Source organism: Bactrocera neohumeralis, chromosome 4 (genome assembly GCF_024586455.1).
Source record: "Bactrocera neohumeralis isolate Rockhampton chromosome 4, APGP_CSIRO_Bneo_wtdbg2-racon-allhic-juicebox.fasta_v2, whole genome shotgun sequence".
NCBI classification, from domain to species: domain Eukaryota; kingdom Metazoa; phylum Arthropoda; class Insecta; order Diptera; family Tephritidae; genus Bactrocera; species Bactrocera neohumeralis.
This window is the reverse complement of record NC_065921.1, coordinates 13,186,693-13,475,050: the sequence shown is the minus strand read 5'-3', so window position 1 is coordinate 13,475,050 and position 288,358 is coordinate 13,186,693. Positions and strand designations below refer to the sequence as shown.

At 35.0% G+C, this 288,358-nt stretch overlaps 9 protein-coding genes across 13 annotated transcripts; 2 read left to right on the top strand and 7 right to left on the bottom strand.

The window, feature by feature from the left end:
• The first annotated feature begins 65,521 nt into the window (after positions 1 to 65,521).
• On the top strand, positions 65,522 to 222,505 carry LOC126756340 (kazrin). The gene is given in 17 exon segments (XM_050469322.1): positions 65,522 to 66,362; positions 98,281 to 98,385; positions 150,650 to 151,128; positions 154,626 to 155,313; positions 174,723 to 175,535; positions 175,538 to 175,627; positions 175,692 to 175,752; positions 175,813 to 176,000; positions 176,103 to 176,597; positions 176,834 to 176,995; positions 177,125 to 177,269; positions 190,311 to 190,422; positions 199,380 to 199,403; positions 201,849 to 202,081; positions 202,129 to 202,740; positions 221,840 to 222,115; positions 222,175 to 222,505. Coding segments are annotated over 13 exon segments (3,495 nt in total). The 5' UTR covers positions 65,522 to 66,362; positions 98,281 to 98,385; positions 150,650 to 151,014; the 3' UTR covers positions 202,499 to 202,740; positions 221,840 to 222,115; positions 222,175 to 222,505.
• LOC126756334 (regucalcin-like) lies at positions 107,740 to 110,607 on the bottom strand. 2 transcript variants are annotated; one of them, XM_050469316.1, is made up of 4 exons: positions 110,504 to 110,607; positions 108,331 to 108,913; positions 108,136 to 108,256; positions 107,740 to 108,043 (listed from the first exon to the last, which is right to left on the bottom strand). In XM_050469316.1, the coding sequence occupies exons 2-4, from the start codon at positions 108,911 to 108,913 to the stop codon at positions 107,851 to 107,853; spliced, it is 897 nt and encodes a 298-aa protein (XP_050325273.1). In that variant the 5' UTR covers positions 110,504 to 110,607; the 3' UTR covers positions 107,740 to 107,850. The 2 variants fall into 2 exon arrangements, with proteins under 2 accessions (XP_050325273.1, XP_050325272.1); XM_050469315.1 differs by lacking the exon at positions 110,504 to 110,607 and adding an exon at positions 110,332 to 110,445.
• Positions 115,239 to 117,110, bottom strand: LOC126756337 (regucalcin-like). Its single transcript, XM_050469320.1, has 4 exons — positions 117,056 to 117,110; positions 116,106 to 116,688; positions 115,909 to 116,029; positions 115,239 to 115,585 (listed from the first exon to the last, which is right to left on the bottom strand). Exons 2-4 carry the CDS (start codon positions 116,686 to 116,688, stop codon positions 115,393 to 115,395), a joined length of 897 nt encoding a protein of 298 aa, XP_050325277.1. The 5' UTR covers positions 117,056 to 117,110; the 3' UTR covers positions 115,239 to 115,392.
• On the bottom strand, positions 125,556 to 127,461 carry LOC126756335 (regucalcin-like). The gene is made up of 4 exons (XM_050469317.1): positions 127,358 to 127,461; positions 126,375 to 126,957; positions 126,166 to 126,286; positions 125,556 to 125,843 (listed from the first exon to the last, which is right to left on the bottom strand). Exons 2-4 carry the CDS (start codon positions 126,955 to 126,957, stop codon positions 125,651 to 125,653), a joined length of 897 nt encoding a protein of 298 aa, XP_050325274.1. The 5' UTR covers positions 127,358 to 127,461; the 3' UTR covers positions 125,556 to 125,650.
• Positions 128,744 to 130,636, top strand: LOC126756336 (regucalcin-like). 2 transcript variants are annotated; one of them, XM_050469318.1, is made up of 4 exons: positions 128,744 to 128,845; positions 129,245 to 129,827; positions 129,916 to 130,036; positions 130,349 to 130,636. In XM_050469318.1, exons 2-4 carry the CDS (start codon positions 129,245 to 129,247, stop codon positions 130,539 to 130,541), a joined length of 897 nt encoding a protein of 298 aa, XP_050325275.1. In that variant the 5' UTR covers positions 128,744 to 128,845; the 3' UTR covers positions 130,542 to 130,636. The 2 variants fall into 2 exon arrangements, with proteins under 2 accessions (XP_050325275.1, XP_050325276.1); XM_050469319.1 differs by lacking the exon at positions 128,744 to 128,845 and adding an exon at positions 128,923 to 128,946.
• On the bottom strand, positions 216,159 to 217,877 carry LOC126756338 (uncharacterized). The gene has a single exon (XM_050469321.1). The coding sequence runs from the start codon at positions 216,658 to 216,660 to the stop codon at positions 216,496 to 216,498; it is 165 nt and encodes a 54-aa protein (XP_050325278.1). The 5' UTR covers positions 216,661 to 217,877; the 3' UTR covers positions 216,159 to 216,495.
• LOC126756333 (uncharacterized protein C16C10.8) lies at positions 218,088 to 219,429 on the bottom strand. Its single transcript, XM_050469313.1, has one exon. The coding sequence runs from the start codon at positions 219,314 to 219,316 to the stop codon at positions 218,180 to 218,182; it is 1,137 nt and encodes a 378-aa protein (XP_050325270.1). The 5' UTR covers positions 219,317 to 219,429; the 3' UTR covers positions 218,088 to 218,179.
• LOC126756332 (probable hydroxyacid-oxoacid transhydrogenase, mitochondrial) lies at positions 219,822 to 221,678 on the bottom strand. Its single transcript, XM_050469312.1, has 5 exons — positions 221,517 to 221,678; positions 221,364 to 221,457; positions 220,938 to 221,312; positions 220,742 to 220,883; positions 219,822 to 220,675 (listed from the first exon to the last, which is right to left on the bottom strand). The coding sequence occupies exons 1-5, from the start codon at positions 221,564 to 221,566 to the stop codon at positions 219,933 to 219,935; spliced, it is 1,404 nt and encodes a 467-aa protein (XP_050325269.1). The 5' UTR covers positions 221,567 to 221,678; the 3' UTR covers positions 219,822 to 219,932.
• A 2,430-nt stretch (positions 222,506 to 224,935) lies between the features above and the next one.
• Positions 224,936 to 275,731, bottom strand: LOC126756331 (uncharacterized). Of its 3 annotated transcripts, none has more exons than XM_050469311.1 (7): positions 275,633 to 275,731; positions 275,197 to 275,279; positions 229,562 to 229,987; positions 229,188 to 229,446; positions 228,568 to 229,122; positions 226,807 to 228,496; positions 224,936 to 226,716 (listed from the first exon to the last, which is right to left on the bottom strand). In XM_050469311.1, exons 3-7 carry the CDS (start codon positions 229,975 to 229,977, stop codon positions 226,391 to 226,393), a joined length of 3,246 nt encoding a protein of 1,081 aa, XP_050325268.1. In that variant the 5' UTR covers positions 229,978 to 229,987; positions 275,197 to 275,279; positions 275,633 to 275,731; the 3' UTR covers positions 224,936 to 226,390. The 3 variants fall into 3 exon arrangements, with proteins under 3 accessions (XP_050325268.1, XP_050325267.1, XP_050325266.1); XM_050469310.1 differs by having other exon boundaries at positions 275,197 to 275,313; positions 275,601 to 275,723; XM_050469309.1 differs by having other exon boundaries at positions 275,601 to 275,723.
• Positions 275,732 to 288,358: the final 12,627 nt, after the last annotated feature.

Here is a 288,358-nt window from a genome sequence, read left to right as displayed (position 1 = left end):
TTCAGTAAATTTTCGTAACATAAATTATTTGAAATTCGAACCATCACAATGTTATGTGTCTGACTGTTTTTGTAGTCTTGAGCGAATTACGACGGTAAGGTTTAGAGAAACCAACATTTTAGTGTAATTTTTGATATATAGTAAGTTATATTAATATTCTAACCAAACATTAAATATTTTCAAACAAAAAGAAAAGGTGAAACTTTACATATGAAACCCCTTTAATATATATTTACTTCTCTAAATATAAATCACTTTGTGAGTGAACAGAACAAAGCGCTAGAGTATTATACTCTCTCATTCGCTCTTCTATATACATTTAAGAGAGTGGCATTGGTGAGAGAATGAACTAAATTGGAAGTAGAGGTTTAGAGCTCAACTAAATGTTGGATAATGAACTCATTTGGCAAAAACTGGAGCAAATTTCTAGGCCTGGTAAGACTACAGGTTTTGAAACGTTCAATATATAATTGTCATTGAATTAAAGTTAGGTAGTATAATGATCCAATCAGCTCTCTGGTCGCTTTGATATTGAATATTACCCATGCTTTGCATCATTAAGTTCATCACTTCTTTTTCTGACGGTCTTAAATCTTCCTCGAGGGTAGAGATTGTGATACTTGCCATACCCATAATTTGTTTTTCCATACGATAAGTTGTTTACTATCTGTGAAATTTCGACGGTTTGATTGGAGCTATGGAGATTCTGTAGAACTTAAGCAAAATTGGTCTATCCTGTTCCTGCAAGAATAGTCGGTAGCTTGGATATATAAAGTTTTAGGGGAAATTGCGCTTCGTTTGATAAATAAATATATACATAAATGTATCTAAAGCAACAAAACCGAGATGGTTTTATTTACTAGAAGATACAAGATCCTGGCAACATCACTGGGAGACATCCGTCGGCAACTAGCAGATGCAGTGAAATATTTAGAGCTCATCCTGGTTAGGAAGCTTTCATTTAAAGAGAATATCGAAGAGAGAGAAAACAAGTAAGGAAGGGCTAAGTTCGGGTGTCACCGAACATTTTATACTCTCGCATGGTAAGTGATAATCGAGATTTCATTATCCGTCATTTACATATTTTTCAAATACCGTATTTGTGTAAAGTTTTATTCCGCTATCATCATTGGTTCCTAATGTTTATACTCGTATTATACAAAGAAGGCATCAGATGGAATTCAAAATAGCTTTATATTGGAAAAAGGCGTGGTTGTGAACCGATTTCAGCCATATTTCGTACATGTCATCAGGGTGTTAAGAAAACATTATATACCGAATTTCATTGAAATCGGTCTAGTAGCTCCTGAGATATGCTTCTTGGTCCATAAGTGGGCGGCGCCACGCCCATTTTCAATTTTTAAAAAAAGCCTGGGGGCAGCTTCCTTCTGCCACTTCTTCTGTAAAATTTAGTGTTTCTGACGTTTTTTGTTAGTCGGTTAACGCACTTTTAGTGATTTTGAACATAACCTTTGTATGGGAGGTGGGCGTGGTTATTATCCGATTTCTTCCATTTTTGAACTGTATATGGAAATACCTGAAGAAAACGACTCTGTAGAGTTTGGTTGACATAGCTATAATAGTTTCCGAGATATGTTCAAAAAACTTAGTAGGGGCGGGGCCACGCCCACTTTTCCAAAAATTACTTCCAAATATGTCCCTCCCTAATGCGATCCTTTGTGCCAAATTTCACTTTAATATCTTTATTTATGGCTTAGTTATGACACTTTATAGGTTTTCGGTTTCCGCCATTTTGTGGGCGTGGCAGTTGGCCGATTTTGCCCATCTTCGAACTTAACCTTCTTATGGAGCCAAGGAATACGTGTACCAAGTTTCATCATGATATCTCAATTTTTACTCAAGTTACAGCTTGCACGGACGGACGGACGGACAGACGGACGGACAGACAGACATCCGGATTTCGACTCTACTCGTCGCCCTGATCACTTTGGTATATATAACCCTATATCTGACTCTTTTAGTTTTAGGACTTACAAACAACCGTTATGTGAACAAAACTATAATACTCTCGTTAGCAACATTGTTGCGAGAGTATAAAAAGGCATCGATTGCCTTGTACTACTGTAGAGGAGCCTTTGGCAAAAGGTGGGGTCTCTCACCGAAAGTGGTTCTCTGGCTTTACGACACCATAGGCAAGCCAATTATGTTCTATAGAGTCTTTATGTGGTGGAGGGCTCTAGAAAAGACCAAACTCACAAAGAAATAGTCCAATAGGCGGTGCTCATCAGCCTGTCTGGTGCATTAAGGTCCATTCCAACCATGGCACTTAACGCCATGCTGCACATATTGCTAGTGGACCGAAAAGTGTATGATTGCGAGAAAGACTATCAGACTCATAGAGTCTGGGTACCTTAAATTATACGGGTCTGAACACTTGGAAATCCTTACTCACTTTGACTTCAAACTGAATCACTTGGATCATGGACTCGCCAAACCGAACTCTGGCGGCTCCTTCTCTATTCATATACCGACGAGGGAGTTGTGGGTAGAAAGAAGCAGTTGGAGAAGAGGGGCAGTGAACTTCTTCACGGATGGGTCCAAACTTGGGAGAAGGTTGGCGAAGTTGTCCACTGTCTGGTGCTCTCTATCAACTCCAGTTTCAGACTTCCTGACTATTACATTGTCTTCCAGACAGAGGTTGTAGCCATTAAGGTAGCAGTAAATTTATTGCTACGGAGTGCAGCTTCCTTCAGAGAAGTGACCATCGACTATTATAGCAGAGGTCAAGACTTAAGTAACTGTGAGCGCATACCTTCAGACATCCCAAGGATAGGTCAAAGCTTGCGGGAAGATTGGTAAGAGGGTCTACTAACAGGAGCTCTCTATCAACTCTAGTTTCAGACTTCCTGACTATTGCAGTGTCTTTCAGGCTGCGCTTGCAGCCATTATGGTAGCAGTACATTTACTATTATAGCAGAGGTCAAGACTTAAGTAATTGGGAGCGCATACCTTCAGACATCCCACGGAATGGAAATTAAACGTCTATGCAAAGCAGACAGTTTTCAGCTAGAGCTCCTACAAGCATTGAAAGGTGGGCCCTGCTGGGAACGCATTCCTGTCTAGATTTCTCACAATTTTTTCTGAGCCAGTAGGACCTTGTAGTGAACCACAAGAAGCCAGGAGCTCCTAACCGTTCCCATTCCGCAGTTATTGAGACTGAAGTACTGGTCATAGAAAGCTCAACAGTCTTACAGCTTCCTGCAATATAGCCTTGGTTAGACACCCAAATGGAATTTTTTAGATTCTCCTCGTTTGAATAATATGTCATCTGAATGATTAAATTACGAAAGGGTGTTAATTCTACCTTACTTCTAGCTTGCCAACCAAGCCAAGAAACATTATATCCAATCTTCTGAACTAAATAATAGCTGCCGGAATAAAGCTCCAAATTAATCATACAAAATTGTGGCTTTCTTTGATATTTAATTAAATTAGCTTTCTAAAAGAATGATGGCGGGTAATTTTCAATTGTCAGCGTTCATATGATTTTTCTGCTGACTTGTAACTGCTATTATATAATTTGTGAATGCGCATTGTGTGTTGCGTAGGTGTAAGACACCGTCATCCTTGTGCCATATCCTTTTCAGCGTTTTAATAAATTAACGTTGTCATAACGTGTATGCGGCAAGTGAAAGCGGTGGCACACATTGCTAACCCGCAAATAAAGAAAAACAAAACGGAATGTCTTCATTAATAACACATTTTCGCACGCATTCATTTCAATTAAGCGAAATGCGTAGGGCCAATTCCGGAAAGTGTGCCGCAATAAATATACCAAAAAAAATGCAAAGCTGTAGGCATAAAGTCAAAGGATATGTGGGCCAAAAGGCAGCGTAACTTAAGCGCTTGCCAGCGGATATGTTTACAAGTACACACACACATAGAAAACTTACGCAGAAGCCAACGATCCCAAAGGTCACTGCTATAAAACTGGCCCACATCACTGCCACATACAAAACGGCGTACATACATTTAGTCGGAAAAAGTCGGCGTGTAAGCTTCGCCGGTTTAGCTGAAAGCTAAATGGCAGCGGGCAGTTTGTGTTTGGCGGAGCTGCCGTACCTGTCGCCGCGGACAAAAGCCACACGCGCTGAATGTGTTACGTTGCGGCCGACAACGGTATATGCCATTGGGGAGCCTAAAAGTCGGCAACCAAAAATAGTAAAGCTAGCAACTTTTAGCATTGTTGTTGTTGTTACCTGGCGTCATTACCGCCCACATAGTGTGTAGTGCTTTACGCTGCATACACTATTGTGTTATTGTTGTTGTTGTTGGCATTGTGTTTGATCCAAAATAGCAGCAGGTTGCGGGTGTAAGCCGCGCAAAGTCAAAATGGATGTTGTAAGCGGTTTTGTTACATTCGGAAAAACTGTGTTTGGTTTGGGTTTTTGTTTTTTCTTGTTGTTTTTGTTTTGGCACTGCTTTTGTTGTGCTTTCTATTTGCTTTGCTGCCAGTTTTGTACAATTGCTGTTTGTTGTTGCCTGTGTGTATTAACGCTTATGATCTGGCTTTGCTGTTGTGTTGCTATTGTTGTTGTAGCGCTTTCGCAAATTAATGGCATACACATGTGACTTTTGTATGCGCACACAGCATACAATTGCACACACTTTCACACTCACACTCACGCACACATATACATACATACACGTATATTATATGAACTCCCGTATCCCCTGCTTCTGTATGCGTGTATTAATTCACACGCATGTAATGTTACATAATACAGCACGCAGAGAGCAAGCATACATTTGTCTATGGTGAAAAAAACTGAAAGTGTTTAAGTTGTAGAAAAACTGTTAGTCTGGCGGGGTAAAGGCGTCGGCAGCTTACACAAAGCCAGCAAAGTGGTAGGCGGCTATGAATGAATGAATGGCAAGCGTTGTAGAGGAAATGCGAATAATGGAATCAAAATGAAAAATGTAAACATTTTACCATTTCGCTTTGACTTTTAATGAGTGCGCAGCTTTTAAGCTTACGCTTATGCGCCTAAATTTATGCTCTTCTATATGATGTTATATGCAGGCAATGGGTTTGAGAGCTGCTCTAACTGAACGCTGTGTGCATACCTGCATACACATATGTGTAGACTTGTATGCATTTGTGGGGCATTCCTTAGAAAGTGGTTGTCTGAAAAAATATTGGGTTTCAGATAAATAGTTATCGCAATTGATTGTGTTGACATCGAATGTATATTATTCTTATATTTCTTTAGGAGCTACAAATGAACGAAATTAAATTTACTGGACAATCAGAATTTTGGCGTTTTTATTTTAATTTTTTTGAAAACCATATATAAGACTCCATTAAAATATTCCATGATTTTAAATCGCATGGCAACCTCAGACTGTGAAATAATGGAAATAATACTTTCGTTATAATAATAATATAACAATAATATACTAATCATAATCAAGAAATCAGCGTCATTGATTTAGTTGCAAAATTCTGAATATACAGAAATTTGTTAAAGGTGGCAACACTGATTTTCAAATCTTTCAGTTTGAATTCTAAATGTTATTGCAGAGTTTAAAGTTTTATTTTAAGCTATAATATTAATTTCTGGACAATTGGCAACTCTTTGGAAATATATTTTTGAATTCAGAAATATAAATTGAAATTGAATAAATTTTGTTTATTTTATTTTTAAATGTATTTTTTATTTTTTTAAACAATTTTGAATTTACGAACAGGTGGTAACTACTTGGAATAGTTTCAAAAAAAAAATTAAGAAATTTAAAAAATTTTAAGAAATTTTTTTTGTGTAAATATAAGAAAGTCTTGTAATAATTATTTCAAGATAGTTGGCAACTCTTTGAAAATCTATTTTTGAATTCAGAGATATAAGTTGAAATTGAATAATTTATTTTAGATTATTATTTAATATATTTTTTATTTTTTTTTAACAATTTTGAACATACGGACAGGTTAGTTTAAAAAAAAAAATTAACGAATTTTTTTTATGTAAATATATCTACCATTATCTCTTTTTTAATTTTTTGCATATATAACTATTTTGCTCATATTTTTGAAAATGTCTTTCAAAACAATTAAAGTGAATTTTTCCATCAATAATTTTTGCGAAGGAAAGAATTTACTTATACCACTTGAAACAAAAATGCAAAGAATATTTAAAAAAAAAGTTGAGCTCGAGAAGAAGAAGACTTTTGACTAAAATTTTGAAACTCGATGGGTTGCCGGATTGTTTGAATAAAATAAATAGATGGTAAGCTGATATACTTCGGGTTTAGAGAACAAAAACAAATTTTAATCATCGAAAATCGCTTAGAGGTTTTTCCAAATATTCTCAATTAAGATCTATACACTTTCGGATGCGTTTGAACTAAATGACGATGCACTTTGCCACTTTCATTGATAGTCTTCAAAACATGCGCTCTAAATGCATCAACCGCCCCTCCAAAAGTGGAAAAACGTTGACATCTTGGTTTAATTTTTTACAAAACGGGAATAAAAAGAAGTCATTCGTGCCAATGGTATACGGAGGATGACTTATCAAATCGAGGTTTTGAGTGCTCAAAAATGTTGTTGTTTCCGTCTATGTGTAAGGTCTCGTATTTTTGCGCTCCGTTTTCGGCCGTTTATTTTCCTGATTCCCTGAAACACAACTGGTAAACAAATGATTATATACCGCTCGGAATTCAGTGTTCTGCGTTGTTGCAGTGATGTGGTTTCGACTTGTTCAGCTTTTCCAAAAAAACAGGCAATCATTTGTTTGGAGGACCTTGGTGCGCGAACAGCTTTTCTTGGATTCGGCTCATCTTCAAACACTCAACCAGTTAACTGCTGTTTACTTTACTGCTTATACGTGTAAATCCACGTTTCATTATCTCTCTTGATTTTATAGATGGGTTCCAAAGCACCGCTATCATATTTTTTTTAACATAACCAATCGACACGAGGATCGATTGATAAATTGTGTGAGTTTCAAAGAGAAACAAGTTTTGCTTCAATGAAATGTTCATGCAATGTCGAATTCAATCTCACGAGAGGTCACATGGTGATCTGGTGCACAGCTTCCATAGTTTTCGGAACAACAACTGATTTTGGACGACCTTCCCGAATTCGTCTTAGAGTGATCTAGTGTAAACAAATTCCGATATACAAGTATGAAAGGTAAAGTCCGTAACCCATTACTCTAATACTTGCTATTCGAAGGAGTTTATATATTGAAAAAAACCTTAACTTCGGTTACAGCACTAATACCCCTTCACAAAAACAAAATATTTCTTAAAAACCTTGATTCCGTTTAGTTTGTACGACAGCTGTATGTTACTGTGATCCGAGCTGAACAATTTGTTCGGTTAAGCAATGTCATAACTCTTCAAATAAAAAAGTGAGCAGGTTTTTGGGTAGAAGATGAGTTGCATACAATTTCAGATCGATATCTCAAACACTAAGGGACTAGTTTGCGTACATACAGACGTACACTATATAACCTAATATCGTAAACAAATACGAAATAGGTGTAATAAATAATTGGATTCCTCGGAAAAAGCTATCATTAAGAAAACTGGATGACTTAGAAATTTTTTGGTGGTATTTTGAAGATTGGACGGTTAGAGAACACTGAAAACTATGTATGTTAAATCTTAAAAAAGATATTAAAACAAGTAAGGAAGGGCTAAGTTCGGTTGTCACCGAACATTTTATACTCTCGCATGATAAAGTGATAATAATTTACATATATTTTTATTTTGCTGTAAAATTAATTAGATTAGATCAATTTGTGTACTTTGAGTATTGAATTGTATTTTCATTTCCTAATGTATATATTATACAGAGAAGGCATCAGATGGAATTCAAAATAGCGTTATATTGGAAGAAGGCGTGGTTGTAAACCGATTTCACCCATATTTCGTACATGTCATCAGGGTGTTAAGAAAATATTATATACCGAATTTCATTGAAATCGGTATAGTAGTTCCTGAGATATGGTTTTTGGTCCATAAGTTGGCGAGGCCACGCCCATTTTCAATTTTTAAAAAAAGCCTGGGTGCAGCTTCCTTCTGCAATTTCTTCCGTAAAATTTAGTGTTTCTGACGTTTTTGTTAGTCGGTTAACGCACTTTTAGTGATTTTCAACATAACCTTTGTATGGGAGGTGGGCGTGGTTATTATCCGATTTCATCCATTTTTGAACTGTATATGGAAATGCCTGAAGGAAATGACTCCGTAGAGTTTGGTTGACATAGGTATAGTAGTTTCCGAGATATGTACAAAACACTTAGTAGGGGGCGGGGCCACGCCCACTTTTCCAAAAAAATTGCGTCCAAATATGCCCTTCCCTAATGCGATCCTTTGTGTCAAATTTCACTTTAATATATTTATTTATGGCTTAGTTATGACACTTTATAGGTTTTCGGTTTCCGCCATTTTGTGGGCGTGGCAGAGGGCCGATTTTGCCCATCTTCGAACTTAACTTTCTTATGGAGCCAAGAAATACGTGTACCAAGTTTCATCATGATATCTCAATTTTTACTCAAATTACAGCTTGCACGGACGGACGGACGACGGACAGACGGACGGACGGACAGACGGACAGACAGACATCCGGATTTCAACTCTACTCGTCACCCTGACCACTTTGGTATACATAACCCTATATCTGACTCTTTTAGTTTTAGGACTTACAAACAACCGTTATGTGAACAAAACTATAATACTCTCGTTAGCAACTTTGTTGCGAGAGTATAAAAATAGCTTTTAACTTTTTTTATGTGTTCTAAGAAACACTCTCTGAGGACCATTTTTCAATTAACCACACCTTCCGTCGTTTTTTGGCCGCCACATTTCAGCAGCGCACTCAAACTTACCACACGCATATGGTAAACATACTAAAATATTAACCACACATAAGTTTAATTGAAATGTCCCAGCGCCTGTGTCTATGCAAAACTACAACATTAAACATGCACAAAGGATAATCATAATTTGACGACTGGGAATCAAAGGTGCGCACACCAGCACACATACGCATACACATGCGTATGGAGGCGGTGCACAAAGTGGTTGCATGTGGGCAAGCAGCGACCCACATATGAATTTGAGTAGAAGCCGAATGGATGGAAATGTAAAATAGATATGCTGCTAGGCGCGCTGGCGGTTATAGTGGCGGTGGTGGAGGCGATGGTGGTGTCTTTTATAATGCCACAACAATAATCCATATGAATGAGGGGGCGCCGTGGGGACAAGGACAGATTACCCAACGGCTATGAAAGCCTATTGAAATAGGGGAAATGGAAATGTGTAAAAGGATGCCTACAATGGCCGCACACTCGATTTTGTCACGCATGATGGAGTAGAGGGATTAGCCTTAAAAGGCGTGTTGGTTGGGCGGTTTGCTGCTTTTTCTTTTGCCCGCCATTAGTTTATGGGCATAGGCGTGTAGGCGTAGGTTGGCGTAAAATTGCATATACACGCATGTGTCTATACATGTGTGAATATGTATGCGTGCATATATGTATGTATGTGTAGGCATTTCGCATGCTCACGGCCAACGCATGAATTTTAATGAATTTTATAGCAGTTCATCAGGCGCGCTGGCACGTACACACGCACGAGGCGTATAATACTGTATGCATATATGTATGTATGTGTTTGTGGGTAGGGACTTGCCTGCGGGCTATACAAGGTGCACAGAATGAAGCTTACTTACTTATATAACACAAAAATATATGTGTAAATGACTGCTTATATACATACATACATATTTATATCTGTTTACTCACACTTGTATCGATAGCTGCATGGCATACATACAAATATTCAGGCAACATACTGTTAGTTTCGTAACGGTATATCTATTTATCTTCTATATCACTACTTACTTACAAAAAGTTTCATTTATTTGCGCTGCGTTCATCCTTAATATTCTGTGTTTTTGTGTTTGTATATATTACACGTGTATATGTAAGTATGTGTGTATACCCTAGCGTGAGTCTGGTTAGCGGTCGTCCCCCTTCTATGCCTCGTACAATGGTTTTTAATTCACTTTCCATTTTAGATTTTACGCATTTGTAGTTTTTTTGTTGGTGTTGCTGTTGTTGTAGTTTCTATAGGTTTTGTAATTTCAGAAATAAATTAACGTGGGACTCGCTAGAGGCTTGTGCGCCTATGTGGTCCTATAAGTTTCACATGTGAGCTCAATTATAAATGTGCAATGCATGACTGCCCACATATACTTATGCAAGAAGCTATGTGTGTGTGTGTGCGTGTAAGCAGGTTTTAAATGAAGAGTTCACACTTTGGGAATTTGGCAAAAGTTATTGCAAAGTGCCACATACTCTGGCAAATAAACACATATAGTATAGACTATTACTTTATGGTAGTTGTGTGGGTGTTTTTATGGAAGCATATTGATTATTGGCTATGTGGCTTTAGACCTGGAAAATTTACTATCGACCAGATTTTCACCATGTGCCAAATTTTGAAAAAGATCCGTGAAAGAAGAATCGACATATTCTACCTCTTCATAGATTTTAAAGACGCCTTCGACAGCAAAAAAAAAGGAACTGCCTTTAAACCGCTGTGCCTGAAATTGGTAACCTCGTAAAGCTAATACTAGCGTCGAGCAATACCAAGAGCTACGTTAGAATCGGGAAGGACGTCACCGAGCCATGCGTTACCAAGCGAGGTTTCAAGGAAACTCGTGGGCCTTACGAATGTTGAGAGAAAGGTTTTATGGAAGATTTGTGGTCCTTCGCACATTGGCAACGACAAATACTACAGTCGATGCTGCGAGATATACTCCGACATTGACATATTTTGTAGTTCAGCGCATCCAGAGACAGCGGCTGCGCTGGCAAAGTCATGCTGTCCAGATGGAAGATAATACCACAGCTTTGAAGGTTTTCGATACGATACCTGCCGATGGAAGCAGAGGAAGAGGAAGACCTCCAATCCGTTGAAGAATTGGCGCTATTGGCTGTTGTTAACTTGGCTATAAATGCTTAAGCGGTGTCCTCGCCACTAAAGAAGAAGAAGATATTGATTACTGAGCTTAATAAAATTTAAAGCTCTGATGTGGATATTTATCTTCTATTTTCGGTACTCAAAAGTCGAATTTCTCGTATACTGTACCAATAATGAACAGCGTCAATCAAAGACGAAAACAATGGTAAAAATAAAGTTAAGGATCTCGAGAGTTTGTCTGTTATGTCAGAGAGTCACCGCCAACTCTAGAACTCAGTGTCAAGTTTACACTTTTCCTGTATGTTCGATCGAGTGTATTCCCTATTTGCGCATGGCACGTTGATTTTTAGTCGATAAATCGAGTTTAACTATCGAACAGCTGATTTTTTCCCATGTGAAAATATACTTGAGGATGTACCAAGTAAAGCCAAGACGTTCTCTGGAAATATGTTTGGCATTCTTAGTTTAGCTGTTGTTATATGTAAGAACATTCGCAAGATGTTTCAGCCTTTGGTTGAGTTAGGTTATGTAAACATGTTGATACTAGGTTAGAAATATTCCAATTGGGCAGCTTTAGTCGCATTTCTTTTCTGAAGTTGAGAGCTTTTAGGTATATATTAAAAGGACCGTGGGATATTGGCTAAATACCTTAATCCAGCCACAAATTTTCTGAGTTGGATTATATAACTTCCAGCCAACCCGCTTTGTTCGTAGAAGGTTTGAGAACTGTGATGTTTGTATTTTAGTTTGGCGATAGGAGGACCGAGGGGGAGAAATTATTAGATCCTCGACAGTCTGCACTCCTTCACTCCGCACACAACCGCGATTGTTATAAAAGTACAGATCCAAAACAAGATTGTCAATTCGATAGCCGGCAGCACTTGATATAAAGATAAAGAGACGTTGTTGGCAATTTATAGGGCAATAAATTAATCATTAACTACGTGGCTTCAACATGGTCGCCTGGATGAATCCATCTCAGAAGAATATACCGACCAAATTCCATCAGTTACTGAACTGTGAATGGCGTACTTGGAGTGGAAACACAATTTATGGCAGAAGAAGAACTCGAGTTGTCGCGTGAAACCTGACTGACCCTTGCGCAACTTCGTTCTGGGTCAAGTAGCAGGTTGTTCTCCTATTTATCTAGATAAGACGCCGACATACAAAGCCGATATCTTGCATACAATTTGTTCCGCGTGACAGTAATCATCTCCTTGTATGCTCGATGAAATCAACTCACTTAACTCCTTTCATCTCAGAATCGTTGAAACAGCTCACATACAGAGCCAACCGCTAAGTGATTTTGATGACAATTAACTAATTTTTTCCCCAAAACAGGGTTACAACAACAACAAGAGAAATTGTCTAAGTGTTTCCATCTTATTTTTCTCCATGCAACTGTGACAAGTTGTAATCTTCAAACTTTTTAGCTTCGCTGCCTGAATGCCAATTGGACAACGTTCAGAAAAACCCCTAGAACTGTGGCGAATCTTGCTAAGTGCAAGTAATATAAGCTCATGCGTTCCACTCTGGGCCAGAAGATTGACTACTGACCACGACTTGCAAAGCTCCTGCAAGACCGATAGATCCATTGCCTGTATGCAAGCTTATCAGCTTTACGGTCCCCAACGATTCCGTTATGACCAGGTACCCAGACAAATCTAATATGGTAGTAACTTGATGTTATTGCTAATGAGATGATCCTGTGTAGCTTGACTAATATTGAATGTTTCAACTTTGGTCTTTCGATAGCCTTAAGACGTGGGGATAGCTATTTTCGCTTTCGATAATCGGAATCCGGTAAAATTTTTAATCTCACCTCTTCGGTGCCTAAGACAAAGGAAGATTGAAGATCCTTACAACGAGCGAAGATGAATTGCTCAGACCAGATGGATCTTTTCTCTCGGTTCAGATCAGTCTTTGGCTAATCAGATTTTAACGAGTTAACGTAAAGTTATGGCGTAGTATCAAACGGATCTCCGACTCGTTCCCGGTCTTATGATTTTGGAATGAGAATGCCATGATCAACTTTACATTATGTACGATACCGATATGACTAAGATCCCATAAAAGCGTCATCTTAAGTTAGAATTAATAATGAGGCTAGTCTTTTACTAGTCTTAAGCGAAAGTAAGCTCAATATCAGTTTTGCTAGCATATAAATGGAGTGACTGCACTCAAAAGCAATAGATCTACTACTATCTGGATAACAGCTACCTATTCTAGAAAGACACTGTAGTTTTCTGGAAACCTGGCACTGGAATTGATAAAGAGCTCTCGCAAAAGATTCGCATTAAGCTTCGCAGCATCCTTGGAAATACTCACTGTGTCTCGCCTTCTGTGTTCACTTCCATATATGTATATAGTATACTTTCCTTAACGTTACAACTTGTTTGAAATCATTTACAAACACCCATATTTCCGTTACATTAACCAAATTTGTAAAACTTGCAACACTGTTGTCGCGACGCACTTCACTCTTGATAGTAATCTAGCATAATTGCTTTAATCATCACTCAGTGTACTAAATACGACGAGTAGTGGAACTCTGCTGACATGCAATGACAGTGGCAAGCGCCGTGGCAAAAACCAACTGCTCAAAGGAGCAAAGGAGCCAACCAGAAATTTGGCCCTCCTTTGAGCCATAAAGTACGGCAAATATGCAAAATAGTTTGATATCTCCACATATGCTGCGTCTAAAAATCAAATTAAGACTTTGCCATCATTTCAGCAAACACACACACATATCGTCATGTGTGTAGTCTGTTTGTGTGCGGTGTTAGCGCGATGTTCGTAGTAATGAAATCAGTGAGTACTGCAACATAGTTGGTTGGTAGTTGGTGACAAAGGCAACGATGAGTTTTCAAAGGATTTGCAAAGAATTTGGCACAGCAATGCGGTATGGAACTCTAGTCGCGCGCACGCATCAAGTCACTACCACACATGCGGCTATCAGTGCCCCTAAATGTATGCTGCAAGTGCATTTGCGTGCGCCGCGTTGCGTGGGCGGTGGCAGTATGTGGTGTAGACTGATGATAGGGACTCGCATGTGGCTTGTCATCGGTGAATGCTTTGTTAATGTGTAGATACGGTGGTGTACATTAAAATGGGTTAATATTTGTTTTATAAATATTTAATATTTATTTTCTAATAATTTCTAGTCAAAATTGGGCATATTGGCGACTGTTGAATTTGTTTTTATAAAAATAATGAAGTTTACCTAAAAGTTGTGGTGAAATATTATTTTCCCTGAACATTATTTAGTTTTCTTTATCGGTGTTTATTCGACATCCGATATCGATATATTATAATAAGTTTTTATTATAATATTTGTATTTGGAAGGTAAAATTAAATGAACACAGAAAATATTCAATATATCCACTGAAAAAACGTTTTCAATAACTGCACATATACATATGCCCACCGCTGTTTCTGGCATACTGTTAGTGTGTTTCCGATTTGTGGTTGCTTGTTAGCAGTTTTGCCGGCTATGTCATCATTATCCTGCGCATTCGTCGCTGGTTTTGCAGATTTCATATTTCACATACACCAAGAGCATTTGGTGAGCTGATGACGGGACCGTACGCGTGCTGCTTACCAAATGCTGCTGTCAACCTAAATACATACAGACACATATATGTATATATGAGTAGACATATGTATGTATATTACTTGTAATGTTTTTGTGTGTTTGTATGTGCGGCGCCGTTGTTAGCACACTTTGTAAGCGATAGCCGTCATTCCACATAAACACACATTTACACATATACACACAGACACCCGCCAACTGGTATGCATTTGTGCAGCGTCTAGCATACTTTTACTAGTTGCTTGAATGGTTGGCAAAAACAAATTGAGTGAGTGCACTTTCTGTGGCATTTTTGGAGCTTACGAGTTGATGGCATACATCGGATATATTCTCAGCTGTTTACATAACATAACAGAATGCAGCAACATGCACACATACACAGTTCGAAGTAGGTATCGTTGCTTCCGCTGCTTGCTTGTTTGCTTGTTTGTTCGGCTGTGCGCTTGTTGATTGTTGATTTAAGCTATCAACTGTATGGGCGTTGTCATAGTAAACTGTTTTTGTGCCCGCAGCTTTCCATTTTCCCAGCTTTTTCGCCATTTCGCCTTCAATTTCATTTTTTGGCGAAAATCTTCGATTCCTTTTATTATTCTGCGCATTTAGCGCAAACGATAAATGTTTTTGTTGTTTTTATTGCATTTTATTCGCACATTCGATTCGCCAAAGTGCAGAAAATTGTCTGTTCAGTGATGTCAACTTCAGCCATATATTACACTGGTTGGCTGTCAAGCGCCGCTCTAATTTTGGGCGTTCTCTTTACGAGTTATGCGCCACAGAAGAATTGCTCCAATTTTCCTCTTGATTGGCGGCGCGCACAAAAACTTTTGCTAGCATCGCATAATAAATAAAAAATATATATATTTAATGCATGTGTGTGTGTGCGTTTATGTGTCGAATGCATTGAAGTGACATCGGATTTATCCATTTCGTGCACAATTTTAATATGTGTGTCTGGAAACTTTTCAAATGTGGGGTGGTCAAAAATTGGTCACATTCAAGTAATATTGGCACTTAAATTTCACAGGAAAGGAGGCTCCAACTAAAAGAAAACGACACGATAACTTTTTATACTTGATACACAGCCCAAAGGCTTGTTGGCATTATCAAGGTATAAAGAAGTAAGGCATGCGCTTTTTGGATGAGGAAATCTCTTCAAAACTTCTCAAAGACAGAGACCTCAGCTGCTCGTAACGGTAATACCATTTAGTTGTCACCGTTCTTGCCATAGTCGCTATCGAGAAATACTTGAAGAGCTTTTAAACTCAATCTGAAAGCTTAATTCTCTCTTTTTAGTTCAGTTTAGGCAGCTAATGCGTGTGCCTTCTGCATAGACTTTATAGCCATTAATTTACGATTTCTTTAATTAGGTTCTAAACAACCATTTATTATTCTTCCATAGAGATTACTATCAGTCACCTTTAAACAATAGTTAGGAAATGTGTTTCACAAGTTCAATAAAGTCGTTTGTTAATCTCGACAAGGCAAAGATTTACAATAGACCGAGTCTGAAGTCCCAGAAAATGGTAAAAAATGGAATGGATTCTCGACTTTCTGAAGCTATAAAAAATATAGAAAGGGTTTAAAGGGTGCTGCAAAAATGGAATTCTTTATTCCTGTGAAAGTACATTCGATTCCTTATGTATGGAACTCGATTTATTTTGCATGGCAGACGCTGAACCTAATTTTCGACGGGTTTCAAGCATAAATCGGGCGATACTGTTGCAATTTCTCGATCGATATTCGTATGAAGTTGATCAAACGTCGCTGGCTTGTGGGCATAGACCATAGACTTGACGTAGCCCCAAAGGTAGTCTAATGACGTCAAATCGCACGACCGAGGCGGCCAATTGACTGGGCCATTTCGTGAGATAACACATTCACCAAACTTGGTTTTCAATAAATCGATTGAGACATTCGCTGTGTGGCTTGTGGCGCCGTCGTGTTGGGACCACATATTTTCCTAGTCCATATCATCCAATTCGGCTCAAAAATATTGGGTTATCATTGAGCGGTAGCAATTCCCATTAACAGTAAGGTGCCGGTCTTGATCATCATAGAAAAAGTATGACTCAATGGCGCCTCTGGCCTATAAAACGCACCAAACAATAATTTTTTCGGGTTGCAATGGTAACTCAAGGAGTACGTGGGGATTGCTGCCTGACCAATAACGCATTATTGACGAAGCCATTCAGTCAGAAATGAGCCTCATTGCTGAAGATGATTTTTCGATAAAAATCCGGATCATTTTCAAGTTGTTGCTCAGCCCAATTCACTAACATACAACAATTCTGGCTGTCGAGCGAGCTTGCGTCAATTTGATCTTGGAAGGATGTAGGCCAAGATATTTTCGCAAAATTCGCCACAACGACGTCACATAACCAACGCTTGAGAACGATGTGAGAGACTTAATTGGGTCTTACTCAATTAATATTATTGCTAATGTGGTAGGTTTTCCATAAATTTAACAAATTTTTCACTGAAACGTCACAACCCAATAGGAGTTATTAGTTTGTGAGACTATTTTTTACGACTTTCATTATGATCAAATTAAATGCCTATGATTCGCTGATACCGTATATAATGATTTGTCTACTTCTATAAAGATTGATTCTTGATTGACAGACCAACGAAAGATGGACGGACCGAAAGACTGCCGGTCACTCTTAATTCAACTCGTTTTGTAATGCTAATAATTTATATATCTATATTAGAGCAGGTCGATTTTTTTCTATAAAATAGGTAAAATGTTCCAGGGAAAATTCTGAAAAACTTTTGCCAAGAGACTATGGACTAAAAACCGGTTTTAAGACAGCGATTTTTAATCCGAAGTTGATATAGTAGTCCGTTCGGATCTTCGTTTGTTTACATTTTATGAGATCAAATACGCTTTTGTTTGCATTTAGCCAAGTTCACAATCTTTTTACGTTTAGCCAAGTCCATGACCTTTGTTTACATTTGGGGCCATTGACCCTATTTCCTACATTTTGAGGGGTCAATAATGTCTTTGTCTATATTTTATGAAGTCATTGACCTTTTTGTATGGAATGTTTAGGGTAGTTAGCAATATTAAGATTTTTTTAATACTACGAATGCATGTTTAACATTGTGTGTATCTGTGAATATCATATTCCTCTTCACATGATCGACTTTGATTTAACTTTGGAAAATTCAGATCTCAGACTCATCGTTTATTATTAAAATTCAAATATTGTGAATCTAATCTGATCCTCGACTAGTTTTAAAAAGTCTCCCTTGTCTCTCATAAAAATATATCTTTCGAAGTGGCTAAATTGCCAGGTGGTGATCTTTTGACCTCCTCTTACACATATGCTCGCAAATAAAGCCCCCATTATGCGTTCACAGCGCCAAGGGAATGGAAATATTCTGCTTCAATTGACCGCATTTGTTCCACTGAGCCATGCCTTTCGAGCAAAACGTATTGAGCCAACTGAAATTCTGTGAGCCGCTATGGCATTGCCATCCATTTGTGTTATCTGTCTGTCGTACGTTTGTCTTTCCATCGCAGTGCAGTGCGTGCAGCAGGCACATTCCCATAGTCTGGATATTTAGTTTTACAGCTTTTGAGTAGAAAATCCGTTTGCATTGGTTGTAATTTCGCTTGAAAGGGGAAAATAGTTGCTGTAGAAGTTGCATTGCCAAAGTACTAACTACTACTGCGAGTACTTTATTTATTCTTTGGCACCAACTACGTACTACTGCGAAGCCTTTAACTCACACACTCACACTTTAGAACAGCAAGGACATTTGATGCCACTTTAATGCCGTCACCTAACAACCTTATGTACTTATGTGTGTGTGTATGCATGTGTGTTTATATTTGCAGGTCTACAAAGCTCTCAAAGGCGGACCTGGTTTACTTACCGCTATTACATTATGTTTGCTTACACCGTACTTTCTCGCTAACTTATTTTACTTGGTCGCTTTGGCAGCGATTACTTAGAAAGCGACTTCTCATATGAACATATGGCTATGTTTGTGTGTAACCGTGTGTGTGCTGGGACTTCATTTCATTTGTCCGAACAACGTCAGTTCCCTGGTGTAACTGTGTTTTCCACACTTGCCTACTACTTCGGCTGACATTTGCGGGTGTGAAAAAGAAAATCGAAAACTGGCCTACTTTAAACGGAACTCATAAATGTATGTGTGTTCACATATACACACATATGTCGCAGTACTCTCTCAGAACTCATTTGGCCTACAGGAATGTTTTGAGTTTGTCCGTACACATTGGTGACCTAAAAGTCGCTTTGGAGGCTTCAACACTCGGTGAAAGCGTAAAATCTGCTTAGAAAAAGTCACATTTCTTGCACTATTTGCAATCGCAATTCATCTTGGATATACGTACATACGTATAAGCGTATGTGTGGGGCTCTCAGCAAATGTAAGTGTCAGGAAAATGCTTTAAAGCCGTCAACGTCGTGAGCCGAGAAGCTTGACTGATATTGTACAAGTATGAAGTTTTTGCTCCGTCAACGAGATCGTTTTGTGTTTCTAATTTAGGTCGCAGTGAAGTGGAAATTCTTAAAGCGTGAAAGTAAAACTGTTCCTTCCTTTGTTTTTACTGTGTAAGGTCATAAATGCCTTAAAGTAGTTATTATCACACTTTCTTTTGACATTCTTCAACTGGTGTCTAGAGTGGGGTTTCGCCCTTTGCCAATTCCAGCATAAGAGCTAGTCTGCTTCAATGTAATTCAATGGATGGCTTTAGTAATCTGTATTTCGTATTATAAACGCGATCGGATAACTCTATATGGCACTAGAAAGATAAGATTCCGTACTAAAAACATTTCTCAGATAGTTTTCCCTTTGCTTAACTCAGTATTGTTTAAGTTCGTATCAAAGATGCTGTCCAATAGCAAAGAGAAAATGCGGCAAATAAACGATTTGAACGATAGGCTGATGAATAGGCGGATGAGTGCTTACATTTTATGAGGTCAAATACGATTTTGTTTACATTTTGCCAAGTACACTACCTTTGATTACATTTAGCAGAGTCCACAACCTTTGTTTACATTTGGGTTCATTGACCCTATTGTTTACATTTTAAGGGATCAATGCCTCCTTTGTTTACATTTTATGGGGTCAAAGACCATTTTTTTTGCATTTTATGGGTTCAATGACCTTTTGTTTACAATTTGTGGCGTGAGGACTCTTTTGTTTACATTAAGCTAAGTTCAAAACCTTTATTTATGGATGGGGTGGTCGACCCTTTTCTTTACAAATAGAAAGAAATTAGATTTCCTTAAACTTGTCTTCATGCTATTATATCCGAGAACAGTGTTTGACACGCAGGTCATCCGATATTAGATGCTTCCTCGGTATTTAATTTAGCATTTATTGATCTTTTGACGAATCAGAAATTTAGTATGCTACAAACTAGAACTGAGTCTTTATATTGTAATTATTTAAAATCTCTCATACAACAATATATTGCCATATTCGAAAATTGTAAAATTCGTTTTTAATTTTGGAAAGCTTTCCACATGCGAGCATTTATCTCTGTTAATGACAATTACATCGAAAAGTTCCAAGAAACAGTGCCTGAAGGTCATCGTGGTGTCATAAAAGTGGACAGAGGATCTCAGTCCTTCTAAGAATCGATTCAACACATTTTGGTTAATGTTTTGAGTAAGAAGCGTGTTAATGCTAGTCTCGTGCAGCCGCAAAACCAACATTGTATTGCGGTCGTAAAAGGGATGGTTCACAAATAAGTTGAGGAACATATTTTCATCAAAAGCAACATTACTGGTGACGAGAGATGGTTGTATGAATTTGAAACTATCCAACAATCTGGGAATGATTATCCAAAAATCAGCCAAATATAAAAACCCAAAACTCGGTGAAAACACTGAGGCTTCGAACAATGTATGTAGGCTAGGTTAGATTAGTCTGGTAGGCTCGTGAGCCACGTATGGACTAGTTTTGAGTTTTGGACCTTATCGATGGTAGATGGGGTGGCATTAGTTTGTTCATAAGAAGTAGTGATAATTCAAGATGCCAGTATTTGACGCGTATTTCCATAGGTTTTGCTTGACTTGTCTATCGACATCTCTTCTAAGGCTTAATCGCGTGAGAGTTACATATATATATATGTATGTAAGATTATATCACGCGTTGAGCTTATTTTGAAGCCCATAATAAAGATTGGTATTAAAATACGTGAAAATGCAGTTTTTTCACAGTCCGGGTCATTATTGATCAGATGTAATATGAGAAGGGATAGTGATGTGTTGATGAACAGTTGTCATTTGGCCTTAATTTATATGAATATATTAAAGATATGTGAATAGTTTTATACAATATTTTTATTCTGTTCACGGCTAAGTTTAATCTTCAATTGTTTCCTTGCTTCTTGATTCAATATGTTCTTAGCTTAATAGAAGTCCTCAGCAACATTGTTCGCATAACATTTACCAGTTTACTGCAGTTACTCTAGTCTTGCCTGCGCTATCATCAACTTGGCATTTTATGCGATAGTAAGGAAGGAAATGATGCACCAGTGCATGCGGCGAGAATGTCATCTCGGGCAGAAATGGATAATGGGTGGTACAAAACTAGTTTTCTAATAATAAATTTTAGTGTGTCCTAGAAGCGTCAACAATTTATAGAAAAAGGTTGTTACTGGGTCACCTTCTCTTTACTCTTTAAGAATATGCAGAACTCATATATTTCAAAAGTAATTTTTAATTTTTTGGGTTTTCTGGAACATTTTAAAATTATTTCCAATTCAATCAGGTCTGCGAGATGTGACCTTAAAGCTGTAGGACAAGCATTTTTTTGAAGCCTTTTGTTTCACCGGACTATATAAAATGTAATTTCACTTTATTGCAATGCCAATTCGTGTGAATTTTTTACACAGAGCTGTGTAGAGAAAGCTACAGAGATCTTTTTTGTGGATTTCATTTGTTATAAATATTTTAAGTGAGATAAATAATAAAAACATCAAAATTATATATAAATAATTTGTATGATAAGGAGCATAACATCACACATCCATCTCCACGACGACCTTATTGTCCACTTTTTTTTATAAATCTCAATAAATAATAATTTATTTTGTATATACACATCAATACGCCTATATGTAGGCAACATATACTTATTTTAATGAAGTGTCCGAAACTGTTGCCTACATTTAGGGTGACTTTCACGCAGTAATAACAAATATGGAGCTAAAAAAGTGGTGAGAATATATGAGTATTAATAATAAAATTAAATATATTTATATACCACCCTGTATACACCTACAGTCGCAAATATATGCCTTCCAAGTCTACTCCCACTCTCACATGCATTAGTGTAAATATACTTAACTGATGCATTTTGCGGTAAACATACTCATTTAAGCATGCAGACAAATAAGGTGGACTCATAGTAAACACGCACATACACACACATACACACGCACATGCACAATTAGTGTAAACACTTGTATGCATTTACCGTTGAGCGAGGGCTTGTGTTTGCTTTAAGGCGAATGCTGTGTTGCATACCGTAAGGCGCTTCAATAAGATTGTCCTCATGGCTGGCATACAAAGAAAATGCGAGCGCATAATTTAGTTGCGCACACATTCGATGCATTTGTGTGCACACCTTTGTGTGCGAAATAGTTGCAGCTCGCTTCCAGGCGGCTGTCATAAGCTTGCTGTATCGAACAGCGTTCTATCCTCAGCAGTTTCCACATTGTTTTTGCTTCGTCGACATTTATTAGTATGAGTGTGTGTGTCTGTGCTACTATATATGTATGTGTCAAGAAATATATTTGTACATGTGTGTATGTATATGAATATACATACACATATGTATGGGTGTTAGTTGTTGCTTTGTCTAGTTATAAAAATTTGCTATTTTCCACATGCCATTTGCAGTGGCAGCGTTGCCAACAATACGCACACCTTGCCGACAGCAATAACGGCAATTGTTGTTCTTGCATTTGCAAACAACAGCCATAGACAATGTCGGCCATTGCCAGCGTCGCCGTAAAACAAATTCAAATGGCAAGAAAGACAGCTGACAGCTTGTGGCTGCGTTGATTCTCACCTCAGGCACTCGCACAGACAGTTAGTTAGACAGACAACAACAACAACAATAGGTGCAACAATGCTACTATGCATAACTGCAATCATGCAGCTGCACGCTGCGATACAAAACAGCAACAATAACAAATCAAAGCAACTAACTGGCAAATACAGATCATCAAGCAGAAATGAAATGTGGGCAACCGCCTGTGCTCCTTCGTTCACCTTCGCAAATGCCGGCAAAATGTGTCCGTTATCGCAGGCTTCGCCCACACATTCGCCACCTGAGCAATGTGGTTGTTGTTTGTTTGCTTAAAAGTGCGATTTTGTTGTTGTCTCTCTTGAAATTGCTTTTATGTTGTTTCTAGTTTCGTTGTGTTGCAGTGAGTGCTTTACAGCGACCTGCTTCGCTTTACTTAGAAATGTATAACGAGCCGCGGTCCCAATTTTATGTTAGACAGCTTTAGAAGAGTGATAGGATGCAATAAAAATTTATTGAAAATTAGTTTATCTTAAGTGCTTAGCAGTTTTGCTACACGATAATCATCGGAAATCCAATTTTTCATTGTTTTAGGAAAGAAAAGTTCTCGATAGTCTTTCGACCTTCCCAAGGTAGATTTGAAGAGAGAATGTAATTGTAAAAGTCTTCACAACATTTGAATAAATTATGTGCTGGGTCACCTCCACACCTTATTCTCCCTGATATCCGTATTAAGTTACTTGCCGGTGAGTCAGTTTCCCGAAAATACCATAGCCCGAAAAAAGCTATTTTCTTTCCTCAAAAACAGATAATGAAAAAGTCTGGATTTTTCGAGGAAACCTTCATTGACAAGTGATTTTAGGTATAAGTCCCCATGATATACATAAGTGTACTTTGCCGAATAAATTCGATTTACATTTGTATACCATATATGTACATAAATTGGACCCTTTGAACGAGAATCGCGTGAAATAAATATCTTGCGGGAAGTCAAGATCAAGTCAGCAATTGAAGTTTTCCAGAAAATCGCATTATAAAAATGCAATCATCTCGATACTTCTATTTAACTATCCCGCTTTCGCTAGACTGGTTTGGCTCCTTCACTTACATACATCAGGAAACTAGCTGCAATTGAAATCAACCACCTTTGTAGATTTCTAAAGAGCTTGACAGCTTTACCGATATTTCAGATTTTAATCCACACATATAGAGTAGTCAAATGGGAGCTGTTTATCGAGTTTCAAACATAATACCTACCTTAAGCTTACCTGAACTTTGTTGCGACCAGAAATTTGTCGGAAGATGTGAGTATGGATTATGTTCGACGGGGTTTTTGTATGGCTATACTTGCTAAGAACCACGAAAGTGTTCAATGAAGCGCGTCCATCAGTATGAGTGGCGCACCAATGTCCATATCAACAATAACACTTAATAGTTTTTGCCTGCTGGGAGTTTGTCTGGGCAACTATAGGTACCTCATCTCAAGATCGGCCCAAAATAAATCCAAGGCCCCGAGGTTACGGATTCCCGAATTCGGAGCGGTTATAACTGGAAAAATTTCTATTAGTTTCAGGGTTAAAAATCTTACTGGATGCCAGATGCAGAGGTTGCTTGCAGGAAGACAAAATAAAAATATTTCAATACTTTCTTCTTGATTGCCTCGCATTGCGAGATCATGGTAAAAATAACCTTACACACTTAGTTGAGCTAGCGGAAATAGACAGATTTGCAATGCATACATGGCGCTTTACCGACACTTTAAAACTAGTTCAGAAGTTCCTTTTTCGGATTCAAACTGGACTGATCTGGCTACGATCCTCCCATGCGATCAGCCATTCAATCCTTGAATTTGCAAATTTGGATAACCGTTCAGAGAAGATTTAAATACAATTGGAAGATTGTTTGCAATCTGAAAATTTTCGAAGATCCGAATAAGTTTGGTGATTCTGTAATGATGTTTCTTACCTTTGGTTATCACAGCGTAGCAAAGTGCTTAATAATTTACCTTCACAACCTCAGACTCAGACTTATGTTATTGTTGTTGTAGCGACAGAAAATATTCCTGAAATAATTTGCAGGAACACCGGTGGGTTGACAGTTCTTAGCCGAATAAAAATCCGAGTCCATTCCGGTTACCTAGACACGACTGTCGCGGAAATGACGAGAACTATGCTGCAGTGGTTTTTTATAGCGTACGATCTTTTGCAAAAACTCGAATAAATGTTAGGAGATGATAATTTTTCGGATCAACTAAAAGAAGGTGGCAGCATCAAGATCTATTTCACCAGGTTAATCCAATTCTGGTTGATTCCTTTTATTTTGAATAACATTCCAAGTTGCTAAGGTACTGAGAGTACCTTCCTTGACTATAATCCTGAGAGCATTACACCTCGTCTCCTTCTTCCATACACACAAATGTCCCAAATGTATTTGTATGTAAGCACAGGACAATTTGATTTCGCTATTCGCCCTTCCGGCCCTCCATAACTCCAATAAGCACAAACCACAAGCGGCGACGGGCGCTGAGCAAAGACAATTGCAGTTGCATTGTAAGCGGAAGTAGCTCAAGACCAGGATACACAAAGCGCTTTAGGGACCACAATGCAATTTGCGCAACAATGACAATAAAAACAACAAAATATGGTCGCATGAGTATATACGTGTATGTATATATGTATATGCAAAGTTAATCTGTTATTTATGAATTCATACACAAAAGTAATGCAATCCATAAGCACACAAAGCACATTCCTTGCGTGTGTGTATGTGTGTGAGTAAGCGCATACATACATTTGTATGAGTTTGCAAGAAAGTCAACTTTATTTCAGTTTATTTTATAATTTTTATTTCTCATAATAATGCTGGTATTTTAATATGACACATTTCTTAGATTCCTGTCGTTTGCCAGTGTTGCTCAGAAAATGCAGGTATTCATAGCTTATGTTACGTTAAATTTTGTTATGTCATGCTTGTTTTGTTTTGAGAATAAAAATCCGTAGTCTGTCCAATGCAGCAATGACCTAAAGCCAAAAGTTTGTGAGAGGAGCGCTCAAGCGATGTTTGTTTAGGTAAACAAATATTTTCTTACAGAAAAAATGTTCTATGCATGTATATGTATGTCACTTGCCAGGTATGGATATACCAAGAATATGAGAGAATATTCTATGAAATCAAGTCTGTTGCATTTCATAATGTATTTTTTATATTTAAGTAAGGCTTTAGAGAATTTTCATAAAGGGTATGTAATAAAAAAGCTATGAAAACTCCATACATCCTTAATTGAAAAGCTGAATATCTCGAGAAGTATTAATGATAGCGATTTTGACCTCGAACCTTTTTTGTAGCAAATAGAATTACCTACAAGTTTGTAATGAACATTTCTTCTGTAGCTCTTGTCATTTACGAGATATATGCAAAGAAATGCGAATTTCATGGAAAAATCAGGTTTAGAGCCCCGTACTACCTCGCCGGTGTGAGTTACGACTTTGTTGCACTGGTCACTTTTGTAGAGTGAACAATTCTCAGAAATATGCGTCTGAAGTCAAAATGATGCCATAAAATACCTCTGATCTGTAGGAATTTAAAGGTAAAACAGCCCGATTGTAGTGTATTTTCTATGGAAAATTTTTAAATGCCTTGGTCTTTCTTAATGTTAATATTAAGGGCAAAAATTTTCAGGGAATTTTTTTTAGGGTATTTTCAAGGAAATTTCGTGACGGGATTGAAAAAAATTAATAGTTCAAAAAAAAACACCCTAATATACATATATCTAACTACGAACATTTATACAACTGAAAGTATGGATCAATTAAAAGTCTTAAGAGAAATATAAAAAGCATTTTATTTGTTTTAAAAGTTACTGGTTATTTCTAATAACTTTCAGCAGACTTCCTATGAATCTTCCAATTTGGTGCCGAAACCGTCTAAGCTAAATTGCCAGGATTCATACAGCGCGCCAGTCTTTTGTCTATGAACTCGAAACGTCAAGTAAAGCTATACTCTTTTAAACTTGATCCCTCCATCGTAGAGGAGTCTCTTCTTTTCCTACCCTTGCTCAGACCTTTTTAAATAGTCTTTTAATATCAAAATTCTCAGTTTTGTTGGTTGAGAAAAGACCATACACATATCAGATGGAGTTTAAAGTAAAGAATTTTAAAGATTTTATATGGGAAGTAGGTGTGGCTTGTATCTTAATATGCGATTCAGTTATGTCGCTTTATATGTGGCCGTGGCAATACTCACCCCTCTTAGGTGCTAAAAAACCCCAGTACGAAGTTTTGTCAAGATATATTAATATATACTCAACGGACAGACAGACTTATGGACAGACAGACGGGCGGACGAACATGTGGGCAGACATGCACTCACTCAGAATTAGGTGAACAAAACTAGTATACTTCGTAGCAAAATCCTGCAAGAGTGTAAAAATGAATTCTTTTCAAAATTATGTAGCTGTTAGTCAAGGAAAGAGCATGAAAGTGTTCTCTGTCTCCATGAGACCATTTCATGGAATTTATTGTATGGAGGATGGCGCTGAAGAGGAGTTACTGGTAGGGAGCAGCTGTAAGATTTTTATGGAAGGATCAAAGTTTGCGGCGAAGGTTGGTGGATCAGAATATTGTTGAGAACTACCTATCAATTCTATGTGCAGGCTTCACGATTCTCGCGGCATCTTTTAAACAAACCAACTATTGTGCGGCCCTTTTCTGAGTGTTAACCATCACCTTTGTTACTTGGGCGACGATACTAGCCTTAAGTTCGCATTGCACGTTCGAGATTAGTGAAGGGATATCACGACTTCTTATCTCTGGTATCGAGCTTCCTCACGATAAGACTGGTTCGCGTGTTTGAATATAGCGGAATTGCAAGAAACTTCAAAGCCGGTGAGCTTGCTAGGTCCGGTACTTCTGTCTCACTAATTGCAGAACGGGAACACATTGATGTTCGACTGACTTCTTTCGGTTCCCTACTGGATTCTTGGGCCTTAGAAGAGCTCGGCAAGCGCTTGCCAAACACTAGCATTTCGGGTATATCGTAAGAGGTCCAGTGATCACATCATATATAGGAGCTCAAGACTCTGCCTGAAGACATTCCGGATAGATAGTAGAAATAAAATATCTAATCAGATTTTTGATATGTTCAAGGTGCCTTGTCGCGACTTAATATCCAAATATAGGATTTTTGATCTGAGGTCAAGAATGTTTATACTTAGCAATCTAAGTGAAGTTTCGCCATCTTTAGGGATCAGCCACCTAACCCTGTCAAATCTGAATGTTGATCTTGAATAGGGTTGCCAACATTAAAGGAATTACCGGAAAGTAAAATACATAGATAGTGAGGGAAAGTGAAATCTAATATCTATTTCAGTCCTTTTTGTATTTGTTTTCCAAAAAATTCTCGTCAACAAATGTAACGATTTTTATTTTGTAGTAATAATATGATTCTGAAAAGGACTATTTAATTCCTGAGCCGTTCAAATAGGGACAATAAATAAATATACACATAAATACATGACCACAAAGTCATACCTGAGCTACAAAGCGATGATCCTTAAAAATAATTTAGATTAATAAATGACCCAATTTAACTCAACTCAAAACAGTTTGCCGACGCCCACAGAGAATCGCAAAAAAAAAACGATGATTTCTATTCCTTTATTGCAGTTTTGATGTTGTAGTTGCCCATTTGTTGTTCTTACGGACATCACGCGCATTCAGCTGTGTGGTTGTGTGCATACTGACTCGCCCTCTTCGCTTACAAACTGAAATGAAGCTACAAATTGCTACTTATGTACCGTTACATAACCAGCAAAACAAATGAATGTTATAAATACTCGTTACGTTTTACGTTGTACAGTTATGTAACGGAACAACATTTACGACTCATCCCCACACACATACATATACATATATAGATGCTCATACACATTAAATATTTATATGTATATATTTTATTTTAATTAACAGAAAAGAAGGGAACGGTACGTAAAATATGAATGTAAAAAATGCTAAAAGCTAATGCCGAAAACAATTACATTTTCATATTGAATCGAGGGTACGTGAACATTTAATTGAAATAGAAAAAAAAACCCACTCACACTGACTCCCTACAAAAATTGAAATGAAAAATTTTAATTATCAACCAAAAGCAAATAATATTTGTTGTAGGGACCGAACACGTCGAAAAGATAGATAAAAATTACTTAGCACGTTTACGCGCACGAAATTTAATAGCCCAGACACCCCAAAAACCACCAAATGCATTTGCTGTAATTACCAAAGAACTTGGGAGAGAGCAGTGCCCCAAACAAATAGCGGTGTCCGAACAAATGTGGGAGAAATATAACGGTGAAGTGAAAAGGATAAACAGCTACAGACTACGTACAAACAAGAAAATTTGCTCCAAACAGGTGTTAAATATAACAATTTGGACCATTGTAACATGAGCTAACCCGCCAGTCAATTTAAGTGGTGGGAGGCTGTCAAGACCACTTCCACTTTTGACTTGTAACTCTAACAGCTACATATGGAAACAAGGGGAAAACCTTATTAAGAAAATAAAATATATATGGAACTTTCATATTACATACTATAGGTCCGTTCTATAAATTTCCGCTTATGGGGTTACATGGATTTTCTCGGATAAAAAACAGACTTTTTCAACATTTTTTTTCTTATATAAAAAATTAGATATTTTATTAGAATTTTTTATTGTTAAAAACACACACTATTAACAAAGAAATGCTGAAATTTTTGGAAAAAAATATTTTTACTCGACCATAGGGACGCCATTTCCGTTGACCCCTCGGAAAAAATATGCACCTACGTTGGCAGGATAACTCCTTACAGTATCACCTAAAGTGAAAAAGTACGTGTTTTAGTTAAAACCTTAACTTAGAACTTGGACGAAGGAAAAAAATTGAAAATTGAATTTTTGGCAGACATTTTTACAAAAATATGAAAATTTCAAAAAAATTTCACGGATTTTTTTTTCAAATATTTGTAATCGAAAAAAATCCTGGGTGCAAGTCTGTAATAATTGTATCTCAAAAACCTGTGTAAAACTTCAATAAAAATTTCACGGATTTTTTTTTCAAATATTTGTAATCGAAAAAAAACCCTGGGTGCAAGTCTTTAAGAATTGTATCTCAAAAACCTGTGTAAAATTTCATGAAGATTGGTTGAGTAACTCTCGAGAAATCTTACCAACCGACGGGATCGACTTGAAAATTTAGGAAAATATTCTAGAGGTGTGAATAAAAAAATCTAGTTTTTGAAAGCATGTAAGCTTTGAAACTTTTCGGATGGTCTGTTTCTATAGTTTACATATTCAACAGTTTGTAAAATAATGGAATTGTAGAGAAAAGTTAGGCAGATAATTTTCAGTTTCTTGCATGAAGCAATGGAATTCCTCTACTTCTGATTCGACTTATCTTTTGCCTATCATTACTAGCATTCCATGAAAAAGATTCATGGCTCAGCTATCGCAATTAGCTCCAAAAGCTGTTTTTTATTTTACTCTTTGTTTCTCCTTTTCTGTAGCAAAGGGTCTCACATCTTATACGACTGAAGTGATGCACAGGACTTTTCGTTGTTTTGTTTGAGTTAATCTCTTGCTTGTATGACCACCGATGGCGGTTCCAAGTGACGGAGTTGCTATCTATCGCATCATAAGAAAAGCGCGCCGTACACAACCGCCTTTCCGCCTTGTGGTGACATTCTTAAGAAGATTTTGGAAATATCTGCGTTCTGCTATTGATATTTTTCTCGGAACTTTTTTATCAGCTCTTGGATCTCACGTAATATTTCGCGACAAACCTGCAATCTGTTTAGGACATAGTGATATGCCTGGTAACAGAGCAGGCGCCAACATACAATTAGATTCAGAAGAAGTTGGAATTTGTATGCCCTGGCTATGGACATATTAGAGGGATTTTTGGATGAATATATTTGTATTTCTTATTGATTGTCGATTTATATGATTGTTATAGATTTAGGATTAGATCTCTTGGACCTTGTCATAATGTTCATTTGAAGATGTTTTGTTCTAATTTACATTCGAAATGCTTTTGGATTTAAAAAAAATATATATTTTATCTACTTTTAGGAGCATTTTGCCAATTTTATTCAGGACACACTCCTTAAAAAAAGTTGATCTATTTTTGGGGGATTTCATCCAAGACACACTCCTAAAAACGAAGTTATCAGGAATATGCTGTTAAATGACACTTATTTTGCCGATTTGTTTCAAAATGTTGTTAAAGGTGTAAAAAGTACCTTGATTGAAGTATTTATTTAATTTTATTTTATTTATTTAAATCAATCAAGGCATTTATCTTACTTTTTTGGGTAGTATGGTTTCATATTTCATTTATTTATTAAGTTAAAAACGAAAAAATATATTTTTTTGAATTAGTTTTTCTTTTAAAAGTATTTGAAGATTTGTCGAAGATTTCAGATTTAATATTTTTATTTTTGAATTTTGGGGTCTCCCAAACTGAGGTATTCATTTGATCAGACACAAACCCGGTCTCGTTGCGAGTACTTAAAACCGACTGTCATGCGGAAAACTGATTAATTCGAATGTGTTGAAACGTTACTGTTTACAGACTAGTTCAAGTTCTACACTTAAACTATGCTTTGCAACAACAAAAAGACTACCACACATTGTATGTGGTATCACAGCAGAAAAAAATGAAAAATCGCTAACTGTTTGTGGATGTGGCGCTTTGCAAGCAAATGTTATAGTAAAACATACATCCTTATATATGTATTTTTACCGACGCTGTTAGCATGCGTGAAAGTAGCTACGGACTAACTGAAAAACTTGCTAGCATTTGTATTCATTAATTTTAAGCCGAGGCGGAGCAGCAAGCAACGGCTTTGCTGGTGTTGCTTGTTGCACGTTGCAACAACAAAACAAAATCATAAAAAACAGCAATAAAAAGTAGATTTTAAGAGTAAGCAAGCGAGCAAATGTGTTTGTATAGTAAGTAAATGTGCCGAAGGTTGCCCAGCCACTGACCGTTACAATGTTGGCCACTGTATAGCCGTATCAGCGTAAGATTTCACGAATGTGAGCTACGCAGGATCAAGCAAACAAACGTAGCGTTATGTACATGCATTCACATGTGTGGGTGTGTGTTTGTGTGCCCCCCAGGATAAGTACATATAGTATACAAGTAGTCCCTTCAATGCCACCTCACATGCTGACCGATGCTAATGTTGTGGTGTAAACTTATTATCTGCTTCGTTGCTACACAAACACGTTCGCATTTCGTGACTTAAAGCAATAAAATCTTATTAGCGGCGCGAATGCCACTCTGCCAGCTATAGTGGCAGCCGCAACAACGGCAGTCAGTTAGCAGCTGCTTCTAAGCGTCAGGGCAAAGTTTCCGCATTCATTGTTATACAAAATTATATGGCTGGCAAATGTTAAAGGGCTGTAATTTCAAATAAAAATGCAATAAAAGCAGTCAAATACGCAAAGTTAGGCGCCGAACGAAATTAAAAAAATTAAAGTACTACTTAGCGTGCACTATTATGCGCTTTAATACGAATGTAATGCTAAAGATAGATTAAAATTTGCGATAAAAGGTGGTGCTTTTAAAAGTATAGAACATTTATTTGCAATGAAGTATAGAAAACAAGAAAAAAGTCTTCACAGGTGCATTATCTGTAGCAACAACATATACTATATTTATAATTAATTCTGAAAACGTAATCGACCAACTATTTACATCCAATGTTTTGATAGTGTTTTGGAGCCATGTTGTTTGACATAATAAACCTTCAAATCAATTTAAGGTTACATCGGTCTTTAGTGGAAACGGTTAGTTTGCACTGGGAAATAATCTACGCCAAAGTTCGTGATGATATTTCATCAAATACAAATGCGCTCCATACAAGGATTGGATTTCGATCGATCAGTTTGTATGACAGCTATATGGTACTCGTATAGTGATCCCATCTGAACAATTTCTTCGCATATAGCACCGCTGTTTTGGAGGCTTTGCATAGAAAACTTGATTTGGTTCGAACAGGCGATCCGATATCGGTGATTCCTGCAATTATGCAGGTTCTTGATGCGAAAAAGACATACGCAAAATTGCAGTTCGATATCTCAAACACTGAGAAACTAGTTCACGTATAAACAGACAAACAGATGGATACATCTCTACTTGGTGAGTGTTCAAGGCATAAAAGTAATATAATATTTATGAAATACCATATATGTGATGAGTTGGAATATTCTGTGTATAATGAAGCCTAAAGGTCCTTATCAGCAATGTTGGCTTTCTGAATACCACAACTTTGCTTTTTGCTAACGGGTATATATCCGATAAGCCAGAAAATTATACTTTGTCGTGTAGGCTAATTGTTATTTCCAAAAAGGTTCTAAAGAAAAGTTGGATCTGTAGTTGAGCTATTTATTAATAACGAAAAGGCAGTATATAAGATTAGAAAGAATTTTCAGAAGCTTTCCAAATTCGATTTTAACTATTTTCGAATGTACTAAAGGCCAAATAATTTTTTGTATCCTTTTTTTAACTTTATTAACAATGTTTTAGCGAATTTATGTGACTTTTTCGGGATATAAACAGACTTTCTGTCCGTATGTAACCTCCAGGCTCGCTGAGATTCCTGGTGGTCGAACTTACATAGAAGTTTTACCCGCAACGCTCGATTGAATTCGGATTGAAGACACATCTGCTGAAACTACTTTGAGGATGTCATAGCTTTTATGGAACCTTATGTGGACTGGCGTCGTGCCATATGTATCTAAAAAGTATGCATCACTTCGATAATTTAATTTGAAAACAAAATGGCTCGTCGTTTCAACTAAGTTATTGTTAAAGGTTGAAGTCCCGACTAAAAGTCGCAATGTTAAAATCTGCAAATTGTTTTGTAAATCAGTAATGATCTCGGTTAATTTCATTTCACACTTTTTTATAGCGATTGTACCATTTATTCGTACAATCGTATATGAATCGAACATAGGAGATATTACCGTAGCGCTCCAGCTCTTCTAATATAAAGACTGCACATTTTCATCGGTTGAAATGAGCTTTTCGATGTATTTGTACAGGTGGAAGGGGTCATGTGTAAAAGTTAATAGTGAGGAAAGGCAGTGGTCAGAAACTATTCTTCTCATATAGTTCAAGCAGCTCACGACTTCTGGTCTGAGACCAAGTATTCTATACTTTGAATAATGAACATACTTTTAAAGCCGATCTAAAGTGGGATGGCGAATCATCCCTCTCCAGAGATGTACGTTGGGTTTGGAACCCGCCACGTAAAAAAACGTCCGCAATTAAAAGGAAATAATAGTCTCGGATGAGAGATTCTTTGACATTAAGGATTACGATTTAAGGGCATGCAGCTCGAATGTCCGGTCCCTTAATTGGAAAGGTGCCATTGCCCAGCTGGTTGATGTGCCCGTAAGAGTAAAGGCTGGTAGTGGTTACCCTCCAAGAAGTACGATGAACTAAGTAGGTCCTTGTAGAATTTACTACAGTGCCCATATAAAGGAGCGCAAATTCGTTGTGGGATTCGTGGTGGAAGAGAGACTCCCTTGCCGAGTGCTGGTATTCACCCCGGTGGATGAAGGTTTAGCCACAATTCGCATCAAAGCGAAGTTTTGCAACATATCGCTGATTTACGTCCATGCCTTGAGAGAAGAAAAAGACCTTGTGACTAAAGATGTCTTCTATGAATGCTTGGAGCGCGCCTATGAGAGCTGCCCCCGTCACGATGTTAAAATCGTGGGCTAAAAAAGGTATCTTTGGCACAAAAATCGTGGGCCAAAAAAGGTATCTTTTAAATGGTGAAATATGTACCCTCAAATGGGTTGAAGCTGATCGACTTCGCCAGGGCCCGAAATTTGGTAAGCTGTAGTCCAAGATTCCAGCATATCAAAATTCATCAAGCTACCAGGCTGTCTCCGGATTGAAAAACCACCAACCAGTTCGATCATGTTTCCCCCACTACCGGTTAAAGGAAAATAATACATTTTCATAAATTTCAGCGTTTAAGAAAATTAATCGAACTCATAGTCGGATGTCAGTATTGCTAGACGCATATACCTTAGAGAATTGATGAGGCTTTTTGGTTTACACAACTAATAAGCACTATGTTTATTGTAGTTTTTGTAACAGCATGAATATTATTTTGTGCAGAAACTTTCACACTGCCTTTGCCATGTTAAATTCTTAACTGCGTTGTTTCTGTTAAAGAGAAGTAGAAAGCTTGTAAAATATGTTTAACTTAATAATGTCCAGTCGATGCTGCTGCAGACCTTCCACTTGGATTCCTACCGTCAAGCTGTGGATTTTAATTAATTTCAAGTCACTCATATAATCCAAATACCCGCTGACACTGACTGCTGAAATGATACATATATCTTTAAAGCTTCCGCCTGCAAAGCACTAAACCAAAGAAAGTACATAAAATAAATAAATTAAAGGTTTGTAAGTCGCTGGTGCCAGCGCTAAATTGCTGTTGCTGGAAAAGGGTCGAAGTTTTCGGCTAATGGAAAACTCGTAAAATGGTTATTAATAAAAATAAACAAAAACACACATACAAATTACATAACAGCGCCATGAGCTATTGGAAGGACAACATAAAATTGCCGTTCAATCACAATTTGTTATTGCAACTCCGCATAAAAATACATAAATAAACATTAAATCGCTTTTGTGGGTGTATGTGTATTTGCTTATACAAACAGACAATATTATATGAGGGTGCTCGCTCGTTAAGTTGCTATAAGCTGCGGAAAGTTTCTTAGCGTTTATAGAGTTATTTGCGTAAACGGTTACTGCCAGTGGGGTTAGTTGATAAAGCGAGGGTCAGCATAAGAGGCAGAAGAAGTAGAAAAATATGAGCAAAAACTTTGACTATGAAAATTAATGATATTTTTATGCGAGTTGCCAGCATTTATATGTATGTATGTGATTCCGAACCGCCAATATTATCGACAAAAATATATCTGTGCCTTTAACGTACTCGCTGCTCAGCAATCGTTTAGATTTGCTGATAACAAACAGCTGCTATTTGTTTCATAATTATTTAGTCTTCTATATCCTGCCTCCGCTTATCAGTATGGATTTCATTCTACTTTAATTTTTGTTATTATTTCAGCCTTTATTTTGTGTTTTTGCCGCAAATTGCCCATTAAGCCGTGATGGCTTTTCATGGCAACTTATTCAACCATCTAGATAATACGCGTTGGGTTTGAAGCGTTGACAGCTTTTGCGCTTTATCGCTTTCGGCTCTAACCGATTTGCTACAATTTCGTGGAAATATGCAAATTTTTTTCCTCTTCCATTGCCAACAAACACTGGCGCTGCGTAACTTTTAAAGCGCTGCCAAACGTACGAACGCCATTAAAATGGAAATTAATTTTGGCGCTGCGGCAAAATGCACCCGAAATTCACTTAGCGTAAAGCAATCCGCAAGTTTTGAGCATTCGTGTTGGAATTTTGTAAATATTTACCAATTTAATCGGCCATCCACCGATACCCTCAACAATTACAAGTATATCGAAGTGCCGCGGCTACTTGAAGCGAGTGCGCGCCGCTCGCTTAACCGTCGAAGGCATTTGTTGGCATTGTTGTTGTGGCCATAAAAAACTTTGCAAATAAATATTTCTTCAAACTGTTTCAAATAATGCTGAAAGTTTCGTTTCGACGGCGACATTTACGAAGTGAAAGTGGCGAAAAGTGCGTTGAAAACGCCAGTTAAATGAAATATATATACATACATACTTATATATTTAAGCATGCGTGGTATTTTTTTGGTTTTTTTTGAAGATTTATTTCGTTATACTCCAAATTTGATTTATACAGTATGAAGGCCATAAAAAAATTTAAGTAGCTGTGCTCGCACATAAATTTTGCTAAGCACTTCAAGCATATTTTATGATTTATGCACATAACGGATATGGGTTGAACATATGTATGTAAGTGTAACTGAAGTAATTTCAATGTGCGTGCTTCGGCGAAGTGCTGATAATTTTCATTTGTAAAGGCGAGAATAACGATTTCATCAATATTTTAAGTTGTGACGCCTCATTTTGAACGTGTGTGTAATCACATTAAATTTAAGTTTTATGATAGCTAAATATTTTGACATATTTTTATTAATTTAAATTTTAATTTGTATACAATTACCGTCTACGGGGAAACAGAAGGGTGCCTCAACGTGGTATCAAACGGTGCAAGTAGAAAACGTCTTAGACGTCAACCCAAGTAAAACCGAAGTGATTTTAATTACTATGAGGTATAAGAACCCATGCGTGCCTCTCCCTTTTTCGGAGCCTCACATTTTAAATCTTGTAATGGCGTAAAATACCTTAGGCTTATCCTTGAAAGAATGCATTTTCGGAGGCTAAATACAGAGAAGGGAAAAAAGGTGTCATCGATTTCCTCATATTGCTGCATAAAATCTATGGGGAAAAGGTGGGGAGTATGAGTCTCACAGAAGGTAGTGTTTTGGCTATTCAAAACTGCAGTCAAGACAATTATTTTCCATCTTGTATTCGAAAGTGGTGAAGGGCGCTCGAAAGGCTATACTTGCTAAGAAGCTTGAACGAGTTCAAAGAGCTGTTCTCATCAATATATCCACCGCACTGCAACAATAGCACTTAATGCCATTTTACATATAGCACCCCAACCATAAACATTACGGACAGAGCTACTGACTAGGCTTAGGGAAGCTTGTTGTATGAAAACAATTCCACGTTCATTTAGCTGCTTTGCTGAAAAATTGGATCACTGCGCTGCAGAGGCTACTCGTGGCGGTTTTTTCTCTGATAACTTACTAACGCGATATATGAGGATAGTGAGGATTCGAGAAGAGAAGTGGGGCAGTGAGCTTTTTCAAGATTTTTTCGAAGCAAGGAGAGGGAATGTTGAAGGAGAAGTTTTCTGTGCGAAACTTTATCTTTGCCAAATTGAGTTTGAATCCGGAGGACCCTGACTAAACTGACATTAACCATCTCGACAAATTAATGGTAGGCTCAAAGCGTTTTGACGATTTGTAAGTGCTTTATGATTTATTCTATAGTAATTTTAGGTGCTACAGCGCGCCGGCGTTCTTTGCTGTCCATGCGAGATCGCTGCTAAGGTCGACATATTAGCCTTACCTAATTTAATCTAAATATCATTATAGTTTCTCTCTTTAACCAATGTCAGGCCATTTCAAGTTTATTTTTAGAAGGATCTTACTTTCTTTTTTAAAATATAAATATTCATCTTCTCAATTTTCATACCCTGAACTGTGTATTTTAATCTTGTCAAGAAGTTTGGTTATAGCCAGACGAAACACTGTAAACCCTCTAAATAATCAGGGAACGAACTTCGTCTGTCTGTCTGTATATTCTCGAACCCTCAGTAGAGATAGCTGAAAATATTTGGCATTCATTCAGTGGGAGAAAAGGTTAGTTTATTCAGTAGACCGATTATGTTGATCATATGTGGAGTATCCCTTATCTGGGGTCGATAATTGTGCAACACTTTCTAAGTGACTGCTCGCTCGGCTTGGATCCTGCCACTTTAATTTCTAGTACAAAAATAAACTTAGTTAACACTAGATAGATGCAATAATATATCAATGGAATTGTTTTTTACTCCGAAGTTTAGTGCTATTGAGAAAACTGTTTTTCTAGTTTTGAATCCCTCAATAGTTCATTTGCCATTGTTTGCTTTCACCATTTAAAATGTAATTTTCCCATCCGGCTTCGCACAAAGAGCTTTTATTACCACTACAAACTAGCAGTTTCAAGTTACATAGATAAACCTTGAACTTGTTTGAAAAAAAAGTAACTCCACCTAACCGCATCGTAAAGCGCCCAACTCAAATGTCAACAACCTTAAGCCTTTTAAGTGTCATTTTGCCACAACTTTTGTATGACTTAACACATGAAGAAAAAAGTAATTTTCAAAACCACAAACTAGGGCTTAGCAACTTTTTACAACTGTGCACGAGTAATGCTTATTATTACTGCATATATAGTATATGTGGGTTTATATGGATAAAGGGGGTTTCAAGTGGTATGTGTGGTATTTTAACGAAAAATTTTTTTACGTGTCAAAGAACTCGCTTGTTCCCATTATGGAAGTGGTTCTCGAATTCTTTAATGATGCCCGAAATGCGGGAATCTAATCTCTAATTAAGCTGATAGCTTAAACTGGTTGTCAGAGGTTTGTGGAAAAGGATCCAACGAAGCAAATTTTGGAGGAGTGACTCAATTTGCTGAGGTATTACTGAAGAGCTGAAGGCAATATTAGGACCGATATTCTACTCAAACTTCAACTTATTTCTTTATATTTATAAAGAGATTTAATGAAGTCGACCACTTTTTGCTATTTTTCCGCCAGAGACATTATTCCATCAGTGTAAAACTTTTCTGGTTTCTCGGTGAAAAACTGCGACGAGTAATTTTCACAGGCTTCTCTTGAATGCAATTTTACTCCATTAAAGGAGTTCTGCATTGGTAGTCCGATGGTGCAAGATCAGGGCTATATGGTGGATGCATCAAAACTTCCCAGCCAAGCTCTCCCAGTTTTTTTCCGAGTCATCAAAGATGTGTATGGTCTAGCGTTGTCCTGATGGAAGACGATCTGTTGAACAGTTCTGGCCTTTTTTTCGATTGCTTGCTTCAAGCTCATCAGTTGTTGACAGTAAAATGTAGAATCAATCGTTCGAACAGGCTGGAGAATCTCAAAGTAGTTGACTCCCTTCCAATTCCACCAAACACTCAGCATAACCTTTTGAGGCATCAACCTGGCTTTGCGACCATTTGTTGAGCTTCACCACGCTTGGACCATGATCTTTTCCGCACAGTTTTGTTATATTTGATCCGCTTTTCGTCTCCTGTTACCATTCGCTTTAGAAAGGGTTCGATTTCATTTAGTTCCAGCAAAGAAACGCGGCTGTTAATGCCATCCATTAAATTTTTCACAGATAATTCGTGTGGTACCCTAACATCGAGCTTCTGGTTGTTGCCAGCCTTTTTTAAATGGTTCAAAACCGTTTCATGATGAGTGTTAAGTTTTTTGGTGATGTCATGACGGCTTATGTGACGGTCCTAGTCAATCTTTTACCATAATTTCATCGACTTTTTCAACGAAAGGTCGACCAGAGCGAAGTGCATCTTTCACATAGACATTTCCAGAACAGAGGCGAGCGAACCATTGTTGTGCTACACGAACTGATACAATATCGCCTCCGTAAACTTCACAAATTTGATTGACAAAATACGAAAAGACTTTTTCGACTAACCAATATATTGGTTATATCTGACAGCGGTAGCAGAAAATTTTATGCTACATATATACAATATGATTTGGTGAATTGTAGGCAATAAAAAGCTCAATTTCGATTGTTTTGATGATACGTTGTTTTGCATTTTAGGTGACCAAATGTGGTTAGTGGTTAAAAAATAGAAGTTTCTAACAAAAAACTAACTTTGTCTGCTACCACATCGAACTTATTGTGTGACCCTTTATATTCTGTGTATTTATGATTGAAGTCTAACCACAAATAGTTAATGTTAAGTATTTGTATATTGAAAATCCATAGAAACTGTTATGGGTTGTTATGTCACAGTCGACTAGGTGTTTGCCATCATTCACACGTACCTATTATGTAGGTGCTAGCCAGTAGGCGGTAATCGGTGCACAAAGCGTATTAGAAAGACACACATTCAGTTGACTTCAAAAAGATAGCTGAAAAGTTCTATTTTGTTTGCTCAACTGAACCCAAACAACACAAACAGCAACTAACAACAATACAAATTCGATGAGTCGGCATTTTGAAATTCTATGGCTGCCAACGACAACAATAACACAATGAATTCATCTAAAGTAACACAACACAAAAGCAGTGGGGATGAGTTGCAAAAGCCAAAGAAAATTTGTGAAAAGAACTCTAGGTTTCCATTTTGCCTTAGTTTTGGCGATAAACGCAAATTGATAAGCAGTTTTCTTTCCGACATGCGTCAGCAACGCAGCGTGTATGGCTCCTGTGCTCTTGTTGTTGTGTTATGGGTGAGTTAGTGTTAGTGTAAGTCGCTCACTGAAGCACAACTATTCCCTAAAGGCACTGACTTGTGGTGTTAACAAATGGAATAGCTAACAAAAGTTTTGCCGCAAAACAACAACTACGACAACACCTTCAGATTAAAAAAGGAATACTAGTTGAATAATACTTGTATAGCAGCAGAGTGTGCATTTGTTGTGTACTTCACACATTTGTTCTTGTATTTGTGTTGCTTATGTGCTGTTTTTTTGATAATGTTGTGGTCGTAAGTTGACACTTCTCTGCTGCAACCAATATTGATGTAGTCGAATGAGGTAAACTGTCGAGTTGATGTTGATTAAACGGTAGTTGTTTGAGCTGAGTAGAAGGAAATTTAAGAAACAATAGGCTGTTTAGGTAATACTTTTTTATTAAAATAATTGTAAAAATGTTCTTATTAATCTTTTCTTTGAATAAATTGTTACTAGATCATTGGCGATTTTTGAAACTAAAAAGTCATCCCACACCCATTGGAAAAGGCATGTAGGGCTGAGAAAATTTACCATAGTAATGTACATTTCTCTCAAACTATCAGAAACTAAATATTTCAGCGAACAAAACCCCACAAAATGAGAAAAACGAATATATTTCAGGTTAGAATTTTAGATAGAAAATTATTCATATTAAGGTCAAAAAAGGTGAAAAAATAGGTGGGAGTGTTTTAAATTAAAAAAATTCAGTTTTTTTTGGACATAAAAAGTAAGTTTTCTTAAAATTTCTTTAAAAACATTTTAGATTAAAGTAAAAAATAAAAACTTGGTTATTTGACGCTTTCATATAAATTTTGAGATTATGTGGAATAGTTGTAAATAGAAAACTTCTACATTTTTTTATTACCTACAGGCCACATATAGACCAGTTTTGGTCATTTGCGACACCAAATGGAGTTACCTCCAAACTAAGTCAAACATGCCCCTAAAGTGTCATTTCAATCTACAAACTTGAATTTCGTACATTTTTTGACGCTCGATAAGATTATAAAAGAATTTTTCAATCGAAAAGATATTAATTGTTAGAAAGTTAGGCGTTGTTGTAGTAAAATGGGAAAAAGGTGAACAGGCTCTTGACATGATTTTTAGTCCTCTTGCCAGTACAGTATGTTTGAGAGTTTTTAAATTCTTATTTATGATTTCCGTTGATTTTTCGAACAAACGCGAATTTCTGCAATTTTTAGATCGCATCAGATTAACTTAAAAACTTGCAAAAGCGATCCAGAAGCTGTTAAAGGCCGCCGCTAATCGCTAATCGCTCATGGCGAATCTAATTATTTGAAATTGATCCACATGATGGCCATTGTTCTATTTATGCGCCTAATTGTTAAAACTGTAAATATGTGTGTTGCTTTTTTCGATGTAAGTACAGGTTTTGGTTCAAACACATAACAAACTTGCTTATTAAGCTGTTGTTAATAATAATTTTAGCCTTTTCAAAACATATTTATAAATACATATTTATTTGTTGTCCCAGATTAAACTCTCTTATAACGAAAACTATAAATAAAATCAATCACAACACTTGTTGTGCTGCGCTAAAATAAAATTCGTAACGTAAAGCAGCAAGGGAAAGATATATTGATTATATTGTGGTTGCATGTAGCTCTGTATGTACTATTTTCGCTACCGCTACCATGCGGTGCGCCGTGTGGTATACGTAATCTACAACTTTGCATGAAGTAAACGACCTTTTCAGCGGCGATATATTTTGCCCTGCTGTGATGTGCTGACAAACACCCTTACTCACTCATACACGCACACATGTTAATAATAATAAGTGTGTCTGCCCGGACAGAAAGCCCAGCTATTGTAGTTTTTATCTTTTATTGTTACTTTGCCTGCTGCCGCTCATTTATACGATGGCTTTGTGGTTGCGGCTAATGCCCTTTGGCGCTATTCAACTAATAGAAAATCAGTTTTGATTTCTGCCTACTTTGACGTCCTTTGACACATCCGCTCATTCGTTGGTAGTTGAGTTGAGTTGAGTTGGCGACAAAGGCCACTCGTCAGTTGTGTTGATTAAAAGGCATTGATAAAGTTGTAGCACACATTTAGGCGTGTGCTTGTCGTTAGTAAAATGTTTATGTGCAACACATACATAAACGATGAGAGCGTAGGAGTTTGTCACTTGTGTTGAGGGCATGAGCTGGCGCCTATTTCTTAGCAGCAACTGTTTACTTGCAATTTAGTTGCTGGTTTTTCCCATTGCTTTATTTGGAGTTAAACTTTTCCTTTTTATTGTAGCTTTTGGTCTTTACAGTTTGGTTTAGTAATTTAAGTGTATTTTTTCTTTTTTTCGGTTTCTTTTTATGATCTACTTTGGCGCGTTTATCTTGAAGGCTTAGTTCGTACATATGTATATACTTTTTATTTATTTTTTTTAGTTTGACTTTTGCTGTCGTTCGGGATCTCTTTGTCTTCCGTTGCTGACTTGATGAGTGAGCCGACATTTATTTGACACTTCTGAATGTCCTGAATGTCACATGTGTGGCATTAGTGACTAAGCTGACTGGTCGTTTAAGTTGATGTGTCTAAGTGTATTGGCGGTGACGTCTCTTAAGATGCTATCATCAGCGCCGTGTGTAGGTTGTGCAGGAAATGTGTTTTCTCATTCGAATTGAAATGTGTTGGTGTTGTTGTTTTATGTTACTTTTCCACATTGGATTTGGTATAATTCCACTGATGGCTAATTTTGTGTAATTTTCACAGCTGGTTGATTTTTGGTGCATTGTGTCGTGGGCAGGTGCGCGTGCGTATGCGTAATTTTTCTTTGAGGCATTGTAATTTATTGTTACACATATTACACTGTACGAAATTTTGCTTGTGGAATGTGGTGGGATCATAGTGAAAAATATAAAAAATTATATTTTCTGATTTAACATATTTTTCAACATTAGATTTAATTGGTGTGTTATATGCACCTATCTTTTGAGTTTAATTGCAAAAAATTTAAAACTTTTCATGCAGATAATAATAAGCTAACAATTACCTTAGATTGACCTTGATGTTATAAACTCAACTTCGAATATTGGTTTGAAACGTTTAAAATCTCGACTGAAGAGTGAAGCACAGTATTTAGTGTGAAAATTATGCAGGTGAAGCTAAGCCAATAAATGGAGCCATAGTTTTTAATAATATTGTTAATCGAGTTTTATCGATATTTTTCGTTCTTGATTGATTATCGATAATTTTCGATTAAACTTGAATTTTTTTAATTCCATTTTGAAATTTTAAAATAAGTAAACTTTCAATGACGAATTTTATCGATGTTGTAAGTTCATAATTAATTGACGATATTGAGTTCGATCAAGATTTGGATTTTCAAAAAATTTCGTTAAGCCAATAAATGGAATTAATAATGCTCTTAAGACTGAATTTCACTATCGATAATTTTTGTTAAATAAATTAATCGATATTTATATTTCTTATTTATTTATCGATAATTTTCGATTAAATTTCATTAAACCAAAAAATGGAATTAATGAAACTGTTAATACTGAATTTCGTTATCGATAATTTTATAGAAGGAAATGTATCGATATTTTCGTTCTTAATTAATTATCGATGCTTACAGATACTGAGTATTAGTTTTGAAACTTTTTTTAGTTTTCATTTATCTTTGATAAGTAATTTCTGATTTGAATTGGAAGTCATATATCGTATCGATTAAATTTAAACCAGAGTTGCATTGAATAAAAAATATTATCTAAGCTGTGTTGCCATTACTTATAAAATATTACACAATTGTTGTAGCTAAAAATAAATTTACAATATGTTTCGATAAATACTACGATGTTTCCATAGTTTTCGATAATTTTTTCACGATATTTTTCGACTTTCGTATTTAAGTTATTTGCATCAAAGTTAGGTTTATCGATAAAATATCTAACAGAAAAAAATGTATTATTGAATTTTTCTCCCCATTAACGATAATTTTGTTTATTGTTTGCTAATAATATGGTCGATATACATATATATAGCCTTAGCTTTAATAGCTAAAATTAAATTCTCGATCTATGTATATCGATATGTTTCGGTATATACTTTTTCGATATTTTCTGTAAATTTGTTTAGTTTTTGATTAGTTTATTTTACGGTATTTTTCCGACTTTTACATTGAAGTTATTTTCATCAAAGTCAGATTTATTGATAAAATATCTAACGGTGAAAAAGATACTATTGAATTGTTCTACCATTACCGATAATTTTAGTAAACATTTACTTGTTTATGATGTTTGATAATAATAAATTATTGTTTATTGATAATATAGTCAATACTATACATACTAAAATGCGTTAGTTTTAGTAGCTAAAATATATTTCCGATCTATGTATATCGATATATTTCAATAAATGCTTTTTCGCAGGTAGGTTTCCGCGGTATTTTTTTTGGGTTTCGATTATTTTTAACGGTATTTTTAGATTTTAGCATTTAAGTTACTTTCATCAAAGTTAGATTAATCGATAAAATATCTAACGGAAAAAAATCATTATTGAATTATTCTTCCATTCCGAACGTAGTCGATATATAGTAAGCCTTAGTAATAGATAAAATAAATTTACGATATATGTTTATCGATATATTTCGATAAATACTTTTTCGATATTTATGGCAAATTTTTTTAGTTTTCGATTACTTTCTTAACGCATTTTTTCGACTTTTGCATTTAAGCTATTTGCAACAAAGTGAAATTTATCGATAAAATATCTAAAGTTAAAATTTTTAAGTAATTTAATTTGTTCTGAAATAAAAATTTCTAAAATTTATTAAATGTGGAAACTTATATATCGGATTTCAAAACAAAAAATTGGGAAAAATTGAGGCATTTATCCATAAATGTTAAATATTATTATTATGAACTTTCAGCAGAACACAACTCTTTTAGGAGTAGTCGTTAAAGCAGCGTTTTAACACAAAACTGAATTTATAATCCTCTTAATACTAAATATAAAATACTACATCATATTTTCTTCCATTTAAAATACTAAAATAACCTTTACAAACGCCTGAGTAGAATAAATTTATATATGCAAATTTAATATCTGCACATAAGTAATATGCGTATGCAAATATCGTCAGCTTTACGGAAGGTATTAATTTGCCTAATCCTTATCTATCAATACTAAATATCCTCTAACAAGCACTTCCCCGGTCTCCTATTAGAAATGTAGGACACCACTTATTTACAATGAAATTTATGTAAATACACTTTCTGTTCGACAAATGCATTACGCAAGTAATTTCAATTACGAATTCTAGGCGCTTAGCACACTTTCGAAATTTGATTGTCATGTCAGCTACTAATTTCATAATTAACCCACAGCTAACACTGCTTTGTCTTTGCAGGCTTTCAGCACACATCATGGTAGATAAGGTAGAGGTTATGAAATATAATCAAATATTCCTATATACACTCATTAGCCTGAGAGCATGTACGTATTAGTACTTGTAATTTGAATTCGAATACACGCACACACATGCATATGCACAAATAACTTTCATTCCGCTACATAAAATCCAATATTGTTCTATCATTTGTCAAATCATTCGAGTGTTTGCTTCTTGACTGTTGCACAGCGCTCACTGACTCGTTCGCTTTGCCTCTCTTTCGCCTTTTTTCACTGTCTTGCACACTTGTTACTTCGGAGCATATGTCTTTGTGGTTAAATGTAAATTGATGGAGACATGTAATTGCCAATAACGGTATATAATTGTATGCTGCCTGCCGGCATTGTATTCATACCCACCCTAATGTCAATTAATTGATCTAATCAAATTGCACATATGTGAGGAAAGTGTAAGGCAACAATGACAGCAGTATATGTCTTTCCTATATTTATAACTGTACAAATACACTCAGCAGCAGTTTTAGGTAATTGCCAAATGGACGGAAAATCCTAAATTAACTTATAAATTCGGTTTTGCCAACTGCTGGTAGTGAAGCGATTTTATCTCAGTTGACGTGTGCTGTGAATTTGTTTGTGTTTTTGTACTTACATACATGTTTTTATGTAGTGCAGCCTAAATTTGTTCATCTGCTTCGGTAAGTAATTGAAACTTTTGGGGCAAGAGTAGATTTATTGCATAATAAGCAAGTGTTATTCTTCATTGAGCAACTGTTTGGATAAAAAATAAATATAAAGGTTAAACAAAACATAAAATAGATTTGAGTTAAAATAGAAATCAAAGTAAACAAATGAATGAAATTAAATAAAAGAAGGGGAAATCATAAATTTTTATAAAAATTCGCACAAAGGCCTTGGAATATGACGCTTCGGAGAGAGTAGAGAGATTATTAAAGTAGAAATCTAGACTGAGAAGAGTGCATTAAGTGCATTGTGGCGAAGTGTTTTGACGCGCTGAAGAGAATGATCACAATCAAGTTTTTATATTGAAAACTTTTTTATTTGGCGAGATATAAATACGAAATTTGGCACAGTTTATAATACAAAATAATGATATAATTTCCCAGAAAATTGTTCAAATAGTAGAACTATAGCATATAGCTGCCATATAAACTGACCGAACTGACCAAAATCAAGTTCTTGTATGGGAAACTTTTTTATTTGCCGAGATATCTATATGAAATTTGACACAAATTATTATCCAAAACAATGCTATAATGTCTGAGCAAATTGTGCAAATCGTAGCACTATAACATATAGCTGCCATACGAACAAAATGATCGAAATCAAGTTTTTGTATAGAAAATGTTCATATTTATATTTAAAAAATATTTTAGTTAAAATTGTTGTGGTTGAATTGGCTTTAAATTAAATTTCGTGTGCATTATAATTCAGTTTAACATAAATATGAAATAAAAATTGCTAACTTGCCAATTAATTATCTCTAATTAAGGTAAATAAGCAGACTAATTGTAAATTAGAACGCTAATAAATGATATAAAAATTGACTATCGCATTTGCTATCGTGAAGAGCAGCAGTTTTGTCGTATAAACACATATACAAAAAAAAAAAATAAGATAGAAGTACTCAAACTCACATTTCTCTGCTCCCACAGTTGTTTTGTCTCTAATTCACTTGGGTATAAATAGAGATATTTTTTTATCAATCACGCTTGCGGAAATATAAATATGAAACGGACGGAGCACTTATGCTACAATTTATGTAAAAATTTATAATTAGTAATGCATACAGCATATTGGAGATAAGTAGATATAAATTTTTTGCATTTTTTCTAAAGCAATGCCACTGTACAAATGTTACGTATACGACATGTCGCACCGAGTGCATCAACACTGCGCGATAACTAAAACGTAAGAAGTTGTTTTAAAGTTATTTAAATAAATTTTTATTAACTTTAATTTATTGAATTGTAACCACAAAGTATTTAAGATAACTATAATCCAAAATCAAGAATCTTAAATTTCAACTTCATCTATTCATCTATAGTTGAGTACTCTTCTTAGTGCCTTTGGAGATTGCGTATATAGCTCAAAAAAATACGTTTAAAATATAAATTTTTTTCTTCAAACATTTTCCTGTGTGCTTGTAAAATATGTCTGTATAAATATAAAATAAAATGATTCAAGCACTTTTTTTTGAATTAGCAAAATCAATCTTTTTTGAGGTTCTCAAATTGGGTGTGTCCTTTAGATAAATAGAAAGTAATTTAGGTTTTGCACTGCAACCTATGGTTTATTGAACCCTCTCCTATATCATATGGTCACAAAGTACCCTGAATAATTCCAGGACCTTGCTGTGTGAGGTTTCCCTTAATACTAGTCTCAGCGTTGAGAAAAAGTTAATTTTAACAGCAGGTATAAATATTTTATTGTTAAACTTCTATTCTAATCAATACCATAACGTTAACCCGAACCGAAAGTTAGCTCAAACCTTCCGCTTAATCTTAACTCCAAATATCTTAACTGTAATGGTAACCGTTAGCTTAATATAAAGACTAACGTAAATCTTAAACTTAACTTTGAAATGCTTTAAAATGAACTTCCATATTATTTTTATTCATAATCCTAACAGAAACTTTAGAATTTATTATATGACCTCAGCACAAATTGCTAAAATAAGCTTAATACTAATATTTCCAATACAGTACCATTGGCCTTAACCATATTAATATCTTAGATCTTAACTTTAGCATATTACGTAACCTTAATATCTAATTTTGCTCTAAACTTAACCATAATTAATATCTTGAAGATCTGTTATGGATATATAAGCTATAAGATTTCCATTACTCAAACACTTATAGGTAGGTTAGATAAGGTTAACCAGGTTCTTTGCGATACCAGATGGAGTTCAGTTACCAGGTCCATGAAGAGTAGATATCCTCTAGGATGCATGCCTACGTCCTTAAGTTTATCATCCCGTTGGGACAGCAGATGCTTATAGCGCAGTCTTGCCGATGCGCCAAAAGTTCACAAGCGGTGCTCCATTGTTTCCCTGGTGCCTTGCTTTAGACATTTCCTGCAGTCTTCTCGATCTGTCAGCCACATTTTGCAGGCGTGTATTGCTTCTTAGAGTGACCAGTTAGTATTCCGATATTGTTCCCACAGTCTCTTCTATTGAGTGCCAATAGCAATTGTGTGTACTTCCGTTCTACTGTTTTGCACATGACTTTTGCAGTTTTGAACCCAGATAGCTCGTTCCAACGGGTTTTGATTTTTCTTACCGTGCTTCTGTCCAGATCGCCGTATAGACATTGCTTGTGTTTCCCAATGTTCATCACGTTTTCGGGTGTTAGTCGTTGGTAATCCCGTCCACTATTTCATTGTGCTCGACGCTTTTGTGGCCTGGCACCCAGTAGAAATTAAGTTTCTTACTTCTGGCAACCCTTTCCACTGCTATCCTGCTTCCCAAGATACTTTTGGCCGACTTACAGCCTTGATTGCTGCTTGGCTGTCTACATAGATGTTAACTCTGGAATTGCCTGCAGTTGTATTGGAGGCTAGCTCGTCCGCTTTCGCAATAGCAAAGACCTCAGCTTGAAATATACTGCAGTGGTCCGGCAACTTAAAAGGTTGCCTTATGCCTAACTCTGGACAGTATATTCCCGCACCAACTCCATCGTCCATTTTCGAGCCATCCGTATAGATGTTTAGAGTGTTGCGCGTAGCCAACATACCTTTGCGCCAGGCATCTTTTCCTATGTTTAGTTTTAACCTTCTTTCCCAGTTGAAAAGTGGGTTTTTGTAGTAGGTGTTTGTCCAATCCTCATTACCGCCGATCTTGCTACGCATTTTTCAGCGAAGAAGTCTATAGGTGCCAGTTTTAGTACCACGTCAGTTTTAGTACCAGGTCAAAATCGGCCGTTGGAGTTGTTATGTTATGCACAGCGCAGCGAGCATCTGAACGCTTTCCATTGGTTTCCGGTTTATGGATTTCAGTACATCTGTCCACCAGACTACTGCAGCGCAGAGCAGAACTGGTCTTACAATAGCACCAGTACATGAGAGAAGGAGAAAGCCCCCAGGCTGTGCCGAGCATCTGTGTACACGCATATAAAGCATAAGAATAGGCATTTCTTACTCTTTCTTCCCCGTTGTGTTTCCACCGCAGTTTGCTGTCCAACACTACCCCAAGGTACTTAGTGCGGTTCTTGAGATAGTGTTGTGTCCTATTTATCGAAGGGAACTTTCATAGAGGAAACTTATAAGAATTCAATTATTTTCATTTCAACCTACATAAACATAACATCAGTTAGCACTAAACTTAAAACTTAAAATGGACAAACGGCAGCACCATTATGTCAAAAAATGTTATTAAATTTAACTTATTGAAAGAAAATGAAAAACCGAAACTTAACAGAACTCAAGCAAAAACCCAAATGTTTGTGCTATCCGCAGCTTTTGACTCCACCACACTCCGCTGGCCACGCCACTTCACTGCAATTCACTTCACTTCACATCGGCATCGACATCGCTGTCAGTGTGCTGTCAGTTTGTCAGCATCCGTTTCCGCTCAGTCGAGTCATGTATGCGATTCAATTTGGACTTTTTGTCTTCACGCCTCCCCCGCCAGCAGCAATTGTGCTCGCATGAAGTTGTGTTTTTGTTTTTTTTTTTATTTTTGGTTGTGCTTCTTCTTCTTGTAAAGCGTGCCAACATAACGCATTGCAGCACAAAAGCAACAACTATGCCATTGTTTGACCCATCACATGTACAATTGTATGTAAATATGTTGAAATATATCAGTGAAAAATAAAATCCGTTATAAATCGAATGGCAGGCAATGAAGAGCACAACAATGCGTATTGAGTAAGTAGTGCAGAAATATTGACTGTGTTTTTCGGCTAAAAGTATTGAAAAGTGCTGCACAAATTGAAAATAAATAAATGAATAACATCAAATGTCAGTTGTATTTAGAAGTTGTTCAAACTTGTTTAGTATTATAGCTTACCGGATTATATAGTATATTTTAAAAATGCAAGTAATATTCCGGCATTTAGACAGCTTTTTGCACATAAACCAATAATTTATTTAAATTTTCACTGCCAATTTCAATTTTCATTTTCTTTTTGTACACGAAACATGCTTAACACGCTGTGGGCTACCGCCAGTTTTCAGCAGAATATCCTTTTGTTTTATGGTTCGCTTGTTTGCCTTTATTTTTCGTATCTCACTTTGGCTGATTTTAATTTCTTTGTTGTCTTTGTTTGGCTAACAAAAGGCTTGTTTTCTTATTACAATATCTTTCAAAGAAGAAACAGCAATTCTTTGCTTGTCAATTTGTCGACACACAGTGTCGTTGGTGGAAAGGGTTAACAGTTATTTGATAGAATGCGAAAGAAGGAAACGTTGGGGTTAGCAAAAATTATGAATATATAAATTATATTTATGGAAAATTTTTGAGATGGAGGTCCAATTTTTTTCTCTCCCGAAGAAGTTGGTCATTTGGCGGAACCGTTGATCTCGAACCACTCTGGGATATAGAATATCCACAGAAGCCGACAGATCAAAACCAACATTTTGTATGGAAAATTTTTTTTATTTGGAAAGCGTATTTTAGCTTCGGCTCAACCGTGTTATAGGATAAGTTTCTTAGAAACTCCCATGAAAATCCCGTTTACTAGGGAAAAAAATACTAAAGTCTACTATGCTTAATATTTTAAATTGTTATTCATTTCGACATTCTCTAATTTTTTAAAGAACAAACACAGAAACTTTAAATTTAATAGGAAATGTTTATTATCATTCGAAAGCAAAACATCTACATTCTTCTAGGAGCTTCTACGCAACCATAATATTTGATAATAATACCCATATTCAGTACCCTAAAAAACTAAACTGAACTCAGGATGGTTGATGATTGTCTATCTTACCCTCCCGTATATCACATATGGTCACAAAGGTCCAGCAAACTGCTTCTAAAAATTGCGGGGCAATCCAAAATCAGGTGTTCTGGAGTTTCCAGTTCCATGTCGCAGAATCGCAGTCCCTTGCATAGAGCGCGACAAGGAGGCGGAATTTGTCTCGGAGGAGGTTGATCATTACCGTAAGCCTTACAAGGTTGTATCCTCCCAGAAGTAGCTTTGCATGGAGTATTCCTGCTGCCTGCTGCCAATACCGTTCTCTCCTCACTCTATCCTCCGTGCGGAGCAGAGCTGGCTGCATGCTGAACGCTGTCGCAGAGCGGGCTAGTTCGTGGGCCAACTCATTGCCGGCTACCCCTTTATGCCCCAGCACCCAGATTAGGTGTACCCGGTTGCACACTGATAGACGGTTCGGTCGTTTTTAGTAAAGGAGTCTATAGCCTTCACTAAAAACGATTTAACTTCTTACACTGAAATCGCCTTTAATGCTGGTTGACTATCGCTAAATATAACAATACGCTGGTTGCGATAATTGCGGTGGAGATGGATGTCCGCACACTGACTTATAGCAAAGACTTTTGCTTGAAAGATGCTCGGAAAACAATAGTTTCATATCCGTTCCCGCAATGCCTGCTCCAATGTCGGTTGAATTTGAGCCGTCAGTGTACCACTGGATAGTGCTGCCTCTCAGTAGTATATCGAGCTTGGAATCGTTCCATTCCGCCCTGCTGCCGAGAGTAACTCTGAACTTCTTTGTAAAGTTAAACCTCTTCATTATGCCGTCCCTGGAAAGAAATGCCAGTCGTGTGTCTTTCCTATTGGATGAGGCGACATTATATTCCCTTTGCGGTCATTAGCAGTATGGTATATTTCGCTATCTGTTTGATCACTTGATGCCGCGGTGTGAGCTTTAGCATCACTTCAAGAGCTGCGGTTGGGCAAGTGCGTATCGCCCCTGAAGTACAGACACATACGAGCCTTTGCAGTATCAATAGTTGAAGACATACCGAAGACTGTGTTGCCTTGGATGTCCAAGCAACCGCTCCATATATGACAATTGGCCTAACGATCACGAGATCTTATGATACATGGTTTGTGGCCCCAAGATCTACCTGGCTAGGCATCTCCATATCATGAGTGTGTTGGATATCTATTTATCAATCCACTGATTATGTGACTCTTTCTCAATATGTGTAGGTCTCAGGTTCTGCTTGAGCGAGGTAAAGTCTCAAAAGTCTTGAACTCCAGGAAAGATCTTCAAACTTGTACGACATTGTCTTTGTCGACTAACAGTAGATAACATAAAATCTTCGTTAAGTAATCGACATAAAGTGCATTAAATGGTCGCCTTAGCACTAAAATCCTCAGTGGAAGCAAGTGTAACTTCTGCTTTACGCTTTCAAAGTATGGAAGCACAACTTACGTCTAATATTATTGCCGCCTTGGCACTCTGAATACTGCCTAAACTTTAATAACAAACGCGGTTGCCCCCAAAATTTTTCAACTGAGATTTCTTATTTTTCTCCACTTTGACTTAGTATGTAGCACACTTCTGCGGTGCATTTTGTGAACTCTTGAAACACCCGGATTTTTTTCTTATTTCCAATTCAAAGGCAATAATTCTAATATTTTACATTTGCAGCAATGCCACTGGCACGAAAGCGTAACCGTCGGGCCACCGCAAATGCTACACAAGTGCAATATTGTGAATTGCCTTTTGCAATTTCAATCTTGCCGCCGTGATAATATTGCAAAGCAAGCTGTAGCGAGACAACAAGCGACGCGCTCAATGCGTTTCACTTCCGTTGTGAAATTTTCAACTTTTCTCAGTTCCGTTAGCGAGTGCAAATAGCGGGGAGTAGCCGGCTGGCAGTAGAAGTATGACAGAAAAAAGAGGTGAGCAGCTGTGAAACTTCGTCGGCTGACAGTATACATATGTTTCACTCATACATACATATACTCGTATATATATTTTATAGTAAGTATACTCTGTTGCCTGTCTATGGCAGCCAAGTCGTTGCTGAGTCTCCCCGGCCTTTTGTTGTCTGTCCGCATGTCTTTTCTCATATAAAGAAGTGATTGTCTGTTGTATTTTAAAGCACTTGGCGTTGCCATTGCCATTTGAAAGTGTAAGTTAGTGTATGTGTGGCGCTATTGTTGCCACCGTTTCGCAAGCTGCAATAACAAAATCGACACAACATGCGTTAGCAGGTGCAACACCAGTAGTTGTATGTGGCAACATGTTTTACTATTATTGCGACCGCTCAAACTAGTATTCAATGTTCACGCAGTTTTGTTGCTTTTCTTCTTTTATTACTTGGGTGGAGTATAAGTCAAATAGAAAGTTGGTTGTAAAGTGTTGAGATTCCTTTACTAGTTCATTAAGGAACTAGTCACAAATGTACTAAGCTTAGTGCAGAATAATTAAATTACATCTTTAGTAAATACTGTTTACAGAGAAACCCGTTTCTTTGACGATCGTGGATGTATCGTGTTTCTTAGAACGAGTTCGCTAACGAACTAATCAAATTCTGCATGATAAACTCCTCCTTGCTTGACTTGAGTTATCCATGAACTGTTCCTGATTACCAAAAAATGTTAAAAGCTCCGTATGAAAGCTCATGCGGCTAAGTATTAGTTAAGTGTGCTTTGCGAAAAGCTTTTTGTAATGAAATTGACAACATTTTTTTGGTAAACTCTGTGTTTGTACGTAGAGTTTATCATTAAACAACAAAGTTGTCGTTAAAATCGAGTTTACAGCGCAAAATGAGCAGGTGTAGAGAAGTATTAATGTAAACTCGAGTTTACGGATAAATGAGTTTAGCAAGAGAACATATATAAATTATCTTTACGATAAGCTGAGTCGATTTCTTCTTCTTAATTGACGTTATTGCCGAGTTTAAAACAGTTCGCCAGTCGTTCTTTCGCTGCTTGGCACCAATCCACCAGGTCGATCCAACTGAGTGGATGTCCTCCTGTTCCTTGCCTTTCCCGGTGGGTATTGCGTCGAATACTTTCAGATCTGGAGTGTGTTTTCATCCATTCGCAAGACATGACCTAGTTAGAGTAACCGCTGTCTCCTAATTCGTTGAACTATGTCAATGTCGTCGTATATCCCATACAGCTCATCGTTCAATCGAATGCGATATTCACCGTGTCCAATCCACAAAGAACCATAAGTCTTCCGCAGAACCTTTCTTTCGAAAACTCGTAACGTCGACGCTTCAGATGTTGTCATCGTCCATGGCTCTGCACCATATTTCAGGAGGGGATGATGAGACGAGAGAGGTCTTTACAAGAGTTATTCTGCCTTGAATTTCGGGGCTGTCGTGGTTGTTGGTGCTAATGCTGGTTACAAAACAGACTAAACTATTTACGACTTCGTAGTTATGATTGGCAACAGTGACGTGAGAGCCTTGTCGCGAGTGCGACGAATGTTTGTTTGATCACAGGAAATATTTCGTTTTTATCCATTTAATGAAAGCAGAACTAACGGCGAGAAAGCAGAAGAAGTCGCACGAAAGGGAGTGGTCTTGTCCGAAATCTCGATTGGTATAGTGCGTCTCGGAGAGGTCTTTCCCGATCCTGACGGAGCTTTTGGGATTGCTCAACGTCAGTTTACACAGCCGTATTAGTTTTGCGGGAATACCAATTCAGACATATTGACCGAAAAGCAGCTCCTTTTCGTGCCGTCAAAAGCAGCTTTGAAATCGACGAAGAGGTGTTGTGTGTCGATTCTTTTTTTACAGGTCTTTTCCAAGATTTGGAGCGTGGTATCTGATCAGTTCTTGGTTTTCCAGGATTTTTCCATTTGTTGTTCTTCAGACGGGTAATTGCTATTCAAACTTCTTCATGGTCGGACAATGGAACGCCTGCTCCATAGTCGTCGATTGGGGCATCGGGTTCGTTAGTTCCTGGTGTTATGCTTTCACTGCCATTCAGCAAGCTGGAGAAGTGTTCCTTTCATAATTTTAGTATGTTCTGAGCATCAGTCAATAGATCACCTCTGGGGGTTCTACAAGAGCATGCTCCGGTCCTGAAACCTTCTGTTAGCTGCTGCATCTTTTCGTAGAACTTTCGAGCATCACCCCTGCCGACTAGCTTGTCAAGCTCTTCGTACTAAGGCATTTACGACGACATTGTTGATAGAATATATTGACTAATGGAAATTATATCACAACAACTAGTCTGTAACTAGTCCAAAACTACTTCACACATATCACTAAATGCGATGTATACATAACATACATACATTTAAGAATATAATGCAGTGCTTAAAGCTCAGTGTGTGAATACAACTGCACCAGGAATTCAAACAATACTAACAACAACCAACACAATAATCACAATAGTTATTGCTTAGTTTTAGTGCAGCAAAACATAAGGACTTTTGTAGTAAAGTTTTCACACAGCACGCCTTCACTCCATACCGCGCCCTTCCACACCGCTTCGTATTAAAAACAAAAACGAAAATTATCTGTTAACGCAGTTGCTCCACTTGCACCATTGTTCTGCTCGTTTAACTAATACCACAGCACAAATATTACAACCACTACAACAAATCGCTCTCTTTGGGCGTGCAGTGAACATATCGATTTGCCTTTTTGACTTGCAACAACCATTAAAATTTGCAAAGCACTTTTCATTAGCACGTGCAAATGGTGCTCAGCTTCAATGATTAGCTCTGGGCTTGCGTATATATGTAGATTTGTATGGGTGCACATAAGTGCAACTTTGTATTTACTGGTTTGATTGTAGTAGTTCAAACATATTTAAAAGTTTTAAGGCAAATCCCGTTATTCGAGTGTGGAAAACAATGTTGCCGATTGCCGATATAGAATACAAATGAGCAAGTTTCCCAATTGGGACCTTGGTTTGGTTTCTTCAAACGCTAAAATTAAAAAAAAAAAGAAAAAACTTAAATTCTTTTGCTACGAATCTTCTATATCATTAACAAAAAAATAAGCTTTCGGATTCGTTCAACAAAAAGAAAAGCTTTCTATATATGGATGGAATTTGAATCGATCAGTTTGTATGACAGTTATAAGTGGTTCAATATCGGCGGTTTCGACAAACCACATTTGCATTGCTTCAGCGTGGCGTTCCAGTTTTTTCATTGACCTGGTCCAGGTCCCTCTGTTTACTGCGTAGCAAAATTGCTGTTTGCTTCACTCTCCAGCATTCAACATACAAAGAATGTGTGTTCAGCGTCATCTTCTTTCGCGTCGTTGTATAGACACGGCTCTTCAACTTTTTCCATTCTGTGGAGGTACTTTTTGAAGTACCCGTGACCGGATAACAGAATTGTGTAAAAGTCGACTTCTCCTTATTTATGGCTTTTCCTTAATAGTGTGGCAGAAGGTCGCATCTGCCCAGATCTCAGCTCAATATAATAGGACACTGATTATTATCGATATCAAGAGCATGCTCTTTCCTTCGCTTGGACCCCCTATCTTGATCGTTACTCTGCTAAGTTGGGCGGTGTTGGCTGAATTCTGAGGCCCGTCTTCCGCCTAGGTAGTATACTTCTTTTTGTGTCCTAAGAATATACGTAGTTGTTTGCATACTTATTTTGAGGGGTATGTACATATTTGTTCGCCGTAGTACCTCTTTTCTTCCGTAGTGAGCTGGAGGTTGTGTGAGTCGAGTCATGATTGCGTTCGTATCATGACCTGATTAAATTTTCTTCGCGTTTCTTCTGTGTCTCGTGCGTTAATTACTGCTACAATGTCGTTCGCGTAGCCAATTAAGTACGATTTGGCTGCGTCGTAGCTGTTGTTCTACAAGTCTGTGCCTAGAATGGATCATTGTGCTGCTCCTGACGTGACCGCTATCTGCCGTGATCCCTTTCTAGTTTAGTACAGCGGTTTTCTGTTACTAAGTTAGTTCCGGATCACAACCCTAAGGCAGTCGTGGATTTTAAAGCTATTTTCAAGAGCGTCGATCATATCCACCCGTATAGCGCTGTTGAAGGCGTTTCGGACATCTAAAGTCGCCAACAACACAATTATTTTGAAGTTATGGCATCTACGGTGTGCGACTTCTACACTTTCAATAACGCATTTTATAGCTCCTAGAGTTGAGCTGCCGGGCATAAAGCCGTGTTGTTTAGGAAAGGGCCCTCCAGTTTCATTAATAACGTTGTTTGGGTAGCCTTTCAGAGCTTTTTGACTGTGTCAAGCAAGCATAGTGGACATTATGCTGATGACAAGTTGGGTTCTCCTTTTTCCTTACTGATTAGCACCAGCCGTTGCTTTTTCCCGGATTCAGGGAATATTCCGGCTTCGAGTGAACATACCGCATATTTATAACCATGTAATTTTCGTTCCAAATATCGTCTGGGCCCATAAATAACCCACGACAAATGTGTCTGTGCCGCAAAAGTCAAACCAATTTTAAATCGGGTTAATGATTACTTGCACCGGCAGCACGCTGATTTGTTGTGTTAGTGCACACAAAACATGACTGCTGAATTGTGTCGCAAATTTCAAGCACCAAAAAATTTGCTTTATTACAAAAATGGACTAAGTATAGTTAAGCCATTACATATTTTTATACATTCCTGTATGAATTGCTTTTCTTATCTCATAAGTTAGCAAACAAGATTATGAACTTTAATTAATTTTCATCAATATAAAAATAAAATAACAGTATATGTTCATAAAACAATATTAGCAGAGCAAAAATTGCTGCATTAACTTAGGACATTTTTGATTTTATCGCCGAAACTTGAACATTTGAAATTCAACAAAAATAAAATGAGCATGAAAATCGGCTTTTCAATGAAAGTAACAACGAAACGCGTGTGGGTGTATGGGCATAAGTAATTGCCTCATGTAAGTGTGTATGTGTGCAATCATAAAAGTGCCTATTAGTGGCTGCCAGTTATTTGATTGTGCTTGTCTACATCTATTCATTTAAATAATTTTCTTTATTGCGAAATAACCGGGAAAGGCTTTGAGAAATTTTCAAATATACATACATATATGTATATTTAACTTGATGATTTGCATTGAAACTAAGTAAGTGACACACTTTGTAAATATAATTTGTACTTTCTCCTTCTGTGGTGATTACTCGGAGAGTTATGTATGGACTTCTAATACTTCTTGCTGTCAAAAATTTAGGAAATATTTCTCATAGAGAGAGTTAGCAGAGGACTAGGATGGTATCACTGAATTCTTTTTTCTTGGCGAGAATGTTAAATATGACATTTTTTTGAGTAACTATAGTACAAAAAGGTATTCAAATTATATACGAAAATTATAGATTATTCTTAGTGATGAATAAACAAGAAACTCGGGAAGCAATCTTTGAGAAACTAACATTTTTTTTATGATAAGCAATCGAAGTTGGTAAAATAATGCATAAAATGACATGAAGAATATGTTTCGGTCTTTGTAAACTGAAGTGATCATATTAAGTTTAATAAGAATGCACATTAGATGGTAAATCTGGCTTAATACTAACAATTGTATATTATAAATTTAATATTTGATTGAATTTAATATTTGATGGTCTCAATGAACCACTTTGCTTTAGGAGTGAATTTAACAAAAATCCATTAAATGAAACTGACAATTTTATTTTATGGCAGATTATTCCAACTATATATTTCACTCCAATATAAAATCGAAAATTACACCTACATTATTACATGTAGGCATTATAATTTATATTTTACAAGAAACGATTTATAAAGGAGCAGCTGCTCACATTGAAAACAAAATGATAGCCATCGCTTTCTTAAGGACGCACTTAAATGTAAATTTTGTCATGCAATGACTTAACACCCAAATGCTTCACACATTGCGGAAAGTCGTTTAACATACATTCATATGTACATATGTTTGTATATATGAAATGACACATAAACTTTTAGCATCATAATATTTTGCAGCTCATATTCTGCATTGATTTGAAATGTCATGCAACAACACGATGGAATTTCAATAATTCAGGGCATTGATGAAGTTAAAAGGACTACACACATATAAATATATTAATACATACTCATTTAGAGATTTCAAATAAATATTATTTATCTATTTCGCCAGAAAATACGGTTTATAAATAATTTATCAAAGTTTATTTTGGGCTCGGAAATAAAATGTTCATAAATGTTTTTGAATGAAAAGAAATTCACTGATCATTTGTTGTTGGATATATGTATATATACTATAGAATTTAATTTTCGGCAAAAAGGTATATATGTTGTCATAATAATTTCAATATTTCATGTGAAAATTGCGCCATGGCCCAATTATATACTACATCGATGTGTTAAGTTTCTGGGTGTCCCTTCAAACTTCATACTACATTTAGGCTTATTACAGACATACATATGTACGTCTTCATGTTTTGTAACAAATAAAAAGTTTTACTATTCTAAAAAACCTGTTGACAGTTGTTGAATTTTATTAGAAACTTTATCATTGCAAAGATATGCGCGGCAGACTGACATGATTTGCCGAGAACACTCGAAAGAATTTGAATTCATGATAAATCGACTAGAAGCCACATACTCAATCCAGTCGCTTAACAACTGCCGCCTAATATATAAAAGCAGATAGAACTAAGAAAGTTGTATCCATTCTATTGGAAATAGACCTGCGTTTTTTGTATATTTTTAAGTAGGGGGATTGAGGCTGCCTCTTCGCTGACAGCATGTCTCAGTGGACTGACACATGAGTGCCGTTAAATCTCCACCGATTGTAGTTTTCAGTTTTACCCTAGCGCTTAAGAAACGAGGGCAATAAAAGATCACATGTTCAGAGCCTTCAAGGCACTCTGAACACGTCGGACTGGTGCTGGAATCTGTACAGGTAGCTTCTAAAGCACCCATGTTCATTTAGAAGTTGGGTTAGGTGGAAATTCAGGTACGCATGTCTTCTGCCGATCCCCGAATGGATGCCCGATATCAGTCTGTGGGTCGACCGTTCTTTGAGTGAGGTTTGCCACCGCTGCTGCCATATTGTTAAGCTTTTGACTCTCTCTCTTCTCTTTTGGTTCTTATAGACGGCTCGGATAGCTTGTATAATGGGCATCATACTAGCTATTACTTCAGCAGCGTCACCTGATATTGTTCGGAAATCACTGATAATTCTTAGTGCTGGCACAGCTAGTGCTAATTGAGCCCGAAATACCCACCTTAGTGTCGACAGCCTGTGCACTGAGCTTATTTGTCTGGCATATGCTTTAATGCCTACCGCTTGGATTCATATTGCGGCCGTCTTTGCGTAGCCTTTATTTGCCATCATTTTGATAAGGCGTTTAGGATTTTATTCGCTTTACCTGCAGAGTATTCTAGGTGATCCTTAAATTTGAATCTTGATTCTATAATTACTTCCAGATACTTTAGTTGTGAATGTGAATGAATCTTACACTCTCCTATGGTGAGAGATATACTTTCCTCCACTTGTCTAGTGCTTATAAGTAAGCATTCTGTCTTTTGGTCAGCCAGTTATAAACTCATTGAGGGGGCATTTGCTCCTGCGAACAGGTATAGAAGTATTTATGTTAGTTTTATGCTCCTTGTGGCTGACGTCTTTGGTACCGATGATTTTTTCCAAGCCCTTAGGAGCAACTAATTTTATAAGCAAAATCTCTGAACAACTTGCAAAGTATCCAGTATAATAAAGGTGGGAAGAGTGAACACAGCTTGCTAATATAGTCTATAGTTAGACAAAAAGATCGTGCATTCATAAAATAATGGTCTAAATAAGAAGGTGAGCCTTCCCAAAGCAATTGGAAATTTTGTTTTAAAAAAAGTTACCTTAAGGCTAATAAAACTCAATGGCCCATTATAAACTGCGCAGATTCGACTTGGGCTGACATACTTACGCTGGTTAGTTCAATGTTCAGTTTAAACACGCCAGCCTCCAGGGATGCTATTTTGAACTCTCTGTGACTAGTTTATGTTGCGAAACTCTCATGTATGTTCCAGGCACACACTATGTGTTCTTGGACTACTTTACAAAAATATTTAATCTTAGACTTAACGTCTAGAAGCTGTCTGCTGCTGTTCAACTATTAACTTTAATTATTAATAACAATGTGTAATCCAGCCTTAATTAAATGCGATGTTGGCTTTGATCTTCTCTGAAAATATTTTCTATCAAGGGCAATATATAAAATGTATGCATATCTCAGTTTTGGTCTTTGGTTTAGGAATAATATACATTTACATATATAATATATATATATATATGCTATATAGCAATGCAATAAATCTATTTATAAGATATTATATGGAACATTCTTGAATAATATGATTTTCTTTTTCTCTTTACAGCATTAGCTTGAGCTAAATCAAGATAGTAAGGTAGGAAAGAAATAAGAAATATTTTTATGAAAATTTATACCGGCTTGATTATAATATAACTAACGATTTGTTTTGACTTTCGATATAATAACATAATAGAGATATAAACTATGTTTTTATTCTTTTAAGTTGGATCCAACTGAACACAGTGTGCTAAATTTTACTAAAATCGGTTCAGTAGCTTAAGGCTTCATCACGAACAAAGCGTGGCATGTATTTTCTATGTACATATAGAAGATGTGCATGTGACTAAATTAATATTTTTGCTCGCAAAATCAGACACGTTCAAGTTAATAAATGACCAACTGACATTTCACTAAGCGAGTTCCCTACTTTTTTTTAACCATTCTGAAATCAAAAACAAAAAAAAAAACAACCAAAACCAAAGTACTCACACATGTAAAAAAGCATTAGCCTTTGATTAAATTAAGTAGCGTAAAAAATGACAAATTCAAGCACGAGTTAGCTTACGCCAACAAGCCGCAGGCAATGTACCAGTATAAGCGACCTCGCGAATGGGAGAACGCGCAAAAACGCGAGCAAGGTTGACAAGTTTGAAAAAGGGCTAAACGTGCCTGCAGCCAAACGTACGCTGTGTGGGTGAAATTGGAGAAGAGTACAGCGTGGCGGCGGTATGAGCTTGGGGTGTTGCCGCTGGGTATGAGGAAACAAGTGGGTGTTGGAGTCTGCCTGTTGGTAGGATATAGTAAACAAGTTGGCTGGAATGAAATTGTATAAAAAGTAAACAAATGCAGAAAGTTTTGACATTTCTATCATAAACGAGAGAGAGAGAGAGAGAAAGATATTGAAATGCGCATGAGCATGGCTGAACGCAAAGCAAAATAGAGCGAATGAGAGAAGTGAATGTAAATCACTTCTTTTTTATTAATTTGCGAGTGTATTTTCTCTCAACTGTGCTTTGTTTCCTTTTTGTTGAGCGTACGAGCTACAGGTGTACATAAATAAATATTGCATGGTTGGCAAATTAATGGTGACTGCTGGTGGTGAAGCGCACGTCAAAAAGGAAAGAAACAGAAGGAAGGTAAAAGAGCGGAGCTATCACTTACGGAATATATGAAAGATGTAGATTGAGTGAGAAATTTCTATTACGTTAAGTGGTGAGATGTGGATTTGTGTTTAAAGATATCTTATTCTCTCTCATGAGAGCGAGTTTCATGCCGTTTTCTTGGTACGTTTTGAGATTATAAGAGTGTTAATTGTTTTTTAAGGAGGACCATCTACTTATGAGTATTATATTGTATTTTAATTTGATTTTAGAAGGCTTCAGATAATAATTCTAACTGAAATTTGCGGGTAGTTAGAGTACAATTTTATAAAAAATACATAAATATTTGACTACAGTTCAATGTAGTCAAAGAACATACTCTGAAATTCTGCGGTTAAGGGCTCACGTACTATATGTAAAAATTATATAGAAAATTTAGTATCTTTTACAATTCTAAAGCTTTATTCCTGAACTCCCATCGAAGCGATTTACTGAAATATTTATTAAAACAAATATTTCAGTACTGAATTTTTATCAGATATTAATATGTATTTTCATATTTGACAACCTTCTTGAATCAAACCATTGGAACCTTTTTTATGGTACAACATTTTTTGAGTGTAATATATCCCAATATTAAGAGTACGCACACACATTGCGGCGAAAGTAGTTGAACTGAGAGAGTCTAAGAGAGTCTATTGTAAAATCTATGAATTGATTCTTATACATACATACATGAGCAGTTATTATCAGTTCCAGGCTAAAATTATCGCTCCGAGCCGCAAAGTGATTATATGACGGATTTGTCTCAAATTTCATGTGCGGAATCGCTGGCAATGTTGAAAAAGGCTTACGGTGATTCATTTTTTTCAAAATCTCAAGCCTACTAGTGGAGATCTTTGAAAACATGCCTCGTTCTGGACGTCCTTCGACCTCTTCAGCTGATGAAAAAAAGTGAAGGATATGGTGCTTGAAAGTCGTCAAGCAAGTGTTAGAGAGAAAGCAGGAGACATCTCTCGCAAGAACGTTCGAATGATTTTGGTGGATATTTTGGATATGAAACGCGTTCTTGCTCGACTCGTCCCGATAAAGCTAAATTTTTTTTCAAAAAGAGTACCGTTAACAGGTCTCTTTGGATATGTTTGAACGTGCGAATTCCGATAACAGATTTTTTGATAGCATTATAGCTGCCGAAGAGACATGGAAATATAAGTTTCGCAAGTCAATAATTATCGGAACCCGAAACCAAAGAACCGTGCCAAAGTTGGAAAAATTATGCTTTTTTCGATGATCGTGGATTGATGCATGATGAATTTGTTCCGGAGGAAAAGACGGTCAATAAGGAGTTATATTTGGCCGTATTAAGGCGTTTGCATGAGAACAACTCGAAAATGGTCGGAATGGTGGAAGAACAATTCATAGATTTTGCAGGATGATAATGCACCATCGCTTCGAGAGACGATTGTGACAGAATTTAAAGTCAAAAGCGCAATGGTTACCATCGATCAACCGCCGTGTTCACCAGATTTGGCTCCGTGTGATCTTTTCTTGTTCCCCAAACTGAAATTGCCACACCGTGGAAGCCATTTTCAGTCGATCGAAGAGGTAAAACAAAATTCGCTAAAGAAGCTGAAGACCATCGCAAAAAGTGCTTATGAAAAGTGCTTCGAGGGCTGGAAAAACGTTTGGCAACTGGTGGGGTTTATTTTAAAGGCAACAAAATTAATATTGATGAATAATCAATATTTTATCTATAATTTCTGGGACAAGAATAATTAACTCTAAGCATGACTTAAAACATGTTTTTTAATTATTTAATAACTTTTTTATAAAAAATGCATCTAATTTAAAATAAAATTTTTGTTTTTGAAAAATGTTTCAAAACACGCTTCCATTTTATGCAATTTTTCCATGAATCGTATAATCCACCCTTTGCTTACCAACCACCCTCTTTATAACCACCACACCTGCTATTGTTTTCTTGGCAATTTACGCTCCCAATGTCATTCACTCTCTCTCTCTGTCTCACTGTTACTCTCCACATACTGTGTATGCTTTCAGTGCTTCGAAACCTAGCTTAATGTCTCAGCTTCTCTCTCTTTCTCTGTCGGCTTCTCTCTCTCTCTATTTTGATGACGTCAAAGTTTCGTTTTATGCACGACATCTTCGTTATTTTCGTCGCCTCGCACTTCATACAAAAGCTTAAATGCCAAGGACTCTGTTTGCTATTAGACGAAATTATCCTTAGTGCTTCGCCGGATATTCACAAAGAGAGTCGCTTGAGCCGGAATATATTGCGCGTACTTTAGCATATAAATATACATATATATATTGATAGATATATGTATAGGTAACAATAAACAAACGAACAGATATTTGTGCATTATTTTTTCGAAGCAAAATTATTTACAACTGTCGACAATGTAAACAACTACGAAATATTTTGCTTGGTGTTTAGTGAAAAGTGCTGTGTTTAGGAAAAACGAAATTAATATGAAGTGAATAGTGGAAAGAAAGAGTTTTAGAAACTTCGAAGAAATATAAATTAGTAAGAAGAGTGAAAAAAATTATTTTGCGATTTTTGAAAATTTTCTGCATTTGTGAGACCTTGATGCGTCACTGCTATTTTAGAGCTTCTCTATGAGATGAAATGTGTTTTCTCGGACATTAAACGGTAGTCGTAACTGTTGATTCTGGAAATTATGCTTTCAAGGCAAACTTAAACCGTTAGCTCGGTTGCGGGTGTGAGTTCTGTTATTTTCATTTTAGTATTTTTTTTCTGTTTAATGTGACTTCCAAATTCATATAAAGCCAAAGTGTGCTGAATGCTATAAAAACAAACGAAATAAAGCAAAATTCAGTGAAATCAAAACCAATATTAATTTGATCAGCCTGCATGTGACTGTGTGTGTGAAGCGTTAGAAAAGCGGGCGCACGCAAAGAGCGCCAGGCATTCGCCCACTCAATGCAAAAATCTACAAAACTCAAAGCAGGAAATAAAAGCGTGTGCAAATAAACAGCACAGCGATCCACCAAGGACTGCTATGCGGGGTGGTGTTATACGGTGCGAGTGTGCGGTGCACAGCGACGCCACCGAAAGAATGTAAGCAAATCAAATAATCGTGACTGCGTTCACGGTCGCTGCTATTTGTGTTTAGACGTACATTTGTGTATAAACATATATTTGTATATGTAGCGTTGTGTATTTACATGTATATGTGTGTGCATACGTATTTATATACTTCTATGTATGTGTATATTTTCTAAGTATGTATTTCTTTATACACGTTCTGCTGTTTATTTCGTATTTCATTCACGTTTTTTCACAATTGGTGTGTGCTCCATATCTAATAGCGTTGCTGTGTGCGCCGTAAAGCATGCTACGCCACGCTCTACTAAGCAACCACGCGCCGTATTTACCTACAAATATTTGTTCTTTCTACTCAATCGCTCAGCGCATGAAATTTATGCAATTTCTTCGTATTATTTATATTGTCTATGCCACAGCTTCGCCTGCGTCGTGCGCTGGAGTGGCTCCGTAGTCACTTGACACTTTAAGGCAACGGATTACTGATTGGAATTTCCATTTTTCACATTCGCCGTTCGCTCATTCATCGCTTTTTCGCCTGCCATTGCTATGCAGCTTGTGTTGTTGTGCGTAGAAATTACGCATTTTGCAGCACTCTTCAGTTCTTACCTCGATTTGTGTGTGTGTATGTATGTATGTGTATCTCTGTTTTTTATTGGTTCTCATTTGGGGCTTTTATTAGTCTTACTGGAATGTTAATGTGGTCTTTGGTCAGTGGATTTCTGCTTACTGCCAACTGCGGCTGCTGCGTTTGCCATTTGCCATTTAATTAAGGCGAAATTTTGCATTTTATTGGCGTAAGGGTCATTTGGCATGGGTGTAGATTTTTAATTCAAAGGTTTAATTTCTCGATTTTATGCAATCAGTTTTAATTTAAAGCTAAAATAGGTGTTACGCGGGGTGTCTTGAGTTGTGAATGAGATATCTTTAATTTCCATTTATATTTTTGCCAAAAGTATGCTTCTTCAAAAGTTATAGTTATGTATTGAATAGACCAAGTGAATAGGAAATATAGTGATGGAGTCCGATAAGTGATGGAGTTGATTACAACGAGGTCTACTTTTATTAAGAAAGCAAAATATTTAGTTCTATGACAAATGGATGACAGCGTTTTAATGGGTAAAAAATTAGTACTAGCTCTCTTGGGGTCAGTGAGTTTGATTTGAGGCATTCTTAGGTTCACGGAGTATAAAATGCACTTGATAGTATATCCTAAAACCTTCAGAAAAATATGCTTTCGACAGTAATAAGTTTGTATGATACTGAAGACAGATTTAGATCGTAATTGCTCTTAAAAAATATGATCTTTGAAAAAGGCGGTCTCATCGTGTTTTCCTTTCGTTGAGTTTCATTTTCAGCTTCGACTGAATTTGGAGACGATATATCTCTCGCTATATAAATTCGATATTATTTCTTCTTACTTTGTTCGGATTTACTCCAACGTGAGCAGATAGGCAGTTTCAGGTCTTAAAGACTCGGAAGGAGTCAAACGATTTAAAAGCGGCAGTCCAATAATAAAAAAATATATATATAATCAGTCCACATATCCCGAAAACGTTTGTCAGTTTAAGCCAACCAGTCAGATGTTCTTGCTGTTGTTGTTGCAACAGATATCATTCTTTAAGCAATTTCGAGGAATTGTGCCGACGGTTCTCAGCTGGATAAAAATTCAGGTCCGTTCCGGTTACTTAGACAGTCGTGGGAGCGGCTTGTTGGCTTGGAGTAGAATTTTATTGTGTTCAATTCCAAATAATGCCAATACAAAGAGCAGACTACGGGCTATCCTTGAACCTTATATGGACTAGGATCTGCACTAATGTCATGTGTCATAACATAAGGCTCCCTATTATTGGTATATGGTTCTGCATTATTAGAAATTATCAATAAATATTGGGTAGTCAAAAAAATTTTTTCGTAGTTCTAATCAAACTTCAGCTTATTTTTTTATGTTTATAATGAACTTTACTTAACCAAATATATACCATTGTGCCATTTTTTTGCTGGAGACATTATTCCATTAATTTAAAACTGGTTTCTCGGCGAAAGACTGCGACATGTAATTTTCACAGGCTTCTCTTGAAGCCAACTTTACTTCATTAAGGAAGTTTTGCATTGACCGAAACAAATGGTCGCCCGATGGTGAAGGGTCAGGGCTACATGGTGGATGCATCAAAACTTCCCAGCCAAACTCTCCCAGTTTTTGTCGAGTCATCAAAAATGTGTGCGGTCTAGCGTTGTCCTGATGGAAGACGAAGCCCCTTCCATTTGATTAATTCAGGTCGTTTTTTTCGATTGCTTCCTTCAATATCATCAGTTGTTGACACTTAAAAGTAGAATCAAGGATGATTCCTTTCCAATCCAACCTAACACTCAGCATAACCTTTCGAGGCGTCAGTCCTGCCTTTGCGACTATTTGTTGAGCTTTACCACGCTTAGACCATGATATTTTTCGCACATTATTGTCGTATTTGATCCACTTTTCCTCTCCTGTTACTATTCGCGTCAGAAATAGTTTAATTTTATTTCGTTTCAGCAACGAATCGCAGATGTTAATTCGGTCCATTAAACTTTTCAAAAACAATTCATGTGGTACCCAGACAACCAGCTTTTTTTGTAGCAAGCATTTTTTAAATGGTTTAAAATTTATGCGTGGATTAAGTTCCTTCGCGATGTCATGGCTGCTTATGTGTCGGTCCTGGTCAATCTTTTCCATAATTTCATCGAGTTTTTCATGACAGCGCGACCAAAGCGAGGTGCATCTTTCACATCAAAATTTCCAGAAGGGAAGCGAGCGAGCCATTGTTGTGCTACACGAACTGGTACAGCACCGTCTCCGTAAACTTCACAAATTTCATTGGTGGCTTGCGTGGCATTCTTTCCTTTTTTATACACTTCCAACACTACATGGTATGACACAATGTGAGTGATAGCACTGGAGTTATACGACTGCAGCGACATCTACTGACAAAATACGAAATTACTTTTTCGTCTACCCATTGTAAGTACCGGATTACTCCGAAATATAAGCAATGAAGTGCTGCCTGCAGAATTAATAATTTGTCTTAATTAAGACAGCCAAACACGGGCTCAATCTCATTTCAAAACCATTATCCAAAAACTAGTTTACTTCATTGAAAAATATAATTGTCGAAATAAAATTTACCGCGCAAAATTAATTTTAAATTTTTTCTCTAAAGCATGTGCTCAATTGACAGCAAATAAAAGTGTAAAAGTTGGCTTATTTTCACTTCAATTGAAAAAGAAATTTTAATTTTCAACTCAAAGTGCTAAATTATAAAAGCATATATACATATATATAATATATGTATATATATATATATACTCAACTTTTTCTCACACTACCCGAAACTAACAGTCAGTCGGCGCATCGTCTCTATCAACTTAATTGTCATTTGAATCGTCACTCATGCTGTCAGTTTGACAAACTCTCTTTCACAAACCAAACGATCAACTGGCAATATTTGAATATTTCTGCTGCCTGCCAGCTGTCATCAGCGTCATCGCTGCCAGCCAACATAACTGCATTTTAATTACTTACTATGAAATTTCACATTAAATGCAGACACTCGGCGCCATCGGCAATCACAATTCCATCATCATCTGCAACAGTTTACCGCGCTCGCCTGTGGTTTGTGTAAATGCGCCTTTGGCGGCAATAAAATGCAGAAGTTCATTCATTTTTTCCCATTTCTTGTTAGCTTGCGCTCCTCTTTTCTCTCTGTTGACTGGTTTGACTTTCATATTTTTATTGCGCCAAATTATGAACAAATTGAAATATCATTAGTCTAATTAGTTTGCATGCTTCGGTGGCAGAAAAGAAACCATGTTTTCCTTTTTTGTAGTAATTAATTCGTATGATATTAATGTAATCGATAAATGAATGGGAAGGTGAGAAGAAAAGTGTGGATTTGTTTACTTTTATTTGCCAAAGCGTAATAGGCACAAACAATAGACGATTTCATTATTATGGCTGTGCTAGGTGTGTGTCTCTGCTAAATTTGTACATTGCCTACATTTAGGCTGATTTGTTAAATTTAGCAAGTGCGCAATAAAACGTTTTAATGTAAGATGACAAATTTAACTAAACCGTACAATATTAATCTAAAGTTGTTTAATACTGCCATTTTTGTGATAATATTACTTAATATCAAAGCAATATTTTAATCACTTAAGAGAAAACATGATATCGTCTAAAAGCCGATAGCTCAATTCCGCCAACACGCAAGGAAAAATAAACTTCCAGCTTTCAAGCCGTAAAACAAAAGGGTCAGCGCAGCCACAAGCGCATGCCGAAGTATCGTTCGAGTGAAATTAAAACCACAAAAACAATTTCAGAAAACTTTCTCGCACAACAAAGTCAAAGTTAAGCGCAACCGAACTTTATAGCACCAATTTGCGCTTTCGAAATAATTGGAAAATAGTTTTTCGCGAGTTGTGTGAAATTCGACACTTGCCTACATTTAGGCGCCAAAGGCATAAGCAAAATGCTTTACTGTTTTGATGTGCATATCAAAAGCAATATTATAAGAGGCTTGACCCAAATAAAATAGAAGAAAAGTACAGATAGACTGAAAACTATGAAAATTACGAAACATTTGAAACGGTCTTGCTTTTGAAATGAACATACAATCGATGTTTCAAATAAGTTGCTGTTAGTTCGGTGCTGCTTCAAATTTAATTTATTCTTTTTTCACACAACTTTTCATAAAATTTAATAATTATATTTTATTAAAAAACGCAGTTTAGTATTTAACGATTTGTAGGCTTTCTATAGGACTATAAACGCAACTATCGGTCGAGAGTTTCATTTCGATGTCCCGCAAGTGGCACATACGCTATAAAACTTTTAATTGATGAACTTCATCAGGAGCACAGGTTAGTTCAGAGAGGACATTGTAGAGCGTGGGTTTCGGTGGTTTCAGAGTGGGCTTTCTAAAGGCCTAAACCCAAGGCCTACCCATCTTTCTATCTACGTTGTGCAAACATAGATTGCTTTCGCATGAAAAGTAGATTTGCTAGCGCTCAGATTCGTCAAAGGAGGTCGGTGTCTACAAGTATGAGGGAGAGATACTTCCAGTTCGGTTTTATGAAAATAATGGCAATGATTTTCAAGTACAGGATGAGATGACAAAACTTAATATAGGCTAACAGAAGTGCAATAGATAAAACTGACATTTGAAGTATATATGGTCACCTAAAATGCAAAAAGCGTAACATCACTTTTCATAAGTTTATGGACGAAGGAAAAACGACATAATAGAAACCACTCATATTGAAACAAAATTTGAGTTTTGGTTATAAAATAGTTATATATTGGTTATATCTGACAGTGCAAGCTGAAAATTCTATGCTACATTCTTGTATGTAATATGATGTACTTAATCGTAAACTCAATTGCAATTTTTTTGATGATACCTGTTTTGAATTTTAGGTGACGAAATGTAAGTTTAAGTTTTATTTTCTTATTTAGAGGTCTCCTTAAGAGCACTTTGCGTCAGATGTTGTCAACACATATTCCGATAATATTTAGAGATGGGGCATGTATATACTTATTGCAGAATATTGTCTATTTTCCAATTAAAACCTTAAGGTTACGCGCTTATCGTGTTAAGAATATACTATTCTGACTACAGACTGGACGTCTAGTTTCGTTTTTATAGCTCAAAAGCTATAACTCCAGTTCGTTAGAGAAACGATGTTAAACCTGGCATGCGGAAAGATTTGTGTAGATGGAGAGCCTTAATATACATCAAGCCATATATTTGTAGTTAGACTTAACCTTCAAATAACACGTAGGCATATTCCATAGCGTTTGGACGAATTTTGTTCTTATTTATAACACTTTGAATAATTGAGCATCACCACTTTGTTAATAAATGAATTGAATAATTATAGTTTAGTAATAGTTAGTGTTAATGAAATATCCCTTTTTTAGGCAGAAAATTTCTGATGATCTTAATGTGATTTTCTAATTTAATGTAATTTCTGATGTGCTTAATCCAATTTTCCCTACACTTGGATGACCTTTAGTGCCTTCAGCGAATTTTAGTTCTTTCGATTTCGGATCATATCTGCAGCGAACAATCGCTATATTGTTGGGCAGCGTCGACGTTATAAAAGGTGCATTACAAAGTAAGCAGGACTTAAAAAAAAACATAAAAAATGTTTTTTTCGGCAAAACCAATTTATTTTATTCAAAATAGTATCTTTCTGCTGCAATACAGCTTTTTGCACGGTCCAAAAGCATGTCGAACCATTATGGCCGCCAGTATGCCGGTGCAAGTCTTTTGAATGGCTTCTACGTCTGCATAACGTTTTCCTTTCATGGGCAAATACATTATTCCGAAAAGGAAGAACTCGCACGGTGCCATATCAGGTGAATACGAGGAGTGGTTAATGGTTAGTTTCGATGGAATTTCCGGTGATCACGGATTTTGATTGGCCTACATCTTGATCGTCGTTTATGTCCCCACGATCACTTTAAAAACGTTGAAACCACTCGTGCACTCTGCTACGGGATAGGCGATCATCGCCATAAACTTGTTTCATCAATTGAAACGTTTCGGTAAAAGTTTTACCAAATTTTAAAACAAAATCTAATGTTGAATCTTTGTTCGAAGCACATTTTCGCACCGATAACACAAACATACTGACACTTGAAATGCAATAACTTCACTTCCAATCAATGAAATGTCACAAAATTCTCACAGGGCAACCAATTAAGAGGGCAGATTCTAACGCACCATTCGATATATAGATGGCGCCACAAGGGGGCACTAGATTCAAAAATTCCTGTTTTCTTTGGAACGCTCCTTGTATTCTTAAACTCATCTCTCGTCACCAGTAATGATGCTTTTGATGAATTTATTGTCAAGTATCTGTTTTACCATGTCGGTTTTGAAAAATACTCAGATATTTTCTACGAATCTAGCGTTGACATGCATCATAACCAAAACTTTAACCGAAATGTGTTCATTTGTTCCATAATAGATGCCGAGATACTCTGCTTTTCTTTAGTGCCCACACGTCGATTTCAAGCACTGTTTTTTTAGTTTGTTTGATGTTATCGTCAATAACAGAGGTGTTTGAACACCTCGCATGAGGCAAGCTTTCGCTAACTTCATGAACTTCACTGAATACATGTCTCACATTGGAAGCACCAAATTTCAAGAAAACTCGTTGCTAATTTTTTTCCTTAAAAAATTTTCAAACTTTTGTATAAGCAAAAAGTCGCCGAATAGAAAATAATTGAAATGTGAAGATCAAATATCACAGAAACATTAGAAAAATTGTATCAGTCTATGAAAATTGTACCATTTGGTTTGACGGCGCAACGGACTGTTTTGTCCGAGTCATATTTGATCACATGGTATATTTGGGCATGAGTTAGCAATGATTTTATTCGGCAATCTTTATAAGATTAACACTAGCAATAGCGACCATACGATACCATTATGGAAAAGTTTGGGCGAGGAGATCGTGAAAATTTAAAGAAGAAGAAAATGATGCTTTGTTAAGACAATTCTGCAGCGTGTCACAGCTGAATCAATTAAAATGTTGACAGATATTGGGTACTATTGCCACATAAGTCAGTAATGCGAGTACTGGAGCTTTAAATTATGGGAATCGACCGAAAATATTAATTACGTTGAAATTATATTGCGTCATCTCCAAAACAACTGACCTAACTGTTTTAATTATCTTGCTTAAACTCCAAATCACACTGTCAAATCGGTGATCCTCAAAGTGTCTGTTTCTATGGTATGTAATTTCTCTTATTAGGCAACTTTGAACATACTTTTGCTTCTAAAAAATCGTCTCTCTCTCCTCACAGCCTTCTGGATACCCACAATTTGCACTTCCACCGCGCACACGTGTTCGCCGCCCACCTGGTGTCTGACATTTTCGTAATGAAAATGTTTTTCCAATTTTCATTTAGTGCACGACATCTTATTAAAATTTCACTATTACATAAAACACAAACGAAGCAACAACCAACAGTCGAAGAAAACAGTAGAATGCGAAATAAGTTGAGAAAGGCAAACTTAACAGGGAAAAAACAAAAACAAAAAAAGGTGAGATGAAACGTGCAAACCCAGTTGTGATTAACACTTCTATATGGAGGCAAAGGACTCACTGCCGAGAAATGAATATAATTGTGTGTCATTCAAGCGCTTACAGACAACCAAAAACAACAACAACATGCATGTTAAAGAAAAAATTATATTAAAACAAAAGTAAAAGTAAATGAGAAATATTGCGCACGTCGCCATAATGCAATAACCTCATAAATAACAGCGAAGTTGTCGTGCACGCACGCATACACGCATTTGTGAATTTATAATGAAATGAAAACACACATTAAAGCGTGCACACACGCACACAGACGCACAGACGCACCATGCAAACATGCAAGCATTCGCACACCTTTACGACTCTTCACACATATTTAAATATTTATTACGCGCCACACACACATGCACAGCGTACGCGTGTTAAGCGCCAGCAGTGCGTATACGTAACCTGCATAATATACTGCTATCTGCGAGCATGCTTGCAACATGCGCTGAAATTATGGCCTACTTTGAATACTCGTCGCGCACACTTTTCTTGCTTTATGGCCAAGCCACATGCTGCATATGATTTCTTTTTAGCGCTTGTTGTTGTTGTTGTTGTGCTTATTGCTGTCATTGCCTTTTGTTTTTACTAAATTCCTTTATTTTCGCCTCTTTACGCGACATTTTGGTGGCAATTTTTTTTTACGATATATTTCGCTATGCTAACAGCGGAAAGCCAAACACAAATAGGGTAGCAAAGCAAATACAACAATAACGAGAACCGGAATGAACGCGCATAAAAGTGAAATGCAACAAAATGTTGACTACATTAAAAATTCACAAAACGTCACAGACCGTTGCGTCGACATTCGGGCGCATAAATATTGATACATTTAAATAATAGGGTGGGTCTTAAGTAATTTTTAGTGCGAATTAAGGTACTTTTTTGTTAAATCATTGCGTTTGCAAAGAGCTTGTAATGTTTTTTTTTTATTATATATGAAATAAAAAATATTTTTTTTTCGAAAAACTTTTAAAATTAATATTCTAATATTGAAATATTAATGCTTATTTTCGAATTTAAGTAAAAAGCCAACATTTCCATTTTTTTAGTAAGTCGTATTATAATAATTTGAAAATAAGTTTTGTTTGCTGAAATAATATCAGCTAAAGTTAAAGTAATTTTTTTTTAGCAATTTCTCAATATTTTCTATTTTGTAAGTTATAAAATTTGTGTATTTTTTTGTGATCATAAAAAGAAACAGCAACATTATGAAGATTTCTTGGTTTTATATACAACATGTTTGTATATTAGGGTGCCGTTTTTGCCTAAGTTCATAATTTTTTGCAAACGCCCTCTGAAGGGAATATCCAAAGCAAACAAATTTGTTATTTTCAATTTAAATCGCGCCTAAACCTTCTCAATTTTTCTATATAGCTTACATAGGATTATTTGATATTTTGAAATAACTTTTTATGGCCAAAGCAAATAAGTGGACGACTTAAAAAAGTGATATTCAACTCGGCAAAAAAAGTTTTAATAAATTTTTCAATAAAAACTATCATTTAAAAGTTATAACCAGTTAAAATTACACATTAAATGTATTCATATAGTACAACATGTCGTATGAGCAACATAGAGCATACATATACATATGTATAAAAATATGTATACATGTATGTATAAATTACTTGTGTGAATGCTCAATACATTTGATATCAAACTTTTAGAGCGTATAACTCTTAAAGGAATGTTTTTATGGAAAATAAATAAGAATCTTTATGTAGAAGAGAAAATTTTGTACTAGAATATCATTTCAACGTTTTTGACATGTTTAATGCCATATGTCATAAAATTTCCGGTAAAATACATCGGAAAAGAAACAAAATTCTGGCAAAGCCTCATTGCGTTAGATACTTGTTTTTAGGACAAAAATTTAAACTCAGTTGGTGTTTTTAATAACGTAATTAACTTGGGCAATAAAGGACACCCTAATGTATGTATATTTAATTATAGAAAATTTTGCTTTAATTTAAGCTGACCATGTTTTTGCTTCATTCACAATTTTTGGCTATTTTAAGCATTCCACATCGGCGTTTGTTTGGCATTCCGCATCGCATGTTTTCACGCATATTCCCTGGAGATATGGCTGCCGATTAGCATGCGATGTGACACTTTTTTATTGGCTTGGGAGCAATTGAAATGTCATATGCGATAACGTAGGTCACTTACAAAAAAAAAATAAAATCATTGCAAAAGTAATTTGGACACATTTTTGGGGCATAATATTTTATTAAATAACTAGGCATTTAAAATTCTCGACTTAAAAATTTATTACGACAAAACCGGACACAAAATTTTACAATTTATGTACAACTTTTCATACCTTTGGGAAATTTTTTATTTAAATTTTAAAGGTTTTATTATTTGCATTATATTTTATAGCATTACTTTAACTTAAGCTTGCATTTAATAGCATTAAACTTCTAAATAAACTGCTTTTTCTACTGCGTAAGCCTGTGTATTAGTGTGAGTACTTATGCATTGACCGATATTCATGCTAGCAACATCATTTATACTCGTTACGGCAAGTTAAGCGCGCACCGCAAGCCAAAAAGCCGAATAAAAAGTCGACTTACATTGCTTTTTTGACACATTACTACCACAAACGAACATACAAATACACATATAAGTTGGCAAAATTATTGCACGGAACGAAATAAATCTTCTACGCGCACGCACACAAGCAACGTAAACATAAGCGATGGGAAGTAACAAGGCGTTGCTTATGCACAGGCTAGCGCTAGAAAAATATAAATGAATAAGTGTATATAAAAATTCGTACATATACATATACATATATTATAAAAATTATATAAAAGTGCCATTGCGTTTACGCTCGAAAAAAATAGAGAAGTCAACAAAGTGCCCTAAAAGTCATTGGCCCCGCAAATAAAGCTAAACATGTATGCATTTGCCTATAAAAATGAAAATAAAAATAAAATTTTAGCATAAATATGTGCAGAGATTGCCTATAAAGCTGCACTTGCCAACTCGCAAATGCTCGCATAAAAACTCCAAATGAAAGTGCGACTTGCTTCGCTGAAATCTTCTTATAATGCCTAAAATATATATTTATATGCAAATGTAAATGTGCCTGCATGGGTGCGTGTGTGTGCCAGCACTCATATTTCACATTACAAATATGAAGTCGTATATTTTTTCCCCTCATGCACTTCGTACTTAGAGCTGCTTCTCTTCTGCGCGTTCGCGTTCGCATTCAAAAATTCATTGCAAGCTGCTCAGCGGGGCGTATACGCAATAATAATTGTAATAATGATAATAAAAGTCACACACACACACACATGCATATATATATATATGAGAGTGTGTGTGTATGTGTTTTGTTGTTGCTGGTTTTGAATGAAAATATTTGCTGCACGCACTCACACTTGCACAACACAGAGGTTAAGCTCTGTGTGTGTGATATTTGGAGAGGTAGTTGGGGGACTTCGTGTGCACAAAGGTTGAGGGGTGGATTTATGAGTTGCCAACGCTGGTTGTGTACGTAGATTTCTTTTTGCTTTTTCTTTTCTTTTTGTGTACTTGTCACACTGAAGTTGTATCTATGCAGCTACAGCGCTCAAAGTACGATTTTGAGTGTGTGTGTGTGTGCTTGTGTTTCCTTGTTGCGGTTTCGGTATGCATTCACCGCCGATGTTGTTGACAGTTTGTAGTGCTCTTGACTTGCAATAAAAATACTTTACTGTTAATTTTATCGTTGTACATATGTAAGTTGCGGAATTAGGTTATACAAGTACCTCAATGCTTCCATTCATGTAAGTGTGTGTGAAAGAACTCCTTAAGATATGTTCAACACCATTACTTATTTGTACAACTAATATAACACATGCAAATTTTCGCTCACACACACACATGTGCATGCGCTTATTTAGGTGTATTCATTGCTCTGTGCAGCTTTGCTTACACTTGCCAAGTTATTAGTCGAGTGAAGTGGTGAAATGAGTACAGAAGTTAAGTAGTAAAGTTTGTTTGACATGTGAGAAGTATGCAGCACTTTAGAAAAGCTGAGAAGTTTTTCCTTTCAAACTACGCGAGCATATTTATGTAGGCGAAACAAAAGGCTATATTTATCACACTTCAATATTTGTAATACTTTCCATTTATACATTTCTCTTTGTATGTCATGCGGTCTGTCTCAAGAGCTCAATGCAGCGTCTGTAAGTTAGCTAATTAGTATGATTTTATAAAACACCTAGAATGTAATAGAAGTTTACTTTTAGAACTTTTGCTTTTATTTTTGTTTATAAAGTCATTTAATTAACTATCTTTTCTAGCAAATTAATTATTTTCCTAATTTAATATATAATAGTATAACAAAATTATCGAAAACTAAAAAAAAATCGGAGAATATCGAAAAATTGTTTATCGAAAATTATCGATACTATTCGAAAATATTTGTTTTGACTAGAACAATTCTCATTTAGTAAATTATAGTATAATATAACAAAATAATCAAAAACTAAAAACAATTAACGCGGAATATCGAACAATTATTTATCGAAACTTATCGATATAATTCGAACTGACTGTTTTTGGCTAGAATAATTCTTAATTAGTACATTATAGTATAGTATAACAAAATAATCGAAAACTAAAAAGAAAATCGGAGAATATCGAAAAATTATCGATATTATTCGAAAATATTTGTTTTTGACTAGAATAGTTATCATTTAGTAAATTATAGTATAATATAACAAAATAATCAAAAACTAAAAACAATTAACGCGGAATATCGAACAATTATTTATCGATATAATTCGAACTGACTGTTTTTGGCTAGAATAATTCTTATTTAGTACATTATAGTATAATATAACAAAATAATCGAAAACTAAAAAGTAAATCGGAGAATATCGAAAAATTATTTATCGAAAATTATCGATATTATTCGAAAATATTTATTTTTGACTGGCATAGTTATCGTTTAGGAAATTATAGTATAATATAACAAAATAATCAAAAACTAGAACCAATCGAAACTTATCGATATAATTCGAACTGACTGTTTTTGGCTGGAATAATTCTTATTTAATACATTATAGTATAGTATAACAAAATAATCGAAAACTAAAAAAGTCGGAAAATATCGAAAAACTATTCATCGAAAATTATCAATATAGTTCGAATAATCTTGTTTTGGCTATTTTTTTTTAATCAAACATGATAAAAAGTTTTTTTTTATTAAGTTTTATCGGCAATGGCAGCATACTTTTAATATTTACCTTTTACGCAATGCAACTGTGGTTATTGTTTCATCGATACAACATATCTTTTCTAATTTTAACCACAACTCATTTTTCAAAATGAGCGAAAACTAAAAATAACAAAAATTTAAATTTTTTCAAAAAACCTTTAATAAGCTCAATATCGAAAATGATCGATAAATCGCTAAGAACTAAAATTGTGATCGAAAATTAACGCTAAGAATTAACAACATTATTGCATTACTTTTATGTAATTTCCGCACTAAAATTAGTATACATGTATCGAAAATTATCGATAAGTAATCAAGAACTAAAAGTATAGATTCGTCACCGAAAATTATCGATAACTAAGCTAAGAATTAACAATATTATTGCATTAGATTTTTGTAATTTGCGAACTAGAAATAGTATTTTAACTTTATATTCGACTCAAGACTAGTGAAGAGATGTCTAAACTCCTTATCTCTAGCATCAAGCTATTTTATGATTAGACTTGTTAGGCTGCCTGGGCACACAGGTATTTCGGGAAACTATAAGTCTGATAAACTTACCAGGACAAGTACTTTAGTCTCAATAAGTGAGAATGCGTAGGAGCTGCGTTGCATTGGAGCTTCCGACCAGAACAGCAATCGTTGGCCAACTATCAGCAGCTGTGTAGTCGCAAGGTCCTGCTTTCCCAGGTTTAATTGGAACAAGTCTAGCGTGCTCTTCGCTCCCAGCAGGATTCAGTTTCAATGATTGCAAGAGTTCTAACTGAACACTTTACGATCGCGATTCATGCCGTAAGATTGCACATCTGGAAGAAGATGAGATAGAATCATCAGAACACTCGAATGTCCCGCATTTGTTAGATGAAGGCAATAACTCGTCGCATCTTATATATAATATTTAGACATCCTGGGGAAATTATGCAAATAGAAATTAAACCACATTAGCAGATTTTTGATTATTTAGGGCGCTTTGCCAATAGCTAATATCGAAGCACAGAAATTTTTTTTGTCTGGATATTTATAGGACTGAATATTATAGTCTAACTTGACTTAACACTTTTCCAAGTTTCTAGACGTTTCTAAGCTTTATAAGTATAAAAAATTGGACTAATGATAGCCAGAACTCTTTTACTATTACCAGATCTTCAACTAGTTTTCAAATATAATTGTTGGTTTATTATGGGTCTGTTGTAGTGGAATATTAATGCCGTAATTTTCAGAGATGGATTGATTTTGTTATGATTCAGCAGCGACTTGTAGATGGAAATATAGTCCATGAGGTTTCTTGCTTTAACCATTTCTCCATTGATGTTCTGTTTGAGCCAGGCTTTGTTGAGGTGATTCCAAACGGTTTTCTATGCCATGTTCGAAATCGAAATTTTTAAAAACTGAGTGATATCTCATCCTCTAATGTGTTGAATGGGATTGTTCGCATAGACTTTACCCTATACATATCCCTACAGGAAAAAGTCTGACTGGAGGTCACGAGCATCAATTTCAGGCATCAAATAGTCGGTTATCATGACATTATTTTTGAAGAAATATGGTCCGATGTTTCCACTGCACCACAAACCACAGCAAACCATTCCTTTTTCTGAATGAAATGGCAGCTCTTGTATCTCTTCAGGTTGGTATTCGTCCCAAATGTGGCAGTTTGGTTTGTTAACATACCCATTAAGCAAGAAATAGGCCTCTTCATTGAACAAAATTTGGCTTGAAAATGTCGGATCTTCTTGGAACTTTTCAAGAGCCCATAGAGCGATGACGCTTGGGAAGGTCGAGCAGTCGAGAGTCGATGCAACTGCCGGTCAAAATCAAGGCAAAGTTCTTTTATACACTTTTATGCTATAAGAAATGGATAAATTATGATATAAGAAATGGAGCTATGAGGATATTATAGCGTCGCTACAGGCGAAATTAAAGTTTTTTGTTTCTATTAAAATCTTAAATGTGGCTGAAAATGTTCGGTAAACCAAGAGCAAATAACATTAAAAAAACAAACGCATTCAAAATCCTTTATTAAAATACTGTGCAGTAGTTATCACAAAGGCGCCACCATTAAAGAAATCGTCCATAATACATACACAGCGGAAGAATAAGCTTAATGAAATTAGGTTAATAGTGATTTTGTGTGCACTTACTGTTGACCCACTTCGATCGCTGAAATCTCTATTTCCTTTTCGACGTCTTTCCTTACATTTTGTGCACATAGTTGTTTTCACTTTTGTGCAACATTTTACTGCATCCTTTATACCAACGAACATTTCTACACTTGCCCCCAAGAGCCATTGCGCGCTACAAAATGCGAAGATATACAATATATACATACTTGTAAGTGCATAGAGATTCAGATGTTCTTTCGTTTTTTGCGAACTGAAAATATGTTATTGGCGCAATGCTCTTACCACCAGCAACGGCGCTACGTTGTATCTGCAGCAACCATGTCCTTTGTTGCTGCCACAACAGAGCGTCCGCACATTGCCTGCGCTGCGTTGCGTCATATTTCACCGATCAACATGAATTTTTAATACTCAAAACAAAGCGCTTAGAAAATGTGAAAATGTTCGCTCCTCACGAATCGTGAGCAATGAGGCGCGCAGCATGGCCGCTTCGAGCAATCGCGTAGCTAGGTAACCACGCACACCCACCATCCGCAACAGCGCTGAGTGTTGAGCGCGGCATCAACCGCTGTTGTTGCTACTTTCGTTGTTGTTGTTGGCGTGTCGCTGGCAAGTGCAGCAATTTTATTCAATTTAGACAATTCATTGTTTCACCTCCTTTTGTGTTGTTGTTGTTGTTGCAACTAAAAAATTCAATTGCGAATTGCTTGCGGCTAACGCGCTTACTAATGTTTGCGAAAATCGAAAAACAAAAACGTTGGAGAAAGAACAAAAAAGCAGAAGTAACAACAAAAGCTTCGGTGGCAGCGCAACATTTATTAGTTTAATAGCATTTCCACCGATTTGGCTGCAAGTGGCAAGCGGCGGCGAATAGGTGAAACGAAATTTCTGCGCCAAAGTTAAGCAAATGAATAAATGAAGCGTTTTTAATGGAACTTTTCAGCAGATAGCGCATAGCTTAACGCGGCAGCCGTTGCCAGCAGCACGTGCTAAGTTGCAGCACCGCTGCCATTTTCAGCAATCAGCACACGAAAATCTGCAAAATCTGATAAAAATAAATGAGTCAAGTTAAATTGGCAGGGCAAAGCTGCGGCGCTCGCTCCTGCTGCTGTCCTCCCTCTTGTTTCGCTCTTGCTGTTACTGACATTCAATGAAATGCATTGGTGGCGAGAGCGTGTGAACGTAACGGTTATATTTGTGTTTAGTTGGCAAAATGGTAATTATACTCGAATACGAAATGCATGTGTACCGTTGCGCGCACATACATACTGTACATACTACATGTGTGTGGGTGAAATGGTCGAAATTGCTGAGATTGGCTATTGAAGTGTTGTCAGTAATGATCATTAGGCACTTAATGACCCAAAGGCATATAGAGGCCATTATCGAAAGAAAACAGCTTTCGAGTTAAGTTGATAAGTTGAAAATGACATTGCTTAAGCGAACTTTTTCATATGTACATATGTTCACACACACTAAGGTTTCGGAGATAATAAAGCTGTAAAGCATTTGATTAAGAATTGGAATACGAGATACGCTTAAGTAGACGTTGAAGATAATTTGAATAATAAGATCAAAGGGAAATTGGAAGTTGTGGTTGATGGTAAGGATAATATAAAGGTTGAGGTTAGGTTTAAAGTTAAGTTTAAGGTTAAAGTTAAGGCTAATATTAATGTCAAATTTAATGGTTAGGTTACCGTTGAGGTTACGATTACTGTCGAGGTTATGGTTAATATTAAAAATAAGGTTAAGGTAAAAGTTGAGGTTAAGGTTAAGAATATGATTCAAGTTATGGTTACGCTCAAGGTTAAGTTTAAGGTTAAGGCTAAGTTTAAGATTAAGGTTAAGAATTGGTATACGAGATACGCTTAAGTAGGTGGCGAAGATAGTTTAAGAATAACGTCAAAGGGAAATAGGAAGTTAGGGTTGAAATTAAGGGTAATGTTAAGGTTAGGGTTAAGGTTAAGGTTAAGGGTAAGGAAAATATTAAGGTTTAGGTTAAAGTTTAAGGTTAAGGCTAAGGTTAGGGTTAAAGTTAAGGTTAAGGTTAAGACTAAGGTTAGGGTTAAAGTTAAGTTTAAGGTTAAGGTTAAGGTTAAGGTTAAGGTTAAGAATAAGGTTAAGGTTAAGATTTAGGTTTAGGTTAAGATTAAGGTTAAGTTCAATGTTATGGTTGATGTTAGTGTTAAGGTTAAGGTTAAGGTTAAGGTTAAGGTTAAGGTTAAGGTTAAGGTTAAGGTTAAGGTTAAGGTTAAGGTTAAGGTTAAGGTTAAGGTTAAGGTTAAGGTTAAGGTTAAGGTTAAGGTTAAGGTTAAGGTTAAGGTTAAGGTTAAGGTTAAGGTTAAGGTTAAGGTTAAGGTTAAGGTTAAGGTTAAGGTTAAGGTTAAGGTTAAGGTTAAGGTTAAAGTTACGGTGTACTGTGAAAGTTGAAGAGTACTAAGATTTTTTTCAGATGACGTTCGTTAAATGCAGAAGTAATCTAGAATGTCACTTCATAATTATATATGTTTGCATAACGTGTAACTTTTATTGCTTCATTCTTATTAAGACTGTGAATGGATATTTTGAGGAAGCGAAAAAATTCGGCTAAGTCTTGAAAAGTAGTTTTGCTCTTAAACTTAAAACCTTACTTAGCACTTCGTAAACTTAACATCTTTCTTCACTTATTTCTCTTTGTGGCATTATTTACTTACAACTACTGGGGAAAATGTTTGCTTTGATTCAGTATCTCTGAAACTTTAATTTTTAGTTTTCTATTTATTTATTTCTTCTCTATTTTGTACTGAATTTGTTGATCTGTGTTTAACTAACGGCACGTGCGTGCTTTTACCAGCATTAAAGAGGATCATTGAATATACGCACGTACGCACTTGCGCAACCTCCACCACCGCAATCACCACCTCCCAAACCAGTAAACATACACGTAAAATGCCAACAAATACATACAAAGAGAAACAGGGCACTTATGCAGGATTGCACTTAAAAGCGCATAAAACGTACAAAGACGATTTCAGAATGCACGCGAATGTATTTTCATATGCATGTATCGATGTGCGTTTGTACAGATATGTATATGTTTCCTCTAGCCATATGCTTCAATATTCATGTATACATACATATGTGAGATTAGTTTAGTAAGAGTGACAATGTACAGATTTGCTGAGTTTTGTAGATTTTATTGGCTAAAAAGCAAAGTGGTCTGCTTTGGCGCGGTATTGGTACAGGTGACGAATATTCATTTATGTGTGTCTCTTTGAAAAAAATTACAATTTGACATATGTATATCAATAATCCATCAACTCCTTTAAAAATACTATACATTGACGTTATTTGATCGGGTTAAAATTCCACTTCTTTCAAATGCGAGAGATTTGATTTTATGTTTGTATTTTTTGTTTGTTTTGAAATTACCAAAAATCACCTGTTTTAGGTCTTTATGAACTTTCTGGTAAAAAAGTTAAAGATTCATCAGTTTCAACTCTATTTACAAATATTAAAAAAAAAACAAAAAGTCTATAGTTTTGAGTTAAACTTTCGGGTGGAGATGCCACCTGTTTCAAAGTTTTATCTGACTAAAATTGTTAAGCAATTATAAATATTGATGTTAAAAATGAATTTAAGGTTAAGAGGCCTAAGGCTTGAAATATTTTGGCGAGGTGTTGCCACCTATTTACATTTTCTTGTTTAATTAAATGGAAACTGTACAATATGCATATAAAACTAAAAAGGTTTAAGAAGTCTCATAGCTGAAAATGTTTTGAAGGGGTGTTGCCAACCGTTTGCACTTCTCAAAATTTTTTAATTTAATTTTTTTTTAATTTAATAAAATAATATTTACTAACATGTAAGTTAAGCGGATTCATCACATTTTATTAATATATATAGATAATTTAGAACTAATACAGTTATTTTCTCAATAGTAACTTAAACATTTTTCAACAAGCCGTTTATATAGTTTGAAAAAATTTTTGGTAATATGTTTATTCTCGCAACCAGATAGGTAGTCGATATTTTGCCATTCAAAATCAGTTTCACGAATGATTTTAGGAAAGAACTCTTATGTTAAGGGGTTACATGGGTTTACTAGTTTTAAAAAATCGTTTTTTTATTGTTTTATTAAATAAAATACCTCTAGAATATTGTCCTTAATTTTCAGGTTGAACTCAGTAATCGTTTTGGAGATACAGCCTTGAGAACTTGTGCTCTCGAGGCTAGCTGGGCTAAGTGCGCGTGTTTAAACGCGTTTTTCTCGAAACTGTGTTTTTGAAGTCGGTTGGAAAGATTTTTCGAGAACTCCTCAACCGATCTTCACGAAAATTTGCACAGGTCTTTGAGATACAATTCTTAAACACTTGGATGAAGGATTTTTTTTTGATTATAGCAATTTAAAAAAAAAATGTTGCGAAATTTTCACTGAAATTTTAATTTTCTTGTAAAAAGGTCTGCCAAAAATCCAATTTTTTGGTTTTTTTCGTGTAAGCTCTAAATTAAGGTTTTATCTTGCCGAGGGTTTACCGGAAATGGTGTCGCAATTTGTTTTCAAAAGTTTTAGAATTTCTTTGTTAATAGTGTATGTTTGTACCAATAAAAAAACTTAATAAAAAATTTAATTATTTATATTAAAAAAAGTTTTACCCGAAGAAACCCAGGTAACCCCTTAATTGTAACGGGAAGGTCCTCCGCTTCACATTTTTAATTTTTTTGCTTATCATCAGCTAGAAAAATTCATAAGTCGCTTTCAACTGCTTAAAAAAATATCTCGTTGCATAGATTGTGTACAAAATTTAATGCTCTAAACAACCCTCTTGCAATTTTTCGTAAACCTGACGGTTTATAAGATATCAAAGGTTGCATTTTGAATATTTTACATTTTTATTATTTTTTAATTTAATTTGAATTTTATAACTCTGTACAAAGAATCATTTGAAATAGCAAAACTCACAGTTTCGTAGAAAATTCACTGCGAATAAATCATAATTTTTTTTTACCCACCCTAATGTATATATGGGCCTGCGTGGGTGTGCGCGATCTAGTAAAGTATACATATCTACACTCACATCATTATACATATCTGCATTTGTAGTGCGCATTGCGTTACGTGAAAGTTCCGCAAACGAGCTTGTCCCACATGTGAAATTGCATGACAGCCAGCTGATAAAGTTGGAAAAAAGCGAGTAGTAAATAAAAAATTGACAGCTGTCAGCGTTTGGGGAATGTTGCGCACAGCGTTGTCGCAATAAGGACGGCGGCGCGCATGTTTACAGCGCTTATATACATACATATATATTTGGTATGTAAATTTACCCATATACATAATACAACATACAAATCGAATGTGCAGTGATGTGACAGGAAATGGAATGTTTCCTCGTGGAAGGCAAAACTTGAAAGGGTAAGATTAACATGGCTGAGATATACAGACGCCTACGCTTTACGTGTACTTACATATACTCTACCTACATATCGCCATAAGTTTGTGTGCCACATTTTGTACATTACATACATATGTGCCAGTAGAGATTTATGTGTTTGACAGTCGCGTCGTATATTTCCATATTCAACAAATTGTGCAACAAAGTTATACACCGCTCGCCCCACAAACTACACACATATTACTTGCGCTCGCTATATGCACCTGCTACGCTGCTTGCACTGCACTCCTCCCCGAAATACATTGCTGCTTCCTGTTTTAATACCCTACGGCCCGCGCTGCCGTGCTCAACCAGCAGTTCGGCGCTTTCTTTGCAAAGTTCGCTGCAAACGCTGTCGGCGTCGTCAATTTTACTATGCTTGCTTCAGAGCTGTCGTTGATGTTCCGTTTTGTTTCTAGTTTTTGCCGAAAAGTCTTTGCAAATTTCCATGCAAATACATAAGTAATGAATATTCCTTACGATACGCCTTACTACCTTTACAGTTATATATACATATACATATATATATGTTATCGGTGCGTGTAGTCCAAGTTGCGCAAGAGTTTGTCATCGACGGATAAACTTTCAATATTATTCTATTTTTGCAAGTGCAAGAAGCTAATTTTATGAAAATGCTCAAAACTTTCGCTTATAATGGAGTTTAGAAGTGATAAAATTTCTGATTTGTCACACAGAAAGTTCTATGCAAATATACCTACATATAGTTAATTTAATAACATTTTTAGATAAACATAATATTTTGTTGAACTTTATAGATCATAAGTTTAGTAAGAAAGTGACAGTATTTTTAGGTTTTACAGAATTCATTTTGAGGCACATACTCGCACATGAGATTACATTAGTATAAACTTGTATTACAGCTGTGAGTTTTTGATATTGAAGAGAAAAAAATAAGTGATGTTAGGTCTTGAATTTATATAATATCTACATTAAAGGCACCTTATGACTATGACGTAATAATATCTGTGCAAAATGTAAAATTCTGAGAAACTCTGAGGTTAGGAGCTTTGATTAAATAATTTAAATAATGAAAATTTCTTTACATAGTATTCAAGTAATTTAAAGAGAAGGCAAACCACATAACCACAAGCACAAACACTATCAGTGGAACCATCGTGCTCCCTATGTAAACACAAGATGTCGCTTTATGTCTAATATTACTAAAAACTCTGTAATTCGAATTATTATTCTTACATTAAATTGGATATTATATTTTATTTTATCTATTATAACTGATCCGATTTAGGTCAAATACAAAATCACAAAACAAGTGGTTCGATGCGATTGTAGATAAAATCGTTAAAAATTCATTTAATTTTGTTCCACACCGATTGATTTTGTCAATGCCGCCAAATAGAACTCCTTAAAAATTCAATAGCCGCCAGAATATCGAAAAAAACAATACACCTTATGCTAACGATTTTGGTTTCGGTTCCCTCCATTCCGATGATTGTTGACTTGTTTGCATATTAAACTTATAAACGAATGTTTCATTGGCAGTTAGAATGCTCTGCATGAATAAGGAATCGAAATTCGCACGTTCAAGCATGGCCTGTACGGAAGAACTTGAAAACAATTCAGTTTTATTGGGATCGACTGAAATATACGATAAAATTCACTCGCGAGCGAGCTCTCTTGCCATATTTAACACTTGGACGATTTTCAAAAAATTTAATATTTCCATCAGTTGAGCAGGTCGAAGGTCGTCCAGAACGAGGCATGCGATGGTCGCCGTCTTTGAATCGTTAAAAATTCATTAATTGTTGTTCCACACCGACGGATGTTCTCTCACAAACGCCTCAATGCCGCCAAATAGAACTCCTTATTGACCGTCTGCCCTTCCGGAATAAATTCATGATACACCAACCCTAGAATATCGAAAAAAATATTTGGCACAGTAATTAAGAACAGTTCTACTAACTTAGAAAAATATATTGTTTTGAAATATCATATACCCGAGTAATTTTATTACAACTTCCCTGTGCTTTCTTGTCACAATGTATTCCAAGAATTGTTGCTATTGTTCTATAACTTGTTGCTCTTTTCATTATACCTCTCTCCCAACCCTCGTCCCAATTGGGGAAATAATGAGACAGTCGATTTTAACAATCTTCTTTTGAGCAGAATATTACATGCATAAGAACCTCCCAATTAAGCTCATGTAGCTTCTGGTGCTCCACTATCGATGTGTGTGTCCTGGCGTTGAACTGTTCGAATCCAGTTCCTATTCTATTAGTTAAAGCTGACCGCTACTGACCGATTACTGCTTTCAGACGATCTGATTATTAACATTCCTGACAATACTGACTTGGCTATTTTTTGGCCTGGGAATTCGGTTCATGGTGGAGCTTCTTTTTGTAATCAGTAATTTTTAGCTCACATTCGAACTCGACGATTTTCATTACTTTATCGACGTTTTCGATATACTATATTTCCGCTTTTCCTTAGCGTTGCGGACCAGAACACAAAATCGATAATCCAAAATTTCACTTGATTTGCTGTTATAAAATCAGGACCATAAGCACGCTGGGCTTGAGTTCTTGCCTTTATCGAAGAAAAACTGCAAAATATGATGTGTGTTCTCTTTGCTGGTCTCCATCTTTGAATATACTGTGTCAAGCAAATAACTAAGAGAATCTGAAAAGTTTTTTTTTTATTTTCTAACTCCATCGATAACTACCCATAACCCGAAGGCACTCAAATAACACTAGATACAGAATACTAAAGGCATCTATTTGACACATAATGGATTATTTATGCCTTCTTATTTTTACTCCTATCTTAGCTTGCAAGTGAACTAGAATAGTTTCCGAAAAACTACGGAATGAAATAGATGTCAGAATTGCTTCGACTTAACATTGCCTACTTTTCGACGCTCGCTTCAGAAATATTTTTTAATTTTAGATCTTGTTTGTTCTTCTAATGTAAAACTTGATAACTTGATATATATATGTATATAAGTATATATATGCTTAAAGTAATATATTTCTTGCAGTTACTTAAACAAACCTCTCTTATTCTCCCTCCCACTCTAGCCTCTGTTCGTCTGTGCATAAATGAATAGTGGCAAATGCAATTTCGAAAACAAACAATCGCACTTCATTCACCGCATAATTGTAAGTGGTGACAGGCTCCACCGCCAAAATTGATGCAACGGTTTATTTGTACACATATATTTGCAGTCATAGATATATAGTATATGTAACTGCATACATATTTATTTGTCTGTTGGCAAGTGCATTGATATGTAAGCGTGTTCGTTGTATTAGCATTGCCTTAATTTGTATTGCGGTCAAATGTTATCAACAAATCCCACTTTTCACACCAACAATTCCACGTGAGTGTATGTGTGTGTGTGTGTGACGGCAGAACAATCAGATTTAGTTTGTGCCCGCAGCTCACGTCGCGCAGCGCATTGATTATTCTGCTTTGCATGCCGAAATCACAGGCTTAGCAGCAAATTATACATTGCCGAAAGGTGGCAACGCGTGATGGTGCAATTCCCACGTCGTTGTATTAGTTAGTTGCTGTATAAATGGATTTGCTCCTCTATTTTTACATCTATTTTTTGCTGCCGTTTCGGCGTATGTATGTATTGTCACATATTTAGCGCGCTGCTTTAATGTGTAAATCTAATTGTATGGTTAGCTTAATTTGTTTTTAATGGCAATGTAATTTTTTGTTAATTAAAATTCTATCTAAATGCGATGGTGTTTGACAAGGAAACAAGTGTTCAGCGTTTCTGGCTTTAACTGTTGATAACTGCGTAGAAGTAAACCGAAATAATTCGTAGTAATGATCACTTATGGGATATTTTTATGATCTCAAAAAGAAGCGACATGCGCTTCTAAGCTTGTTTTCAGGAATTTTTATAAAATATGTTTACTCTTTTGACTTTTTACTAACGGATGACAAAAATTCTCAACAAAATATAAGGCTTACGGTTGCTTTGCTCGAATCATTGCTATAAATTAAAGTTTCTATATGTTGGGCTAAGTCAAAGCGCTGATCTTTATATACACTTAAGCCTTGATAGTCCTCCGGTGAAAAGTAAATGGAAAGAGAAGTTGAAAAATGGTTCTATGATTACTTATAAAATATAACACTGTTATAATTCACTCATAAAATACTTGTTTGAAAAAGTGTGGAAGTAACTACAAAGTGGTGCTGTCATTGCAGTCTTATGTTCAATAATTCCGACGTAGGCTTTCAAGCTCTTCCCAAATGGAAATAAAGATAAAACAAGAAAAAACGTTAACTTCGGCTATGTGGAAGCTTTAATACTCATAAATCTTCTGCAGAACCTTTCTCTCGAAAACTCGCAACGTCAACTCATCAGATGTTGTCATCGTCCAAGCCTCTGCACCATATAGCAGGACGGGAATTATGAGTGACTTATAGAGTTTGGTTTTGTTCGTCGAGAGTGGACTTTACTTCTCAATTGCCTACTCAGTCCGAAGTAGCACTTGTTGGCAAGATTTATTCTGCGTTGGATTTTGAAGCTGGCGTTGTTGTTGGTGTTAATGCTGGTTCAAAGATAGGCGAAATTATCTACGACTTCGAAGTTACGATTGTCAACAGTGGCGTGGGAGCCAAGTCGCGACTGTTTGTTTCATGACAAACTTCTTCTTCAAACCGTTTTTTTCTTGTTCACAGCCAGACCCATTTGCTTCGCTTTCTTAACCACTCTGGAGAAAGCAGAACAAACGGCGCGGTTGTTGAAGAAATCTCTATTTAGCTTTGCAACGTCTGTCTGAAACCTCGTTTGTTATCGAACGGCTCGGAGATGTCTTTTCCGGTCCTGACAGAGCTTTTGGTATTGTTTAACGTCAGTTTACACAGCCGTATAAGTTTCGCGGGGATACCAAGTTCTGACAAAGCAGCATTGAGGAATTCCTTTTCGTGCTGTCGAAGGCGGCTTTAAAATCGACGGAGAGCTGGTGTGTGTCGATCTTCCTTTAACGGGTCTTTTCCAAGATTTGATGCATGGTGAATATCTGGTCAGTTGTTGATTTTCCAGGTCTAAAGCAAGCAGTTTATTAACGGTTTAAGAAATTTATATGCGATGTTGAGGAGGCTTGTCGCATGTAGTTGGCGCATATTGTGGGGTCTCCCGGCCATATTCTGCAAAGAAGCTGAAGCTATTCTCCTTATCAGTTTTTCTCCGCTGTGTTGTTCTTCAGCCATGAATTGCTATTCGAACTTTTTCTTGGTCGTGCAATGGAACATCTGGTCCATCGTCATCGATTCGGAATAGGGTTAACCATCTCCTGGTGTTATGCTTTCATTGCCATTCAGCAGACTGGAGAAGAGTGCCTTCCACAGTTTCAGTATGCTCTGTCCATCAAGCACTAGATAACCTTTGTTGGTTCTACAAGAGTATGTTTCACGCATTTCGGCCTCATTCTTTTTGTGTCTGCAAATATGTCTCGCTTCTCTCTTCAACTCTCGGTATCTGTTCCATTCCGTACGTGTTGTAGTGGATTGCAACGTTGCGGAGTAGGCAGTCTGTTTTCTCTCCACTGCGACACGGCACACCTCATCGTACCAGCTGTTCTTTTGCATTGTCCGAAAGCCAATGGTTTCGTCCGTAAGGAGATAGACATGGCGTTTCACAGTTCCCTTATATCGAGAGAGAGCAGGAATGCAAGTCCAGAAGAAAATCGCTCGGCTGTCCATTGTGATTGCAGCTTCTTGATCTTCAGCCTTTCTTGTGTTTGTTGACTTGCGTTTGTTGCTGCACAGAGGCGGGTGCGAATCTTGGCTGCAACAAGATAGTGGTCCGAGTCGATGTTAGGACCTCGGAGCGCACGCACATCCAAAACACTGGAGACGTGTCTTCCGTCTATCATAACATGATCGATCTGGTTGGTGACTTTTCGATCTGGAGACAGCCAGCTAGCTTGGTGAATTTTCCTATGCTGGAATCTAGTACTACAGATAACCATATTTCGGGCCCCGGCGAAGTCGATCAGCTTCAACCCATTTACGGATATTTCATCGTGGAGGTTGAATTTACCTACACGATTTTTACATCGTGGCGGGGACAGCTCTAAAGGTTCGCTTCAAGCACTTATAGAATACATCTTTGGTCACATCGTTCTTCTCCTCCGTCGGGACGTGGGCGGAAATCACCGACATGTTAAAGAACTTTGCTTTGATGCGGATTGTGGCCAGACGTTCATCCACCGGGGTGAATGGCAGGACTGGTAGTGTCTCTCCGACCACACATCCCACACCGAAATTGCGCTCCTTTATATGGCCACAAGGAGGTCTCTTGTCCAAGGATGATTTGATCTTATATACTTTTCCTTAACATAATTTTATAAAGCTTGAATATTTTTTTGTTTGTTATTTTGTTTGTTATTGTTTTGTATTATTTGTGAATAAACTGATCTAATCTACATATTTAATTTCTGGCTTAAAATTGTTTCAAAAATCAACCGCTACAGATTTCAAAGTCGCCAAACATTTATCAATGTGCAGCCAGCTATTGCCACCAACCAAGAGAGGTTTCGCAACTGTGACAGTTTATTAGCTGCTCTTCTCAGCAGCTACAAAAGTATTTACGCACAGTCAATACTCGTGTGCAGCAGCAGCATTGTGTAATCGCTGCTTGGGGCATGATAATAAAGTGCAAACTCAACAAACTTACAGCCAGCGCTCCCTGCGGGGTGGCCGCAGAGTCAGGGGGTCACACACATTGCTGGCATGCCAATGTTTTGCTTGCACTTGACCACATCGAATGTGACAGTCGGTTGAAGTGCCACAATCGGGTCATTATTCAAATAAATCCCTGCAACAGCAGCGGTGGCATTCATTTATTACGCTATCGCGTGCACACAAACAGATATAAACACAAATACAAAGATAAATACAAATATTTACATGCACACACACACACACCCAAAGGCACGTGATATACGAACTTCAATTTATTTTGCGTTGCACATTTTAAATTGGCACACCGAAATTTCGTAACATGCCAAACACCAATAAATTTGCAAGCCATCGTTGTTGTTATTGTTTTTGTTATTGAAACTGTGTGTGTGCCGCACACGCGCATTCGAGCTTGTTCGCTTTGTTTTTTGGGGGTTTAATTTTTGAATTTAATATATGTATGTTGTTGGTGTTTTTATTTGATTTCGGTACGCAAAATCGCATTACCCGAAATTAATTGCTTCATTTGGTGCCATTTTCGGGCAAATATTTTATCGCATTTTAATGTGCGTAGCAGGCGTCGCTGTCGCCGCTGCCATCGCTGCCACCGTTGCCGTCTCACTGCAATGCCATTTTAATTAAATATTCTCTGTGAAAATAATGCTCATTGCGTCAATTTAATAGTCGTTGGACAATTAGTCAGGCATTGAAATTATTTATTGCAATTTTCAAATGTATGAAGGAAATTCAGATTCGCACTATTATTATTGTTTTTCTTTTTTGTGCAAGGGAATCGCATTACCAAAATGATTAACAATCGGTGGTGCGTGAGTTTAATTAAAAAATAATAATAATTGCGCATATGAATATGAGTACGAAATGCATTTAATTAATTACAGAATTTATCACCGAATTCAAAATGGAAGTTCTGTACAGGGGCCAATAGGTCACCTGCGCTTTGTAAAAGCAGCTTGTGCATTTCCATTTTTAAGGCCCAGATATTGAAAGAGTTAGTAGAGTAAATCAAGGAGCAGCTATGAATTCCTTTACCTTAAAAGAAGAGAGAATAATTAAGGGTAATATGGGCTTCCTCGGGTGAAAATCAGCCTTTTTTCAACAATTTTTTCTCACATAAAAAATGAAATATTTTACAAGAATTTTTTTATTGTTAAAAACATACACTATTAACTAAGAAATTGTGAAATTTTTGGAAAAATGTATTTTAAACTCGACCATTGCGACGCCATTTCCGGTGACACTTAGGAAAAACGCCCGCGTTGGCAGGACAACTGCTTACCGGATCATCTAAAGTGAAAAAATACGTGTTTTAGTTAAAACCTTAACTTAGAACTTGGCTGAAGGCAAAAAAAAACTAAATACTGGATTTTTGGCAAACACTTTTACAATAGAAATGTAAATTTCACGACATTTTGCATCAGATAGTTGTTATCAAAAAAAAATTCTTCATTCAAGTCTTTAAGGATTGTAGCTTAGGGACTTGTCTAAATTGCATGATGATAGGTTGAGTAGTTCTCGAGAAATCTTGCCAACCGATTTTAAAAACACAGTTTCGAGAAAAACGCGTTTAAAAACAGCGCACTTAGCCTAGTTAGCCACGAGCGCACAAGTTCTCAAGGCTGTATCTCCGAAACAATTACTCGGCTTAACTTGAAAATTTAGGACAATATTTAAGAGGTATTGTAGAATTTAATAAGATAATAAAAAATGTATTTTTTTCATACCCGTAAGACAGGTAACGCCTTCTGCAAGTTGTTTAACCCTGCTAGAAAATGGCAACTTTGTAAAAGGACCCGACATTTCTCTCTCGATGTTTCCAGATAAAAGGAAGAATTTAAGAATAATATTTTTGATATTGCTAATAAAATTATTTTTGTTTTCTGATCAAAATTGACCCGGACTGACAAAAAGAAAAGTAATTCATTTCCAAATATTTTAATACAAATTTTTAATAACTGACCAATACGAACAAACGCTTCATTTAGCTAGTTATAAACATTGCCTGGTAAAGCCTTTAGTGCTTTCAGTCAATTGTGTTTTTTTCGATTCCGGCTGATTTTTGAGGCGTCATTCGCGAATGTTGGATAGTTTCGACGTTATAATCATAATCATACATCTTGTCACCAATGATGACGCGCTTGATGACTGTAGCCTCAGCTACGTTGTAGAACACCTCCTCGCAAACCTCTTCTTGAAGTCGTTTTTGCAAAAGGTTCAAGTCTTTTGGCTTCATACCCAAAACATTAACCCAAAACATTAACCAAAATATGTTGTGTTGGTCGGTCGAGCGATCCATAAGAGCTGTTGAGATCCTCTGCTATCTGTTTGATGAATATGACGATTTTCAATTACTACTTCTTTAACTCTTTCGATGTTATCGTCACTAACTGAGTTGGCTGGACGACTCGCTTGAGGCTGGTTTTCGATGAGTTCACGACCTTCATTGAATACATTGTACTACATATGTAAGTAATTTTGCTCGTGATAAAGTATTATTCTTTCAATAATTCCGTTGCCAAGATTCGAATAGAAGTACAAAGTTTCACGAAAACATGTTATTACATTTTTTTCAATGAAATAATTGCCAGACAGTCCTTTCGCGTTGCAAATAAACTGCATACTGTATAATTAACATATAGAGATCGAACTTAGCACGAAGATAGAAAAGGGCTCTGGATAAAAGTTTTTATTGATTCAGTTGAGTTCGACTCAACTTTCATCTGTTGGCATAGTCCCCTCCATCGACTAGATTAATCTAGATTCCTTACTATACAGAGCGAGTTCTGTGCTAATTGTACTGTCAAGAAATCACTGCTAGTTGTGCTAAGAATCTTAATGTACTCCGATAAATGAATCTATAATGACTAAACCTAATCGAAAATGCTAATGATATTTATAATAGGTCTTTCGAAATTATATCATCCGTTGCTGCACGGCCAAGTTTGAACACAGATTTCAAAAATTTAAAACTGCAATTCAAGTATTTGTTGGAGCTTATTTTTACTTATAAAAGTTCAGTTATAAAATTCCATGCTAGAGATTCTCTGCACTATATGTTATACTAAAAGGTAATGTCTTTCGATGTCCTCTACCTTTTTAAATGAAAAACACAAAAACTTCAAATTAAATGACAAATTTTTATTATCATTCAAAAGAACATTCTTCGACATTTAGTTTTTGCAGATTATCTCTTTCAAATGTTTACCGCGGCTACGTGTCAGGTGGTCCATCCATTGAGTTCAATTTTCGTTGACTTGTTCGATCATTTCGACTGGTAACTGGCGAATAACACGTGTAAAAAATGTCGAAAAAAGTCTATTGAAGAAAGTAACTCTATTTGGATCACACGTTATATGTACCATACACTTGATCATTTTTTTCTACAAAAACCCATGAGAGAGAGCACATTGTTAAGTGCCGCCTCTATAATTTGAATCCCAAAATTAACAACATTTAATCAAGCCTCTCTGTTAATATTCACCTTAAATACTACAGTGATCAAATTGAAAGGTGAATTTTGTTCATTTCATCTCCTTCAAAGTAATCCCCTCACGCTGCAATACATTTATGCCAACGAATTTTCCAGTCATCATAGCACTTGGAAAAATCTTCTGTCGTGATGGCCATCAGAGCCTTCTTCGATTCAGCTGTTATACCCTCAATTGAGTCAAAACGGAGTGGTCATGTGAATTTGCTCAATAGCCAGAAGTTACACGAAGGTAAATCTGGCGAATGCGGTAGTTGCGGCACGATATTAGTTGAAGATGTGGCGAAATGATCACGAATAACCAATGCAGTATGAGATTATCGCACTTCTTTGTTCAATAAATTCAGACATAGAAAAAAAGAAGAATTCACTTTTAGAGCCTCACAAAACGACGGGTATCACAAATACTAATAAATATTTTGACGTGAAATTAACCATAAGTGTCGCTAACAGTACTACGAACTTACTGAAAAAATTACTGATTTGAAAAACACACGATGTATAAATTAAAAATTCACTTTTCAATTTGATCACAGTAGTATGTCAAATCCTATACGAACAGCTAATAAATATCAATGAGCGCATGTCAGTCTCAATTTTTTAATCAATATTTTTTTCTTTTATTTTTTACCATTAAAAACTATTTTACCATTAAAATCTTGATTTCTGAATCACAGGTTTTGTTTTTGAAAGAAATCAATCGAATCTACATTCGCGGACTCAAGGCAACATTTACCTAACTCATTCTGTTACATTTATTTTCATAGCAAGATTGTATTTTTAATTATATATTTATGAATGAGTAATGTAGTTAATTTATTTTTATTACTAATTAATACTTTCTTCATAATCTTTTCAGGTAAGGGCTTGTTAAAAAGGAAAGCAGAACAATCGACTATCAAATATCTGGATTTTGAAATATTACCACGGAAAGCCTTGATATATTAAGGTTATACCTATGTAGGTATGTAAAGTCTATAAAATTGCGAAAGTTTTAAAAGTATTGCTTTATAAACCATCAACCGTTTAACAACTTGTCAAAAGTCCATATAACTAAAGTAATATATAATTTGGTGATAGCTTACTTATATACACATACATATATATATATATGACAATCACAAAATTCAAAAAATAGTTATTTTAAAAAGTTAAATGCGTCGAAAAAAGCTTTCATCATTCTTGGAAATAAATTATAGTTGACGACTGACAGATGATAGTTGAGTGATGATAAGTGACAACTCATAGATGACAGTCAAGTGATGATATGTGACAACTACAAGATCACAGCTGAGCGATAATAGTTGACAACTGGCAGATGACAGCTAATCGATTATAGCTGACAACTGACAGATGACAGCTGGTCGATTATAGTTGACAACTGACAGATGACAGCTGGCACTATTTGTGGAAAAATATTAAAATGAATAAAAAAAGTCACCACCATCAATAATGGTCATAATGAGTAGATGACAACTGACAGTTGAGTTAAGAAAGAAATACAATTTTGTATAAAAATCGTGATTATAGTATGTAATATATGAAATTTTTTTGAAATTTCATACCTTTACTGATTTAAGAAAACCTCAACACTTTTCTTTCCTGTTATACAGAAAGAATGGAATTAGTAAAGAAATAAGCAATCGCAATCAAAATGCCAAGTGCCGGCAATAATCAATCGAACCACTCATTCTGCGTGTGCGTAAGTAAGTTTAAAGGATTATGCAGATGGGTCAAAAGGTAGCAGATAAAAACTACTAAAGTACGAACAATATTGGCGTACGAATTGAACGAGTTTTAAAAAATAGCATTCTCGTGCGCACTCTAAATACACACACATATATATGCGTGTGTGCTTAAACTATTTTTACTTCACTTTTTTTTGTAAGTGTGCATACACGCTTGATGTATTTAAAATTCACAATTTCATGGCTTTTTTCATATTTACCATTCTTGACGGCATGCCGACGCGCAGCTGCCTTGAGTGCCATAAAAACGCGCACACACGTAAAACACACACACATACGTTAGCATAGCGCGCATGCCAACACTTGCAATGGCATATTCCTCTTCCTGTTTTTGTGCTTTCTTTAAATTTTCCCCATCACTTCCGCTTTAAGCGCTGCAACAACGCTCGCCATTGAGCGGCGCACCTGTCGACCATTTGAACGCTCAACCACACCATACTGACCGACCAACAGGCTGTGGCATAATCCTGCCTTTGGAAATTATGCAAGACGTAGAAGACGAAGAAACAGCAGAAGAAGTACCAACAATGAGCGGTGGAGTTGCATGCACAATTTTTCTTGTGCAAATCCTGATTTTTTAATACACTTTTGGTGGCCTTTTGGGGTATTAATACCAGTTGCAGCATAGCTTCGGACGCAGTTTTTACACCGCCCTTCTCTTTTGGCTTTACCCTTTCGACTTATCCGCCTCAGCAGTCAGTGCTCACACTCATGCGCACACAGTATTGCTGTTGTCCAGCAAAGCGGATAAGCAGGTGAATAGGCAGAAAGCTGGCCGATTTTGGTGTAAAGTCAAGCTCCATAGGCGAGTACTTACGTATTTTCATACAAGGTGGTTGAAATATTGATTTCCGCTTGGTTTAATAATATATGTATACTATGAACAGGGTGTAATAAGTTTGAAACGAAGTTTATGCGACTCAAGAAGATGCATTGAAGATCTTATGGAGTATATATGTATGTATGTACATATGACGAGCTGAGTCGATTTAGCATTGTCCGTCTGTCTGTACGAACGCGTACCTCAGATTTAAGATATCGATATGCTGTTTGGCACAAGCTTTTTCTGATTTTTTTTTGTCAGGACCTCCGATGTTGGAACACTATATCATTTAGGTTAGATTAGGTTAAATGGCTCATCCAGAGATTGTACTTGAATTGCTAAATATAGTCCTTTGTGAAGCCGTAGAAAAGTAGATCTCATGTGCTCGATCTTACAAGTTAACTACCGTACAAACTGATCGGCGAAAATCTAGTCCTTTTATAGACAACTTATTCTTTGACAAACTATCTTCACAGTGTTTTGCATAGAATATTGTTCAAGTCAAATCTATAGTCCTCGTATATGTTGCTAAATATAGCTGCCATACACGCTGACAGGTCAAAATCAAAACAAGAATCTTGTCTACCCTTTTATAGTATAGGGTAGGGTACTATAGCATCAGTGCAGACCTCATGGCAGTGTTTTCCGTTAAAGTCCGCTAAGAATATAAATAACGTTTGTCTTATTTTTGTATTTAATTAATTGTGATGACATTTCGAGAGCCAGCTCAGTATAAACATTTTCTCAGAACATTTACTCGCTGTAGGTGTGCGTCTGAGCTAAGTCGTGTTTCGAATCTACGATCCACTGAGTTATAGGTAACCACTAAACCAACATATAATTTAACTTTAGCACCAACGCTCAATGCAACGATAAACCAAAAGGCTTAAGGGAAATTTTATAACCTAATCGCAGTAAAAATCAAAATTCATTAGAACCACCCATTACAGAAAACCATTTGCCCACCATGCAGGAAGTATAAACCTTGTTTTGTGGCTTTGAATGGGCATAATGTTGGCTTTAGTGATTATAGTATTGCGTCTTTGTGGAAATGTTAGTACGATTACAAAGCATAGTCGATTCTTGCGCTTGCTGCTGTTGCTGCACATACACACATACATGTATTTATTGTTGTTTGCTTGCGTTCATTTTCATTTTCATTTTTACTACACCCATTTCTCGTAGTAATTTTTATAGCCGTGGAGAGTGCAGGCCATTCCGGCCATTGCATTGCTTTGGTCGCACTTAAGGCTTCAGCTGCAGCTGAGTGCTCCCATAAAGCTACCAACAACTTTCACCGTTGCTTCCTGCAACATAGTACCCTGCTTTGGCCATTATATTGCACCGCTCCACCTTTCCCGCCCCCAAAATGCCTGTCTGCATAAGGCTTGGATTTGTTGGCCGTTTGTTTGGCGTTGCAGCCTTGTTTGATAATTTGTTTATACAAAATTTTCTTTCAAGTTGCTTTGTGTGAAATTTTCATCGCAATGGTTAGTGGAAGATATGAGATTTTACCATTTTTTTACCGCACACATTTTAACAAAGTTAATATGGCTATGAATTTGTATTCGCATGACCCTTTAAAATTCGCCTTCCTTGTTGTTGTATTCTGAAAGCAAGTTCGTGATGGTGTTAAATATAAGTTTTTTGTGTGGTGGCAAGGTGAAGGGAATTGTGAAAAATATGGACTGTGGGCTGTTGGCGCTGCCAGGTGATTTGCATACAAAGATTAAAGTTCATTTTTCAGATTTCCAATCTTGTTTGTCCAAAATTTGTTGCGGATTAATTTTATAAGCTTACCATAAGTTATGGCATGTTGCATTGGTGTATCCAGTGTTAAAGTTATAATTTAAGCAAAAGCTATGCTAGGGACAAGGAGCTTTCAAGCTCAAAGCGCGCTTTTAAAACATTAAGGGTTTTCACAAGTCTCATAAAGTTATAAGTTATAACGATTCGAAAACATAGCATTGAGAATTGTAATTGTGTAAACTTATTTTTGTATATAATCCAACAACAATTTTTTTTAACAAGTGTAAAAATTTATAATTTTACGATTTTACGATGCTTTACGACGGGTTGTGAGTACCCCAATTGTACTTGAAAAATGAAATGTCTTCGTACTTTTAAAATCTTATTATTGATTTGTGATATGAGTTGTTGTGTTGTTATATTAATATTGTTAATATAAACAAAAATTAATTCTTTTCTATCACTAAGTTAGGTTAAGTCAGATGACAAATCCCTCAGGATGGCGGGGGATCACACTTAGACTTCAATGCATAGTCATTTGTGAAGGTAGATAAAAACTCATTTAGTTGGTTTTTCTCTTTCGTCCTTTATTTTTATTTCCGCTACTTCATCTCACTTTTCGATTGTCTAAAAGTAGAAATCCCAAATGTTTTGTCAGTAACCTGGCAAAGGCAATACGTATGAGAAGGTGGAATCGATGGCATGTGCTTAAACGTAAACGGTTATCTCATCGACTTTTCTCTCTTCTTCGCTGCATGGAACTTAACACTTTCCCCCAAAAAGTCCACAGCGACCATATTCACAAGCTGGACAAAGGAGTGCAGGCTTGACTTTAATATTGTAGTCGATGACGTTAAGATTCCGACTGTCAACAACCCTAAGATTTTAGGTGTGACTTTCGACAGCCTGTGCTCCTTCACTTCTCACACGACTGCAATTATAGTAAAGCCGCAACAAAACCCTTAAGTCATTAGCCGGAAACACATGGCGAAAAGACAAAGAAAGCTTGGCAACATACAAAACAATTGGCCGGTCAGTCCTTAAGTACGACCAATATGGTCACTTGGATGAAGTGAAAGCTGCAAACATATCAGAACACTGCACTCGTAATGAACATAATGAACTCCTCTCCAAGCAGTGTCTGCTGGGTCCCCACATTACACAAGTCACCTCTAGCATGCGCTGCATTCTCCTTTTGGTTCGACCCGTCGAAACAGCTCGTTTTCTGGGCCTGCTGTTGTATGAAGTCGATGTCAACTTATCTAAGCCTTACCATCCTAACCGTGATTAGGTACCCGATTCAACAGCAACAGAAGGTAGTGTTGCGATAATTCTATCTCACCTTTTTTCGAACAGTTTGGATCCGGTAAAATATCAATCTTACCACATGAATCCTGAACCAACAGTTCCCAGTTAGAACTCCTACAATCATTGAAAGGTGAGCTTTACTGAGGGTGAAGAGTTTGCTACGATTTACCCTGGTTCAGAGAGACCTTGCAATTGCCCAGTATCTAGTAGTTGACTAAAGATCGAATTGTCTGAGGCCCAATCATCCAGCAGAGGATCGCAAGAAGTCAACGGAGCTCCTACCGGCTCCCATTCTGCAAAAAATTAGTAGTCTAGACATCCTTTCACTATTCATGAGTGTCTGTATGGGCCTCAAGGCTAATATCGACTACTCTACTATCACAGTAGATAGTCCACACTCTAAAGGAGGTTGCGCTCCGGTTTAGTAAATCTACTGCTAGTTTTATTGCAGCCACTTTCGCTTGGAAGACGCAGCAGTAGTCAAAAAGCCTTAAACTCGAGATGATGGATAGTTCCTGACAGTGTATGCCCCTACCAACCCTCCCCACAGGCTTTTATTCATCCGTAAATATGTTCAGCGCCGCTCTCTTCCAGTGAGTTCCGCCCTCAAATATCAGCTTATGATCTTGGTATTCCAAGTATTTTGAAATGAAATCTCAGTAATTTAGGTTCACAGCTTTCTTGGTCTGCTAAAAAAAAAGACTTCGGAAAACTGGCGATTAAAACTGAATTTTCAACACATGTGTTTCTTTCTTCAATGCTTTGTTAATTTTACAAGACTATTGGGTGAACTTAGCCAACTACTGAATATTTCATTTGGGAAATCCGAAGCTTCAGACCAATAACTTTCTTTCATTAACTGATTCTTTAAAATTTATTTCTGTGATTATTAGCATTTTTGAAAGCTCGCCGAGTTTATGGCTCTTGTGAAATTCAAATATCAATTTCAACTAGTTGGAGATGTGAACATAATGACTTTAAAAACACAGCTTTTCGGACAGATGCTAATTGACGGCCCAGTGCACTCTAGCCTACATGACTTGACTATCAATGAAGACATACAATAAATTTTCCGCCTTCAATTGCCCGAAAGCAATTTATTAACTAATAAAATATTCACAAACTCCGCTCTTGGTTATATAAACTCAACACAGCACCAGTATTCTATACCGTAATAACTCACTTGACCCAAGCGTACGCCTGTAATTGTATATTTTGAACTTCTACTAATAGCTTCGGCATAGCAAATTAGCACTTGAACATTTATTTCACCATTTATTTCACTACCCAATAAAGGATATAACTAAAGCAGTTGGTAATTGCCTACAAGCCTTCACTTTTGACCTGACAACCGAAAATACTCTGAGTGCTACTATTGTCACGTTCGCGCCTTTATCGATATTCGGTTAATTAAAAGTTTGACTTAATGCTGCAAATTCAAAGACACGATTGGCAGCAAAGCAAAAGTTTAAAGTGCTCGCGACTGAAGTGCAGAGCTTCGAGGAAGCGGCAGGAACGTCTCCAGAAAGAAGCGGAAAAATACGCCGCGCGTCTGTGAGAAGACAGAAGGAAATGAAAATATATTGAATGTTAAAACTTTTGTGTATACGAAAATGCCGTTACATTAACCGTTTTTGCTGCGCGCAGGCTCTCAGCTTAGCGCACAAGTTTAAAACACAAGTGCCCCTTTCATATTTTCGTTGAGGAATTCACTTGTCGCACCATTAAAAATGTAACAACCCAACATTAAGTCCCATTTAATGAGCGTATCTGTTCGATGGGTCGAAAGCGCGCGGCTGGCATACCAAAGTATTGAGCGATTTACCTAGAAACGTGCCTTTAGCATTGGTGCCACATAAATATGGACAAGTGTGTATGTAATTGGGAATTCGTTTTGAGTTGGCCACTGAGAGAGGTGAATGAATGGCATAGCAAATTTGCAATACACACACGCACATAAATACCGTAGACATAAAGTAAAATCGTGGTAACAGGGGCACCTGAGTGAAGGTAATAAGGTAGTTACGAGGCAATTCAGTGCGGAAGTCTGGTATTTATGCAAAAGCTCTGTGAGTGAGTGGATGAGTGCAATTTATTTATTTTCATTTCAATATCGATTCGTTAAGTGGAAGAGAAAAGTTATGTAAATTGTGAATTCAACGACTAATTAGAGTATTCTGCGTGCAAGGGCGTGTTATAACAATTTTTCCCTACAATTGAACCATGAGCTTGCAAACAATGTGGTTGAAATGAAGGAGAAGTGTTTGAAAGCAATTGCAACCATAGCAGACAATACAATTTTTACTATTACGAAAATGCGTAGAGGTCTATTGATTACTTAGAAAGCTCTCTGGTATACATTAACGCTAATAATTAATAACTCAGCAATGATTGCAACGTATTCAATACACTTTTTTATACTCTGGTAAGATTTGGGCAAATAATATAAAAGCTTTGTTCGACTAAAACTTATCGAGATAGGTTTATTGTTGTTTATTATTTCATCACACTTGACTTCACTGTTTAACATCAGAGAGTTAGCAGAGGACCTCAATACATATCTCTAATAGATCGACTACATACGTGTTGGTTTGTCAGTGCTGGACTCATACCAAAAGACGATATTGGGTAGAGGTAGTAAAAGAGCTTGAAAACGTTTGGTCCTCACATTCACCACTACTGATAATGAGAGGCATTATGGAAATGGCATCGCAACTATCCAACAATCCAGGGAACGGCGCTTCCAAAATGAGACAAAATTGAAAAAAAAACAATATGCGCTGAAGACACTCAAGGCTATCCGAGGCAAAATGAGTCATTTTGAAAGGGATAATAAAGAATTGTATGAAAGTGTCGTCAGTTGGAGCCATGGTTGATCAGATACTATATATAAATGATTAGGATGACGAGACATGTCGAATTCCCCCAAAATGCTGCTAAGCGAAGGGCTATAACTATGTATACGTTCTAAATTAAGATGCAGACTTGTAATTTCGTACAGGGTATAGAAGTATATAAATATAAAAGTACAAATATCACAAACAATTAGAGATATATCAACTCAAGGAGCTAAGAACAAGCTTTTACATTTCCTCCTTATATTAGGGAAAAAATATAATTAGATGATAACCACGCCCACAAGGAGACGGTTACGTTGAAAACTTTTTAACGAGACTACTCATTAACTAAATATTTTCTCAGGAACTCAGTTTATCAGTAGGACAATAGGCGTAGCGGTGTCTAACCATAGTTCAGGAGGGATTGTAAAATTTGGATTTGGTTGAAATTATTTCGACGCCTTCTTCCCATATACCATATTTTTAATTTCCATATGACTCTTTCACTTTTTTCCTCTTTATTGACGTAGACACCGCTTATGCGGTTATGGCCGAGTTTACAACAGCGCGCCAGTCCTTCTTCCTTTTTGCCATTTGGCGCCAATTTTAAATTCCAAGTGTAGCCAGGTGCTTCTCTCGCTGGTCTTTCGAAACGAATGGAAGTCTTCATCTTCTTCTATTTCCCCCGGCGGGCAGGATGACAGGAGATATTTCGTCTTGTCTTAGTTCATAAGCAGATCTATACGCTTTGTTTCCTTTTCCATTCTGGAGAAAGCAAAACTAACGGCGCGGTTGAGGCCAATGATGAATATTGATCGGCGTACGCCGGCAGCTGTACACTCTTATAGAAGATTGTACCTGCTCTATTCAGCTATGCAGCTCGAATTATTTTCTCCAGGAGTAGATTGAAGAAGTCACATGATATTGAGTCCCCTTGTCTGAAACCTCGTTTTGTATTGAACAGCTCGGAAGGTCCTTCAGTTCAGTTTACATAGCCGTATTAGTTTTGAGGTGATACCAAATTCAGACATAGCGGCATAAAGGCATCTTATTTTCGTGCTTTCAAAAGCAACTCGGAAACGAGGGAGTGTGTCGGACCTCTTTTCACGGATCTTTACCAATATTTGGCGCTTGGTGAAAATTTGGTCGATTTAAGATTTCCCAGGTCTAAGGCCATACTGACAAGATCCAATCAGTTTGTTGACGGTGGGCTTCAGCTTTTCACGCAGTAAGCTGGATAGAACCTTATGTGCGATGTTGAGGAGATTATGCGCAGATTGTGGGATCTCCATTTTTGTGGATTGTACAAAGTACACTTAAATTCCAAATGTCCGGCATGCTTTTGTCCAACCATATTCTACAACGAAGCTGATGCAAGCTCTTTATCAGTTCTTCGCCGCCGTATTTAAATAGTCCATTCTTAAGACGGATAATCACTTTACAGTATATAAATTAAGCAGAATTGGAGTTACCAGAATAAGACTTTTAGGGTAGTCGAAATTAGACCACAACTTTTCATGTTCCTTGTTTGCTTTTTAATTTAATTCCTTAGTTAGTGATGGAAACATATTTCCTTGAAACTGTTTTTGGTAAAGGACTAAGACCAAAATAATATTCCGGGAAGACCATGGTTAAAACTTGGTTTGACGCAAACATTATTTTACAGTTATATGAATTTCAAAATAACCAAACTTAAACGTTAACATAATATGTCGTTTGCTTCACTCCAAAAAACAATAGTAAGAACGTTTCTAGAAGTATGTGTAAAGCACACTAAGTGCTTGCAGCTCATATGAAATCATATGAACTGACCACCTCAAAAGCCAATTGTTATTATATATTTTCCGCTAGCATTACTTCTTTCATTAATTATTTGTTTATTTATTTCGTATCAAACTTAATCAAAAATATAACAAAAACTTTTCCGGCGAGATAACAAATAGCGCGTGTGATTATCGCGGCTCTTACAATTGTACTTTTGTCATCGGCAAACCTTTCACGCCCAAACCGGTCACCTTGTAGGTGTTACCAGCTGGTGGTGGCTGATCATTCAGTTTGGAGGTCGTTACATACAAGATATCCAAATTTGGGCCACCAAAAGCAACCGAAGTGATTTGTTTGCAGGGCATTTTGATTTCCAATAAAACCTCGCCGGTGCTGTTAGTGATTTCAAAAATATTTGTTGTGATCATTTTTATATTAATGTATAGAGTTGTTAAACAAGCAAATACACGTTGGTAAACACTCACCTTGGTTTCACCTTAAACACCGTGGCACCGGTGAAAGTACAAACATAAATATTGCCATCACTATCAATTGTCATGCCATCGGGGAAATACGTACCGGGTGTAAAGATAACTTTTGGGTTACCTATTGTTGCATGAAACAAACATTTGAAATAAAGGACGGGCGGCTATAAAAAAAGCTAAGAACCTGGCACTTACTTGCCACGCCAGTGTCCAAATTATAATCGTACGCCTTGACATTATAGTCCAGTGAATCGATAAAGTAGAATTTCTTCGCCTTCTCGTCCCATGTCAAACCATTCGAGATGCCAACATCAGACTTGATTAACGCTGCGGGCTTACCTTTCTCGAAGCTATACAATTCACCCTCACGTTTCGAAAACATATCCTTTGGATCATTGTACATGGTACCAGCCACAAGACGACCACGTGGATCGGCTTTACCATCATTTAAACGATTCAAAGCCAAATCTGGTTGCACTTCGCGTACAACACGCACAACCTTGGCTTTTGGTGATACACCATCCCAAGCGACGACAACTACACGACGACCCGCGCCTACTACGAATTTGCCGCTCTCACCTTCAACCGGTACAATGAAAGAGGCATATTGTTCACCCTCTAGCACGGCACTGTAGGTTTTGTTCTCTTTGTAGTCATAACGTAGTAATCTGCCAACATCAATGTCGACAAAGTAAAGACTTTGTGTTTCAACATCCCAGTGAGGACCTTCACCAATCAAGGTGCCTGCGTTGGGGAGTGCTTCGATTTTATAAGACATCTAAAAGTATGTAATTTAGTTCAAATTATTTAGAAATTGATTATCGGTTTCTTTCATGAATTTTTTCTTTTTGGTCTTAGCATATGTATATATCATCAACTAAAATGCAACACAACGTATCAACAAAATTTCGAAATTGAGTTTTTTATACGATTTCTTACGATTCACCGCATCATATTACATATACGTATGTAGCATAAAATTTTCAGCTGCCGCTATATGATATAACCACTTTATAACCAATTTATAACCATTTTATAACCATTTGTAACCATTATATAACCATGTTGTAACCATTAATTAACCATTATATAACCAAAACTCAATTTTTTCAATATGAGTGGTTACTATTATACCGTTTTTTTCGCCTGCCAACTTACGAAAAGTGACATTAAGTTATTTTGCATTTTAAGTGTTTAGAATGATTTCTGTCAAACTAACTGCCAAAACACTACTTGAAAAAACTCTTGAAAATACACTATGGGCTAACTTGTGTGCAGAAAAAATTACTGTCTGGCGTAAATTATATGAATCGTGTACGTGTTCTGTTCGAAATGAATAGCCGGCTACTGCCAATAGGTTAAAAAATATTTATAGTTATTTGAATCGAAATAAAAATAAATATTTATATATTCGAGTCTAAAAATTTTTTAATATATTTTTTTATTGTTTTGAAAACATGCCTTATAGGTCAAGTTAGTGTTATTATATACAAATTTACAGTGACAAGCTTAACTAAAGCTATCAGAGCAGGTGTTAAGACAGCTTCATAATAATCTAACTACCTTATCACATCTTCAATAGTACACTCAAAACAATCCATAATTACGAAACCTTATCTTTTAGAAATTAAAAAAAAGTAATTTCTTTAAGGACACTGAAGGTCATAACGGACAAACATCACTTTGATCTCTCGTCAATTTCACCAAATTGTCAACAGCTGTCATTAAACATTGTAATTAATGACTAGTTTGGCTAGACACTTATCTTCAAGTGGTTTTTCCTCATATAAAGTATTAAAAACGCCTATCAATGTTATAATCGTACTAGCGTTATCTCCCACCATATGCTAAAATATGCGAAATTTTAAAGACCCCCATGGTTTATCAAAGACCAATAAGTTTGTGTTACTACTAACGCATACTTCATCATATTCAACAAAAGACCTCTATTCGGCTGCATGACTTGAACATTTTCAAGTTCACTTTGCGTGGTGAGATAAGTTTTAGTATGGCTATCCGGCTGATAAAAATGCTTGAAGTGCACTAAAGCGAAGCACTGCACGGTATCAATAAAAAAGCACTCATATTTATTATACTAAATACTGCTGCACGTAATAAACTTTTTCCAAAACGTTGCAATAAAATCGAGAAAATTTAAAAATGCTAATTTCTATTAACAATAACAACAATTATTACAATTTTCATTGCTTTTTAAGCAGCTGTTTTGCGAAAGCGCTCGAAACACTTTTAATTTACAAACACAATTTCGTTTCAAATCTCAGTAACCACTATTTGTAATTGCAAATTGTAGGCACTATATATTATAAGTTGATTTAGAATCGATTTTGTTCGTTTAACACGTTCGTACCTTGCTTGTGGGAAAATATTTGCAACAACAGACGATTCACTTGCGACTGAACTGCACTGAAATGAATTTCTATATTTATAGTCAAGTGAGCAGCACAGTGGCTCTTAAGTACACTACGATAGGTTCTAGCCATTTATTAGAGATAACAGAAGTGCAAGCAAACTTATATTAGAAAAAAACAAATTGTTTTGGGGACTAATTAGTATTTTAATGAATTCATTTATTCTTATCGAAATTGTCCAAAAGGGGTTTACAACTTATTGCTATAATATTCATTAATATAATTAAACTGCCAATAGTATAGTAGTAGAGATAATAATATTGTCTCGGATCCACATTACAAATGAAATTGTAGATGAAATATCATAACAATTTCCATAATGTAAGCAAAGAATTCTATACACTAACTGTCACTTACACACTCTGAAATATTTAGTGGTTAACATAAAAAAACGTTTTAGTTTAGAGATGTACATATGTATTGCAGTAAAGTCTCATAATAAAAATAAAATGTGATTACACTCCTTTTATTTTTGGTGCCATATATAAAAAGAACCGTTGTAAATAAAATATGTTCACAAAAAAAGAATATCAATGTAAATAATAACTCAATTATTTTTTAATTGTAAGCAACGCCACTTTTATTCTTTTATTATATTTTAAACGCTTCTATATCATATATAACGGGGGATCCAAGTAGAGGTACTTTTTCCAATAGCCCTTTTTTGACAGATAACGCATGAGTCGTGTTAGTTATCTTTGTTCAGTATTGTTTGGCATTCCATAATGGAAAGACTTACGCCTTAACAATATTTACAAATCGTTCAACTTAAGTACGAAAATTCACGTTCTGTCACTTAGCTTTTGGTCAACATAATTGGCCTACTGAGCGTATTATTCGTAACACCATCAATCATCTTGAGACCTAGCATTCATTATTAGATAATATTCAATTTGGTCTACTCAATTCAGTAGTAGTAGTAGTCCAGCACACAGTGAAGAAAATATAGTAGCCGCAGCTGAGAGTGTGCACGAAGATCGTGGAGAGTCGATTCGGTGCCGTTCGCAGCAACTCGGCGTATTTTACGTCGAGATCTTAAACTGAAAGCTTACAAAATACTGCTTGTGCATGAACTCAAGCCGCTCGATGTTCCCAACTGACATCACTTCGGTCTATTGACTCCTGAGAAGATCTAAGAAGATCCGACGTTTTCGAGCCAAATTTTGTTCAGCGATGAGGCCCATTTCTGGTTCAATGGGTTGTAAACAAGCAAAATTGCCACATTTGGGACGAAGAGCAACCTGAAGAGATTCAGGAGCTGTCATTTCATTCAGAAAAAATAACGGTTTTCTGTTGTTTGTGGTCCGGTGGAATTATCGATCCAAATTTTTTTAAAATCATGCCGGTGAGAAGGTTGCTGTCAATGACCACCATTATCGCGCCATGATAACCGACTATTTGATGTCTGAAATTGAAGCTGATGATGACATTGGTTTCAACAAAACTCCGCCACTTCCCACACATCGATGGAATGATTGAGAGAACTTCGGTTAGCAGAATATTTCACGTTTTGGCTCAGCCGATTGACCGTCGAGATCTGTCTTGGAGCAAAACATTTCGCGTGTCATTTGCCAATTAAGAAGAGCAAAGAGAGAGCGTTTTAAATTCTAAATAAGTTTAAAATTTTATAAACTCCAACTTTTTTGTTAAAATTTTTGTGGAACCATCAATGACCATTTAAAGATTACTGAGGGCCATAAGAAGAAAGTATGGTGGATGCATGGCACCGCCCAAGTTAAGGTAAAATCACATATCTCAGAATCTGCATGACCGATTTCACTCAAATTTGGTACATAATATTAATCTAAAATTTTTAGTTCACAGTGCGAAAATACTTTCTAATAATGTCTTTAAATTATGCCACCTCACGACTAAAAATTTCCCAAATCCAACCAGCCATCCTTGTATATTGTAATAATCAAACTAATTATTAAATACTGCTTGATTATTCTAGTTTAATTTATAATATAAATCATCGCTCTTCAAAACAAATAACATGTGTTGTACTACGCCACCTGTTGAGTATGAACAGCTTACTCTCTGTTCTCTCTCTTAATATCGATAACCTATACAAATATCATTCGTAATAATTATTAGTATTATGTATATTATATACTATACTATATATCCGAGTACGTTGCTTGCTTTCCATTATCTATACAATTAAAAACTTGTTAAGTATCGGAGGCAACTATTTCGCTTTATGAAACTAAAACAGATCAGCTGACAAACTCTGTTAGCGAATTATTTTGTTTTTGAAGCGCTATTTAAATAGCAATAAACCGGAACCTCTCTATTACGATGAGATAATAGCAAACCTTTGCTACTGGCATACAGAACTTAGTAGCTCTCCAACACTCTCTGTCAACTTTTTATTAGTTCGCTCAGCAATATTATATTTTATTAAATTATTGTTCGCAAATCATATATGTACTAGGATATTCGTTTTTTTGGAATTATTACCGCCCAGATACACAACAGCACATACATATATGTAAGCATTTCAATTTATATTATATTTCTGTTGAGACATATCTACATACATATGTTTGTATATATTATATACCGATTACGTTGTGTACTCGGCTTTATCGCAATAACAAATTCAATTTGATTGTTCTTCACTAGAGCAAAGTACTATAAATGCAATTGATAAAGCGATAATGTGGGTGGTGCACATCATACAATACTCAATAAACTTTTTAAATTATAGAATAGAAGAGGCGAATGGAAAAGTATATTTATTTTCAAATATTCGCGCAGATAAGTTTGAAGTGTTGATAAGGCGACAAATACCTGAAACTTGGAGACAACTTGAGGTCAACAATTTCATAAAATATCGGTTCAATTCTATCTGCTTTAATCTCCTCTAGTTGACTTTTGCTAAAAACGAGATTTCTTAACAGAACAAGTTTTATCGCAAAGTGATTATCCGAAATCATCAAATTGCAAGAAATGGTGAAATAATAAATAAACTGAAGTTTCAATATTTCCAATTTAATTTCAGAGATATCCCGATCAATAAATTTGACTTTTCAATATACCCATATGATTATTATACCACTCTTTTCACAAAGGCCACTTAAATGACAAACCTTGATAAATTCATAGAATTTGTTATCGGTGTGGGCATCATTATTATACCTTTCACGAAACTGATGCAACATTTTCGGAGCAAATTAAGAAGCTTTCGGTGTGAAGTTAAATAAAGCACAACAAAACAAATATTTAATAGTGGAAGTTCAATTTATTCCTATATAAAAAAATGTAAAACGTTCTGTATAATAATAAAACTTTTGGTAACGAAAATAATATAGGGAAAAAGTTATGAAAAAGCTTATCGGAAGCTCTGAGTTATTAAAAGCCCTCGTTGACAGAAAATAGTCTCCACAGATTAAAGCAAAACTGATATACACTAATTAATTTGTTTTTAAATGGTTTATCGCTATTTTCAAATACGTTTTTGAAAGCTTTCCCTACCAAATTTTTCACAATGTTGCACGTTCTTATTACTGATTGTAAGATTTTACTAAAAAAATTCTCTATTGTTTAGCTTAATATTTTCTCTGCAGTCAAAGTCCCAAAAGGCTTTTCGAAGGCTCTCCCTAGTACTTTGTTCAACCTTTACATTTTTATAAGCTTTGCTGACGTAGCGTTATGTCTAACCTATATGTTAGTTATAGGCGTTTACTAATAGGTTTTATCTTATATACTTGTCTTCTTAATCTAAATGGACCTCTCAATTTCCGAGTACATTTATATTGATAATCTGTGAATCAATGAAGTGAGACAATGAATGAAAAATTGTTTCATCTGTTCAGTGCGAAGTTAAATGGACGGTCAACCAAATGGACTCCAACCAATGAATCGATTACACAACTTGGACAGAAAAATCATCATAAACTATTTTTAGAAGGAAAAAATCTCAGATAGTCCATCCAATCGATCGGCCCAAAACGAGAAATTATCTGCACCCCAAAGTGTTCTCTCAATAAATCCATTGATTGACGTGATGTGTGGGAAGTGATGAATGTTGCCGAGATCCCCAACTTCAATTTCAGGTATCAAAATTTCTGAATGAAATGGCAGCTCTTGATTCTCTTCAGGTTGCTCTTCGTCCCAAATGCGGCAATTTTACTTACTTTTATACCCGTTGAGCTAGAAATGAGCCTAATCGGTGAACAAAATTTGGCTCGAAACGTCGGATCTTCTTCAATATTTCAAGAACCAATAGAGCGAAATGATGTCACTTGGGAAGTTCGAGCGGCTTTAGTTCTTGCACATGCTGTATTGTGAAGGCTTTCAATTTAAGATATCGACGTAAAATGCCCCTTCCATACATAAGTCCGAGTTGCACGTGGTCTAACCGGTCGAATATTATCCAGTGATGAATGCTGGGTCTCAAGATGAGTGATAATGTTGCGAGTAGTAAGCTCAGTAGGCCAATTCTGTTGATCATAAGATGGCGAAGTGGGCGAAAACACATTCTTTACAGAACTTGAATTTTTGTAATAGAGTTGAACGATTTGTATGTGTTGTTCAGACGTAGGCTATCCATGATGAAATAGCAAACAATACTAAACTAAAATGACATGACAGTTTGACACGACTCACGTGTGTTCTGTTAAAAAAAGGCTATTGATGAAATTTGATCACCCGGCAAATTATAGACAGTTTTACTTTAAAGTTCTTTATTTTAGGTATCTACTCCAATTAGGACTGTTTGAAAGTGACGAAATTAATGTACATGAATCAACAAATATTTTTCTCATAAAACGAAAATTCCCGTTACATTTTGTACACATCTCGCACATCATCATTTTGTGCCTTAAATTGTTACTTTCCTCATTGGTAATCCTTTAGCACCCAAACCAGTAACCTTAAATGTAAATCCAGCTGGAGCAGGTTGATCGACATACTCCGCGGTAGTTACATATAAAATATCCAAATCTGGTCCACCAAAAGCCACAGAAGTTATCTGCTTGGTGGGCAATTTAATTGCCAGCAAAATTTCTTGAGTGCTGATGTGCATTAGAATAAATAGAAAGATAAAAAATAAAACGGTAAAGATATTAGAAAATAATAAGAAAGTAATGTAAAATACGAGACTCATAAAAATCTTAACAGCAATACCCAGATAGCTTGAGATATATAAACTCTTATATCATGACAGACCTATGCACAAATCCGAAATAAGTGACTAAAACATCGAAGAAAGTAAAAGATATTGAGTTAAAAATTTTAAGAAAGCATCTGGTTGCTACAAACTTTCAGATCATTTGAAGTACTCATTATTGCTTTGGTCTACCCTATCTTTATGAGTCTCTTAGCATATTTCACTAACCTGGGATTAACTTTATAGACCGTATGACCGTTAAACGTGGCAATATAAATATTTCCCTCCGTATCAATAGTCATGCCATCGGGCATATGTTCGGCATGCTTGAAGACTACTTTAGGGTTACCTAAAGTAGAAAGTATAAAAATAAAATTAAATAAATAATAGTATGAAATTCATAACTTTAAATAATGCTAACTCACTGATCGCGCCCATATCCAAATCATAATCATACTCGGTAACTTCGTAGTCATTTGAGTCGATATAATAGAATTTGTTAGTTTTCTCGTTCCATGTCAAGCCGTTTGAAATAGTTACTCCAGACCTTAAAACTGCCATTGGCTGCCCCTTTTCAAGTCGATACAATTCACCAAATGGTTTCTTCACATTATTTTCAAGATACATGCTACCAACTAAGAGGCGACCACGTGGATCGGCTTTACCATCGTTAAAACGATGCTTACACACTTCGTCGCCTTGTTGCAGAGTATAAGCAACACGTTCCACCTTCGCAATAGGTGCCACACCATCCCAAGCCACGATAACCACACGACATCCACAACCTACAGCAAATTTGCCAATCTCGCCTTCGACTGGTATAACGAAGGAAGTGTGTTCCTCATTCTCTACCTTAGCACCGTAGGTTTTATTCTCTTTGTAATCATAACGTAGCAATTTGCCACCTGCAATATCGACAAAGTAAAGACTTTGTGTTTCAATATCCCAATGGGGTCCTTCACCGAGATATGCATAAGAGTCACGTAGTTGTTCCACTTTGTAAGACATCTAATTAAGAAAAGCAGGAAATTAAATATTGACCGATTCCGATATTTATTATTATTTATTTTTATTATTTATTTTTGTTTTAGCATAAAGCAGAGTCAGAGTCCCTATACCATATAACTGTCGTACAACTGATCAAAGTCTTGTGAGGAATACTTTGTATTTGTGAAGGGCTTCGGTGCAACCAAAGTTAACGTTTATTGTTGTGTTTGCCTTTTTATGGGATGACAATGTCACCTTTGTCAAACATTTTTTGGCAATCAACATTCATTTATATAATATAATTTGGTAGTACTTGAAACCGTTTTTACTAATCGCCTTCCACAATCTAATGTACCTCAATATTTTATTAGATTTCGCTTTCACTTACCTTATCAATATTATTTTATAGGCTACAAATAAACCACTTAATTGCCGGAAAGTATTGAAGCAACTGATCCAGGTTGAATTAGTTTTGTGTATTTATAGGCAGCTAAGAGAATTTTAGTTCCGTACAATCGGTTTAACAGACTTAATAGTTTCCACTAACATACGGTTCTGCAGAATTCTTATCAAAATGTTTTCGGTCTATTGATTAAATGTTTTTAATTAAGATATTACGATTCTTATCCTAAACATTAAACATTAAGGGGTTTGGCGGGTTTCAGAGGTTCAAAAAAAGTATATTCTTACGATTTTTTTTTAAATGTTACAATTATATATTTTATTTATATTATATGACATATTAAAGATACACATTTAAATAATATTTTCTGAAATTTTTATAAAAAAAAATGTTGAAAATTCAGCCATTGGGACCTCATCTCCCTGGGCGCCTCAAAAAAAACAAACTGTTGTCGCCGTGGACAGCATAACTCATCATTGCTTAATATAAAATCAAAAAACCCAAATTTATTTCCTTAGTACATGTATAAATCTCGTGTTTGAACAAAGGAAAAAAAATTATTTTGAACTTTTTAACGAAATTTAAACAAAAAATCTAATTTTTCGATCAAGTTTTCGCACCTTGTTTGCACGAAAAAATTAGTTGTAATGTAAAAAACACAAATTCCTTCGTTCAATTAGTAGATAATGTTATTTAAAAGATGTTTGCAAAATTCGAACTAAAAGGATCCATAACTTTTCGAGAAATTGTGCCCACCGACTTCAAAAACACAGTTTCGAGAAAAACGTGTTTAAAGACAGCGCACTTAGCCCAGCTAGCCTCGAGCGCACAAGTTCTCAAGGCTGTATCTCCGAAACTATTACTCGGATCAACTTGAAAGTTTAGGACAATATTCTAGAGGTGTTGCGGAATTTAATAAGACAAACAAAAAAAACGATTATTTGAAATTTTCAAACCACCTGACCTCTGAACAGAACATATTAAATATTGTAGTGATTTTCGATTTCTGTTCTGATTTTTTGCCTAATAAAATTTATAATGAAACCATTGAGACTTGCCTTTAAACATTTTGCAAAACAATATTAGGACATTTGCTATGAGCCAATCCATGGAGATTGGCGAAACGAACAAACAACTTAGATGAGTCAGATATAATGAAATAGAGATAGTTCGAGCATTAATTTTGAAATATGTTTTCATATTTTTATTAAATTGTATATTTTGCTAATTCATAATCTTTTTGAAAGAAAAAAAACTATTCTAAATATCTTTGCATTATTATGTAAATACCATAGACTAAAAGTCAATGAATTTAGAAACTAATGTTGAGATTATAAGGAGCAGTTTTCTTAGCCGACTCTTATCACAACTTAAATCGCTCTTATTTTAAGCATCTTTCTATTTGAGTCACAGAAAAACAAGAAAAAACGTTAACTTCGGCTGCACCGAAGCTAATATACCCTTCACAGGTGCATTTCTCTTAGTAACTATGTGTTCAGTTTACACGGTCAAATTTCGAAAAGATACCAAGTCAAATGCGAAATTAGTTGTAATATAAAAAACACAAATTCGGTCGTTCAATTAGTAGATAATGTTATTTAAAAGATGTTTGCAAGATTCGAACTAAAAGGATCCATAACTTTTCGAGAAATCGTGTCCACCGAGCCCTTGATTCCTATCATTCGGTTTGTATGGCAGCTGTATGCTATAGTAAGTCGATCTGAAAAATTTCTTCCGATGTTACATTATTTCTATGAGCAATAACTCATACGGAATTTCGTGAAGATATATCCTCAAATGAGGAAGTTTCCCATACAAGTCCTTGATTCCGATCATTCAATTTGTATGGCAGCGATATGCTATAGTAAGCCGATCTGAACAATTTCTTCGGAGATTACATTGTTGCCTTAGAAAATAATCTATACCAAATTTCGTGATATATCTTGTAAAATTCAAAAGTTTTCTATACAAGAACTTTTTTCCGAAAGTTTTCGATACAAGAACTTGATTCCGATCGTTCAGTTTGTATGACAGCTATATGTTATAGTGGCCCGATATAGACAGTTCCGACAAATGAACAGCTTCTTGAAGAGAAAATGACGTTTGCAAAATTTCAAGACGATATCCTAAAAACTGAGGCACTCGACATACTTATCATTTATGTAGTATATGATACACTTTATAGGGTCCCGACGCTTCCTTCTGGGTATTACAAACTTCGTGACAAACTTAATATACCCTGTTCAGGGTATAAAAATAAACGAGTTCGTTGTTTGAATCAGATTATATGTGAGCAGGTATGTAAATTGATAATTATTCAGCTGAACAGTGTGATAAGCATTCTTAGTGACTCTTGCTAAAACTTAAATCGTTTTTAAGCATCGTTTTCTCTTCTATTCGATTCTCTGAGAAAAACTAATGAGTGACTTCTTTGAATGAATGAGATTCGGAAATTTCCACAAAATTCACTTAAATAGCAAAAATTGCCATATTCTATAAATCTCTTATCGGTGCGAATATCATTATCAAAAATTCCAATATTCTATTGCCTAATTTTCGGAGCAAATTAAGGGGGTTTCTGTGTAAAGTTAAATTAAATAAATCAAAGTTAAATAAATAAAATGGTCTATTGATTGAAGTTTTACATATCTATGTATTCATTAAGTTAATGTGATTTAAACAGTGCAATGTTTATTTCTTAAAATATTAAAATTTGACGAAAAAAGTATTATTATTAATAAGGTTTATATATATATATGTATATGTATGTATATATACATATATAGTCATAATACCGAAAAGCGAATTTTCTAGAATTTTTTCTGAAATTTAAACAGTATTTTAAAACTTAGTATTAGTAAAAACATTTATTTGGAAAAGAACTACAGCTGTTCTCTGAGAGCTCCTAACAAACCCGACGTTTTATTTCTAAACTGGATCCTCTGAAACTAAAATACCAACTACATTTCGTTAAAGAAATGTTAAATCTAGTAAAGCAAAAGGAAGAAATAAGCAAAATAAAATTATTTTTCAAAATGACGGTTTCTCAACAAAGAAAAAAAACGATTTTTGACCAAAATTTCGGCCTGAAACTGCTTATACAATAAAAGTGTCTATCGGCGGAAAAAAATCTTCGTTTAATTACTAAAAAATATATTTATGAAGCTCGTGTTAAATTTTAAGACTAAACGGTTTAGTCGTTTTCGAAGTAATGTTGGTCACCGACTTTGAAAACTGCATTTTGAAAAAAACGCGTTTAAAGTTTGGCCTTGTACTTCCAAGCACTTTGAAACGCTTTTTAAATTTTGTGTGTAACTTCGAAAATATACACCGGAACGATATGAAATTTTCTGTCTGTATTCTTAAATATATGTACAAGTACATTAAAAAATAAAATAAAAACGGTTCCTTAAGAACCTGCTTAACGGAACTTCTGTGTTACTTAAAGCTCTTTTAGAATAAAAAAAATGGAAAAACAACTATTTAGGGTGCTCTAAGTAATTTCGGACTATAAACGAACACGCTCAACCGCTTTTACACGATATGGACATGGAGAGCAATTCTCAATTATTTAGTGTAATAGTATTTCTAAAATCAAAACTCCAGAAAATATTTCGATTGTTAATCGAAGACAAAGAACTGTCCAAACAATGCCTTAACTCGCATTTTTATACAGTTATATTATTTAATATATATTTGTATCGTGGCAGGGTGTAACTCCTACTTCATTATTTATTTGTCACTAAAGCTGATACTTTTTGTACTATTACGGTTTAATTATATTATCCTTTTCAATAAATAATAATAATAATACTTCATTAACTTGTCAGTTAATTGTTTTGATATTTTTGACAAAAAAGAATTCAAAACAGAAAGGTTGTTCACTGGAAACGATTTGTAAATATTATCCAAAGCTTGGAACAAAAGAGCCTTTGATCGTGGGTCGAAATTCATTATTAAGTAAGTAATTGACTACCTGTTCCTAAAGCCTGTAGTTTGAAGATCGAACAATTGAAACGAGTTACAGCAACAACAATTGTTGTTCTCAGCTACCTGAACTACACGTGATGAAGTGATGCAAGGGTATAAAAGCCGAGGACCTTTGCATACCATTTTCATACTCGCACAATCTTCTAGCGTGTTAACAGCTCCCAAATTCAAATACTGAAAATGTCAGGAAATATTCATGACTTCATAGCTAGCCCCGAATTAAAACGTAGCAACGAGTTCGAAGCTAATTTAAATGACCACAAAAGGCAATGCATAGAAGCGTCAATTCCACAAAATCCGGAAAACGATTTGCAAGCAATTGCAATAGAAGAAGAGGCGCCCAGAGCAACAACAGCCGCTGAAAGCTTGGTTATACTCGGACCTAGTGGCACTACTGTGAAAAAGAATGATTTTGAAAAGATGCAATGGTTCTCTACTGCACTTGCCACACGCAATCTATTGACTTTGTTATTCGACGAACAGACTTTGGCCACCCACACCATCAGCAGGCTATCGCACACATTCCAATACCAGGATCGTGTGATGAAACCAACATTGGATTTTGAGAAAGTGTCCGATACCATTTATTGTATTCAACGAAGGTTTGGTTGTTCGGAAATGGAGGTTCGCTTGCTGATCATAATGACATGCTCCAACATGGCTAGAACGTTGCAAGGCAGAAGAGTTTAAATTGCGGGGAAATGTTAGGCGTTTAATTTGCATATGTACGTGTGGTATTTAATGGAATAAAATTGAAATGTTATAAATATTTAGGGTTTTTATTTTCATATTGAAGTTTTTAGACATCAGATATTAAAGTTAATAATTTAAAAACAAACAAAATATTGAATCTGAAAAGTTCGAGACTTTTCTTTCGGAAGGGTTTTTTCTATACTTAAAAGCTACCTGCTTATACATTTCGTATAATTTCAGCGACAAGAGATCATTTTACAAAATAAGTTTTCAAAATAAAAAAACAAACAGACCAAGGGTAGTTCTATGTCATTGGAAATCTCCTTTGAATTTTATTTAATTGACGCATTTACTTATTTTTATTATTATTTTTTTTTTTGATAGTTCCTATAATTTTTTAAGACAGTATTTTTGAAGTTTTTAATTTGCAAAATTTTTCACAACTTTTGTTGAAATTATGCGGTTTTTAGGTTGGTTAGGATCTCTTTTGAAATACTTCATATTAGTATTTTATACAAATGTTTAAATACTCGTAAATAATACGAGTATTTAGTAATGGACTGTAGAACATATGAATATGGGTTTAACCTGCAGATTTACTAGATTTTAATTTCCGTCCGCGATAAAATGCAATTCCATTATGTCATGTAACAATTACATTATTTCTAATATGCTTCTAGTATTTTTCAAATCAAACTATTTAACTAATTCTCCTAAAATATTTACCTACCAGCACGCGCTCCAATTATTTTTAAAGAAAACGTCAAACTTAATTTAAATAAGTTAAAACCATCTTTTAATTACGGTCCAGATATTACTTATACCCTCATGCTTTCTGAAAAGTAGTGCCAAATACATCTTCTTGCTTTTGACAAGGGTTTTTAATTTTTCCCTTTGGGAGGTAAACGTTGGTCTTAAGAATTCAGAGATCCGTATGTTACTAAAACACTTTACAACTTTGGTAACGCCTACATTGGAATATGGCTCTGTTGTATGGAACTCAAGTCACCAAATTCATTCTGACAAGATAGAGTTCGCACAAAAAAAGGTTTAACTTTTCTCCTTAGGGCATTTTCGATGGAATTTTAGGTTAAGTCTTCCTTCATACACTAGTCGTTTAAAACTTATAAATCTACCTACTTTTACGAGTCGCCGAGAACTGCTTGGTGTTATATTCTTAGTACAAATCCTGAATGGAACAGGTAGCAGTTTTTTCACCTGTCTGAAGTTAAATTTAATATCCCGGTTCGCTCTTCGAGGCAGTTTAGACCCTTCTTCTTCTTCTTAATTGGCGTAGACACCGCTTACGCGATTATAGCCGAGTTAACAACAGCGCGCCAGTCGTTTCTCCTTTTCGCTACGTGGTGCCAATTGGATATTCCAAGCGTAGCCAGGTCCTTCTCCACTTGGTCCTTCCAACGGAGTGGAGGTCTTCCTCTTCCTCTGCTTCCCCCGGCGGGTACAGCGTCGAATACTTTCAGAGCTGGAGTGTTTTCGTCCATTCGGACAACATGACCTAGCCAGCGTAGCCGCTGTCTTTTAATTCGCTGAACTATGTCAATGTCGTCGTATATCTCGTACAGCTCATCGTTCCATCGAATGCGATATTCGCCGTGGCCAACGCGCAAAGGACCATAAATCTTTCGCAGAACTTTTCTCTCGAAAACTCGCAACGTCGACTCATCAGTTGTTGACAACGTCCAAGCCTCTGCACCATATAGCAGGACGGGAATTATGAGCGACTTATAGAGTTTGGCTTTTGTTCGTCGAGAGAGGACTTTACTTTTCAATTGCCTACTCAGTCCGAAGTAGCACCTGTTGGCAAGAGTTATCCTGCGTTGGATTTCTAGGCTGACATTGTTGGTGGTGTTTACGCTGGTTCCAAGATAGACGAAATTATCTACGACTTCAAAGTTATGACTGTCAACAGTGACGTGAGAGCCAAGTCGCGAGTGCGACGACTGTTTGTTTGATGACAGGAGATATTTCGTCTTGCCCTCGTTCACTGCCAAACCCATTTTCTGTGCTTCCTTGTCCAGCCTGGAGAAAGCAGAACTAACGGCGCGCGTGTTGAGGCCGATGATATCAATATCGTCGGCATACGCCAGCAGCTGTACACTCTTATAGAAGATGGTACCTTCTCTGTTTAGTTCTGCAGCTCGTACTATTTTCTCCAGAAGCAGGTTGAAGAAGTCGCACGATAGGGAGTCGCCTTGTCTGAAACCTCGTTTGGTATCGAACGGCTCGGAGAGGTCCTTCCCGATCCTGACGGAGCTTTTGGTGTTGCTCAACGTCAGTTTACACAGCCGTATTAGTTTTGCGGGGATACCAAATTCAGACATCGCGGCATAAAGGCAGTTCCTTTTCATGCTGTCGAAAGCAGCTTTGAAATCGACGAAGAGGTGGTGTGTCGATTCTCCTTTCACGGGTCTTTTCCAAGATTTGGCGCATGGTGAATATCTGGTCGGTTGTTGATTTTCCAGGTCTGAAGCCACACTGATAAGGTCCAATCAGTTTGTTGACGGTGGGCTTTAATCTTTCACACAATACGCTCGATAGAACCTTATATGCGATGTTGAGGAGGCTAATCCCACGGTAGTTGGCGCAGATTGTGGGGTCTCCTTTTTTATGGATTGGGCATAGCACACTTAAATTCCAATCGTTGGACATGCTTTCGTCCGACCATATTTTACAAAGAAGCTGATGCATGCTCCTTATCAGTTCTTCGCCGCCGTGTTTGAATAGCTCGGCCGGCAATCCGTCGGCCCCTGCCGCTTTGTTGTTCTTCAGGCGGGCAATTGCTATTCGAACTTCTTCATGGTCGGGTAATGGTACGTCTGCTCCATCGTCATCGATTGGGGAATCGGGTTCTCCTTCTCCTGGTGTTATGCGTTCACTGCCATCCGTTTAGACCCTTACTGTTGGTAAATCATATGTCACGACTTTAATTCTCATTCCTGTACAACATATTACTTTCTCCCAATAAATAAAATCGTAACAATGGTTGATAGTGTCGTTAAATCTCGATGCTTAAAAACTCTCCTGACTTTCATGACTAGGCCGCATCGTGTCTCGGAGGAGGAAGGAAATCGTTGGATTATAATAATAAAAAAAATATATAATAATAAAAAATTGTCAACCTATCAAGGCAAGATACTTTCAAGTTCTTCAGATAGCTTACTCGGAATACTATACATTTTTTTTAAAGACATACAGCACTTCAAGAGATATTCTTTCGTAAAAAACAAATTCTTCGAAACAGCTCCATCGTTTTTGATCAAATTTGTTGTATATATCGGATAAGTCTAAGAATCGGCCAACATCTATATTTCATATCCTTAAATAGTAAGGTTGGTAACAAAAAAAAACCAAACAAATTTTATTTTTTTTTTTTTGGGAAAATCATTTCTTTATTATTCGGCATACATATATGTGCATTACACATTATACATTTAATCGCATTTTTTTATATTATTCTGTTCAGTCCACAGATCCACAAGAAGGCAATCGGATGTAATAACTGTAGCATAATTTTAATTTTAACTCTTCATTCCCCTTTTAATTATATTTACATCCCCACAGACTTAGGTATAGTGTTAGCTATTTTAATAAATAATACGCAAAAAAATATTTACTAAAAATGACGTATAAGGAAATAACATGTTTGGCGAGATAGCTAATTTATACGCGTATTATAAATTATTTCTCAATTATAAATAATTTCACAAATTACTATAAAGTAATTTATCGCAAATTATATTATATAATTAATAATATAATATATAATAATAATATTATATAATTATTAGAAAAGTATATTTATTTTGCTTCTTTATTTATTTCTTGCGACAAATATTATTGATTTGGTATCATTCTCCCATATATTGAATTTGTGTTTTAGACTCTCACTTTCCTCATTGGTAATCCTTTAGCACCCAAACCAGTAACTTTAAATGTGAAACCAGCTGGAGCAGGTTCATCGTTATACGACGAGCTAGTTACATATAAAATATCCAAATCTGGTCCACCAAAAGCCACAGAAGTTATCTGCTTGGTGGGCAATTTAATTGCCAGCAAAATTTCTTGAGTGCTGATGTGCGTTAGAATAAATAGAAAGATAAAAAATAAAACGGTAAAGATATTAGTGAAAATAATAAGATAGTAATGTAAAATACGAGACGCATAAAGATCTTAACAGCAATACCCAGATAGCTTGAGATGTATAAATTACTATGACAAACCTATGCACAAATCCGAAAAAAGTGACTAAAATATCAAAAAAAGTAGAAGATATTGAGTTAAAAATTAAAAAAAAGTTTGTGGTTGCTACAAACTTTCAGATCATTTGAAGTACTCATTATTGCTTTGGGCTCCCCTGTCTTTATGAGTCCCTTAGCTTATTTCAGACTAACCTGGGATTAACTTTATAGACCGTATGACCTGTAAACGTGGCAACATAAATATTTCCCTCCGTATCAATAGTCATGCCATCGGGCAGATGTTCGGCGTGCTTGAAGACTACTTTAGGGTTACCTACAGCAAAAAATAATACAAATAAAAAAATAGAGGAGTAAATACGAGCATTAAGTATATAGTATAACGTTAAAGAATGCTAACTCACTGATCGCGCCCGTTTCCAAATCATAATCATATTCGGTAACTTCACAATCTTTTGAGTCGATATAATAGAATTTGTTAGTTTTCTCGTTCCATGCCAACCCGTTAGAAAGAGTTACTCCCTTCCTTATAACTGCCATTGGCTGCCCCTTTTCAAATCTATATAATTCAGCAAGTGGATTAGACTCTGTAAATTCACCGTAGATGGTACCAGTAAAGAGGCGACCACGTAAATCGGCCTTGCCGTCATTAAACTTATGTTTACAAACTTCGTCGCCTTGTTGCAGTGTATAGGCAGTACGTTCAACTTTTGCAATTGGCGCCACACCATCCCAAGCTACGATAGCCACACGACTTCCACAACCTACAGCAAATTTGCCAACCTCGCCTTCGACTGGTATAATGAAGGAAGTTTGTTTCTCGTTCTCTACCGTAGCTCTGTAGGTTTTATCCTCTTTATAATCATAGCGTAGCAATGTAGATTTGGGAATATCGACAAAGTAGAGGTTTTGTGTTTCAGCATCCCAGTGGGGTCCTTCGCCGAGAAATGCATAAGAGTCGGTTACTTGTTCCACTCTATAAGACATCTAATTAGAAATAATATAAACATTAATATTGTGAGATTAAAATATTCATAATATTTATAATTAAGGCATTCTCTATTTAAAAAAAAGATCTTGTTAAATAAAGTACAAGATAGTATGTATATTTCGCTTTAAACCGGTATAACCGTTTGTGTTTCGCACTTTATTTGCTTATCTCTTATGTTATACCAATTGTCTTGGCCACTCTCCACAATTTATCTGTATTTCAATACAAAAGGCACAATCTCAGTTTCTTATTAATTTGTTTGTTCTTTTTCTACTCAAAAATAAGAAACAGTCACCCTTTTTATAATTTTTTGGCAATTAACATTGTCTATGCTTGTACTCAAAAGCGTTTTTACTAAAATTCAGCAATACTTCATCAGACTTCGCTTTCATTTACCTTATCAATATTATTTTTATAGCCTACAAACGAAGCACTTGTTTGTTGAAAAGAATTAAAGCAACTGATCGAAATTGTGTTTGTTATGTACTATATATTTATAAGCCGCTAAGAGTCTTTTAGTTTCCTATACTCGATTTGATAGACCTTATTGTTCTCACGTACAAAACTCTCATTACTGCAGAATTCTCATTTGAATGTTTTGAATATATGGAATATATATATATACAACGGTGCTTGTTTTATTGTTTGTCAGATAATAAAATTCACTTTTAGTTAGGCCTCTTATATTAGCGAAACCATCGAAAAAGCAAGTCATGCGAATTAGAATGTCATAATGATAGTTCGATAAGATAGTCGACGTAGAGAGAGTTCGATAATTTATTTGTAAATATCCATAGTCTAATGAAACTTAAATCGATCTCATTATATGAATTGTTCTCTCTTTCTCATTGACTCTCTGAGAAAAATTATTGGGAAAACCTTTTGATATCTGAATGATAATATTAATTTATTAAAAAATTTGATTGAATGATTGTACGAACTGCGTTAGACATTTACCGACTGTTTTCCATATTTTACAATTTCTGGCCACCTTGGTTCGAAAATCAGTAAATAATTTGATGAGAGAACATTTTAAGAGGTTCTCTGAAGATATAATTTATCTATGCTTTGTTTTTATATAAGTATCTGTTTGATAGAGAAATTATTACCATTAATTGTGTAATTATGTTTACCTTTAGTTTGGTGCTTTCCAAAGTAAACAGGACTTAAAAGAAACAGAACAAATGGTTTTTTCGGCAAAATCAATTAATTTTATTCAAAAATAGTCTAAAACACTCGTTCGACATGCTTTTGAACCGTGCAAAAAGCTGTATTCTTCTGCTTCAATACATCTAGTCGGTAAATGTTTAACGCGGTTCATACAATCATAAAACTTAGCGACACCCAAAAATAGTAAATTTTTTAATAAATTAATATTATCATTCAGATATCAAAAGGTTTTCCCAATAATTATTCTCAGAGAGTCAATGAGAAAGAGAGAACGATTCATATAGTGAGATCGATTTAAGCTTCATTAGACTATGGAAATTTACAAATAAATTATCGAACTCTCTCTACGTCGACTATCTTATCGAACTATCATTATGACATTCTAATTCGCATGACTTGCTTTTTCGATGGTTTCGCTAATATAAGAGGCCTAACTAAAAGTGAATTTTATTATCTGACAAACAATAAAACAAGCACCGTTGTATATATATTCCATATATTCAAAACATTCAAATGAGAATTCTGCAGTAATGAGAGTTTTGTATGTATGTACGTGAGAACAATAAGGTCTATCAAATCGAGTATAGGAAACTAAAAGACTCTTAGCGGCTTATAAATATATAGTACATAATAAACACAATTTCGATCAGTTGCTTTAATTCTTTTCAACAAACAAGTGCTTCGTTTGTAGGCTATAAAAATAATATTGACAAGGTAAATGAAAGCGAAATCTGATGAAATATTGCTGAATTTTAGTAAAAACGGTTTTAAGTACAAGCAAAGACAATGTTAATTGCCAAAAAAATTATAAAAAGGTGACTGTTTCTTATTTTTGAGTAGAAAAAGAACAAACAAATTAATAAGAAACTGAAATTGTGCCTTTTGTATTGAAATACAGATAAATTGTGGAGAGTGGCCAAGACAATTGGTATAACATAAGAGATAAGCAAATAAAGTGCGAAACACAAACGGTTATACCGGTTTAAAGCGAAATATACATACTATCTTGTACTTTATTTAACAAGATCTTTTTTTAAATAGGGAATGCCTTAATTATAAATATTATGAGTATTTTAATCTCACAATATTAATGTTTATATTATTTCTAATTAGATGTCTTATAGAGTGGAACAAGTAACCGACTCTTATGCATTTCTCGGCGAAGGACCCCACTGGGATGCTGAAACACAAAACCTCTACTTTGTCGATATTCCCAAATCTACATTGCTACGCTATGATTATAAAGAGGATAAAACCTACAGAGCTACGGTAGAGAACGAGAAACAAACTTCCTTCATTATACCAGTCGAAGGCGAGGTTGGCAAATTTGCTGTAGGTTGTGGAAGTCGTGTGGCTATCGTAGCTTGGGATGGTGTGGCGCCAATTGCAAAAGTTGAACGTACTGCCTATACACTGCAACAAGGCGACGAAGTTTGTAAACATATGTTTAATGACGGCAAGGCCGATTTACGTGGTCGCCTCTTTACTGGTACCATCTACGGTGAAGTTGCAGAGTTTAATCCACTTGCTGAATTATATAGATTTGAAAAGGGGCAGCCAATGGCAGTTATAAGGAAGGGAGTAACTCTTTCTAACGGGTTGGCATGGAACGAGAAAACTAACAAATTCTATTATATCGACTCAAAAGATTGTGAAGTTACCGAATATGATTATGATTTGGAAACGGGCGCGATCAGTGAGTTAGCATTCTTTAACGTTATACTATATACTTAGTGCTCGTATTTACTCCTCTATTTTTTTATTCCTATTATTTTTTGCTGTAGGTAACCCTAAAGTAGTCTTCAAGCACGCCGAACATCTGATCGATGGCATGACTATTGATACGGAGGGAAATATTTATGTTGCCACGTTTACAGGTCATACGGTCTATAAAGTTAATCCCAGGTTAGTCTGAAATAAGCTAAGGGACTCATAAAGACAGGGGAGCCCAAAGCAATAATGAGTACTTCAAATGATCTGAAAGTTTGTAGCGACCACAAACTTTTTTTTAATTTTTTTTCTACTTTCTTTGATATTTTAATCACTTTTTTCTGATTTGTGCATAGGTTTGTCATAGTAGTTTATACATCTCAAACTATTGGAGTATTGCTGTTAAGATCTTTATGCGTCTCGTATTTTACATTACTTTCTTATTATTCTCACTAATATCTTTACCGTTTTATTTTTTATCTTTCTATTTATTCTAACGCACATAAGCACTCAAGAAATTTTGCTGGCAATTAAATTGCCCACCAAGCAGATAACTTCTGTGGCTTTCGGTGGACCAGATTTGGATATTTTATATGTAACTAGCTCGTCGTATAACGATGAACCTGCTCCAGCTGGTTTCACATTTAAAGTTACTGGTTTGGGTGCTAAAGGATTACCAATGAGGAAAGTGAGAGTCTAAAACACAAATTCAATATATGGGAGAATGATACCAAATCAATAATATTTGTCGCAAGAAATAAATAAAGAAGCAAAATAAATATACTTTTCTAATAATTATAAAATATTATTATTATATATTATATTATTGAATATATAATATAATTTGCGATAAATTACTTTTTAGTAATTTGTGAAATTATTTATAATTGAGAAATAATTTTATAATACGCGTATAAATTAGCTATCCCGCCAAACATGTTATTTCCTTATACATACGTTATTTTTAGTAAATATTTTTTTGCGTATTATTTATTAAAATAGCTAACACTATACCTAAGTCTGTGGGGATGTAAATCTATATATTATTCTAAGACAGGGCGCTTATTTCCAGAGACCTACAAAACGTACAGAGACAAATAATACATCAAATTAAAGTGTGCGATCTGAAACTTTGCACAAATTTTACAGATTTTAAATTCATTGAACCACTTTTGATATATTTGCGTTTAAAGTTCTTCAATTTTTACATTAAGCTAATATAAGCAGCGCTTCTACAGAAAAGAGCATAAATGCAAGAGAATGAATAATTAAAAATGTTTCTGTCATTTGCTTTCGTTACACACATACCCACATACGCGAAGGCGCAAGTGCGAAATCTAACAACAACAATGTTGTCTGCTCGGTAGCAAAATGACAATAAGCATAGATAACTTGATACGAGACTCTTTGGTTCGAGAGAGAGCTGTCAAAACTCGCATTTTTTATAACATTTGCCAATGATGCCACTGCTGAAAAATATTAACTTGGGTATTTAATAAATTATACAAAACACTAAATTAAACACTTTGAAAATGCATACATACATATATATGTAAATGCTAAAATGCAAAATCATTAATTAAATTACATAAACATTTATTTTGCCAAAATATGTTCGCACAGTTTCATTTCACACTAATTTCGTCAAGTAATTATAGCGCTGCTTTTCTGACATCCCGCCTTTTTCACTAACTGCTGGTTGACGGCACCCTGATTGTGTTTTGTTGCCAGCTCAGAAAACAGATCAGCTGCAAGCGAGAGAGCAAGAAAAGAGATTCTAATCAAGTTATCTATGACAATAAGAGAATGACGAATATTACAAATTACAAATGTTTGCTTTGGCATGTGCACTGGTACATACATACATATGCATGCGCTAAGGCGCTATCTACGATTTGACATGCGCTCTCTTCTATGTTGCACGAATATGTATGTACGAGCTAAGGAACACTGCGCTTTGACATGCGCACTCGACTTTGTTTTATATTCACACATACATACTTACAAACATATGTATGTATATACATAAGTATGTATGGGCGAAGACGCAAGTGCAAAATCTAACAGAAATATTGTTGTCGGCGTTATTTTGATTTGAAGTGTTATTGCGTTAGGTAAGCTTTGAGTCAATTCAGTTTTCTTCCAAAAGTCAAGGCGGCTATTACCAGCGAATACATACATACATACTACATCGAATTTCAGTTCAGATTCAGATTAATTATTAAAAATAAAATGCCAAACCAAAGGCGAATTAGACGAAAAGGAGTTTAACAGGCCGAAGAGAAGAGGTGAATGTTATAGATAAAAAGGAATTTTTAATTGTTAATGTATGTATGTATGTATATGAATTGACCTGTTTTATTAGAGCCGTAGTCATGCAGGATCTATGGCAAGTTATTTCAAAGCTGCCCTAAACTCCGTAGTTCTTCCGGAGTATAGTTCGCTTGGGGGTTTGACTAATATATGTTTACACTGTAAAGCAAAACATTTCGGAAGTGAAAAGGTACCTGTACTTTTCATTGTTTTATATTCGTAATATATGTATGTACATACTTATTGTCTTAATATTTGGTTGAAATTGTTACTAGGTAAGAAATGGCTTTACGACATGTTGTCATGGCGGAAAAGTTAAACTTCAAGAATTACGTGTACCTGAGTTTTTGAAAGCTGTGTTAGAAAATGACTTGAGCTCTTGGCGGGGACACTATTTGGAGAATATTCGGCAGCTAAATAGTTCGTTTGCTTTTGCATCATTCGAAGCGAAAATTGCGGAGCCTACAGGGCGCGGACCATATTGCTTCCGAATACATGGATCAATATATCATAGGGTAGGTCCATTGCATGCAGATCATCCTTCAGAATCCTCCTACGCCCAACTGTTTATTCTTGACACACATAATTCAAACTGCGATAGGTATTTGCTGAGAGAAATCCACGAAATGCTTTCATGCTTTCAAATATTAACCCCTTGGCAAATGAGTATAAGCATATGGCGCAGGTTGAACGCGAAGAGGAACAGAGGGCCAGAGAAGAAAATCGCAATGCTCGCCGAATTGGCATGCTATTTTTGCTTAGATCGATTATAATGTGATATTCACCAAAATGAAATACCTTTTGGTGGAAAGGTTATTTTATTAGGTGGTGATTTCAGGCAAGTTATTCCTGTGGTGCCCAATAGCTCACGCGCCGCTATAGTTGGTAATTGTTTGAAACGGTGCTCACTTTGGAAATTTGAAGCTATATCCTTCTGCTTCAATACAGCTTTTTGCACGGTTCAAAAGCATGTCGAAGGAGTGTTTTAGTTCGTTGGCCGGTATGGCCGCCAGTATGCTGGTGCAAACCTTTTGAATGGCCTCTACGTCTGCATAACGCTTTCTTTGTACGAGCAAATGAGTTTTTCCGAAAAGGAAAAAATCGCACGGTGCCATATCAGGTGAATGCGGGGAGTGGTTAATGGTTAAAATGTGATTTTGACCTTTTTAATGATGTCCTTCGAATGTTGGATTCTGAGCAATTTTTGGTCGTCAGTCAATTTTTGCGGAACAAACCGTGCACACACCTTTCGTCAGCCCAAATGTTCGGTCGAAATGCGATAAATCGATGTTTTGGAGATGTTCAATTCTATTTTCATGAATTTCAATGAAGATTTCGGTTGATTTTAAATGAATTCACGCACAGTTTTGATGGAATTTCCGGTGATCAGGGATTTTGATTGGCCCACATGTTGTTCGTCATTTAGATATGTCCTCATGACCACTTTGAAAACGTTGAAACCACTCGTGCACTCTGCTACGGGATAGGCGATCATCGCCATAAACTTGTTTCATCAATTGAAACGTTTCGGTAAAAGTTTTACCAATTTTAAAAACAAAATTTAATGTTGGCTCTTTGTTCGAAGTTCATTTTCGCACCGATAACACAAACATACTGAACTGAAAACGCAATAACTTCACTTCTAATCAATGCAGTGTCATGCAATTCTCACTGGACAATAGATAAAGAAAGCAGATTCTAACGCACCAGTCGGCATATAGATGGCGCCACCAGGGGGCGCTAGATTCCTGTTTACTTTGGTACGCACCTTGTACTTTAAGAAAAAATAGTAATACTTTGTTCATAATTTTCAAACTCTTAATTTATTCTTAAAAATCTATGTCTTCCCATCACAATAATCCCCCTTGGCCCCAAACACACATGTACCGACGTTGTTTCTAATCCTCGAAGCAGTCGTTAAAGTCGATTTCCGATAGCCTTCAATGTACGTAGCGATTCACGTTTAATGTCTTCAATTGATTGCCTGAAGCGGTTTTTTGAGTGTGTTGAATATTCAGAAGTCACACGGAGCTAAATCATTTGAATACGGTGCTTGCGGCACGATATTAATTGAAAATTTGTCGAAAAACTCACGAAGAATCAATGCAGTATGTGACGGTGCATTATCGCGGTCCAAAAACCAAGAGTCGATGGCTCATAATTCCGGTTCTTGGTAAGAATAGCTTTGCGCAAACAACGCATAAAAGTCAAATAGTATTCCTCGTTGACAGTTTGGCCAGTCGGATGGAGTCCGAAGTGCACCATACCTCGATAATCGAAGAAAACGGTAACTTTGATCTTTGATTTGCTTTGCCTTCATCTCACTTTTGTGTTAGTGATTTTGGAACCAATCGTGCTTTCACTTTTCTTAGGCCAAAATGATAATTAAAATGGTTTTTACTGATCCTTCCGATATACCAACGATGCCAGTAAGATCTCTGATTGTTAATCGCCAACTCTCAAGCACCAATTTCTTTATTTTGTTAACGTGTTGATCATCAGTTGATGCTGATGACCGTTCCAGACGTGGTTTGTCCCCACCATGCTGAACTTTTCAGCAGGAGAAATTTTATTTCGCACTCAAAATTAATGGAACTTCTTTGTTGAATAATTTCACTCATCATAAAAATCACCGAATGCACTTTATGTACTTCAGAAAGACAAATGTGTGCTAAACATTAATTATTATTTTGATGTGACATTTGGTACAGATGTCACTGACAATCATATAAACCTAGAAAAGAAATATTTCGGCAATTGGGTTTTTTGCACGAAATTTAAACTAAAAAGTTTTACTGTTTCTTGCCCACAGATAAGTTTGCCACCAGATTTGTCATAATCAGAAGGAAATTACTCTATAAAATGGATGTTTATTTGATCATCGAAGAGTGAATGACAAGTTGAGTCGATTTTATCATGTACGTTTATCATTCTGTCTATTCCTCAGCTGGTCTGTGTATACCCGAGCTAGTCTTTCGGTTTATAACCTTCGCGGAAATTGTTGAGATCACTATAGCATATAGCTGCTATACAAATTAACCGATCAAAATCAAAGCAATCCAAACAAACTGCGGAATGAAATGGAAACACTTGTTTTAGTTGGCAGAAAAAATACGAATAATTAGTCATGTATACTATAATGCATTCGAAAACATCTTAGTCATCCTTACGCTATATCAATTACATGGTAATTAGTCCACAATATTCCGGTAACTAGAGCTGTATAACCATATATACAGAGATAACATACTATATACAAATTAGTTATTCATTACTTTACAACTAGTACCAACCAAAACTAGTCTGGCGATTGCTTTTTTCACATCATCAACTAAAAGTTTCACATGTTGATACAACAAGTCAGTCTCTTACACGTCGCTCTGAAGCGTTGTTCATCTCTGTCCCGTCGCTGTGACAAATTTTGTGAAAATATCTTGGCCTACTTCCTTACAAGACCAAATTGACGCAAGAACTGAAGCCGCTTCATCATCTGTATCGTCGTACAAGTATATTCGTGAATTGAGCTTAGCAAAAACTTAAAAATAATCCCGATTTTCATCGAAAAATCATATTCAGCGATGAGGCTCAATTCTGGCTGGCTGGCTTCGTCAATAAGCAAAATACATGTGCGTTATTGGCCAGGCAGCAATCTACATGTACTCCATAAGTCACCATTGCATCCCGAAAAAATTACAGTTTGGTGCGTTTTAATGGCCAGCGGCGTCATTGGGCCCCACTTCTTCCGTGATTATCAAGACCGGCACGCTACTGTTAATGGGAATCACTACCGCTCAATGATAACGGAATTTTCTTGGACCGAATTGAGTGATCAGGACTTGGACAATATGTGGTTCCAACAGGCGCCACAAGCTACACAGCGAATGTCACAATCGATTTATTGAAACCCAAGTTTGGTGAACGTGTTATATGACGAAATGGCGTGCGATTTGACGCCGTTAGGCTATTTCCTATTGGGCGTGGTCAAGTCTATGGTCTACGCCAACAAGCCAGCGACGATTGATGAACTTCGTACGAATATCGAATGTGAAATTGCAGCAGTATCGGCCGATTTATGCTTGGAAACCGTCGAAAATTGGGTTCAGCGTCTGGACTTCTTAAAGCGTGCCCGTGGTGGCTATTCAAAAGAAATCGAGTTGCATACATAATAACATCGAATGCACTTTCAGAGGAATAAAGCAATGAAATTCTTGCCAAACCGTTTTTGTTTTATTTAAAAATTTTATTTTTGTATTTGTCAATTGCCAGATTATGGTCAGGAATATAACAGTTACATAATAGTTAAGAACTTATGCTTTATTGCCTACTTCAATTTATACCCTCAGGAACGATTTTGAGTTTTTCAGCGTATTTTATAAAAATATAGTACATGTGCAGCAACTTGCATGACTATAAAAATTGCTTTGAAACGCACACTATTCTTATTGACCACCCTAATGCAAATCCACTTACTGCCAAACAAACGACTGTACTTGTGCGTTTGTACAAACTGCATAACTTATGTGTGATTAGTACTGCATATCTCAATATTCTATTGTGATTAAGTATTTACGATTGCCAGCGATAGCTTCACCTGTGGTTTTGCCTGTCAAGCTGCGGTCATGCGAATGACCATGAGAGAAAATTTATACCGATAATAGCTGAGAATGCTTGAGGTTTGCTTGTTAGCTTTTCAGTGAAAGCACAGTGAGTTTGTGTGTCTTTGTATGTGTGTGCAGGATTATTCTGAACTGAGTGCATTTAATTTATGGCTTGCGTTTTGTGTCTATTCTGCTAATTTCTTGTTAAATTTGTTTAAACGCACAGAAGTTGTGGTAAGTACAATTTTGCTCTGAGGTAATTAAGTCATTAAACAGAGATAGAAAGAGCGAAATGAAAAGATATAGAAGGAAATATAAATTTCAGAAGAGAAATTCTATGTTGGCCTTAGCCAAAAATCTGTAGTGTGGGCTCTTTGTATTTGCTTGTATTTGCTTGGAAAAGTTGCTTGTCTAAGATATTTTCATAATTGAATTTGTTATGCAAATGATAGTATCTGCACACAACAGCTTAAGTGATTTACTATATTCTACATCAAGTTAACTTAACAGTGCTGACAGCAGAGGGAGATGTGTTAGATCTTAATATTTGAAAATAGAATTAAACACTGATACAAGCATAATTCTCTAAATAATATACATACATACAATTATCACATAAGTAAACCACTGCGATAATAGTTAACAAAATATTAATTTATTTAAAAACTTTGAGTGCTAGAGGGGAAGAGAGAACAATTTTCAAAGCACCTGTGGAAATTGTAGAAAGAAGCAGTTACACTATCAGAGTTATAAAGTCCTTGTACTCGTATTTGGTAATAGTAAACAGAGTTTACAAATCTTATAAAAAGTGCTACATTAATTTCTAGCTAATAATATGGCATTCTTTTAATGTTCTTTTAATGCCCTATATATGAAAAAAAAATAATTATAAATTTTATAAATAAATGATCAACATGATGAGCTGAGATGATTTAGTCATGTCCACCTGTCTTTATACACGAATTATCCATCTCTTTATACTCGAATTAGTCCGTCAGTTTGTAAGTTATCAATCTAGAAATTTGCACAAGTCTTTTAATTCTACATGAAGCTGCTTTTTTGGCAGAACAGCCGATATCCGGCAACTACAGCACATATGTACATATCTGCCTGAAAGCTGAGCGATTACAATTAAGTCCTTATTTGGAACACTTTTTTTATTTGGCACAGATAATAATTCAAAGCAAAGCTCCAAACATATCTTTTTGATCGGACCACCTGCCTGAGCCCCTAAATTGTGGGATTTTGTGTTCAATACTACTATGGGCAATAAATAGTAAGACTTTTTAATCAAATTTCTGTTGCGGAAACGTTCATAATGTTGGAAAAAGCGTTCAAAGACAAAATTATTCAAAGGGGATCGAGACGACGAACCACGTTCAAGACGGTCATCAACATCAACTGATGATCAGCATGTGAATAAAATAAAGGCATCGGTGCTAGAAAATCGCTTTTAACAGTCAGGGATCTTATTGGTATCGTTGGAATATTGTTAGGACTAGTCAAAACCATTTTGAAAGATCATTTGGACTTAAAAAAAGTGAAAGCACGATTGATACCAAAATCACTAAATTTTTTTGAAAACCAACGTTGCGTTAACATCTGTGAAACAATGCTTTCCGACTGCCAGGATGTCATGAAACGTATTATTACTGGCGATGAGTCTTGGATCTATGCTTACGACCCGGAAATTGACGATCAATCGGTCGAATATCGTGGCAAATGTGAACCGAAGCAGAAAAACCACGTCAAAGCAGATCAAAAATCAAGGTTAAGTTGACAGTTTTCTTCGATTATCGAGGTGTGGTGCACTCTGAATTCCTTCCGACCCTCCAAACTGTCAACAGGGCATACGATTTGAGTATTTGTACGTACAGTTCTTGGCTTTTTCACACGATAATGCATAGTTGGTTACTGCATGGATTCTTCATTAGTTTTTCGCCAAACTTTCAACCAATATCGTTCCACAACCACCATATTGGTTAGCTTTAACTCCGTGTGACTTCTGGTTATTCAGAAGACTCAAACGACCGCTCCGGAGAAACGGTTTTGGTCCATTAAAGACATTAAACGCGAATAGCTACGTACATTGAAGTCTATTCCGGAAATTGTCTTTTAAAACTGTTTCGAGGATTGGAAAAAACGTTAGCACAAGAGTAATGAGGAGAAGGAGGATTACTTTAAGGTGAACGACATTGATTTTGAGGACTAAGTTAATAATTTTAAACTTGTGAACAAAGACTTACTATTTTTGCTCGTAGTACTATATGCATATGTTATGGTAGTCATTAGATGTAGACTCTATTGTCAAATTTTATACAAACACTTAGGTTCATATTACTTATAAAAGCAATACAAATGAAGCCAACACATTGACCATTTCAGTAATTTTTTAACCGTCTTATTTACTATAAATAAATTTGATAAAATTCTATAACTCTGAAGAGAACACCCTATAAGGAAAGCTTCAATATATAGACAGTATGTGATTTGTAAATCTATATCTCTACATGCGAGTTCAAGCACATACTATATACCATATATGTATAAAGTATACGTCTGCACGAAGAAACTATTCAATTTAAAATTTACATTCGAGCAAAAGATCAACTTTTCTTCGCCTACGAGTACAATCGCTTCAAGTGCTGTGCTCTAAAGGCAGCATATGTAAATGGATAGGAAAATTTGCATGTGAAAAGGGCTACGTTGGTCGCATGCTGTGCGCACTTGAGAGCGAGAGCATGTCCTTCTGACAGGAATTTATAAATACAGTTATATAGTTTACAATGTAAGTACACATACAAATATATTTACAAGATGTATTTGTGCCCACTACTGTTTACATACATGTACGTTTACTTATTTACTTGTATTCGCATACATACATACATTTATATGTGGAAGTGACTGAAATTGTAAGAGGGCAAAAGGGGCATGTGTGACGTATATCTGTGCATATATTCAAAAAAAATGCTGAAAATGCGTTGAAAATTCATAGACAAGTGCTTTCTAATGTCCTTCTGCTTGCATAAACATCTGTCAATCTGAAAACGTCCAGTAGCGTGTACATGCAAAAAATAGACAGAAAACTTAATCACGACTTGCTACAGCAAAAAGTGTGCTAAGGGGTAAATCAGTAAAGGCTTTTAGTTAAAGAGTAGTTAGGATGTGTATATTTGTTTGTGTGTGAAAAGGCAGCGCTAAAAAGTTGTACTATATATTATTTTTTCATATTTTAGAGTTTAGAAAGGAGCTATTTCTTACACAATTTCTACTCTGAAATTTTTCTTCTGAGTGTTTCACACTTCACGGCAAATCTAATAGACTCTGTTGAGGATAATAACTAGATATCTGAAGAGTGTATTTTTCAGAAATTGAAGATGTCTTCCCAATATTCTTATTCTTCCAAATTTCAATTAGACGCGGACAATTATTTGGTAAGGTTGATATTAAGGTAATTTGTTTTCAAAATAGTTATTATATTTAAGATTTTTTGTCAAGAATTCCATTCCTCTTCTTCTCTAATACCGTAGATACCGCTTACGCGCTTATATCCCTGTTTACAACAGCGCGCCAGTCGTTTATCCTTTTCGCTGTTTGGCGCCAATTGGATATTCCAAGCGAAGCCAGGTGCTTCTTCACTTGGTCCTTCCAACGGAGTGGAGGTCTTCCGCTTCCCCTGCTTTATGTTTCTCACGTTCAATGTTTACATGCATTCGGACGCCTTGATCTAGCCAGCGTAGTCGCTGTCTCTTAATTCGCTGCTCTGTGTATATGGTCATATATCACGTACAGCTCATCGTTCCATCGACTGCGGTATTCGCCTTTGCCAACGAGCAAAGGACTATAAGTCTTTCGCAAACCTTTCTCTCGAAAACTCGTAACGTCGACTCATCAGATGTTATCATCTTCTCTGCACCATATAGCTGGTTTTGAATAATGAGTGACTTGTGAAGTTTGGTCTTTGTTACTGAGGAGAGGACTTTATTTCTCAACTGCATACACAGTCCGAAGTGGCAACTGTTGGCAAAAGCTGTTCTACGTTGGATTTTGGAGTTGACGTTATTGTTGGTATTAATACTGGTTCCATGATAGACGAAATTGTCTGCGACTCCGAAGTTATGACATTTAGCAGTGACGTGGGAACCAAGACGACTATTTATTTGTCCCCGTTCACAGCCAGACCCATACGCTTCGTTTCCTTATCAAGTCTGGAGAAAGCGGAACAACCAGCTTGGCAGCGGCACCTTCCCAATTAAGGGAACGAACATTTCATCTGCATGCTCTTAAATCGTTATCATTAACACGTTTGCAGTGGTCGCCATCCAAAGGGTGTCTCTGTGTGCTGTTTTTTACGTGGCGGGTCCCAAGCCCCGCGAACAACCCTGGGGGGGACTATTTGGCTTATCGCTATGACTCACCTTCAAACGGATGTTTTTTTGACTACCCAGAGAATACTTGGTCTAAGACTGAAAGTCCATCCTCTATTTCCCATTCCAGGACAACTAAATATTTGCATATATCTATATTTATATATATTTCGAAAAAAACAACTCATATCTTTCCTGCTGACTATTTATCTAAGAGTGCGTAGAATGTATGTATGAGTATTTTACATGTATCCCAATACATATACACACACATATACTTGTATATGTTTCAGTACATTTGTGTGAAACTTTGCCTGTGAGCAGTTAAGCGCTTGAGGTTCTTATGTCAAATTTATGCGTTTGACCTAAATTTCGCCTCAAAACTGAGTTGTATGCCCCAAAACAAACGACCACGACTATAACTGAATTATAACGTATGTATGCATGTGTGTGCGTGTATGTGACGATCAAGTTGTATTGAAGCACCCAGTGTTGACCATTATTTTGAATTATTTCAAACCGGACAGTTTGGTCCTGCCACAGTATCACTTAAGTGGAAGTTCTGAGTCGCAATGTTTGGTAGAATTGATTGGCTCACAAAATTATTGCCGGTTATGCGAGGCAAGGCTTCGGCAATAATATTTATACGCAGATATAAGCAATATCTCTGCACATCTACACTCGCACATTTATACTCACATTCACCTATACAAAATGGGATATATTCATGAGTGTGGTTTTGTGCTGATGTATACGGTATCGCTTCCAACTTATTATATGAATGTTGCATATTGAGTATCAATAAATGTTAATTTAATAGTGACTTCATGCCATGCATAGCAAGCCAAATCAATTCTGCAATTTCGTATTTGCGCCCTTATAGGTACATGTATTCTCTCACTTACCGTTATGTGCTTGGTGCGTATTTATTTGTATTGCTTTGCACGGTAGTGTGGTTAGCATACATACATATGTATGTCCAGGTCGGTTAGTTTATTAGGTTGCTATACTGATAATCCAGTTAAATTAATTTGAAATACGAACACGGATAGTTTGTGTGTGAGCTTTGCTTAATGTAGTTAACCCTAATATATGGTATGTTGTTGCGTATGTTAAAGTAACCCGAGTTTTGAAAAATTTATACACGCACTTAATTGAGTTTTCGTGTACATAATGCTGTATGAATTTAAGGCCTGCTAATGAAGTAAGGACGTAAAATAGTTGAAAGGGCTAAATCTAAGCTGAAAAACAGTTTATATACAAATAGTTAAAATATTGTTTCTGTTGCAGATAATGTAGGTGGATAAAATTATTTTAAAATATGCAAAAAATAATAATAATATTAGTCTCAATAGCTGTATTCGATGCGCTAAGCGGAAGAGAGTAACGGATCGAACAAACTATACCAGCTGCGCAAAGTGAGTTCTATCACATTAATAAGGTACTCATTTGCTTTCTTGTATCGAATTCAACTTGTTACTTTGCTTTGGTTTTTTTGACACAAAGCCTTCAGAGACGGTCGAGAGATCGTTGAAGACACGCCTCGTTCTCGGACGATATTCGAACTCTTCTACTGATGGAAATAGTAAAAAAGTGACGTGTATAGTGCCTGAAAATTGTCAGCCAAATGTTAGAGAGATCTTGGTGAATATTTTGAGTATGAAACACGTGCTTATGAAAAATGTTTCTAAGGCTGGAAAATCGTTGGCACAAGTATATTACATATAGTGGGGATTACTTTGAAATGAAAAAAAAAAAATAAACATTGATGAATAATTAAATATTTTGCGTTTCATTTACAATTTCCGGGTATTTTTTGTGACAATGTATAATGGGCCTATAACTATATACGTGTATTTTTTGTTACAAAATTTGAACATTTATTTATAAAAGACATGCACAGTGGTCAGGGAAGCAAATAATGCACTAAAAAATTTAATTAACATTTTATTCACATTTTTTTCATCCAAAATTGTTTATTTAAAAAATTGCAATTGTGCCAGGAGTAGTTTTCAAAGTATTGCCCGTGTGATGCTATTAAATTTTCCTTTTTTTTACAAGTTTGATTGCATGACAAAGGAACTACGTCGGCTTGACTGCCAATAATGATTCCACCTTACCGTAATGAACACGTATTGAATATTCCAGTGAGCGCGCACTGCGTCGACTGGAACAAGTAGTAGCAAGTTGTAGTTACAAGAGGCTTGGTGTAGGCTATAAGGAGGATAAGGCAAAACTTTCCAGACTCTGTTTTTCAAATATTTTTTAACAGGTTCTCAACATGAGGCCGATATGAAAAACTATTGCCTCTTGTTCAGTCACATGTTATGGGAGTTTTTCGGAAATCACTCACTTCAACTTGAAAAGTTGTTTAATTATTTTACCCGTTTCCAGAAGCTCTATTATAAGATATCCTTCGAATCCAGCAAATACAAATACAAAGTTCGTTTGGCTGGTTGCTAGGTTTTACGTATGGTTTTTTGTCTCTTACTAGGTTGTAACCTCCCAGTAGTAACTTGGCGTGACGCCTTCCTGTTGCCTGCTGCCAGTGCCGTTCTCTCCCCACTCTCTTCTCCAGCCAAAGCAACTCCTTCATAGTGGGAGGCTTAAGCTGAGATCGCTTGACTATTGCAGAATATGGCGATACGCTCGCTGCGATTATTGCGATGGTGATTGATTTCTGTGCACTGACATATAGCAAAATATTCTGCATGAAAGATGCTCGGAAAACATCCTATTGGTATGGATAGTTTGGTATGTGGTCCCGCAATGCCTGCTCCAATGCCTTCTAGTATTTCCGAGCCGTCAGTGTACCACTGGATAGTGCTGTCCCTCAGTTGTAGGTCGATCGTGGAATCACTCCACTCCGCCTTACTACCGAGAGTAACTCTCTTGGAAGAAGGACCAGTTTTAACTATCTTATTCCATCTATTAAGCTCTAAGGAATTAGTATTTCAATTTGTTTAAAAATATATTTGTTATCCTCGAGCATTTTAGGAGGAATTCCATATGAAAACGTGCAGCGCAGTAGAGTTCGCGGAACGCCCGTGTTTCTTATGAATAAATTTAATGTTGTTGTAATATGAAATACTTAGAAAATATGCGCTGCTTGCTCGAATCTTATTGTTTAATAATGGTGTGTCTGCGCTTCCTTTGTCGCTTGCGAATGTTTGATGTTTTACAAATGCCTTATTAAGGGGCATTAAATTTGGATATACAAATTACGTTCCAAAGTAAACAGGACTTTGAAAAAAAAACAGAACAAATGGTTTTTTCGGCAAAATCAATTTATTTTATTCAAAATAGTCTGCTTCTGCTTCTATACAGCTTATTGCGCGGTCCAAAAGCATGTCGAACGAGTGTTTTAGCTCGTTGGCCGGTATGGCCGCCATGGCCGCCAGTAGGCGTCAGTCAATTTGTTCGGCCAAAATGCGATAAATCGATGTTTTGGAGATGTTCACCTCCATTCTCATGAATTTCACTGATGATTTCGGTTGATTTTTGATGAATTCACGCACAGTTTCGATGGAATTTCCGGTGATTACGGATTTTGATTGGCCCACATGTTGTTCGTCATTTATATCCTCATAACCACTTTGAAAGCGTTGAAACCACTCGTACACTCTGCAACGGGATAGGCAATCATCGCCATAAACTTGTTTCATCAATTTAAACATTTCGGGAAAAGTTTTACCAATTTTAAAACAAAATTGAATGTTGGCTCTTTGATCAAGCTCATTTTCGCACCGATAACACAAACATACTGACACTTAAAGTGCAATAACCTCACTTCCAATCAATGAAATGTCATGAAATTCACACTGAATTCAAAAAGTCCTGTTTACTTTGGAACGCACCTTGTAAGTTAAAGCATGGCAGATTATTTACAATTGAAAACCCATATTTACAATTTTGTTAATTATTAGTTCATATGCTTAAATCAGGAAGCCAAGGGAGCTGAGTATGCTATTATTAAATATAAGTTGAGTGTACCTGTACCTCTAGTTAGTACAAAGCTGAAAAATAATTTCTTCTTTTAGCTTTAGGATATGATGCTCCTGCATAACTGAGTACATATTTAAAATTTTTCTTGTATGATGTTATTGCCAGATTCGAATCTTCCCAAAGCTGTTCAAATGTTTAAAAGTTTCAAATGTGATACTTTCTGTTAAATACTTGAAATACCACAGCAGCATTTAATTTATGTTATAACGATAATGAAGCAGTTGTCTCAAAGTAAAAAGTATTTAATGGAAATAAATTCTCTAAATACTTTTGCACTCTTCACCATTTTTTTGATATTCACAAATTATTATTAAATCGCATTGAAGCGTCATCAATTACAATTTAATGCAATGGAGATGATAAAGGTATTGACAAGCATTGTCGTCACTTCAACGTGACAATTGCAGACATTAAATATTAGAGAATGTTGGGCATATGTAATTAAAAGTTAGTGTACTAGAGATGTGTTGGTGTGAGTGCATATAACCTAAGTGCTTTAATACCTATATGTAACGGGTGATCAAAGTAGAGGTACTTTTTTAAATAGCCGTTTTTTGACAATTAACATTCCTTAAATTATTCAATAAATTTAACATAAAAGTTGTCCGTTTGAGTTTCTCAAAAATACCGTACTATCCATTCGCCATAGTTTGTCTTGCTGTTGTCATTGAAAAATATAAAATATACACTTTTAATAGACAAGTGAATTTCTTCAATGACCCAGTTACTGCTCCTCATCCGTATTATCCTTCTGTACTCAACGTAACTAAAAATTATACAATATTATTTTTTTTTTTGCTGAAACCACCTTAAAAAATGCCGACCGTAGTAGTCAGTGCAAGTTTTCGCTCCCTAACCGAGAGTGAAATTTGAGTAGCCTGTAGCTCAACATTTCATAAAGTTGCTCAACTAATTAGTGGAAACCCGGCACTGTTTCACCCCTCGCGCCACATTTTGCATAATCCAATTTGAGTTGTAGCGAATTGTAGCAATTTTTTGCTTACTTAATTTCACCCTACTCAATCTATTTACTACTATTTCTCAATATCAGCCAGTATTGTTTTTGCACTACGCAACCTACGCTTGCCTCGATGGCGCTGCTTTCAAATTGACTCACCTTCCAAAAGTTGATGAACTTTTTGCCCTGGCATGTCGGTTGCAGCATATTGCTTGTTACCGTAACTAAAAAGCGCTGCAAAATTTCATTTTGTTTTTAAATTTTTTTTGCTCAAAAATGAAAACTTTTTCACCTTTTTCAGTTCTCAAATCCACCATGCTTGGCAGTATATTGGATCTCTCTTTATTTGTATATATATTTTTTCGTGCTCCTGGTCGCTTCCGATTTACAGGCAATTTGAAATTTATTTGGGCTATTGGGTACCAATGTGCACACGCTAATAAATATTACGCCTTTTACACATACATATGCGCCTATTTAGTGTGCATTTCCATAGGCGAGCGCTCAAATGCAATAACGAAGCGGAAAAAGGGCGTTCTGTTTATGAACATGCCAGATCATACTCGTATATATGTGCACTTGTATATATCTATGATATATGCCGTAAATATGCTTTGCAGTTATTCGTGTGTGTATTTGACCGCTTTTGGTTGAGCTGCCAGGACTCTACGCATGAGTGCCATTTCACTTAGCAAAATACATTTGTATGCAGCTGTTTTGAGTATTGGAGCAACGTTTGTAGCCCAGCTTTATACTGAACTATATATAAATACAATTTTTATTTCCCTGTCTGTGTGTTATACATGCTTATTCTCAATTCTTGCGCCTCTTTATCCCTTTTGCAAATAACTTCACAATTGCCATGTTTCTAAAATATGCACTTTACTTCGAATGCGGGCTCAAACTGACCAATTTTCTTATTATATATGTACTTATGTACATACTTGACCTATATAAGGAGGGTAGATAATACTTTAAAGTGCCTGATCAGAAAAAATGTTGAAAAAACGAAGAATTCAGTAAAGAAAAATTCGTGCTATTTGAGCTTATTTCAAAAGAACAATTGAATATTTCAGTCTGAATTTATTCAAATATTTCACAATCTGACTTATATGTACTAAACTTATTGGCTTTATTGAGCATAAAGAAAGAAACAACGAATTCACATGATTGTACCAACAGCTCAGATTTAAGGAAAAATGTTCACTTAGTTCTTTAATACCACTCACAGTTTTACCGATGTCTACTGTATAAAGTTGTCCAACGAAAGGATAACCAAATATAGTGTTTATGTGGACGAAAGCTTATATGGACGAAATTTTTTTGATTTGAAAGAGCAATATAAATAAATTGTTAAAATTCAAGTTAGTGTCCTGTGGGATATAAAAGTGGTTAAGTTGAATAGTTTGTGAGATATGCTATTTTGTCTAAAAGTTGACGGCTTTCAGTTTGTCTTTTCAACCCTTAATTGATCAAATCTGCGCCGACTGTTTTAGCTCGTTTGGATAAGAAGTCGTATTATAAGAATCAAATACTTATGCTTTCCTATATTAGAACTATTTTTATATCCTGGACAGAGTAATAGATGACGATGGAGCAGACGTCCCAAAAAGGGAGACCCCACAATCTGCGCCAACTACCGTGGGATAAGCCTCCTCAACATCGCTTAGAAGGTTCTATCAAGCGTACTGTGTGAAAGACTAAAGCCCAACGTCAACAAAGTGATTGGACCTTCCTTATCAGCGTGGCATTTGGCCTGGAAAATCTACAGCTGACCAGATATTCACCTTGCGTCAAATATTGGAAATGAACCGTGAAAAGATAATCGGCACTTACCACCTTTTCGTCGATTTCAAACACGAAAAGAAACTGCCTTTTTACCGCTAAGGAAGAGGTTTCAGACAATGCGACTCCCTATCGTTCGACTTCTTCAATCTACTGCTGGAGAAAATAATTTGAGCCGCAGAACTTATTGGAGAAAGTACAATCTTTTATAAAAGCGTAAAACTTCTTACGTATGCCGATGATATTGATATCAATGGCCCCAACACCCGCGCCGTTAGTTTTTCTTTCGCCAGTCTCGATAAGGAAGCAAAGCAAATTGGTCTTGCAGTTAACGAGAGCAAGACGAAATATCTGTTGTCATCAAACAAACAGTCGTCGCGCTCGGGAGTTGGCTCTCACGTCACTGTTGATAGTCATAACCTTGAAGTCGTAGATAATTTCGTCTATCTTGGAACCAGCATCAACACCAACAATAACATCAGCCTCGAAATCCAACGCAGGATATCTCTTCCCAGCAGGTGCTACTTCGGACTTAGTAGGCAATTTAGAAGTAAAGTCCTCTCTTGACGAACATAAACAAAACTCTATAAGTCACTCATTATTCACGTCCTGCTAAGTATATGGTGTAGAGGCATGGACGATGACAACATCTGATGAGTGACGTTACGAGTTTTCGGGAGAAAGCTTCTGCGAAAGATTTATGGTCCTTTGCGCGTTGGCCACGACGAATATCGCATTCAATGGAACGATGAGCTGTATGAGATATATATAAGACGACATTGACATAGTTTTGCAAATTAAGAGACAGCGGCTGCGCTGGCTAGGACGTGAAGGCTGGCTAGGTAAAAAAGAGAAATGATTGGCGCGTTGTTGTTAACTCAGGTATAACGGCGGTGTCTACGGCAGTAAAGAAGAATAACAGAGTATATTAAATTTTCCACTATAAAGTAAATACATATATGTATAGATGGCCAGGAAAGCCAAGAAGCTGATCATTTCTTACCATAAAAGCTTGGAATCAAGGTTTTCATTTGACGAGATATCTTTATCGAGATTATCTATCGAGAAATTAGGCGTGAAATAAGGGCTGAGGCGATGTAATCTTGGAAGAAAATGTTCACATTGAACTCTTATAGCATATAACTGCCATACAATTTTGTTATTGACGAGATATCTTCACCTAAACAATTATTTCAATCAACGAACTGCTATTATGTTATATCAACCCTCCACTTGAAGCAGAAGCACCATCTTAGCAGTGTTGATATAAATTGCTTAGGCGCTTTTTGAAGGAAAAAATTTCTATTCATACAATTTATTGAGTGTACACAAACTATGCGGCTTTCTTCATGGTGCATTTGCCCTTGAATGTAGGTCGTGGTTGAAATGTAAACACTTATTTTGACATAATTTTTTATACGCTTAAATTTTCATATATTAACCCTCACTTCTAATACATCGAGTACTCCATATTAGGGCTTGAATTGTAACAAATGTTTGTAAGTTAAACAAGTTCAACGATAAGACATATTATGCCTCTTTGTTGAAATTTATTCGTTGTTTCTGGCATTTTCGTTATATAGCCCCAGAGTATTCCATGGTTTTACTTTTGTGCGTGTGTGTTTGAAATGTGATTAAAATACAATTGATTATTAACGTTTTTTGGCAAACCTATTCCTTAGAATACGACTAAAAGATCCTTTGAAATATTTACTTTACTTTCAAATTATTTTCGATCACTGCAACGGCAATTTCGTTAAGGGAGTATTCTGGTCTGGAAGCATGAATTTCTGGTAATTTTTAAAGTGTCGTAAAAAACATGCAATTAATATTTTTACTATCCATATTTTTATTAGTTATTTGTTAATTTTACTATAGAAGAGTACAGAAAAAAATTAAAAACTAAAAAAAGTAAAAAATTTCAAAAATTATGAGCTGACGAAGTGGGGGTCTCTAAAAATTTCACTTGACCATACCCATGATTTCAACCCTCCTAGTTATCTGAAACCAAAGAAAAAAGATTATTAATATAGAATAATGTCGCAATGGCCGGAACTACGGAAAAGTGGGAAACAATTTTTTTCACAAAAAGGCGACTGCCTGAAAAAAAAGTTTTTTTTGGATCACTTTTTCTGACTATTTCGAATTTTATAAAAATAACAAAAAAAAAATTTGGGGATGGGGCTAGTTCCAACCATAGACAAGCCTATAAAGAAGACTTTATAAAAATTTCATGTAAATCGGTCCAGTAGAACCTCAGAAATCGTGGGTATCGTTCCGAAAAAGTCAGTTTTGAGAAAAACGCTTTTAAAGTTTCGCGTAAAGTCTTTTGTTCGATTAGTTCCGATCGAACCAGTTTGGATGCCGGGTCAGAAAAATGCCTATATCTCCCAAAATAATTTTAATTTTGAAAACTCCTGAATAGTTAAACTTTGAAAATATAAAAAAAATCGATTTTTTTAAATTTCTAGACCAGAATATCCCCTTAACAGGAGTCTTTAATGTGTGTGTTAATAAAGGTAAGATCCTTGCTTCATATCCTCTTCAGTCTTCTTTATTTGAAAGCTCATCAGATAATTGGGCTTTCTGATACATATATTTAAATATTTTATCAATATAACTGCACTTGCCATTCAAAATATGTTATAAAGAAAGCAATAAAATAATGTTTTAATTTTAACTTAAAAGCAGTAGAAAACTTATCAAATGATTATTTCATAACTTTAAACTCAAACGCTTATAAAAGATTTAAATTACATATTTTCATTTCTTTTTGCAGATGTTGCAGCATTAAACAAGCAAAGAAACTAGCAAAAACAAAATACACGCCAAACAATTATTTCGAGTTCAACTCACAACTTTTAAAACATGCAAAAATGCTAAGAGCATAAAATCACTTAAATGTGGGCAAATTGAAATTATTTGCATTATTCAAATTCCAAAACTATTATTTGATAATATACGCAAAAAAAAAAAAAATTAAAGTCCATAGAAAAAGTAATAACACGCAAAAAAAGCAAAAACCGAAAAGAAACCAAAGACAGCAAGCAAGACATAATTTACTGTCCACTCAAACCACTTCTGTCCCATTATCCACCATTACGAACAGTGTGACCAAAACAACACTAATACTCATTGAATATTATGCAAATAAACGGCACTTCTTCTGGTCCCACAATGGCTGCGTCTGAGCCACCAGAACCACCGCCGCGCAATCCGGATCGCATTAACGCTTCGCTACACAAACTGAGCGAATCTGTAAGTACATATACATATATTCATATGTATGTATGCATTTTCTCAAACCCACCTCCCTAGCAAAGCAAAAACTAAAAAGTTGAAATCAGAAAATATACAAAAAAAATTGTTTAATGAAAGCACGAAAGTTAACTAGAAGAAAATACAAAACTTTCTCTTTACATTCACTATTCTCGGTATTTTATATCTATGTACTTATATGCATGTGTGTTAGTGTGCACTTTTTCATAATATTCCTATAAAGCCCAAACAATGAAATAATAAGAAATGCGAGCATAGTAAACAATCATAATTTTTTTGCATGCCTTCTCCTATTCTACATCCTCTCTACACCACCTGCCTAGCATTCTTTTCTACACCTTTTCCGTCGTAGCATATACATACATACACATATCACACGCGTTTGCGTTTTTTGCTGTGTTGCTTCACCTACAAAATATTTTCTTGCCTTCTCACCTGTAGCTTGCTGGCTGCGTATGTATTGTGGGTGTGTATGTGTGTGGGTGTGTGTATGGGATTTCTTTGTACTCGCTCGCTCAACCGTCCATATGCTTTTATACTCTCCAATTTCTAATAACTTTAACTTGAATGCTCTTCGTTATTTCCACACAAACACGGCACATACATAGACACATCCACACATATGTATGTACATATCCATATATACATTTTTATTAAATTTTTTCTCAAGTAAATTGCTGAAATAGTTCTCTACTGCTATCAACCTGCATGTACCGTTGGAAATGTTAGCACAAAGCATTCAGCATCTGGCAGACTTTTGTGAGAGTTATCTATATTGCAGTTTATTTCTTTATTATGCTTTAATTTCACTATCAATATTTATGTATGTTATAATATGGGGATGTATATATGGGGAAATATATTCGCAATTTCGCTTATCTTTGCTCATGTTGCATTTTGATCTTCGTCGCCAACGTCTTTGGGTCTCATATTGTGTAGTCATATGAGACATTATGTGATGTGGATTTTGTATAAGACTTTCTTATGTACCTTGAGATCATATTAACATAAAATATTATCATCATAGTGAAAAGCTTTTACCAAGTTTCAGATTCGTTTGCAAAATCCGGGCCATTTGTGAACCTTTACCTTCAAGGAAAAACTAAAACATGCGGCCGTCAAGGAAGTACATATTTAAACACATAATAGTTTTCTTTTCTAAAACAAAATATTTTTATAAAATGCATACTCGGCCTTTGCCAAACGTATGAGTTTACTTGAGTTTACACTGAAGGCCAGTATATGTCCGCAGATATACCGAATTTCGTATGTCCCCAATAAACAAATATTTCCCATTTAATAGAACTAGTTGCTTGTTGAATGTAGACAAATATATTATATTTTCATTTCAAATACTCGAATACTCTCAGTGCTGGAGTGTTTTCATCCATTCGGACCTAGCCAGCGAACCGCTATCTCTTAGGTCGCTGTACTATGTTAATGTCTCGTACAGCTCATCGTTACATCGATTGCGGTATGCGCCGTTGCTAATGCGCAAAGGCGTCGATTGTGGGCTCCCCTCTTTGTGAATTGGGCAGAGCACTCTTGAATTCCAATCAAGTTGATAAATTTAAATTTTACTTATCAGTTCTTTGCTCCCGTATTTGAATAATTGCCATTCGAACTTCGTTATGGGCGGGCAATAAAACGTCAGCTTTTTCGTCATCGATTAGGCAATAAGGTTCACTATCTGCTGGTGTTATGCTTTCACTGCCATTCAGCAGGCTGTAGAAGCGTTCCTTCCATAATTTCAGTACGCTCTGGGCATCAGTCACTAGATCAATTTTTTCAATATATTTGTCTAGAATAAATTGAATAGCGCGATTGCCAAGCATTGAAGGCGTCACGGAACGCATTCTCCGGAATAGCCTTGAGAGCCGAGATGCATGCTGCTTGGATCCCTTTTGTCGTCTCAAAATGCCTGAATGAAGATTGCCTCTTTGTCTCGGGATCATAAGTTATTCAAAAATTGAGGGTTATTTTCACACATTTTCAAATTTTCTTGGCACACTTCCACTCGCCGCAATTTCTGGTCATCAGTAAGCACTTTTGGGACCATCTTCGGGCACACCTTGCGCATGTTCAAGTGCTCCGTTACAATGTCATAAACCACAGATTTTGTTAAATTTAATGCATACTTAGTCGACGGTCCGAGTTAAAAACTTTGCGCACAAGCGTCAAATTGGCGGTGTTTGTCAAAGACGCAGGTTTCCCGGCACGGTCTTCATCAGCGACCTCTTCCTGGCCCTCCAAAAATTCCTGGTGCCACCGAAACACACCACTTCTTGCTAAAGCAACATCTGGGTAAGCCTGCTTGATCATATCAAACGTCTCTGTCGCAGATTTAACGAGTTTCACACAGAATTTAATCGCGTACCTCTGCTCTAACGAACGCTGCATTTTCGGCTTGCACCACTCACAGAAATACGACGCGCGAAAATGTTTGTCCTGACTCTCCAGGTGCTCGGAGATAACTGACCAGCCGCTCATTCGTTAGCTAGGAACGCTCTCTACCGAAACCAGTCGGTTCGTTCACGCTCCGAAATTCAGTCGCGGCGGAAGAAAATCAGTCCTATTACTTTCCGGACAAACCCAGTATAAGCTGGATGGAAAGAGTTCAATTGTTGATGGTATTGGTTCTAGTTAAGAGTTTTGGAGCAGTTCACAGTAAATGAATCCCTTCCACTGTCACCAAACACATACCAAAATTTTTTTGACCGTTAATCCTAGCATGGCAATCGATTCCGCCAGCTCATTGCGTTTCTGGCAAGACTATTTTGAGTTGACGTTGTCGTAAGTGATCCACTTTTCAACGCCAGTAATCATCCGCTTCGGTAAGGTATCTATTATGTTGCAATTCATCTACCGTTTGCAGTTGGAAATTCTGTCTTTGAACCTATGTGGCATCCATACATCGAGCCTTATATATCGGTACCAAATGGTTTTTCTGCAATGCTTAACTCCTGAATGCTCGAGATATATCTAGGACAGAATCGACGAAATGAAAATTTCGATAAAAAATATAGGCTGTTACAGTATAAGAACCTCAACATTATTCATATTTTCGCCTCCTGTCTTGCATTTTCGTCTTTATTAAAGACTACTTGTGTCTATATATGATGCGTGATTTAACAGTTCTCAATGAAGTACGTAATCAAATAACTAACCGAGATGCTTTTTTAGTGTGATGATCATATCTTTCTTATGTCATATAGCCTATTCCGATAACCCATGTATTGGAAAAATATTGGATTTCTTTTTACTTTACTGAATATGTCAGTCGATTGTCAAGGCAAGCAGAAAACTTAACTTTTGCTCGGTCATCTAATGAAAATATAATAATTCTACATTACAAACCACTTTTGTTGCACGTTTTCCACCAAATTTCTGATTACTCTAAAAATTTCTGCTAGAAACCTATATACCTATATACTAAATACCAGTATACTTATCACAACTTATCTGCTTACTTACAGAAAAATATCAAATCTCTCGACTCGAGCATAGCAACGATCAACGAAAAAACGATTAACAATAATAAACCGTTAAAACCGATCTTGTCTTTGGATCACGGCAACAGTGCTGTTGGTAACACCACAAGTTTTAGCAACAACGCGGCCACTGCAACACCAGCCTCGAATAGCAAAGGTGCAATAGCAGCAAGCGCTACAACAGCAATTACAACTACGAATATATCTTCCACGGCCAATTTATCAAGCGGCAGCACCACGTTACAGTCAACTACACCAGCAGCGCCACTCGTGTATACTAAACGCGCTGCAACAGCGGCGGCAGCGGCTACACCAGCAACAACTGCCACCACAACAACGGTTGTAGATATCACATCGGGTGTAAACACCGGTGACAGCGTCTCGCCGCTCAGTTCGAATGGCAGTAGCAGCAATCAAACGCTCATCTCACCAATGACGATCGATAATCAGCAGCATCGCCTAAGTTTTCCCAATAAAAACGAGGTGCATGCAGCACTTATGGCACAACAACAGCAACAACATTTGAATGGCACCAATGCAACAGCAGCGCTACTCAATGGTGGCGTTGCCGGCACAGCGGGCAGTAATGCATTGAACGCCAACAATGCGAATGCGAATTTAGCGGCGACGTCTGTGGGGGCGGCGAATCATTCGAGCGCAATAAATAGCACAGGTGAGCGAAAAAAAATAAATACAAATTGATCTACAAAATGCTTGAGGATTACAAAAGTTGATGGTTGAATATTTATTTTAATGGTTGAAATAAAATTCTTAATATTCAATTAAAATGGTTATAGCATTTGAGTTGCGCCCAAATGTAGGCAATAATAAATTTCAAAATATCAATATTTTACTGTCGCAGCCTCAGTTGCACTTTTTTGAAATTCTCGCTCATGCTATAAATATGATAAATAATAGCCCGATCTTTATTTTCAAAGATCCTCATTTATCCGCACATAATATCTTCAAAGGCTCAAAGCCCACAGTTTACTTAGTTTGTCAGGAACCGTGAACCTAATAGTCCGAAAACTTGTATAAGTGTTTATGGGGTTAAAATGAAAACTTAATTTTTTCTGTGTGACAAAAAATTAAATAATAGAAACATAACGAATATGGAGGCCTAAAATAGGCAATGATGAATACATTAATATTAAAAGAAAAAAAATCTTGGAAGAATTTCGACTTCAACTGAATTCAACATTTAAGAAGAAAAAAACTTTCATTTGGTTCCCTTTCAGAAAAAAAGCTGTCGGAAATAATCCCCACCAGATGTAATACATTTATGCCAACGATTTTTTCAGTCCTCGAAACACTTTTCATAACCACTTTTGTGGATGGAATTTAGCTCCGTCAGCGAATTTTGTTTTATCTCTTCGATCGATTGAAAACAGGTTCCACGGAGGAGAAATTTCAGTTTGGGGAAAAAGAAAAAATTACACAAAGCCAAATCTGATGAGTACGGTGGTTGATCGTTGGTATTCAGTTTTTTTTTTTGGTTTCGGCTAATTTTCTTTCCTTGTTTTCATGCCAAACTCATAAATCCATGTCTTATCGGCAGTTATAATGCTCTACATGAATGTGGATTCGGAATTCGCATGATTAAGCATATCCAAAGAGCACTGTTTATGGTAGGTACTCTTTTTGAAAAAAAAAAAAAAAAAATAGCTCCATCGGAACGAGTCGAGTAAGAACGCGCTTCAGACCCAAAATATCCACCAAAATCATTCGAATAAACTCGCGAGAGATGTCGGGCTCACTTTCCATCTCTTTAACACTTCCCTGACGATTTTGGATTACCATATTTATTGTTTCAAGTTACAAATCTTAAAACCTCTCCAAGTGTTAAGTTTCGTAGAATTTTGCTCAAATATTTTATTTATATTCTTTTATGATAACATATTTTAAATTGCTAAAAAGTATTTAAATACTGATACTATATCAAAGATTTCAATACCTTGTTTAGATTTTCAATTTCTGACTTTTCAAAAATTTTCCATGAATTTAAAATTTTTTTCCATACCGTTACCTTTTTTAACGAGAGTAGTGGCAATATGCAATATTTCAGCATTGACAACACAAATGATTTATAAATTAAATTTATTCTAATTGCTGCTGTCACAATTTGAACTTTCCACAATTTGTGGCTAATGACAGTGTTTTAATTAGTTTTCATTTATTTATGATATTTGTGTCATTGAATATCTGCAAAAAAATGCAAATATGACTTGTGTGTGTTATTAGTGCAAAAATGGCAAAACTATCATAAAAGTGTTGAAATGTGTAGACTTTTTGATTTAAGTGAAAAGTTGAAAATGCATTTGGAAAATGGAAATTGTTTTCAAGTTAATTCGGAAAAGGTGTTAAATTTCCAAGTATTATGCTTGCAAGAGCAAGTTACGTGAAACAAAGTTTGCCAGTATATATGTTAAATATATATATATAAATAGTATATATATAGTATATATATGTACATATGTATATATGTAAATATATATTTGCGCCTACACGTGGCTATTATTCAGTAGTCGCAGTCAATACATACATATTCGTCTGCTTCAGCCGACATTCCTTGCGTGTGTAAAGGCATATTGCTTTGCCACATTATTAATGTCACTCATACGTCCCGGTGGTCACATTTAAAATGCTCATCTTACAACCGTATGAACGAATATATGCTATGACCATAAAAATACAGACAAGTTATTATTTTTGAGGCAATTCTTTGTCAACTCACACACACGCGCATCAATATACACACAAGTTTCAACATAAATTTTCATTTTGTGCCATATTAGTATTTAGCATCCACATACTTTGCTCACGTTTAACACATATTTATTTGTGGTTGTTGTTGTTTTTTCCTTTTTGTGGCAGCAATTTGTTAAGATATGTGACCTATGCGTTTAAATAGGTTTGTTTGAGTTTATAACGCTATGAACTTTTGAGGGTTTTTGCCAATATTTCAACTTTATGTGTTTTTGGCCGGCGGATTACTCACCCTCACCTAACACCTTGTTTATTTATTTATGTAGAGCTATTATATTCAATTTTGTATTTGGAAGTAATATGTGTCATGTAACTATAAATTTAGCTGTTGATTGTATGGTTTTGTAAACTAACGCCATAAGAGCAGTGACAGTTTGTGAATATGGTTGGGAAAATTATACGTAACACCAACTTGTGCTTAGAGTTTTAAAGTTAGAATGTGTTGAGGTAATGAAAAGCTAATATGAACGCAATTTCATCTAAATATTTAAGATGAAAGTATACAACTTCCTAGAAATTATGAACTTAAATTTTCTTACGAAAAATTTACGAACATATTTTGTTGAGAAAGTAAGATCTCAAGATTTTGTGAAGGACGCTTTTTTAAACATATGTATGCCAGTAATAAGTATAACACTTATTATTTGATTTTCAGTTGTTCGAAAAAGTTCCAACCGAGAGCTCCAATTTCGACCACTATTTGTAGCAATCTAGGCCGTCGATTATTCTCTTCCAAGCAGTCAATCATATCGAGCTCATCTGCGTAGACAAGCGATTCTACATCTCTCTCGAAAATCTCCTCTCAAAAAATATCCAGCCATTTTAAATCGCACGTTTTGTTTGCCACGCCACAGTTCCATGAAGCGAGGTATTGCGCTGACCAAAAGTTATCGAAGAAATTCATTGTTTTGTTGACTGTACGAGTATGACACGCAGCGCAGTCTTATTGTAACGTCGTCCACATCAACATCCTCCCATTCGGGCTTGAAAAAGACATTAATCATGTCTATATCGTGTTCTTCATTCAATATTATGGTCGATTTCATTTAAAAAAATATGGATCAATGATTCCCTCTGTCCATAGAGCACACAAAATAAAAAGCGAGCTTCATCACTAAACAAAATTTTTTTGTGAAAATCGCGATCGGTTACTGAACGTGCGACTCGCTGTTCATTATGAAATTACCGACTAAGTTGAACATAAATCTTAGTTGCTTAGACAAGATTGAAACTCAACTTCATTCCCAAGTTTTAAGACTGAATTACATCTCAACGGAAGATAGATCAAATCCAAGCTCGTCCATTAAATTGCCCTTATTTTTGCCCAAAATTGTGTCATGTTTAATCTATCAAAATAAATATTGGTAGATCCTTGTATGGAAAACTATAACACAACATGCAGAAAAAAATTCACAGTTTTCGGATAATTTTTCTCTAAGTAATCGCTATACGAGTAACCTAAGCGTTGTCTACACCAACAAAAAAGAAGGACCAGTTTGAGCATAAAAATTTGTGTTAGAATGCCGCTGTTATGTTTTCACTCCAATTCAAGTTGCTGGCTGGAAAAGTGTTCCTACCATAATTTTAGTGTGCTCTGGGCATTAGTCACTGGATCACCTCTGGAGGTTCTAAAAGAGTATTAGTCCCACAGTTCTCTTATACCGAGTTGATAGCAGGAGTGGAAGTCGAGTAGAAATCGTTCGGCTTTATGTGGGAACTGTAGTAAATGTCCCAAGGACCTACTCGTCTCAGTCCTTGTCTCGTCCATCGCATTTCTTGGACGACGGTGATATCAGCCTTTACTCTAACGAGGACATCAACCATCTGGGCAGCGGCAAAAGGTGGGTCTCTCATCCGAGTTTGTTTTGTTCTTTTCATTGGGGGTATTTTTTACTTGGCGTGTTTCACCTTCTCACTATAGCTCGCTTTTAGACGGACCCAGATAATACTTGGTCAAAGATCGGAAGTCGTCAGCTGTTTGAGACATATGTAAAATAATCGTTTCTGGCCACTCCCAAGTGAATGTCGATCAGAGAACTTTCCTCCTGCACATGGCTCCATCCTCCTCAAACTTCCTTTTATTTTCCCACACTCTATATACTATATATGCAAAAATATTCTCGAAATTTCTTCGTAAGTAAACCAAGATTAAAAGAATGTCTAAAGAAAATAAAGTTTATTAAATTTCATATATTTAAATAACGTGTGTAAACTGATAGCTCGTTTGTAGCCTGAACGTCAAATAACTTTATGCAATTAACCAAAAATGGCAGACATAAAACCCACACATAGTCAAACACTGAAGAGTACATTTGGGTACAAATATACATATATATATATGTATGTGTAGAAGGACATGTGTGTGTAGCTGCAAAATAAGTTCGTACATACTTTAGTTTTACAAAATCATCGAAGTATGGAATTTCATATTCTCCATTTCCGCAGCAAGGATTGTGAAACATGAGCATATGTATCGCAAGGATTATCACAACGAAATGCAAGCGTCCTTAGGAATGTACGACGTTGCTTGTGTACAATATAGGGATGTAGTGAACGCCGAGGTTATGGAAAATAACAGCAAAATCTACTCAAAGTCCAAGCAGAGAGAGTCTTATGTTTGGCAGCGGAAATAGTCTGAAATGGAAATGTAAATCGGTAATAACGAGGATAATCATTTTTCTGAATGCTGTAAATGGGCGATGTGTTGGTTGCCACCCCTCGCTCCTGCCTGCACTGTAATACAAGAACAGTGATTTCTTCGCAAGAAGACCCAAGGTTGCCTGGGATGCGCATCCATAACTGCATACTCCAAGCGCTGTCAGCCAATTCGGTGGCTTATAATCCCATGCGCCGCACGCCAACAAACAGCCCGCTGTGTGTATGAGACGATAAATGCAAATCACTGCTTGGCCATTTGACTTACAGACGTCTGTCTGCTGTGTTTTGGACACATCGAATGATTTTGTGGTTGCTCTCTACTTATGGGTTGCACAGAGACTGCTACTCTTTCGCTGCAAAAGCAAGTCGTTCGTATTTCGACAACCGTCAGATGCCCTAGGTCTGCACTTCAGTATGCAATATATGTACACGAAGCATGCGTTGAGGCACTTCGCGCCCCACTAATGCACTCTTTTTTGGTAGCCACTGTGCTTTGGTTGTCAGCATAGACAGAAGTCGTTCGCTGCTAAGCATTGTGGTAAGCTGCTATCAGTGGCGGTCCATACGGACTTCAAACATGCCATTTTGATGCTAGTGCTGATGATTCTCCTACATACAATGATGCAAAGGCTTGTTGCCTGCATGGATTTTTAATTTGCATATGTTTGTTAGTCGATGTGTTGGTGTTAATTTTGATAACTACCCGTAGGAAAGTTTATTGCATTTTCTATCTAGAGTTTGTTAATTCAGGTACTGTATCATTATTGGATAAATATAGGGTAGTCGAAAAAGTCTTTTTGTATTTCTATTCAAAAACTTATTTTTTTTATATTTATAACGAACTTTAATCAGCCAAATATGTCCCATTTTGGTCGACCACTTTTTGCTATTTTCCCGCTAGAGACTTTATTCCATCAGTGTAAAACTTTTCTGGTTTCTCGGCGAAAAACTACGACTAGTAATTTTCACAGGCTTCTCTTGAAGCCAACTTTACCCCATTAAGGGAGCTCTGCATTGACCGAAACAAATAGTAGTCCGATGGTGCAAGGTCAAGGCTATATGTTGGATACATCAAAACTTCCCAGCCAAGCTCATCCAGTTTTTGCCGAGTCATCAAAGATGTATGTGGTCTAGCGTTGTCTTGATGAAAGACGAAGCCTTTTATGCAGATCAGTTCTGACTGCTTTTTTCGATTGCTTGCTTCAATCTTATCAGTTTTTGACAGTAAAATGTAGAATCAATCAGTTCATAGTGAATGATTTCTTTCCAATCCCAACAAACACTCAGCATAACCTTTCGAGGCGTCAATCCTGGCTTTTCGACCATTTGTTGAGCTTTACCAGGCATGGGCCATAATATCTTTCACATATTATTGTCATATTTGATCCACTTTTCGTCTCCTGTTACCATTCGCTTCAGAAATGGTTTGATTTCATTTCGTTTCAGCAAAGAATCGCAGATGTTAATTCGGTCATTAAATTTTTCACAGACACTTCATGTGGTACCCAAACATGGAGCTTCTTTTTGTTGCCAGCCTTTTTTAAAAGGTTCAAACCCCGTTTGATGATGAATGTTTAACTCTTTAGCAATGTCACGGTTGCTTACGTGACGGTCCTGGTCAATCTTTTCCATAATTTCATCGACTTTTTCAACGATAGTTCGATCAGAGATGGAAGCGAGCGAACCATTGTTGTGCTACACCAACTGATGCAGAACGGCTCCGTCAACTTTATAAATTTCATTGCTGGCTTGCTTGGCATTGCAATTTTAAGAGTCGGTTTGATATTCAATAGTGTTGTTATTTGTCTGTAGCCCTTAAGAAAGAGACCAAAAAAGTTCGAAACTCAAGTGACAGTAATTTTTTTCTATTCCAAATTTCAAAAAGAATAAAAAAGATCTAAACCTTAGGCGACAGCAATATTTTTTTGACTCTGTTGACTTTGAAGTCCAGGCTTATCAAAAAGTTCAAAAGGAATAATATTTCCATAAAATGATCAAACAGAAGTCATATTTTTGTCAACATACATCAAAGTTTATCGTATAACTTCTGCTGCATTAGCTCAACTCATGGTGAAAGAAAAAAAATAGCAAAAAATAAAATAATTTTTTTTTCAAATCCTATAGTTAGGTTTTTCAAAATAGCACAAACTAATTGGTACTATCCATAAAGGGACGGGGAATATAGGATCTCCATTTCCTCAAAAATCAGCCTCTGTTGCTGAGTCAGTATTCCTTTTAGATTATTTTGGTAATAAAACACACATTTGCTGCGACATCAGATTTTATTTATTAACCTAACTAATGATATGTGTTACACTTCTTCTATTGTTTTTAGCAACCAATGCCATTATTATTATTTTTTGACATTTAGCGACCTAAGTAAAGATTTTTGTTAACTGCTTTACTGATTTTCCTAAAATTCCTTTCAACCCGGTTATCAGCAGTATTGAAACAGGTCAATTTACTGTAGGATATATAGTACATATATTTCAAAAAGAGCCCACATGTATGCATGACCTTTTGTGTGCCCACCATTACCGTAATAACAGTGGCCTTACACGGAAAGTAAAGCCTGCCCCATTATGTCGAATGTCCTGCGAATTCAGCTTGCAGACGTATGTGTGTCGGTCTGGCTATGTTGGCTAGCAAAGGCCAACCACTTTCCAATATGGCATTGTTGTTAGCTGATACCCGCACTTTACTTGGCTAAATGAGTGTTTGCCTGTGAGTATGCACATAAATGCATTTTTCGGCCGACACTGAGCGGCTTTGTGTCTTGCACATCAACGCATGCGATAAGACCGGCCAACTCACTATGTATGCAGAGAGCTCAGCGCGCACTCAAGCCTTTGCCAAGCTATTAAATTGGACAGTGCAAGCTGCCTGCAAAGACACACACATGCACTCAAAGCTGCTTGCATTTGAAAATATGCAGGAAATATTTGTTCCCCACAGCCTTACTTCATTCATTTGCCGCTTCAAGTTGTAACCTGCATGGTGTGGTAACGCCTCTACGTCCTGTTTAGACTCATGTCCCCGCTTCCAGTAGAAAATTCAATTTCCAGAAACCCGTACTCCAGCAGCTTTCTTGAGCTGCGTGTTGAGTTGTTGCAAGCCTGCTTTGCTTTTTGCCTGTATTTTCTCTGTATATGTGTGTACGTATGATGCAAATATGTATGGTGGTGCCCTGATTGCTTTGTGGAGGAATTTCTGATAACCCTCAATTGTAACATTGACAACAAGCAGCAATCTGTGTGTTTGCACTCCGTTGGCAACAGTTTTTCCTTACTTTCCTTTTGCTGCTGTTGTTTCTTCTCCGTTTTTTTTGGAAATGTGAATTTTTAATTAAACGATTTTATTGCCTGCTATTCATTGAAGTGTGCCTAAGTAACAACAACACAATTTGTTTATGGCGTGATTTGCATGAGAGAAGCTGAGATTTCTTTACACATTCCGAGCCACTTCTGTTCGAAGCATGGTTTTGCCAAAGACACTTCAGATGCTCGCATTTATTTCAATTTTCCGTATACACGCACACGTACACATACATATGTATGTATGTATATTAGTAGATGCGTAGCTGTTCTGCTAATTGTCATTGTGGCGAAAGCGTGTGAGTATGAGGTAAGCTATTTAGTTGAAAATATAGACATTGCTTTGTTCCCTGGGTATTTTTTGAAGATTGTTTGTCTAGTTTTGGTTTCATTTTGTGCCTTTCAGTTTTGCGTTTTGCTTTTTGTTTGCATTGCTCTTCAAAAAATGTTAAGCAGAGCAGATTGAATTAAATATATTGTGTTTGGTGGAAGCAAAAAGAGCAACCAAAGGGTTTTCTATTTCTTCTTATTTATAGACAAAGTCTGTCGAAAAAGAAACAGAACTTTTTAAATATAACTGTTTCTGGTGGCGCCACCTATTGGTGGGTATATGAAATAAAAAGTTTGATCTCTTGTTGACATTTCGTAAAAGTTTTAAGACAATTGGATAACTACAATCAACATCGATTGTGACAATCGATCAAAAAGTGACCGCAGCTTTTGGTCATCGGTCGTAAAATGCAAAGAGCAAATATTAAATTTTGTTTTAAACTTGGGAAAACGTTTACTGAAACATTTCAAATGATGAAAAAAGTGTATGGTGATCAGTGCCTATCCCGTAGTAATGTGCATGAGTGGTTTAAGCGATTCCAAGAAGGTCGTGAGGACCGAAGCCATCACCGAAAAAAAGTCGTCTTCAGAAGTCAAAAATAAAGACAATGCTAATTTGTTTTAACGATTTCGAGGGTATTGTACACCGAGAGTTCGTCCCACCTGGCCAAACGATTAATGCTGTGTTTTACCCTGGTGTTATGAAGCGTCTTTTGTCACGCATTCATCGCGCTCGACCACAATACCGTGAGGCAGGGTTCTGACGCCTGTTGCACGATAATGCGTCGTGTCATCGGTCGACGCTTGTCACTGATTTTTTGACAAAAAACTACATATTAACCATTAATCACTCACCTTACTCACCTGATCTGGCACCCTGTGATTTTACCTATTTGGAAAACTTCATTTGCCCATGAAAGGACACTGGTTTCAGGACATTTCAGCTATCCAAAAGACCACGACAGATATTCTCAAGAGCATTCCGAAAAATGACCTTAAAAACTCAGTTATCCCAATGAAAATAGGAGAGCGTATTTTATTCGTAACAGTGTATCTTTGTGTCAAAAATAGATAAATTTGAGCGAAAGTTGGGCCTAGCCCCTATATATAACTAATATCAGGATGTTCGAACATCCGGCTGACTTTACTCTATATGAATGGTTTTACACCTTAAAATATTGCCCTGGCTTTGATTCTTGAAAGTTGCAAGAGTATAAAATGTTCGGTTGCAGCCGAATTTAGCCTTCCTTATTTGTTACTAAGTACCACTGTTCTATTTATCGTTACATATGATATTTGTATAACTTTAAAGGCTAAGTAAAGCTGCTATAATATTTAATTAAATATGTAGTTGTTTTGAATTAATTTCTCTTAAATAACATTGCAGTATTTTATTAAAAAATAATATAATACTTTCTCCTTACTTTCCTTCTACTACAAAAACCAGTAAAACTACAACTTTAATCAATAGCTTGAACAAAATATTGGTACAACGTGTCGTATGAGCAACAGCAAGTTATTATAGCGACTTTACGATTTGCTTTACTACTTTCAATTTACTATAAGCCAGTAAGCATATATTCGATATTGTACTAAAGTAGAAATTTCTATTAATTTCGTAATTCTATGCCGCCTTTTGATGCATCTATTGTGTGAATTTCATGTCATACTCACGATAAAATCGCATTTTAACTGTAAAACTGTTGGCACTGCACAGGCCACACACACATGCTCAATGTGTAAGTGCGTAAGCATTTTCCAACTAAAAATATTTTCTTTTATACTTTACGCTTAGTTTTAACAACCGCATTGTATGCGGCACGCATAATGGCGCACGTGGCGTATAAGCAACCACATTCTCAAGGAAATATCTTTTTATGCCTTTAAATCTACTTTCAACACATAAATTTCGATATATGTGTGTAAATAATTTATTTTTCTTAGTAGAGCAGCACAAATTGTGCAAATATTACTTTTATCATTCACCGTTATGCATTAAATTGAATAATTTGTGGCTTATAATCATCATAATGAATTTTTCTTGGTACTCAAAGCGAAGGCGCTGAATTGTTTATGGTCCATCATGCGCTGATATTGGTTTTCCTTTGGATGCACAAAGAAATTTCATTTCAATTGAGACTTTAATAACTTTTGACTTTTACATTTGCAATCATGACTCGTGAATTAACCGCAACGCAATTTATTTGCCGGAGAAGAAAAAATGATGTTACATAAAAAAATATATATCTTATTTAATAACTCAGCCATATTTATTGTGCGTATAAGTTGATATCATATATATTTTTTAATTGCATAAATATGACTTCATATGAGAGAGTGTTTAAGTGTGCTTCGCCTTATTTATGATTCGTGAGCATTTGGGTATAAATATAAATATATTTAAGCGCTCAATTTTTATTGATTTCGTTCGTTTGTATGGCATTTAAATTGGAATTGCAGTCATGCATGTGTGTAAGTGTGTGCAGTGGAGGGGAATATTGTGAAAACTTTATTATCAAAGAACCAGGTTTTTATTTCATTCTAAATTTAACTCAACTCAAATGCGAGTGCATAAAATTGTATGATTTTATTCTTATATTACATTCTCTTTATGAATTCATTACAGTTTACGCTGTAAAAATATATTACGGTTTTTGCTAGTTTTTAGTTTTGCTGCAGTGTGTAAAAATTTAATGGTGGTATTCTAACTGCTGTTATATAATTTGAAGAATTTATTTCATAATTTAATTCAGCTTCATTTTGAATTGTTGATATTGATTATTTTTTCTGGAAAACAAATTTTCTAAATAAAATGTGGGTTCAGTTGAAACTTTCAGAATTCTTACGGTTTTATACACTAGAAATGCAAAACTGCTAATTAGAAATTTTTCTTCAAAATTAAAAAAAAAAAAAATTTATTTCAACATTTTTTAATTTTTTTTAAATTTTTTTATAAACTGATTTAAATTTTTAGAAAAGTCTCTCATTTGAAATTATAGAAATAATTCGCCTCGACTGGAATAAATAAATATGTCTGATAGATGGCGCTGGGTGTGAAACATATGTATCTAAAATTTAGTACATAATGGTATGGGTTTAGTTCATACGGTTTAGTATTATTTATTGTATAATTATTGCTTACTTTTTCTGAAGGTCAAATTTTCTATATACAATTCGGGACTATAAATGCAAACTTTTAGAATTCTGGTGATTTTATACACTATAAATGCAAAACTGCCAATGATATTTTTTTTCAAAATTTTTTTTCAAAATTTTTTTTTTAATTTTTTTTATATCTCAATTCAATTTTTAGCTTTCGTTTGAAATTATAAAAATAATTCGACACGCTTGGAATAAATAAGCTCGATAGATGGCGCTGGGTGCGAAATATATCTCAAATTTACTTCACCACACTATGCCATTATGTATTAGTACTATTTATTGTATAACAATTAATCGACTAATAGACTAAGAAACCAATCTCCGATTTCAATAAATGTTATATGAGAATCTCTATAACACTAGATGCAAAATATTCAGTTCAAAGCCTGCTGTAAAAAAAATTTTATTATTACTTTTTACAAAAGTTTAGTTTTGTAAGATACGTAGGTTGCCGTTTATATTTCTTGATCTGGCAAACCCAGAGTTTCAATCTGGCAATTCATAACTTATTCCTGAATTTTGAATGTTATAAATACTCAGAACGTTTTAACATACGAGCGCTATTCATGTTGTTAACAGTAACTTAAAATATTCAGCTCGCCCAAAAATTGCGAACATTGCAATGCCATTATCTCTTACAATTGTCGACTTGGACTAACTTAGGAGCACTTTTTTGATGCACTATCAATAAATTTATTCAATTTTTGGCGATGGTATGGTGAATCAAATCGAAGTAGTTGATCACTCTAAGACGGATTTTGCCCGAAAATATGAATTTAAGTGTAGAGCTGTTTAGCTAAAGAGAGCGAAATATCGACTATATCAGTGTTTATGTATGTATGGAATCCAATTGAAGTAGGTTGTACAAAATCGCATGTTGATCCAAAAGCTAGCGCTGCTGTGACCAATATTTGACATTCTTGAGATTGAGATAACTTTAGGGAATAGTGGGACCAGTACATATTCAATATTGTAAGAACATTTGACCGTAAAAAAATTTGTTCACGTTGGTCTAACCCAATTTGTTCATCGCTTAAAGAAAAGCTCATATCGTCTAAAGAAATGTTAAAAAAAAACTACGACAGCGGTGCTTCGAAACATGGCTATGAGATCGTGTGAGGTGTTGAATCGCGGATTTTCGCGTATGAGTTTGGGAGTAAACTGCAGTCGGCAGTAAGTGTACTTTCAGATGAGCCGAATCGAACAAAAGTTTTATGAGCGCCAAGCACTTCCAAGCAGCATTGATTGATTTTTTTTTTTAAACTGGACATCTCGCAACCACACCATTAGAGCAACGCAGATCCATAAATCCTATCCTTCACACGGCTGAAGACGGATTACTCTTCACCACGATAATGCGAGCTCTCACACACATCGACTGAAACAATTGGCTTTTGAGCATTTAAAACATCGATTTTATATGTTGTCCACCCCATAGTCCTGACCTGGTACTAAATGACTTCCTTTTAATTCCATGTGTAAAAAGTAAACTAAGAGGTAAATGTATTTCAGCATTTGAAGAGGCTAGGCGGTTGATGTGTTCAGTTAACATGTTTTGAAAACATCTCAATGAGAGTGACAAAAATGAGTAGTTCTTGATGGAGAATAGTTTGGAAAAGCGATAAAGCGATTTTCGAAGATTACTTTTTCTTGGTTCCCGTTGGAGATGGTCAAAGGTTGCCGCTAAAAGTTCAAAATTAAAATTTTTCAAAACGGGGGCCACAATTTTGGTTTACACATTTTATTCCAGAAATGTATGCTATAGTAAAGGATGATCCATTTCAAGGTTCCTTAATTTTTTTAGTAAAGAAAACTCGATTTTGATCTTGTCATTGTATCTTAGCTTTCAATGTAAACCAGATTCTTATATCATATCTCTAATCGTTTCAGTGCAAAATTGGGAAAATCTTTAGATTTCTATAGACATTATTAATGACTTTTTAAAGTTTTTCTTTCTTAAAATTAAAATTTTTTTTTAGAACAGATTTAAACAATATTTTTTTAATGCATTTGTATTGTATATACTAGTTTTAATATTTATACATTATCATATATCGCTGTACAAACGCCCCATTAAAATAGTTTTTTGAATTGTACTGAATTAAACAAATACAACAGTTATTTGTAATTGTAATAAATACTAGTTTTAATTATTAAGTCAAATAGATAATTTTATATGTCACCAAAGTGATCAGGGCGACGAGTAGAGTCGAAATCCGGATGTCTGTCTGTCCGTCCGTCTGTCCGTCCGTCTGTCCGTCCGTCCATAAGAAGGTAAGATGGGCAAAATCGGCCTACTGCCACGCCCACAAAATGGCGGAAACCGAAAACCTATAAAGTGTCATAACTAAGCCATAAATAAAGATATTAAAGTGAAATTTGGCACAAAGGATCGCATTAGGGAGGGACATATTTGGAAGTAATTTTTTTGGAAAAGTGGGCGTGGCCCCGCCCCCTACTAAGTTTTTTGTATATATCTCGGAAACTACTTTAGCTATGTCCACCAAACTCTATAGAGTCGTTTTGGAAGAAATCGGATAATAACCACGCCCACCTCCCATACAAAGGTTATGTTTGCGTTAACCGACTAACAAAAAACGTCAGAAACACTAAATTTTACGGAAGAAGTGGCAGAAGGAAGCTGCCCCCAGGCTTTTTTTAAAAATTGAAAATGGGCGTGGCGCTCTCAGGAGCTACTAGACCGATTTCAATGAAATTCGGTATATAATGTTTTCTTAACACCCTGATGACATGTACGAAATATGGCTGAAATCGGTTCACAACCATTTTCCAATATAAAGCTATTTTGAGCCCTTATTATTAAACATTAAGAACTGGACCAAAATGCATGTATTTAAATGACGGATTTTCGATTATCATTAAAAATACACACCCGAACTTAGCAGTTTATCTTTAAATTTCTATAGCTCAGAGGCATTTTATAGCACCGCTTTGTCTTTAGACACATATTCCTCAAAATTGAACACTCTATAAAAATGCCCATTGCGACAAAGTCGAAACTCATTTCGGCGAGGTAGTACGGGGCTCTACAAGTTTGTCATGTACATTTCTTCTGTAGCTCTTGTCATTTACGAGATATTGGTTGTCAAAAAAGTCTTGCGGTATTTTCGCTAGTTGGCGCTGAAAGCGCGTAGTTCTAGTTTTATTCGTCGCATCGGGTCATGCTATACCTTTTTGGAAAGCTCATTTCACGCGCTAACACGTGTTTGATTGATTATCGTTTCTTTTAAGTCGTACGTGAGTTATAGCGTCGCAAACATGGAGCAAAATAAAGAGAAAATACAGCATATTTTACAGTACTACTTCGATAAAGGCAAAAATGCATCTCAAGCCGCCAATAAAATTTGTGCAGTTTATGGACCCGATACAGTTTCCATTTCCACCGCACAACGATGGTTTCAACGTTTTCGTTCTGGTGTAGAGGTGGTCGAAGATGCGCCACGCTCCGGAAGGAAAATTGCGATAAAATCGCTGAATTGGTCGAAAGAGACCGGCAGTAGCAGCCGTAGCATCGGTCAAGAGCTGGGCATGAGTCATCAAAAATTCATTTCAATTTCAATAATCATAATAATATTCAATAATTTCAAAAATTCAATAAAAATACCGCAAGACTTTTTTGACAACCCATTATATCCAAAAAAAAATGCGGATTTCGTCGAAAAATCAGGTTTAGGGCCCCGTACTACCTCGTCGGTGTGAGTTTCGACTTTGTCGCAATGGGCACTTTTGTAGAGTGTTCAATTCTGAGAAATATGTGTCTAAAGTCAAAGCGATACCATAAAATGCCTCTGAGCTAAAGATATTTAAAGCTAAAAAATCTCGATTGTCGTGTATTTTCAATGGAAAATTTTTACATGCCATGGTTCAGTCCTTAATGTTAATATTGAGGGCTCAAATTTTCAGGGAATTTTTTTAGGGTATTTCCAAGGAAATTTCATGATGGGACTGAAAAAAATTAATAGTTCAAAAAAAACACCCTAGTATACATACATATATGTATAATAAAGTCAAATGACAATTTTATTGATTACACATTGATGAATAAATTCATTAAATTGTTTACATGCGAAAACATCAATCAAAACTCAATACTCATGTACAAACAACAATAAAATATGATATCATATTTGCATTACGTGAGCAAATTGAAAATTGCATAATTCAAATGATTTATTATAGTTATTATCGCCATCAATCCTACAGATTACTCATTATATTTAAACTAGAATATAAAAAAAAACAACAAAAATATTATAATATCAAACGATAATTTTGCCAGCATTATTATCACTGAAAATCATGCAACCTGAGGCTTGAAAAGAGCAAACACCGAAACAATGCGGCGACCTTTGTAGATGAAAAAAAACGAAGTTTATTTGTCAAGAAAAAAATGCATATAAAAAAAGACAAATAAATGAAAGCAAATAAAATATGCAATATTTGACTTGTTCACCAAAGCAAACATCAAACACTGACATTTGTAAGCCGCCTTTCGCGTTTTGTTAGCTTTGCTCCATTGCCACTCGCCAAAAAATGCGCTAAAACGAAAATTAAAATGAACGGCGCTCAGCGCTATTCACTTTTTTCTCTGATAGTAAGCAAGAAACTGCTTTAAAGGTATATATTTATCACCGACACTTTTTCGAAATTTCAACAATATGAATCAATGGTTGATTGAAGTGAAAATTCAGTCTGCGCGGAAAATTCGAAAAACAAAAGAAAAAAAAAATAAATAAAACGTCGATAAAAATAATTTGCATATTGCGTTGTCTACTCAGTTGCTAAATTATTGTCAATATCTTCAAGTTTGGTCACTATGACGACAGCGTGGACTCGCACAGACGACGCACTGGAAGTCAACCGATTAGTGAGGTTATAGGGTACCAATTCCATTACAGCCATTAATATGCACATACAACAATGACAGCCACAACAAGTAATCACCAGCTCTGATTTGAGTAGGTAGCAAAGCAGCAATAACAACTACAAAAGTCAATTGCTTCAATAGTTGCGGTGATAATCGCACTGACAAGTAAAAGTTCAGTTCAGTGATTCATGCAGGTGAGCGGATTGCAGAATTAATTCAGAAAGCTGCAGCGTAAACTTTCACTCAAGGCTAAGCTGCTTCGAACACATATATATAGATGTACATGCATACAGACACGTAAATATATACATACAGCCAATCATTCATTTATAACCACAATTTGCATTTAAACAGAATTTGATAGCGCTCTGTTAAAGGAGTCACTAATGCAAGTTACGTATATAAAGAGGCATCCATATATCTTTGTCAGAAACCACTTCATAAAAGAGCTTAACTCGAGAACCAAAAATTGCTAAAATATTTTATCGATGTTCAAAAAACAATCAACGAACCAACCCATTTTTGACCCACAGATATACCACTATTAGGAAAGAATTATCGCTGAATTTCAATTATCTACAATACGCAATTTACCCACACATTCGGTGCCTAGAGGCTTGAGCAGTTTTTTTCAAATCAACCAATTTTAAGTCATAAGGCGGTATTGGGCGCAAGAAAACATCAAGCTTGATTGTAGCAATGTAATATTTACAGACGAGTCAACTTATGCATTGTGCAACTCCTTGAGGTGAGTTTGGTTCAAAATGTACTTGTTTATGGAAGCTTGTCTGTTCATGGATTTGGAGTTTCAAGATGTTTCATGGGATATCTGATCGCCGTTAGAACGGTAAAATTGTATAAAAAGGACTCATCGAAGTAAGCTTAAATGGTTTATGGATAATATAAACACGATTGTATATTTTAAGAAAACAATGATTCGAAAAATAGGAGTTGGTTCTTTACTCAATGGCAAAAAGCATTAAGCGTAGCTCAGGAAATCATCGATAATTTACCGCATTCGTGTCCTCCATCCATCTCTGTTAATGACGATATTTTGAAAAAGTTGAAGTCATACAGTCGTTTACCACAATGATAGGAGACGATCTCAACATCTCTTATGGATCTACCCAACACTTTTTAGTTAACGTTTTGGGTATGAAGCGTGAAAATTCTAGACTTTTACCAAAATGACTGAATTTCTTGCAAAATCGATGGTCGATAGATATCGCAATAGAGGTCCTTGAAAATATAGTTGAGAACCCTACATTCATCAAATGCATCATAATTGATGTTTATGAATATGTATGTACATTAAAAATGTCCAACAATCTACCGAATGAGACTTCCAAAAAGAGCCGAAAACAAAAAAACCTAAAATTCGCTGATAACACTGAAAGCCATCACAACCGAAACTAATAACAAGTGTATGGAAAAGAGGATTAGGGAGTTACATGTGTTCCCTGGGGCCAAAAACCGCCTTTTTGAACAATTTGTTCTCATATAAAAAATTAAATATTTAATTAGAATTCTTTATTACAAATATATAATATTAAAAAAGTAATTCTGAAATTTTTGGAAAGAAATATTTTAAACTCGAACATTACGACGCAATTTCCGGTGAAAAGAATATGCGTTTTAGTTAAAATCTTAACTTAAATCTTGGTAGAATGAAAAAAACTGAAATTTGGTTTTTCGCAGACATTTATACCAAAAAGTTATAATTTCAATGAAAATTTAGCGACATTTTTTTTCAAATAGCTGTGATCAACAAAAAATCCTTTGTTCAAGTCTTTAGGAATTACATATTAAAGACCTGTTAAAAATTTCAAGAAGATCGGTTGTGTAGTTCCCGAAAAATCTTACCAATCGACTTCTAAAAGACAGTTTCGAGAAAAACTCGTTAAGAAATTTTAGTGACAATAAAAGTGGGACACAAGTTATCAAGGCTGTATCTCCAAAACTATTACCAGGATCAACTTGAAAATTTATCAAAATACTTTAGGCGTGTTGTAAAATTTAAAAAGACATTAAAAAATTCGAATGATTTGTAATGAAATAAGTAAGAAATATATTTGCCAGTCCGGGTCAAATTTGATAATTAAATTTAGAGTAAGTAATAATGTTCTTCATCAGCTTCAAGTCTATTGCTACTTAATTTAGAATACAAATATTAGCTCACCAGTTCATTAATAATATATTATTCATATACTAGGATGTACGTATGTATATGCAAATTCAAGTTTGAATATATTTGAATACCTACAACTAATGCAACCTCATTACTGTTTCACTTAAATCCACTTAGTCTCATTATGCACGCCTTCAGTTACATTGTAAAATAGCAACTCTATTCAATTTAGATATTTGTTTACAAATCATTCATTCCTGGAACATTGTTCCACGCGTTTGCTCTTTGTCGCTGTTGTTCGCTTAATTAGCAGCGTATTTCGAATTAATGCAATTGTTTTAGCACTGTGTTGCGCTAATTTTGTTGATCTTTGCTTTCCCACCACTCAAACAGCTGCTTTCTCGTTTAATATACAGTGCTTTCACTAATTCGTCGCTACCATGGTAATTTCATAGATTTGCTGTTAAGCTGTTTGTCTACTTTGACAACAAAATAATTAAATTTCAATTGCTATAATTAACATAATTATGAGTGATTTGAGGCGCTGAGGGTACAAAGGAATGGCTTCGTGGACAGTGCAAAGGTTCAGAACAATAACTACAATAAGCTAGATCATCAAAAACACTATGCGAAACAAGTTTTACAATACCAATAAAGCTCAGCAAGAGAATACTAACTTATTAACACAATACTAAGTCTCTATAGCTTCTATATATTATCAAATCCAAAACGGAAAAACATAGTTTTCAGGGTGCTTCATTAATAATTCACTAAGTGATAAGATTAAATTTTTCGTAAATAAATTTATGACACAGTTTTCATTATTTACCTTCCAGATTCACCCACAAAACTGCGCGAGGAAAACGAACGACTTAGCGCGGAAATACACCGCCTCCGTAAACTATTGGAAAACTCACCAGAGGGCGCTGTTGGCGGTGTCGACCTTTCTGACTCCAATAGCTGTGGCGATGCACATTCAACCGATGGCAGCGGTAGCATGCCACAACAACGCGTCGATCGGTTGGAAGCCGAGCTACGTTCGGCAAAAAGCCAAATAATGACATTACGCATCGAACGTAAAAAATTACGCGCCGACAAAAGTGAACTGCTCGCGCAAGTGAAGCAACTCTGCGCCTCGCTGCAAGACAAGGAACAGGAACTGCGTGATTTTATACGTAATTTTCAAGATCGTGTGCGCGAGACTGAAACGAACAATGCAAAACTGACCGGTGATCGCGAGCGCGAACGTTGGCAATTGCTGAAACAGGCGCGCGATGAGGCCGAACGTTCGTTGGCGTTGGCGCAGCAATTGAATGCACGAGACCTACAGCTGCAACGTTTGCAAGATCAACTACAAGAGGCGCGACGCCAACTAACCGGTTGTTTGTCCGATCAGGAGAGTTTATTGTCGTTCGCGCCATTAACACCGCCATCGGCCGCTTCCGCTATGATCAACCAAATGAACGCAACAGCAACAGCGAACAGTGCAATGCGTAACGACGACAGTGGGCGTGGAAATTCGAATTCACTGTCAGCGTTTAGCAGCAGCTTGAGTGGAGGTTCTGGCGCTACGGCGGGGGATCGTAATTCTTGCTCGAATGACTCGGGTTTAAGAAACAGCAGTGATCGCGAAAGCACTGGTGGCGATTTAAATTTAGTGATGGTACTTGTGAGAATGGCCCATGTATAACAGTGGATCCGGATAGCATTTCACTGGTCTCTAGCCAAAATATGTATCAATGTAAGTGAGAAGGTGTGCGATAACTGTTTAGCGTTCTACTGCATTGTTAATATTTGCATTACAGATGGCACACCTAAGGAACGTAGTCCAACTTTGTCACCACTGAACTCTGCCGCTTACTCGAGGTACAGTTTCCTTACTAATATCTTTCAAAGTTAATGGAATTTTGCTTCTTTTACCAACAGATCTGTAGAGCAACTCGGCTCGCCCGTGGAGTCGGATGGTCCGGGCGCAGTTGCGCGTAAATTCACACCAAAAACCGGCACACTAAGTGCACGCAATGGACGCGGCGGTACTTGGGGTAGCATTTCTCGTGTATTTGCACGCTCTCGTAATAAAAATAAAGCTCTCTCAGCAGATGGCACTGTCGAATGTAAGTCGTAAAGTCATTGAATTCATACTTTCAAATCAACTAACCCACTAACCGATGCGCATATCTATTCTTTGTCTATTTTAGTAACTCCCTATCTTTCAGACGCCGACTACTCATGGAGTCCACTCTCCGAAGAGGGTTATGCTGAGAAATTGCGTCTTCTGCGTGACGCCGCACAACTGCCAATGGAGCGATGGCGCGCATCACAAGTGCTCGCCTGGCTGGAGGTAGCGCTCGGCATGCCGCAATATAGCACGCGTTGTGCGGAGAATGTGAAAAGTGGCAAGGTGTTGCTTGAATTGAACGATGGTGAATTGGAAGCCGGTTTAGGCTTGGTACATCCCATGCATCGTAAAAAGCTACGTTTGGCAATTGAAGAACAACGTCGACCAGAATTGGTACGCTATCCAATGATTACACAGCTGGGACACACTTGGGTGGCTTCCGAATGGCTGCCGGACATCGGTTTACCACAATATGCCGATTCGTTTTTGCATTCGCTGGTTGATGCGCGCATGCTGGACACACTCTCGAAGAAGGAATTGGAGAAGTTTTTGGGTGTGACGCGGAAATTTCATCAAGCGAGTATTGTGCATGGTGAGTCAAGTAGTATGTAAAGTTTTGGATAGGTTGAGGTTATATAAACGTTAGATTCTACGGAAAATATAAATGTAATAGTATTTTAGTGATAGTTTTTATGTAGCAGCAATAGGAATTAATATTCGTATAGTTTTAATTTTCGCACAAAGTTAATAAAAGCTTATTAGGAATTAATTATAAAAAATTATTTAACTTTCATATTTTCCATAAACTTTGCTTTCTTTATGTTTCAGGCATACACGTGCTTCGCATTGTGAAATATGATCGCCAAACACTGGCCATGCGTCGTGTACAATCGGAAAATGTGGACACCGATCCAATTGTGTGGACCAATCAGCGTTTCATACGCTGGGCGAGATCAATTGATTTGGGCGAATATGCTGAGAATTTAAAAGGTAATGTATGAGAGCATACTTATATATTATAAATAGTGAATTTCTGGGTTATACTACTATCATTTAACTACCAGATTCTTAAAAAAAATTTTAAATTTTTAAAAATAAATTTACTTTTCTCAACCACAGACAGCGGCGTACATGGCGGTCTTGTCGTATTGGAACCTTCATTTTCCGGTGACACCATGGCCACAGCACTGGGTATACCACCCTCTAAGAATATCATAAGACGTCATCTCACAACGGAATTCGATGCGCTCATATTGCCCGCAAGGTAAGGCAAATTTATTTCGCATAATTATTCATATCATCTATCGTTGCTACTATCATTATCACCAAAATTTACTCGTATCTCTGTGTGTATGTAGCGTAAGTGTGTAAAGAATTCCTTTTATATTACATAAATGTGTTTGTTATCACTAGTATGTAAACATGCTAGAAAGAAAATTGTTTTAATTTTTCAAATGTTCATAGAAACAATGCCTGCGTTTAAGTTGTAAATTGTCTTTTGCGTACTTTTTCTGTTGTTATTGATTGTAGGTGGAATCTGTGTTTTTAGTTTTTTTCGTTCCATGATTTTTATTTAATTTTTAAGTATATAAGAAATTACATTTGAATTAATTTTTATTGTTATTATTTATTTTTAATTTTGAAAAATATTTTTGTTTACTTTTTTTGTGTTAGTTCACTTTCACGCACATAGACCCACCAATAGTTTGAAGAAAATAATTCCATCATTATTTCAAAGAAAATATCATGTATAATCACAAGATGTCTTTCACCGTACCTTAGCGCTCAAATCCCATTATTGCTCGCTTTAAACGCTTGTTAGACTGTAACTTTATTATTTTTATATCAAAATTATATTTAAAATGTACGTATACATACATATATATTTATTTGTATTTATATTTTGTTTTTTTTTATTAAAACTTAAAATTTATTTTGGGTTTATTTTTATTTAGAAAATATCATTGATTTCATTATTATTTTATATTAATAATATTAATATTAATTAATTAATTTTTTATTAATTTTTGTTATTTTATTTATATTTGTTGTTTGATTTTATTTTTCTGCGCCTGTTTTATTATAATTATATAGGATGAATATATATTTTTTTTAATAATTATAAATTTTTAAGTAATTATTTACACAAATACAAATTGGCCATAGAAAACGGATATCTGTCAGTAGCGCTTTCTTTATTTAGCAACTATATACTTGTAGGTATGTAATCGTTAAAGTGCTTATCATGCTGCCAATTTCATATAACTCATCATGCATACACGCACACATACACATAAAAGAGATATAAGCGCCGCAAGTATAAATTTATTAAATAAGTAAAATTAATTTAATTTAATTTTTGTTTTTTTAATTAAAATATTGACCTGGAAAATATCAAAAACAATTTATTGCACAAAATGTTTTATTACATTTTTAATTTTTAAGGAAACATTCTATTTTTACTTTTTTAATTAAAATTTGAAAGACTTTTTTTTGTTAAAAAATAAATAAATTAATAATTCAACAGTTCGTTACTTTCAAAAAAGTTCAAAGGGTTTAAATTTGTTTCTTTGTAATAATTACTTTCATTAAAAAAATTGATTAAATAAAATAAAAAATTACGTTTTTTACAATTATTTTATTTTACTTTTTAAGTTCGACAAGAAATTTTTTTTTGTAAAATTTTTCTTTCCAGAAAACAATCTCTTGGATTTGTTCTTTAAATTTTGCTGATCGGAAAATTATTTCAAAAATCATTTTTCATACATTTTTTTTCTAATTTTGGCCCGAAAACATCTCAAAAATTTTGTATTGCACAAAATCATTTTGGTTTACATTAACAAAATTTTATTTCATATATTTGTTTGCTTAAAATTTGAACCAAAGAAATAATTCAAGAATTCGTTTCTTTCAAAAAAATGGATTCTTTCTTCAAATTTGAGAGACAAATTTTGAGAGGGAATCTCAAAAATAGTTTTCTTGGAAGCTATATTACTTTACGTTTAATTATAGACAGAAAATTTTTTTGAATTTATTCTTTCCGAAAACTGTTTTTTGAACTTTTTCTTTACTTCGAAAACATGTCGAACATTTTTTATTACAGAAAAAATGTTTTCTTACATTTTTTATTTTAAACTAAACTTTTTCTTTATTTTCTTAATTTTGAACAAACGTTTTTTCTAATGGTTTTTACTCTTTTGTTTAAAATTTGAGCGAAAAAAACAATTCAACAATTGGTTCATTCAAAAAAATGTGTTTCTTTTTTAAATTTAACAAAACATTTTCTTCCAATAAACCAAAATTTGTTTTTTTTTAATTAAATACTTTACTTTTTAATTTTGAAAGATTTTTTTTTGTTTGAAAATAACATTTTTTTGGACTTTTTTCTTTAAATTCTCCTCTACAGGAAATTATTTTAAAAATAATTTATCGAAATAATTTTTTTATTATAATTTTGACTGAAAACATTTAAAAATAAAAAATAAAAAAAAAATCTAAAAAATCTATTTTCAAAATATTTGTTTTTAAGTTTTGACCCTACAACATCTCAAGAATTTTCTAAAAATTATAAAAAAAAAATAAAGAATTATTGGTATTTTTTAATTAAAATGACAGTCTTCAAAAGCCATAAACATTTTTTTCTTAAAATTTTTTCAATAAACCGCCGCTTGGCGCTGCTTTGAACGTTGTAAAAAATTTACTTCACAAACAATTAAAAAAAAAAAACAAATTTCAGTCATCCAACCGACAACACTGCCGCTCTTTATTCCATTTCATTTCACTTGCTTTCGCATAAATTCATTCATATCCCTTCACCACTGCCAAGCATCTGTTGCTAACTGTGTATGCCAGTTCCGTTCGCTTTTCAGTTGCTGCATTCGTATTCGCATTCGCATTCGCATTGAAAATCATTTGCATAATTTCCATTACTCATCATTACTCTCTCACCTCATTAACGTCATCATGTCCCACTGCATTCGATAGAACTTCATTAGCAAATTTCTTTTTCTGAAAAAAAAAAAAAAAAAAAATCGAAAAACAAAACATAAATGTGTTCTCTTTGTATGCATTTACATATGTACTAAGTATGTACTAAGCTGCTGCTAATTACTTGTTCCATTTGTACTGCTCGTAGTTCATTATTATCTTCATGTGTTTGTGAAATCAGAATGATCATACATATTATTTGTAATAGAGAATTCACTTAGATGAAAAGAAAAAAAAGCGAAAAATATTTAAATAAAAAAGCAAGAAAACCAAAACCTAACTAACCATCAACGTTTTCGTCGTTTCTTCCATTTTTCCCTCGTTTATGATGTGCTCTACTCACAAACATGCATACCTCAACCACAACAACAAACTTCATTCACAAAAAAAAAAAATTAAAAAAAATATATTAAAAAATAAAAAAAAAATATATTGAAATATTTAAAAAACAAAAACTTACAAAATTCAAAAAAATATTTAAACAAATTCTCAAATAAAAAATAATTCCGCAGATATCTTGTTTATTGTCAAATGGAAGAATTTCAAATGGATAGCACACGGCAATTAATTTTAAATCAAAAACAACTGGGCAGATAAACTGTTGTTAAGTTAATGAATTCTTTGCTTTAAGTACCACATAAAGTCATTCTCGATGTTTGTTCTGACGTCAACATTTTAATGACCGCCAAATATTTGCGTACATATGTTTATGTGTATGTGTGTGTTTGGATAATTTTATATGAAATTTAGATCAATTTGTGTAGCGGACGTTGAACGATACAATAATTAATGTGTAATTTATGAGTAAATATGATATGAATAACGGTCTGGAATTTGGATATCCAGTGTATGTAAATGAAGAAAAATATGTAAATGTTGAGCTATGAACTCATATACCTTATGTATATGTGAATAAATTAGAAGCATATAACGTTGTGTAGAAGTTAGTGGTGAAAATAAATAGCGAAGTTGGTGACACTGTTGTTCGTAAATGGGCAAAGAAAGTATTGCTAGATTTATCAAACTTATTTTTGATAATTTATCCCACTTTCAGAAATGGTGAATCGAATGAGCACTTGTTTAAATAAATACAGACAAAGAGTAGGTGACCAAAAATTAAAATAGAAATCGAGTGATACTTACGGTACCCCCTTTCTTTACTAGCTTCGTCTGATACTCAGAGTAAAGGCCTCAGTATACAATTATCCTTTGTTATTAATGAATATAAATATTATATTTTTTTCTTGTAATTTTCACTACTCTCCTTAAAGAGCGCTGCTAATAGCTACAAAAAATGAAACTATGCGCAACACCAACGATAGCACTTAATGCCATTCCTCATATAGTACCTGTGGACGGAAAATATATGAATTAATAGACTCCTGACACATTAATAGTCCCAGAGAGGGAAATTCCGAAATCTTCTCTCATCACGAAGCCAACTCTTAGCGTCATCTTCTAGACGCACATATCTCCAAAGGATATATGTGGGTGAGTCGGAGTTACTGGAAAACTCCTGATGGATCGAAGTTCAAAGAGTAGGTTATTGAGAGAGGGAGAGAAAGACTTCGGGAGCTCTCGATCAACTCTTCCTTTTTCAGACGGGCAGACCACTATAGTGTGTTTCAAGCAGAAGTGGCAGCCATCAAGCAGTAGCAGATATACTATACTTCTCCCAAGTTGCAGCTGATCTGTTATTCAGGGCCTGAGCTCGCTGACAGTAAGCTGAACTTTAGTCAATTACATCAAGTTACTTCCATATTAAATTTGTTTGGTGCCTGGTCACAACGGAATCGTCGAAATCTATAATTTCGATGAGATCGCAAGAAAACGCAGCCTTAATCAAAACCTTTCAGGATGAGAACGGTGGGGTGATCGTACGCTTGGGCGTAAGATCTATGGGCTTCGCGCTGGCTCAGTAATCGTTGGTCTGCAATCAGCACTTGTGACTTTATGAAAGATTTCTGGCCCAAAGTGAAACGTAAAAGGTCCATGGAACAAATAGCTTTTATCAAGGTTCAATTGGTCGCAATAATAGCTGCCATAATTGGACACTAAACCATTGGCACTAACGCCTTCAAGCTAAATATTTTACATTATGCAACTTTTCAAAGTTGAAGGGAGGAAGATGAGGTAGAAATATATAGTTTCTCCTTCACTGTCAAGCTTTCGCCAAACTAAGCATCTTGCTTGTCATACTTTCTACGAACCCGGAAAATTAGTTGGAGTAGATATGTATTAACCGTCTAAATAAAGTTGTTTCTAACTTTGGGCGCTTTGTAGATATGCGATGGTCATTTTGATCCGTACTGAGGAATTCTGGGCATCACAACGGACTATTTCTCGCTATCCAAACGAGATTATTCGTGGCCTTCCAAAAAATCAGTCTATATACCTAACCTAAACTAACTTACACCAAATTTAGCGATATCTCTTTTGAGTTTTTTTTACAAATTTTTGGAAAGTAATAGGACTGAGTTGATTTAAAAAAATTTATTCAACCAATTCTGTAAAAATTTTCAAAATGAGCTCCTTTTGCGTCGAAGCAGCTCTGCCAGCGCGATTTCCAAGCATTGAAGGCGTCACGGAAGGCATTCTCTGTCGTCTCAAAATGCTTGCCTCGTTCGAGGGGCGTCACATTTGGGCTGTAGGACGGCTGCAGAAGCGTTGGGCCTTGGTTAGACCTTCATTAGGAAGCTATTCACAAGAAAGGCGGTGTGCGCTATGCCATTGTCGTGGTGCAACTTCCAATCGGCTGCGATGTCTTGTCGGACCCGAGTAAACATTTATTCTTTGAACTTCAACGCAACAGTGTTACAACCAACTACGAATTTTCACATTCAATAAGGAATAGAAATGCAGTGTGATGAAAGTTTAAAACAAATAAAACATTTAGTATATTTTAATTAAATATTTAAAAAACTAGCAAAAGCCAACAATGCGCTAGTATAGAACAAATGTATTTATTAAGTAATTCATAAGTGAAACGTGTGAGGAAATGGTATGGACTAAATACCATATTAATGTAGCTTGTTGATGAAAGTGAATAACTCAGCAGTGTATACATACATAATTATTGCACAAAGACTCTCCATGCTAAATTTTTTCTACTGAACGTGTTTAATTAACATTATTTAATTTTTAAGCTAGATATTATTCAAAAAAAATAAACATTTTTGGTGTTGCATTTTAAATAAAAAAAAATGTATAGGTATATATAGACTCATATATTACTGATAATAATATTTTAATTTATTTATTAGGGTGGATAAGAAAAAGAAATATTTTTTTTGCTGGGTGCTCAGAAATATTGGTTGATAGACAACTCTAAAAAGGCTTTCCAGGTATGAGCTGGGTCTGCCGTGGTTTGACATGACCGAACATTTTTCTTTGACTTCACAAAATTTCATCGATTTATCTCCAGTAGTTTATGAGAAAATAATTTTACAATTTTATCGTGCTCTAAATTTCAACCTTCAATAACTTTAACAAAAAAAGAATTTTGATGAAATATTTATATCACGGGGTATGCGTCTGGTCCCCTTCTTAATGAACTGCTAATTTTCAAAATCGGAGATTTTTCGAAATTTTGATGGACCACTTGACGTGGTACAGCTCTTAATTGTAAGGGGAAGGTCCTCCACCTATCTTTTCGATATTTTCTTATTATTAGTTAAACAAATTTTTGTCAAGCTTTCGACTATTCGAACAAATATTTTGTCTGATTGGTTTTATATGAAAATAAATGTTCTATTAAATGTTCTTCAACGTTTTTTCGTATATTTAACCGTTTCAAATATACCAACGGTTGAAATTTGACTATTTTAAGGCACAGGAAATTTTCTGCTCCACAAAAGTCGTCTAAATAATTTTTCGAGTCAGTTAAGCATTTAAAAGACATTCATCATCAAAAATCAACTAAAAAATAAATAAAAAATAATTATAACAAAATTTTAAAACAAATTCGAAATTTCTTAAAAAACATGGAAGTTTTGAGTCATAATAATTAATTTTTATTTCGTAGATTCATAAGAAACAAATTTTATATGAAATAATACAATTTTAACTGCTAATATCCCTAAAACGGTTAGCTCTACGAATAAAACTTCGTGCAACTTTTTTGAAGAGCATTAAATTTCCTATCAAATCCACAAATTCATATATTTTCCCAAGGAGCCGGAAGTGAGGTACACATTTTCTTTCTGTTATTAAGAGAAAATAGAAAACCTTTAGACGAAGGTTCCTCCCTACAAATTAAAAGCTCGCACTTGGCGTGCCTTTCTCAAAAGTGACTATCAACCAATTTTAATAATTTCAACGGTACGATGCGAAAACAAAAACATTAACCACCCTGGTATATATGTTACTAGTTAAAATAAATACGAACTTGAGTAGCTACACAATGGAAAAAATTATATCAATGAAATACTTTAAAGCGTAACAAAAGGGAAGCAAATAACGAAAACAAAGAAACGATATTCTACGATGCATTTTTCAAATAGTTTTAATTTACAGCAAAAAATCCAACAAGCGCTGAGATGCCAGTCTAAGCAAACTACTTAGTATATAAAATTCAAATAAACTAGGCTTATTTATAAACAATTCAAATCAAATGAAATCAAATCAAACAAATCGAAATAGAAGACTTTAACGTAATTAAAAGTAGGGAAATTTTAAATAAAAATAATAAAAAGTAAATTTGAATAATGAAATAAATGAAATACCGATAGCAACAATTCAACACTAATTTAAGCAAACAAAAACAACACACACTGGACAGCTTACCAAATATACAAACTCATATTGAATAAAATGTAGAGCAGCCGAAAATATTTCGTTTCAACGCACATAATACTTTAGCAACGTACAAAATTTTTATGTATTATACACGCCCCTAAAGTTAAGTCGTAACGAAAACATAACTCAAATACGCTATATAAGTATATAAACTAGTGAACACAGCTCAAATCAAATGCTTTAGATACAATTCATTAGTTCAAAATAGAGTTCAAATCAAAAAGCGCATGAAGCGCCGCACATTTCCACAAATTAAAAGGCGAAAATCAAATGAAAATAATAAAAAAAATATTAACTAAAATTAATATGCAGCGCGCAACGCAATTTGTTTGAATATACACAACTACACACACGCCGAACGCCAATAAATCGATACACAAGCAGCCATGTTGTCATTACAACAGAAACTTACTTACTTACATATACGTACAAGCTCACTAAGGAGCGCTAGAGCTCGTGCGCTTATGCATAGTTATTCAATATAGATGTGCTCGTGTGATAGCTGTAAAACATACTCGTATAATACTTGTGCATAATAATAACAATAACAATAATAAAATAGGAAATGTATTAAATACACAATAGTTCCGGAATTCTATGCTTGCCACGTGCAACCATGCAACCGTGCAACAGAAACTCTTTTATATGCTAAGCGCCACTGTATGCAAGCATACCTGCAAATATACATATTGGTGGCAGTATGTATGGTGTGTTTGTGCGCGCTCAGTTGTCGTTGTTTAACAAACCTTTCATTTCCTTTGCAATTTTTCATTTTGCCTATAGCATAAGAAGCTTACAGTAGCTTAAAATGAGGTACTCGTTATATTGTGTATTTGAAATGTTGTTTGCTTGCTTTGGAAATTCCAACTCTCTTCTTTTATTGCAAAATTTACCATGCGCTAGTATTTATTATTTTTTCAATGTGATTAAATAATTTTTAAGCTTTATGTGGATTGCAGGTTTTAATGTAAGCCGTTTTAATGTAAACTAAGATTTAATGGTAACAACAGCCAATTGTAGATCATAGAAATCGATGAAATAAATTAAAATAATTAAAATTATGAAAATATTAGTACGAAATTTATTTTTGAAAGTAATTTGCATTAATTCACGTTAATGGATTTATGGTTAGCTACTTGGTAGGTGAGTAGCGATGATGAAATTGAATAGGTAGGGGAGTTGAAAATGTAAAAATTAAGTCCAGTGAGGTTTTAACGCTATAATCAAAAGCTTTTAATATAGTTAATGTATTTTGAAAAGATTTTTTTAGGTTATAATATTGAATCATATACAAAAAATGTTTAGTTGTGGTAAAATAAATATATTAAGACGCCGAATTCTTGCAATAAATATATTTTTTAAGGATTTTATTAAATATATCAAACTAACAGGCTTATTAATAGATGAATTAATAAGCTTCAAAAAACCTCTTCTCAGTTTACTGCTTATCTTCAAATAGCACTAGACACATTGACATTGAATAGCTAATCTTAAAAAGCTATTTTTTTAATATTTTTGCAAATTTTAAAATTTAACTATAATTTTTAATCATAAAAATATATTTAAAATTTTTAAGCACCAAAAATATTACCACCAATGTCAATAGTATCAAAATACTTAGTTTAGAAAACCATTTTTTATAAATTTTTTAATATTTTCGCAAAATTTATTAAACGCAAGACATTTCAAAGCAAAATGCTGTACAGTGCGTATGAGTAACTGTAACTACAATTTTTAATAATAAACATTTTAATATAATATTTACAAAATTCTTTTAGCATCTAAAAATATCACATGAATTCAAAATACTTCAAACGTGTCCAGTGCGTATGAGCAACCAACTTACTGTTTACATCATGCATGAGTTGTGTGTGGTCATGGCGTATGAGTAATTTAAATTTTGCACTTCACAATATATTGCCATAGGCTTAATATAATACAAATCTGACATATTAAAAATTAATAATTTGAATTGCTAAAATTAATTTATTAAATTTTAACATAAAAGCGCAAACAAATTGGCAGTTATTAATAATGTTACTCATACGCAGTGTGTCAGCTGCAGGGGTTATATGGTATGATACAATACAAGCCGATTATAGTAATTTTTAATTTAAATAAAAAATATAATAGTATATTGAGAGCTGATAATTAACGGTAAAAGTTGAAATTAATAATTTTCATTTGTCAAACAGATTTTTTTTTATTGTATGTTTTCGAAAAAAAAAATTAAACATTATTTCGGAAAAAAAATAACAGACTTAATTCTTCGAATAAGGATTAGAAAAAAATAAATATAAATATTCCAATTAAACAAGTTTTCAAGTTAGCTAACTGAATTTGACGCTGGTGATGAGATTATAAGATACTAATAGATCAAATCGTATTATTTTCCACCTTTTATACCTTTAGCTGGGGTTCAAATGATTATGAATTATTTCAACATAATTCTCTATAAATTGTAAATATTTTTATTGCAAAACATTAAAAAGAAATAAGTTAAAAACCTATTTGTTTAAATTTCCAATATTAAATAAATATAATAACAAATAAATTATTTTGTGTCTCAAATAGATTGAAGGGTCTCAACAACAAAAAAGGTTTAAAAATAGCTTGAAATTGGCACTTGTTTTAGAATTTGGACTCACCAAATTATAAAGAGTTTGAAATTTTGTAAAAGCTTTTAAGAGGTTACATGGGTTTCCTCGGGTAAAAACAGAAATCTTGCAAACCGACTTCAAAAACACAGTTTCGAGAAAAACATGTTTAAAGACGGCGCATTTGGCCTAGAGCGCACAAGTTCTCATATAGTTTCTCCGAAACTATTACTCGGATAAACTTGAAAATTTAGAACAATAATCTAGAGGTTTAATAAGATATAGATAGATAATAGAAGGTAATAAGATAATAAAATTAGATATTTTTTAAACCCGTAAACACCATAAGCTTTTTAAGTCGTTATGCTGATTGGTGATCAAAGCAAAAATATATTTGGTAATAATTTCGATTTTTTAAGCCACGCTGAAGTGTCAATTTTTTTTTAAGGAACGTCTTTTATTTTAGTAAACACCATTTTGTCAACAATCAAAATTTTTAGCAGGTCCTTGATCATTACCTTATTGGTTTTTTTTAATTTGAGATGCTTTTATGCAGAAAAATGTTTCTCAACTCCAGTTGCCAAAACTTTAACTAACCTTTCGATCATTACCTTATTCATCTGTAGGAATCACACATTTTTTTGGTTTTTTGGATATAAGATGATTTTAGTTAGAGAAATTTTTCTTAACAGGTATCTTCCTTTTTTCTGAGGTAGGCCTGAAGAATGAATACGGCGTGAAGCGGAATTCAATATTTTTTTCAAAATAGCTGCCTGATTATTCAATTACATTAAATTCTGTAATAATTTGGACAATTTTTTTTGGTTAATCAAATTAAATAAAATTAAATTAAATGCTTTCTGACATGCAGCTGGTAGTTAAGGAAATCAGAACGTTATTAATTTACATTTATCATTAAAATATACATTAACAAACAAAGAATAATAAGCATAAGATAACAATTTTATTATTATATTAATAAATCACAGCAAATAGCTTTAGTTGAAGTGTAATTTTTATATTTTCATTTTATAATATGATAATGTTAAAAATTATCCTTATACGCGAATATATTACGAAAAATTTACACTTACTAACGAGTTCACTTACTATATCAGGTACCTTTCGGTTAAAAGAAAATATAAATAAAAATATATATTTACTTGTTGTCTTTATATAGCTGTGTCTCTTCTTAGTACTTATACATTTATTTTCATCCTGTTTGTGCGCGCCACTTTTTAATAAGCATATTTTACCGTTATAATTACAATTATGTCTGTTATTAAATATTTATGAACTCTTCTTAAAAATATATATTTATCTCACTTCTTTTCTCATGCTAAGTAGGCCAGCATTGAACTGCTCGCTTCATGCCACATAAACATACAAAGCAGTAACAGCTACCTATGTACACACTTATGCGCTGCACTGCTTCAATTAGGTTAACGCTCAAAGCCATTACATACTGTTTTTCTATTTTGAACTCGTTCACATCGCTTTCTGCGTCTACAAATGCATTTGCAACACAACTTTCGCAATCAATACTATTTGGCGCTAAGTTTGCAGAACTTTCTTTCAGACCAAAACAGCAACTTTTATTTCTCCATTTACTTGCTTACTACTATTTATTTCAGTTACTTTTAACTCTATAATAAATAAAGACATTTGCAATTACTTGTTTGTTTGTTCGTATGTATGTGTGTGTATACACCAAGTTCCATATGTATTTGTGCTTATTCTAGGTATCTTTATTTGTCTTCTTCTTATTTTTGAACTAATTCTTTTTCACATATATTTTCTTCTTCTTCTATGTTTTTTCTTATTTCTCGTGCAATATAATACTCGTATGTATATATATGTATGTCTGTATGTCTGTATGTATTTGTGATTTGTTCTTCATTTGTTTGGTACAACTTTGACGTTGGCGTTGCCTTGTGCTATTTAATCTTTATCAATGCAACTGTTACGTGCACACACTCACACGCAACACACACACGTGTACATACATACAAATGGGTATATTTCGTATATCTCTATTGAAAACAAATAACTTTTTGAAACTTATTTATATGTATTTGCATTTTGTTTTGTTTATTTTCGCTACTACAAATTTCTTTTTCAACTTGTTGCTGTCTTTGCTGTCTGTACAACCACAACAACAACAACTAAAAATCAACAACAACAAATAAATACCAAAAACCACAATAATCATTAAAACTGTGCCTCACCAACACCACTGCAAATAATACCAACGCTGATGAAATCGAAAAAAATGTGAAAATCGAAAACATCAACAACCAATCAATCAACCGTTACCGAAACGAAATGAAATAACACAAACATTACATTTGTACATACACACTCACAACCAAATGCCACATACAACGACAAAACCAACTGACAACACACACACACATGCATAAACCCACAACTGAACACATACATACACACATATATACGTATGCCTGTGCCGAATGCTGGCTATGCCATTTGCCGTGTATGTGTTTGCATCATTGTTGTGTATGTTTGTATGTGTGTATTTATGTATATATACATATATGTGTGTGCTTATCACTGTGAAATCAATACTCATACAAAACAAAATATATGCTGACAAAAACTTACAATTCAATTACGTACCAACCGAACACAATTTTGCTAACAAAATCACACTCAAACACACATGCTCACTCATACATGCAAAAAAACCCAATGAACATCGTTACCAAAATGATGCAAACAAATTAAACCAAAAACAAACTGAAATCAATAACACACACAAATACCGTGTAACACAAAACATTGAACAACAACAATTAAAACAAAAAAAAAAAAACACAACAACCACAAACAATGGACAACATGTATTTTTCGTATGGCTGTAACGAATGTGTCACGCACTGTTGTTGTACTGTTGTGTTTAGAGCAACCTTGGGCCAAGGCATACGTTCCGGTTGCGGCATAGTACCGATTACGGGACCGGGCGGCTTACAGCACTATGCCACAACTGATCGCCGCTCCAATGGCGCATTGCGGGTAAGTCCACCAGCTACTTAATTACTTAATTGCTTACATTTTCTAACCTAACCAACCTATTCATCTGACTTACAACCATACACTATATATTCATAAACATTATAATCATTCTTTAACGCTTTAATTTTATTAAGAATTTATTTATTTTCTCTTAAATACACCGTTATACACTTGCCTTGAACTATTCATAATTGTGTAAATGTTAAAATTTTATGTAAAATAATGTAGATATTTTTTGGTATATTCTCGTTTACTGCTGATTTTCAGACTTTTTCTAAATCTATCCCAAAATTAGCGTGTTTTGCTGTGCTGCTTTTGTCGTCTTTAACGTTTTGAAAGCATTCATACAAACATAAATTATAAAGAAACTTCAGTTTTGGTTTAAAATAAAAGACATTTTTTTAATAATTAAAGAAAAATTTAAATTAAATCAATGCAAAAACTAATTAATTAAAAATACTTATATTAATGCTGGTCATATAATCAAAATAGGAAAACATTAAAACCCATAAGAAACAATAATAAAATATAATTAAATTAAAAGTGTAAATTTTTTAATAAATTCTTTAAAAGTACATTTGATGCCATTATTATATGGAACTCCATTTCTTTGGCATGGCCACCAGGTACCGCTTGCAGAAGTCCAGATGCTGAACCCAATTTTCGAGGGGTTTCAAGCATAAATCGGTCGATACTTCTAAAAATTCACGTTCGATATTCGTACGAAGTTCAGGCGGCCAATTGACTGAGCCATTTTGTGAGATAACACGTTCACCAAACTTGGTTTTCAATAAATCGATTGTGACATTCACTGTGCGTCTTGTGGCGTCATCCTGTTGGAACCACATATTCTCCAAGTTCATATCCTCCAATTTGGGCCAAAAATAGTTATCATTGAGCGGTAGCGATTCCCATTCACAGTAATGTGCCGGTCTTGATCATCACGGTAGAAGTACGGCCCAATGACGCCGCCGACCCATAAATCGCACCAAACCGTAATTTTTTCGGAATGAAGTGTTGACTTATGGAATACGTGTTGATTGCTGCCTCACTAATTATGGATATTTTGCTTATTGATGAAGCCATTCGGTCAGAAATGTGGGATGAACCTGAAGATGATTTTCTTTTGAAAATCCGGATAATTTTCAAGTTTTTGCTCATCCCAATTCACAAACATACGACAATTTTGGTGGTCAAACATCTTCAGTTCTTGCGCCAGTTTGATCTTGTAAGAATGTAGGCCAAGATCTTATTGCAAAATTTGACACAACGACGTCAAAGAGATGCCGAACGCTTGAGAACGACGTGTGAGAGACTGATTTGGGTCTTCCTCAATTGATGCGCTAGCACCAATATTCTCAACTGAATTCTCAAGAGAAATGTCAAAAGAGCGGGAAGAAATATGGCGTCGTTTGCTATCTCAATTGGTCTACTTTTGCAGAGACCCTATTGGAAAACTCGTTACAAAGGATTCCTTAAAACACTTAATTCATATACAAAACTTTTCGATATAAGCGCTTGATTCCCATCGTTCAGTTTATATGACTACTCTATGTGCTATATGCGATAAAGTGGTCCGATATGGACGGTTCCGAAAAATGAGCAGTTACTAGGGGAGAAAAGGCCTTGTGCAAAATTAATATAACGATATTTCAAAAACCGAAGGACTAGTTCGAAAATATAAAGATACATACATGAACGAACAAACAGACAGGCACGGCTAAAATTATTCAGCTCATTAATATTTATATTTTATAGGGCGTTCCGACGTGTCCTGCTGGGTATTACAAACTTCGTGGCAAACTTAATATAACCTGTTCAGGGTATACGAATTAAAAATAAAATATAAATATATATAAAAACCTAACGTAAATAAATTAAATTACAAAAATTTTATTATCAAAAAAAAATGAAACTTTAACAAAACACTTACAACTTTCCACCACATATTACACCATCTGCCTAAAAGCTACAAAAATAACGTTAGGAACTCTTTCACAGCTTTTCCGTTCACTAAGCCTATTTCAAAATAAATAACCATAAAAACGATATAAATAAATTGTTCCTACTCGCATCTTCTACTCGCTACAGCACCAGCTACTTTATTCATACTCGATAGCCTCAATCCGTTGCCTACAAATGTATTCTAATTTTCACTAATTTTTCTTTAAATACTCCTTAAATGCTCTGAATATTTCTACATGTATTGCAATGTGTTTACTCTCAGCATTTACCATCACTCTATTTGTACGACTACATACTTAAACTCTCTGGCTTATGTTTACTTATGGAAATTGATTTGTTAACTAGACGCATTATTCGTTGTCATTCAGATGTTGCATGTTGTAGGTTGAGAAAAAAATGTTGGAAAAGTAGTAGTGATCTAAATATACACAAACAACCAACGTACACACAGACATCTTTCTAAATAAAACTCGTCTATATAACTGTACGCGAACAAGAGTACACGACCTCTGGGCGAGCAAAGTTTTGCTGGAATAGCAACTTGCAATATTCACCTGCCAACTTGCCAATCAATTCAAATCAAGATTGATTACACTTTGAAAAAGTTATGTCCTTAAGCCGGCTAATAACAGCTAAACAAAACTCGAAGAATGTCGTTATATTTTATTATTTTCATTTTACTTTGTGGCAACCACTTAAATTTAAGGTGGGTTCCTATTAGGTACGAAAAAGTAAATATTAAAAAATTTGAGTGGAGAAATGTGCTTAGCACTGTATTTAGGTACCATATAGTATGTATGGTATACAGGTTTTGTCCGGAAAGTAATAAGACTGAGTCGATTTCAAATAATTTATTGAACCAATCATTACAATTCTTTAAAAACTTTCAAAGTAGGCTCCTTTTGCGTTGATGCAGCGCTGCCAGCGCGATTTCCAAGCATTGAAGGCGTCACGGAAGGCATTCTCCGGAAAAACCTTGAGTGTCGAGGTGCATGCTGCTTGGAACCCCTCGGTCGTCTCAAAATGCCATAGCCACATCTGGGCTATAGGGCGGCTGCGGAAGCATTGGGATGCCAAGAAAGGCGTTGCCATGGTATTACTTCCAATCGGCTGCGATGTCATAGAGCATTTTTGGAACCATCTTCGCGCACACATTGCGCATGTTCATGTGCTCCGTTACAATGCCATGAACCACAGATTTTGATAAATTTAACATCTGGGCAATTAGCGAATACTTAATGGACGGTCTGAATTCAAAACTTTGCGCCCACGAGTTACTTGTCGATGTTTGTCGAAGTCGCAGGTCTCCCAGCACTGTCTTCATCACGCTTTCAGCACGCTCCGAAGTACAGTCGCGGCGGAAGAAAATCAGTCCTATTATTTCCGGACAAACCCTGTATAGACATGTCTATTTTTTTAAAGAAAACACACAGAAACTTCAAATTTTATAGAAAAATGTCGCTTATCTCTTTAAAATATTGGCCGCGGCTACGTCTCAGTTGGTCCATATGTAGAGTTCAATTTTCGATGGCGCGTTCGGGTATTTCGACTGATAACTGGTGGCATGATGTTTTCATCCAAGGCCTGAATCGAAGCGGGATTGCCCGCATAGACTTTAGACTTTACATATCCCCACAGGAAAAAGTCTAGCTGTGTGATGCCATACGATCTTGGTGATCGATCGACCGGCCCAAAACGTGAAAGTACACCAAAGTGTTCTTTCAATAAATACGATCTTTGATGTGATATGTGGGAAATGAAATGTTGAAACCAAATGTCGACGAGATCACGAGCTTCAATTTCAGGCATCAAATAATCGGTTATCATGGCGCGATAACGGTCGTCATTGACTGTTACGATCTCACCGGCATCATTTTTGAAGAAATATGGACCGATGATTCCACCGGCCCACAAACCACACTAAACCGTTGTTTATTATTGATGAAATTCTCGAAAACGTCGGATCACTTTAGAACTTTTTAAGAGCCCAAAGAGCGAAGCGATGTCGATGGGGAAGGTCGGGCGGCTTCAGTTCTTGAAAAAGCTGTATTTTGCACGCTTTCAATTTAAGATCTCTACGTAAAATGCGCCAAGTCGTTCCATGCGTCAGTCCGAGTTGCTGCGAACTGCACCGAATCGACTCTCCACGGTCTTCGTGTACACTCTCAGCTGCGGCTGATATATTTTCTTCACTGCGTGCTGGACGTGGTCTATTCGGTCGAATATTATCCAATAATGAATGCTGGATCTCAAGATTCAGTCGAATCAGTAGGCCGTTTATGTTGACCATTAGTTGTGAATTTTCGTAATAAAGTTGTTAGTTAGGCAGGAAGTTATGGTATATACAACATACGACAATACTCGACTCTCTTCTGAGTCAAAACAGCAGATAACAATTTCCAACAATAATTTCTTAAAGGGTGAACTATTCAAAAGTTTAGTACAAAATTTTGAATTTCTCATATATTTAGAAACTTGAGTCTTTGAATGCAGATTTATTTCTGATTTTTTTCTGAAATAATAGTACTGTTTTTACCAAACTATTAATAGTATTTAAAGACTGTCGATAACTAAATACTCACTTAAAAATATAATAACTAGTGAAAAGTGTTCGAATTGTCCAATTTGTTAGCCTTCCATGTATTTAAACCTTGGTTTTTATTCGAATTGAAACAAGTTTCATATATCAAACAGTAGAGTCACTGGTCAAACCATTATAAAAAAGAGCATAATCTTTGAAATCATATTGTGATTATATTATTCAGCTATCATATATACATATATTAAAATAATGGAAAATATATTGCTTTTAAAAATGGCTAATTCAATTTTAAATTTTTAAATTTTTAAATACTACTTTTTTGAGAAATTGTTACTTTCCTCAAATATTTTTGAAGATTTTAAAGCTAAATAATTTTTTTGTGATTTTTAAAATAGCAAAATTAATAATATCTAGATTTTTTGCTTATTAAATAATTAAATAGATGCTACAAAAAGGCACCTTAAAATAAATATTAGACATTAATATTATGCATTAAATTTAAAAACGCACAAAAAACAGCATATTTATTTATATAATGCTGTGTAAATACAAAGGATTATTTTACGTAGGTAAAACGCTTTTGCCTGCTGTGCGCGCGTTATATCGATACATTTAAAAATCAAATAAAAGCATAAATACAATAATGAATAATAACTGAAAAGAAAAAAATAGTGATTAAAGCTGCTCGGTTGGATTAAAATTATATGGAATTATTAACACCACACATACTCGTGCAATACAAATACATGTAGGAGAATAGGTTAGTAAGCGCATGCCAAGAAAATTAAAAATAACAAAACGAGAAATTAAAAAAAAAGATACAGTAGTTGCTACCAAACTTTGCGAAGGAAGATAATAATTATGAAACTATTAATTATAAAAAATAATTTATATTTAAGAAAAACAAAATCGAAGTGAGATGAAAGTTTGGAGAAAACAACAAGCCATAATTTACAGTAAGAAGACAATTATAACTATATGCAGCTGTATAATTGCAATAAATTAACGATAATAAAATAAAGCATAATGATATTGCGATGTGTTTATTTGTAATGAGCTTTAATAAAACGCTGCTAAGTAATTCAAAATTGTTCTTGGAAGGCTCGAGTGTGTAGGTGGTACCTTAATGTAGTAAAGAGGCAATATAAGTACGTAATATGTAGCGAAGTGATAGCATAAGCAGTCAGCTATAAAATCAAAGGTACAGATATATAATTGTTAACTAAAAAAAATGAGATTTCCCCACTCGAACTTTTAGTATTATATAGTATAATAAAGTATCCGGCAATAAATAAAATAAGTATCCAAATAAAACGCAAAATATTTATTTTTCATCAATATTTATTTTGTCGTCTTCAAATAATCGCCACCAGATGTAATACACTCATGCCAATGATTTTTTCAGTCCTCGAAACACTTTTCATAACCACTTTTTGGGATGGCCTTCAGTTCCTTCAGCGAATTTTGTTTTATCTCTTCAATCGACTAAAGATGCGTTCCACGGAGCGCCAATTTCAGTTTGGCGAACAAGAAAAAATCACACGGAGCTAAGTCGGGTGAATACGGTGGTTGATCGATAATATCCATTGCGTTTTTGGCTATAAATTCATTACCATTGTGTAAAATCCAATAATTATTTTTAACTCCTTAAAACTACTTATTGACCGTCTGTCCTTTTGGAACAAATTCATGATGCACCAAACCACGAATATCGAAAATAGCAACGAGCATCACCTTCATGTTTTCAACGGTCTCTCGGCCGTTTTTGAAGGTTTGGTACCACACGAAGGCTTGTGTTTTTGATAAAACTGTAAACAACATTCCCAACGATTCCACACACGAAATTTGGCTAGATATACAGAATTTGAGGCAAATTCCTTTTTCGATATTTTTATCAAATGCAATAATCGCAATGCTCTACTGAGGTGTACCGACTTCAGCAACTGCTGTAAACAAACTGGAAAACAGATCGCGCTCATATTTGGCTAACTAATTAAGGATAGTTCTACTAACTTAGCAAAGTACATTGCTTTGAAATAGAATTTACCCGGTGAATTTAAACTACAATTTTCGGGCGCTTTTTTTGTCAAAGTGTATAATAGATTTATTTTTTTTTATTTTTTTTGTAAATTTTTAAGGAATTTTTTTTTTTCATTTTAACATGGAGGTGTTTCATCGATTATCCATAATTGGTAAAACATCAAAAAAAGATTAAAAAAAAATATTATAGCAAATAAAAAAATATAGCCAAGAATTACATACAAATTTTTTTGACCCACTGTTAGCGCGCGCAATCGTCCAATAACACTTCATTAGCTGCTGGTACACCAATTATAATTGCCTTAACATACACACATATATATACAAGTACTTGTATATGAGCTAAGTGTTCAGCTGACTGCTACCGCATAAACATACAAACATACATATTTACATGTCTGTAAATATTACAACGAAATAACAACGCTATTAAATTAACAGTTAATTGTGGATGATTGCATGAAATCAAACGTTAAATGACAACAGAACGTACACAGCATAGTTACACGCATAAGAATGGGTATTCAAAAAATGTGAAATGCAAAAATATTTTAAATATTTGTACACATCTGGGCAAGGGTAGCCGCTGGCACAGCTGCAGCATGCCTGTGTGTACACACTGCTTCGCTTTAATGAGCGCAACATAAATAGGTCATTAATTAAAAGAGTTTAAAATTGGTTAAAAATTGGTCGACCGCATAATGGTCTTACCGCCTACATGGCGTATACGTAATTGTGCTGGCAAATTATGTAGAAATTGAACATAATAGTGACGAATGGCAGCTGAAGCCCTTATGCAAATAAGAGGGGGTGTCAGTGGCGATGCTTATTGGGTACGAAGAATGCTACTTAAAAAACACATTTTTCAGGATAAAAAACCATTGAAATAAGGGAATTTTAATTGAGTATTAATGTCAAGAGAGTAGTTCGTGGAAGCAGCGACTTTATGGCTGTTTTACTGAAAGTGTGTCATTTTATCAGTATTTATATCGCTTTGGGCGGTTTATTCGTCAATATGAGGTTATTTTTATCTGGGCTATAATTTTTATTAATTTTTCCGAGAGTCACTTTCTCGAGTATTCAATAAAAACTTTAACTACGATTTTGGTCAGGACAAATTTTACTATTACTTACTCCAGACTGAAAACAAATACTTTATAAATCACTTGCTACATACATTTCACTACTTTCTCTTACTTTTTTTTATCAATACTTCAAATATATTAATTGAAAATAATATAATTCGAAGCCAATTAGCAATATGAATATAAAAGCATCTGCACCCGTAATCTCAAAAATTGCCAAAAATATTAATTTTGCATTCCTTTTATAGCAGCAACTGCATTAAAATGTAAGAAGAAATAAATGTAGAGAAATACGGCCAGATCGAAAATTTTCTACTGTGCTTTTTGCACCCATATATAAGCTATATTCATTTATTATTTTCGCATTTGTTGCTAACGAGCATAATATTTTGTTCACATAACGGTTGTTTGTAAGTCCTCTAAAAGAGTCAAAATAGGGTTATATATACCAAAGTGATCATTTGACGAGTTTATAAAATATTCTCCGTTTTGCAAGCTGTAATTTTGAGATATCATTTTGTTCACGTATTCCTTGGCTCCATAAGAAGGTTAAAAGGGCCACTGCCACAAAATGGCGGAAACCGAAAATCTATAAAGTGTCATAACGAAGCCATAAATAAAGATATTAAAGTGAAATTTGGCATAAGGGATCGCATTAGGGAGGGGCATATTTGGACTTCCATTCTTTTGGAGAAATCGGCGTGGCCCCGATCACTAAGTTTTTGTACGTATCTCGAAAATTTGTCTACTGTTCAGCATTTCCATTACAGTTCAAAAATGGGAGAAATCGGATAATAACTGCCCATTTCCAATATAAAGGTAAAATTTTTAAAAGTTTATTTAATTTTTTTAAAGAAATTGCCGAATTTTTTTTTTAAAATTTTTATCTCAGAACTACTGACCGATTTCTCTGTTTTCTTAACAATCTTTAAAGTTCTACATAGTTTTTTTAAAGCTTTTTGAATCGATCTGTCACAAATACGCCCGAATGAAATCTCGATTAAATCACTTTACCATGCCAAATTTCGGTGACACCCGAACTTAGCCCTTCCTTACTTGTTTTTTTTTTTATATTTCTCTGCGTGCATAAATTAATGTGACCCGTAATTGGCTATGCAAAAGCGTTGCCGTATATTTGATGAGTTTATAATTAATTGCTTTTACTCAATTATTATTCTCTGTTTTCTGTTGACTTTTTGTTTTGTTTTTTTGTTCGTATTCATTGTCTTTATTTTATTTACACCACGGTTAAAAAAAATCGTATTTAAATACTTGTATGTATGTATGCATTCTCGTTTCTCTTCCCATTCTTCTATGCTCAGCAGATATCGGCATGGAAAGGATCACAGGTGAGTTGTGAAGTATTTTGAAGTATTTGTTCTACATGGAGTTTTTAGCTTTTTGCTTTATCTTTTAGAAGTGATATCTGCCTGATTTCAACTATAATTTGTGCCTAAATTTTTATTTAAATTTATAGCTTTCTTAAAAAGATTTTTTTGGTAGCTTGAGAATTTTTCCAGAATTGAATTGCTAATTTATGTTTGTTTAAAAATCTTTATCCAAGTCTACATAGTTTCTTTTAAGTTTCTATCGATCTGTCACAAAGGTTTATAAAGAACCGAAAAAGTTATTATTGCTCAAAATTAAAAAAAAAATATCGTTTACAAAAATATATGTGACCTGGTCTACGAAAAGGGAGCTAACGTGCGAAAACTAGTTTTCTGGGAAAAGCTGTTAAAAATAATCGTCAGTTTCTCGTTATCTCATTAATTCCGTAGACCAGGTCACATATACGTATCAAATTATTCAGATATAAACTCATGTTTGAGCAAATAAGCGCTTTTCAGAAAGTATAAAGCTGTGGATAGTTTGAAAACTTTGCAGAAACATCTCGACATCTGATCTAGATCTATTAAAATGAAGGTTAAAATTTCCCTTCCTAACGATTTTCAATATTAGTCTTTTTTAGCATTGGAGATTATAACCTTGCTAACGCCGATTTTAAGAGAACAAGATGTTTAGAGACTCGAAAAAAATTAAAAATATCTGTTATACTTTTGAAAGCTTGTTTAATTATTGATAATCTTTTGTTAATAATTTTATGACAACCCTTACGGTTAGACCAGTTTGGTTCGTTACCGATCATGACTTTTGTAGTCTTGCACTCTGGTAGCCAGGTAGGTCCATCAGGTTTTACCAGCCCTCTTTTTTATGTTTACTTTGAGCCTTCTTTCCCAGTTAAAAAGTGGGAACTTGTAGTTGGTATTTGCCTAGCCGCCTTTACTCACCGAGCTATGCCCGAAAGTTCTATAAGTAAATTCCCCTGCAGCCAGTAGTCGTCACGCGGAGTTTGCTGCGCAGTTTTCAGCGAAGAAGTCTATAGGTCGCAGTTTTAATACCAGTTCAAGAGTTCAGTTTCTCAAACTCCCGTTATGCACACCGCAGCAAACCTCTGAACCTTTCCCATTGGTTTCTGGTAGGTGGATTTCCGTACGCCTGTCCGCCATACTACTCCACCGTAGAGCAGAATTGGTATTACAATCGCTGTGTAGCACTAGTGCATGAGAGCATCTGCCTACACGCATATAAAGCATTGCTGGCTTTCCTCACTCTTTCTTCCACGTTGTGCTTCCACAGCAGTTTGCTGTCCAAGACTACCTCAATGTACTTGGTGCTGTTTTTGAGAGAGAGAGTTGTGTCCCATTTATAGAAGGGAACCCCCATTGAGGAATTTTAAGTTTTTGGTGGAAACCAGCATAACCGTTTTCTCCAGGTTCAACTCCATACCAGCTTGTGATGCCCAGTTTTGAACTGTATTGAGAGTGGTGATAGACACCTTCCCATTATTTAGATGGCAATGTCGTCCGCATGTGCCACTATCTTAGGTGCTTCCAAGTTTCTTAGCAGTTTATTTACCATTAACGTGCATAGAAGCGGATATAGTACCTCACCTTGGAGAGTACTTCTACAGACTTCCTTGGTCATTTTAGCGTCGTTCCATTCTGCTTTTCTCCGTCCAAAGGGCTTCTTATCCAGCGTTGTATAGCAGGATCAAAACCTATTGACTGGATATTGTTCAGAATAGTGACGTTGTTGAACGCTTCAGAAATGTTCAGAAATGCTCCAAGAACCTATTATTTATACATTTATTTAATATATTTCGTTAATATATGTATTTTCCTTGTTTTTTTTGTAACAAATCGTGCAGAATTAAATCAACTACCGACTTATGTATTTACTTTGAAATGGTGTTCTGGCCGAATTTTCTTTTTAAATTTAGCCACGCAAAATACATATGTCAAACTTGTAAATGCAAAATTAAAAAGAAAAAATATTTAAAAAGAGTTTAAAAAATAATAATTTGTATGGCTTTGCTAGTCAAATACATTTTTAAGCCATTCATATTCAAAATAATACCTACTTTTATACCAATTTTTCCAAATAATATAAGCATGCTCAATATCAGATCAGTCACTAAACTAATATTTTTCATTTCCTATGAATGTTAAATTTTCTTTTTTCATATTTTTCTTTCATTGTAAACTACTTTCCTTAAAAATCCAACGATAAACCACAAATAAATATTTAAACATTTCATCATCCACCTGTAAAAACCGCATTCATTTCCGCACTTAACAACTCAGTATGCATTTTCGCACTAAAATCCAATTTCTGTTTTCTTTCTTAACATTTAGCGGTTTTCAACCAACTACAAAGAAATATTTTACTTATAATAACGAAATACTTTCGCCTCTCTTTTTTCCCGCTACGCAAACATGCACGCGCACATGCAGAGTTCTCTCTCTAAAGCCTTCCGTTTCAATACAAAATCATCACGCAGCGGAAGCTCCATTGGGGATCGTTCATCCTTCGGCAACTCCACCTCTCCCACACCATCGTATAGTAGCTCCGAAGGTGGTGGAGGAATTTACGCCACTATAGGCGGCCATCCACCACACTCCGCACCATTCTACTCCACCAGCACACATCACTTCCCGCCACCGACAACAGCACCACCACCACCACCCCCTCAACATCAGCGCCCGGTCTTGGAGCACATATAGGCGGCGGCGGTGGCGGCGGTAATATCTTCAACTATGCACCGCCGGGACATCGTGTGAGCGCACCACCGGTGAGCAGCAGCAGCACAGCCGAATCAATGACAGATCCAAATGCTTTGTACGAACAGCATCGACGTGTGAAAAGCATCAGCGATATTGGCATGTCGGCCGGCATCGCTGGTAGTGTGGGCGGCGCTGGTATGGGTGCAGCGGCAGCAACGACGACGTCCACCACAGGTGGCACGACAGCATCGCTCAAAAGCGCCGGCAGCATGGGTAGTAGTAGTGGTGGCGGTTTGGGCAGTCGTAGCGGCAGCGTCGGTGGCGGTGGCAGTGGTAGCGCTGGCGGTTGTGCTTCTGGCTCTTCCGGCTCACCTGTATGAGAATCAGTTATCATGTAAGGCGCGTCGAATGCGCACTTACATACCGACATGCATGCATGCAAACATACACACTAAGTAACTAGCTAAATAAAAGAGAGATACAAATATGAAATTATGAATTGCAGTGGAACAATAGCGCAGAGCAATAGAGTTTATTATAAAAAAGTAGCTATTTGTGGTACATATTTGTGAAATAACGAAAATTGGAGAAGCATTGTTAAACGCTCCAGCATTTAATTTACGTGAGTATGTATTAGTAATACGTAATTCAGTGGCATAACGTAAGCTCATCAATGTGGGCCACACAAACACAAATACAATCGCATAAAAGCTTAGCTATAATATACATAAAAATTGTTGTGACATTGGAAACGTATTAAAAATATATAATTTTTACTTATTATTTTATCTAAAGCTTTATATACAGCAACCAATTCATAAATTAGTGGCAAAGCGTAATTGAAAAATATCAATCCCTTTGATTACGCAATATTTTGCTCTTAACGGACTAATTTATTACCCAACTGGAAAATGTTTCCATTGAAAGCAAACCAGAGGAGCTGCTTTAGTATAATACTTTCAATTTTATATCAGAGAGCTTTAATAAGTTTCTTGGATCATATAATGGGCTACAATTTTGCTGATCCCATAATAGGATTCAGATCAACGCAAAGTTGAAACCTCGCAAAAGCCGAATATTGTTTCCGATTATTTCTCTCCCAACAAAATTTTAACATAATAAAAGTACAAACCTCTTCTTCCACCTCTTTTCTATTATTCATAACCTCACTTAAGTAATATAAGGAACCAAGTTTCCGAAAGCAATCTAAATAATCCAAATCTTCATGGCAGACATCATAATTTTGGCGGCTGAGAGAGATACCGCTTTAGAAATTATCAGGATCTAAGCATGACAGACTCTCTCTGATTCAATAATCTTGCTTCCGTTATTAAATTAATCATAAATGAACCATGTCTTCGAAAGCAATCTAAATAATCCAAATCTTCATTGTAGAATTCATATTTTCTTCAGCTGAGAGAGTTACAGCTTTAGAACTTATCGAGACTGTGTTTTTGGATCTAAATGCTTTATTCTGTACTGTTAGCACTGAAATTCACAGTGACTTCGAAAATGTTTACCACAATATTTAGACCCAAACATTTTCGATTTCGAAAAAAATGTTCCCTAAACCTGTGTTCACGTACATATATAAATGTTTTACTCTTAGCGTTGCGATTCGGAAAGACATCGAAATTCTACAACAATACTCAGACCCGAACATTTTCGATTTCGAAAAATTTTACTCTAAATTTCTGTTCACGAAATTAAATGTTTTCGCAGATATTGATATTTTGCTGTTAGCATTGAGTTTCACAGTGACTTCGAAAACTATTTTCTACAACAACACTTAGACCCAAACATTTTCGATTTCGAAAAATTTCGCTCTAAATTTCTATTCGCGAATCTAAAAGTTTTACTGTTAACACTGCGAATCGCAAATACTTCGAAAATTATTTTTTTAGCGATTTAAGGTCTTGAGCTCCGACTTCTTTTATTCTCTTGGTCCAAAATCCACTCACTGTAGCTCCAAAACTATTCATTTAGGCATTTAATTTACCACACCCTATAGAACACTTATTCTCTTAATTTCTAAACTCCACTCTATTCGAATAATTCTTTGTAAATGCTGCACAATTCACTGATTCACAGCGCTGCCAGCTGCAAACGCATTTGTTTATGATATTCTATATTTATTATTTATTTTGTGGCTTTATTTACCACAGACTGCATTCAATTGGAAAAATTAATTTCGAATTTTGTGTTGTGCATTAGCCAACTATGTTAAGGTTACATAAAATATTTTCCCTCAGCAAATGCTCTTCTACATATGGTACTTACAATTACTTACATTACATAACAATGCGTTATTGCTTACCATTCATTATGCAGTAATAATTATGAACATTTAGTCAAAGCCACAGCTTCATTATTGATACATTAATATATCTATATGCACACACACACATTTGTAGCGGTAATTGTGTATTGAAGTGATTATGGCTGCAGCATTTGTAATTGCAATCATTTGCACAAATGTAAACACGACCTGCTGGGAAATCGACCGATTTCTAGAAAACTAACCCATTTATGGCTTTGCTGCCTTTTAAACAACTGCATTCCATTTCTGTGGAAATGCCAGTGGGGAATCTGTGGTTTAAGTTATCTATTTTAGGTAATTTGAAGCCAGTTCTCAACCGCAAACTTATATTCGTAATGCATTTGCCTGGAGCATATTATATTTTAATACTTTTTGGCAATTAAGTGTAAGTTTTATGCAGTTGGTTGACTTTTGTGGCATTACTTTCACTCAATTATGAGACTTATAAATTCATATTAAATATCATATTAAATATCTGGATAATAAGTACTAATATATTATGTTACTATGACAGCAGCTAAGAAGCTCCAGCTGAGAGCGTTGAGAATCACAGTCTTGTTGTTCGATGTTGAAACCCTGATAGATGAAAATTTATTCTCAGCACATAATGATACACCTTTAGACATTTATTAAAAGAAACATTAAAAGAACAACTGAAAACAATTCCGTTTTCATTTACTAGAAGGTTGAGTTGGAAAACTTGACTGCCAAGCTTATGTATACCGAAAAAAAAATTCATAAATATGATACTGGTGCTGTGGAATATAAAATTCTCCTGGATATTTTTTTTTGGATTGAGTCAGCAAATATTCTTTTCGACTCAATTTACAATCGATGGGCTTCGGATGCCGAAAAAACACTTCTGTGTCTGTTCAATGTGAGCCGGACACAATTTACACAATTTACATTGGAATGTCAGTGGCACCATCTGTAGAGAATTGGTCGTACCGACTCATAAACCTTCCTTGGCTCATGCACAACAACTTTGCTAAAGACCATAACATGGTCAGATGCATGGTTTACGACTTTATAAAGGACATATATTGTCACATTTTATATGTTCAGGAGATCTAATCTAAACAAAATTAAAATAAACCTCTGTAAAGCGGTTCATTAATCTTGACTGCTTAGCAACAATGAGCGACAAACTTTTTGAAAAATTTTAGTTTGAAATCTCACAAACATTCTGGAACAAGACAAGTTAGTTTCCAGTGCAAGTAAATTCAATGTCAAGCAAGCTTGCTGATATATTCACCATAGAGTCGTCTTCATTCGCATCATGCTTCAATACCGTTATGACGTTTTAATATGCGTGAAATAAAAAATATTCAAAATCTCAACCTTTATTGCTGCTTTTCTGATTTCTTACTTATTTTTGGTAATAGCTCAACATTATATTATACATACATACATATTTATTGTATATAATAAGTTATACAGAATTTATCTTTAAATATCTCTCTCTTTTAAATTTTAAACCTTGAGCAATCACTACAGACCCACCTCATCCAAAAAATCAACCCACTTGCAAAAACTGTATGCATAAATTTGCAGTAAATTTGAAAATAAAATAATCAAAGTCATGTTATAATTGTAAATATATGTATGTATGTACGTAGTAGACTAATGAAACTAATTAATTACAATATTTAAGCAATAAATTTAATAAATTTCCTATAATGAGCAAATACGTTTTTTGTCGAAAAAATGCGTGAAAACCTAATTTGAAAATAAAACTAAATGAATGCAGTTCCAAAAAAAAAAATAAGGGCTAAGTTCATGTGCAACCGAGCATTTTATACTCTTGCAACTTGCAAAAATCAAAACCAAGAAAATACCTTAATGCGTCAACCAGAGGATCGAAATCCAAGCAAGTAGATATACAGTTGAACTTCCCTAACTTACCATAATCCATAAAAAAACTTACGAGATATGAATAAAAATTTTTATGAAGTTTGACTTATAGTATCAATTCAAGGGTTCGAATTATACATATGTATACATACATATGTATATACTATACAACTCACTGGTTCACACATAAGATTTGTTAGAAAAACAAAAATCATTGTACTATAGATAAGTAGTATATGGGAGTTGAGTGTAGTATCGACCCAATTTTATTTATTTTTGCCAATATTTGACTATTAATATGCCACGTACTAATTAAATGTTCCTTGTGATTCATTAAGGTACCCCACATTTCATCACCAATTATCCGGAGTAAAATCAGCCGGATATTTGAAAATCCTGATATTAGTTATATGGGGAATAAGACAAGTTTCGCCTAATTTTAGCCATTTTAGGCACAAAGATACAATATTATCAGCAAAACGAGTTCCTTCAATTTCATTGAGATAACTCACATATGTGGTTTTAAGTCGAAGTTCGAAAACCTTTATATTAGGTATAGGGGGCTAGAGGAAGTATTGACCCGATTCAATATATTTTTGATATATAGACATACCATTACCTGGAACGGATTCTTTCTCTCTTTCAATCATTTATTTCATACTATAATTAATGGGTTCTATATATTCGGTACTTAGGGGCTTGAACAGTTTTTGTTGGGTTTGAACCATTTTTTGTTATAATGTGGCATATCTGAAAGACATTATTTGTGCATAAAACTTTGCTCGTTATTTTGATTGATTCTTGTTTTGTACACTGGAAAGAGAAAGAATGAGGTGGAATTTGAAATAGTGTTATATAGGAAGTAGGCGTGGTTGCAGTCCGATTTTGTCCATTTTGGCACCGTTATATAGGAATGTAAATAGAATGTCACGTACCGAATTTGGTTGAAATCGTTATATCAGGATCCGAGTTATGTAATTTCAACTAAAAGTGAGCGGTGCCACGCCCAACGTCCAGAGTCTCATATCATCTCGAGAGTAATAATTTTATGTCTCTGGCGTGCTTAGTTATTGATTTACGAATTTTTAGTAGTTTTTAACAGTATCGTTATATGGGGAGGAGCGGGGTTATGGTCCGATTTCATTCATTTTCCAACTGTCGGTACAAGTTCTTATACGATATGTTTTTTGCGAATTTAACTATCGTACTTCAGCTTAGGTCTAGGAGATATTTACATTAAACCTATTAGAAGTCGGGGCTACGCCTACTTTTTCAAGTTTTTAGCTTACAGGTGCCCCTTGCTACTGCAATCCTCTGAACCAAATTACAGCTCTATAACTTAATTAAGGGCTTAGCTATGACACTTTATAGGGTTTCGGTTAATGGCGGTTCGTGGGCGTGGCAGCAATCTGATTACGAAACATATATACCAGATTTCATTACGATATCTAAATTTTTACCCAAGTTACAGCTCACACGGACGGACGGATGGACAGACAGACAGTCACTCGGATTGCAACTTGTGAACAAAACTAGTATACCCTGTAGCAACATGTTGCAAGAGTATAAAAAAGTCATACATACATACATACATACAGACATTATTGTAATACATACAACTGCGATTAGATGAAGTCGTGTGATTTAGATGTACACCTACATACATATATGTGTATTTTTATACATAATGTACATGTATGTATGTATGTATGTACAGGCACGTGCTAATGCTATTATTAGAAACACAATTATAATGCGATTTAAATTGAAAGCCAATTAAGTCCCACGAATCGATGAACATTTTGCGATAATATTAAACTAAATCAAGCACGACAACATTGCAAAAAATAAATAAATGAAAGATAATAATAATTGTAAAAAATCAAAAAATATCAAACACATGTCGACAGCTAATTAATGCGATTAAGCATTCAAGAAGGCAAATGAAAAATTTCAATGAGTACGCGTGTAATTAGCAGGCAGGCGACAAGTGTAAGTGTGTGTGTGTGCAAGCAGCGAAATCAAATCAAATACATACTAACAGTAGTGGCTCATTAGCATAATTAAGTACGAATGACTAATGGTAATTGCAAGTATAAAAAAATATGGAGGACCGGCTATAAATATAATACCAAAATTAAACAATTGAAAACCAACAAAAACTGCAAATACGGTACTCAATAATAATAAAAAAGTTGCAACAAATTTGAATGATGGTGCAAGAAAAAACAGGCAAATAAAATACAGCACTTAAGCACACAAAACTATTAATTCACACATACATATATGCGTGTTTATAAGCAAATTGAGTGTTAATCAAATTTACACCACACAATTAAGAAGACTTTTTGTAGTTAAACGGAATTAAATTTGTTAGTGTTGTCAGGCAGACATAAATACTCGAAAACAACAACATATAGTGCATACTCATGTTTATCTATGTATGTAAGTATTTATATAAAAATAGTTAAGTAATTGTCATTTAATTGTATTCAATTAACTTACATTTTTTTACGTTAACTTTAAATTAATTTGTATTTAATTAAAGTAAGAAAAGTGTAATAAAAATATTAATATTAAACAAACTAAAGTAAAGATTAAAGAATTTACTGTGAAAAATAAAAACTAATATATATATATACATATGTATGTTTATGTATAAATGTGTGCATTGAAATGAGCTAAGCGAAAATTATTGAAATCTAATGAATAAAAAATAAAGATATTGATGAAAAGTGAACATCACCGTTATTTGTGTCACATAATCTTTCTTTAAGCCTAACTACTCAAGTTACATTTTGATAAACAGCTGATCTTATAAAGAACCGGGTACGTCATTTAAAACCATTAATAAACTTCTTATTTTACCGATTATCGGGAAATTAGTCAATTTCTGATGGAATTAACCTAAATTTTTTTGGATCGAAGTTTGATAAATTTTAAGCATAAATATTTTTTTCTAAAAATTTCTCCGAAACAACTAGACCGACTGCATTAAAATTTCCACCCGAATTTCTTAGATATGCCTGACATTGAAGCTCGTGATCTCGGCGACATTTGGATTCAACAAGACAGCGAAACTCACATATCGCATCAACCAATAGAGTTATTGAGAGAACACTTCGGTAAGCAGATAATTTCACGTCTTGGGCCGGTCGATTGGCCACCAAGATCGTGTGATATCCACCGTTAGTCTTTTTCTGACTTGAATGTGAGATATGTAAAGTCTAAAGTCTATGCGGACAATCACACTTCGATTCAGGCTTTGGAGCAAAACATCACGCGTATCATTCGCCAGTTACCAGTTGAAATGCTCGAACGAGGCATCGAAAAATGGACGCAACGGATGGACCATCTAAGACGTAGTCGCGGCAAAAATTTGAAAGAGATAATCTTCCAAAGTAAATACCAAAGAATGTTCTTTCGAATGATAATAAATATTCCCCACTAGAAGTTTCTGTGTGTTTAAGTAGGGAACCTCGAAATGGATAACCCTTTTAAAGCAATTTTCTTTGTGATGGCGTCATCTTATCAGAATTCAAAATTCTTACTTGTCCTTTTATAATTACTTGTATAGATGTACGGACCCTACATTAATATTATATTTTTTGTTTTTCAATTTGAGATCAATTTAAGCCAAAAATCTTTCTCACCACCATACATATTTTTTCGGAGGTCCTTCTAGAGATCGGCTAAGGGAGCAAGGGAATAGAAAAAATGCTCAAAATGAATGACCGATTATTATATAGTATTTCCTTTCATTCCGGTAGGAGCATTAAGGCAAAAATAAGGCGTTCAATTCGTTCCGAGTTTTTGGGAGATAACGTAAACTATACCAGTTATTATGAGAGTCTTTCAAGTCAGCATCTACTATATGTATGTCGCCAAGAAGTTTTCGGACGTTCGCAATTTCTAGACCCACGTAGGTTCCAATAAAGAGTAGTTCTGCAAACCTCACCAATAATTTTGTGTAGTGTATGTCCTAGCCAAATCATCCACGTGATGGTTAGCTCAAGCGATTGTGGTGCATATTTACGAGAAGCTTCGCGCAAACGATGCATTACCTTCAAATAGTATTCCTTGTTGACAGTTTGGCCAAGTTTGGAATTCGGAGTGTACCACACCTCGATATTCATCAGTTGATGTTGATGGTCGATGGGACGTGGTTCGTCGTCAACGCGTTCTCAACCCTCTTTGAATAATTTGTAGCAATAAACCGCGATAAACAATTATCACCGAAGTCCTTTTCCTACATTATGATCGTTTCGGTACCAGATATTTCATTCCGCACACAAAATTTAATGGAACTTCTTTGTTGAATAATTTCACTCATCGTAGAAATCGTCGAATGCGCTTTATGTACTTCAGACAGAAAAGGGTATACTAAACATCAATGATTATTTGGATGTGAAATTCGACATAGGCATCACTGATAATCATACCAACTTAGAAAAAAATATTGCGACGAATGGGGTTTCGCACGAAATTTAAATTACAAAGTCTTACTATTTTTTGCCCACAGTTCCGGATATGACGGCGGTTTATACTACCAAAAGCGGTGTTGAAGTCTACAAAACATATGTTGATATTCACTTTCCACACGTTGATTTATTCCAATAAGACGAGAATTGTGACAATAGGATATGATTTTCTTTGCGAAGGCCTGCTTTCTCAACGAACCTTAAGAATAGGCACTTAACACAGTGTTAATTTATTTAAAGTTTGCAAAGCTCCTGTTGGTCTTTTTTATTGTCTTATTAAATTCTACAACACCTTTATAATACAGTTTTCAAATTGATCCGAGTAACAGTTTCGGAGATACAGTCTTGAGAATTTGAGCGCCCAAGACTAAGGCTAAGTGTAACGTCTTTAAACGCGTTTTTCTCCAATCAATGATACAAAAGATATAGTTCTTAAAGACTTGGATGAAGAATTTTTTCCGATTACAACTATTTCAAAAAGAATGTTGGGAAGTTTTCTCTGAAATTTTATTTTTTTTGTGAAAATGTTTGCTAAAACTCCGAATTTCTGTTTTTCTTTGACTTCATCTATGTTCTATGTTAAGGTTTTAACTAAAACACATATTTTTTCACTTTCGATGATCTTGTAAAGAGTTATCCTGCCAACTCGGGTGCATCTATGTACCGAGGAGTCACCGGAAATGGCGTCGCAATGGCAGAATTTGAAATTTTTTTTGTCAAAAATTTCAGAATTTCTTTGTTAATAGTGTATGTTTATAACAATAAAAAATTCTAATGAAATATTTAATTTTTTATATGAGAAAAAATTGTTGAAAAAAATCAGTTTTTTACCCGAGGAGACCCATGTAACCTTTTAATGTGCCTAAAAATTTTTTATTTTTTTCAAGCAAATTCTCTTTTAAGTTTTCTTTGCCTTAACTTTTGTTTTTACTTCTTTTGTTTTTTTTTGACTTTTCACTTCTGGACAGGCCTTCCGCATATTTTTCTCTAATGGATTTCAATTTTTTTACACTAGAAGAATTTAATTTTTTAATAAATATGAATTGTCCAATCAGAGTTTAATAGATAATAAATTTAGGTTAAATGCCTCCTTCAATGCTTTAAAACGCTTTCAAAGAAAGAAAAAAATAATCTGCAACACTGAGTTGTTGTAAGACTGCAAGTTAAAAACAGTATTTCTTATTGTTTTTTGTTATATGAAGACGTATTTCAAATGGAAATCCATTGTATTAAACGTATTGAAGGTTCCTATTTGAAACTATAAAAGAAACTCAAACACATTTGGCGAACTTCTGACACATTTAACAAATTATAATATTTTGGTATATTAAATACGTTTAGACACCAACCACGACAAGTTAATTTACATCTCAATTCTCTCCGCTAATTGACCTCTTTGGACGCAATATAACTTGTTTAAATATTTAGTTTCGATATTTTTTTATTCCATTTATTTTAAACACATATTCCATAACACATAAAGTGAACATCACCGTTATTTGTGTCACATAATCTTTCTTTAAGCCTAACTACTCAAGTTACATTTTGATAAACAGCTGATCTTATAAAGAACCGGGTACGTCATTTAAAACCATTAATAAACTTCTTATTTTACCGATTATCGGGAAATTAGTCAATTTCTGATGGAATTAACCTAAATTTTTTTGGATCGAAGTTTGATAAATTTTAAGCATAAATAATTTTTTCTAAAAATTTCTCCGAAACAACTAGACCGACTGCATTAAAATTTGCACCCGAATTTCTTACATATGCCTGACATTGAAGCTCATGATCTCGGCGACATTTGGATTCAACAAGACAGCGCCACTTTCCACATATCGCATCAATCCATGGCTTTATTGAGAGAACACTTCGGTAAGCAGATAATTTCACGTCTTGGGCCGGTCGATTGGCCACCAGGATCGTGGGATATCCACCGTTAGTCTTTTCCTGACTTGAATGTGAGATATGTAAAGTCTAAAGTCTATGCGGACAATCACACTTCGATTCAGGCTTTGGAGCAAAACATCACGCGTATCATTCGCCAGTTACCAGTTGAAATGCTCGAACGAGGCATCGAAAAATGGACACAACGGATAGACCATCTAAGACGTAGTCGCGGCAAAAATTTGAAAGAGATAATCTTCCAAAAGTAAATACCAAAGAATGTTCTTTCGAATGATAGTAAATATTCCCCATTAAACTAGAAGTTTCTGTGTGTTTAAGTAGGGAACCTCGAAATGGATAACCCTTTAAAAGCAATTTTCTTTGTGATGGCGTCATCTTATCAGAATTCAAAATTCTTATTTGTCCTTTTATAATTACTTGTATAGATGTACGGACCCTACATTAATAATATATTTTTTTGTCTTTCAATTTGAGATCAATTTAAGCCAAAAATCTTTCTCACCACCATACATATTTTTTCGGAGGTCCTTCTAGAGATCGACTAAGGGAGCAAGGTAATAGAAAAATGTTCAGAATGAATGACCGATTATTATATAGTATTTCCTTTCATTCCGGTAGGAGCATTAAGGCAAAAATAAGGCGTTCAATTCGTTCCGAGTTTTTGGGAGATAACGTAAACTATACCAGTTATTATGAGAGTCTTTCAAGTCAGCATCTACTATATGTATGTCGCCAAGAAGTTTTCGGACGTTCGCAATTTCTAGACCCACGTAGGTTCCAATAAAGAGTAGTTCTGCAAACCTCACCAATAATTTTGTGTAGTGTATGTCCTAGCCAAATCATCCACGTGATGGTTAGCTCAAGCGATTGTGGTGCATATTTACGAGAAGCTTCGCGCAAACGATGCATTACCTTCAAATAGTATTCCTTGTTGACAGTTTGGCCAAGTTTGGAATTCGGAGTGTACCACACCTCGATATTCATCAGTTGATGTTGATGGTCGTCTGGGACGTGGTTCGTCGTCAACGCGTTCTCAACCCTCTTTGAATAATTTGTAGCAATAAACCGCGATAAACAATTATCACCGAAGTCCTTTTCCTACATTATGAACGTTTCGGTACCAGATATTTCATTCCGCACACAAAATTTAATGGAACTTCTTTGTTGAATAATTTCACTCATCGCAGAAATCGCCGAATGCGCTTTATGTACTTCAGACAGAAAAGGGTATACTAAACATCAATGATTATTTGGATGTGAAATTTGACATAGACATCACTGATAATCATACCAACTTAGAAAAAAATATTGCGACGAATGGGGTTTCGCACGAAATTTAAATTACAAAGTCTTACTATTTTTTGCCCACAGTTCCGGATATGACGGCGGTTTATACTACCAAAAGCGGTGTTGAAGTCTACAAAACATATGTTGACATTCACTTTCCACACGTTGATTTGTTCCAATAAGACGAGAATTGTGACAATAGGATATGATTTTCTTTGCGAAAGCCTGCTTTCTCAACGAACTTTAAGAATAGGCCTGCATTCGGTTTAGAAGAAGTTTGATGAGAATTTTTATGGGAGGCTGATCAATGTGATATCTCTATAGTTTTTATTTATGGATAGATCGCCGTTTTTGGAAACATCGCGAGTATGCCTTTTAACCAAACAATTTAAATGTAAATATTTTATTTATTAAATAAATTTATTAAATAAAATATTTTTGTCTTATTTTTCTGACTTACAAGTGTATATAACCCATTGACATTCAATTCGCAAACGTATAAGTATATGGCTCCTGTTGGTCTTAAGTGCTTACATACTTAAATGTCTGCCAAAAATCCAATTTTCAGTTATTTTTTCCTTCGTCCAAGTTCTAAATTAAGAATTTAAATTAAACACGTATTTTTCACTTCCCTATAAGGAGTTATCGTGCCAACTCGGGCTCAGTTTTTTCTGTTCAGTTTAAAATATGTTTTCCCAAAAATTTAGCAAATTTCTTTTTCAAAAATGTGTGTGTTTGTAAGAATAAAAAATTCTAATAAAATATTTAGTTATTTAAACGAAAATTTTGTTTGAAAAAATGGTGTTTTTTACCCGAGGAAACCCATGTAACCCCTTAATATACCCAAAAAAATTTAGTTTTTCCAACCAAATTCTCTTTTTAATTTTTTTTTTGCGTTTGGGCAAGCCTTCAGCACATTTTTCTCTAATGGATTTGTTATACATTAGAAGATTTAAATTCATTAATATTAATTGTTCAGAGTTTAACAGATAATAAATTTAGGTAAAACGCCAACTGCAATGCTTTAAAACGTTTTCAAATGAATATCCATTGTATTAACCGTAAACGTTCAATATTCCTTTTTGAAACTTTAAAAGAAACTCAAACACATTTGGCGAACTTCTGACACATTTAACAAATTATAATATTTTGGTATATTAAATACGTTTAGACACCAACCACGACAAGTTAATTTACATTTCAATTCTCTCCGCTAATTGACCTCTTTAGACGCAATATAACTGGTTTAAATATTTAATTTCGATATTTTATTATTCCATTTATTTTAAACACATATTCCATAACACATAACACAAATCATTGACCACATTTAACAATTATAAAAATATCCTTGTTTTCCTTAGCCGCATTTTTTGCCACCACCGCCAGTGCTCTTCTTGCCATAACCACCGCCGATTTTCTTTGTTCCGGCCACCACCGGCAATTGGCTGCAGCTCCAGCACAACAACAATAAAATTGGCAACAGGAAAACTGCAAAACGCATTTCGAATATGTTGGAACTCCTTTCAGTATTAGCAATATTATTAATGATTCAAGTCCACTCGTCAGTTACTTTATGCCAGCAAGTAATGCGTTTTCCCTTGCTGAATTCCTTTTTATAGGCTTTCGGATAATTATTGCAATAATCATGTGTGTTGTAGTGAGGTGTTGGAATTTTTTGTACAATTGTTTAATCTGTCACGCCTATGCAGATTTACATTCGCGCTTAAAAAGATGAAATATTAATATTTCTGATAAGAGTAATTGGCTTTGAACAGGCACGCGAAGGAATTGACTATATTACTACAATTTATTTTTGGGATTCACCCAAGGTTTTCCCATATTTTCCCTGTATGATTCATTAAATTAGCAATTATAACCGTTCATTGATCATTTCGTTACGCTCAAACTAATACATTTCATTTGAATTTCAATTAGGTTATAATTTTAGTTAATTATGAATTAATTAATTTCCATCTGTGCGGCGCCAGGGACAGTGATTTGAATTGCGCACTGCTACTGATGCAAGGTTTGGTTATTCTCACGAATAATATCTCAATAAAAGTTATCACATGATCAACGATGTAAAGTCAGACGTACACATCAAATGATACTTTCAATGATAAGAGTTGTAAAAGAATATAGGAAAATTGAGATTTGTTATCTAGGCACGTAGTAATAACTCATATATTAATTTCAAATTATTTACACACATTTTTATTAGTTTTGAAAAACAAAATTATTTATTCAACAATTGAAGTATTAAATTTTGGGTTAGTAATTAAATGAAAACTCGATAACAAATAATTGTATGCACCTTATTGCCAATCTTGTGTTTACCTTACACTCAAACAAATATAATTTCAACATATTGCAATTTTTCTTCACCATAACATTGTACTACAATTTTACGTTGATCCTTCTTCAACGGTGTTGAACATTTCATGGGTTTGGGTTTATACTGTTCCTTACTATTCCAGTACTCCGCACTCGCTGCTGCCTCACTGTCCCCTGATTCCTCCGACAGCTAGCGTCGCACACCAGCGTCATTGGTGTCGGTAGTGGGTGGGCGACGTGTAGTGGTTGGCGGACGTCCACGCGGCTCAGGAAAGGGCTTGGCGTTGGCTAACGTACCCATGCTGCCGATCACAGCGAGCAAGCCGAAAACGAAGAACAACGATAACCACTTCATTGTTTTAGACTTCGGGAGTTTTTCTTTACGCACTCAAAAGTGTATAGTTTCGCAACTTTTGTCTGACTAACAATGTCTTGAGACCAGCAGAAACCTTTTATACTACTTATTCACAACTTAGCATTGTAATAAGCGCGAGCTATAGCTATTGTTATAACTACTTAGGCAGATGTCACAAGCATAAATTGCTGCTGATAAGATCTTAGTGTCGTTAGCGAATATATTTTGGGAGGTTGCTTTCATACTTACTACTAATCGGAATAAATGTCAGATGCGTTTAGGCATCAAATGCAAAGAGAAGCCGGCTTTGTTTATGTTCTAGAGATTGTTATGATCGATTAGCCGTTAATTGAGTTGTAAATCTTGTAAGAAAATGGGCGGAAAATCAGCCGAGCATTTAAGTTTTTATGGCGGAGATTTGCTGATTGTCGAACTCTGGGAGAAAAAGTTAATAGCAATACAATGTGTAGAATATCTATATGTATATATGCATGTAAGTCCAGTTTTATATTCATCGGTGTAGGTGTCGCAACCTTTAAATGTTTTTAGAACTGGATTTCCAAGTTTTTGAGTTTTCGAATTTTCAATGAACCTTTATTACAAGCCAAATAAGTTGATTAATAATAACAATATTTTTCAATATTATTTCCTCAAATATGCTGTGAGGCGTGGTTATACTGGTAAAAATTGTTTTGACATCCCTTCAAGCTAAATTCTTCCACTGTCCAATTAGCACTACTGTTGCATCTAATGAAGATGATGATGCCCCAGCACAACAGGATGTGATACAACAATTGGATGTGACACAACCACTGGATGTGACACGACCACTGGACGGGCGACCACTACTGGACGGGCCACCACTACTGGATGCACCACTTTCGGCTTGACAACCACAACAGGGTGCTCCACAACCACAACATGAGAACTAGGATGATGTAAAATACCAGGTGCGGCCTCCACGAAAAGTGGTAAATTAGATGTTATGTAAAGGATGATGGAAAATATGCAGACTGCGAATTTAAGGAAATACATTTTGTTCGCTAACAAATATTAACTTAGTTGATGGTATAAACTGCAACTGAATTGATTCGGAAATGCAGTTGAGTTTTATAGTTTGAAAGAAAAATCGAAGTTTTTAGCAAACTCATACTTCATATTTGTTTTTTTATTGGTCATTATGGCAATGACCGCAAAAATGCAGATGGATAATAGTTGCATGGTAAGAATGACGGCTAACCACATATGAAGTTGAATTTGCTTGCCAATATTTTTTCATGTATCAATGCAAAAATAATTATCAGTATATTCGGCTTTTGTATATAACATAAATATGTTTAATAAACATAATTGCATTATACATATGTACATATACATATTTTGCATATTTTACAAGTACATATTATTTATTTGCTAGTGTGTAAAAGTAGAAACTATGTCAAGTTCTTAAATATTATACAAAATCTTATAGAAACTTAGGCAATTTATAAGTAACTACATTTATTACAATTCGCGAACGTCAACACGCTTTTACAACTTCGCCTATCACCTGCACCGCTGTGCACTTCTTTAAGTTCTTGGAGAATTTCTTTTCAAATTTCTTTTGCTGCTTCTCTGTTAATTCTTCAGCACCAATTTTAGCGGCATATTTTTTCAAGACACGTTTTTTAAGCTTTTCCATGGCAATACCGTCATCACTCTTTCGTACAATTTTATCTAACACCACACTCCATTCGAAATCATCACTAGCTTCACCGTTCGCTTCTAATGTTGTATCATTGGCAACAATTTCGGCGATATCTGCCTCTTGGACACCATTCTTTTGCTTCTTTGACTTCTTTTTGGTAAGTCCATTTGATTCAGCTGTTATAGCGGTTTCTTCAGCGATTTCTGCCTCGTGGACATCATTCTTTTGCTTTTTTGACTTCTTTTTGGCGGGTTCATCGGTTCCATTTGATTCAGCTGTTATTGCAGTTGCATCGTCAACTCCCAGCTTCTTTGATTTCTTCTTTTTTGTTTTAACAGTTTCAGCGCTTTCGCTTTCCTCTTCTTGTGGCTTGCCATTTTCTGTTTTGTTCTTTTTGGGTTTTTTCTTTACCGGCTCATCGCTTACAGCTTCCTCAGTTGCTTCTCGTTTTACACCATTCTGATTAGAAGTGTCTTCTTTCTTCGCTGCTGCCGCGGCATTTTCTTGTTGCTTCGCCAGTTTCATCTTTTCCAGTTCTTTTTCAAGCACATCCCAAACTTCTGCCGCCAACCGCACGGGCATATGCAAACCATTTTTTGCAAAGTTTTGGAATTTTGCCTTTTTTCTCGGCACATTGTCGAAACTTTGTAAGCGTTCAAATGCATCACGAGCCAGACCGCTTAGCTTGTAATCGTTCGAATCAAGTATAGCGCGTATGATGTCCATCCAACCTTCTTGCTTTTTAGCACCACTGTTCTTGGCTTCTTTATGTACATAATCTTTTCCGGAATATTTTTGTAATTCTGTAATACATTTGGTGTGTGCCACATACTCTTGTCCATGAAAATCTTTGAGGCAATCCATACATGAAACATTCTTCATGGCACCCCGGCATTTTGTACTGTAGTGTTTCTCCACAGCTGGTTTTTTTACGGATTCACCGCAGTGATTGCAAGTAAAGAAGACCATTGTGATTTTTGACGTTTAACTTATTATATTTGTATTAAAAAGTAAGAAAATATATAAAAGTTTCACACCGGTACAGGAATCTGGAAAATATGAGCCCAAACAAATCACACGTGCTGAACTTCACGCGTTGCCATATCGTGCATTAGAAACAGCTGTTCAATATATTGCAACAAAACCTACAGTGGATGTCAAACTGTTTCATCAGGTTTCAAAGGCAGTGTGTTTTTCACAGCTTAACCCGAACGTGATGAAATTCAATTAAAATATTGCAAAGAACAATGTATTTTTCAGTACATTTTTAAAATGTTCTTTTTATAGGAATCTATTTGTAATAAACAATAACTTTAAAGTTTTAATTCGGTTTGCAACACAATTAGTGCACATTGTCTTTTACAATATTCCAATTAGAATTGTGGACTTACAACCAGTTGGTAGCCTTTTCCTGTGTATGTGCAAAGTACCGTTGTGAAATTTTATGTTTTTAAAAATTATAAAAGGTGTCAAATAGATTTAAATAGTGTAATTTTTGTGAACTGTTTATTGTTAAAAGTGATAAATATATAAAACTACATATACATATTATTTAAAGCGACCTAAAATTTGGTAAGATGTAAGTTTAATAAACTACCATAGAGTTTTCAAAAAGTTTTGCCAAGTCTTCTTTACTTTGCTCCCGCGGTGCTAATTTCGTTATACGTTCCTGCGGCAAAGTGCCCTCCACCAATGCTGGAATGTCATCACCACTAAATCCTAAAGCTTTCAACCCATTTTCAATACCTGCACGTTGCATAAACGTCCGTACGGTATCTGCTAAAATATTTCCGGCATCTGCTAATTTTGCATTGTTAGTATGGCCGCCAAGTATTTGCGCCGCTTCTAAATGACGTTCTGGACATGCAGACGCGGTAAACTGAAATACAGCTGGTGCGCTGATGACAACGGATAACCCATGTGGAACAATTGCATGAGAATCGGCGTAACCTTCAGGTCGAAACTGGCGTACATTTCCCGATATGGGATAAGATAAGCCATGACAAAGATGTACACCAGCGTTGCCGAAACCTACACCAGCCATTGTGGATGCTAGATGCATGCGAGAACGAGCTTCTAAATTATCGGGCTGATAAATAGCGTCTATGAAATTTTCACGTATTATTTGTAGCGCATAGCGCGCCCAAACATCAGAGATAGGGTTACGGCCTTGATAGGGTGGTCGTAAGCTAGGGTCAGCAGGCGCCGGGCCACGTTCACGATAATCAACGGCGGTAAAACTTTCGAGGGCATGACAAAAAACGTCGAACCCACAAAAAGCTGTGACGCGTTCTGGTTGCGTTAGAGTATGTAGCGGGTCGATTAAAGCTTTAGTGAAAAAAAACGTAGAATAAATTAATTAGAAATGCTTGTGAAATCTAATGCGTTACACACCTAATTTGGGTTTAAGAAATTTACTTGAAATTCCCGTTTTAGCGTGCAACTTTTTATAATCGAAAATAGCTACACCGGTAGTCTCTGAACCGGTGCCCGAAGTTGTCGGTAACGCGATCAACGGTTTCAAGTTAACATTAATCTGTTGAAAATTTTAAATTAATTTATAACTTTTAAGAAATACCTTCGATATTACCTCTTTGCCTCGACCAATCGGCTTATTCACATAATCCAAAAATTCTGCGTCTTTATCACAAGAAAATAAATTGGCCACTTTGCAAGTATCAATTGCAGAGCCACCGCCTATTGCTACAAACGCATCAAATTCTTTTCCCCTTGCGAAGGTCGCAGCATCCCATAAACTAGCATCAGTGGGTTCAACGCGTGTTTTATCATACACTTCAAATTGTATGCCATGACGACTGAGCGAATCGAAGGCTGTGCGTACACTAGATAATTTAGCAACATTAACATCGGTAACCAAACAAACAGACTTTGCACCCCAGTTGCGCAGATCTGCACCAAGTTCGGCTGAAACACCTGGTCCAAAACGCACCGTTGATGATGACATCTGCAAGTAGAAAGTGATCGTATACTATTTTAATTTTTTTTGAATCTTCACCTCAAAAGCGTATTCCATTTTGCCGGTTTGAGTGCCAGCTGCCACTTGCAGCGCGCCCGAACTATATCCATGCGAATGTGCCGGGCAGCTACAACTAAATAAATTTTATTTAATTAAAAATTTAAGTAGTTTAGTATTTTTGAAAATACTTACGATTTGCTAGCTATAGCGTGCATTAAATTAATTGCATTTTTTCGCGACATTTTTCCTCGCCGAAATTGAAAATTACTTGTTTACTAAATAAGCGATCAGCTGCTCAGTGATACTGATAAGACACTCAATTGACGTGCGCGCTAAGGCTGCGGTGGGGTTGGTTCTGCGGTCTCAATGATAGCGCCCACTTATTTATACTATTAAACTTATACATATAAATATATATACAGAAAACAAATTGTTTGAGATCGCTTGCGAGAGTTTCTGAATGCAGTTCTTGTATTTACTCTTCTCAGTACATGTCTACATTGTTTCATTTTCAGCACATTATCATCATGGAGAATATGGAGCTCTCGTTTACTTTTGACGAGTTCAATTATGAGCGTGATTTCACTGCCGATAACTATGAATTTGAATGTTTATGGGTCGAGTATGCCGAAGAGATGCAGCGGGTTGATGAATTCGCAGACTTAGAGCAAAAATTTGTCAAACAGTTGACAATAGCGGACACATCTTAAATAATCATGCTTTATGGGCCCATATGTTGATGTCTTACGCATTTTAAGGGTTACATTTACAGCATGTTTTGCAGAGCAAAGGTATTTAGTTAATTTTTCTAATATATTATAGTTTCTTGATTCATTTTTATATATTTTAGCAAGTGCTTACGTTAATAAATATCAAAAATGTGCTTATCATCTGATCTAAAGCACTGCAAATCACCTCGATATTCATATCGATCCTATCGATATTCATGGCTTCAATGTCTATATAATGTATATTTCTTCAAAAAATCTTATTGGGTTTTCCTTTGGGTACCAAATGCATCGCATAAATGCATTTATGACATTTAAACATGTTTTGTAATTTTTTTTTTGGGAATTTAAAATGTAAATATGTCGGTATATGTGTATTGACTCTACAAATAGCATTTGGGACATTTAAATTATTTTATGCACGTCCTTGTAAAAAACTATTAGTGAAAACCCGTACTTATATGTTTTAACGTTTAATTAATTTTAAAACAAATATTTTACATTTTCGTTATATTAACCAACTTTTTTTTATATGCTTTAAAGTTTTATTCAATACTTTTAACCTTTTCATATGTGCATTACACTACCAATTGTTTTATTAGAAGTTTTTACAACTTCTCGTGCATAAGAAATTCTTCTTATACTGTATATGATTACATTTTAAAAGTAATTTAATATTTTCAACTACAAAAATGACATGTCTACAAATAGCATCATTATATACCTATATTTTTTGTAAAATTTTCGAAATCGGAACATATGTAACACCGTAATTAATTCTTAATACCATTTTCTATCTTCTAGAAGAGACACGTTTGGGGGAAATATTAAGTGTGAATAGAATCGTTGAAAATGTCTCTAATGAAAATTGAGTTTTCGATTAAAAGTACATTCAGCAATATAAATCTTCAAAAGTAAATTTATAATCTAAAATTAGAAAGTATTACATTCTATTTAAAAAAATTATTTTGTACCGTGTTTTTTAGAAAGTATTATAGTTGGGATAATTGTTCAAATAATAGACTATATTAATTCAATGGGCAATTAGTAAGTCGATACTAACACTAGGCGAAATTATTAGGTACCTTAACCTCAAAATACAGTCCAGGAGTATAAAAAAATCTACACCCATCTACATATATTGATTGTAAATATATTATACAGCACAGTTTGTCTTTTGTGAGCATGCTAGCTCTTTTTTATTATCTTGCTGTTCTTTTATAGTTAAATAAATTAAATTGATTTTATAAACTTTGTAACCATATTTTACTCCTTTAATAAATATTAAAAAAATATAAAAATCCAGATTTTTTTGTTATTAATTTTTTTATTGTTTCCCGTTTTATGTTTGTAAATGTTTCATAAAAAATTCACTATATTTTGAATTTTATTCACAAAAATATGACAGTGTTCTCGTTGTTGTTGTTGTAGCGGAAGAAAACATTCCTGAAGAAATTTCGATGAATGATGCCGAGTTGACCGTGCTTGCCCGGATATAAATCCGATTTAGATCCGGTTACTTAGACCCGACTGTCGTGGGATATGACAGTGTTTCAAGGTTGTTTTCTTCTAAAGAAATAACAAAAGCAAAATATATATTAATTTTTTATAGTGTTTTTTAAATTTTAAAACTAAAATATTAAAAATTCTTTTTGTACATTTTCCAATAATTTCGGTATAACTTTGAAGAACAGTGTTTTTTATACTTGAATATATTTCAAACCGAATTAAGCCCATTGGTAACTCCCAGGCCGAAGAGCTCGGTGTAGTTGCCGCGAGAATGTAGAGTGACCCTTGCGTAGCTTCGTTTTGGATACTGTATCAGGTTAAGGGGTCAGTAGGGTAATCTCTTTAAAATTTTTTTGTTTGCATTTTCTGTTCCCTTATATCCCTAGAATTAATTTAGAAACACACTTTACCATTGGAAAACGTTTATGTCATCTTTGTATGCTTTTTTAGTACCTCAAACTTTAAACGCGTTCTTCTCAAAACACACTTTTTTAAATTGGCAGACATGATTCCGTTCGAACTACTCAACCGATTTGTTTAATTTTTTGTAATGTTCACAAAACGTCTGGCTATCGTCCCTACTAGATTCATAATTTTTTAGAATTTATTGACAATGTTATGACAAAATTTATGTAAAAAAACATAGGGAAAGTTAAAAAATATCATGATTCTAGTAGGGATGATAACCATTCACGTACTTTTGGGTTTTTGAGTTTCAGATGATCCAAACAAGAGAAATCGTGGCCGCCAACGAAAAAACCCATCTCATTCACCCAGCCATTTCTCCGACAGATGTCACCAAAAAATTCCGAAAAAATTCGTTTATACACTCCGCGATATACATACCTCATGATATGTGAAAAAAGTTCTATTTTAGAATACAAATTTCTATGAAAAAAATGTCAAAAACAGGCAAGATTACCCTACTGACCCCTTAAACTCCTACATATCAAACATATGTCTAGCTTGTAACAAATCCCCGCATGACACTAACCACCCTTTTGTATGCCCTGCTAATCCTATACATCTGACACCCCTCTCCCTATGGGTCGACTCCGTCGAAACAGCACGTTTCCTGGGCCTACCATTGGATGACTTCGATGACAACTTATCTAATCCTTACCACCCTAAGGAGATTAGATAGCCGTTACAACAACAAGAACAATATTGAACATCAGATGTTAGAACATTTTTGCTCCCTGTTTGCCATGATTTCCGTTGGATTGAAACCAATAACTCGGGTCCATTGCGAAACATTAATAAGTGCATCAATTATTCACTCATAGTCTTCTTCTTCTTCTTTATTGGCGTAGACAACGCTTACGCAGTTAAAGCCCCTCAAAATACTCTCCGCAAATAAAATAGCATTGTATATTGTACCTTTTCTCGAAAATCGTAGTTTTTATTAAAATTCTTCGCTAGTTAACTGTACTATATAAAATGTCTGCTTCGTTTGTTATTAACTTAATTGGTACACGCGAACATGAATCTCGAGAAAAGTTTTATATAAATTTTCTTTGTGTGTAAATTATATTTATTTGTAAAATTAACCAATTTAATTTACTCCGAATTTATTAAAAAAAAACTTCGTTAAAAAATAATTTAATTTCTTTCACTTAAGCAATGCCTGGATAGCATTGCTTATGCGCTGGAAAATACATTATATAGCAAAGAACTTAATTGTATATATATACATATGTATGTGTGTATGTAAGTATGCATACATATACATATAAACTAATGTAAAAAAAATATTGTGGAAGAATTTGTAGTATAAATGTTCCTTTCAGATAGTAAAAAGCTTCAAAGTGTTGTTTGTATGTATATAAGAATTCACTTAAACATATATTACAGAAAACATTTAACGTATTTATAGTTAATATGTGTGTATGTATATATTAATTTTATATAGTGTATATAGTAAAATTTATGTTTAATCATTCACCGAAATGCAGTTTAAGTTTTATGTCTTTTTAATTTTTTTTTCTACTATATATGTATATAAAAACGCCAGCTTCTGGATATTAGTATTATGTGCTTTTTAGGACTGTGTTAAAATTTTGAAAAAAAAAAAATCTTTATGATTCCAAAAATGTTCCAACGATGGCACTAAGTTTTTAGTTTTTATTTGCAAATAAGTTTTACACCAGGACGAATTGTTATATTGAGGCGTTATTTTTTTTTTTTTTTATTAAATTAATAGTAATTCTTTTAATTTTACAGTTTTAATTGAAATGCATACCGTTGCTTTGTTAAAGTAAATTATAATTATTTCTTCTTTGTTCACTCTCTTCCATTGCTCGTTTTGTTGTTAGTTGTTGTTAGCTGTTAGTCATGTTTGGGAACCGGAAAGAAATATGTATGCAGCCAACCAACAACTGTTTTCAGTTGTTCTATATCCCGTATTTAAGCTTAGTTAAGTACTATTATTTAGCAAAGTAGCATATTTTATTTGTATTTTTAAGTTTAATTCGGTATTAATACTTTGTTCCCGCCTTCTTACGAATTTCACATGATTTTTTTTTATTTTATTTTAATTTTTGTTTATATTTTTCGTTTATTGTGATTGTGTGTGTGTGTCTCTGTTTTACTTGTGTTTTGCATTTTACTATTTTTCATGTTTTTTAAATATATTTTTATTTTTTTTTGCTTAAAATTAAAACATTTTAATAACAAGTGATTGTGTTGTTGAGTCTGTTTCAACTGCCATTCCCATTTCACACCCATACAAACATACCCAACAGCTAATCGCTGCGAGTCTGTGCGTCACTCCCAATACACATACAGGCGTATGTATGTGTGCGCGTGCTTGTGCTCGACTTTATTGTCTTAGACCTGATTGATGGGCGCATAACGATGCACCTTGGGTATCTTCGGCTCCTTCACTTTCGGTTTGATTTCTTCCGAGAGCTTCTGATAGACAATCGAATTGTTTGAGGAAGCCAACAATGCCATGCGATAACGTTCGCCGCGCTTGCGCAAGACAATTGACACAATCTTGACGAGTACGAGCACGAGTATAAGCAGACATGTGATGATCACAATAATGGGTATGAGGAATTTATAGCCCTCGTAGTAGATGCGTCCACGCTCAATAATGATTTCCTCTTCGGGATCATTTTCACTTGAGTCGTCGCCGTTCATTAAGAATTTGTCTATAAGAAAAGAGAGAAAAAATATGTGTTATTACCAAAAGCCGATTATCAGAATTCGTTTCATTAAAACTTCGTAATATGATTACTTACTCAACAGGAATTGATCTTTAGTTTCCTTGCTTAGGTCCACCTCTTCTACATGTACGCCAAAGTCGTGCAACTTCGTAATGTCAATCTTCTTTTCGGTCTCATCCTTGTTGTGCTTCTTACCCTTAGCATTTCCATCATCATCATCATCATCATCGTCATCCTCATCGTCTTCATCCTCATCATACTCGCTATCGTTTTCATCAGCTTCGTCCTCTTCATCCTTGTCTTCTTCGGCTGTGTTCTCATCCTCTTCAGCGCTGTCATCATCTAAATTGCCTGCAATCACAACATCACTCTTCTCTGTGTCCTTAAGTATTTTATGTTTGTAAGTTTTGGTATTCTCCACAATCTTCCACAAACTCTTTGCATCGCTGTCTAGCTCTTTGTCTGCTTGTTCGATACGTTTTTCCAAGCTCTTCTGCGTTGGTTTGGTGATTGTGCCCTCTTCTTGATGACGGCATACCTCATGCGCCAACGCGGCCCAGTCGGCATGTGGCTGGTATTCGACAAGGCTCGCGTCACCAACCTCAAGTTCAGCATGTGTCGGCAATTTGTTGGGTCCCAGGTAGGGTCTAAGTGATACATAGCTTATGAAGTCTTGGAAGTCTTCGCTACACTTGAGTGGATTGTGTGCAATGTCCAAAGTGTGTAGATTCTTGAAGCTGCGCACATCACCGGACGATATACGTTTGATTTGATTGGATGATGCATTGAAGCTGCGTAGAGTCTCGTAGAATTTATATTTACGTCCCATGCCATACTGATTCTCAGATAGTAGTGAAGATAGCTCACAATCGCTGACATCCAATTCTTGTAGTTTCGCCAGCGGCATGAATAGACGCACCGACAATTTGCGTATTGGATTACCAGCCAGATTCAACTTCGTCAATTCATTGTTATTCATGAAGAGCAATTCATCGAGGCGTGCAATGAGATTGTTGCTCAAATCCAGTTCGGTCAACTTGTTGAGGCTGATGAAAGTGTCACGCTCCAAGTTATTAATATTGTTCCAGGCAAGTTTCAGCGTAGCCAAATGTGGCATTGTGGAGAATGTCTTGTGGCCGAGTGCGCCAATAGCGCAATTGGAGATGTCCAAGAAGTAAACGGTGAATAGACCGTTGTAACTGAGGAAACCGTCGGTGGGTAGTTGGCTAAGACGTGGGTTGTCATTCAAACGTATGACATCCAGTTCGGAATTCTTGTAGAAAATCATGCTAGATACTTGATCCAAGTCGTTGATGGACAAATCAATGTGACGCAAACGCTTCAGCGCCAAGAAAGAGTCCGCTTGAATCTTCGTAATACCATTACCCTTGAGATTGAGATTGGTTAGGCCAGTCATGCGGTCGAACATGCCGTGGTGTACGTGTTTGATGTTGTTGAAGCTCAAATCGAGTTGCTGCAGATCATCGTTGCCGAAGTGCAAGTCACCGGTAATGGAGTTATATTTAAGATGCAAAATAGCGAGCGTTGTGCGATTGAAGACGTTGGCCGGTAGTGTTTTCAAAGCATTGTACGACAAATCCAATTCTTCAATGGTCTCTACAGAGTCAAAGACATGATCGGGTATCTTCTCCAAATTGTTCTGCGATAGATTAATATAGACGACATTGTAGAGTTTCGAAAACGCTTGTGGATGCAATTCCATCAGATTGTTACGTGACAAATCCAGCTCCTCAATGCTCGAGGACTGTAAAAAGCAGACAGAAGAGTACATGTAAATTATGTGGACTATAAATGCTATGTGCTACTTTTACTTACATTCAATAGGAAATGTACGTTAGACATAACGCTCAAGTCATTGCCTGAGATGGTCAACAAACGCAATTTCTTATTCTTAGAGAAAGTATTTGGATTGATGACTGTCAAGCCGACATTTGTCAAATTCACCGAGTACAGCTCGTCCAAACCATGGAAGGCATCGGAATGCAAAAATTCAATGGTGCAATTGGAGATTTTAATGGATGATACATATTTCAGACCCATCTGCAGGAAGAATTCCGGGCCCAACAATATGGGATATTTCGGACCGACATCGGTCACAATCAAATCGGTAATGTCCGAACCGAATTTCTGTGTTTCGGGATCAAAACGACTGCAAGTCGCTACCAGATAGCTATTGACATTGCGTGCGCAAACGCAATATCTCGGGCAGGGCACATTCTGATTGTAAACGATCTCTTCCTCATCGTTAATATCATCCTCATCCTCATCGTCCTCGTCGTAGTCATCTTCGTCTAAATCTTCGATTTTCTTTGCACTCTGCTGTTGTTTGTTGTCGACAATTTGTGTGTCGTCTTTAAGCTTGGAAGATGACTTCGCAAATTTTTGAGGTTAGCTATGCGTTGGAAAGCCCTTACAAATGCATTACTGCAACTTACCGTTTTTTCTTCCTTAATCGGTTTCATTTCCACTTTCTTGCTGTTCTTTGCTGCCGTATTGACGGCTCTGTTAGGTTTCACGGTTGTGCTGCTACCGCTCTTCACCTTCTGCGTGGACTCTGTGGCGGCAACTTCATCATCATAGTTGTAATCATCATCATAGTCATCGGTATCATAATCATAATAGTTCTCCTCACTCTTATTGCTCGTGGCGGTGGCATTCTCCGTCTTCAATTTATGAGGCAACATTTTATTGAATCTGTTTATATATAAAAAAAAATGAAATAAGTGCGGTCAAGTGCGTTCAATTTACTCGCTGTTAACTACAGCTTAAAACAACAACAAAATATATAAAAAGTATTCGGCTTGCTTACCTTGGATCATCGGCAAGTGCTACGCTATGTTTTGATGCCTCGATCAGATCGTTAAGCGTCTCATCGCTCATCTGCTGCTGCTCGGCCGATTCATTATCTTCGTAGAGCGCGTTATTTAGCTCACCGCCAAGCTCTTGATGCTGTGTGGTTGCTGCCAACTTCTTAGCTTGCTTTGTTGTTTCTGTCGTTGTTGTTGTTGTGGAGGTGATTGGTATCTCCTTAACCTTAGGTGTGGAGATTTTAATGCCATGTTCTTTGGCATGCGCCCACTTTGACGCCTCCTCCTTGTCCACATCACCCAAGAGATTGTACTTCGCTTCCGTCAAATCGGCCGCGTGCAGGGAGCTGGTAAATGTCTGCTGGACGGCGCCTAGCGCGAGTAGCACTAGTAACACCAGTGCATGCTGGTTGCCCATCGTGTGTACACTGCAAGTAAATAGCAGAATTTCCCGAATTATATTCAGTATTTAGGTAGGCGTAATTAAATTTCTTCTCAACTAATAATCTAATAATAGCAGCTAAAATTATTAACATTTATGGTTTTGCGTGAATTGCAAACATTTAAACGCCATTAAGCAGCGATTTAAGTAAAATGCCGAAATCAATTAAAATACCAAGCAATTAATATGTTTATTTGCTAAATACCCCTTCTGTAATTATTTGTTTTCACTCGAGTCTATAAATATTTTATCAGCTGAATATTTGCTGTTTTTGCTACGCGCTCTTGTTTTTGTAGGCGTTTTTCGTTTTGCGGCCGGATTAATTCTATTCCCACCCCTCCCTCACCGAAATTCTGGATTCACCCCTGTTATCAACGAATATATCTATGTATATATATATGTAGCTGTGTGTGTTTATGTATGTGTGTGTTTAGAAGTACATGCGTTTTTGCATGTTTCTTTTGTCTAATTTTTCCAAAACTTGTTTATGAAGTCGGCGCACGTATCTCGCTATCTACGCGAGATTACTACTGTCAAAAGCTCGGATGTTTGTCTCTAGAAGTTGTTTATATTTGTATTCATTTGCTTCAGTTGTGTCTCCGCTACACATGCTAAAGATTTGTCAATAGAAAACCTGAATAGAATTTGCTTAAAATGCTAATTAAGATTTCTCTATTAATGTGCTGGGGAGTAGACTGCAAAAATCGACTTGTGCCGAGCAAAAAGTATAAAACGTTTGAATTCTATTTATAATAAATATTTTTTTATATTACATAATCATTTCTTTATTTTACAAAAATATTATTTCTATTATAGCATCTGATCAAATTTGACCCGGACTGCCAACAAAATGTTTAAGGGTTTATACATAAGTTTACGGGTTTCAAAAAATTTTTTTATTGTCTTATTAAATTCTACAACACCTCTAGAATATTGTCCTAAATTTTGATCCGAGTAATTGTTTTGGAAATACAGCCTTGAGAACTTGTGCGCTCGAGGCTAGTCTGGCTAAGTGCGCCGTCTTTAAACGCGTTTTTCTCGAAACTGTGTTCTTGAAGTCGGTTGGCAAAATTTCTCGAGAACTACTCAACCGATCTTAATGAAATTTTACACAGGTTTTTGAGATACAATTCTTAAAGACTTGGACGACGGATTTTTTTTCGATTACAACTATTTGAAAAAAAATGTCGCGAAATTTTGACTGAAATTTAAATTTTTTTTGCAAAAATCCAATTTTCAGTTTTTTTCCTTTGTCCAAGTTCTATGTTAAGGTTTTAACTAAAACACATATTTTTTCACTTTCGATGATCCTGTAAAGAGTTATCCTGCCAAAGCGGGCGCATTTTTTTCCGAGGGGTCACCGGAAATGGCGTCGCAATGGCCGAGTTTAAAATATTTTTTTCCAAAAATTTCACAAATTCTTTGTTAATAAAAAAATCTAATAAAGTATTTTTTATATGAGAAAAAAATTGTTGAAAAACGACTTTTTTATACCCGAGGAAACCCCTTAATCCAAATTTCCATCCTCTTGCCTCAGCATGGCTAACTGTGCTTTCATTGAATTTTGCCTCGCCGCCGGTTTTTTCAAAAAATTCAGCTCTTTTGCTACGAGTCTATCATTGACATGTTTCATACCCAAAGCATTAACCAAACTTTCTTGAATCGATCAATAAAAGATTTTGAGATCCTACAGTACAGATAGTTGTCATAAAAACTGAAGGATCGGAATTAAGTGTTTGTACGGACAATTTTTTTTTCTGACGTGGTAATGAATGACATGTATAGGCTATGTCAAACAAACCCTCCGATCTTACCGATCAACATATATTTCGAATTGATTTGTTACTACAATTCTGTAAACCATATTCATGTCAAATTTTCAACCAGCCTTTTACATTGTAATCTATATTTAATTTCCGTCATAAAAGTTGTTTGTCTCGTCAAGCTGTTGTCAATCTCATAAGGCAATTTCCACTTTTAAATAAACAATTTTATGCTCGGTACAAAATTATGTGCATAAATGCTTAACAAATTGAGTAACCTGTTTATTTAAAATGTTGTCATTTTTGTTTTTACTTTATATTTTTACTTTTTTTAAGACTGTTTCCTTAATTGCTTGAAGTTGTATTTAAGAAATGTGTCTTAAAGAGAAAAAAATAAAACATTTTTTAAATATATCTTGTTGTTTTTGCACTATGAAACTTTTCGCAAATCGTATTGGATTGGGTGGCAAACCTTTGAATGAAGCATTCGTGTCGATTTCGTTTAAAAAGTGCAGGCAATCTGTTTTAAATCTTTTAACCCCATCACTTTTGTCTTCTTAAGCTGGTGTTGAATCCAATTTATTTTTCAATTGAAATTTGAAACACAAAATTCACTGAAAGGCGTGTGCTTCTAATCTAGGATTCTGATGCTTCTGGTGTGTGTTTTAGATGGTTAGACTTTGGACTTTGTTGTATGGATCTTTAAGTAATTCATTTAGATATAATGCTTTCATTCATATTATCATTAATTAACATGTACAGGTCTAGAATTCACACCTTACATTTTTGTCGACATGTGCATATAGTATGTTTATCTACATATCACATAAATGTATGTTTGTATATGTTTATAATTGTGCAATTATTGTGACTGTTGGCATTATTATTTCTATTTGGCGGTGTGATGCCAAGCTAAGTGAGGGGCTTAAAGGAGTTGCTACGCATTTGTGGGGACATACATAGATACATATGTATATACTTACGTGCATATATGTATATTTGATATATATTACAAACTATATGCATTAGGGTGGGATGAAAAATTTCGAAAATTTAATATTCTTTCTAGATACCGTAAAAATATCGTTCGAAATGCCGAAAAAATATTCTAGTAATGATTTTTAAATTTTTGTATATTATTTGACCAAAAAAGGGCCTCCAATTTGTAAAAAAATTGTAATATTTTTTTTTTAATTTAATGACTTTTGAATCAGTTAACTTAGGAAAAAACATGTAAAACATGTTTTTGGATCCTCAATCTTACAAGAATAATTTTGACTATACAAAAAATTCTTCAAAAGCTGTAAACATCCAAATAAACTAAAAAATATTCCGATATTATCTATGTATAAGCAAAATTAAGAATCACAATGCTCCACCTCTTATTGTTAATATTAAGAGCTCAGACTTTAACAGATAGATTTGTTTGCAATTTTGAACAATATTTTCACCGTACTTCAGAAAAAATTAAAAAACAAGTTTTTTTGGCCCACTCTAGTACGCATATATACACAATGCATTTTTATTGTTTTCACACTGTAATAAAGACTCTTAATCACGATAAGTGTATACAGTTATAAGTGTTGCATTTGTGAGTGCAATATCCATATACACACACTATACAAACATACAGACATGTGATGCTGATTATTGTATAAATTGTATGCAAATAAATGCATTTCACACCTACGCAAATTGAACGTCGCGCCAGCGTGTTTAAATTCATTTCAACCCATTTCGTTTGAGTTCGACTTTTTGCTGCCTTTAAGTAACGACATTGGATTAGCGCCTTGTCATAGCCTGGCTAGCACGACTGGCGGTGCGCCGACAAAGGTGTCTGCCATTAAAACAGACAAGAGAGTTCAACGTTGTTGTCATACAAAATTGTCAATAAAATGTCTGTATGTTCCTGCTTTTAGTTGACTGACAAATATTCGAGTATTGCACAAACATTTCGTCTGTATGCAAATTCGTGATGATTATATTTATATACGTACTTGTATGTATGTACATATGTATGTATGCTTTCGTGTACTATACACACATATTCATAAGTTTATGCATATTGGCTTTGGAGACGGTCGGCGCCATATTTAACTACGCAATTCCTGTGATCACTGCATGCACTGATGTACTTACATATATACTTATCTAATAGGTTTGTAAATTAGGAGTGGGGAAGAAAATTTTTGAAGCAGATTTTCTCTGTCTCAGTCCATACGATTATAGTCGAACTTAATACATAGAAATTTGGAGCCTGGTTGGTCTTATGGCTGTGTGGATAGTAATTGTTTTTTTTTTTTCAGTTTGCCTATAGAAGTACCAATTATGGATTGAGAAAAACAATAATTAAATACAAATAAATAATTTTTTTTTATAATTATTTTGATTCTGCGAACAATTTAGTTTACAGTTTTTTTTCCTTCGTCCAAGTTTTAAGTTAAGGTTTTAACTATAACAAGTATTTTTTCACTTTGGATGATCCTGTAAGGAGTTATCCTGCCAAAGCGAGCGCATCTTTTTTCCGAGGGACCACCGGAATGGCAACGCAATGGCCGAGCTTAAAATATTTTATTCCAAAAATTTCAGTATTTCTTTGTTAATAGTGTTTGTTTGTAACAATCAAAACTTGTAATAAAATATTTAATTTTTTATATGTATGAGAAAAAAATTTTTAAGGAAAGGCAGTTTTTTACTCGAGGAAACCGAAGTAACCTCTTAATAGCTTGCAATCGAAACCGTAATTCAAAATTCACAGATATTTACGTAGTGCTTTGGAATAAGAGGCAAAACACTGAAAAAATCTGGTTCATTTGATTTATTAAGGACCACGCTAATTGGCTTTAAAGTAACTACCTCCATTTTTATAATGTCAAAAATACTGTGAATAGCAGAAAATGGTCGCGTAAATTTGTGCTATTGAAAAATAATAATAATACTTACTAAAATATATTTAACTACATGCATACATGTACATAAATGTATGTATGTATTTATATAAACAGTATTTGGTTTGCCTTTGTGTAAATTTTAAATTGATTGAGCTATTAAATGGAGAGCAGCAATATTTATTTTATATAATTTACTCTTAATAGTTTTCTTATTATTGTTGTTGTACAAAGGTATACATATGTACATACATACTTATAATTTCTTAAGTATATTTGTACACATGACCACTAAGTACTTCGATTCGTGTGTGGGTGTTTTTACTTGAATTTTTGTTCACCAATTTTTTCCCTATTTTTTGCACAAATATTGATTTTTATGGTCAACTACATATTATTAATCGTACGTGTTATTTAAGTTAAAAATGTGTTAAATAAAAATTCGAAAAATGTATGGGTATGTGCTGGCATCTTAAAAAACTCATTTCTATACCCGGCATACAGACAGTTTGTGGTCCGTTGAGTAATTTGTAGTATCGGTTGGCGTCCATTATTCAATATAAAAAATGCATGCGCAGTAATTTTAGTTGCAAAATACAATTTGTATTTCAAGTTCATTTTTATATATTACAAAAAAAAAAATGCATAAAAAGGTGATGCAATTTTGTGTCCGAAAAGGTGTTTTGACTCTGTTATCTGTCATTTAGATATTTGCCAAATTTTGGTGTCTTTTCTCTAAAACATAAAGTTGGTTTTTGCGATATTTTATTTAAATTAATTCTATTTCGCATAAAATCGATTACCAAGTGCGCACACACACGTTCTTTTTGTACTAGTACTCATCTGGCACTAGTCCTTTTATGTGACAACTGCAAATTTGACCACACACACTTACCATCACACATGTTATTGAGAGTACATACATATTTATGTTCAAGCTATGTGCAGTTACGTGACTTGAAATTTTCAATCATTAGCTTAAAATTATTATTGACAAAAGCAATATTTATTTTCAATTATTACTTCATTGTTAATTTATGATTGTCTTTAGTTAACTAAAAGGTGCACTGCTAAGGTTTGTGAGTCGCTACATATTATGTACCGTACATGTATGTATGTATGTGCGTACATTTTTATTTTCGTACGTTTTAATTAATTCCTAGGCAGCTTATGCAATATCTTAATTATTTGCCTCAGTAATATTGTCTGTTCTCAAATTCTTTTACTTATTGTCATAAGAAAGGCAAATTAAGTTTTCTTTGGGTTTTGTAATATGATATCCTTATACATATTAATATTTATTTTAGCTTTATTAAGACTATAAGAAAACTATTTTAATAAAGATATATAAAAATAATTATTTTACTAAAAATATATACAATTTTAGAATTTCTTTGTTGATAGTGTATGCTCGTAAAGATAAAAACTTCTAATAAAATACTTCATTTTTTATATGAGAAAAAAATTGTTGAAAAAAAGCTGTACCCGAGGGAGCCCAAGTAACCGCTCAAAAGCTTCCAATCGAAACCGTAATATATAATTCACACATTTTTACGTAGTGCTATGGATTAAGGGCTAAACACTGAAAAATCATTCATTTCATTTTATTCATTAAGGACCACCCTAATTGGCTCTAAAGTAACTACCTCCGTTTTTATAGTGACAGTACTGGTTCTGATCTTTAGTACAAAATTTGTGCAAGCAACGTCAACCCATATAAAGCACAAACATATTACTTAAGACCTTAAAAATATGTTATGAAAGTCTTATAAGGCTGAGGCTCTGTATTTTGCCTCACGATTTAGTCACTAAGTGAGTCTAATTCTACCTATTTGATATCGCAATGAAATTTATACACACACATCTTCTTTGATGTAACATATTGCCTTAACTTTGACTCTTATCAAATTTTAAGACCGAAAAAATTTCGTAATTTCGAAAAGTTCCTCTCTGCAACTTATCAATCAAATGAGTGATTGATGACATCTTTGTTGAAATTTGATGCCGGGTGGATCGAATAGAAATTTCCAAATAAATAAAAATTATAAATTTATTTCCTACATATGTATGTACTACATACAAATTCCGTAATATGTATGTATATGTTCATAAATACATCGTTTCCAAAATGTAAAATATTTATAAGCAGCAAACAAGACTAAGATATGATAAATTTGTATGTAGCATTTCAACTACACTTGCAGTGTACGTACATATGTATATGCAAGGTTTTTTATACATTTGCGCATGCGCAGTCCCCTTCAAGTTATTTGCCGGCTCGCATTCATCACTCAGCGCACTCATGTCTTCATGATCATCTCTACCTTGGCTAATAGCCTCAGCATTTCTTTGATTATCTTGTACCAACTTGTTAATGTAACTCTTTTGCTTGCACATACATATTTACATACAACATGTCTATATATTATACATACATATAGTATTAACATTCGTCTGCATTTTGTCTTTTGTGTCGCTGGATCTTGTCATCACTTTTTAATGTCGCTTTGCATTTAGTGTCTGTAGACATTGTGATTACTGTCAGCGCCGACAATTGCATCATCAACTTAACGTTTTTCAGAGTCGCGTATTAAGTGCTTATACATTCATACGTGTAAACACTTAGATTTATATAAATGCCTGTGCTGTTCAGTGAATGTCTTTATTTAGTGGGTGTGCCATCAATCACATGCAAATATTTGACTGAAAGCTGAGTTTTTTTGCTCAGATTTTAATTTGTAACGATTATGGCTTGCCCTTACAGTTTCTATTTATTTAAAACATTTGTAATAATTTCAAATATGAGCCTTAAGTGGTTATAAATTATCAAAATATTTGTTGCGCTAGTAAATAAATGACAGATCGTCGCTTGGTAACCTTAATCGGCGATTTTGGGTTAGTAATACTTTGCTTTGATCACTTTCTTTTCGTTGCGTTAGGTGTGTGATTGCGCTAAAAATATGAATATGCGCCTAAATGTAGGCAATAATAATTTTTTTTTTGTTTTCAGTGTTCGTTTTCAATTTATTTGAAGATTGCCAGAACTCACCACACTAATTCTAGTATATTGATTTGATATTCACATCCAAGTCAGAAAAATCGTTTTTTCAGAATTTTTTTTTTACAGCTCGTCGCGTCAGTTTAATGCTTGTTTAAAAAAAAAAATATATAGAAAAAATATATTATAGAACCATACTATTTCTCTATATTTTCAAAGCTGACGTTATAAAACGTTTATTTCTGTCATGTAAATTCCAAAGCCTGTTATATGTTGTTGACAGATCGTGTTGCTTGTATCGCAAAATATTTGCATTTAACACATTTATCTACTTGTCTAATGTACGTGAAAGTATTTGTAGAAATAATTTAATTAAGTTGCTCGGCATATTCATGCGATTTACATTTAAGTTGCAAATCGTTGTTATACGAAGTTACACAACAACAATGTGAGAGGAAAACCCTTATGTACATAATTTAGTCCTATGCGCCAATACACTATGCATACCATAGCTGTCTGTATGTACTCTTAAAAAGCAGTAGTTGTTTACTTCTCTTCTAAAGCAGAAACGGAAGTTGTACGTACTTTTACCTCAAGAGCCTTTAATTTACGAAATTCATGCATTTTCTCAAAAGTAATTTTCAAATATGTACCTGTAAACCAATTTATGTTTTCTAGCTCATTATCGCAAAGCAAACGAGTTCAAAGCCTTTACTGCGTTATCTTATCGCAAGTAACTTAAAAGAGTAAATATCCAGGAGTACTAGTAACAGTAAAGCGCGATAAAAGCTGCTTGTTGGTAAATGTTGTGTTTCGAATGGAACTTTATTATTGCTGTTCTTTATTTTAAATCGTGAGCAGAAATGGTGGAGGTGAAAGCATGTGTTTTTAATTTTCACACATTTGATTAAATTATTTAAGGTTTCTTAGTAGTTACTTCGCCTTATTTTCATGGCAAGAATTTTTAAATGATTTCAGTATCTGGAGAAGATGTGTTGTGACGATTCCAAAAATCGTTATTTTTTTCCAAAATAATTTTTCTTCCAACAAAAGTTTAATAATAATTTTCGAAAATATTTTTTGTTGAAATTTTTTGTTTTATTTTTTCAAATTTATTTATTTTTTTATAAGTTTTTTTTGTTTCTAAAATTATTGATTGCAAATAATAATTTTTTTAACTTATTATTTTAAATACTTTTTTTCGGTATTACTTTTTTGAAAACTATTTTTTGCTTTCAACCATTATTTTTGCTCTCCAAAAATTATTATTATTTTTTTTAAGCTTTTGTTTTATTATTTTTCCAAAACAATTTTTGTTTATTATTTTTTCGAAAATATTTTTTGTCGAAATTTTTTATATAATTTTTTTAAATTTATTGTTTTTTTTATATAATTTTTTCAAATTTATTGTTTTTTAATAAGTTTATTGCTTCTTAAATTTTTATTTCCTAAACAATTTTTTGTTTCTAAAATTACTAATTTTTCATAAATATTTTTTTGCGAAATTTAAAGTTTTTTTTTCAAATATGAGAAATATGTTATATATTCTTTCGAGATACAAAATTTCAAACAAAAAACTTTTCAAAAGTATAAATCTGAGTGGACAAAACTAAAGCACCCCTGATATTTGTTAGGAAAAATAGTACCACGCTACTTTAAAAGTACGTTATTCGTTGAAGACGTTAGCAATAAACCGTTACAAATATTATTGAGATATTTTGTAAAGAGATTTTTGCCGTCGTCACTGTTCAGTTGCGATTTAGAGTTTATATTCAAATATTTTTTTGTATTATTTTTTTAAAATATTTAATTTTATTGTTTTCAAAATCATTTTGTTTTTTCAAAAAAGATGGTATTAATCCAAAAGTATTTATTTATTTATTTTTAAATATGTTTTTTTCCAAAATTATTATTTTTTTATTTTTTCACAAATTATGTATTTTTTTTTTAATTTGTTTGTTTCTAATATTAGTTTGAATTTCAAAAGTGATGGTTATTAATCTAAAAGTTTCGTTTTTCAAAATTATTTATATATTTTTTTTTTTTCACAAATAATTTTTTTGTTTCTAAAATTATTATTATTTTTTTTAATTTTGTTTATTTTTCCAAAAATAGTAATTTTTCCGAATATGAGTTCATCTATTAAATTATGTTTACTCGAATATTCTCATATAACAGTGTTAACATTCCTAGAAATGTCTGCTGCACTGCTCTATTTGATCAAATAGTTAGCGTTATGTGTACTTAGAAAATATCTAAACTCTTCAGATAACTTAGTTTATGAGGCAATAGCGCCTAAAGTGTTAATTGATAAGTAAATTTAGGAAAGGGGAATTTACTAGAGTTTCTTTCCAAAGAAAATACAAATTTGTGAATATACCTAAACATATTTGCATTATTAATGACATAGTAAAAGTAAAATATCATGAGAGTAATTTATAGAATCTAGTATGGGAAATAAAAAATATATATTTTGATTTATACATTTATTATGCATAAATTTCAGTTAGAAACAGGTGCCATAAAAATTCAAAGTAAAAATTACTTGAATTAAACGGTAAAAGTTGCAAACTATTATTACACTGCAAGCAACTCTAAACGAACGACCTTTCACAACAAATTTCTTATCTATTATCTAGTAGAAAGGTCTGTTTTTATTTACATACTATTAATTCAATTCAAGCCCAACTAGTGCTAATTTATTTGCAATTCAGTTTTCCATTATAATCGTTGTAAAAACAAGGTAACATTCTACGCTTATAATTAGAGCCAACACAACGTTCAATTATGATTGAGAAAGACAATAACAACATGAATTAATAATAAATTAACCAGCTAGCTACATTAGTTCTTATACAAACATATATGTATATACATATGTACATTGTATGTGATTAATTGCATTTAAAAGCTGATAATAGCCAAGGCAATTAAGCAGACGCCCCTAAAAAAACAACAAAACAAAAATACAACTCATTTGCTTTCTTTAAATGCTTATTAGTTTAATATAACAACAAATATTTAGTTCGAAAAGTCAATTAGCGCCTACATATCATCACATTGGGTCGAAGACGCACGCACCCGGTGTCAGGTGTCATGCTGTGAGCATAAGCATTGTTCTTTGGATAGTCTAGATTGTTGTGGGCAGTCAAAGTTTCTAAGAGAATGAGACTCAAAAGAAAGCTTATGCAAATTACGGTTCGTTTATTTTATTTCACTTTTTTCTTAATATAATATTTGTGTATGTTTTCAAGTCTGCGTAAAAGCAAAGACAGTCTCAACTTGTTTTTTTTTTTTAATTTTTTTCATCTCATCTTGTTTATTTTTTTGTATATTTTTTATATTAAATTATGCATTTTTTTCATTTCGAATGTTTTACTAGTGACTCAGTGTGGCTTTGATTTTTTTTTTTTTTTTTTTCTCTAGTATTTAAATAAATTTACGAAATTTGAGTATTTTTATGTGTAAAAAGATTTTGTTGTATTCATAAAATCTAGCAATTTATGTCTTTAAATTTATTCGTGACATTTGTCGATAGTTAAAGAAATTTAAGTAATTTAAAGCGCTTTAAAAACTGAAATCTAAACTCACAAAAATATAAAGCTACCCACACGCTCGCATTGCAGTAGGGTGTGTCAAGAACAGGTGTAGGTTTGTTTATAAAATTGTTACAGGCACATACAATGAGATTTTTATCTTCAATTTTGTGTTGTAAAATCTATATAGTGACTGTTGCGACATTTAAATTACATTAGGGTGTTTCAAAAAAGCAGTCTAAAGTTGACTTTATTAATTAAATAGAGCACTTCTTACCAGTGAAAACTTTCCAATTCATAAGATCAACAACAAATCTCCAAACGAGGTCTTATAACATATTCTGAAACCACCTACATACTCATACTCATAGTGATATTCACATGCAACTACCGCTCTACAATATACCTAATGTCATTTAACGCTGTGTGTGTCCACTTAAATGCTATTGAATTTGTTGCCCCGTTTTATTTGAATGAACTCGAAGATACGAGGAAAGAAGAAACTAAGACAAAAAACGAAAACACAAAAAATAATAATATTAAATAAAAGACCCGCGCCGGCATATGGCGTTGTTGTTGTGCAACCAGTTGGCGGCAGTTGGTTAAGCTACAGCCGAGACTACCTCAGCGATCAACAAAAGCTCAATATCCATAGCACTGCATTTGATCGATGCACAATTGGCTTATAAAGAAAAAAGTAAATAAACTTGAATGGAAATTTTATAGCAACACACAACGAAGTGGCATATATTAAACAAATTAGGGTGGCACTTAAATTTTGGAAAAATATTTGACATACCAAACTCGATATTATTAAAATTCATACGATTCGTCACACGATTTAAAGTCTCGATTTTGTATTGAGAAAAAATTTCAAAATCTTCAAACTGTAAAACGAACTTTGACAGCTGTCAATCAGGGCAATAATTCTTAGTACAATATCTTTAATCGTAGTACTACTAAGTAAAGTGCTAAATTTTTCAAAAATTTTAATTAAATTTTTTACGAATTGCCTTTAGATACTTCAAAATTTAACTAAATTATAAAGTTACTTCAAATTTTTCTATATAAAACATATATGAATGTATTTGGCTATAGTTTTAAGCACTTGTTATTTATTATCTTGTTCCGGCATTAGTATTACTCGTTTTATCTTTATTCGAAAACTTATTCTTTATTCGTCGATTTCGATTTTCGTTTTGCATATAATACCCAATCAGACACAGTCGTTGTTTGTCGGCATCTACATACTATACACCGCTTCACAGGTCACTCTGCGTTCCCCCACAATGTCATACTGAACAACCAAGCTTTTCTCTCCTCGTTCGCTTTGTTTGATTTCTTGTGACATCATTTTCACTTTTGTACGACTGTTTCATACAGTTACTAATGAACTAGTGCACAGATCACTCGAAGTAGCGGAAAAAGAGTGTGTGAGATAAAGATCATGATTTAGGTTTAGTTACAAGGTTGGTTTCCAATGTCCAGAATTAGATGCCGATAGAAATAAAAAATTATAATTTTCGAATTTAGTTTAGAGAAGTATGGTAACATATATTGTGACAAAAGAGTACCCGGAAATTGTAAAAAAAACGAACATTTTTATGTATTCATCAGTATTTATTTTCAAAGTAATCCCCGCCAGATGTAATATACTTATGCCAACTATTTTTCCAGTCCTCGAAACATTTTTCATAAGCACTTTTTGTGATGGCCTTGAGCTACTTCAGCAAATTTTTGTTCCAAGGAGTTTGGGAAAAAAGAAAAAATCCCACGGCGACAAATGCGGTGGTATTTATTGTGTTTTTGGTCTTAAATTTGGACACAATCGTGACTTGTTGGAATGGTGCGTTATCATAGTGTAAAATCCATGAAATGTTCTTCCACAATTCAGACCGTTTTCAACGGATGTTCTCACGCCAACGCCTTAATACGGCCAATTAAAACTGCTTATTGACTGTGTGTCTCGGGAAAAGAATCATGGTGCACAAAACCATGAATATCGAAAGTAAAAATGAGCAGCACCTTGATTTTTAAGCGGTTTTGGTTTGGCTTTTTCCCCTCCATTCCGATGATTGTTGATTTGTTTGCATGTCAAACTTATAAACCGATGTCTTCTTGGTAGTTATAATGCTCTTCATGAATGTGGGATCGGAATTCGCACGATCAAACATGTCCAAAGAGACCTGTTTATGATACGCTTTTTGAAGAAAATTCAGTTTTACTGGGACGAGTCGAGAAAAAACTCATTTCATACTAAAAAAATCCACCAAAATCATTCGAACGGAGTCGCGAGAGAAGTTGAGCTCTCTTGCCATCTCTCTAAAATTTGATTGACAATTTGCAAGCACCTTATCCTTCACTTTTTTAATATTTTCAAGAGTTGAAGAGGTCGAAGGTCGTTCAGAACGAGTCAGGTCTTCAATGATCTCTCGACCGTCTTTGATGGGTTTGTACAAATCATAGGCTTGTGTTTTTGATGAAACTGAATCACCATAAACATTTTCCAACATTCACAATGATTACGCACACGAAATTTGTTTAGAAATACAAAATTTGGGACAAATTCTTTCTTCCATATTTTTATCCATTGTAAAAATCGCAACGCTTATACGAAATATTATTTACCCGGGGAATTCAAATTACAATTTCCGGGTACTTTTTTGTCAGAATATATGTATATATGCAAAGTATTCACTATCTTTTAAAAATAATATAAACAAGCATAACTAAAAATTATTTGAAAAAAAAAATGTCCACCTAATTCGAAAATCGCGTTGATGCAGACCCTCCACATACGCGTTTAGTAGTATTTGTTATTTCGTTACCCCTGCGCTTGAACTAAAACAATGAAGTCACCACTATACGAAACATATTTGAAAATAGGTGTGCCTTTATTTGTTTTTGTCGGCTTTACATGTTTGAATATATTTTCGCTTTGAATATTTATCAATCGCCATCGATTATATATAGTTGTAAATGCATGAGTAATGCTTTAGTTAGTGCTTGCCTATGAATAACTCATGCGTTTTGGGTTCGTTGCGCATGCGCAACTCTGTCCGTTCGTTCACAGTTGAAACAAGGTCAATCACAGCGCTTGTCATAGACACACTTAGGGCTTCTTATAACAGCTGTGTTTTCTATACAAGTTTTTAATCCATTTTTTGTTTTTGTTTAAATTTTTTGTTTTTGTTTCCATTTTTTGTTTCACCCAATAGTTTTCACTAGTTTTTAATTTTGTTTTGCACTGCCTGTAAGCCACAAAGTCTAATGACCGCTAAATTAGTAAAAACGGAAAAAGAGATTAGTCTTAAATATGGCAAGTTTGGTATGAAATTGTTTTATTTTAACTGTTTACTGCGTCTTTAGCTTCGTTTCCCAGCTACAAGTTTAACGTCTTTGAGATGAAATCACCTTGACTTTGGCTTAAAATTGTGCTTGTGCTTGTGGTTACTAAGAGCATCGTTGTGCATTTAAGGGTATAATTATGCGGATTACACAATCTTAATTTTAATTAACGAAAAAATATATACATATAAATCTTTAATTGCTGGTATAAATATTTACATATATGGCTCGAAGATCTCTTTACACCTTCACGCTGTAGTTACTTAACTTGAGGAAATATTTCATGTTTGTGTTTATTTCTTTCGCTTAAGAACATTATTTTACTTTTATCTTTGCCGATAACCAAAGCAGGAAGCACACTTAATTGTTATTTGTCAGCGTGAAAAGTAAAAACCGAGCATATGCCTCACTTACATACATATGTCTGTATATACATTTATATCAAGTATGCTTGTATACTTGTATATCAAGTATGTTGTTTTCTTGTTGTCATGTGCCGCTGTATTGTTGCTTGCCAAATACCAGCTGCCTTATAAGGATATTCATCAGGCTCCATGCGTTGACTTATAAGGAAACTGTTGCTAATGGAAGCTGCATGACTAACTTGATGAGATGCGACATGATTTTCGCTCTTCAAAATTGACATGAGTGTATTTTTGACAATAGCAAATGTACGCTTTTGGAAAATGCTGCATTAAAACTGTAATATTTCGATTTTGTTGACAGTACTGAAGAAGATTGCACATATTTTGTGATCCCAAAAACATTTTCAATTTAGAGAGTTGGGTTTTTTTTTTATATTTTTTAAGTTGGTGCCCTGAAAAAAGGCTTCAAATTCAATTACCCAACCAAAACTGGAAGAATACTATTTTTTATGAAAGCCTAACAAGATATACTACTTAGTTAGTGTTAGTTTTGCCTAAATAATATACAAGCTGATCAAATTGACCCAACAGGTCCATTCAGAAACTAAATTGAATCAAATTTTTTTTCTAGCTTATTCCAACCTTTATTCTTTTCTATTCAGGTTTGTTCTAAGTTTTTCCAAATTTCCAGAAGACACTTTTTATTTAGAGATGAAGATCTTTATACTCATTTGAAGTTGAGAATCCAGTATGGTTACCTTCAGGAGATCACAATAGACCCTATATCGCGGTGCAATCCTCACTTACTTATCTAAACTACCTTCATTTCTAAATAAAAAGCCACTTCTGGAACATTTCATAGTAGGTGTAGGTGTTTGTTTGTTTTTTTCGATTCTATCAAACACGGAGACTTGCCTTTCATGAAATTGAGAAATTTTTGTGTACAAAAGTTATGCAGTTAAGTCAAATTTCCAAATAAAAGTTAACGGTTCACTGATCTTCAAACGCAATTTAATATTCATTCTTCTTTAAACTTAGCCTATAGATTAGCAAAGTACTTACATATGTACTTATTTATATGTACATAAGTCCATATATATGTTAATATATATTTACATTCTGTAAAATGTTTAATTTTCGTAGATTATTAAGCTCAGCGATCTATATTATATATTTTATCAACAATCGTTGGCAATTATCGAGCACACGCGATCGAAATAAACACTTAAAAGCGATCAGGCAATGTAGGTGAGTTAGATTTCGAAATCGGACCCAATCGAACAATGAACTACGAATCAGAAGAGACTTTTTTAGTATATATTACTACATATATTTATACATTTATACCCTTAACTGGGTATATCATCACCTAAAATGAAAAACAACGTTTCATCAAAACAAAAAAATTAAAATCGTGTTCAGATATAATAACCACATATGTATAACGGTTATAACCAATATATAACGGTTATTATATCTGAAAGCGATTTTAAATTTTTTTTGATGATTTGCGCACGTCCTCCTCATTTGTCGGATCCGACAAATCAGATCGATTTTTATCTATCCAAATTAAGTGCTTGTAACTTTTCTATTTGGTAAAAATTATTACCCAAATACAAATACGTTCCATTTTTCAGATCGGTATACTATGACATATAACTGTCATATAGCTGACCAATTGAAATACAAATAACGATTTTGTATATCCTTCTTTGCTATAAGCAATGCACTCCTGAAGGGTATCAAAGCTTCGGTGCAGCCGAAGTTAACGTTTTTTCTTGTTTTGTAAACAAAAAACTCTACAGCCGTTGAACATAGCAGGTTGTGCAAATAAATACAACTAAGCACATATAAACATAACTACCATAATATCGCTTTAACAGTGAAAAAAAACAAAAATTGAGCGATATTAAAAACTACAAACAATAATTTATTGCTTTCAAAGCTCATTTGTAAATAAAGAGACAAAACGTAAAAAAAAATTCAATAGATACTATAGACACATGTACTCATTTTTATAGATAAAAAGTAAGCTGTAAGTTTAACTGTGTCACAACTGCATTGCCGACTGCTATTTTAAGCCCTATTAATCACATTTCAGTTAGAACTTGACGATAAAATGATAGGCATAACAATTGGGAACAATAAAATGGCTGTGTTGGAGAGGTGGAGTAATGCAGCGGAAGAGCGGGGCGTTTTATAATTAACTGCAAACATATGTACATATATATTCGTGTATATCTGTATATACTGCTCGCTTTGTCAACAGCTCCGAGCTTCTCGCCTGACCCATGAGCGCCTTCATACATGACTACCTTAAATTTTTTTGTCTCTAAACGGGAAGCATAAAAAAATTACAATTAAATAACCGTCTTATAACTTCCTTCCCTTTCCAGCAACAGAAAAAATTCGCAGACTTGCACATATGTATGTACATACGTATGTTTGGTTGTATATTATGTATAGGCATTAAAATTTGCAGCTGCTTCTTTGCCGGCTGTTGCGTAGTTAATCGGTTTGACGAACTTGGCTGCCAAGCGGACTCTTCTCTTAACTTGGTACTTTTTGCTGCAATTTTTGCTACAACAGTGTATTCATGTTGTTAAAACAAGTGCACGGGTAGCATGTTGAGAGCAACGAACCCTTTTATTAAATTTCGCACTTCTGGTATTTGCCTTCTTTTTTACAAAGAAATATACTTCCAGGAGAGTTTAAGCAGACGCACAGCTGTTTCAAAAATATTTTTCATTTTTTGACGTAAGAATATAATATATATTTTTTTTTAAAGAAGGCGCTTTTGGATTTTTTTTTATCATGTTTATTAATATGAATCAGTATTTATTTAAGGACAGCGTCGAATAAAATTGTCCGTTACGATAATGAAAAAAAACTTTAAAACCAGTAGTCCGATTTTTATAAACTAAAATATATTATTAAAAAAAATTATTTTAAATTTGAAAAACAGGAGAAGAACCCAGTCCTTAATCCAATTATAGAAACCATTCTTTATTAACTTATCTTTCGACCACGGGCTTTTGGTTTGATAAAAAGAACTCGTCGTTTGACCTATAAATTTTAAAATATATTCTACATACCCACCCAACAAATATTTAAGGTCTACTAAAATGATACATTTGCCTCTGGAATTATAGAAATTACAAATCAAACGTTATAAAAAAAGGTTCTTCAGTCAGAAAACTTCATTCCTTTAACAAAGAAGTTTAAAGTGGTGAAATTCTTTCTTAATCACTTAGGTGCTTTCCGAGGAACTTTCTTTTTATTTCGCACTTTTTCTCTGATTTGTTAACAGACATTGACTCCATATCTTTGGAATCGGGTTACTTCATGATTAGACTCCTTAGGATGCCTAGGCATAGCGGAATTGAAGTAAACTGTAAGGCTCATGTGCTTGCTTGGACAGGTACTTTTGTCTTACTTTCCACTTGCATCACTATTGAATGGTTGGACATCAGGCGAGCTCGGCTGGTCAGATACTATCTACTGTACAGTATAAATCGTAAGCAGTCTATTGAGATCTTTACCCTCAGCAAAGCTCATTTATCAATAGTTAGAGGAGTTCTAACTAGATCCTGCCTGGTTGGGATTCTTGCAGTAAGATAGAACCTTTTACCGGATGCCAGTTGCATAAGCTGTTTGGAAGAGGATAGATAGAAACATGTCAATACCGGTTTTGCCAGATTAAGGCAAAAATACCTGAATTTCACTCCTTTAGATATGAAACAGCGGAAATAGAATAAAATATCTGAGCAGATTTGTGATAAGTTCTATGCGCTTTTTCGAGAATTAATATCAAATTGCAGGAGTTTTTATCTGGATTCACAAAGGATTGTACTTAGCAATCTAAGTGTGACCCTCCGTAATCCTGGCGGATCAACCACCTAATATAATCTAACCTAGCAGGCCTAAGAATGTTTTTTTCGCTGGGTAACCTTCTTATATCCTTCCGCAACAATATAAAATTGCTTTCATTTAAAAGAGTACAAAACTCACAGCTCCTTCAACATATTTAAAATTAACTTTTAATTTGGAAAAAAAGCAAAAAACATGCGTTTAAAGACATAAGTGTTATATTTAACATACTCATACTCCTCATTCAAAGCGTGATATTATTAAAGTACATCCTCACGTTTCCAATTTTAAAATGTTAATGTAAAGCATTACGCCGACTTCGCACGGACTTTCCCACATAAAGTAATTTTTCTGGGTGTGTTGGGATTTTATTAAAATAAAATTCGGTTGCGATTTCCGATCAAGTTCTGGGTGCTTATGAAATACTCTTTAAATATTTAAATAAACAACAAACTGTGCAGCAATTTAGTATTATATATTATATTAATCTTTCTGTGAACATGTACTCGTATGGCAAAAGATCGGTCAACTCTGCTAAAATTTCACTGAAGCAACACAGGAAACAGCCCAGCTATAAGAATTGTTTTGTTATTTCTTAAAACCTCACTGAACTAGGAAGAATTTCCATTATCTTGCGACCCTACTTAAGCAAACATTCTTATGTCGCTCGCTTATAAGATAAACCGCATATTATTATGCCATGAAACGTAAAAAAATCAATAAAGATCTGATTGGAGGAAGCATAATTGCTTGCTACGTTTAAAATTGGTTTGTAAATATGTATGTATGCATAAATAACCGAGTTTGCTAATGCAAATGAGCATTTAATATAAACAAATTTTCAATCACATGTGAATATATGTACGTATTATCTCAGCTGTTGCAAATGCGAAAAAATACAAACAACGTGAAAACAATGAAGGCTAAATTCAGCTACTTGAAAATTATAACAACAACAAAAGCTATAACGTCAAGTACAATAATGTGACAACAAACAAATCAATGCTAATTCAGTTTCACTCAACAGGAAATACGAGTAACACGGCATTTGGAAGTTTCACAAAGCAGAGCGTAGCAGCTTGTCATGGCCTGTCTTGGTCTGAGCAGTTGGCTTACAGAAAACCGGCTCACCGCCAAGTAACTAATCATTTGACAGCACGCTTAAACCAGTTTCCTACCTCCCACTGTATGGTTTCCGCTACTTCTAAGCTATATTTAGAGTGATTTGCGCAAATATTAAAAGTTATGTTACATAATTAAGTTCAACTAAAGCTGAATTTTACTACTCCGATATATGTACATATGTATATTTGTACATGTGTGTATCTTATGTAAAATAACAACCTATAATGGGAGGAGAACTCGTTGTTGGCTACTGCTTACTGAAATACAAGTATGCAATGTAATGATGTTGTTGCTCGATCAGTGTCATTATCGTTCAATTTCTATGACAGCTATATGCTATAGTGGTCCGATCTGAACATTTTCTATGGAGTTTGTACCATTGCTTTGGATAATAAGCCGTGCCAAGTTTCGTGAATATATCTCGTAAAGTAAAAAAAGTTTTGCTACAATCTGTATGACAACCGAAAAACGAGTTGTTTCTGGAGACAAAAAGGCCTGTACAAAATTTCGGATCGATACCTCGAAAACTGAGAAACTAGTTCGCATACAGGGTTTGTCCGGAGAATAATAGAACTTCCGACTGGATTTGGTAGAGGGCGTTACTAGCTAACGAACGAGCGACTGGTCAGTTGTCTCCGAGGACTTGGAGAGTCAGGATAAACATTTTTGCGCGATGTGTTTCTGTGAGTGGTGCAAGCCGAAAATGCAGCGTTCATTAGAGCAGAGAAACTCGGTAGGCTTACCCAGATGTTGCTTTAGCAAGAAGTGGTGTGTTTCGGTGGCACCAGGCCTTTTTCGAGGGCCGGAAAGAGGTCGCTGATGAAGACCGTGCTGGGAGACCTGCGACTTCGACAAACACCTACAATGTGACACGTCTGCGCAAAGTTTTGAACTCAGACCGTCGACTAATGAATTTGTTCCTCCTATACAAAACGTCAACGCCAAGTTTTACGTGGAAGTCCTCAAGAGACTCAAATGAAGGGTCAATCGGGTACGACAAGACATCGCTGTCGATTGGAAGTTGCACCACGACAACGCCTCGGCTCACACCGCCTTTCTTGAGAACAACTACCTAACTAAGACCGGCATCCCAACGCTTCCGCAGCCGCCATACAGCCTAGATGTGGCCCCGGACTGTTTTTTGTTTCCTTGCTTGAAAAAGCCGGTAAAAGGAAAGCATTTTGAAACGACAGAGGGCATCCTCCTCTCGGCTCTCAAAGCTATTCTGGAGAATGCCTTAAGCGACGCCTTCACCGCTTGGAAATCACGCTGGCAGCGCTACATCGGCGCAAAAGGAGCCTGTTTTGAAAGTTTTTATAGAATTGTAACGATTGGTTCCATAATTTGTTTTAAATCAGCTCAGTCTTATTACATTCCGGACAAACCCTGTATACACAGACGGTTGGCCATTCCAAAATCGACTCAGCTCGTCATGTATGTATTTATGGGGTCTCCGACAATTTCTTCTGGGTGTTACAAACTTCGTGGCAAACTTAATATGAAGATCGTCTTCAGGGTATAAACATCTTTCGAGATTATTAAAGAATCTTCCCGCTTGCCGCTTGTCCACGGTACTAAGGGTTACCTAATATAACGAATATTTGGAAAGGTCACAAGCTTAAACCTTTTTGCAATTCCTTTGTGTGGAAAGGACTGTACGCATTTGCTCGTACATGTTCTATGAAGTGAACCATTTTGTCACCGAAAACAGCAACAATACCCGACTTTAAATTAAAAAAGGTTACGAAACATCAAAATACAAGATAAAGATACGTAAATTTTCCAGCCGAGATAGGGTTAAGTATTCATGAAAGTCTATATACAAACAGCTTTGTTTACAGCTTTTTACTTTAAACCGTTGAAATATAGTATGACACATTAATATGCACAAATATGAGTACGTACGAAACAAAGGAACAGCAGCAGAAGCAAAAAATGTCTACTGTCAACACTGAGTCCACGTACATTGACATGAAAAGTCCACATCAAGTATTTATGCCGTCTCAAGTGATCGCCTAGGTATTTTGCTTATACGTGCAAAAATACAGTATTTCATCACATCTACACTTATACATAGTTAGATTGGAGCAAATGTGCTCATGTTAAATATCACAATTAATACAAAATATGGATACATATGTTGAAAATATATATATAACAGTATTAACTGGTATTTATTTACCTGATAGACCCCGTCAGATGTCAAATACCCCAGCGTGTCATGAGTAACATTGCTAAAGCTACCGCCTTTCACATTGCAATCGCTGAAAGCGCTGCAATATTTATTGTCTATGCACCTGATACGGATATTTTTTTACAAAAAGAGATAAATTTCCTTTTGCAAATCAATTTCCATGTACTTAAAAAAAATTTCCTTTGTTGCCAGCAAAACCCCCTCAAATAACTAATTTTATAGACAACGGTTAATTGAATTTCGGCACGTAACACTTGCAACTGACTTGCCACCTCGATGTATGTTTGTGTAGGTACACGTGTTTCTGGCAACTCGTCAGGGTTTCTAATAACTATTAAAATCGCAGTTTTGTTTTATTTTTTGCTGAAAACATTTTTATACACTTGCTATTTTGTTGTACGTGTTGTGCACACCGCACTCAAAACGCGCAGTAATTTGTTTTGAATGACAGGGATTTAATTAAATAACTTGACAACTCGAATATTGTTGCTAGTCACTATAGTAAGTCCTCCACTGTTTTCTGTGTTTATCATTTGTTTGTACTTCATTAAATTAGGCCCACCTAGTTATTGATATGTTTATGAGCGCCTATTATTGGTTTCATTTATTTATCTGCGTTCGTTTTGTTGTTTTTTTTATACCCTGAACAGGGTATATTAAGTTTGTCACGATGTTTGTAACACCCAGAAAGAAGCGTCGGAGACCCTATAAAGTATATATGTATATAAATGATCAGTATGTTGAGCTGAGTCGATTTAACCATGTCCGTCTGTATATATACGAACTAGTCCCTCAGTTTTTAAGATATCCTTTTGAAATTTTGCAAACGTCATTTTCTCTTCAAGAAGCTGCTCATTTGTCGGAACGGCCGATATCGGACCACTATAACATATAGCTACCATACAAACTGAACGATCGGAATCAAGTTCTTGTATGGAAAACTTTCACATTTGACAATGTATCTTCACCAAATTTGGTATAGATTATTTTCTAAGGCAACAATGTAATCTGCGAAAAAATTGTTCAGATCGGATTACTATAGCATATAGCTTCCATACAAAATGAACACATAGTTACTAAAAGAAATGCACCTGTGAAGGGTATATTAGCTTCGGTGCAGTCGAAGTTAACGTTTTTTCTTGTTTTTCATTTTTTTGGTGAAATTTGCCTACGACCCTTTGGAAGCGTTGATGTGTTTGATTGAGAGGTGCTTATGTGATTTGCATTTCTTTGCCGGCTGTTTGTGCTGATAACTTTTACAGTGATACTTTTTTCAAATATTTTTTAGTTAAAGAAATATGATGGGTTCGATACATACATACATACACATACATATGTACATATCATCCGGAAAATGTGGTTCACCCTGTTGAACATTTAGCTTTCGGATCGAAAATTTCGTTCATTGTTGAAAATTTCTCAACATTCCCGGCAAATAGTTTAAATGGGCTTTGAACTAGTATTCTATCTACAAATTTTATGAAAAAAAAAAAATATTTTGAAATATAAAATGCTTCAAAACAGTAAGTTTAAGTGTTAGTTAAAGAATTTGCACTTTTTTTGTTGGTTTTTTTACAAGACTTGATGTCCAATGGAAGGTGGGAGCTTTATGTTTTAATCCCGCTCTAAGCAGAAAGAGTTTAAGAAAAGGCTTGATTCCTTAAAATATATTCGGGCTTTTACAAATGAGTGCCGAGTAATAGCCGTCATTTAAAAAAATATTTCCTGTTACTAGTGAAGGGCCTGAATCCACGTTCTTCTGCATGCTCGCACAAGTCACCCCATTCTATCGGGAGATGTTTAAGTGCCTTCCAGATAAACCTATTAGTCATAAAGTTGTAAAATAAGTCTTTTTATGAGCCAAAAGCCATCGCGTCATTTTATTTATGTTCCAAGAGCAAGGGTAGAATACTAGAGGACTTTAGAAATTTCTGTCATTTCCGATTGGTTTTTTTTATAAGTATACTAAGGGATCCGGCCAGACGTTGCTGTGGTCTTCATTTTATACTATTATTCATATAAAAAACTAGTCAATACAGTGGAAATTTTATTTACCAATAAAGGCGAAAACGTTTTTGTCGGTAAAGGAATCCAAGGGATTGACTTGAAGTTTAATTTTAAATATGTTCATACAAATAAATTTTATTGGAAAAAATAACGAATTTAAGTCTGCTTTCTCAATGTCTGGTTACCAATCTTTCTGTCCAGTTTATAGAGTTTTCCGCTTAATAGACTGGACTTAATAAACATCAACAATGTGCATAGTTAATGGAGATGACCGCTTTATAGAGCGTCCATTTATAAGAGCTTTCACTCTATGGATTGCTTTTACTATCCTATCTTTTAAGTTGGTTCGAACTGGACACAGTGTGCTAAATTTTATTAAAATCGGTTCAGTGGTTTAGGCGTCCATCGCGGACAAACAACGTGACACGTGATTTTTATATATAAAGAAGAAGATTTAGCTAAACAAAGAGTAAGTTTAAGATCTACTTAAGTTTGGTTTTTATTACATTTCATATACTATAATTTATAATCGGTCAGTCTTATAGACGACACTTAAAGTTTATTGTAAAAGAGTCCAATGATTGTTTTCGTGATCTTCTATAAAAATGTTTTGCAAAATACTGCAGAAAATAGGTATTGAATTTGAGTCTCTTCAAAATTTTATTCTATTTTGGTAGGATTTTTGAATAAAGGCACTCAAAATTTTGAGGTTATGTTGTCTAAACATCCAACTTACAAGTTGTACTTACTTAAGTTACAAACTCTTTCTAAACGGCATAGAGAGCACCTCACCTCACAAAACCTGATTGATTGCTGTCAATTCGTTCCAATGATTAAAGTAACTAAAGGGATCAGTATGATAACTGATTTAACCGAAATTATTGGACCCAACAATAATACATAAAAACTGTGCAATAAAAATTAGTAGTACAAGAGTAGTTAAAAACATTTTCACTATTTTTCTGTTAATTGTAGTTAGTTATATCCAGAACATACTCCAAAGTAAACCGAATGAAATTACATGCAAATCATCCGAGTTATCGCTGAGTGTAATTTTATACCACCGATGAGCTACAAATATTCGTTTGACACTGCAATTTCGTTGGAAATGTTTTCAAAACAAAGCTATTCACTGCCCAGCGAGCGCTCATAACTTTAATGAGACGGTCAATCCAGTTAACTGTAACAGCTATATTACCTTATGTGGTATAAAATATACATACAAGTATAGGAGTGCATACATATACATAGGTGTGAGTGATGAGTATATAGCATATGTAGGCAACATAGTTGCACGGGCGTCTATGTATGTATTTACGCCAGTGTTGGAAATATGCGGCCGACAGCAACATGGTCAATTGACACAGCAATGCAAAGAATGAAAACGAAACGTTTGAGGGACGTTAATGGCGCCTTGACGTCAACACACATACTCGTAGGCATCAATACATATGGTACATTTGTATATAAAAACCGAGTGCGTACTTGTAACATAACTTGGCATACGCCGAGTTACTTTTTAAAACTCATTTAGGTGAGCAAACACATTTATCTTCTTCTACGCCTTTTATTTACTATTTTGCTTTTGTAACTTTATCACCTTTGTCGACAATTTCTTCATAAAATTTATGCTTGGCGATCTTACACTATCACAACAAATCATATGTGTACATATGTATGTCTACGATAGTGTTGAGCGTTATGTGGTGAAATTGTGAAATATTTATGGTGTGTTGGGGTTGCTCCGCTAGGTGAGTAACGCTGCTTTATTCGAGTGTGCGTGGTGTCATGTCGGCGGTTTGTTAATGAGATTTTTTTGTGTTCGTGACTGGGACAAAGTCAAAAGTGCCAATTTTATTGCGAGTTGTTATTGGTTTTGTTGTTCACTCAATTAAATGTCATTTTCCATGTCTTCGCGACAGCCAAGTCACTTCACTTTTGGTATCGATGACGTGACAGTATTGTTGTAGTTCCTATAGCTTGTAAGCGGCCACATGCGCATAAAATCACGCGTGAGTTCTTAACCCATGTGTGCTCATCACTTGATCGTTGCTCGCTTTCCGGCGGACATATGTACATATGTATGTATTTTGACTTTTATTGTTTTAATATAATTCATTAGCTGGATTTGTGTGCTAATAAAAATATTGGATTTTTCTTCGCCACTTCATTTACATAAATCAATTAGGGAAGTTTTTATTAACTTAATTGAGGAAATTTTTATTTTCCAAATCTTTTCTTCGAATATTTTGTTTTGTTAAATACTTGCGCTTGTTGCTTTTGGTTTGTGTTGTAATTTTCACGCGCCACGAAAGCGAAAGTGCATTTACTGCAGTGAGCATGTTTGGCAATAACAACAATAACCAACAATAACAATAGTTTAGAGCTCGAGTATTGAGTGCATGACATAAATAAATTATACGCCAATGCTTGGCTTAATCAGTCAGTCAACGGCGAAAGCAGAACGGATGTGCTTTAGTGGGGTGCGTCGGCTGACGCGCGCGCCGACGTTTGTCATCTATTTGACATTTATGGTTTTTCGGAATTTTAAATGCATTCTAAAAAGATTTTCGAGTATTATGATTTGCCATGTGACGCGGGTCTATGTACTCGTCCAAAGCGGCGGCATATGCGGGCACCACTTACATGCCACTATTTTATACATATGTGGCATATACATATGTTATGGGTTTTGTGGTTGTTGCAGCCAATTGACATTTGAAATTTTCTTAATGCACTTGAGTTGTCAGTAAGTAGCTCGAACAACGGCGCATTGCATGCGTCAATGCAATTTATGCCTCTTGATTGAATTATCATTTCAACTGTGGATATTGCTTTGTTTAGTTGGCAATCGAAAAAAGATATGGAGTGTGAACTCGTCAGTCTGAATGTGTGGTTTTTGTTTACAACAACTTGTTTATGGCTTGGAAATGAAAATTTGGGAAAAAATTGTGTAGTCGAAAAAGTCTTTTCGTATTTCTAATCAAACTTCAACTTATGTTTTTCACACAAAATCCCAATTTGGATAGACATTGGGACATTGTTATGTTATAGTGATCTGATCTGAACAATTTCTTCGGAGTTTGCTTCACTGCCCTAGGCAGCAACACATGTCGAATTTGGTGAAGATATCTCGTTAAATGAAAAAGTTTTACTTACAAGAACTTTATTCTGATCGATAAGTTTGTATGATAGCTACATATATGTATGCTAGAATAGTCCGATATCGGTGGTTTCAACAAAGTTGTAGCTTCTTGCGAAATTTCAGTTCGCTATCTAAAAAAACTGAGGACTTACTTCGAAGAAAGAAATCTAGCTCTACAGTCGCTTCATTGGCGTCATTTTTCATTTATTATTCAAAGTCGGTCCATAAAGTATTATATCATAAAGTATTAGACCATACATCAAAGTTTTTGTTTCGAGAAAATTTTTTAAAGATCATTATTGTTCAAGAAATCATTAACCTCAAGTACTCCATTGGTGTTCTAACACATAAAAATTCAGTCATTTCATATGCACTGAATTATTTCGATGGACCCAGTAGATCTATTTGAAAATCACTTGAAATCAATAAGTGAATAGTCCAAAATTACTGCTAGATGTAAGATATTTTTCTATCAGTATACTATTTTGCCAACTCTTTCAAACGACAGCAAGCCATCAATTTCACTGTTTCACAATTTGTTTACCACACAATAAATCGTTTGCGTGGATTTAGATAAAAAAGAAAATATCTACGACTCACTTTATTTATCGCAAATGAAAATCTCAAATCGAAAACTCAATAAATTTACATAAGTTATTAATGCTCATTGATTTATTTGATTAATCCCGGAATTTTTTTGACACAATCTACAACTACACAGCCACATATGCATATACTTATAACTGTGTGTGTGTGTGTTTGTGCATAATTCCCGTCTGTGAACTCCATAAAATACCAAATTGAATGCCAACATTTTCTGTGAATTGTTTTGCTTTGTTGGCAGCACAGTGTCACACAGTATGCCACAACAGCGTGTAGGCGCATACAAAAATGCATAATAAGTGCAGAGGCAGAGCGGAAAGCCACAAAACATGCCTTAAATCGTGTCTTTCTAGGTGAGAGCTTGTGGCGAGAAGAAAGGCGTGCTGTCATGCCTTTGACTTTGGCCATCGCACAAGCACCTATACATACATACATATGCACAACGGTGATCACTCACAAACTTTGTTGAAAAAAATATATATAATAGCTTGTGAGTTGGACGCAAATTCGTTTGAAGGTGTTGTAGGCATATACTTTACTGGCGCTGGCAGCGTAGAAAGTGTGTGACGTGCAACGGTGCGTTTGCATTTGCCACGCTGCAGAAATGCAATAAAAATTTATGCATACGAATCCGCTTACAGTAATGCAAATGAATAAATGAATGTACATATGTATATGTATTAGGGTGTGTCATGTCTAGGCAACTTTTTTTAAACCTAAAAGAAGCAAAATTGCCGCATTTGGGACAAAGAGCAACCTAAAGAGTTGCAAGAGCTGCCATTTTATCCAGAAAAAATGACGGTTTGCCGTAGTTTGTAGGACGGTGGAATCATCGGTCAGATCGTGTGATATCACACCGTTAGACTTTTTCCTCTGGTTTCATGTAAAGTCTAAAGTCTATGCAGACAATTCCGCTTCAATTCCGGCATTGGAGCAAAACATCAAGCGTGTCATTCGCCAGTTGTAAGCCTTAATGCTCCAACGCGCCATTGAAAATTGGACTAAAAGGATGGATAATCTGAGACGTAGTCGCTGCCATTCAAAAGAGATAATCTTCAAAAAATAAATGCTAAAGAATGTTCTTTCGAATGATTATAAACATTCTCCACACATTTGAAGTTTCTGTATTTTTTCTTTAAAAAAGAAGGAAACCTCGAATCAATCATTCATATCGAACTATTAGTTTCTATATCTTCAGAGTGGTTCTCTGTATGAGAAAATGTAACATAGTTGCAAAAAGCAAACAACAGACTTTTCTAAGTTTATTAGCATCTGTTTATTAACATTTAGGAAAAGTTCAAAATTTGAAAGAATTTTAGTTGCAAAAAGTTGACCAAAACTGACACACCCTAATATACGGATATACATGCGCGTAAAGTTAATGTGAAGTATGCATTTCTACAATCAGTCTTTTCCCTTTATGCTTGCCAAGAGATTTGCCTGCGAAAGCAGAGCAGAGTGTTATGTTTATTGACAAAAAATACATTATATGGAAACCCCTTAATTTGTTTGTTTCGCTAATTCAGACTTATTTGCCCGTCGTTAACGAAGTTTTTTAGAAAATAATATATTCATTTATTTTGTTTTTGATTTCTCAAACCTTGGCTTGCTCAACGGCAAATGTAATAATTTCTTTTTAAAATGCAACCATGTGCAAAAATATTTCCATCCTTGGATGACCATGAGGTCATTGCGATACTTAATTTCTTAGAGTTGGTTTATGGGCAAAAATTAAACGAAATCGTCATGCCAACAAGCATTTCAAAAATTTCTCAATTATTACTTGCTGTTGACCACCAGATTTGGTGGTCCTCAAAATTTTCTACAAAAATAACAAAGTGGTATATTACGTAGCCAACCAGTCTCTGCTCCATTAACTTAAGTTTTACTGTTGAAAACAGCTCTAGACCGTGATATCGTTGGAACACGTAACATTCTAATATCTGAGTTTACTTTGTTTCACTATCTTGGCTGCAAAAAATGATGGTTTACTTTGACCCCTCTCTTTTCAATGTTTTAGGTTTGTGACTGCGCTAAATATATGAATACCACTCATATTGAAAGAAAATTTGAGGTTTGGTTGTAAAGTGGTTATATATTGGTTATATATTGGTTATATTGGTTATGTATTGGTTATATATTGGTTATATCTGACAGCGGAAGTCAAAAATTTTATGCACATAACCAAATTTCAATTTGTTGATGATACTTTGTTTTGGAATTTGGGTGACGATTTGTAGATTTGATATACATATGCATGTATGTGTGTGTGCCTTTTTGAAATTCACAAGTGGATATTACCACTTAAGAGCAGATTTTATGATAGCAATAACAAGCTAAAGCTATATACATAAGTTATATCATACATTATATTACAACATTGGTATATAGAGCATATACATTTCTTATTAACTACCTTGACAAATCGGTATCAGTAACATTTTTCCAATTACAAATATTTGCCATAAATAAGCTGAACTTGAGATCTCAAATGCTTCACAAAACTAACAGCTCTTGATTGAAGGTGACTTTTATGGCAAAAATAAACAGTTCATTTATTGTAAATTTCAAGATCATTGCGCCTGCTCTGCTCAAGCGCTGTTGCATGCAGTCGAAGTCTTTGAAACAATGGTGAACGGCTGAGGCGGCACACCGAATTTAGACTTGTCAGGCGGTTTGTGCCACTCATGCGTATACTAGAACAATAGATTCACCTAAACGTACTTTATTCATATTAATTGCAATGCACGTAACGCTCAATTGAGCAACGGCAAAGCAGCTATACAATAAATTGCTTTAATTTCTGCTGAACGCCGGAAAGGCGCTTGCAACGGGCAATTAGTGTTTTCGAGAAAAATAAATAAAGTAATCCATATGCGCGCGCGTGTACGTATCTAAATGCATTGAAAATTCGTTAATTCAACGCGTTGCCATTTATGAAACATTTCGCATTTTTAATGATACTGAGGTGACGCAAACAATTTGCATTCGCCAAGCCAGCGAGGCAAACGAATTTATTAAGTGGAGTATTGGGAAAATACGTCATAAAGCTGCATAGCTATTAAAAACCTGGCATAATTACACACTTTAGCTGCTAACATTTTTTAGAATTTCTGTATGTGTCCGTGTATATTTGAATGTATGCATATATGTAGCATAAGCTAAAAAACCAGTTAATACTAAAAGTGCGTTTTCCAAAAATCCCAACAAGTCAAAATTAAACATAACTTCTAAAAATAACAACAACATAAACTGCATTCAATTCTCGCGTAAAAAGCATTTGCAAAAACAATTAACTCGCGCACAAATCGTTTTTCATAAGTAATGGTAATAGCGCGAATAAATAACGCGTTTGCGGCGAGCGCTTATTAAACGGCCAACGGTAAGCATTTACCTATAGCTGACGGCCATTGGCGTTCACTTCGTTGAAGGCAAAAAAAAAAAAACTAGTAAAAATGTATAACTTCAGCTGCACTGAAGTTTTAATACCCTGCACAAATAAAAATAATTTGATTTTGATCGTCCATTTTCTATGGCAGCTACATATATGCTATAGTGATTCGATTTGAACTATTTCTTCGGAGATTTGACTATTGCTTTAGACAATAAGCCATGCTGGATTTCGAGAAGATATCTCGTGAAATAAAAAAGTTTTACATACAAGTACTTGAGTTCGATCGTTCGTTTTGTATGGCAGCTATATGCTGTAGCGATCCGATCTGAACTATTTCTTCGGAGATTTGACTATTGCTTTAGACAATAACGCATGCTGGATTTCGAGAAGATATCTCGAGAAATGAAAAAGTTTTACATACAAGTACTTGAGTTCGATCGTTCGTTTTGTATGGCAGCTATACGCTGTAGCGATCCGATCTGAACTATTTCTTCGGAGATTTGACTATTGCCTTAGAAGAAGTATGCGAATTTCGAAAGATATCTCGTGAAATGGCAAAATTCATACATATACTTGGACCGAGATCGGCAGTTCCGACAAGTAAGCTGCTTTTTTGGGAAAAAGAACATGCCCAATATTTCAGATCAATAACTCAAAAATTGAGGGAGTGGTTCGCGGATAGTTGGCTAAATAAACTCAGCTCGTTGCCGTGATCATTTCCGACTGGATGCTGCAAAGTTCGTGACAAGCTTGTATACTCGGTACAGGGTATTAAGCTACAATAAAATGTTTGAAAAACAACAACACTTTAAGCGCTTTGCTTTCGGCTTGCAACTTAATGACATCATAAGTTCATATACATACATATTTAGATGTACCATATACATATATTTATGTAACATGCATGTATGTGTGCACATATACCCACACATCTGACTTTGGCATTAAATGTTTTTGCTAATCACTGAGTGCAGCACAAAAACTCGCTTAAGCCGTATTTTCCAAAGCGCTGTCGAAGCGCAACTTCAACCGAAAACTAAGCCAAAGCGTTAGCTTATTTATTTACTTTTTGCTATGCTTCTCTTTTGACATTTACTAAATTTTTCTGCAGAAAATTTAAACTTGATTTGCGCTACGTGCGCCGGCGTTTGACCAACCATCGACCAGAGTCAGAGGCGTGTCGGCAACATTGTCGACATACATATGTACATACATATGTTTTACTAATGTTTTCTTTTATATTTGCGATTCCGTTGAAGAATTGCTGTGCGCATAGCTATTTTTAGTGCGCTTGCGCAGATTTATGTGTGTCTTGGCTAAGCTGCAATACTTGCCTTTAAATATATATATATATGTATGTATGTGTGTGTGTGATGTTAGAAAAGTTGCGAGTGTTGACATTTGATGGTGTAAATAGTTTATAGACATGCTCTATAATTAACTTAAGCAAGTTTTTTTTGTTTAATTTTCATTAGCAGTGACATGAGTTAGAAATATTGATTACTGGTTAATATAAAAGTAATATCAGGTTACAGGTGCAGCGGTTTTTCCATTTTATATTTATGTGAATTAATATTATTATTTTTCTTTGATTTTCAATCAGTTGCTCCTCAATGCAACTCACGCCTTTTCATTATCTGGTTTTTCCTAGCGAGCACGAATTTTGAACCTGTACTTGTTTTAGATTTTCCAAATAAAATTGTTTTTACTATCTATTTCTTTGACGTCATACTGCGTTAAAATATCTTAAATTTTGTTTTCGTCGAAATGAAAAACATCTAACAACTGCTTCAACGCTATGACACATTCATCAAAAGTCACAACACGTTTATCCATTCCCACAGATAACGAGCGTAGATAAGATAAAAGTCGATAAAAAATGTAAGTTAGAAAAAGTACTAAAACAATAAGCAATCCAGCTCTAATATTCTATGCGGTGTTGTTTTAGAGACTGTAGAGCTTTTCTTTCACATTTAACAAGTAGTCTGATAACTTATGCCTATTTTCATGACTTCTTTGGAGTAGTGGTTTTTTATAGGAAAATAAAAATGAATTATCTTGAATATTTAGAGAGTTTTTGTTTACATATTGAAAATTTAATTATTATTATTTTAATTTTATTATTAATTAAATAAAAAAAAAAAAAAAAATATTTGATAAAATTTAATACTTTATTACTATTATTATTGTCACTCGAAGTTAAAACCTCAAAAAAAATGATGGTGGGTGCCCGGGTGATTTTGGCTCTTGATGTTATCTGAAATCAAATATTCTTGATTATTCTTAATCTATATCGGAACTAATGAAGTTAAATTTCATGGGTAAATAACAAAATGGCGCACTTTGAAAAAAAGTCCTTTTATTTTAGCAAAGAAAGGGTTGTAAAATAAAAAGTTAGGGGTGAAAAAAATTCTCGTTAGTAACGACGAGAACTATAAGTGTATAGAACAGCCTGTTAAAATTTGAAAGCAATCGGTTGAGTAGAAAAAAAGTTAGACCCCAGGCCGACGCGCTTAAAGTTCAACAACTCGTTATACTTAACTCCCGGAATATTTCGAATTTCTGTCTGAAATTTTCACAGTATATTCTCAAGATATTGTACTTTCAAATTAAGCAAAAAAAAAATTTTCGATTTTTCGAACCCAAGTTACCAGACAACTACCTTAAAACAAAATAGCCGTTAATTTCGGCTGCATCGAAGCTATAATACCCTTCAGCGATGCATTTCTTATGTATATATGGGTATAAAGAGGTCTTTTCTCGATTTTGTTTAGGCAGTTTGTATGGCATATAATCTGAAATTTTTTTGAGAGACCTAGATAATTATCTGTGCCAGATATCTTGTAAAACAAAAAGTTTTCCATACAAGATTTAATTTTGATCGATCAGTTTGTGTGACAGCTGTATGCTATAGTGATCAGATATCGATGGTTCCGATAAATGAGCGGCTTCTTAGAGAGACCAAGATATGTAAAAAATTTCAGATGGATAACTCTAAAACTCGCGTGCATTCAGGTAGACATGCTTGGCTAAATCGACTCAGCTCCTTAAGTTGATCATTTATGCTTGACAGAGTTTCCTTCTTTGCGTTGAAAACTTATAATTATAATGCAGTTACTAAAACTATAAAAAAAATATTATAAAACGGTTATAACGGATCCATTTCAAAACTCATAAACTTGACAACTCTGTCAGCGCATGTATTCTAGTACCGTTTAGAGGTTTGATAACTACTAACTACGTAAACTGTTTTCCAATTTTGTGGCTAATATTTATTAGCATATTCTGCAGACATATTTTTTCATTAAAAATATATTTATTACCATTTTATTGACCATAAATACGGCACTCGTGTTTTATAATGACTATTTAATATGCATTTTTCAAATTTCAAAAACGTTCACGTGGTCCATTTTATTCATTTACGCTACCGCAGCGCAATAAAAATGCATTTTTTATCACCTCCTGGAGCCAATATCGTCAGCAGTCTTTAGAAAGCCAATTCAAAAGAGGAAATTAAAAAAATATGGCATCCAAGCGATTGAACGGTTTGAAATATTCAAATTATAAAGCGCTCGTTTGCAGCCAAACACTGTGATAGAGTTGTGACATAAGAGGGTTTGTATAAGCGAATTTAAACGAGTGATTTGTCTATAGATTTGTGTACGTACATAAATATGGTGTGCATACGAACATGCAATTCAGATAATTTCAATATAATAATTATAAATAATACTTTTTTGCCCAAGAGCTAAGTGATCAGGACTTTGCTCTTCAGAAATTTTGTGCTCTAAGTTAAAATTTGTCTTCAGATCGAGATAATATTTTTCTGAAGAAAAAATCTGGCAAATTTGTGCTTGAAGTTGAAACCTGTTAATAAAAATGACTTGAGTTTTCTAACTTTTTTTTCGAAAAAATAATAATAATTTGATACACACTTTTGCCAGATATTTTCAAATCTTCAGCTTCTGCGGTGTCCATTTTTAAACCTCTTCCGGAAAGTTGATAGGTTTTCATGAGCAAACAGCTCTTTTTAGTCGAAAAAAGTCTGTACAGCGTCAAAAATGTAGCCATATAATAAGTTTTGGGTTCCATTGACTTTCGAAAATGTGGTCCAAGAGGATTATTTCTTCACACTATAATAGTTTTATGATGATTGGAACTTTGCAGAAACTATAGTTTGTTGTAGCTACAAAAAAGCACGTTTCATAGTGATTCCTCTCTCTGGCCGAAATGCCATTTGTAGCAGCGTTTTCAAGAAAAATTGTCCTCTGTCGTCAAGACTGTCGTATCTATGTGATGAAAAAGAACCCGGCTTCATATTCGACATTGAAATTCTTTTTGATTATTGCGCCTAAACATGGTGGGGCAATAGCAATAATAAAAAAATTAGAAAAAAGTTATCCCACTGCAAACTCAACATCAAACTCATTTCTCACATTCTCAGAATTCTTCAGGCTCGTTTTTGCCATCTATAAATGCCGAGTCTGTACCGAGATGATGATGCTTCATCAGAGAACTTTATTTTTATGTGAAAATTCACAGCAGCAAATAACTGTCAATGTCAAAATAAGATATGACAAAAACACCATTAGGACCACCCTGCTGTTGGTGAGTATGTACATACTTATGTATGTATGTATGTATGCCGCCGATAGCCGAACACTTCAAAGTGGTCAAACGCGCTTTTCAGCATCATTTTTTCACCACATACTATACTTCAATCGCATTTTTATTTGCGACTAACAAATATTTCCAATAGAATTGTGCAAACGCTCAACATACGACTGCCAACTATTATTGAAATAAAAAAACAAAAATAACAACAACAACAGATGCTCTTTGCTTGCGTGCATTCAAGCGGCAAAGTGTTTGCTAAAATTGATGATCTGCCAAAGATAATGAAGTAGATAATGATGCTGGGGACGACGTAGACGCAGACGTAGACGACAATGGAGGCGACAACAATGATGATGTTTAGTTAAAGTCATTACAGTTAGACTGTGCGATGTTGGAGCATCAACAGCGATAGCAAGTCAAACTCGCTTTGGGCCAGCAGCAGATGGCTGTGATTCTACCAACTCCATATATGTACATACATATGTATATAAGTGCGTGTATGTATTAAATTTATGTTTGTATGTGTATGTTTTCAATTTATGCATGTATTAAATTTATGCATGTAGTATGTGTGTATTGAGCCTGCATGATTTTCCAATGTGCCTGCTTGTGACTTGTTCATTTGCTAAACTTGCTATTAAAGCTTAGCTGTATTGTTATACTAATGTATAGTATTTTGTTGTTATTGTTGTTGGCAGTTCACACACTGCTCACTTTGCTGGACATGTGAGTCGCTCAAACGAGTCAGTTGACTCTTGTGTAAATTTAATGAAGCTGCCATACGATACTTTTGCTGTGCCTACGTATTTGCATATACATTTGCATATATGTATGTATTTATGCTTATTTATATGTATACATACACACATAGCTATCTATAAGTTAGAAAAGTTATATTTGTCGTACATATAAAACTAAACAATATGGGTATTTTTTCTTAATAGTTTAGTAAACTTATCTAAAGTGCGATCGGTGATCATGACTTGATCTTCTCGTTATTTACAATTCAAATTCAATAAGCGATATTTAGAGAAATGTAAACAATAATAATTTAATGAAGAAAATAAATATATTCGTATGTTAGTTCATAAATATCATTAAAAACAAGATTTACGAAAAATTATTGAGACACTTTTCTAACCTTGAATCAAACAAATTTTCTTTCAAGAAATTTTCACATTTTTTTTAAATACTTAGTATGATCAGAAAAAATGTTTCATTATAATCTATGAAGAAAAGACAAAGGGAAAAGAAAAAAATTAACTTCGACTGCACCGAAGCTCCAACAACCTGTACAGTTTCATTTCCTATATCATTAAATAGTATAAAATGATCTTTATATTTATTATGATTGGTCACTTTGTATGACAGCTATATGCTATAGTGTTCCGATGTGTATAATATGCTCGAAGATTATACAGTTATCTTGGGCGATAATCTATGCCAAATTTCTTGTTGATATTTTGACGATTAAAAAAGTTTTTCTAACAAGTACTTTTTTTGGGTCGATCAGTTTATATGATAAGAAGAAGGAGAAGAAGAAGTTTTTATGACAGTTATATACTATAGAAGTCCGCTATGAACTAATATGTTCGAAGATTATAAGATATGCCAAGTTTCCTAATGATATTTTTTCAAATAAAAAAGTTAACCGTGCAAGAACTTGATTGGGCCGATCAGTTTGTATAGTAACTATATGCTATAGTCGTCCTATATCTATGGTTCCGAAAAATGGGCAGGTTATTGAGAAGAAAATTACGTGCACAAAATTTTAGATCGATATCTGAGACATACAGACTGACGAATAGATGCACGTGGCTAAGTCGACTCAGATCTTCATATATGTATATACTTTATAGGGTATCCGACGTTTCCTTCAAGGGTGTTACATACTTCCTAGCAAACTTAACAGACAGTCTTCTGGGTATAAATGTTTCATAATCGCAAATTCACCAATAGCATAAATTAGCTTTATTAGTTTATATACCATATAGTCTAAAAAGTTCTAAAAACTAATAGAATATAATTTTCAGTATAATTTGCAAATAAATAACATTTTGAGGGATCTTTAACAATCTTTTCAGCAACGGAGAGGCCCAAAACTGGTATCGTTTTAAGGAAAAACAAATCTTATCTCGCAAATTTTTGGTTTTATTGTATTTTTCATGGCTTTTAGGCTGGGTATTATTCTGTTATGTACCTCCAAAAGTAGCAAAACGTTGTTAAACAACAATAACAATATTGAAACTATTTTGTTCACTTTATATAATAATATAATAAGTTCCCAACCAGCTTATAATATTTTTAATTATTTCTATTTTTGCTATCAATTACTTTGAAAACGCATTTGGAGCTAAAAATTTTTAGCAATTTCAAGAGTGAATTTGTTTTTGTTATCTTTTTCCAGTCTTTATTTTTTAAGCATTTTTTTTTTGTATGTCGGCATGGTGAAAATGAGTCACACATTGTAGACGTTAGCTGTCAGAGCCATATTTAGCGATACCGGTTTTGTTTTGTATTTACAAACAAAAGTAAGCAAATATAAATAAATCAAATCGAATAAATCTGGCAAGTAATTTATTTAATTGAACGATTTATAATAAAAAATTAATGGAATTAAAATACAACAATTTAATTGATTTAATCGGTTGAAGCATTTTATTTTTATATGAAATTTATTAATAAATTAACTAAAAAGTTGAACGAAATTAGAAAATAAATTAAATTAAAAATTTAAAAAAATATAAAAATAAAAACAAAAAAAAAAATTTTCAAAGTTGAAAATAAAATTAATAAAAAGTTAGAATAATTTTTTAGTATAGTTTCCTCTAAGTAGAAAACAAATAAAATTAAATATTACAAAAAATTTTAACAAAGTAGAAACTAAAATTTATAAAAATTAGAAAACCATTTTTTTAGAATAATTTTTGTTTTAGTTTTATAATACATATATATATGTATAAATATATAGTAATTATGAATCAATGCTAACATTGCTGAAACTGAATTTTATTAATTTATTTTGAATAAAACAAATAAAAAAAGAATATTATATAATATTTCTTTAACCAATTTATTCCTTCAAATATCTTTTTCCCGTACCTTCCTTTGACACTGCATTCGGAAACTGATATGACTTAATGCTATATATAGTACATAAATATCTGTATATATGTAGGTATATATACATATTTGTATCTGTAAATCAAGGCATTTTGTTTGTGCGTCTGAGCATTTCCAGTAACACATTATGATTCCTTTGACGGGAATGTTTTGTGTGGGCCGCCAACTGCATGCTGCTGCAGCTGCAATTTTCGGAACATAGCACCACAAACAAACATAAGCAAAAAATTATTTATGCATTAACCAAATAAAAAACTGGTTTTGCGAGAAATTTCGTTTGCATGCTTGTAAGAGAGTAGCTTGACAGTCCCTAAACGTCAGCCCAGAAAATTCAAACATTTTGGAAAGATAAAAGTCGTCTCTCTACTGCTTAAAAGCTAAAATTACAAACTAGAACTTAGTACAAACAAGGTCTGCATAGATTTCTTGACTTAAAATTGCTGTTTGCTTGGGTCTACCTATCTTCTTACGTATATACATACATAAGTACATATTTTATACTACGCATGCGTATGTAAAAACCGTTCATTCGCTGCCTGAGGTGAATATTTAAAACGGTCCGTTCTGACTTGTTGCTTATTTTTGGTCTTTTCTCTTCTGCATCAGCAGTTACACCGCGTGATGAAAGTACGAGCTCAGCATATTTGCTCGCTTAGCAATCGAGGCACGCACACAGACATACTATGTGACTATATGTAGGTGTGTGGTGAATTGCTTTCGTGTGCAACCGTGCGCCTGCGTAAAATGTGCTACGCTTGCAATTTTACTGATTGTCTCGCATTGCAATGCGTTTTTCTTATGGGCACACAGCTGCTGGCATACATAGAAAAAAATGTGTAAATACGCGCATTGCACGAGTTGAGTACCTTCGTACCTCAGCTCTCACGTTGGCCTGTCCGATTTGCAAATGTGTGTCCCTCATTTCCTCAAGCCGCTTCCAACTGCGCAATAGGTAGGTAAAAGACGGCAGATCGGTTCATACATACAAACATATTTGTATATGTGTATATGTATGTATGTGTATAGGTATACTTGTGTAGTAGGTATGCTAAATATATCTATTTAGGACCGGCTTTTGCCAGACTCGTACTGCAAGTATTTATAGTTCCACTTATTCTTATCTTTCGCATTTCATACACTACAAAGGTATTTGCGGAAATCTTTCTGTATGTACATACATACATACATACATACATACTACATATGTAGCGGTATGCGCCTACACTGTTGGACTTTTGCTTGCAGCTGTTTTCCAACGCTTTGCTACCAGTTTTACCATCAGCAAGGTATTTATTTGTTTACTTCATTGTCGTTGGTGTCTAGTCGCGTTATTCCCTAGTTTTACACACCTACATATACCTGCATATGTGTTGGTGCACATATGCATGTATGTTGCTGTGTTTTTTCTTATTTATATTTCAAATTCTTGCCGATAAGGAACCGTTAACCTTTCACTCCGCGCTTGCGCCATCAGAAATTTCCATCCCACCGATTGTTTGCCATATGTGCCATGAATTTATACATACATACATACATACATACATGTATATGTCTTGTATTATCTGTATGCGATCGTAAGTACGTCTGGCTTATGGCTAATCTCCCTACTAATCTGCACCGCTAGTCGCGGTACTAAAATTCTTTTGATTCCAAAAAGTAATAAAGTCATTGTTTACATAATAAGCGGTGGCTTAATGAAGTCATTATTTTTTGTCATAAACAAAAAATTTGAAGAAATCACGACACTTGAACTTGTGCCGGCTAAATAAATTTTATTATTTGAAGATAAGGCATAGGAAGTCTACGTATGCAACAATATGTGTGTTTGTTGGGCAATCAATGCCACTTATCCAACGTTTTCTTCATACAAGAATTTTTTTATTAAAATAAATTACTATTTTTATATAAAATAGCTGAGTGGCTTGTTGATTGTCTCAAAAAACGCATAAATTTAAATTATTACTCCTCAGAGTATAAAACATATAAATTTGAAAAATTTTATGCGAAAAACTGTCTCATATTTTTTTTTTGAAATAGTGCTCTGGAGAATTCCAGAGTATTGTACTATTAATACCATATGTATATATTTAAAATTTTTGTACACAAACAAATATTTAAAAAATGAATCCAAACAAAGCAATTTAAATTGTTTTCAAGCTTATACTGATCTTTTCCGAGGCTTAGCTTTGATTTACCCAAAGTTCTTAATTCATAATTATTGAATATTGAATTATGAATTTAATTGGTTTATAAATAAACAAATTAAAATGTTGTCTAAATTCAATTCTGCAAATAAATTTTTGCAATAAAATAAATATTGGCATTTAAAAGAATATTTTTTTTTTCAAGTTTGTTCGTTTATTCTTGTTTATTGTTACTTTTAAATATATACGAAATTAACATAGGCCTTAAATTCAGACGTAAGATGTACATATGTATGTATGTGTTATATGTAAGTCGCTAATATTTTTCAGTTTTGAAAACTGTAAATTGACCGTATTCGCAGTGCCAAAAATATAAACTTTACGAGGTGTGTTCAAGAAATAACGGTATTTTTTTGTTAAACAAAAAAAGTATTTATATACATTTATTTATTTCCACTTTAATTTTGTCGCCTTTAATATAGTTCCCATTCGATATTATGCACTTATGCCAGCGCTTCTACGAATAGTCGAAACGGTCCTCAAACTCAATATTTGGGAAAGTCTTCAGCTCTTTCAGTGATTTTCATCTGTCTTGTTAAATGATAAGCCCTTTAAGGTTCTCTTCATTTTTGGAAATAGGTAAAAGTCGCACGGCGCAATGTGTTGGAGGCTGGGGCATTGTTACAGTATTGTTTTTGACCAAGAGTTCACGAACACCATTATTATCATTTCTTTTAACAAACGAAAATCGCCAAACTCATAAAAATATGTCTAATCTTATTGCCTGCTACAGACAAAGTAAGCAATTACCAAAGCTGAAAATTGTTTCTTAATTAGGGACATGTTCCATGGTTGCCTTTTATATTTCGGGATTTGGCAACACTAGTGTTGCAATCTGGAAATTCACAATTGTATCGTAACGTTTAACATTTTTGATGTTGTACATACTCAGAACGTTTTGACAAAGCGCTCTTTGTGTTGTTTACAGTAACTTAAAATATTCTTTTAGACCAAAAAAGTGGAATTGAATATAATGAGTGGAATTTTCGCGGGATTATTTACAACTTTTGATGTTGATTAACTCATCAAGAGTGCTATAGATGAACTTAATTCAAGTTTTGACGATGAAGTTCCATCAAGGACCAATGTTTATCGATGGTATGGTTCAATTGAGGTCGTAGATCACTCAAGTATGAATTTCAGGAAGATCGTCCAAAATCATTTGAACTTAATTAAATTTTGGCTATGAAGCTCTATCAAAGACCAGTTTTCATCGATGGTATGAGGAATTCAATACTGTTCGTTATTGATATTGGAAGATGAGCATTAGTGGGACTACCATACATTCAGTATTGCATGAACATTTTACTGTAAAAAAACATTGTTTCGCCTTGGATCCCACACAATTTGTCAATCGCTCAAAAAGAGGCTCGTGTAGATTGGTCGAGTTATACATATGTTAATATTCCCTTAAATTAATAATAGTATGGTGTACTGAAAAAATATATTCAAAATATTGATGCTATTTGCAGAAGAAACATATGGCAACGTTTTAACTTGATTGAATTTTGAACATTTTTATCCGATAAGTATTAAATTTAGTTTCTATATGATAAAAACTGTTCGAAAAGTGATTTTAGTAAGTAGTATTTTCTTCATTTCTCTTCTTTAATGTTGCTTTAAATTTACTGGGAGTAGTTTCTTAAAACAAATTTGATCAACTTAAAAGCTGTTCTAAGTGCTTTCAGATATACTGTGTTTTACTTATCGCAGCTAAACCACAAGCCTCTAAGCAATGAAACATTTTTATCAAATTTTAGTGGAACTTTTGGGTGTTTGATTTACAGTATATCAACAAGGGGTCTCATGAAGTCAGTAGTTTATAAAATCACGAAATTTTTATAATTAAAAAAACCTTGTAAGTTAGGCTTCTGTTAAACTATCTTCCATTAAAAATTTTGTATATATTATTTGGACTGTAATTCGGTTATGGTTAGACTGTAATAGTATTCAAAAAGTATTTTTAAAAATGTAAAGTCATATACTATAAATAAAATAGATATACTTGAATATTAAGTTCTTAATACGCGATTTGTACTTATAGTTGATTGATACCTCTCTCCATTCGAAATACTAGCTGTTCTCTAAACATGTTTCACATGTTCAAAACATTTCACCAGTTTAGCAAAACCGCAAAGTTTATTACCCAGCTTAATTGATGTATACTTTAAGCAAATTTCTCTGGTAAATGTAAATTTTATGCCATAATAATTATTAATATATTGTAGTTGAAAGCTTGTTGCATTAATTTTACATTTTATTATATACTTTTACATCATGAATTTTCATTAGAAATTAATATTTTTAATAGAACGCAATATATTCTGAAATATCCATTTTATTATAATAGTGAAAGGTGTTTCACAATTCACGATAATTGCTTCTGAGAAATGAATGAAGTAGACCTTAACCCTCGTAACTGAATGATTATTTTTATCACGCGGAGAAACTACAAAGTATGCGTAGATTTTTTTTTTTTTGCTCAGTAAAATACTTTAGAGTGGAAAGTAGTACATAATAAATGAATAAAATATTTTTCAGATTGCATCATATTCAGAATATCATGCTAGCAATATCGGAGAAAAAATCGTTGTATAATTTTTTTTTTCAAACAGTGAAAAACATTTTTTTATTATTTTTTCCATACATTGAGAAAAATCGTTATATTATATGCATTTTTTTCATACACTCAGAAAAATTGTTTTAAAATTAATATTTACTATTCATACAGTGAGAAAAATTTTTATATCATCAATAGTCCTTATGCATACAGCGAATGAAGTCATCAAATTTTAGTGATTTGGTTTCGAGTTAGTAGAATATTTAATTCGTAATTGCCATTTCTTTATTGCTCAAACTCAAACTTTGTTTCGGCACCTTTCGCGATGGCTTACAACATCCCAACTCTATCATAAAACTCAAAACTGTTCCTGTAACGCTTGACGCTTCGCTTGTGTAGTGGGGCAGCGTAAACACCTTTAGCAAATATCGCTAATAACGAGCTTAATATTGACTTAATATTGCATTAATAAGCTATTGAAACAGTTGCGTTATTAAATTTGGTTTTGTAACAAAAAAATTGCGACTTAAAACTTTCAAATGCGTTGCCTTGCGCCCACATGTGGCAAGCTGAGAGCACATGTACGCTCGTAAAATGCAGTTAGCAGTGGAAAGAATACAATAATGTTGACAACTACTAAATACAGCCGCATTATTTTACTTGTGTGTGTGATGAAATGGTGAAGGTGGGCTGAGGTGGTTCAACGTGAGGGCGGAAGCGCCAGTCAGTTGTATGTGAAAGCGTTAAAGGTAGAGTTCTATTTTGAGATATCGCCATGTCGCCAGCGACAGCGATCACTGCACACGACTGGAAAAAACGGTAACAAACGAGCGGCCAAAGCAAAATGACGGCAAACAAAGGTAGCGACAAAAGCGAACGAGCAGGGAAAAACGTAATATGAAAGATAAAAAAATAATGAAAATGATGAAAATAAAACGGAAGAATATGTACAAAGAGTTGTGCGGCGGTGAAAAGGAGCGTAGTAAGTAGTTTATGGCAGTAGGCAAAATGCTGTGGTGGTAGTGATTTGTCATACCAATCTGCTGAGCAAAGTGGTAGGAAACGTGTTAAACGCGCTGGTATGATGCTAGAGTGAGTTAACACTATCCGTTTGCTCTACGGAGCTGATGACATGTCGCGCTGCTCTATCATCAGACCATCTACCAACTAACTAACCAACCAAACAGTCAGCCAGCCAGCCAACTCGCTTAACGACGACAACGACGACGATTTTATGACTTTTTATTTTATGGGTAGTTATTTATTATATTTTTTATTTTACGTAAAAAACAATGCACGTACATATGTATGTACATATGTGGGCAGGTAGTTAGGTACTCGTTCATCGAGTTTAACTCAATTATATCATCAAATTGGAGCGTAAGTACGTGCATATATATGGGCAGTAATGTGTGCAAATGATTCTTAATTATTCTAAGAAACGTAACTCACCTTGAAATATATATTCGCTGCTACGTTGAGTAGTTAGATATATCCTTTGATATTTGTCTGATTATAATCCACAAATGTTTTCTCTGAAAATGCAAGCACAATAAAGGTACAGAAAACCTGTTACCGTTAACAGCAAAACAACAACAAAAAGCGACTTTGAGAGAAAAAATCACCACAAAGATCAAATGAATTTGTAGCTCAACTTTCTCGCAGTTATGCACTTAAAAAACAACTCTACTTTCAAAACTGTTTTTGAAAATCTTCAACAATATTTTCATTGAAATTTCAAACAATTGCAAAAAAAAATCACAAATAAATCATCACTGTTTTATATGCTTCAGTTCGTTATTGTAATGCGTATATATATTATTTGCACCTATGTACATCTGTATGTATGTATGTACCTATTGCTTTGTAATTGAATTTGCTTTTTTACCGATTTGTCTTTCGCAAGCCGCTGTACGTTTTTAGACACGTTTTTAACACCTGTTGGTGCTCGATACAACTGAACGCTCTGGAAATTGAAACTCAGCTAATAACCAACTGGCGAACGTCTGCAGTCCGATTGCCGAGCGCATAGCGGCGTCTAACCAAGTGTGGTGAGTTGACGCACACACATTCAGGCCGCTTGTGCTTGTGTGTTGCTGTTTGTTGTCTCACTGGAAGCGCGCACAGATAAGCACTAATACAGTTGCGCTTGTTTGACTAGGCACACAGATACATGCTGTTGGTTTTGTGTGCGTGTGTGCGCGCTGCAGATGCGCTTGTCGGTGCAGTTGGAGAAAAACGCCCACAAATTTCGTGGAATTGTGTGCGCGTTTGGTGGTTTTTCGTATGCGTGGAGATATTTCGGAGTTGTTAATACAGTGGCTGCAAAATGTAGTACTTTTAACAGTTTGGTTGACAATTGCATGTTTAGATACATTTGTTGATTTCGAATGAAATATTTTAATTTTCCATGATTTTTACTTGGAAGTATTTTAGGTTTAAATAAAATATTTTAATTTATTTTAGGTTTATGCGCATAATTCTATGTTTTGTTTAAGTTTTATTATATTTGATTTGAAAATTAGCTTTAATATTAACTTTTTTTTATTAAATTCGTTTTCCTTTTAATTTTTAATGTTTTATTTTTCAGAATGCGGATAAAACTGAATCCTGTACTTTACATTTTACATACATGAAACTCAAGTAAGTTTTTAAACATATGCATATACCACGATTTAAAAATTTACAATGTGCTTTGATTTTGCCTTATTTTTCTTTTGTATAAATTATAAATATTATATACAATTTTTCTTACAAAAATATTTGCTGGCTTATTTCCCAAACCAGTATTTTTCCTAGCATTTCAGCTTAATGCACATGCGTGTGACGATTTTCAATTATGTGCGCCTAAAATTATGCCAGCAAATGTGTAAAAAATACTGTTTAAATACTAGTAGGAATTTCTCTGTTTAATATCATTTATGCTTAAATATATCTGTGTAAAATATGTGAATTAACATTTAATTATAAATTTTTTTTCAAAATATCGTACAAAAGAGTTCAAGAAAAAAAGTCAAAATTAGCCCTTAAAAGATCGAGGGTGCTCTGTTAAACACACATCTAATCAAATTGGAGGCTGATCCATTTAAACTGCGCGCGAAAACAAGAAGTTATATATTTTATTCTTAAGGGATCGTCTCAGTGTGACCCTCCGAAAAATCACTGATTTTCGCAATTTTTTTTAATGTTGAATTAACTAAACAGTCCGATTTTTTTTATAAATAAAAACATTCATGACGAACTATACATAAATTGTTGAAATGACACTTAAAAAAGTTCCTGTACGATGTCCACGATTGCGGCCACAACTTTAATCTAAAACAAAAATTTCAAAAATATTATTAATCTGTAGGAAAGTCGTTACGGATGCTTTTTTGGTTTTTTGAAATTTGACAAAATGCGGTGGTTTGAACAAAAGTATCGAATTTGGCGAAAATAAAAGCTTCCATAGCGCGATAGCGAATGACGTTAAAAATGTTCTCTCCAAATTGGAACTAGATATCTTCAAAATTCTTCCTTTGAAAGTAGAAACCGTTTTGAAAAACACCATTCTGAGGAAAACGCGTTCAAAGATTGGAGTCGCTATGTTCCCCACTCTGTAACGCGATGCGAAAAGTTTGTTGCCATGGAAAATCCTGAACAACCAGTTTTTCGTTCCAAATTCATTCTTCATTACAAACAAAAGAATTTAAGTGGCGCAAAGCCTCAAGGTAGTCTGTGGGAGATTCAGTTCTGTTACTGACAAAAAATCGAAAAAGTTAAAGAAAGAGTGCACACAACTTAGGTTTGGCAGCAGAGAGATAGCAGAGATCTCAACATCTCTTATGGATCGATTTGATCGACTCACCACATTTTGGTTAATGGTTTGGGTATGAAGTGTGTCACTAGACTTGTACCAAAAGACCTGAATCTTCTGCATAAACGATGTAGAGTAGCGAGGATCCCACATTCATCAAACGCATCATTATTGGTGACGAGACGTAGGTATGACAATCTAGTGAATGGCGCTCCAAAAATGACCAAAAACCCAAAATTCTCTGAAGACACTAAAAGCATCAATGGCGTTGCCACGCTTGTATTGCCTTAAAAGATTCCCAATTTAAAAGCGATCAGAGAGATTTGTATTAAAATACGTGAAAATGTAGATTTTTTTTGTAAGTCCGGGTCAAATTTGATCAGGTTTAATAAATAATTTTTCCCAAAATAGTTTACAAAATGGCTTTATTCAGAGACAAAAATAACTTATTGCATAATTTTTGACTAAAATAATCATTATGTGGGTAGGTGGCATATATAAGTAATATAAAATTTTGTTTTTTCGGAGAGCTATACAAATATATCAGAAATCTGATGATGTATTGTCAAGAGAAAGTCCTTGCTATAAATAGGCGTGTGGAAATATATCTCCTGCCCAACTATCGCTATGAAATATCGTCATACTCAGCGATAGTGAAGTGCCGCTTCTGCGACATGGAGCCGGAAATTCCTGATCTCATGATTCTAGACTGCACGGCAGTCTTTGGACGCAGAAACAAGGCCCTTGAATCTAGATATCGGAATAAGCGTCGCATCGTCTGAATAGCACTGGGCCTATGTGATTCGTTCTGACAGAGCAGAGGGTGCAATAGACCTTAGTCGTGTAAGCCTCAATTTATATACCATATATTTGTATATCTTTCTATCCCTGTGGTATTTTTTATTTTCTTTAAAATTACCATATACTCGTACTACAGTTTTTCATTCTTGAACAAATTTGATATCAAATAAAGAATTTGTGACGATTAATTTTAAATTTTATAAGGGCGCTTGCTCATCCTATGTTATAAGCGTATGTGGTAATTGCACTACGATTTTTAACCTCGTGGAACTCAAAGTTTCGAACATTTGGCATTTTATAACTTCTACTTTAATCGTAAATGATGTATTTTTAATATTTATTTATTAAAATTTTATTTGTTTCTTAACATTATACATTTGTACTGACAAATGCACAACTATCAAAGGCCAACTGGTAACTTTTATGCATTGCACAGTGACCTCGCACTGCCAAATATGCACACATTATGCGAATATTCATTACAATTGACAATTTCATGTTAATGCAGCGTGTGCAACACTACATATTTGAACAAAACAACTCATCCAACAAATTTACATGCAAAGCGTTTATTTTCTACTAATTCCCGATGACTGTGACTGTTGCTGCAGTTTATCAGTCAGTTAATTAATGTGACAATTTGTCGCTCAACACTTTCCATATTTTACATAAAACAAAATATTCGAAGCAACACGAAATAACTAACAATGACCCTACCAACTCACTGAATTTCTTCAAAGCGGTCAAAAGTGAATAAAAAAGCACTGAATCCATAGAAAATGTATAAATCAAGTTAATAAAAAATAAAGGAAAGCGTTTAACCAAAACCAAATGCGGCAACTAGTCAGTTCAACGAGGGAGCTAAGTTGCCTCGGCGATGTAATGTGGAATAAATTGCTGTATTTTTATTTTTGAATATGAAAAATGATTGGAGCGACAAGAAAAATATCACTAGTAGCTAAAATATAATCAAATATCTGTTTATTATTGCACTTAAATGCGGCGTTTGTTGCAACTGCTGCGGCTCGAACAACCAAATTTGGCTAAAATAGCCAAGGCTTCACTCTTCGTAGGCAGCAACAACATTACAATACATTAGTCCTGGAGCAATAATTGTTGTTATTGTACTGTTGTTTGCTTTCTTCTGTACGGGGATGGCTTGATAAGTCACCTGTTAAGTTATGTTATTGAAATAATTTTGTTCAATATATTAAGATCAATAATTTTTTCTAGCCATCTGCCTTATTTATTTTTAATTTTTTTTTTTGTAAAAATTTGTTTTATCTTATTTATTTTTTTTGTTAAACTTTGTTTTTATTATTATAAAAACACTGACTTATCTCACTACTCTCCTATTTGGGTGCTCTAAACTGCCCAACTTACATATATGGCCAACAAAATTGTGGTGACATTTTTTTACGAACTCATCACCTCTAAGTATTCGCTTTTGATGTCACTCAATGACGACAACAACAGGCCGCTAATGTCAGCGTTGCCGCGTTGATGTTTACTATTGGAGCTTATGACATTGTTAAAATGTTGGGGACAGTGGGTAAACGATGATGATAATGATGGCGATGATGTACGAGCGCATACGAATTTGGTAAAATATGCGATTGAATGAAATTAAATGGGTAATCACATGAGACTTGAGACTTTACTTGCTGTCTGCGCATGTGCAAAAGCACATCGGTTAGTTTCACACTAAGCTATTGAAGCTGATGGCTTGGGAAGTTTATTTGTTGAGTAAGAAAAGATTTGAAAGCAAAATTGATTTGGTGAATTTTTGAATCAAAAACTCATTTTTTTTCTGTTATACCGCTTAATTGATTTCATGTACAAAATGTCATATCTAAATAAAGGTGCTGATGAATTTGTTATACCTGTTCATACCAGTATTTCAGACTAATTTCTCTCAAACTGTATTCAAATGAACTGGACAGCTTCTCACCTTTTCGTTCAATTCGACATAATATTTGATATTTATGTGGCTTTCGGTACACTCGATAACATGGTTTTAAGTTTTTTTTTGTCAAAGTTTTATAAGTTCTAGATGATCATTACGACAAGTATGTATGTTTGTGCGATGGAAGAGTTTAGTGATCGCCACTGGGTTTCCTCATAGAAAGACCTGTTGGGGTGCTAAAAAATAATTCAATTGTTATAAAACGGCGGCTTCTTCTCTGCGATATATTGACGAAAGAGTTATCGGTGGGAAGAAACCATTGGAGGAGAGGGGCAGTGAGCTTATTTTCATCTCAGAGCTACATATCTTGAAACTACTATATAAAGGCGCTCAGCCCAGACCGATTTCAATGATTTGGATCAAAGCTTGCGAGGAAGGTTGGTGAAGGGGTTTACTATCAGGAGCTCTCTATCAACTCCAGCTTCAGACTTTTTGACTATTGCAGTGTCTTCCGATCCGAGGTTGCCATTAAGCCATTAAGGTAGCGGTAGATCTGCTGCTCAGCAGTGCAACCTCCTTCAGAGAAGTGACCATTCACTCAGCTACGAGCGCCTTGAACTCATTTACATTGCGTTCGCGATTGGTCGCTATCAACAGCATCGAGTGTCTTTATGATAAGAATATGGGTGCCATAACGGAATCGCAGGAAATTGTAAAACTAATGAGCTGGCAAGGAAAGGCACGCTAGAAGCGCCATCAGTGGAGTGGAATGGGATCGGGTCGGTGCTCCCGCATCCTCTTGTGTACAACTACTAGATAGCTGGTCTTCGCGGAAGCGTGGCCAGCGCTGGGCCACCATATGTAAATGCCTTGTCTCAAAAGCCTTTTGGTCCCAAATTGATCGCAGGAGATATAGTAATCTCTTTGCCCTCAGTAAAGCTAGTCTCTCCCTAGTTGTGAGGATTTTAACAGACCATTGCTCTATTGGCGTCCATGTTGTAAGGTTGGGGCTCTTACCAGACGCCATTTTTAGAAGCTGTATGGAAGAAGATGAGGTGCAAACAACTCAACACTTCCTTCTTGACTGTCCCGCGTTTCGGATTTGCCTGTGCAAACTTTATTAGCTACTTATTTATAAGTTCGAACACAGGAGTTCTTCTTTACTATGGCTTCACGAAGGACTACATATACCAGTCCACGTGCGATTTTCGATCAGCCATCTAACCTATAATATTGAAAGAATTTTTCACTGTGCAATACGCAGTAATTTCGAATCCGGAAGGTCCGACAGCTCAGCACGCAAATCTTTACGAGTAAAAACTCTTCCTCGAAGTTTTAGTTTTCAAATCAGATGACAATAGTGCTGTAGTTTCCGTAGTCTTTTGTAATGATTTTCGTCTTCCCAAATTAAATTTTTATCCATTAACACCCAGAAGAAAACGTCGGAAAACTTATGAATTGTATAAAAGATCAACATATCAAGATGAGTTGATTTATTTGTTGAGATATCGGTCTGACATCCGGACACACCCTTTTCTACCTAATACTTTGCTCACTTGTCGGATCAGCCGATATTGGATCACTATAGGATATAGATACCATACATACCGGCTGATCAAAGTCAAAACAACTATTCTCATAAAATACCTATTTTCCTTATTAAGTAAACGTAATTGAATTTAAATATTGTTTATACCAAACCACGTGACTACAAAGAACTAACGAAACGTCTTCCTTTGGATGCAAACCGTACACCGGTTACGGGCCAGACTTAGGTTTGCATATAATTCCAATAAGGGTGCATCTGTGAGTATTATAGCTTCAGTGCAGCTGAATTTAAAGTGTTTTCTTGTTAAAATTATTTTTTCAACTGAATCGCAGAGTACCTATAAATCATTGGCTATTGCACACCCTAGTGCCCCATATCCTAAATTAATCAAAAGCAAATTGATAGCAATTATAATTACTGTTGTTTAAACTGACACCTTAATTAAATCAACAAAATTAATGAACAACTAATTTTAATGTAATTTATATTTGACCCTTCTCGATATCTCCCAGTTCACATTCCTTTGAATTACAATTTAATTAAAACAAATGATTAAATCGTCACCAGAAAAAGGGGACCGCAGAAACATAACAAATTAGAGCAACAAAATTATAAAAAATCACAAGTGCAGACATATCCATATGTGTATGTATGAGTGTAGTCGTAAATGTCTGGTAATAAATATGACCACAAACTCGTGCACCAATCTAAATATACACACATGAGGGTGTACTTAAAGTCTAATAATTCACGACAATAATTTGTGACGCCCAAACTCCCTGAAGGCGGTACAATTGATTTTAATTGCGTGCACTTGAGTCGAAATGTGCGCTGGGGTCACTGGAGCACACACACATACAGCCACACAAGTTGCGCTATGAAAGTGCAGAACAATTGCAAGTGATAAAACAACAACATCGACGATAATGAGCAGGCAACCACACAACAATTACAATTGCGGGAGTGCTGAGGGAAAAGCAAAACACCGGTAAGAGCTGACTGTGTGGGCCACACTTTACTGTTGTTGTAACAAATTAAAAATTACAAAGCGAACAACGTCAACACAAAGAAAGCACAACAAAGCGCGCGACTATAAAGGGGTAATAAAAAAGGTGATTAACGAACAGACAACCTGATGAAATGCAGTGCATATGTACACATGTTTGTGTACGCTTTAATGAGATTTAAATAAACACTCGACACTAAAGAACTCACTGAGTTATTTTGAAGGCCGTTCTTGTGTACCCGGTAGACTTGACAGCGCCACGACTGTAATATTCATTGAATAACCACAACGACCAACCATTCGCCGTTGCGTAGAAAGCGTTTAACCACCATTCGATACACACTGCATACAAACAGACAACACTCAAAGTTGTTGTAAGCAATCAGACAAAGTCATCAGACAGCCGGTGTGCCGGTCAAAGAGTCATCGACACCCACCCACCGCTGAGCACTTAATAGCCGCCATACCACAGTTCCCGGCAAAGTGGAAATCCCTCCACGCTTATGGACGACGTATACTCGCTTGCGCACACAAAACACACCCAAAAAGCGGCGTCACTTCATTAGTAATAACAACAACAGCATCCGCACCGGTACAGAACAGTGGATCGATAGCACGAAAACATAGTATAGTTGGACCTCGTTAGCTCGATAGTTTTAAATGAAGTTCTTACATGCAGTAAACTGAATGCCAACTGATTTCGGTGGATTTGGGATCTCAAGTAGCAATATTTACTAACCCTAAACATTTGTGAAATGGAAAAAGTTTGCATTGAGGCTCATTAGGTAATCGGCGTTCTGTCTGTTGGCTCCCATGTCGCCGTTACAGTCATAACTTCCAAGTTGTAGATAATTTCATCTATCTTGGAACCAGTATTAACACAAACTATAACGTCAGCCTCGAAATCCAACGCAGAATAACGCTTGCCAACAGGTGCTACTTCGGACTGAGTAGGCAATTGAGAAGTAAAGTCCTCTCTCGACGAACAAAAACCAAATTATTCAAGTCATTCATCATTCCCGCCCTGCTGCATGGTGCAGAGGCATGAACGATGACAACATCTGATAAGTTACGAGTTTTCGAGAGAAAGGTTCTGCAGAAGATTTATGGTCATTTGCGCATTGGCACGGCGAATACCGAAATCAATGGAACGATGAGTTATACGAGATATACGACGAGCCGGGGGAAGCAGAGGAAGACCTCCACTCCGTTGGAAAGACCAGATGGAGAAAGATCCGGCTACATTTTTTGAAAGGTCGGAATTCTGCTCAACTTTCATATGAATCAACTTTGCATTATCAAATCTCTCACAGCGACACCCATCATCAAGTCGAAAACACTACCTGTTTTGTAGCCTTACTTGGAACCTCTTTCTTTCATATAGTAACTCATAAATTTTAAATGCTTCCCATCATTGTGAGAGATCCTTATAACTTTGTAATGCTTAACTGTTATGCTTAATCCTGGTTCTTACGGAAAAAATTCTAGCTTTGCACACAAAATTATGTCAAGTCTTTTTTAGTTCAAATTTAAATAAATTTCATTTCATTTCGGTGAGGCACGTGAACACTGTGCAACACAGACTCCGATATCTCGGCTAACATCCATGAACATCGCACACCCAAAGGCGCAATGTACACAAAAAATTTAATTGAATATTTTCGCTTTTATTGAGATTAATGGAAGCTGGAATCTTATGGTCGGTCGGCCGTTTGGCTTGCTGCTCTGTATTGGCGCTATTTTCACTCGTTGCTCGCTTGTTTCTTTGGCTTTGTGCGGCCGCTGAGGATTTCAATAGAAAAGTGAGTTAATTTTCTGCTCGTTTACTTTATTTCCACACATTTGTTGGTACATACTTAGCCACCTATTTGCAAATGCAAATTTTGTTTTTTTTTTTTCTTTTTCTTGCTAATATTTCAATTATGAATATTTGCGCATGAAAGATTTGTATATACACTTGGTAAATGGGGCGACGCGTAGAGTGTTTGAACTTGAAATTTTTCACCTTGCACAATTGGCTTTTGTGCGCAGTTACTGCTTCCTTTCCTAACTCTCAGGTAGGCAGGGTGGGTGCAGTGTTCTTTATTGGGTTAGTTTGTAAATATATGCATATATATATATACATGTATATATTTCTAATATGTTTATTTTCGGCATTGGCGTCATCATTTGCGCTTTTTGCGGTGGCTCTCTCTTTGTGTAGTTTATGCGGTCAACTTTTAAGTGATCAAGCTAAGTCGGAGCTAAGTGTTAAATTGAACATTTAAAATCATTGTACTGTATACTAAGATTGTTCTTTCTTGAACCCCATTTAAATCTAAATCATCATTTTCTCCTCAGCTTAGGTTGATGTCTGACTAAGCATTCAAATTCATTCATCATTTTCCCATTGTTTGTTTAAAAAGCTTCCAAAACATTTATTTCGAAATAATAAAAAACATCGTCAACTATGAAATGTATACAAATGTGTTTTGAGGGTTTGATCTTACTACAAAACATTTTCATTTATTTCTAGTAACCTGCTATCATATACATTGTACTAAAATTTTAGCCTACAAAAGAAAAATGAATAGCTTGTTACATTTGCCTGTCATTCAGCGACTAGTCAGTGTATTTTGTTTTTGATGCAATAATTAATTCAATGAAAATACTTGTCTCAAACGTCTATTCATCGTACTTTCTTCTGTGTTCTAGCCGCCCATTCATGCGTAATATTTGTTTGCCGTGTAATCGGTTGAGAATTCCAAACAATGGTTAGAATTGTGTGAGTTAATCTAATCATTTATATATACATATGTATAATGCATATTATATATATATTTGTACATACAAGTACCAGAACAATGCGGTAGTACTCATAGATTACCCAATACGCATACCAATTAGGCTGACATTACGTCTATATAGTAATTTATTAATTATGAACGAAAATGTTGGGGAAGAGGAAGAAGTATAATAAATACGCACATCTTTTTTATAAGGATTATTGATAAATACAGGTTTTTTAATAAAAGTGATATGTCTTCTTAAAAAAGAAATATACTATATGTTAAGGAAACTCAAATGTTTTTTATTTAATGTGAAGCTTAATTGATACAGCATTTAGTTCTGAATATGAACATTTGAATGGCTTCCTCGACTTCTTTTGCAGGAATGAATTCGATGAACTCAATTTTTTTTTGGTATTTTTCACTAAATAAAATCGTATGTCATGAATAGCATGTTCAATATTGACTTTTAAAAATTGATAAGAGTCTGGTTTATTGTTAAAAACCAATGAATTCAAATAACCTCTAAAGAAATAGTCTAATGGTGTTAAATCGCGACTTCCTGGACGCCTTTCAATGTCATAATTTCTTAAAATAATCGAATCCCCAAACTTTTCTTGTAATAATTCGGTTGTTTCACGTGCTGCGTGTTTATTTAGAAACAGATTTTGTCAACATCATCTTCTTCCAATTGCGCCCATAAAAAGTTGGTTATCATCGGTCTATACCTCTCTCCATTGACAGTGTGCAACCAGCTTCATTTCGAAAGAAGTTCGGACTGATGATTCCACCAGACCCAAAGCCACACCAAACTTTCAATTTAGGTGAATCCGATGGTTGTTCATAAATAATTTGTGTATATTTTTCGCCCCAGATTCGACAATTTTGTTTATTTACCCCTCAACTCAGATAAAAGCGAGCCTCATCGGAGAAGATGATTGTTGTTCTTGCATATATCTTTTTATGATGAAATTGTAAACATTACTGAATACAATGAAAAAATTAATTAATATGGTCGTAACGATACTTAGAAATCACATCCCCCATATTGGAAAACCCGGTATACGCAACAGGTGTAATAAAAAAGGGATTAACAAATTCTGATGAACGTATTCCCAGAAAGCTTTTGGACTTGTTGTGAGAGTATCCAGAAAAAGTTTACAAACTCCGAGTTCCATGATAATAATTCTATTGTATCTCTATAGAATATAAAGAAGAGTAAATATCAGTTCACTATATATTTTCTTTGAGTACATATTTAGAACATATCTTTATCATAAGCAAGAAAAAACGTTAACTTCGGTTGCACCGAACCTATGTATACACCTATTCAAAAATACAAAAAATTCGTTACAACAAGTAGATTGTGATTTTGATCGCCCAGTTTGTATGGCAGCTATTAGTAATCCGATCTACATTATCGCCTTAGATAATAACCCATGCCAAATTTTGTGAAGATATCTTGTTAAATGAAAAAGTTTTCCATACAAAGATTTTATCCTAATTGATCAGTTTGAATGGCAACTATAGATGTCTCATATCAGTGGTTCCGACAAAGGAGCAGTTTTTTAGGTAGAGAGGAACGTCTGCAAAATTTTAGATGTATATCTCAAAACCTTAAAGACTAGATTGCTTATATACTGACAGACATATAGATGAACAGACAAACAGACGGGCATGTCTAAATCGACTCAGCTCGTCACGCTGAACTTTTAGATAATAGGGTCTCCGACGTTTCCTTCTGGGTGTTACAAACAGTGTGGCAAACTTAATATATCGCATTCAGGTTATAAAAATAGAGTATGAGGCCCAAACCATTTCCGAAAGATTTTCTGAACGATACCCCGAAAAAGTTAAAGAAGTAGGGCTTGAAAATGCATCAGCACTGCTGGTCGAGATGTGTTTTTATGAATATAACGTCGAAGCTGTTCAACAATCTAGCGAATGGCGCTCAAAAATAAGCTGTTAGCGAAAAATTCAAAATTCGCTGAAGTCACTGAAGAACATCCCAGCCAGGGCGAATATACAAAAATTAAAATTACATTAAACGGTACATTGCTTGTATTGGCTCGGGGCCTATTTTGATGTCGATCAGAAAGTTTTGTTTCAAAATACGTGATTTTTTTTTATCAGTTCGGGCAAATTTGGTTGTTTCTAATTGGATCTCATTTCTCTATCATATGAAATAAAATATGCCGATTAAAAACAATGTGCCTTTCTCTTGGTTAGCATTAGCATTATTACTAACAAAATTTCGAAAAAACATGAATTTATTAAAAATAATTGTAAAATATTATCATAAATTGTTGCTTAAAAACTCGTAAGCTTGATTTATTTTCGCCTTCTTAATTGACGACATGCAAATCGGCACTACTTAGTACATACAGACGACGCTTGCAAAGCAAAGGAAAGCTATGCAAATCGCATTTATTTATGCATGCAACGAGTTGAATTGTCGCAACAGTTGAGTCGCTTTGAATGACCTTAAAAGGGCAAAGCAGGAATCTTTTGTTGTGACACTACAACGGTGTTTCTGCGCTTTTGTGGAGTGCTTGTGCAAAACGACACCACATAAGGTCATTGACAATGCGCCCAAAGCAAAACAAAGCAAGCCACGCAAAACCATCAGCAGTGAAATTGATTACAGCGCAAGTGCAACATTTATTTTTATTATTTTTATTTCTGTTTTATTACAACAAAAAACTCTTAATTGACCACATTCGATTTGTGTAGTTTTTATTTCCACTTTGCGGTTCGGATTTTTGGCACTTTCGGTGCCGCATTTGGC

Coding starts and splice junctions, on each gene's coding strand:
- LOC126756334 (XM_050469315.1), bottom strand. Junction 108,257..108,330: donor TTTGGACACTGGCGTGGCAA/GTAAGTGCCAGG, acceptor ATGCAACAATAG/GTAACCCAAAAGTTATCTTT. Junction 108,044..108,135: donor GTGTTTAAGGTGAAACCAAG/GTGAGTGTTTAC, acceptor AATCACTAACAG/CACCGGCGAGGTTTTATTGG.
- LOC126756337 (XM_050469320.1), bottom strand. CDS start 116,688: ATGTCTTACAAAGTGGAACAACTACGTGACTCTTATGCATATCTCGGT. Junction 116,030..116,105: donor TTTGGATATGGGCGCGATCA/GTGAGTTAGCAT, acceptor TTTCTACTTTAG/GTAACCCTAAAGTAGTCTTC. Junction 115,586..115,908: donor GTCTATAAAGTTAATCCCAG/GTTAGTGAAATA, acceptor AATGCACATCAG/CACTCAAGAAATTTTGCTGG.
- LOC126756335 (XM_050469317.1), bottom strand. CDS start 126,957: ATGTCTTATAGAGTGGAACAAGTAACCGACTCTTATGCATTTCTCGGC. Junction 126,287..126,374: donor TTTGGAAACGGGCGCGATCA/GTGAGTTAGCAT, acceptor TTTTTGCTGTAG/GTAACCCTAAAGTAGTCTTC. Junction 125,844..126,165: donor GTCTATAAAGTTAATCCCAG/GTTAGTCTGAAA, acceptor AACGCACATCAG/CACTCAAGAAATTTTGCTGG.
- LOC126756336 (XM_050469318.1), top strand. CDS start 129,245: ATGTCTTATAGAGTGGAACAAGTAACCGACTCTTATGCATTTCTCGGC. Junction 129,828..129,915: donor TTTGGAAACGGGCGCGATCA/GTGAGTTAGCAT, acceptor TTTTTGCTGTAG/GTAACCCTAAAGTAGTCTTC. Junction 130,037..130,348: donor GTCTATAAAGTTAATCCCAG/GTTAGTCTGAAA, acceptor AACGCACATAAG/CACTCAAGAAATTTTGCTGG.
- LOC126756338 (XM_050469321.1), bottom strand. CDS start 216,660: ATGAAGTGGTTATCGTTGTTCTTCGTTTTCGGCTTGCTCGCTGTGATC.
- LOC126756333 (XM_050469313.1), bottom strand. CDS start 219,316: ATGGTCTTCTTTACTTGCAATCACTGCGGTGAATCCGTAAAAAAACCA.
- LOC126756332 (XM_050469312.1), bottom strand. CDS start 221,566: ATGTCGCGAAAAAATGCAATTAATTTAATGCACGCTATAGCTAGCAAA. Junction 221,458..221,516: donor CACGCTATAGCTAGCAAATC/GTAAGTATTTTC, acceptor AAATTTATTTAG/TTGTAGCTGCCCGGCACATT. Junction 221,313..221,363: donor AAATGGAATACGCTTTTGAG/GTGAAGATTCAA, acceptor TTCTACTTGCAG/ATGTCATCATCAACGGTGCG.
- LOC126756331 (XM_050469311.1), bottom strand. CDS start 229,977: ATGGGCAACCAGCATGCACTGGTGTTACTAGTGCTACTCGCGCTAGGC. Junction 229,123..229,187: donor CGATTAAGGAAGAAAAAACG/GTAAGTTGCAGT, acceptor AAATTTGCGAAG/TCATCTTCCAAGCTTAAAGA. Junction 226,717..226,806: donor TAAAGATCAATTCCTGTTGA/GTAAGTAATCAT, acceptor CTTTTCTTATAG/ACAAATTCTTAATGAACGGC.